General features: G+C 32.9%; 19 protein-coding genes and 3 long non-coding RNA genes across 43 annotated transcripts; 11 read left to right on the top strand and 11 right to left on the bottom strand.

The window, feature by feature from the left end:
- Positions 1-7,649: 7,649 nt before the first annotated feature.
- On the bottom strand, positions 7,650-9,488 carry LOC112800119 (disease resistance protein RGA2-like). Its single transcript, XM_025842211.3, has one exon. It carries the CDS (start codon positions 9,486-9,488, stop codon positions 7,650-7,652), a length of 1,839 nt encoding a protein of 612 aa, XP_025697996.2.
- An 8,131-nt stretch (positions 9,489-17,619) lies between these two features.
- LOC112799902 (disease resistance protein RGA2) lies at positions 17,620-24,256 on the top strand. Of its 4 annotated transcripts, none has more exons than XR_011861800.1 (6): positions 17,620-17,758; positions 17,861-17,980; positions 18,411-18,598; positions 19,603-22,828; positions 23,592-23,766; positions 23,957-24,256. XR_011861800.1 is itself a non-coding variant. In XM_072196232.1 (6 exons), the coding sequence occupies exons 4-5, from the start codon at positions 19,849-19,851 to the stop codon at positions 23,711-23,713; spliced, it is 3,102 nt and encodes a 1,033-aa protein (XP_072052333.1). In that variant the 5' UTR covers positions 17,620-17,758; positions 17,861-17,980; positions 18,411-18,598; positions 19,603-19,848; the 3' UTR covers positions 23,714-23,744; positions 23,957-24,256. The 4 variants fall into 4 exon arrangements, 2 of the variants coding, with proteins under 2 accessions (XP_072052333.1, XP_025697997.2); XM_072196232.1 differs by having other exon boundaries at positions 23,592-23,744; XM_025842212.3 differs by lacking the exons at positions 17,620-17,758; positions 17,861-17,980; positions 18,411-18,598 and having other exon boundaries at positions 19,286-22,828; positions 23,592-23,744.
- Positions 24,257-42,406: 18,150 nt separating this feature from the next.
- LOC112799900 (putative disease resistance protein RGA4) lies at positions 42,407-44,995 on the bottom strand. The gene is made up of 3 exons (XM_025841890.1): positions 42,926-44,995; positions 42,752-42,835; positions 42,407-42,682 (listed from the first exon to the last, which is right to left on the bottom strand). Exons 1-3 carry the CDS (start codon positions 44,993-44,995, stop codon positions 42,407-42,409), a joined length of 2,430 nt encoding a protein of 809 aa, XP_025697675.1.
- A 2,800-nt stretch (positions 44,996-47,795) lies between these two features.
- Positions 47,796-54,855, top strand: LOC112800114 (disease resistance protein RGA2-like). Of its 3 annotated transcripts, XM_072196230.1 has the most exons (6): positions 47,797-48,187; positions 48,346-48,573; positions 48,676-52,993; positions 53,098-53,259; positions 53,452-53,548; positions 54,416-54,855. In XM_072196230.1, exons 3-4 carry the CDS (start codon positions 49,651-49,653, stop codon positions 53,205-53,207), a joined length of 3,453 nt encoding a protein of 1,150 aa, XP_072052331.1. In that variant the 5' UTR covers positions 47,797-48,187; positions 48,346-48,573; positions 48,676-49,650; the 3' UTR covers positions 53,208-53,259; positions 53,452-53,548; positions 54,416-54,855. The 3 variants fall into 3 exon arrangements, with proteins under 3 accessions (XP_072052332.1, XP_025697986.1, XP_072052331.1); XM_072196231.1 differs by having other exon boundaries at positions 47,796-48,573; positions 53,098-53,237; XM_025842201.3 differs by having other exon boundaries at positions 47,796-48,573; positions 53,098-53,303.
- Positions 54,856-57,190: 2,335 nt separating this feature from the next.
- On the bottom strand, positions 57,191-59,278 carry LOC112800117 (disease resistance protein RGA2-like). The gene has a single exon (XM_025842208.3). It carries the CDS (start codon positions 59,276-59,278, stop codon positions 57,191-57,193), a length of 2,088 nt encoding a protein of 695 aa, XP_025697993.1.
- A 5,911-nt stretch (positions 59,279-65,189) lies between these two features.
- Positions 65,190-149,966, bottom strand: LOC112800107 (disease resistance protein RGA2-like). 3 transcript variants are annotated; one of them, XR_011861791.1, is made up of 3 exons: positions 145,984-149,723; positions 65,678-65,866; positions 65,190-65,591 (listed from the first exon to the last, which is right to left on the bottom strand). XR_011861791.1 is itself a non-coding variant. In XM_025842193.3 (2 exons), exons 1-2 carry the CDS (start codon positions 149,285-149,287, stop codon positions 145,784-145,786), a joined length of 3,414 nt encoding a protein of 1,137 aa, XP_025697978.1. In that variant the 5' UTR covers positions 149,288-149,966; the 3' UTR covers positions 145,351-145,783. The 3 variants fall into 3 exon arrangements, 1 of the variants encoding a protein (XP_025697978.1); XR_003201323.3 differs by lacking the exons at positions 65,190-65,591; positions 65,678-65,866 and adding exons at positions 145,351-145,626; positions 145,723-145,893; XM_025842193.3 differs by lacking the exons at positions 65,190-65,591; positions 65,678-65,866 and adding an exon at positions 145,351-145,893 and having other exon boundaries at positions 145,984-149,966.
- On the top strand, positions 69,981-71,693 carry LOC112800111 (uncharacterized). Its single transcript, XR_011861798.1, has 3 exons — positions 69,981-70,561; positions 70,664-70,807; positions 71,238-71,693. It is a non-coding gene; the product is annotated as an uncharacterized lncRNA (long non-coding RNA).
- LOC112800112 (putative disease resistance protein RGA3) lies at positions 78,157-83,045 on the top strand. Of its 9 annotated transcripts, none has more exons than XR_011861796.1 (5): positions 80,002-81,379; positions 81,493-81,640; positions 81,855-81,951; positions 82,159-82,211; positions 82,605-83,045. XR_011861796.1 is itself a non-coding variant. In XM_029298172.2 (4 exons), the coding sequence occupies exons 1-3, from the start codon at positions 80,002-80,004 to the stop codon at positions 82,166-82,168; spliced, it is 1,485 nt and encodes a 494-aa protein (XP_029154005.1). In that variant the 3' UTR covers positions 82,169-82,211; positions 82,605-83,045. The 9 variants fall into 9 exon arrangements, 2 of the variants coding, with proteins under 2 accessions (XP_029154004.1, XP_029154005.1); XR_011861797.1 differs by having other exon boundaries at positions 82,159-82,454; XR_011861793.1 differs by having other exon boundaries at positions 81,493-81,662.
- On the top strand, positions 87,158-91,633 carry LOC112800109 (disease resistance protein RGA2-like). Its single transcript, XM_025842194.3, has 3 exons — positions 87,158-90,890; positions 90,974-91,154; positions 91,247-91,633. Exons 1-2 carry the CDS (start codon positions 87,608-87,610, stop codon positions 91,078-91,080), a joined length of 3,390 nt encoding a protein of 1,129 aa, XP_025697979.1. The 5' UTR covers positions 87,158-87,607; the 3' UTR covers positions 91,081-91,154; positions 91,247-91,633.
- LOC112800113 (disease resistance protein RGA2-like) lies at positions 121,633-127,021 on the top strand. 2 transcript variants are annotated; one of them, XM_029298170.2, is made up of 3 exons: positions 121,644-125,189; positions 125,303-125,461; positions 126,663-127,021. In XM_029298170.2, the coding sequence occupies exons 1-2, from the start codon at positions 121,853-121,855 to the stop codon at positions 125,428-125,430; spliced, it is 3,465 nt and encodes a 1,154-aa protein (XP_029154003.1). In that variant the 5' UTR covers positions 121,644-121,852; the 3' UTR covers positions 125,431-125,461; positions 126,663-127,021. The 2 variants fall into 2 exon arrangements, with proteins under 2 accessions (XP_025697984.2, XP_029154003.1); XM_025842199.3 differs by lacking the exon at positions 126,663-127,021 and having other exon boundaries at positions 121,633-125,189; positions 125,303-125,634.
- A 340-nt stretch (positions 149,967-150,306) lies between the features above and the next one.
- On the bottom strand, positions 150,307-157,134 carry LOC112800106 (disease resistance protein RGA2-like). Its single transcript, XM_072236576.1, has 6 exons — positions 157,012-157,134; positions 156,254-156,397; positions 152,096-155,324; positions 151,808-151,982; positions 151,474-151,612; positions 150,307-150,747 (listed from the first exon to the last, which is right to left on the bottom strand). The coding sequence occupies exons 1-4, from the start codon at positions 157,132-157,134 to the stop codon at positions 151,861-151,863; spliced, it is 3,618 nt and encodes a 1,205-aa protein (XP_072092677.1). The 3' UTR covers positions 150,307-150,747; positions 151,474-151,612; positions 151,808-151,860.
- Positions 157,135-157,563: 429 nt separating this feature from the next.
- On the top strand, positions 157,564-158,820 carry LOC112799897 (F-box protein At5g07610-like). Its single transcript, XM_025841887.1, has one exon. It carries the CDS (start codon positions 157,564-157,566, stop codon positions 158,818-158,820), a length of 1,257 nt encoding a protein of 418 aa, XP_025697672.1.
- A 932-nt stretch (positions 158,821-159,752) lies between these two features.
- On the bottom strand, positions 159,753-161,643 carry LOC140184651 (uncharacterized). Its single transcript, XR_011881743.1, has 2 exons — positions 160,413-161,643; positions 159,753-160,061 (listed from the first exon to the last, which is right to left on the bottom strand). It is a non-coding gene; the product is annotated as an uncharacterized lncRNA (long non-coding RNA).
- Positions 161,644-168,723: 7,080 nt separating this feature from the next.
- LOC112800104 (cyclin-dependent kinase F-4-like) lies at positions 168,724-175,853 on the top strand. 4 transcript variants are annotated; one of them, XM_025842190.3, is made up of 19 exons: positions 168,724-169,137; positions 170,023-170,283; positions 170,362-170,413; positions 170,497-171,098; positions 171,181-171,259; positions 171,339-171,407; positions 171,501-171,590; positions 171,678-171,816; positions 172,088-172,190; positions 172,271-172,323; positions 172,423-172,489; positions 172,640-172,748; positions 173,340-173,405; positions 173,508-173,576; positions 173,721-173,781; positions 173,862-173,978; positions 174,804-174,835; positions 175,084-175,159; positions 175,396-175,853. In XM_025842190.3, exons 4-19 carry the CDS (start codon positions 171,091-171,093, stop codon positions 175,608-175,610), a joined length of 1,353 nt encoding a protein of 450 aa, XP_025697975.1. In that variant the 5' UTR covers positions 168,724-169,137; positions 170,023-170,283; positions 170,362-170,413; positions 170,497-171,090; the 3' UTR covers positions 175,611-175,853. The 4 variants fall into 4 exon arrangements, with proteins under 4 accessions (XP_025697975.1, XP_072052329.1, XP_072052330.1 ...); XM_072196228.1 differs by having other exon boundaries at positions 168,728-169,137; positions 170,023-170,226; XM_072196229.1 differs by having other exon boundaries at positions 168,816-169,137; positions 169,950-170,226.
- Positions 175,854-179,557: 3,704 nt separating this feature from the next.
- Positions 179,558-187,465, bottom strand: LOC112800103 (protein BREVIS RADIX-like). Its single transcript, XM_025842188.3, has 7 exons — positions 187,203-187,465; positions 186,921-186,968; positions 185,269-185,448; positions 180,934-181,328; positions 180,582-180,711; positions 180,064-180,374; positions 179,558-179,969 (listed from the first exon to the last, which is right to left on the bottom strand). Exons 3-7 carry the CDS (start codon positions 185,377-185,379, stop codon positions 179,891-179,893), a joined length of 1,026 nt encoding a protein of 341 aa, XP_025697973.1. The 5' UTR covers positions 185,380-185,448; positions 186,921-186,968; positions 187,203-187,465; the 3' UTR covers positions 179,558-179,890.
- Positions 187,466-200,257: 12,792 nt separating this feature from the next.
- LOC112800102 (protein PAM68, chloroplastic-like) lies at positions 200,258-201,621 on the bottom strand. The gene is made up of 2 exons (XM_025842187.2): positions 201,206-201,621; positions 200,258-201,016 (listed from the first exon to the last, which is right to left on the bottom strand). The coding sequence occupies exons 1-2, from the start codon at positions 201,257-201,259 to the stop codon at positions 200,432-200,434; spliced, it is 639 nt and encodes a 212-aa protein (XP_025697972.1). The 5' UTR covers positions 201,260-201,621; the 3' UTR covers positions 200,258-200,431.
- Positions 201,622-202,659: 1,038 nt separating this feature from the next.
- On the bottom strand, positions 202,660-204,126 carry LOC112799896 (putative F-box protein At3g29830). Its single transcript, XM_025841886.1, has 2 exons — positions 203,724-204,126; positions 202,660-203,495 (listed from the first exon to the last, which is right to left on the bottom strand). Exons 1-2 carry the CDS (start codon positions 204,124-204,126, stop codon positions 202,660-202,662), a joined length of 1,239 nt encoding a protein of 412 aa, XP_025697671.1.
- Positions 204,127-206,251: 2,125 nt separating this feature from the next.
- On the top strand, positions 206,252-207,755 carry LOC112800101 (histone-lysine N-methyltransferase ASHR2-like). Its single transcript, XM_025842186.3, has one exon. The coding sequence runs from the start codon at positions 206,547-206,549 to the stop codon at positions 207,588-207,590; it is 1,044 nt and encodes a 347-aa protein (XP_025697971.1). The 5' UTR covers positions 206,252-206,546; the 3' UTR covers positions 207,591-207,755.
- A 1,432-nt stretch (positions 207,756-209,187) lies between these two features.
- Positions 209,188-210,686, top strand: LOC112800100 (uncharacterized). The gene is made up of 2 exons (XR_003201318.3): positions 209,188-209,677; positions 210,380-210,686. It is a non-coding gene; the product is annotated as an uncharacterized lncRNA (long non-coding RNA).
- A 7,296-nt stretch (positions 210,687-217,982) lies between these two features.
- Positions 217,983-221,612, bottom strand: LOC112800099 (uncharacterized). The gene is made up of 3 exons (XM_025842185.2): positions 221,012-221,612; positions 220,436-220,895; positions 217,983-218,691 (listed from the first exon to the last, which is right to left on the bottom strand). Exons 1-3 carry the CDS (start codon positions 221,226-221,228, stop codon positions 218,280-218,282), a joined length of 1,089 nt encoding a protein of 362 aa, XP_025697970.1. The 5' UTR covers positions 221,229-221,612; the 3' UTR covers positions 217,983-218,279.
- Positions 221,613-235,180: 13,568 nt separating this feature from the next.
- LOC112800098 (MOB kinase activator-like 1B) lies at positions 235,181-238,669 on the top strand. The gene is made up of 7 exons (XM_025842184.3): positions 235,181-235,345; positions 236,832-236,883; positions 237,226-237,334; positions 237,448-237,541; positions 237,684-237,817; positions 237,922-238,085; positions 238,340-238,669. The coding sequence occupies exons 1-7, from the start codon at positions 235,323-235,325 to the stop codon at positions 238,412-238,414; spliced, it is 651 nt and encodes a 216-aa protein (XP_025697969.1). The 5' UTR covers positions 235,181-235,322; the 3' UTR covers positions 238,415-238,669.
- A 1,150-nt stretch (positions 238,670-239,819) lies between these two features.
- LOC112800097 (uncharacterized) lies at positions 239,820-243,052 on the bottom strand. Of its 3 annotated transcripts, XM_025842182.3 has the most exons (4): positions 242,607-243,001; positions 241,996-242,235; positions 241,202-241,679; positions 239,820-240,444 (listed from the first exon to the last, which is right to left on the bottom strand). In XM_025842182.3, exons 3-4 carry the CDS (start codon positions 241,546-241,548, stop codon positions 239,952-239,954), a joined length of 840 nt encoding a protein of 279 aa, XP_025697967.1. In that variant the 5' UTR covers positions 241,549-241,679; positions 241,996-242,235; positions 242,607-243,001; the 3' UTR covers positions 239,820-239,951. The 3 variants fall into 3 exon arrangements, with proteins under 3 accessions (XP_025697967.1, XP_025697966.1, XP_025697968.1); XM_025842181.3 differs by lacking the exon at positions 241,996-242,235 and having other exon boundaries at positions 242,607-243,052; XM_025842183.3 differs by lacking the exons at positions 241,996-242,235; positions 242,607-243,001 and adding an exon at positions 242,309-242,501.
- Between the last annotated feature and the right edge of the window lie 5,278 nt (positions 243,053-248,330).

The following is a 248,330-nucleotide window of genomic DNA, read 5'->3' as shown; positions in this document are numbered from 1 at the left end:
CTAAATAAAGATATTATTTAATTATTTAAATTTTGCTAAGATAAATTTTATTTATAAATTAAGTAACAATTTTTGTCGCATAAGATCTCTACCATGTTTAATATGCCTCAGTTATAGTTAAAAAAACACCTTTTTTAAAATCTGTTGATTCTTTTTATTTGAACGCTATGTTTAAAACTTTGAATATTTATGTTTCTTAAGATTTATATTTTAAATATATTTATATATTTATTTTATCTGCAAATTTAATTCAAATTTAAATTAAAGTCAATCAAATATAGAGAATCTTTATCTTTATAGTAATATAAATGAAAATCTCATATGGTGATGTGGCGCTCATATGAAAATCTTTATTATTGGACTCAATGTGGGTAACTTCATGACTACACATCATGAGTATCTGGTTAATTTAAACTAACATACTGATGTGCACATATACTTCCAGAATTGTCAAGTATCCCACGAGATGGATTTAATTTTGTGAGTTTTACACTCTCAATATTCATGGGTTCGATTACACGTATTTGGTTGATAAGTTTATTGTTTTAGAAAAAGTATAATTCATGGATAAAATTATTTATTTTATTGATAATTTCGGTTGTATTTTTTACTTAACAAACGTATTGACAACAATTTTTTTTATTTTAATCCATTCTAGATATTATTGGATATTATAACAACCAGAATTTTTAAAAATTAAATAATTCGTTATTCATAATTTATTATATTGTTGAGAATTTTAATTAAAGAAAATTATTTTTTAAAAGTAATTAAAATTAAATTTTATGATATTTTAAATTTAAAATTTATTAAAATTTTTAAACTATTTTCATTATAATGAGATATTTAAAAAAAATAAAAAATTAATATTATTATTATTTATTAATTAATTAATAAATTTGATAAGGAAAAGAGAATCATTTACTTAGCTTTCGGCCAATGTGAAAAAAAAGCCAAACGTGGCTTATGGTTATATATATATATATATATACTTCCTTGGGTTTCATTCATTCATTCTACCGAATGGAATTTAAGAAAGAAAGAAAGGAATTGATTGAGAATGAGAGAGAGACAGAAGCTTGCATAATAGAATCGTCAAGATGTTGTTATTTTTTAAATTTAAGTTATTTGTTTAAGTTGTTTTGTTTAGGTTGTTATTTTTTAAATTTTAAGTTATTTTGTCTAAGTGGTTATTTTTTAAATTTTAAATTATTTACTTAGTTTGTTATTTTTTAAATTTTAAGTTATTTACAAATTACTCTTTTAAATCATAAATTATTATTATTTGTTTAAATTGTTACTTTTTAATTTTAAATTATTTGTTCATAAATTAAAATTTTTAAAAAAATTTCAAAAAATACATTCCTCAATTAAGAGGATTCTTGTGTCTCAATTCATGAATTTACTAAGAGAAGTCAATGATGGATAATCAATTATTATTTTTTAAATATAAACACTTACACATAATAAATGAGTAAAACGAAATCTATGAATTTTAATATTAACTTCATTGTAAGTTTATTTATTTGAATTTATTTCAAGATTTCATTCTATTTATTTAAATTTATTTATTTTTGTATTTTGTATTTAAATTGTTATTTTAACTTTATTTTGTTAAAAGAATTTTATAATGTTAATTCTTTTTTGTACTTGAAGAATTTCAATTTGTTAAAAAAATTTGTTTTTGCTGAAAATAAATATTTTTTTATCATTTTATTTAAAATATTATTATTGATATATTAATATTAAAAATATAAAAAATAAACATACTTTAAAAAAAATACTTTACGTCGTTTTATCTTTATAAAATAAAATAATTAATTAATTATTAATTTTTAAATTGTAACTATTTTTTTAATAAAAAATAATTTATAAAGTGTGTTTAAAATTTTATGAATTTGTTAATTTTTAAATTTTAAAATATAAAACATATATGTATATAGTTTGGTATAATTTTTTATTGTTATTTTTTAAGTTTTAATTAGTTATGAGTAAAATAAAATCTAGAAATTTTAATATTGACTTCAATGTAAATTTATTTATTTAGATTTGTTTCAAGATTTTATTCTATAAATTTAAATTTATCTATTTTAGTATTTTTTATTTAGATTGTTATTTTAATTTTATTTTATTATAAATATTTTTGTTATATTAAATTTTTTTGTGCTCGAAGAATTTTAATTTGTTGAGGAAAAATTTATTTTTGGTGAATAAATATTTTTCTATCTTTTTATTTAAAATGTATTATGAGATTAAATAATTTTATGATTGTGGGTATTTGTCTACATGGGAGAATGTGTGGAGAACTTTGGCAAACAAATTATTTACCTTTTATTTATTCGGAAAATAAAATATCATCTTTAAATACGATGACAATCTTGAGAAAATCATGGATCAAGAAAAAGGGAAAGGTACGATGTTTTTAGCATGGATGGAGGCCAACAAAGAATTTGAAAGCAGGTCAAACTTTAACGTACGCTGGATTTTCAAATCAATTTGTTTATAATATAGAAGAAAGAAAATGATATCCACGCAAGAGAGAATATTTTATCGGGAGATTAAACTATATTCCACTGGGTACAAGTGATATCTACTATATGAGAATTTTGTAATTATTAAAAAAAGTTACACAACATAGGAGTCTATTAGGACAGTTAATGGGATTACATATCCTAACTTCCAAGATGTTTTCTATTTTATGGGACTATTGCTTGACGATAGAAGATTCATTGAAGCTATTAATGAGGTCTGGTCATCAATTGAAAAAACTGTTTGTGATGCTATTGATATCTAATAGTGTTAAGAAACTAAATCGTATTTGGAATGCAATTTAGACATTATTGGCTAACAGGATACTATATATGAGGAGAAAAATATTGAAAACCAAGGTATTTCACTATGTGGTAAATTATTATCGCATATAGGACTTTACTTGCTAAAATCAGTGTTCACCAATGGGCAACTTCACGTTGCTTTGTCAAGAGTTAAGAGTCGCAATAGTCTGAACATTCTACTTCTAGATGAAGACAACAATCCAAACTCATCAATAACAAATGTCGTGTTCAACAAAGTTTTTAATAATATTTAAATAAGAAAATAGTATTTTCATTTTAGTAACATATTATGATTTATACTTTTGTATAAATATTTGTCGTAGGTATAACTAATTCATTAACTATACTTTCAGTTTGAAATAAAATATGTAACATGGAGCACAACATCATATGCCACTTATTTTTCTAATAAGGTTAGTAAAATACTTGGTTGTCGATAAATTTTCATTAGCCTTATAATATAAAGTTTAGTGTAAAATTGACATTCTACTATTACAGTTATATATATATATATATATATATATATATATATATGTATATATGTTGTTATTTTTTCAGGTCTCTTTCCTTATAGCTCAAGAATATTATAGACTTCAAACTGTTTCATTTGCATTTTACTTTGAATAAAAATAAAACAACATATTAAGTACGTTTATTATATAATGACGATAATAGTATTATACTAAACTTGAGAAATTTATGATTATAAAATATTATTTTTGATTTACCATGTCAGATTAAAATGTAAGCCTGTGCATCGCACGGGTTTAACACTAGTAATATATAAAAGCTGATACCAAACTCTCTCCACAATGAGCCTAAACCATCTTTTCTTTGCTAATGATGCCACATCAGCAATTCTAATGACTTGGCAAAAGATGAAAATCAACCAATCACTATTTAGTAAAATAAAATATTTTAAAAAAATTAAAACAAAAAACTCTTATCTATTATTATTCAATTGAAACATCAAGTACTAATTAAATGCAATAAACATATATTAAAAATGTCATAATAATAATAATAATTATAAAAAATTTTAGTTACAACTTATACATATTAAGATACTATTGTTCATTTCTTAATCTCTCATATTAATGCTAAAAGATTTCTTAAATTTAATATAACATTTTTATTTACAAATAAACAAAAAACGTAAGAAAAGACAAAGTATAGCAATTAATGTAAAATGAAAAATGCAAAAAAAATGAAAATACAGTTTTATATAACTCTAATATAAATAACCTATGTCTTTTTTAAAAATAAATAAATTCAAAATCTATTTATAATATGTTCTCTAACATATTTTTAATATAACATTTATTAAAATACACTATATAGTATAAATAATGTATATCTCTGCACATTGCGCGGGTCTCACTCTAGTAATATATAAAAGTTGATACTAACTCTCTCCACAATGAGTTTAAGCCATCTTTTTTTTGCTAATGATGCTACATCAGTAATTCTAATGACTTGGCAAAAGATCAAAATCAACCAATCACTATTTAGTAAAATATTTTCAAAAAGTTAAAACAAAAAATTCTTATCTATTATTATTCAATTGAACCATCAAGTACTAATTAAATGCAATAAACATACATTAAAAGTGTCATAATAATAATAATTATCAAAAATTTCAGTTACAAATATTCAAATTTTACAATTTATACATATTAAAACTCTTACTACTCTTCATTTCTTAATCTCTCATACTAATTGTCAAAAATTTCTTAAATTTAGCTACACAACTGTACTGTCTGAATTTCATGTAACGTCAGTTTCTGTAAGGCGAGATATGATACTATTTTATTTAATTTTTTTATTTTCTTTAATATTATTTAAATAATTTAAAATTTTAAAATTATATTTATCTAAATTTTAAATTAAAAATTTTATAATTTTAAAATTTTAACTAATTTGAATAAAATTAAATGAAATAAAAAATTAAATTTTAAATTTTACAACTTATACATATTAAGACTCTTACTACTCTTCATTTCTTAATCTCTAATACTAATTGTCAAAATTTCCTTAAATTTAATATAACATTTTTAATTTTTTATATGTTTTTCATTTTCATTCAATTATTTTTTTAAATTATTTACAAACCAAAAAAACGCAAGAAAAGACAAAGTGTAGCCATTAATGCAAATCGAAAAAAAAAGAAAAAGAAAATGCAGTTTTGTATAACTCTAATATAAATAACCTATGTCTTTTTTAAAAATAAATAAATTCAAAATATATTTATAATATGTTCTCTAAAATAATTTTAATATAACATTTATTAAAATATACTATATAGTATAAATAATCTACCTATCTGCGCATTGCGCGGGTCTCACTCTAGTTATTTTATGAACCACGAAGGATGAGGAAGCTTTGATATTGTGTTTGAAAATGAGTGATATTTTAAATTGGTCTTTAAATTTGTTTTTGATTTAGAATATTAGACAAATTATTCTTTATTAAAATAAATAGATAATTTAGTTCCACATATTTAAAATTTTCAAATAATCTATGCCCCATAGCTTCTGTAACTGCCATTAATGGTAGTAGTTTGATGTCCAATTTGGGATATATAATGTATTAATGTTCCATTTATTTCAAGAATTATTGTTGTTGTTGTTGGTTTCATACATTCTTCAAGCTTAAGAATATCTATATAGAAAATCATTATCAAAAAAATCACTTTGGTCTATGTTTCTTTTGTTTATTGTTTAGAATTTTAATATAATTTAGCTTTTTAATATATGTTTCTTCTGTCTATTGTTTGGAATTTTAATATTTGTATTTAAAAATTTTTATAATTAATATTATTATGACACTTTTAATATATATTTATTGCATTTAATTAGTATTTTATGTTTTAATTGAATAATAATAAATAATTTTTTTTAATTTTTAAGTTTTTTTTTTTACTTAAGAATGATTGATGATTTTTAAATTTTTTCAAGTAATTAAAGTTGCTAATATGACATCATTAGAAGAAAAATTATGAATTAAACTCAATATAAAAAAAGTTAGTATCAATTTTTATATAATAAAAATAGACAAGGTTAGTGAAAATTTCTCTATAGTTAGGCTTATAACTAGTTCCTGCAAGCATGTGGTTTTGTCAGATCTTAATATTAAATTCAACATTCTACTACTTTGATTCATTGTCATAAATCAATAACCAAGAATATCAGTCTGGCTCAAATTTATCAAAAATGAATAGAAACGGAACACAGTCACATGCTTCAGTCATAACTCATAACCAATGTCCAATTGAAATGCACAATTAATCATCTGAGTGGTAATGTTGTTGCTTTCATTCTCAAATTACTTAACAGGATGTGAGGGATGTGAGCAATGTATGGCCAATCCTCTCAAATGCGTTAAACTCTTGAGTGCTGAGAGTTGAAAAGATCTTGTACGCAATGCATGGAAACGAATTCAGAAGGCATTCTCAAACAAAGATTGATGATTGATGATTGATTCATTCTGTGACAAAGTTGAAAACCAAGAATCAGTCAAGTTCAAATTTATATCAAAATGAAGATTTGGTAACAATAATCTGATTTTTTTTAAGTTATATAGAAAATTTTCATATACATATATTCTTTATTTGGCATCAAATGTATCGGAAACTCCTCTTTCTCCCTTTCTTCTTTTATCTTCATTTTGTTGTGTAATATTCAGGATAATTCACGTGAAGAAATCAAAGTTTATAATCTCACAGGAAGCATATGATATGCTATGGTTTACATGAATTCGAATACTTTACAAGAGAATAACACAATACTAATACTGAGTGTTACTTACTATACAGATTTTGTTCATGATAACTTGTAGATGAAGTGGATGATAGATGTATGGCATGAAATGTTATGTACTTGCAACAATATTTAGGCACATAATAATCACAAAGTATTGTCAATTATGTATATGAAAATTTTGTTTGCATTCTTTCTCATAAACCCTTGTTTTCAGTCAATTATGCATCATTGCAATTTTGGTTTTACATAAATTATAGATATCTGATTGCAGTTTTGGTTTTGAGTGCTCAAATACACTGCTCAAGCTTTAAAGTTCTTATATATTGAAGGCCAAATCTATTCACATGCAATTTAATTTGCCGAATAAGACTTTGTTCAACTAAGCTCAGTTTGCTTAAAATCCTTGTAACTATTTTGATTATAGCAATAATGAAACTAACACATAAAAGATCTAAGCCGTGTTAGCCACCATCACTGTCAGCATCCTAATACCCCAATTTGTAATTGAAAAATGGTTAGTTGGAGGTTTCCCTGCAATTCAGCTATGTGAAACTTTTCTTGACCACAAATCCACAATAACCCATCTGAATATAGTATATATAGAAATAGAATCCAATTTGAATCAATATACTATGATGGTACATATTACAGTGTTTTAGGAACCCTAGTCTTTTTTCCATCAAATAAAGTGTATAAAAATAACTGTCCAATGCAGTTTCGATCACAAACTAATGTAGAACCACTCATAAATAATTAACAAATAGGTCAACATAAGCCAAGTTTTGTTGAGGGGGAGAATATGAGTTGGTTGGTGCTTGCGTGCAATTAACAGCAAAAGGTTTCTTCCAATATGTATGCATGCATATACTGCCACCTTATACTGAACTGAAAAAAGAAGAGAAAAAGCCTCACTGTGGCTGAACAGAAAATATTCATCTTACAGAATGAAGCAAAAGTAAGTTTATGCTTTTACATGTGAAGGCCGCGAGTGAGTTTGGTACTGTGTTCCTCCCAAATTAATGAGCTAAACATGTGATATCTGAGTCAAAGTCCCTTACAATCCTTCGTCCCTTACAATCCTCTCTAACTTTGGCAACTCTATCAAAGTCAGCTCCTTTAGGGACTTAAAGGCCACCTTCTCCTCCACTCCATCATACGAGTCTTCATCAATGTACTTCACGTCTTTCATACCAGATACATAAAGACTTTCTAAATGTGGTAATTTACCGAGTGGAGGAATCTGCTCACAGTTGTTGCAATCAAATAGTATAACATTAACTAAGCTTGAAAAGATGCCAGTATTTCTCACCCAACCAGGGAATTGTGATCCCCTATAACCATTAATCCCAAAATTCTTGAGATTAGGGGGAGGCTCAAGGGCTTCAAGTACTCTCTCCGAACTAATGCATAATGAATTAGAATTAGAATCAGAATTCCAAGACAAATATAAATAACTCAGCTCCTTCTTACTCATCAAATTAGCCTCTCTAGCATCATGTTCGCTTTGGACATTCTTGAGACCTTTAATGTGTAGTCTTCCACCAAGCTGTAAATCATGTAACTCTGCTAAGTCATGTTTGGCTTTTGAATCCACAATAAAAATATTCAGTGTTTTCAGTTGTTTCAACTCCCTCATTTTTGGAGGCATTTCTACTAATGACCGACATCCTTCAATTAAGAGATGCCTGAGATCCTTCAGCTTCAATATGTGTTTGGACAGACAAGTAAGATAATAGCATTGTTCTAGCTTTAGAATTTGCAATTTCTGCATCCTAGAAACACATTTTGGCAACTTTGTAATGTAACTATTGTAAATATTCATGTACCTCAAATGTGTTAAACTTTTCAGTGCTGAGAGTTGAGAAGATCTTGTACGCAATGCTCGGAGAGAATTACATAACTGCACTTTACACAAAACCAATGCTGGATATCCGAAGAGGGTATTGCTAATTGCTGGATCAAGATCAATAAAAGTCCTCAAGGACTCAATATTCTTCAAGGTATTCTGATTTAACTCAGGCAAGCCAGAGTAACTTACATGGTGGACCCTTCTTGACAAATTGGTCAAGCTTGCAGACTCATCATAAGCTTTATACTCTTCTCCCACTATGGAGTGGGCAAGATCAAGGAATAAGTCATGGATCTTGAAGGTGGTGTTTCCATACTTGTCAATCGATACTTCTTGAAAAAATGATCTTTGGAGCAGCTCCTCCCATTGCTGGTTACCAACATCTTCAACCTCCAAATGTCCTTTGGATTTAATAAGTCCATTGGCCATCCAAAGATGAATTAGCTGTTCCTTTGAGATTCGAAAATCTTCAGGATAGAGAGCACAAAAACAAAAGCATTGCCGTGATGATGGCTTCAAATGAAAATAACTTAGTCTCAAAGCACCCATGACACCATCAATGTCCCAAAACTTACTTTCCAACACATTGAGGCATTCTTTTTCCTCTTTTTTATTACGCAAAAGGCTTCCAACAACTTTGGATGCAAGGGGATTACCCACACATCTTCTGACGATTTCCTTGCCAATCTCCACCAGCTTTGCAGGCTGCTCCTTGTTTGGACCAAATGCATAGTGTGTGAACAATGACCAATTCTCATCCTTAGGTAATGGCTGTAAGTGATGAGTAGGGCATGTTTCCATGGCAGATGCAACAATCTGATCACGTGTTGTGACCAAAATTGAAACACCTTTGGTTTCACTACCTCTAGAATTCAGCACAGACTTCAAGTCCTCCCATTTGATATTGTCCCACACATCATCTAGAACAAGCAAACACCGTTTGTCCAGCAACACTTGTTGAACTTTGTTTTGCATTGCTTCTAAAGTGGAGAGGTTTGGGTTCACTCCGGTGGAGGATTCTACAATGGACTGTAGAATTCTCATCATATTGAAGTTTGTGAAACACAAACCCAAATTCTCAAATCAAAATGCTGGATCACCCTCTCGTCATTGAAGACCCATCTCTTGAGATGGTATCGAGGGTTAGGAAAGGTTAGACACAAGAAAAGGTAACAGAGAGGGAAGCAAGAAAAGGTTTTCAATTTATTTTCTTGTATATTTTTGTTTACAATCACTCTCTTAATATAGAATTTTAGGAAACTAAATATAGAAAGTATTCTAAATAAATATAATTGATTTTCCTTGATTGTCTCTGATGTCCTGTGATTTGTTACTCTAATTATAATATTCTAACAAATATTCTAACACTCCCCCTCAAGGTGAGCAGTGGGATCACCAATGCTTAGCTTGTTAAGGACACGGGTAAATGCTCTGCCTGCAACGGCTTTGGTGAGGATGTCTGCCAACTGGTCTTCTGACCTTACAAACGGAAGCTCAACACTGCCATCCTCAATCTTCTCCTTAATGAAGTGTCTATCAACTTCAACGTGCTTAGTTCTGTCATGTTGCACAGGATTCTCTGAGATACTGATTGCTGCCTTATTATCACACTTTAATTGACTTGGTAGTTGTGGTGGAAAACCAATCTCAGTCATCAGTTTTTTGATCCATAAAACTTCAGTTATACCTTTGGCAATTCCCCGAAATTCAGCTTCAGCACTGGAAAGAGCAACTACTTTCTGCTTCTTACTCCTCCATGTCACCAGGTTACCTCCCACAAGAGAAAAATAGCCCGATGTAGATCTCCTGTCATTTGGATTACCAGCCCAATCAGCATCAGTGTAAGCCTCAATGTTTAAGTGCCCATTCTTTTGGAACATGATCCCATTTCCTGGTGTCCCCTTCAAGTACCGAACAATTCTCATGGCAGCATCCATATGATCCTCTTGAGGTTGGTGCATAAACTGACTTATCACCCCCACTGCATATGCTATGTCTGGTCGAGTGTGTGACAGATAAATCAATTTCCCAACTAACCGTTGGTACCTCTCTTTATCTGCTAGATTAGCCCCTTCCTCAAACTTTAAACCGTGGTTAACTTGCATAGGAGTATCTGCTGGCTTACAATCGACCATCCCTGTTTCTGCAAGTAAATCCATGATGTACTTTCTCTGAGAAATAAAGATCCCTTTGTTGGAGCGAAGAACCTCTATTCCCAAGAAGTACTTTAGTCCTCCTTAATCCTTCATCTCAAATTCTCTGAACAAGTTATTCCTCAGTTTTGCGATTTCTTTCAAATCACTTCCGGTTATGATCATGTCATCCACATATATTATTAGGCACGTGATCATATCTCCTTTTCTTTTCAAGAATAAAGTATGGTCAGAGTTGCTTTGTTTGTACCCATACCTTTTCATGGCCACGGTAAACCTTCCGAACCAAGCACGTGGAGACTGCTTAAGCCCATAAAGTGCTTTCTTCAATCTGCAAACTTCATTTCTTTGGAAATCTTCAGAGAACCCTGGAGGAGCTTCCATGCATACTTCTTCTTTCAGATCCCCATGTAAAAAGGCATTTTTGACATCAAACTGATGGAGTGGCCAGTTTTCATTTGCTGCTATTGAAAATAGTACTCTGATGGTGTCAATCTTTGCAACTGGTGAGAAAGTTTCTGAGTAGTCAATGCCATATGTCTGTGTATAGCCTTTTGCCACCAACCTTGCCTTATATCGCTCAATGGTGCCATCTGCTTTGTGTTTAATGGTGAAGACCCATCGACACCCGACTGGTTTCTTCCCTGCTGGTAAGATGCATCTCTCCCAAGTTCCATTTTTTACAAGAGCCTCCATCTCTGTTTTCATAGCTTTTCGCCATTCACCCTTCTTATTGGCTTCCTGAATTGTTCTGGGAATGTCTTCAGCTAGAAGGGAGGTAAGGAAAGCTCTTGCAATGTCTACCACTCCTTCTCTGGTTGTCTTTATAGGATACTTTAAATTTCGAGGAACATGTTCTGGAGAATATCGGACAGGTGGTACCCTTCTGTTTCTTCGCGGCGGAAGTGTGAAAGGTTCTGGTTCTGATTCTAACCTGTCATTGTTAGTGACTTCATTCATAACAGGAGAAGACTCAGCAAAGTGAAGGTCACTTACCTCTTGTTGGACATTCTCAGAAGGATGCTCATTGGTGGTGTTGGTCTCTTCTTCGTTAATAGAGGCATGCTCGTTGGCTCCATCTACTTGCTCTTTTGGAACAGTTTCTTGGCAACTCAGATTAACCAACCAACTTGGTGGTTCACTACTAGTTTTCTCCCCCTGAACAGCAAGTTGGCTGCTGAAAAAATATTCTGATTCCAAAAAATCACAATCCATAGTTACATGTACACGATGAGTGATTGGGTTATAACATCGATACCCCTTTTGATGCGTAGCATACCCAACAAAGACACATTTCTCGGCACATGGGTCAAATTTAGTTCGGTTAGCTCTGGGTATATGGACGAACACAGAGCACCCAAAAACTCGTGGTGGTAACATCTGGACAGGAGGGATGTCAGATTGAGTAGCTAGGATCTGTAGGGGTGTTTTGTGGTTGAGGGTCTGAGAGGGTAACCTGTTCAGAAGATAGGCTGAGGTAGCAACAGCTTCAGGCCACAAACGTGTCGGAACCTTTGCATCAAAAATCATGGCCCGAGTCATCTCCAGTAATTTACGATTTTTTCGTTCTGCCACACCATTCTGTTGGGGTGTGTTTGGACAGGAAGTTTGATGAATTAACCCTTTTTCTCTAAAAAACTCTTGCATCGATTTGTTCACAAATTCACCACCATTATCTGATCTAAGTACTTGAATTTTTTTATCAAACTGAGTGAGAATCATTTGATAGAATGCATAGAATTTGTCGGGTACTTCAGATTTGTGTTTTAGAAAATATACCCACGTCATGCGAGAAAAATCATCCACAAATAACACAAAATACTGAAATTGATTATTATGAGAATTAGGAGCTGGACCCCACACATCAGAGTGCACTAATGAAAAAACAGAATTGACTCTAGTGTTGCTAGGGAAAAAAGTAACTCTATGATTCTTTGCCTGAATGCAAGTTTCACATTTGATGGGCTCAGTGTTACCAGTAAATAAACTAGGGAATAAAATCTTAAGGTACCCAAAGGAAGGATGTCCCAAGCGTCTGTGCCATAACCAGAGTTGCCTCGTAACTGTTCCTTGAGCAAGCATGGCATGTCCCTTGTGAACAACCTCATTAACGTAATAAAGACCTCCACGTTCAGTACCACGCCCAATGATCTCCTTCGTAAGAATGTCCTGTAAAAGGCAAAAAGTAGAGAACATGAGAACCACACAATTTAGTTCCTTTGTAACGTGACTTACAGAAAGTAACTTTGATGACAGTGCAGGGACATAGAGACAATTTTTTAATTTTAATTTTTTTGAAAAGACAATGGAGCCTTCTCCTTGAACCGCAATTAATTCTCCACTGGCCGTTTCAATATGGGTTTTAACAGGTGTAGAGAGGCTATTAAAATCATGAGGATCATGAGTTATGGTGTCAGTGGCCCCACAATCAAAAATCCACTGATCAGATTTTTCTGGGCTGGTATATTTTTCTGATTGGGATATTTTAAAAGATTTTGGGCTTTCGGCTGGGTCATAGGGAGAAGGAATTTGGGCTTCCCATTTTAGTGGGCCATTTTGCTTAGGAGACCCATTAGGGTTCCCATTCTCTTCTGAACTTCCATTTCCTTCTCCCTTATGCGCCGCCTCTTCTCTTCTGTTACCTCCATGAGCGGCTGCAGCTTTTCCATGAACAACTGCTGATTTTGTTTCTTCCTCTCTTGCTGCGTCATCACCATTGCTGCTGGCGGTCTGTGGAGTGCCCACTATGGTGGCGGCCTTGCGATTTTTTGGTTTGGGATCTTCTCACCATTCGGGATAACCCACAATTTTGAAGCAAGTCTCCTTGGTGTGTTTCTTCATGCCGCAATGAGTACAATGGAGGTGGCTTTTGTCTTCTTTGTTTAGCGGAAGCGTGGTGGGCCCATAACCCACAGGTCCCTGGATCGGAACCAGGCTCTGATACCATCTTGAGATGGTATCGAGGGTTAGGAAAGGTTAGACACAAGAAAAGGTAACAGAGAGGGAAGCAAGAAAAGGTTTTCAATTTATTTTCTTGTATATTTTTGTTTACAATCACTCTCTTAATATAGAATTTTAGGAAACTAAATATAGAAAGTATTCTAAATAAATATAATTGATTTTCCTTGATTGTCTCTGATGTCCTGTGATTTGTTACTCTAATTATAATATTCTAACAAATATTCTAACACCATCGAGCAAGTGTTGTTTTGCCAAGACCTCCCATACCAACAACAGGATACACAGAGAGGCGATCAATGCTACTGGCGTGCTTTGTGAGAAACTCTACAATCTTGTCTTTTTCTTCATCTCTTCCATACATCTGGTGCTGATCAGTGATGGCAGAACTAGTTTGTCGCGGATCATCATCTTCTTGTTGCCTCTTTCTGAAAGCCAGAGGCAGCTGATACCTTCTCCTCTCATCATCAATGCTCTGGAACCTCTTGACCATGTCTTCCATCCTCTTGCTGATAGCATGACGAAACAAAATAGTCTTGGGATGGAAGCGGGCTAACCACCCTTCACTTTGAAGACGGTTGGATTCCATTGAACAATCTTCTAAGATATCTTCCAACACATGCGCAGCATCGGAAAGCTTCTTCAGCCAGTCCTTCATGGCATGGCTTGTAAATTGCTCCTCTGCAGCATCTTGGAACAATGCACGGATTGCCTCAAGATTATCAGACAGCTCTTGGATCTGTGAGTCAACACCCGAAAGTGCTGCTATCTCGTTGTTGACAAAAGTGTTCAAGTTTCCAATGAGAATTCCAAGCAAAGCATCGGTTGCCATTTGCAGAGTACAAATCAAAGTTTAGATACTAGTTTGGTATGATTTGATTGCAGGTGTGTTGTTGTATGCTAGAATATGAAACTCAGTTGTAGCATTTTTCTAATTCTTTCTAGTTTTGAACTTTTGAAAACGTGCAAGCCAGCTAGGACACTACTTCCAATATGCAACTTTGATATTACTCAATTAATCAAGTACTAGTTAGAGACTAAATTACTCAGTTTTTTAATCAGAGTTCTTGGAACTACTCCCTTGCAAACATGTGAATACTTTGCAGAATCTAGGAGCCTAGGACACTAATTTCAATATTTTCCGATTCCAAGCTTACTTTTCAAACAACCAGCCAATGAGTTTTCATTGTTTCAATAAATCACCAAAAGGATATTATAATAGTATTAGGTTTGTACTTTTTTAGACAAATATATGGTACACACATGTCCTTAAATTTGGGTTGTTGGGAGAAGACTCTTATCTCCTATGCAACCTACTTTAAAAATGGTCTCATACATTGTCTTATCTAACAGTAAAGAAGCGAGAATGTACTTAAGAGGAATGTTTAAACTTGCAGCATTACTTGAAAAAAGATTTTTGTGCATGGCTTCTAAGAGGGCACGCAATGCAATGTGAGGAACGAGTTATATTTCTCTTCTTAAAGGAGTAAAACAAAAACAAGAAATAGAAAAAAGTAAAGTTTTTGTATTTTAATGATTTCATCAACAAAATTTGTGTGTGTGTGTGTGTGTTTTTTTTTTTTTTTTGAGAAAACTCATAGTGTGTGTGTTTGGAAACTTTGAAGAGATGAAATTGAATTGAATTTTTGAGAAAATTGATGGAATAGAATATAGTCCCCCTTCCATCAAAAGATTGGAAGTTTTTATGAACAACTTTGAAGTTCAATTTTGCCTGATCATAGAAAAGAATGGAAACACAAGCCTTATGATAGCAAAGAATATTTTGCCATGACTAAAAATGGAAGAGAGACAATATTTGAGCAAAGTAATGTGAAGAATATACCAAAGAAAAAATGAATACTTACATAAAGAAGCCCAGAGAAACCCCAAGATTGTGCTAATGTTGCTGCTTTCAATCTCAAATAGTGAACAATAGCTTGAAATATATTGGTGTGAAAATTTAGATCTTTAGTTTTATTTTGCGGGAATAGAAGATTGTGCAGAGGCTGGTAATAGATATAATTGGGGTTGCTGATTGAAAACAAATGCACAGCTAAGCCATGATTGGCTTTTGAATCCACAATAAAAATATTCAGTGTTTTTAGATGTTTCAACTCCCCCATTTTCGGAGGCATTGATACTAATGACCAACATCCTTCAATTATGAGATGTCTGAGATCTTTCATCTTTGCCAAGTGTTTGGGCAGACAAGTAAGATAGCGACAATATTCTAGCTTTAGAATTTGCAATTTCTGCAGCTTAGAAACACATTTTGGCAACATTGTAATGTAACTATCATAAATATTCAACTACCTCAGATGCGAGAGAGTTGAGAAGATGTTGTACGCAATGTTTAGTATAAATACTGGGTTAATTTAGTGATCGGATGTGTTACTATACAGATTTTGTTTATGATAACTTGTAGATGAAGTGGATGATAGATGTATGGCATGAAATGTTATGTACTTGCAACAATATTTAGGCACATAACAATCACAAAGCATTGTCACTTTTCTTGGTCCTTAGAAACATTGTTTGCATTCTTTCTCTTAAACCCTTGTTTTCAGTCAATGCTGCATCATTGCAATTTTGGTTTTACATAAATTATACATATCTGATTGTTTTGGTTTTCAGTGCTCAATACACTGCTCAAGCTTTAAAGTTTCGAGGCCAAATGTCATAGGCCAAAATGAGCCATCACTGACGCTCAAAGAAATAGTCTCCTAACAAGCTTGACAGATTCGAATACAAAATAAATAAGAAGATAACAAATATTTTTGCTAAATTTACGGTTCTAGAAAGAATAATTATATATTTTTATCAAATAAAAATAAAATAAATAAATATAGATGAATTCTGCCCGTGACATATAGAGCAGATGACGTCTAATAACTCAACAAAGAATAGATACTCATTGTAGATCATTACTCTTGAATAGAAAGGTTCACATAATCAAATATTGATTTCGGAGAAATATTTTTAGAAAAACGAAATGAGTTTTGTAATTCAATGACTAGACAGTATATCTATAATTCACATAAGACCACGTAAACATTATTATAAGATAATTTTAGTTAAAATAATAAATTATATAAATAAAAAAGTTCTCATACAGAAATCAAATTAAAAGTCTACACTTGGATGGCTCCACTTCTATGGGTAACCTTTTCTTCTTGTGTGTCCTAACGAAATAACAGATTTAATGTGTGGCCTATACGTTAGGTTAGCAACATCCCTGCTAGCTGAAGTTTGAGTCAGTTGCATCTAAGTTAACGTCTTAACCGTCGTTAACTACGATTTTTTAATCCGAACCTCCCAAATCAATTCAAAACATATAATTTTAAATACAATAAATATTTAATCTTTCAAATATACAAGGTATCTAATCAAATTAAATCAGATAATAAATTTTTATCAAAAATCTTTTTAAATCATAAGTACATATTTCACAATTTCAAAATAAGTGAATGCTAACAAATACTTCAATGCTTCAAAAGTATATATTCAAGTAAATCAAATATTCTAAAATATTATAAAAGTTTTATCAAATATATTATATTTAGTCTTATGTAAAATTTTTAAGCTATAAACTTTATAAAAATAATTATTCAACTATAATAAATCAATTATTTTAATCAAATCAAAATTTTTTAATAATAATTTTATAAATATAATTAAAAACTTAGAATAGCATAAACTAAAAGGTTAACTATCTATCTATTTTTAATATATAAGAGTAGATGAATAAGTTTACCCATATTATTTTTAAGACATCTTGCTCTTTCTACTAATACCATGTCAATAACATTACTCATTTGGTAAAATTTTAGAATCAACCACTAAATTTTTGTCAAATCAACTATTATTTTCAAATAAAAAAAATATACAAAAGAAACTAAAAAATACATTAAATTCATATCCCTATATTTATTATATATTATCGTTATAAACAATATAATAAATTTATAACCACTAAATTTTTGCCAAATCAACTATTATTTTCAAATTAACAAAAAAAATATAGAAAAAAACTATAAAAGACATCGAAGGAGTTAAGATGCTCCCACTTGTTTTGGAATTAACGATTTCATGCAGCCCCAATTTGAAGTTGCCAGTCCTTCAATCTGTGGGGGTTCTTGTAATTGAAGGATTGGAGTCAAGCTGTGGTGATGATGGCATGGGAACAGAGACATGCATTTTGCGGTAAATCAATTCATTTCAGTTCCTTTGTTCCTTTCTTTATCACTGCTCAATTTGTGTTTTTTCTAATCGCCTCTCAAATAATTGATCACTTCTTGCTTGCAGAATACTCGTTCTCGATCTCTAAAATTTGAGTTTGACCAAATTGTTGAAGATCTCTGAATCAAAAGTGCACATGTAGATGTAGCAAGCAACGAAGCATCAGATGATTAGCATCACAACCGTGTACTATATATCTCTCCATTCTCTCTCTATTTTTAATACATTTTGTGCCACTTATATTTCTTACATCATTTGTTCCCTTTTTACATGGTTTTATAAAACAAAATTACATGTTTTTATTGTGTATTTGTTTTCAACTAGCAACTACATTCAGCATTCATCTATTATCTAGTATATTCCTCGCATTACTTCGTTCAAATAATGTGTCTCTTCCTTTTTAAACAAATCAAAATATTCTTTACTAATGATAAAGTTTGTGTTTCCACACGCATATAACCCTCTTTACTATGACCAATTATGGCAAAATTGAACTTCAACGTTGTTCATAAAACTTGCATCCATTTTAGCATGATACTCTTTGGCTTATTCTACAACCTGAAAATTCTATGTTCAATCATACTGAGAAATCTCTTCATTTTTTTTTTCATTGAAGCTGAGGTTGCAGCGTAGGCATGAGTCCATGCAATCACACTTGAAGAAAGTAGTTTCCGCTTCTATCAAGATTCCCAAGTTGCTTGAACTTTCATATTCAAGTTCACATATTTGAAGAAGTGTTTTGCTGTTAGTTTTGCATTGAAGTACCACCTTCTCATATTCTGCCCCTCAAGCAAAGTGGCTCTGGTGTGTGTTTTCCATTGACCTTATTAGACAACATACTACGTTGGAACTTTAGCTAATTTCATATTCGTTTAACTAATACTCATGAAATAAAGAATACATTATATTTTGTAATCATTTGTAGTGAATATTGTCTTTGGTAGTATACTAAATTGAGGTAATAGGAAGGAAGGGAAATGCGGGAATGTAAAGAATTAGGCTTAGATGGCACAACAAGAAGAGATAAAATGGCAAATAGCTTTGAGGGGTCACTTTGTTCTCTCTTTTAATTTATAAAAAATAATAAATAGATATGATCTGATAGCTCCAAAGAATTTGTCTTTTCTGTTAATTTGAGACTGATGAGAATGGTCATGGGGGCCAGGACTTATGGAGGTTTGGAGTTGGAAAGCAAGGAGGATGATATTGTAAATTAATTTAAACATAATTTAATAATTACATGTGTTAATTTTATAATAAACCATTCCGATCTTTGATTACAAGAATTAATGGCAAAGATGAAAATTGCATGTAACACACAAACATGGTAGGAGCATGTAAGAATTCACCTCTAATCATATATGTATATATGCATACTCACATGGAAGACTTATGTTTACCAAGGTCTGCTTAAAAATACTAAAAAATTGTCACAACCACCCACCAAATGCCTCTGTTCTTGAAACGTAGGCCTACCCCAATCATTTTTTTATTCTTCTAATTTGTTTTCTAGTGGCTGGTTCTTTGGGAGTAATGAGCACGAGATTCCAAAACTATGTTAAAGTGATTCAAATTGCAATTTGTGAACTTGCATGTTCGACGCATTCACATTCTCCCACAAACACAGTTTAATAATAGTAGATCTATATACCTTCCTCTTACTGCAACACCAAACCAGTGTCATAATATAGTCAACTTGCATGTGCATAGCATTCAGTCCAATATCTGAGCTTTCATTCGTTCTAGCTTTTCAAATGGCTGAATCTCTACTTCAAATGGTGATTGAAAACTTGCAAGCTTTTGTTCAGGACGAGCTTGCAACTCTTTGGGGCGTCCACTCTCAGATTCAAGAGCTGTCAGGGAACCTTGCTGCAATCCATGCAGTGGTCCAAGATGCTGAAGAGAAGCAGATCAGAGAGCGTGCTGTGAAGCTTTGGCTGCAGAAGCTTTCAGATGCAGCACACGTGCTTGATGATATCTTAGATGAATGTTCAATAGAGTCCAATCGTCTACACAGTGAGCAGTGCTTAACTCGTCTTGATCCTGTGACAATTATGTTTCGTCGAGACATCGGTAAGAGGATGAAAGAGATGGTTGACAGGTTTCGTCAAATTGATGAAGAAAGGAGAAGGTTTGAATTGCGTGGAAGAGTTCCAGAGAGGCAACAAGAAGATGAAGCATGGCGCCAGACATGTTCTGGTATCACTGAGCACAACATCTATGGAAGGGAGCAAGACACAGAAAATATTCTGGAGTTTCTTTCAAGGAGTGCTGATAGCAGTAACGACCTCTCTGTTTATCCAATTGTTGGCATGGGTGGCCTTGGAAAAACAACACTTGTCCGATGGGTTTACAACGACAAGAAGGTAATTGAACATTTCCATATGAGAATTTGGGTTTGTGTTTCCACTGAATTCAATACCATGAGAATTCTAGAGTCCATTGTGGAATCTACAAGTGGACATAACCCGAACCTATCTACTTTAGAAGCACTGAAAAACAAAGTTCAAGAAATACTGCTAGGCAAAAGGTATTTACTTGTTCTAGACGATATGTGGAGCACAGACAAATGGGAGGACTTGAAGTCTGTTTTGCTTTGCGGAGGTGGAACAAAAGGTGCTGCAGTTTTGGTTACTACCCGAGTTGAGAGTGTTGCATCTGTCATGGGAACATGCCCTGCTCATCGCTTGTCACCATTATCCGAGGATGACAATTGGTTATTGTTCAAATACCATGCATTTGGATCAGACAAAGTGGAGCGCACAGAGCTTGTGGCAATAGGCAAGGAGATTGTAAAGAAATGTGGTGGTTCCCCTCTTGCATCTAAAGCACTTGGAAGCCTTTTGCGCAATAAAAAGGAGGAAATACAGTGGGTGAATGTATTGGAAAGTAAGTTTTGGGACATACTTGAGGATGATGCTATTATTGTACGTGCTTTGAAAATCAGCTACTTCAATTTGAAGTTGTCATTAAGACAATGCTTTGCTTTTTGTGCCATTTTCCCCGAAGATTTTCGAATGGAAAAGGAGCAACTTATTCATCTTTGGATTGCCAATGGCTTGATCAAATCCAAAGGGAGGTTGGAGATTGAGGATGTTGGTAATGAGGCTTGGGAGGAATTATGTCAGAGGTCATTTTTCCAAGAAGTTGAGATTGATGAATTGGGAAGAACTACATTCAAGATGCATGATTTATTTCATGAACTTGCCCAATCTATAATGGGAGAAGAGTGCAGAGTTTATGATGAGTCTGCAAGCTTGACCAATTTGTCTACAAGGGTCCACCATGTCACTTGTTTAAAACCAGAGGCGGAGGTAAACATGGATCCCTTCAAGAAAGCTGAGTCCTTGAGGAGTATGATTAATCTTCTTCCATTAGATGATCACAATCTTTGTGGTTTGCCACCATTCAATTCTCTCCGTGCACTACGTACGAATGCTTCTCAACTCTCAGCACTGAAGAGTTTAACGCATTTGAGGTACCTAAATCTGCGTAGGAGCGGTATCACAACACTGCCTGAATGTGTTTCGAGGTTACAAAAATTGCAGATTCTGAAGTTAGAAGACTGTCTAAATCTTTCTTGTTTGCCCAAACACTTAACACAATTGAAGGATCTTAGACATCTCCTAATTGAAGAGTGTCATTCATTAGTAGAGATGCCTCCGAATATCGGCGAGTTGAAATGTTTGAGAACATTGAATCTTTTTATTGTGGATAAAAAGGAAGGGCATGGGTTATCAGAGTTGCGTGATTTACAGCTTGGAGGCAAACTACGCATCAAGGGGCTTGAAAATGTCTTAAATGAGGGTGATGCTAGAGATGCTAATTTGAGTGCTAAGAAGAAGTTGGAAAACTTATACCTGTCATGGGACTCCTCTGATTCAAGGCGTGTTGCCAATGCTGAGAGAATACTTGAAGCCCTTGAGCCTCCCTCCAATCTCAAGAGTTTTGGGATGAATGGTTACAGCGGAGTAGAGTTGCCTAGCTGGATGCAAAATACTTCAATTCTTTCCAGCTTAGTTATGGTGATACTCTATGATTGCAAGAACTGCAAGCACCTTCCTCCGCTGGGTAAATTACCACATTTAACTGTTCTTTATGTATCTGGAATGAAAGATGTGAAGTACATTGATGATGACTCTTATGATGGCGTGAATCAGAAGGCTTTTAAGTCGTTGAAGTACCTGACCTTATTGAAGCTGCCAAACTTGGAAGGGATGTTACGAGATGAAAGAGTAGAAATGCTTCCAGTTCTTTCTAAATTAAAGGTCTCGTGTGTCCCTAAGATTAAGTTGCCACTCCTTCCATCTCTAGAGTACATTTGGATTGAAGGAACAGGGTCAGACTCTGATCATAGTGATAGTGAAGGTATGGCTTCCATCCTAGAGGCTATTGGGCAGAATATGCAGCATGTCAAGACCCTCCGCATTTCAGGCTTCCCTAAACTCAAGGCATTACCCCATGAATTAAGCAGCCTCAGCTCGCTACAAAAGTTAGAAATTTATGGTGGTGATGAACTTGAATCGTTTTCGGAGAATGTGTTGCAAGGTCTGTGTTCTCTCCAAAGTTTGAAAATTCATTCGTGTAAGAAGCTCAGATCCTTGTCTGAAGGTATGGGACATCTAACTCGTCTGGAGAGCCTTGATATCATGATTTGTCCAAAGCTGGTGACTCTACCGAGTAGCATGAATAAATTAGGTTCGCTTCGTCGAGTTTACATCTATTCTTGTGATACATTGCCAGAAGGCTTACAACATGTGCCTTCCCTCCAAAGTTTGGAAGTATATAAATCAAATTCAATTCCCCAGTGGTTGGGGGAAATAACTTCTCTTCAAAAGTTAGAACTCTCCTGTGTGAGGTTAAGGTCACTGCCCAGTAGCTTCCGAAACCTGAGAAACTTGCGTGAGCTATCTATTTATGGGTGCCATAAGGAGCTGCAGAAGCGATGCACCAGAGTAACAGGACAGGATTGGCAAGCCATTGCTCACATCCCACAATTCAAACTGGTTCCCATTCATGAAGAAACATTTTCTGGTATAAATTCATCCCTTTATTCTTTTTTTACCATTAACTAGAGTGAGACCGCGCAATGCGCGGAGAGGTAAATTATTTATACTATATAGTATATTTTAATAAATGTTATGTTAAAAATATTTTAGAGAACATATTATAAATAGATTTTGAATTTATTTATTTTTAAAAAAGACATATATTATTTATATTAGAGTTATACAAAACTGCATTTTCATTTTTTTTTCATTTTTTGATTTGTATTAATGGCTACACTTTGTCTTTTCTTGCGATTTTTTTGTTTGTAAATAATTAAAAAAATAAATGAATGAGAATGGAAAATACATAAAAATGTTATATTAAATTTAAGGAATTTTTGACAATTAGTATGAGAGATTGAGAAATAAAGAGTAGTAAGAGTCTTAATATGTATAAGTTGTAGAATTTGAATATTTGTAACTGAAATTTTTTATAATTATTATTATTATGACACTTTTAATGTATGTTTATTGCATTTAATTAATACTTGATATTTCAATTAAATAATAATAGATAAGAGTTTTTTGTTTTAATTTTTTTAAATATTTTACTAAATAGTGATTGGTTGATTTTATTTTTTGCCAAGTCATTAGAATTGCTGATATGGCATCATTAACGAAAAAAAGATAGCTTAAACTCATTGTGGAGAGAGTTGGTATCAGCTTTTATATATTATAAATAGATAAATTTATGTTGGTGTGAATTAGTATCTCGCCTCTCATAACTATAACTTGATCAATGTACGTAGATAAAATCAGATCTAAATGGAGATCGTGGCAGCTAAGAAGAGACCAACGTCGTCATCGTTTTGCTAAAGATGATACATTTGACTATCTGGTTTCAAGGCTCTTTTGTTGGTACAAAATGTGAAAATGGATGATGATTGAACCCAGATCATGAGGTCAGAAACATTGGATGGAATGGTTAGCATTGAATTCCATCGCTCTCTCACACTCTGTAAAACTGTAAATAGAACTCCAGATAGATATTAGTACTCTTATCTGTTGCATTTTTATCATCCTGTTATTAATGTGATCAAATTCCATTTTGTTTTTGTTTTGTTTTAAATCAATCAACTCTTATGACGGATATATGATTTTTTGACATCAACAGGAATACAGGATGATATCCTTTTTGCCAGAAATATGTTGAATCAACAGCCGCTTCCATTTAGGCAAAGCTCAAGAGATGATTTATGGATGGTGTTTGGGTAAGAGATTTTTAACTGATGTATGTGTAAGATATATTAGAGTCAATATTCAGTTTCAGTAGCAATGACTTCAAATTTGTAATACGATGATGTTGTTCTTCTTTGGCCTTTTTAAGATGCATTGTTATTTTTTTGAACGAACAGTTTTATCTTTTATCTTGATTACCAAAAAATCACATAAAATAAATGTCATAGACCACAAATTAGAAGTCTTGTATAATGAAGTTAGAAATTCATATGGTTTGAGAATCCAAAGCCATTGATATTTGCTAAGAGGAACATGAATGAGTTCAGCAATCAGATATTTATAGTGGCTAAAGAGATAAGACCATAAATTAGAAGTCTAGAAAGATGTATTAGAAGGGACCCACCCAATTATTTTATGAACCACGAAGGATGAAGAAGCTTTGATATTGTGTTTGAAAATGAGTGATATTTTAAATTGGTCTTTAAATTAGTTTTTGATTTAGAATATTAGACAAATTATTCTTTATTAAAATAAGTAGATAATTTAGTTCCACATATTTAAAATTTTCAAATAATCTATGCCCCCATAGCTTCTGTAACTGCCATTAATGGTAGTAGTTTGATGTCCAATTTGGGATATATAATGTTCCATTTATTTGAAGAATTATCGTTGTTGTGTTTCATACATTCTTCAAGGTTAAGAATATCTATTTAGACAATGATTATGAGAAATATTACTTTGGTAATAGCCACAAAGCTCTACAAGAAATATCTCATAACGAACAGATCGAGTTGAAATGCACAATTAATCATCCGAGTGGTAATGTTGTTGCTTTCATTCTCAAATTACTTAACAGGATGTGAGGGATGTGAGCAATGTATGGCCAATCCTCTCAAATGCGTTAAACTCAAAGTTTATCTTAATTTTGTTGTGTAATATCCAGGATAATTCACGTGAAGAAATCAAAGTTTTAAATCTCACAGGAAGCATATGATATGCTATGTTTTACATGAATTCGAATACTTTACAAGAGAATAACACAATACTAATACTGAGTGTTACTTACTATACAGATTTTGTTCATGATAACTTGTAGATGAAGTGGATGATAGATGTATGGCATGAAATGTTATGTGCTTGCAACAATATTTAGGCACATAATAATCACAAAGGATTGTCACTTTTCTTGGTCCTTAGAAACGTTGTTTGCATTCTTTCTCATAAACCCTTGTTTTCGGTCAATTCTGCAACATTGCAATTTTGGTTTTACATAAATTATAGATATCTGATTACAGTTTTGGTTTTCAGTGCTCAAATACACTGCTCAAGCTTTAAAGTTCCTATATATTGAAGGCCAAATCTATTCACATGCAATATAATTTGCCAAATAAGACTTTGTTCAACTAAGCTCAGTTTGCTTAAAATCCTTGTAACTATTTTGATTATAGCAATAATGAAACTAACACATAAAAGATCTAAGCCGTGTTAAATATTGTTGCAGCCACCATCACTGTCAGCATCCTAATACCCCAATTTGTAATTGAAAAAGGGTTAGTTGGAGGTTTCCCTGCAATTCAGCTATGTGAAACTTTTTTTAACCACAAATCCACAATAAGCCATCTGAAAATAGTATATATAGAAATAGAATCCAGTTTGAATCAATATACTATGATGGTACATAGTCTTTTTTCCATCAAATAAAGTGTATAAAAATAACTGTCCAATACAGTTTCCATTACAAACTAATGTAGTATCACTCATGAATAATTAACAAATAGGTCAACATATTCAGAATATAAAATTCTAAAACACAATGTTAAGTCAAAAGACATTAGCAAAAACACAGCAGAGCCAAGTTTTATTGAGGGGGAGATATACGAGTTGGTTGGTGCTTCCGTGCAATTAAAAGCAAATGGTTTCTTCCAATATGTGTGATTGTATGTATGCATGCATATACTGCCACCTTATCCTGAACTGAAAAAAGAAGAGAAAAAGCCTCACTGTGGCTGAACAGAAAATATTCATGTTACAGAATGAAGCAAAAGTAAGTTTCTGCTTACACATAAATTATGAAGGTCGCGAGTGAGCTTGGTACTGTGTTCCTCCCAAATTAATGAGCTAAACCTGTGATATCTGAGTACTAATCTTGCTTCTGCTCATGGAGATCTTCAACCATTTCGTCAAATGTAGTAAAATCTGGATGTATTGATATGTCTGGCTTCCTCGTATTCCATTTGAATTTGGCTATTTCTGTCAAGTATTTCAAACATGAGTACAAGAACGTAGGGTCATGGAACTTGGGACACATTAAGCAGTGGCAAAAGAAAAGAAAACAAGAGGAGTTGAATTTACCCCAACTAGAATGTGACCCGCGCGATGCGCAGGATGGTAAATTAATAATAATATATAATAAATACTAAAAATTATTATGTTTTGTAGAATTAAATAAAATATGTATAAACTAAAAATAAATTTAAATGGTATTTTATTTAAAAGAAATAGTAGTACAAAGTATTTGGATGTTGGAATTGATTTTTGTATTTGGTTTAATTGATGGAATTGGTCTTCTTATGTGTCACTCGTCCTCTTTTTTTTTATTGGTTGTTATTAGAGTTGTTGCTTTCTTCTTTCTGTCATAGGTTGTTATAAAGGCATGTTCTTTATAAATTGGTGAGTTGTGTGCACTTTCTTTTATGTTGTTTGCTCTCTCTTTGCATGTATGGTCTTCTTCTGAAAATGTGTCTTGAATTTGTATCGTTTTTTTTTCCTCAACCTCTTGATAGGTATATGATCTTCGTCTGATGATATTGGTGTTGGTGAAGTTGGTTCCTATAATTAATGAATAATATAAATTAGAAATAAATGAATTAATTTTTGAGAGACTTATTAGTTATGAAATATCCATAAATCAGCTGTGTGAATTCTTCAATTTCTGGATTGATATAGATTTTTGTACTTGAAGTTGTGCTAACCTAATAATCACCTAATATTATAATATAATAGGTTATATAAAATAAGATTGTGTTGTATTGTGTCAATTAATGTATTATATAAAATATAATTCTTTGAACTAAAAAAAATAATAAATTAAAATTTTTTGAAAAAGATCATACCTTTATATTCACTAACCAATGTTGATGTGAGTGCAATAATTTTTTGGCCCTTGATTTGTGTTGTAATTTCTTTATTTATCTGATTTGAGAGATTTCTCCACAACGTGACTTTCAACATGATGTTCCTAAAATTAATAGTATTTTGTTAATAACTATATATCTGAATGAAAAATGAATTGGTTGTATATTTTTTTACTCTTTGAGTATCAATTCCATTCTTCGTATTTTTGTGGGTTTTCCTTTAACATCTACTTGTTCTTCTTTTCCTATTGCATGCAGTTTTTCAATGACATCTACAATAAAATAAAAAGAACAAAAATGTGTTGATTTTTTTTAATAAATTATTTTTAATAAAAATAATTGAAATAATATAAAATAAAATTACCTGTTAAAATTTGTCTTTGACCCACTCTGTCAGATAATGTCTCAAGTGATGCAAATTCAAAATAGTGTTGGAGAATGTTCAAAACTGAATCTTTGATTTCTTTCACAATAGTTATTAAAAAATTTGTTTTCATAGTACCTTTAATTGCTCTATACAAATCATTTGCATCTTCTATTTTCAAATTTTTGATAGTATAGACTTTTTCTTCTTCTAACAAATGTTTGAATTTGTTTATCATATTTTTCTTCACAATTACATGAAGAGGTGTTCCCTCTAGTGTTAGTAAATCATTGTTAACAATTAGTTAAAAAAATAATTGCGTTTATTTTTTTAAATTATTAGAAAAGGAACAATGATTATCAAATTGAGAGAAGTTTAACTTTAACGATATTAAAATACAATTATATATAAAGTATTATAAAATAATATTAAAAGTATAAAAAACAAAAATAATTAAAGCATTTTTTAAATTCAATTTAAAAACAAAATAAATTTGTTTATTTTGTACCTTTTCATCTAATATAATCATTTCTAAGAAAAGAGGCTCCTCTTTATTTTTTGGTGTTAATGTTTTCCATAGACGAACCACGCGAACGTATGTTTTGTTATATTGTCCAATGAATGATGCTCCATTTAGTAAGTTTGAGATGTTGTATAGTTTGGAAAGAAATTTCTTATGGTAAATTTGATGTTATTTTAAAGAATAGTGATTAGAGACTTATATAAGTAGTTAAAATAGTATATAATTTAAATATTTGTAACGTAAAATTTATTATGATTAATAATATTATTATGACATTTATTATATGGATATTTATTACATTTAATGATTGAGTTTATAGAAATTAATAAATTAATTATTGGTGTTATAAAATTATTATATTGTTTATAACGGTAAAATATAATAAATATAAGAATATAGATTTAATATCTTTATAGGTTACAAACTTAATTTCAAAATTTATAATTTAAAAAGACTTGGTTGAAGAATATTTGTATATTATATGAATTTAATCAAAAACTTCTAGATTTATGTGGACTTAATAGAAAACTTTTAGGCTATTTGCAAATGTTTAAGTTTTAGGAAATTTTAGAATACTTCACCTACATGAATGAAATACACCCGATGCTTGGTGTGACTATATCATACTCTTTTTGTATTGTAGAGATCCAAAGTTGAGACCTATGTTCGCTGAAATAATGGCAGTAGTGAAGTAATATGCAATAATAATGATATAAATTTTTAATGAGTTAATTTACATAAATTACAAAATTAATTATTAGTATAATAAATTTATTGTATTATGATGGTTTTAGTGGCTAAGAGAAGGGGGGTTGAATCTTAGCCCCTTTTTGCTTGCTTAAAACTGACTGGACTTAGAGGAGACTTTTCTGTTTTATCTCGTCCTTAGCTGTAATGACCAAAAAAAAAAAAAAAGAAGGAAAGGAAAGCACGTGGGGGGCACATGCCCCCACTTAAATTTTCTTTTCCTATTTCCCCTCCCCTCCTTCGAAGACCCGTCCCCCTTTCTTTCTTTCACTTTCTTTTATTTCCTTCCAACAAAACCTAAAACCTTCTCTTCTTCTTCTCTTCTCATTCAACTCTTCCATCTTCTCATCTCTTCTTGCAATTTCACACCATTATCAAACTCATCTTCATCATCTTACCTTTCTTTCTTTTTCTACTCTATCTCTATTTATTCAAAATCTCATTTTCTCAAAACCCCAAATCATGGAATGTCAACTTAATGAGTGAAAGAAGCATTCAACTTTGAGTTCCAATTATTATTGAGGTTTCAAGGTAACTCTTTGACTCAATAATTAGCCATATCCCCAATTTTGTCATCTCTATATTTATGGGTATATATAAATCCGAATTTAGGGTTATTAGAATTAGGAAATTTGGGACTTTTGGTCAAGATGAGTTAGATTATGTTAATTGACAATGTTAGTAGCTCACAAACATCATTATTGTCATATTTTTAGAGTTGTAGAGTTATTGGACATCATTTGGTAGCTCATTGGCGCGCTCAGAGTTGCTTCCGGTTCTTTGAAATCAAGTTGTGAGTGGATATTATATCTATAATTGTTTTTAAATATATTATTATCAATATTTTGTTGAATCATTAATTTTGGAGTCTGAAGATATTTTACTATTGTGATTTTTGAATTTTTGGAATGAATAATGATTCGTGAAACTCACAATTTTATAAAAATACACACGAGATGATATTTATATATTTTGTAAAGTATACATGTTTTTTTTATTTGACTTTACTAAATTTTAATTAAATTTTAGTATGCATTCTTATATATATATATTTTTGATTTAATATGAAAGAATTAGTAATATGTTATAATTATTAGAGATTTGTTATAAATGATTTGGTTTGGATTGGTTTGGGAGACTCTGACTAGAAAACCGTAGTTAACGGCGGTTATGACGTTAACTTAGATGCATCTAACTCAGACCTCAGCTAGCAGGGGCGTTGTTAGCCCAACGTGTAGGCCACACGTTGGATCTGTTATACCGTACGGGCACACTAGAGGAAAGGGCTACCCTTAGAGGTGGAGCCGCCCTAAGTGTGTAATATTTGATTTGATTTGACTTCTGGAATGAGAACTCCCATTTCAGTTCATCCGCTTAACTACCTATCTTTTTGTTTGCATAATTAATTAATATAAATTTCTCATTTCTGAAAGGAAATATAATTTTCAAGGTAAACTCTGTATTGTCTCGTGTGGGTTATAGATGTAATGTTTGCTCACTGAGTTGTAAAACTCACCCTATTATATTCCCATGTTTTTCAGATACAGGAGTCATTCCCGGTTTCATTCCACCTGCCCCTCAGTAGATCTTAGACATTTTGGTGAGCCCTTCTTCTTTCCAAGGGCTAAGTAATTATGTAATGGAACCTTTGCTCAAAAAAATTTAGATTATGTCAATGCTCCATATGTCACAGGCAGGATCCTCGTGTGGGTTATGTTATTTTGAATCTTGAACTGTTTAGGTAGTGATTATGATTTGGTTATGTAAGACTTATGGTTTTAACTATATACTCTAGTTATCAACTTGATATATATATATATGATGCGCATTTTGGATATATTTGGTTGTGGATATAATTTGGAGTATGTTGTTGTTGTTGTCTTGGAAATGGAGGTTTATTATTAATACAGGGAGTTAATATTTATGTTGGTAAAGTCCTAGAAACAGAGGAGATTCTGTCTGTTTTTTTGAGAATTTGATCGTTTGGCTTGCTGAGGGACTTGTCCCTTGAGCGCCAGTCATGGCTTGGTTCGGGTCATGACAAAGTGGTATCAGAGCTTTAGGTTTTCCTGTGTAATATGGAGCAAGTGTCCTTTAGTAAGATCACAATTGTGCAAATGGAAGCCGGCCCATTTTCACAAAGTGTGATGTTACTAGAGGCCTATAGGAAGTTGTCATCAATCCTTTTTCTCATGATTCCTTCTGTCTGTCCTATTCTCTTTGAATTCCATATACATATGTCGTTGGTGACCCAATTGCTTTATTTACTCGATAGGTGGAAGATGCCACCTAAGAAAAGACGTGGTGGAGCTGTTAATGCTCCTGATACTGCTGAATCCAATAGGGCAGTTTCTCCGCCACTTGGAGCGCTTCGACAAAGGCCAAGGAGCCAAAGGATAGCTGATAGGCGCGAAGGAGAGAACCCCGCAGTAAGAGAGGCTCAACCGGACTTAGCGACTGAATTAAGGGGAATGAATCAAACCCTTAATGCGGTATTACAGGCCCTAACAAATCAAAATAGGGGCGGAGCAGGCATTCCTAGTATGCCAAATCCTCAGCCTCATAGAGTTCATCAATTGTTTGGGGATCAAGAGCCACCAATTGAGAAGTATTTAAAGTTGAATTCGTCCACTTTCAATGGAGATTCATTGGATGAAGATCCACAACAATATCTAGAGGACGCAAAGAAAGCTATTCGAGCTCTCAAGTGCACCAAGGAATGGGCTGTTGAGTTAGTATCCTACAACTTGCGTGGTTCGGCAAGATATTGGTATGAGTCTCTTCTTGAGAGCAAAGAAGCAACCGGACTTCCTCCTCCTTCTTGGGAAGAGTTCACTGAAGAGTTTCTCGCTCGATTTTATCCAGCTAACAAGCAAGCAGAAGATGCAATTGCCTTTGAAAGATTAAGGCAAGAAAACATGACAGTGACTGAGTATGCTAAGGAGTTTACTAGACTTTCTAAGAGTGCTCCGTACTTGGTGAATTCAGAAGAGATGAAAGTTCGTCGTTTCGTTCGTGGATTGGCAGAACCTATGTTCACTACTCTTATGCCTGAAGTCGGACGCATGTCTTTTAAGGATGTCCTAAACTCTGCTTATGGAATTGAAGCTGGGATAGCAGAGAGAAATGCTTTTAAGGATGTTGGTAAGAAGCCTAAGATGAAGGGACAATTTTCTGGTGGAGCTAGTTCAGGAGGATTTCAGTCTCATCATGGTCAGACTAATCAGCAAGGTTATTCGGGGTATCGAGCTCGTCCTCAATCATCTTTCGGTGGGGTTGCTTCTTCTGGATCTGTTCCTATGAGTGTTTCAAGTCCAAGACCTTTTGTTTGGGGCACCCCTCAATCTAGCGGACATGGTTCTAATCAGACAAGACCAACTAAATCTTACTGCCAGCAATGTGGGATCTACCATTCCGGTATATGTTTCAAGGCTACTGGTGCATGTTTTGGTTGTGGTCAATCTGGTCATCTTAGGAGGGATTGTCCAAATCCTAGAGGAGGCTTTGCTCCAAGTGTTGCACGTCCTACAACACCAATGCCATCATCTTCAGCTATGTCTATTGGAAATTCTTCTGGTCCTAGTGGCAGAGGAGCTGGTGGCAGGGGTCAGGCTTATAACAGAGGAGGGAGCCAAAGAGGAAGAGGTCAGGCACGTGTGTATGCTTTGACACGTCAAGATGCTCAAGCTTCTAATGCTGTGGTGGCAGGTACTTTACAAGTTTGTTCTTTAGATGCTCGAGTGTTATTTGATACGGGTTCTCATTATTCATATGTATCTCCACATCTTGCATCTCGTTTCGATAAACAACCTGAACTGTTATCCCACCCATTTCATGTTGGCACTCCACTTGGAGTCTCCACGGTGGTTCGAGTCGTGTTTCGGTCTTGTATTGTTAGAATTAATGCGGTTGAGACCTTAGCTGATTTGATCCTTTTAGAACCAATGGAAGATATTGATGTCATCTTAGGCATGGATTGGTTAGCAGCTTGTCATGCTGATGTGGGCTGTTATTCCAAAATTGTGATGTTTGACATACCGGGTATCTCACCTTTTGTTTTTAAGGGTGATGACTGTCCCACTTTAGCTAGCATCATCTCATCTATGAGTGCTATGCAATTGATGGATAAGGGGAACCAAGGATTTCTGGCAGTTGTTAGAGATGTTGATGCCGAAGTGCCTAGTCTTGATCAGGTTCCTAAAGTTAGAGAATTTCCTGACGTGTTCCCTAATGAGCTACCAGGGATGCCACCTGACCGCGAAGTTGAGTTTTCTATAGAATTAGCTCCGGGAGTCCAACCTGTGTCCATTCCTCCCTATCGTATGGCTCCAAATGAGTTACGAGAATTAAAAGTTCAATTGGAAGATATGCTAGAGAAAGGATTCATTCGTCCTAGCACTTCTCCGTGGGGAGCTCCTGTTCTATTCGTAAAGAAGAAGGATGGAACGATGCGACTATGTGTGGATTATCGTCAGCTCAATAAGATAACTGTTCGCAACAAGTATCCATTGCCAAGGATTGATGATTTGTTTGATCAACTTCAAGGAGCTACCTGTTTCTCAAAAATCGACCTGCGTTCAGGGTACCATCAATTGAAGATAAAAGAGGAAGACATTCCAAAAACTGCTTTTCGTACTCGCTATGGGCACTATGAGTTCTTAGTAATGTCCTTTGGTCTGACGAATGCGCCTGCAGCTTTCATGGACTTAATGAATCGAGTCTTCAAACCTTTCTTAGATCGCTTTGTTATCGTCTTCATCGATGATATCTTGGTGTATTCGAAAAGTGCTACGGAGCATGAGTATCATTTGAGGATTGTGTTACAAACCTTAAGGGATCACAAGCTCTATGCTAAGTTTTCTAAATGTGAGTTTTGGCTTGATCAAGTGACATTCTTGGGGCATGTGGTATCAAAAGATGGAATCATGGTGGATCCAAAGAAGGTTGAAGCCGTTCAAAAGTGGCCAAGGCCTACTACAGTGACAGAAATTCGTAGCTTTCTAGGGTTGGCCGGCTACTATCGGCGATTCATCAAGGACTTCTCGAGAATTTCTGCACCATTAACCAAGTTAACTCAGAAGAATGTAAAGTTTCAATGGTCAGAAGCTTGTGAGGAAAGTTTCCAGACACTTAAGGCTTGTCTAACCTCAACACCAGTTCTTGTTTTACCTTCTGGGTCTGGGGGATTCTCAGTCTTTTGCGATGCATCTCGGATTGGACTTGGTTGTGTATTAATGCAGCATGGCCGCGTTATTGCCTATGCTTCGCGACAACTCAAGAAGCATGAGCAGAATTATCCAACTCATGACCTGGAGATGGCAGCGGTCGTCTTTGCTTTAAAGATTTGGAGACATTACCTTTATGGTGAGACCTGTGAGATCTATACGGATCACAAGAGTTTGAAGTATATATTCCAACAAAAGGATTTAAATTTAAGGCAACGGAGATGGATGGAGTTGCTAAAAGATTATGATTGTACCATTTTGTATCATCCTGGAAAGGCAAATGTTGTAGCAGATGCCCTCAGTAGGAAATCTATGGGTAGCTTGGCCCATATCACTCTTGGAAGGAGACCAATTGTTGAAGAAGTCCATCAATTGGAGGCCAGTGGAATTCAATTTGATCTTGGAGAATCAGGAGTTTTCTTAGCACATGTTCGAACCCAATCTTCCCTGATAGAACAGATCAAGGTTGCACAAAGTGATGATCCGAAACTAAGAAAGCTTATGGAAGATGTTCGCAATGGGAGGAACTCAGACTTTTCTCTTGATCAAGATGTTTTGTGTTGTGGTCAACGCTTATGTGTGCCAGATAACCCCAACTTGAAGAAAGCTATTTTGGAGGAGGCTCACAATTCTAAGTATACCGTTCATCCAGGCTCCAATAAGATGTATCAAGATTTGAAACAATTGTTTTGGTGGGAAGGCATGAAGAAAGACATAGGAGTTTTTGTTTCTCATTGCTTAACTTGCCAACAAGTTAAAGCTGAACATCAAAGACCTGCTGGGTTATTACAACAGATTGAGATACCTGAATGGAAGTGGGAAAGGATTACAATGGATTTTGTAACAGGTTTACCTCGTAGTTTTAAAGGTTTTGATTCAATTTGGGTAATTGTGGATAGAATGACGAAGTCAGCTCGCTTTCTTCCGGTGAAAACAACTTTCAGTGCAGCTCGGTATGCTCAACTTTATGTTGATGAGATAGTTAAGCTACATGGAATTCCAGTGTCCATTATTTCAGATCGCGGGCCGCAGTTCACCTCTCATTTTTGGAAATCTTTTCAAAAAGCGTTAGGAACCCGTCTAGATCTTAGCACAGCTTTTCACCCTCAAACCGATGGGCAATCAGAGAGGACGATCCAGATATTGGAAGACATGTTAAGGTGTTGTGTTCTAGATTTTGGTGGGAATTGGGACAGCTATCTACCTTTGATCGAGTTCTCTTATAATAATAGTTATCAAGCCAGCATTCAAATGGCACCATTTGAGGCTCTTTATGGGAGAAGATGCAGGTCGCCTATTGGGTGGTTTGAGGTTGGTGATGTTAAGCTTTTAGGGCCAAATTTGGTACAAGATGCGGTTGAGAAGGTTCGCATAATAAGAGAACGTTTATTAGCAGCTCAGAGTAGGTAGAAGGCTTATGTTGATAACAGAAGGCGTAACTTAGAGTTTTTAGTGGGTGATCATGTATTTCTGAGAGTGTCGCCTATGAAAGGAGTGATGAGGTTTGGGAAAAGAGGCAAGCTTAGTCCTCGATACATTGGTCCATTTGAGATACTGGACAGAATAGGTGCAGTTGCTTACCGCTTGGCATTGCCGCCTGAGTTGTCTATGATTTATCCGGTCTTTCATGTATCAATGTTGCGCAAATACCTTCCCGACCCATCTCATGTGCTTGCACCACAAGCCATAGAGCTACAGGAGGATTTATCATTTGAAGAGGAACCAGTGGCTATAGTTGATCGCCAGGTAAAGAAACTACGTTCTAAAGAGATAGCGTCTGTGAAGGTTGTTTGGAAGAATCATTCGGTAGAAGAAGCAACTTGGGAAGTAGAGGACGCTATGCGCGACAAATATCCGTATTTGTTTGAGTCCGAAGGTAACTATCACACTTATCACCATATATGAATTCGAAATTCGGGGACCGAATTTCTTAAGGGGGAGAGAATGTAATGACCGAAAAAAAAAAAAGAAGGAAAGGAAAGCACGTGGGGGGCACATGCCCCCACTTAAATTTTCTTTCCCTATTTCCCCTCCCCTCCTTCGAAGACCCGTCCCCCTTTCTTTCTTTCACTTTCTTTTATTTCCTTCCAACAAAACCTAAAACCTTCTCTTCTTCTTCTCTTCTCATTCAACTCTTCCATCTTCTCATCTCTTCTTGCAATTTCACACCATTATCAAACTCATCTTCATCATCTTACCTTTCTTTCTTTTTCTACTCTATCTCTATTTATTCAAAATCTCATTTTCTCAAAACCCCAAATCATGGAATGTCAACTTAATGAGTGAAAGAAGCATTCAACTTTGAGTTCCAATTATTATTGAGGTTTCAAGGTAACTCTTTGACTCAATAATTAGCCATATCCCCAATTTTGTCATCTCTATATTTATGGGTATATATAAATCCGAATTTAGGGTTATTAGAATTAGGAAATTTGGGACTTTTGGTCAAGATGAGTTAGATTATGTTAATTGACAATGTTAGTAGCTCACAAACATCATTATTGTCATATTTTTAGAGTTGTAGAGTTATTGGACATCATTTGGTAGCTCATTGGCGCGCTCAGAGTTGCTTCCGGTTCTTTGAAATCAAGTTGTGAGTGGATATTATATCTATAATTGTTTTTAAATATATTATTATCAATATTTTGTTGAATCATTAATTTTGGAGTCTGAAGATATTTTACTATTGTGATTTTTGAATTTTTGGAATGAATAATGATTCGTGAAACTCACAATTTTATAAAAATACACACGAGATGATATTTATATATTTTGTAAAGTATACATGTTTTTTTTATTTGACTTTACTAAATTTTAATTAAATTTTAGTATGCATTCTTATATATATATTTTTGATTTAATATGAAAGAATTAGTAATATGTTATAATTATTAGAGATTTGTTATAAATGATTTGGTTTGGATTGGTTTGGGAGACTCTGACTAGAAAACCGTAGTTAACGGCGGTTATGACGTTAACTTAGATGCATCTAACTCAGACCTCAGCTAGCAGGGGCGTTGCTAGCCCAACGTGTAGGCCACACATTGGATCTGTTATACCGTACGGGCACACTAGAGGAAAGGGCTACCCTTAGAGGTGGAGCCGCCCTAAGTGTGTAATATTTGATTTGATTTGACTTCTGGAATGAGAACTCCCATTTCAGTTCATCCGCTTAACTACCTATCTTTTTGTTTGCATAATTAATTAATATAAATTTCTCATTTCTGAAAGGAAATATAATTTTCAAGGTAAACTCTATATTGTCTCGTGTGGGTTATAGATGTAATGTTTGCTCACTGAGTTGTAAAACTCACCCTATTATATTCCCATGTTTTTCAGATACAGGAGTCATTCCCGGTTTCATTCCACCTGCCCCTCAGTAGATCTTAGACATTTTGGTGAGCCCTTCTTCTTTCCAAGGGCTAAGTAATTATGTAATGGAACCTTTGCTCAAAAAAATTTAGATTATGTCAATGCTCCATATGTCACAGGCAGGATCCTCGTGTGGGTTATGTTATTTTGAATCTTGAACTGTTTAGGTAGTGATTATGATTTGGTTATGTAAGACTTATGGTTTTAACTATATACTCTAGTTATCAACTTGATATATATATATATGATGCGCATTTTGGATATATTTGGTTGTGGATATAATTTGGAGTATGTTGTTGTTGTTGTCTTGGAAATGGAGGTTTATTATTAATACAGGGAGTTAATATTTATGTTGGTAAAGTCCTAGAAACAGAGGAGATTCTATCTGTTTTTTTGAGAATTTGATCGTTTGGCTTGCTGAGGGACTTGTCCCTTGAGCGCCAGTCATGGCTTGGTTCGGGTCATGACATTAGCCACGAGACATTTTCATTTTGTCTCGTCACTTGACACGAGACAATTTTGATTCTTCATCTGAACAGTAAAAACAGAATTGAAGAAGGAAGAAGGAAAGAAGATTACACCCAGATATATCCTGGTTCAGCTGCTAAGTGCAGTGCAGCCTACATCCAGTCTCCATCACAACAATGATGGAATTTCACTATAATCATCCAGATTACAACTTGTAAAGTGCTAACCCAACTTACAAGGGGATTCTCACAGAATCATGATACACAACAAAGATGTACAAAGGAACTCTAAGACATCAATGGCTTTTATTTTAATTTTGCACTCTCTGCCTTTTTCCGCTCTATGGCTTTTTCTTACAAACCTCACTGTTTGCCTTTTTCCATGAGACTCAAGACATGACAAAATTAAACAGAAAAAAATACAAAATAGAAAACTTTGAAGGAGAAGAGAACTGCTAGCTTAGGTAGCTCTGAGAACTCTGTGCCTTGCACTCTCAAATCTTACTCCTTGAATCAAACCATGACTGTTCACCTCTTTTATAGAGAAGTGAAGCCTTCACAGTTGAAAACACAAACCCGAGCTCAGCCTCCTTTCCTTCAACAAAAACCGGTTCGGCCACACAGAGAGAAGAGGTAACTCATGCAAAAACCAACATGCAAATACCTCTAGTCCTTCCTTGTTCATCACTCTTCATCAATCCGAGCGCTCCATCCTTGGCTTCCTCTCCAAGATGGATTTCTGGCCCTTGATGCTTCATGATGATGATGACTTCTTCTGCTTCAATCTCTGCCTTCAACCATCACTTCGCCACTCTAGCTACTCCCTGTGGTGGTTGATCAGAAACGAAGACAAGTCACGCCTCCAAGATCTTTCTGCTGGCCGAATCTTCTTCTTTCTTTTTGGGTATGGAGGATCCGAGATTGCCTCACCAAATCTTGCCATATTTGGTGATAATCTCAGCCACAGCATACTTTTCTTTTTCTTTCATGCCATCAACTCGATGATCTTCAGCTTTGCTTTTCTTTCCTTTTGGTAGCTCCAAGTAGCTTCCATGGCTTCCTGTGTATTAACCGAAGAAAGAAGGAAAGAGATGAGAGAGAAGAGAGAAGTTTGAACTCAAACTAATGGGTAATAATGAAATGAAATTAAAAATCCCACTTCCCTAGCTTAGAGTGGCGTGTATCATCATTGCAGCCATCCAATCAATCTTCTCTTTCTTTTTTATGTTTCCAATGCATTAATTAAGTTTGAAATCCTTCAAAATAATGAAGTGGAATCCGTTGGAAGCATTTAGTTACTTCATTTGCTTCATGGATTCGAATAAAGCATGGAAACATTCATCAACCTTGGGCTTGGTAGCTATAGGTTTTAAATTGGCCCAAAATCATTTTCCTTTTCGGATCATAGCATATATAGAACACATTGGGCTATTGAAATTTTGGCCCACTAAAAGCATTTGCTTTCCTGGTAATTTTGGATCAAGCATTGAACACATAAGAAAGCATTCACTTGGGCCTGCATCAATAACATTCATTCTGGCCCAAATAAAACCTGCATTACAAAATTGATTAATATTAAATCCAAAATTAATTTTGCAATTAATTATATTAATAATGTTTAGTCATCACAAATATTGGTTTAGAGTTTTCCAAACTCATCATATTATTTATAACGGTAAGATATAATAAATATAGGAATATGATTTCAATGTTTTTTATGTTACAAATTTAATTTCAAAAATTTTAATTTAAAAAGACTTGATTAAACAATATTTGTATATTATATGGACTTAATTGAAAATTTTTAGACTAATATTAATAAAAAATATTAGTCCTTAACGTTTCTCTTTGAACAATTAATATATACTAACGTACCGAAAATGGCGAAAAGTTTATTAGCAGTAATTCAAAATTAATATTCTAATTATTTAATTAAATGACTTCATAAAATTTTGCAGTTAGAATAGAAGCTAGTACATCTTCTTTCTGCCCATTTTTTCTTATCCCACTTTTAAAGCAATTTATTAATTAATAATAGTATTTTTATCTGTAATCATAAATAATACCAATTATTCCTAATAAAATACATAAATTAGCAAGTTAAATTAGATAATATCATATTATTAAATTTTATAGACCAATTTTAAGTGGTTTAAATTATGATTTATAAATGATATGATTAAGAATTTTGTAAAAGAAAAAAAATAAAAAACTGTAGCATAATATATAAATAAATTTAGAAGTATACAAAACTAAGAGGAAAAAATATCCTTAAATTCAACCCATGGTTATATGTGCAATGTCTAAAAAGAAGTATTGAGATTTAATTTTCGGACCAGTTAGAGCTAGGGGTGCACATGGGCCGGGTGAAGTCGGGTCTGATGTGACCCAGACCCGGCCCGAAATATACACCGGGTCTATTTATTAGACCCGAACCCGGCCCTAAACCCGATGAAACCAATACACTTTCGGGCCACAATTATACCGGGTAAAAATCGGGTGAAAACCGGGCCGTTAACATTACATTACGTTGATACCTTCTTGTAAGCTAGCATGTAAAAAAATTCAAATTTCCAATGGTAAAATTCACTTAGAAAAATATAACAAGAACCAACCCTTCTTCACAATTAAAGCATAACCACAATCAATACTAAAGCATAACCACAATCAATACTAATATTGTCTAATAATACCAAATATTTAAATCAATACAAATAACACAATCTTATGTATTAGTCTAAAGTCTTATGCATTCTAAACATAAAACATTAATTTATAGTTTTATAATGACTAATAACACAAAATATTAAGGTTTACAATACTTAAATTCTACATAAGAATAGTCATGATCTATCACTAATAACACAAAATATTAATTGTGTATGATGACCGGGCCACCGGGCCGACTTCGGGTGACCCGAGCTATGGCCCGGACCCGACCCGAAATAATGACCGGGTCTATTTTTGAGACCCATACCCGACCCTAGACCTGATGAAATCACACCAAATTAGTCCCTAAAGTGTTCGGGACCGGGCCGGGCCGGGTCTGTGCACCCCTAGTTAGAGCATTGTAGAGGTCGACCTTATTTTGAAGCGTGTTATACTTGTAGATACAACCATTTTCACAAAAAATATGTATGAGAAATTTTAGAAGAAAGAAATATAAACATTACTCCAGACGTAAAAAATTGATTACTTATGAAGAAATATATTATCGCAAGTTTTTTCAAAGGAGTTTGGTATGAAATTACTCATCGACTCACAATGTGTAAGAGATGACTTACTTTATAGAAGATATATTCTCATGAGTTTGTTGAAATGCCATTGATATGGAATCAAGTACTGCAAGTATAAACGACTGGGAAAGAATAAGTTTATAAATAAAAAAGATAAAAGATAGGTTAAGTATATCTACTTTTAATTTTTTATATAAAATTACCTCAATGTTGTAATCCTTAGGAAAATACTTGGCACGAATTTTTTTAGTTGGTTTGGTTTCTGCAATTGATGCAATGCGGAGAGGTGCCAAGAAGAAGAGGGTTTCGAGAAGCATGAGAAGAGTAAGAAGTTTTCAGGCGAGAAGCATGAGAAAAGTAATGAACTTTTTGGTTTTCAGAGGTTTTTTGGGTAAATGTTAATTTGTGTTTTTGTTGTTTTTTATTCTGTTTTTTAGTTTTTTTTTTTAATTTGAAAATAGAAGTTGATTTGGCAAGATTTGAGTGGTTGAAATTTGGCAAGATTTGATTGGTTGTTTCTAAAATTTTACCACATAAACAATATTACTGACATGACGTTAGTAGAATAAGAGGAATAACTTAGAAGTAATGTGGTGCATGCTTATATATCTACTTTTATATATTAAGAATAGATGTGTATATCTCTGTTGCTGCTCGCGAATCAACTGAACGTGTGGAACGTGAGCAATATTTGGCCAATCTTGCCCTGTCTCTCTCTGGCATCGCTGCTCCAGCCCAGCACATTTCTCAATTGTGAGGGAACGCAAGTTTGTCAGGTTTCGAAAGCTACTTGGAAGTGACCTTATCCTTCGAGAGCGAACAATGCATAAGCGTTCCAGAGAAGTCATATTTCCCAACCACTCTGGCAATGAATCGACTTTAACTAGTATCAGAGATTTGAGGGATGGGATACATTGAAGACCTTCTGGTACTCTACCATGGAATTCCCCGCCGTAGATTAAAACATCACGGAGGGCAGTTAGCTTATTCATGTTAGTTGGCAGAGTCGTCAATTCTGGGCAAAACATGATACCAAGGGACTCAAGACAAGTTAGGTGTTCCACAACACTAGACAAGGATTTTAGTCTTGGACAACCGACAATGGTCAATCCTCGAAGAGAACTCAAGCCTTGAAAAACCTTCTCTGCCAAGGACTCAAGCTCAACACAACCATCAATAACCAGTTCTTGGAGTGAGCTGAGGGTGCCCAGTTCTTGAGGTAACACCTTCAGTTTGCGAAAGCTACTAATCGCGAGCTGTTTAACGTAACGCATACTCAGAAAGATTTCTTCCGGAAAGGAAGCCACGTCTTCATTGTCAGATTTCAAGTGCCTCCACGGATTGAAGGAGTGGTAACTTCAAATTGGGGCTGCATGAAATGGTTACTTTGGAAACAAGTGGGAGCATCTCTACTCCTTCGTCCCTTACAATCCTCTCTAACTTTGGCAACTTTAACAGAGTTAGTTCCTTTAGGGACTTAAAGGCCACCTTCTCCTCCACTCCATCATACGAGTCTTCATCAATGTACTTCACATCTTTCATACCACATACATAAAGACCTTCTAAATGTGGTAATTTACCAAGTGGAGGAATCTGCTCACAGTTGTTGCAGTCAAAGAGTATAACATTAACTAAGCTTGAAAAGATGTTAGTATTTCTCACCCAACCAGGGAATTGTGATCCCCTATAACCATTAATCCCTAAATTCTTGAGATTAGGGGGAGGCTCAAGGGCTTCAAGTACTCTCTCCGGACAAATAAATAATGAATTAAAATTAAAATGAGAATTCCAAGACAAATATAAATAACTCAGCTCCTTCTTACTCATCAAATTAGCCTCTCTAGCATCATGTTCGCTCAGGACATTCTCGAGACCTTTAATGTGTAGTCTTCCACCAAGCTGTAAATCATGTAGCTCTGCTAAGCCATGTCTGGATTTTGAATCCACAATAAAAATATTCAGTGTTTTTAGTTGTTTCAACTCTCCCATTTTTGGAGGCATTTCTACTAATGCCTGACATCCTTCAATTAAGAGATGCCTGAGATCCTTCAACTTTAATATGTGTTTGGACAGACAAGTAAGAAAATGGCATTGTTCTAGCTTTAGAATTTGCAATTTCTGCAGCCTAGAAACACATTTTGGCAACTTCGTAATGTAACTATTGTAGATATTCAAGTACCTCAAATGTGTTAAACTCTTCAGTGTTGAGAGTTGAGAAGATCTTGTACGCAATGCTCGGAGAGAATTACATAACTGCACTTCAGACAAAACCAATGCTTGATATTGGACGAGGACACTGGTAATTGCTGGATAACGATCAATAAAAGTCCTCAAGGACTCAATATTCTTCAAGGTATTCTGATTTAACTCAGGCAAGCCAGAGTAACTTACATGGTGGACCCTTCTTGACAAATTGGTTAAGCTTGCAGACTCATCATAAGCTTTATACTCTTCTCCCACTATGCAGCGGGCAAGATCAAGGAATAAGTCATGAACCTTGAAGGTGGTGTTTCCATTCGCGTCAATCGATACTTCTTGAAAAAATGATCTCTGGAGCAGCTCCTCCCATTGCCGGTTACCCTCATCTTCAACCTCCAAAAGTCCATTGGCCATCCAAAGATGAATTAGCTGTTCCTTTGAGATTCGAAAATCTTCAGGATAGAGAGCACAAAAACAAAAGCATTGCCGTGCTGATGGCTTCAAATGAAAATAACTCATTCTCAAAGCACCCATGACAGCATCAATGTCCCAAAACTTACTTTCCAACACATTGAGCCATTGTTTTTCCTCTCTTTTATTACGCAAAAGGCTTCCAACAACTTTGGATGCAAGGGGATTACCCACACATCTTCTGACGATTTCCTTGCCAATCTCCACCAGCTTTGCAGGCTGCTCCTTGTTTGGACCAAATGCATAGTGTGTGAACAATGACCAATTCTCATCCTTAGGTAATGGCTGTAAGTGATGAGATTGAGTAGGGCATGTTTCCATGGCAGATGCAACAATCTGATCACGTGTTGTGACCAAAATTGAAACACCTTTGGTTTCACTTCCTCTAGAATTCAGCACAGACTTCAAGTCCTCCCATTTGTCATTCTCCCACACATCATCTAGAACAAGCAAACACCGTTTGTCCAGAAACACTTGTTGAACTTTGCTTTGCATTGCTTCTAAAGTGGAGAGGTTTGGGTTCACTCCGGTGCAGGATTCTATAATGGACTGTAGAATTTTCATCATATTGAAGTTTGTAGAAACACAAACCCAAATTCTCAAATCAAAATGTTGTTTCACCCTGTCATCATTGAAGACCCATCGAGCAAGTGTTGTTTTGCCAAGACCTCCCATACCAACAATGGGATACACAGAGAGGCCATCAATGCTACTAGCATGCTGTGTGAGAAAGTCTACAATCTTGTGTCTATCTTGGTCTCTTCCATACATCTGGTGCTCAGTGATGGCAGAACTAGTTTGCCGCAGATCATCATCTTCTTGTTGCCTTTGTCTGACTCCCAGAGGCAGCTGAAACCTTCTCCTATCATCATCTATAAGCTGGAACCTCTTGACCATGTCTTTCATCCTCTTGCTGATAGCATGACGAAACAAAATAGTCTTGGGATGGAAGCGGGCTAACCACCCTTCACTTTGGAGACGGTTGGATTCCATTGAACATTCTTCCAAGATATCTTCCAACACATGTGCAGCATCGGAAAGCTTCTTCAGCCAGTCCTTCATGACATGGCTTGTAAATTGGTCCTCTGCAGCATCTTGGAATAACGCACGGATTGCACTGAGATTTTCAGACAGGTCTTGGGTCTGTGAGTCAACACCAGAAAGTGCTGCAATCTCATTCTGGACAAAAGTGTACAAGTTTCCAATCAGAATTCCAAGCAAAGCATGAGTTGCCATTTTCAGTGGTAAATGAAGAAAGTAGTTTGTGGTATAATGGTGATTAATAATCTTACTTGCAGGTTGAAGACATTGACGAAACAAACCACTAATAATTTAGTTATTGGATTATTAAATTATTGGTTCAATTGGTGAATCACTGACCGAATAAAGTGATCCGATTTTATTTAAATAAAAAATAGTAAAAAATTTAACATTAAATAGTTATCCGTTTATATTTGTGTTGTTATTCTCTTACGGTGAATGTTATAATACTTCCCTAAAATTTGTAGTTTTGAAACTCCTTTAAATTATTAACATTGTAATGTACATTGCGCAATATTCTAGAGAATTCCATTAATAAAAGTTTTAATGTATATTGACAAAATTATTAATTAATTAATATATTTTTTTTGTAAAACTACCAATACATTAATTATAACTTTTAAAATATATTTTTAATAAAGTAGCAATTATGATTATTACATAATTTTTTTTGATGAGTTACTATTGAAAATTTAATATATTCTATTGGTATATAAGTTATTAAAATTATTAAATTCATTTATAAATTTTAATTAATTAATAATTTTTATTTTTATTTATTTTAATTGTTTATTTGATATTATAATTTATCTCATAAAATTTGAAATTTTTAAATAAATAATTTAATTATTTTAATTATCAAAATAAATAATTTATAGCGTACTTACCAATTTACACTACGTTTATTTATTTTGTTTACATATGTATATTTTTTTCAATTTTTATATATCTTATTTACACATAAAAAATTATCTCGTTTATAGTATAAACGAGATATATGTATTTATAAATAATTAAATATAATTTTTAAAAATAATAAAAAATATTAATAATTTAAATTGAATTAAACTTTGTAACAAATTTTGTACAACCAACTTAAATAGAAAAAAATTTATATTATATGCCAATAGAGTCGCAATCTTCATTAACTGTGTCATCAAATAAATCACCTATATTTAAATTATATTTCAAATTTTTATACACTCTTATATGACAAACAAAATTTGAAATATATATAATTTAAATTTTAAAATTAATATTTAAGAGAGTACATAAAAAATTTAAAAATTTTGTCATTTAAAAATTTGAAATATTATCTGAATTGCACTTATGTGCTTTTACAGTAGACGTGTTAACGTGTCCATATTTTCTATTATTTAAAATGGACGGTTTATCTTTTCTATTATTTAAAATCGTTTATCTTTTCTATTATTTGAAACATTCCATTTTTACAAAATTTGATCTAATTTAAATTATTAATATTTTTTATTATTTTTAAAAATTATATTTAATTATTTATAAATACATATATATCGTTTTATTCTATAAATGAGATAATTTTTTATGTGTAAATAGGACATATGAAAATTGAAAAAATACACATATGTAAATGAAATAAATAAATATAGTATAAATTGGTAAGTACGCTATAAATTATTTATTTTGGTAATTAAAATAATTAAATTATTATTTAAAAAATTTCAAATTTTATGAGATAAGTTATAATATCAAACAAATAATTAAAATAAATAAAAATAAAAATTATTAATTAATTAAAATTTATAAACGAATTTAATAATTTTAATAATTTATATACTAATAGAATATATTAAATTTTCAATAGTAAGTCATCAAAATAAAAAATTCTGTAATAATCATAATTGTTATTTTATTAAAAATATATTTTAAAAGTTATAATTAATGTATTGGTAGTTTTACAAAAAAATATATTAATTAATTAATAATTTTGTTAATATACATTAAAAGCTTTATTAATGAAATTATCTAGGATATTGCGCCAACGTATATTACAATATTAATAATGTAAAGAAATTTTAAAACTCCAAACATTAGGGGAGTATGGAATCGGTCTCCCTCTTTCTCTAATACACCTACCAGTGCAAACTTTTTTGGGAGGGTTCAATTTTGCAGCATTATAACCCTCTAAATTGGATGCTATTAGACTTGTGCATTTTAGCCATCAAATGTATCGTGTATTCCTCTTTTTGCTCTAATTAAATTGTTGAGTAATATCCAAACTAGCTCGCACGAAGAAATGAAAGATTTTTCTTTTTTTTTAATTGTACTCATAACTTACATAATGTCTTTATCGTTTATATATCACCTCTTTTTCTTTTCAACAATTTACATTCTTTTAATATTATTAAAAATACATATTATTATAATTCATGAAATTTTAATAGGTATAAATTTAATTAAAATCTAATTTTTTTATCTCCTTTCATATTCATCATTTTTTCTTATATATATTTACTATATAAATCAACATTTGTTTCACACATTTTCTTTATCTTTACTCACATAACTTCATACCTTTTTTCTTTTTTTTTTTCTCTTTACTTTTGCTAGTGCTAGCACAACTAAAATTTGGTTAATGATTATAATTTTTTTAATTTGCTAAACGTATGTACTAGATAATTGTGTAATTATATTAATTAATTTTGCTATTTTTTGTGTAATTATATTTATTAGTTATATAGAGTCTTTATGGCCTATATATCACTTCTTTTTTCTTTTAACTAGAATGAGACCCACGCGATACGTGGGACGATAAATTAATAATAGTATATAATAAATATTTTTTATTACTGAGCATTATAGGAGAACTTGGTGATGAAGAATTCTGGCAAATTTATGACTGAGTTGTCATGTGTGTAACACGTGCCAGTCCCCAGTATGCCTGTCCTTTCCATATGATTCCTCTTTCATGAGACTTTACCATGTCCATGCGACATTAAATGTGCCATCATGAAATGATGATGTAGTAACTTTTTCAGAAACTCAGGCATTTCTCTGTGGGAGGACTTGAAATCTGTGTTGCATTGTAGCGGAACCAAAGGTGTCTCAATTTTGGTCACTACGCGAAATTTCAAAGGAACAACTAATTCATCTTTGGATAGCCAATGGACTAATTAAATCCAAAGGAAATTTGGAGGTTGAAGATGTTGGTAACAAGGTATGAGAGGAACTATTCCAGAAGGGTCCACCATATAAGTTACTCTGGCTTTCCTGAGGAGTTAAATCAGAGTACCTTCAAGAAAGTTGAGTCCTTGAGGACTTTTATTAATCTTGACCAGGCAACACTCGAGCATTGATTTTAAATGATGTTCCAGCATGAGCATTGCGTACAAGATCTTATCATTTGAGGTATTTGAATATTTATGATAGTTATATTGTAACATTGCCAAAATGTGTTTCTAGGCTGCAGAAATTGCAAATTCTAAAGTTAGAATATTGTCGCTTTCTTGCCTGTCTGCCTAAACACTTGACAAAGTTGAAGGATCTTAGGCATCTCTTAATTGAAGGATGCTGGTCATTAGCAGCAATGCCTCCAAAAATGGCAGTTACATGATTTACCGGAGTTGCCAAAGTTAGAGAGGATTGTAAGGGACGAAGGAGTTGAGATGCTTCCACTTGTTTCGGAATTAAGGATTGAAGTTGCCACTCCTTCAATCTGTGGAGGTACTTGTAATTGAAGGATTGGAGTCAAGCTGTGGTGATGATGGCATGGGAACAGAGACATGCATTTTGCGGTAAATCAATTCATTTCAGTTCCTTTGTTCCTTTCTTTATCACTGCTCAATTTGTGTTTTTTCTAATCGCCTCTCAAATAATTGATCACTTCTTGCTTGCAGAATACTCGTTCTCGATCTCTAAAATTTGAGTTTGACCAAATTGTTGAAGATCTCTGAATCAAAAGTGCACATGTAGATGTAGCAAGCAACGAAGCATCAGATGATTAGCATCACAACCGTGTACTATATATCTCTCCATTCTCTCTCTATTTTTAACTAGAATGAGACCCGCGCAATGCGCGGATGGTAAATTAATGGTAGTATATAGTAAATATTAAAAATGGCTATGTTTTGTAGAATTAAATTAAATATGTGTAAAGAATTAGGCTTAGGTGACACAATAAGAAGAGATAGATTGGCAAATAGCTTTGAAGTGTCACTTGGTCTCTCTTTTAATTTATAAAAAATAATAAATAGATATGATCTGATAGCTCCAAAGAATTTGTCTTTTCTGTTCATTTGAGACTGATGAGAATGGTCATGGGGCCCAGGACTTATGGAGGTTTGGAGTTGGAAAGCAAGGAGGACGATATTGTAAATTAATTTAAACATAATTTCATAATTACATGTGTTAATTTTATAATAAACCATTCCGATCTTTGATTACAAGAATTAATGGCAAAGATGGAAGTTGCATGTAACACACAAACATGGTAGGAGCATGGAAGAATTCACCTCTAATCATATATGTATATATGCATACTCACATGGAAGACTTATGTTTACCAAGGTCTGCTTAAAAATACTAAAAAATTGTCACAACCACCCACCAAATGCCTCTGTTCTTGAAACGTAGGCCTACCCCAATCATTTTTTTATTCTTCTAATTTGTTTTCTAATGGCTGGTTCTTTGGGAGTAATGAGCACGAGATTCCAAAACTATGTTAAAGTGATTCAAATTGCAATTTGTGAACTTGCATGTTCATCGCATTCACATTCTCACTCAAAAACAGTTTCTTAACATAGTAGATCTATCCACCTTCCTCACCAGTCTCTTTAAGCTCAGAAACCTAGTAGTGCACGTTGTCAACTTGCATGTGCATAGCATTCAGTCCAATATCTGAGCTTTCATTCGTTCTAGCTTTTCAAATGGCTGAATCTCTACTTCAAATGGTTATTGAAAACTTGCAAGCTTTTGCTCAGGACGAGCTTGCAACTCTTTGGGGCGTCCACTCGCAGATTCAAGAGCTGTCAGGGAACCTTGCTGCAATCCACGCAGTGCTCCAAGATGCTGAAGAGAAGCAGATCAGAGAGCGTGCTGTGAAGCTTTGGCTGCAGAAGCTTTCAGATGCAGCTCACGTGCTTGATGATATCTTAGATGAATGTTCAATAGAGTCCAACCGTCTACACAGTGACCAGTGCTTAACTCGTCTTGATCCTGTGACGATTATTTTTCGTCGAGACATCGGTAAGAGGATGAAAGAGATGGTTGACAGGTTTCGTCAAATTGATGAAGAAAGGAGAAGGTTTGAATTGCGTGGAAGAGTTCCAGAGAGGCAACAAGAGAATGAAGCATGGCGCCAGACATGTTCTGGTATCACTGAGCACAAGATCTATGGAAGGGAGCAAGACACAGAAAATATTGTGGAGTTTCTTTCAAGGAGTGCTGATAGCAGTAACGACCTCTCTGTTTATCCAATTGTTGGCATGGGGGGACTTGGAAAAACAACACTTGTCCAATGGGTTTACAATGACAAGAAGGTAATTGAACATTTCCATCTGAGAATTTGGGTTTGTGTTTCCACTGAATTCAATACCATGAGAATTCTAGAGTCCATTGTGGAATCTACAAGTGGACATAACCCGAACCTCTCTACTTTAGAAGCACTGAAAAACAAAGTTCAAGAAATACTGCTAGGCAAAAGGTATTTACTTGTTCTAGACGATATGTGGAGCACGGACAAATGGGAGGACTTGAAGTCTGTTTTGCTTTGCGGAGGTGGAACAAAAGGTGCTGCAGTTTTGGTCACTACCCGAGTTGAGAGTGTTGCATCTGTCATGGGAACATGCCCTGCTCATCACTTGTCACCGTTATCCCAGGATGACAATTGGTTATTGTTCAAATACCATGCATTTGGATCAGACAAAGTGGAGCGCAGAGAGCTTGTGGCAATAGGCAAGGAGATTGTAAAGAAATGTGGTGGTTCCCCTCTTGCATCTAAAGCACTTGGAAGCCTTTTGCGCAATAAAAAAGAGGAAATACAGTGGGTGAATGTATTGGAAAGTAAGTTTTGGGACATACTTGAGGATGATGCTATTATTGTACGTGCTTTGAAAATCAGCTACTTCCATTTGAAGTTGTCATTAAGACAATGCTTTGCTTTTTGTGCCATTTTCCCCCAAGATTTTCGAATGGAAAAAGAGCAACTTATTCATCTTTGGATGGCCAATGGTTTGATCAAATCCAAAGGGAAGTTGGAGATTGAGGATGTTGGTAATGAGGCTTGGGAGGAATTATGTCAGAGATCATTTTTCCAAGAAGTTGAGATTGATGAATTGGGAAGAACTACATTCAAGATGCATGATTTATTTCATGAACTTGCCCAATCCATAATGGGAGAAGAGTGCAGAGTTTATGATGAGTCTGCAAGCTTGACCAATTTGTCTACAAGGGTCCACCATGTCACTTGTTTAAAACCAGAGATGGAGGTAAACATGGATCCCTTCAAGAAAGCTGAATCCTTGAGGAGTATGATTAATCTTCATCCATTTGATCATCGCAATCTTAATGGGTTGCCACCATTCAATTCTCTCCGTGCACTACGTACAAATGCTTCTCAACTCTCAGCACTGAAGAGTTTAACGCATTTGAGGTACCTAAATCTGCGTAGGAGCGGTATCACAACACTGCCTGAATGTGTTTCGAGGTTACAAAAATTGCAGATTCTGAAGTTAGAAGACTGTCTATATCTTTCTTGTTTGCCCAAACACTTAACACAATTGAAAGATCTTAGACATCTCCTAATTGAAGAATGTCATTCATTAGTAGAGATGCCTCCGAATATCGGGGAGTTGAAATGTTTGAGAACATTGAATCTTTTTATTGTGGATAAAAAGGAAGGGCGTGGGTTATCAGAGTTGCGTGATTTACAGCTTGGAGGCAAACTACGCATCAAGGGGCTTGAAAATGTCATAAATGAGGGTGATGCTAGAGATGCTAATTTGAGTGCTAAGAAGAAGTTGGAAAACTTATACCTGTCATGGGGCTCCTCTGATTCAAGGCGTGGTGCCAATGCTGAGAGAATACTTGAAGCCCTTGAGCCTCCCTCCAATCTCAAGAGTTTTGGGATGAATGGTTACAGCGGAGTAGAGTTGCCTAGCTGGATGCAAAATACTTCAATTCTTTCCAGCTTAGTTATGGTGATACTCTATGATTGCAAGAACTGCAAGCACCTTCCTCCGCTGGGTAAATTACCACATTTAACTGTTCTTTATGTATCTGGAATGAAAGATGTGAAGTACATCGATGAGGACTCATATGATGGCGTGGATGAGAAGGCATTCAAATCGTTGAAGGACCTGACCTTATCGAAGCTGCCAAACTTGGAAGGGATGTTACGAGATGAAAGAGTAGAAATGCTTCCAGTTCTTTCTAAATTAAGGGTCTCGTGTGTCCCTAAGATTAAGTTGCCACTCCTTCCATCTCTAGAGCACATTTGGATTGAAGGAACAGGGTCAGACTCTGATCATGGTGATAGTGATAGTGAAGACATGGCTTTGTCTTTCCTGGAAGCTATTGTGGAGAATATGCGTCGTGTTAAGGTCCTCCATATTGAACACTTTCCTACACTCAAGGCATTACCCCATGAACTAGGCAGCCTCAATTCACTACAAGAGTTAGAACTCTACTTTTGCGATAGACTTGAGTCTTTTTCAGAGAACGTGGTGCAAGGTTTGGGTTCACTTCGAACTTTGACTATTAATCGTTGTAAGGAACTGAAATCTTTGTCTGAAGGTGTGAGACATCTAACTTGTCTGGAGCGCCTTGATATCATATACTGTCCAAAGCTGGTGACTCTACCGAGTAGCATGAATCAGCTAGTTTCCCTTCGTCATAGTTTCATCTGTTCTTGTGATACATTGCCAGAAGGCTTACAACATGTCCCTTCCCTCCAAAGTTTGGATGTGTGTGACATACGTTCAATTCCTGAGTGGTTGGGGGACTTAACTTCTCTTCAAAAGTTACGTCTCTCCAGTAAGGGGTTAAGGTCACTGCCCAGTAGCATCCGAAACCTGCCCAACTTGCGTGAGCTATCTATTGATGGGTGCCATAAGGAGCTGCAGAAGCGATGCACCAAAGTAACAGGACAGGATTGGCAGGCCATTGCTCACATCCCACAATTCAAACTGGTTCCCATTCATGAAGAAACATTTTCTGGTATAATTGTAAATTCATCCCTTTATTCTGTTTTTACCATTAGTTTATGTTTGTGTGAATTAGTATCTCGCCTTTCATAACTATAATTTAATCAATGTGCGTAGATAAAATCAGATCCAAATGGAGATCATGGCAGCTAAGAAGAGATCGACGTCGTCATCATTTCAATATGTTTGACTATCTGGTTGAAGGGATCTTTTATTACAATATGTGAAAATGGATGATGATTGAACCTGATCATGAGGTCAGAAGCATTGGATGGAATGGTTAGCATTGAATTCCATCGCTCTCTCACACTCTGTGTAAAACTGTAAATAGAACTCCAGCTAGATATTAGTACTCTTATCTGTTGCATTTTTATCATCCTGTTATTAATGTGATCAAATTCCATTTTGTTTTTGTTTTGTTTTAAATCAATCAACTCTTATGACGGATATATGATTTTTTGACATCAACAGGAATACAGGATGATATTCTTTTTGCCAGAAATATGTTGAATCAACCGCCGGTTCCATTTAGGCAAAGCTCAAGAGATGATTTATGGATGGTGTTTGGGTAAGAGATTTTTAATTGATGTATGTGTAAGATATATTAGAGTCAATATTCAGTTACAGTGCAGAAGAAACATAAATGAATAAAAGAAAACATTTTACTCTTTTCAAAATGAATTTCAATTTTGTTAAAAGTGATATATTTTTTAAAGAACCAATTTCTCTAAATAATAGATTACTTAAATATATAATATAATTTTCAATATACTAATTTGTCCAAAATGACACTTGCTTTAAAATAGAGGAAATATATTACATCTTACTCATAGGCAGCAGCATATATTGTGTGAACAAATGTCCTGTTTCGCTTGATGTCTAAATTCTGTTGTACGAATTATGCGCAACATGTAGCAATAGCAAGATTAAAAAAGAAAAAAAAATCTGGGAGACATCATCAATAACATGCTTGAGTTTGTGTATTGCAGATTTCCCTGAATAACATGTTCATTCCATTAATCTGGGAGCACATTCTAATCTTAGTTTAGTTTCCCTCCTTCATTATTAATCCTTAATTTGCTGCTTCTGCTATATATATTCCTCACATTATTTCACTTATATAATGTGTCTTAAGAAACAAAATCACCTTCTTGTGCTATAAGTTTGTAACTTTTTCCCCATTGCAAACAATTCAAAATAGTCATTGCTAGGATAAACTTGTCTGATATCTCCAATCATATGACCCTCTTTTACGTGACCAAATATTCTAGCAGAACTTTTCCAGGCACAAGAAATTGTATTTCAAAGTTGCCTATAAGATATACATGCATCCTTCCTTGTCCATATTCTTTTCATGTGTTGATGTTTTTTGATCTTTGGATTGTTGATTGATTCCTTACTAGAAAATTACAAATCTTCTTATTTATTTATTCAGGATTCAGCCTATGGGGGGGAGTATTGGCACAAGTGATTGCTATTGCGACTTGTGGCCTCATATTTGCAGAATGTGACGTTCTAATCGTAGCATGGTTCCAATTTCCAATCATGGCCTTGTATATTCAACTTCATACGCTTGCAATGCAGCTGGCTTGAAAATTTTTCACATGTTCAACATAGTTTATAGAAATGATCAAGGGGAAACCAATTATTTTCAGTTACAGTCGTGGGTTTCGAAATGATGATAGAGTGATGATAGCTAAAGCAATAGTCAAAAGTTCATAGGATATAGAGAACTTGGGTTATAGCAGGGCTTAGAGTTATACGTTAGTTAGTTTGTTGTTGTTATGATCAAAATAGTAGCAATGACTTCCAATTTGTAATAAGATGATGTTGTTCTTCTTTGGCCTTTTTAAGATGCATTGTTATTTTTTTGAACGAACAGGTTTATCTTATTACCAAAAAATCACACACAAAAATGTCATAGACCACAAATTAGAATTCTTGTATAAGGAAGTTAGAAATTCATATGGTTTGAGAATCCAAAGCCTTGGATATTTGCTAAGAGGAACATGAATGAGTTCAGCAATCATATATTTATAGTGGTTTAAGAGATAAGACCATAAATTAGAAGTCTAGAAGGATGTATTAGAAGGGACCCAACCAATTTTTTTATGAACCACGAAGGATGACGAAGCTTTGATATTGTGTTTGAAAATGAGTGATATTTTAAATTGGTCTTTAATAATTTTTACATTAGATAAATCAGTCATTAACAAATTAGTTTTTGGTTTAGAATATTAGACAAATTATTCTTTATTAAAACAAGTAGATGATTTTAGTTCCACATATTTAAAATTTTCAAATTACTTAACAGAGGGCAATCATATTGCAGTGAGGTATGGTTTCAGATTTTCAGTGTTGTATTGAATGTATTCACGCATTGTACACAAGTTCAAAGCTTTCACAGTGGTAAAGAAAAGAAGAAGGAAATGAATTGAAATTACCACAAAACGCAAGTCTCCGTTGGAATCAAGTGGATGTGAGGGATGTGAGTGTTAGGATTTGGTTGAATTAGTCCTACATTGCTTAGGATAGCAAATGGAGTGGGTGGCCTAGGCTATAAATATGAGGCTAAGTTCTCCATTTGTTTTTGCACCAGTCAGAAACACTTTAAGCTTGTATCTGATTTTTCTTTTCCTCTGTACTCTTTGATTAGAGAGTGTTGTGAGGTGTAGTTAGATATTTGCTTTGAAAGAGTGTGGGTGTACTGGGGTGCCGGTGAGAGAAAGAAGTCTATGTGTTGTAACAATTTTCACATAGTGATATTCTCTGGTTGTCATTTGACAACGGCCGTGGTTTTTTCTCCGGTAATTGGAGTTTCCACGTTAAATTCTTGTGTTGTGATTGTGTCTATTTTATTTCTCTGTCAAAGGTGTTTTCTCAAGGGGGAATTGTGTCTTATTCCCAACAAGTGGTATCAGAGCTTCGGTTCGGTGGGATTTATTCTTAGTATGCTCTGTGGTTGCAGCCTAGTCTGACCTTCCACATCAGAAAAGAATTTTGCCCTGTGGCTTGAGGTTGATCTTTGGTTGCTGTTGTTGTTGCTGGAAGGCAGTGTGACACTGTGAGAGTGCAGTTTGGAAAGGTTCTGGCTAAGGAAAGGTTCTGGCTAAGGAAAAACTTGGTATTTAAGTGTGTCCATTGTGACCCACCTCTCTTTCCTGGGGACCCTTCCTAGTGCACGGTCTACAGTTGAGTTATAATATTCCAGTATACGGTTGCAACAATGTCAGGATATTCAAGTGCTGTGAAGCTTGAAATAGAAAATTTTGATGGAAGAATCAATTTTGGCTTGTGGCAAATACAAGTCAAGGATGTGTTGATACAATCAGGTTTGCACAAGGCGTTGAAGGAGAAGATCTCTGGTTGCTCTCTCTATGAGAGAAGATGATGTTCTCTAGAAGACAAGAAGTATCCTCATGGTATTACCGCACTGCCATGGATAAGGATGAGTTGTGGCAATCAGGTCCACAATTGCACACGGGCATTGGTTGGCGTTGAGATGCAAGGTGTGTGGCGGAGTTAGGTCGATGGCTGAAGAACTTCCAGGAAAAGCCAATTTGGAAGTTGCACCATGAATTTTCAGCAAGGTTTCGATCTGTACCAAGGCGAAATTCTTGGAGTGGTCTAATTCCAAGTGAGTATACTTTCATGGTGGAGTATGATAGTTCTCTGAACTATGATTGTCGGTATAGACAATGGCAGCAAAGAATTGTCGGTGTTGACAATGGAAGCTGAAGATGTGTGACTATTTCAATCAAGGTGGAGATTGTTAGGATTTGGTTGAATTAGTCCTACATTGCTTAGGATAGCAAATGGAGTGGGTGGCCTAGGCTATAAATATGAGGCTAAGTTCTCCATTTGTTTTTGCACCAGTCAGAAACACTTTAAGCTTGTATCTGATTTTTCTTTTCCTCTGTACTCTTTGATTAGAGAGTGTTGTGAGGTGTAGTTAGATATTTGCTTTGAAAGAGTGTGGGTGTACTGGGGTGCCGGTGAGAGAAAGAAGTCTATGTGTTGTAACAATTTTCACATAGTGATATTCTCTGGTTGTCATTTGACAACGGCCGTGGTTTTTTCTCCGGTAATTGGAGTTTCCACGTTAAATTCTTGTGTTGTGATTGTGTCTATTTTATTTCTCTGTCAAAGGTGTTTTCTCAAGGGGGAATTGTGTCTTATTCCCAACAGTGAGCAATGTATGGCCAATCCTCTAAAATGCTTTAGCATCACGTTCACTTTGGACATTCTTGAGGCCTTTAATGTGTAGTCTTCCTCCAAGCTGTAAATCATGTAACTCTGCTAAGCAATGTCTGGATTTTGAATCCGCAATAAAAGTATTCAGTGTTTTTAGATGTTTCAACTCCCCCATTTTTGGAGGCATTGATACTAATGACCAACATCTTTCAATTATGAGATGTGTGAGATCCTTCAACTTTGTCAAGTGTTTGGGCAAACAAGTGAGATAGCGACAATGTTCTAGCTTTAGTATTTGCAGTTTCTGCAGCCTGGAAACACATTTTGGCAACGTTGTGATATAGCTATCATAAATATTCAAGTACCTCAAATTTGTTAAACTCTTCAGTGTTGAGAGTTGAGAAGATCTTGTATGCAATGCTCGGAGAGAATTGCAGATTGGCATATCATGTAAAATCAATGTCTGAGTGGTAAGGAAATTTCCCTTTGGCTGATCAAGATTAATAAAAGTCCTCAAAGACTCAACATTCTTGAATGTACTTTGATTTAACTCCTCAAGAAAGCCAGAGTAACTTATATGGTGGACCCTTCTTGATAAATTAATCAAGCTTGCAGACTTATCATAAACTTTACACTCTTCTCCCACTACAGATTGGATAAGTTCAAGGAATAAGTCATGGATCTGGAAAGTGGTGTTTCCATATACATCAATCCTTACTTCTTGAAAAAATGATCTCTGGCATAGTTCCTCCCATACTTCGTCAGCTACATCTTCAACCTCCAAATTCCCTCTGGACTTGATTAGTCCATTGGCCATCCAAAGATGAATTAGTTGTTCCTTTGAGATTTGAAAATCTTCAGGATAGATGGCACAAAATGAAAAGCATTGCCTTGATGCTGGTTTCAAGCGAAAATAACTTATTCTTAGAGCACCCATGACATCATCAATATCCCAAAACTTACTTTCCAACACATTGAGCCAGTGTTTTTCCTCTTTTTTATTGCGCAAAAGGCTTCCAAGAACTTTGGATGCCAGAGGATTACCCACGCATCTTCGCACAATCTCCTTGCCAATCTCCACCAGCTTTGCAGGCTGCTGGTTGTTTAGACCAAATGCATAGTGTGTGAACAATGACCAATTGTCATTCTCAGTTAAAGGCTGCAAGTGATGACTATTGCATGGTGTCATGACAGATGCCACACTCGGATCTCGTGTGGTGACCAAAACTGAAACTCCTTTGATTCCACTACCTCTACAATTCAACACAGACTTCAGATCCTCCCATTTGACATTGTCCCACACATCATCTAGAACGAGCAAATACCGTTTTCCCAGCAGTACTTGTTGAACTTTGTTTTGCATTGCTTCTAAGGTGGAGAGGTTCGGGTTCTGTCCAGTGGTAGATTCTAGAATATACTCTAGGATTCTCATCATATTGAAGTTAGTAGAGACACAAACCCAAATTCTCAAATCAAAATGTTGGATCACCTTGTCATGGTTGAAGACCCATCGACAAAGTGTTGTTTTTCCGAGACCCCCCATACCAACAACGGGATACACAGAGACACCATCATTGCAACAGGCATGCTTGGTGAGAAAGTCTACAATCTTCTCTTTATCTTTGACTCTTCCATACATAGGGTGCTCAGGGATGGAAGAAATAGTTTGACGCTGATCATCATCTTCTTGTTGCCTCTGGGTGACTCTCACAGGCAGTTGAAACCTCCTCCTTTCTTCTTCAATACGTTGGAACCTCTTGACCATGTCTTTGATCCTCTTGCTGATAGCATGATGAAACAAAATTGTCTTGGGATGGAAGCGGGCTAGCCACCCTCCACTTTGAAGACGGTTGGATTCCATTGAACATTCTTCCAAGATATCTTCCAGCACGTGCATGGCATCAGAAAGTTTATTCAGCCAGTCCTTCATGCCATGGCTTGTAAATTGCTCCTCTGCAGCATCTTGGAATAACGCACGGATTGCACTGAGATTTTCAGACAGGTCTTGGATCTGCGAGTCAACACCAGAAAGTGCTGCAATCTCATTCTGGACAAAAGTGTTCAAGTTTCCAATCAGAATTCCAAGCAAAGCATCGGTTGCCATTTGCAGAGTTTGGATATTAGTTTGGTTTGATTTGATTGCAGGTGTGTTGTTGTATGCTAGAATATGAAACTCAGTTGTAGCATTTTGAACTTTTGAAAACGTGCAAGCCAGCTAGGACACTGCTTCCAATATGCAACTTTGATATTACTCAATTAATCAAGTACTAGTTAGAGACTAAATTACTCAATTTTTTAATCAGATTTCTTGGAACTACTCCCTTGCAAACATGTGAATACTTTGCAGAATCTAGGAGCCTAGGACACTAATTTCAATATTTTCCGATTCCAAGCTTACTTTTCAAACAACCAGCCAATGAGTTTTCATTGTTTCAATAAACACCAAAAGGATATTATAATAGTATTAGGTTTGTACTTTTTTAGACAGATATATGGTACACACATGTTCTTAAATTTGGGTTGTTGGGAGAAGGCTCTTATCTCCTATGCAACCTACTTTAAAAATGGTCTCATACATTGTCTTATCTAACAGTAAAGAAGCGAGAATGTACTTAAGAGAAATGTTTAAACTCGCAGCATTACTTGAAAAAAGATTTTTGTGCATGGCTTCTAAGAGGGCACGCAATGCAATGTGAGGAACGAGTTATATTTCTCTTCTTAAAGGAGAAAAACAAAAAACAAGAAATAGAAAAATGTAAAGTTTTTGTATTTTAATGATTTCATCAACAGAATTTGTGCTTTTTTTTTTTTTTTTGAGAAAACTCATAGTGTGTGTGTTTGGAAACTTTGAAGAGATGAAATTGAATTGAATTTTTGAGAAAATTGATGGAATAGAATATAGTCCCCCTTCCATCAAAAGATTGGAAGTTTTTATGAACAACTTTGAAGTTCAATTTTGCCATGTCTAAGAACCTATGCCTAGTACCCTGTTACACAGTAATATATTAGGTCATAGAAAAGAACGGAAACACAAGCCTTATGATAGCAAAGAATATTTTGACATGACTAAAAATGGAAGAGAGACAATATTTGAGCAAAGTAATGTGAAGAATATACCAAAGAAAAAATGAATACTTACATAATGAAGTCCAGAGAAACCCCAAGATTGTGCTAATGTTGCTGCTTTCATTCTCAAATAGTGAACAATAGCTTCAAATATATTGGTGTGAAAATTTTAGATCTTTTGTTTTATTTTGCGGGAATAGAAGATTGTGCAGAGGCTGGTAAGAGATATAATTGGGGTTGCTGATTGAAAACAAATGCTCAGCTAAGCCATGACTGGCTTTTGAATCCACAATAAAAACATTCAGTGTTTTTAGATGTTTCAACTCCCCCATTTTCGGAGGCATTGATACTAATGACCAGCATCCTTCAATGATGAGATGTCTGAGATCTTTCATCTTTGCCAAGTGTTTGGGCAGACGAGTAAGATAGCAACAATGTTCTAGCTTTAGAATTTGCAATTTCTGCAGCTTAGAAACACATTTTGGCAACATTGTAATGTAACTATCATAAATATTCAAGTATCTCAGATGCGAGAGAGTTGAGAAGATGTTGTAAGAAAAAGAAAACAAGAGAAGGAGTTGATTTTACCCCAACATGTATGTTTCTATGAAATAATGATCATGAGAGGTCATGGTGCTTCTATGAAATAGACAGCAAAATGGTTCTTCAAATATGTGAACTTGAATATGAACAACTTTGAAGTTCAATTTTGCCATGTCTAAGAACCCATGCCTAATACCCTGTTACACAGTAACATATTATCTCATAGAACACGAGCCTTATCATAGCTAAGAATAGTTTGCCTTGTTTAAAAAGGGAAGAGAGACAATATTTGAGCAAAGTAATGTGAGGAATATACCAAAGAGTGAATGAATATTTATACAAACATAATGAAGCTCAGAAAAAATCACCAAGACTGGACCCAAATCGAGTTGAAATGCACAATTAATCATCTGAGTGGTAACGTTGTTGCTTTCATTCTCAAATTACTTAACAGAGGGCAATCATATTGCAGTGAGGTATGTTTTCAGATTTTCAATGTTCTATTCACACATTGTGTCACGGCCTAAAATGAGCCATAGCGCTCAGAGAAATAATCCCTTAGCAAATTCCCTTAGCAAGCCTAATAGATTTAAATATAAAATAAGTAAGGTTACAAATATCTTTGATAAATTATCATTTCTAGAATGAATAATTACATATTTTTAACAAACAAACATAAAATAAATATGGATGGATCCTGCTTGTGACATATGGAGTAGATGACGTCAAAGAACTCAACAAAGAATAGATACCCATTGCAGATCATTACTCTTTAATAGAAATACTCACATAATTAAATATTTATTTCTGAAAAATATTTTTTAGAAAAAATGATTAGACAATACATCTATAATTCACATGAGACCATATAAACATTGTTATAAAATAATTTTAGTTAGAAAATAATAATTTATATGAATAAGTGAATCAATAAGAGAGTTCTCATACAGAAATCAAATCAAAAGTTCAAACTTGGACGACTCCACATTTATGGGTAGCCCTTTCCTCTTGTGCAAATCTAAGGCCTACATGTTAGGCTAACAACACCTCTGTTAGCTGGTGTTTGAGTTAGATGCCTCTAAGTTAATGTCATAACTGCCCTTAACTACGTTTTTTCAATACGAACCTTCCAAACCAATTCAAAACATATAGTTTCAAATACAACAAATCTTTAATCTTTCAAATATATATGATATCGAATCAAATCAAATTAGATAATACTTTTTTATCAGAAATCTTTTCAAATCATACTTTTTCAATCATAATTTTTTTTAACATATTTCGCAATTTTAAAGTGAGTACCCCGGCCAACAAATACTTCAATACTTTCAAAGTATATATTCGAATAAAATCAAATATTCTAAAATAATATAAAGTTTCATCAAACATATATATAGTCTCATGTAAAATTTCTAAGATATAAGCTTCATAAAAATAATTATTTAACTATAATAAATTAATTATTCTAATCAAATTAAAGTTGATCAATAACAATTTTATAAATATAATTAAAAACTCCGGATACGTCAACGATTATAAATGTAAAAGCCACCCACCACTTCGTCCTGAGAGACCGAAGAGACTGATCCCGAAGTACCAATTTAAAAGGTAAAAAAGGTTGAAATGAAATCGAACTAAAGAGCATAGAATTTGGACAGAGTTAGTGGCAGCAACTTTCACAGCTACATCGCAAATGTAATAGTAACATCAACCGCTCAATGACAGCACCAATTACTCAAGATAATTTCCAGCAAAATGGGTACAAAAATAGAGCGATAGTACTAAAACAGAGATAAGAATGAAACGGGTGTGGGGCTGAGCAAGATCAAAACAGGTACCGAGACGGTTCATTAGCAGTTGACATCGGTGATGCTCCCCTGACAACGAGCTCCGTTGATCACAACAGCAGACGCGACGATGGTGAACGGCTCCTCCATGGCGACTATGTCTTCCTCCCTTCTCTGGCCAGCTCAAACTCTCCCTGTTCATTCAGCAATGACAGCGGCGGCCTCAACGGCAATGGCTTGTCCGCGACGGAGGCGGCCCCCCCTTCTTCCCTCGTCGCGGTTCTTCCTCCTCCGCGAACCCCCTTCTCTCTAAGAAGCTCCCTCATTCGCTCTCTCAAGCTTAGCAACCGCTCCCTTCGATGATGACCCAGGCAACCGCAGCGACGATGGATGCTTCGGCGACGGCAACGGCAACGAGGCACGGCAGTGCAGGACGGCTCCTCCTTCTCTTTCTCACTCTCGCGTCTTGGTTCTCTTCTCTGTCTCTTTTCCTTTCTTTCATTCTCAGGTGTGTGTGTGTGACTGTGTGTTAGAAGAGGATTAGTATAGACAAATTGGGAAGAGAGAATTCAGGACCTTACACATTGTACACAAGCTCAAAGCTTTCACAGTGTTATAAGTCACTGGAAAATTATTGGTGTGGACATTTAGACCTCAAACCGGTATTGTGCAGAGGCTGGTGATTTTTATGGATTTACGGGAAAGAGATCAACCACATAGAACTAATTATATGGAATGGAATGGAGTGGAAATCTAAATGAGTCAATTTTGTTTCATAAAATCATGTAAAGCAACAAATGTAAGTGGCACAAAATTTATTGAAAATGGAGAGAGAATAGAGGTATATATAGTACACGGTTGTGGTGCTAATCATCTATGCGCACCTTTGATTCAGAGATCTTCAACCATTCTGTCAAACTTTAAATTTTGAAGATCGAAAACGTGCGTAAGACAGGTTAATGTTGCTCTTATTCCCTCCAAATTTGAATTGATCTGTATGCAAGAAGTGAAGTGATCAAGTATTTGAAAGGTGATTAGGAAAAAAGAAAGCAGGAAATGAATTGAAATTACCACAAAAGGTAAGTCTCCGTTGTAGATGCAATGGAATCATGTGGATGTGAGGGATGTGAGCAATGTATGGCCAATCCTCCCGTGTCTCTCTTGCATCGCTTCTCCAACTTGGGAGGGAACCCATGCCATCATCACCACAACTTGACTCCAATCCTTCCATTTCAAGTACCTCCCCGGATTGAAGGAGTGGTAACTTCAAATTGGGGCTGCATGGAATGGTTAATTTGGAAACAAGTGGGAGCATCTCTACTCCTTCGTCCCTTACAATCCTCTCTAACTTTGGCAACTTTAACAGAGTTAGTTCCTTAAAGGCCTTCTCTTCCACTCCATCGTACGAGTCTTCATCGATGCACTTCACATCTTTCATATCAGATACCCAAAAACTTGTCAAATGTGGTAATTTACCAAGTGGAGGAACCTGCTCACAGTTGTTGCAGCCATAGAGTATGACATTAACTAAGCTTGAAAAGATGCTAGTATTTTTGACCCAACCAGGGAATTGTGATCCCTTATAACCTTTAATCCCAAAATTCTTGAGATTAGGGGGAGGCTCAAGGGCTTCAACTACTCTCTCAGCATTAATACATCTTGAATTAGAATCAGAATTCCAAGATAAATATATGCAACTCAGCTGCTTTTTACTCGTCAAATTAGCCTCTTTAGCATCACGTTCACTTTGGACATTCTTGAGTCTTCCTCCAAGCTGTATATCATGTAACTCTGCTAAGCCATGTCTGGATTTTAAATCCTCAATAAAAGTATTCAGTGTTTTTAGATGTTTCAACTCCCCCATTTTTGGAGGCATTGATACTAATGACCAACATCTTTCAATTATGAGATGTCTGAGATCCTTCAACTTTGTCAAGTGTTTGGTGGGCAGACAAGTGAGATAGCGACAATGTTCTAGCTTTTAGTATTTGCAGTTTCTGCAGCCTGGAAACACATTTTGGCAAGGTTGTGATATAGCTATCATAAATATTCAAGTACCTCAAATTTGTTAAACTCTTCAGTGTTGAGAGTTGAGAAGATCTTATATGCAGTGCTCGGAGAGAATTGCAGATTGGCATATCATGTAAAATCAATGTTTGAGTGGTAAGGAAATTTCCCTTTGGCTGATCAAGATTAATAAAGACTCAGCATTCTTGAACGTACTTTGATTTAACTCCTCAAGAAAGCCAGAGTAACTTATATGGTGGACCCGTCTTGATAAATTGATCAAGCTTGCAGACTTATCATAAACTTTACACTCTTCTCCCACTACAGATTGGATAAGTTTAAGGAATAAGTCATGGATCTGGAAAGTGGTGTTTCCATATACATCAGTCCTTACTTCTTGAAAAAAAGATCTCTGGCATAGTTCCTCCCATACTTCGTCAGCAACATCTTCAACCTCCAAATTCCCTCTGGACTTGATTAGTCCATTGGCCATCCAAAGATGAATTAGTTGTTTCTTTGAGATTTGAAAATCTTCAGGATAGATGGCAAAAATGAAAAAACCACAAATTACAGTGTTTTAGGAACCCATAAAATGCTAGTATTTTAATGTAATTAACCACAAATCCACAATAAGCCATCTGAATATAGTATATATAGAAATAGAATCCAATTTGAATCAATATACTATGATGGTACATATTACAGTGTTTTAGGAACCCTAGTCTTTTTTCCATCAAATAAAGTGTATAAAAATAACTGTCCAATACAGTTTCCATCACAAACTAATGTAGAACCACTCATAAATAATTAACAAATAGGTCAACATATTCAAAATATAAAATTCTAAAATGCAATGTTAAGTCAAAAGGACATTAGCAAAAACACAGCAGAGCCAAGTTTTGTTGAGGGGGAGAATATGAGTTGGTTGGGGCTTCCGTGCAATTAACAGCAAAAGGTTTCTTCCAATTTGTGTGATTGTATGTATGCACTCATATACTGCCACCTTATCCTGAACTGAAAAAAGAAGAGAAAAAGCCTCACTGTGGCTGAACAGAAAATATTCATGTTACAGAATGAAGCAAGAGTAAGTTTATGCTTACACGTGGACTATGAAGGCATGAGTGGGCTTGGTACTGTGTTCCTCCCAAATTAATGAGCTAAACATGTGATATCTGAGTGCTAATCATGTTTCTGCTTATGGAGATCTTCAACCATTTTGTCAAATATATTAAAATCTGGAAATTCTGATTTGTTTGACGTCCTCATATTCCATTTGAATTTGGCAATTTCTGTAAAGTATTTCAAACATGAGTACAAGAAGGCAGGGTCATGGACAAAAGAAAAGAAAACAAGAGAAGGAGTTGAATTTACCCCAACATGTAGGTTTCGGTTGCTGCAAGGGAATCAACTGAACGTGTGGAACGTGAGCAATCTTTGGCCAATCTTGCCCTGTCTCTCTCTCGCTGCTCCAGCCCAGCACATTGATGAATTGTGAGGGAACGCAAGTTTGTCAGGTTTCGAAAGCTACTTGAACTGACCTTATCCTTGGAGAGAGACCAATGAATAAGACTTCCAGAGAAGTCATGTCTCCCAACCACTCTGGCAATGAATCCACTTCAACTAGCATCAGAGTTTTGAGGGATGGGATACATTGAAGACCTTCTGGTACTCTACCATTGTCTTCCCGGGCGAAGAATAAAACAGTATGGAGGGAAGTTAGCTTATTCATGTTAGTTGGTAGAGTCGTCAATTCTGGGCAAAAAAAGATATCAAGGGACTCAAGAGAAGTTAGGTGTTCCACAACACTGGACAAGGATTTTAGTCTTACACAACGGAAAATGCTCAATCTTCGAAGAGAACTCAAGCCTTGAAAAACATTCTCTGCCAAGGACTCAAGCTCAACACAACAATCAATAACCAGTTCTTGGACTGAGCTGAGGGTGCCCAGTTCTTGAGGTAACACCTTCAGTTTGGGAAAGCTACTAATCGTGAGATGTTTAACATAACGCATACTCAGAAAGATTTCTTCCGGAAAGGAAGCCACGCCTTCATTGTCAGATTTCAATCCTTCAATTTTAAGTACCTCCACGGATTGAAGGAGTGGCAACTTCATATTGGGGCTGCATGGAATGGTTACTTTGGAAACAAGTGGGAGCATCTCTACTCCTTCGTCCCTTACAATCCTCTCTAACTTTGGCAACTCTATCAAAGTTAGCTCCTTTAGGGACTTAAAGGCCACCTTCTCCTCCACTCCATCATACGAGTCTTCATCAATGCACTTCACATCTTTCATACCATATACATAAAGACTTTCTAAATGTGGTAATTTACCAAGTGGAGGAATCTGCTCGCAGTTGTTGCAGTCAACGAGTATAACATTAACTAAGCTTGAAAACATGCTAGTATTTCTCAACCAACCAGGGAATTGTGATCCCCTATAACCATTAATCCCAAAATTCTTGAGATTAGGGGGAGGCTCAAGGGCTTCAAGTACACTCTCCGGACTAATGCATAATGAATCAGAATTAGAGTCAGATTTCCAAGACAAATATAAATAACTCAGCTTCTTTCTCATCAAATTAGCCTCTCTAGCATCGTGTTCGCTCTGGACATTCTCGAGACCTTTAATGTGTAGTCTTCCACCAAGCTGTAAATCATGTAACTCTGCTAAGCCATGTTTGGCTTTTGAATCCACAATAAAAATATTCAGTGTTTTCAGTTGTTTCAACTCCCTCATTTTTGGAGGCATTTCTACTAATGACCGACATCCTTCAATTAAGAGATGCCTGAGATCCTTCAGCTTCAATATGTGTTTGGCCAGACAAGTAAGTAAATGGCATTGTTCTAGCTTTAGAATTTGCAATTTCTGCAGCCTAGAAACACATTTTGGCAACTTCGTAATGTAACTATTGTAGATATTCAAGTACCTCAAATGTGTTAAACTCTTCAGTGTTGAGAGTTGAGAAGATCTTGTACGCAATGCTCAGAGAGAATTACATAACTGCACTTCAGACAAAACCAATGCTTGATATTGGACGAGGACACTGCTAATTGCTGGATAACGATCAATAAAAGTCCTCAAGGACTTAATATTCTTCAAGGTATTCTGATTTAACTCAGGCAAGCCAGAGTAACTTACATGGTGGACCCTTGTTGACAAATTGGTCAAGCTTGCAGACTCATCATAAGCTTTATACTCTTCTCCCACTATGGAGCGGGCAAGATCAAGGAATAAGTCATGAACCTTGAAGGTGGTGTTTCCATACTTGTCAATCGATATTTCTTGAAAAAATGATCTCTGGAGCAGCTCCTCCCATTGCTGGTTACCAACATCTTCAACGTCCAAATGCCCTTTGGATTTAATTAGTCCATTGGCCATCCAAAGATGAATGAGCTGTTCCTTTGAGATTCGAAAATCTTCAGGATAGAGAGCACAAAAACAAAAGCATTGCCGTGCTGATGGCTTCAAATGAAAATAACTTAGTCTCAAAGCACCCATGACAGCATCAATGTCCCAAAACTTACTTTCCAACACATTGAGCCATTGTTTTTCCTCTTTTTTATTACGCAAAAGGCTTCCAACAACTTTGGATGCAAGGGGATTACCCACACATCTTCTGACGATTTCCTTGCCAATCTCCACCAGCTTTGCAGGCTGCTCCTTGTTTGGATCAAATGCATAGTGTGTGAACAATGACCAATTGTCATCCTTAGGTAATGGCTGTAAGTGATGAGATTGAGTAGGGCATGTTTCCATGGCAGATGCAACAATCTGATCACGTGTTGTGACCAAAATTGAAACACCTTTGGTTTCACTACCTCTAGAATTCAGCACAGACTTCAAGTCCTCCCATTTGTAATTCTCCCACACATCATCTAGAACAAGCAAACACCGTTTGTCCAGCAACACTTGTTGAACTTTGTTTTGCATTGCTTCTAAACTGGAGAGGTTTGGGTTCACTCCGGTGGAGGATTCTATAATGGACTGTAGAATTTTCATCATATTGAAGTTTGTAGAAACACAAACCCAAATTCTCAAATCAAAATGTTGTTTCACCCTGTCATCATTGAAGACCCATCGAGCAAGTGTTGTTTTGCCAAGACCTCCCATACCAACAATGGGATACACAGAGAGGCCATCAATGCTACTAGCATGCTCTGTGAGAAAGTCTACAATCTTGTGTTTATCTTGGTCTCTTCCATACATCTGGTGCTCAGTGATGGCAGAACTAGTTTGCCGGAGATCATCATCTTCTTGTTGCCTCTGTCTGACTCCCAGAGGCAGCTGAAACCTTCTCCTATCATCATCTATAAGCTGGAACCTCTTGACCATGTCTTTCATCCTCTTGCTGATAGCATGACGAAACAAAATAGTCTTGGGATGGAAGCGGGCTAACCACCCTTCACTTTGAAGTCGGTTGGATTCCATTGAACATTCTTCCAAGATATCTTCCAGCACGTGCATGGCATCCGAAAGCTTATTCAGCCAGTCCTTCATGCCATGGCTTGTAAATTGCTCCTCTGCAGCATCTTGGAATAACGCACGGATTGCACTGAGATTTTCAGACAGGTCTTGGATCTGCGAGTCAACACCGGAAAGTGCTGCAATCTCATTCTGGACAAAAGTGTTCAAGTTTCCAATGAGAATTCCAAGCAAAGCATCAGTTGCCATTTTCAGTGGTAAATGAAGAAAGTAGTTTGTGGTATAATGGTGATTAATAATCTTACTGCTGCTGCCAATGTGAAGGCGTTTCCTTGCAGGTTGAAGACATTGACTAAACAAACCACTAATAAGTGAAGTTAAATGGGTCCTACAGCATGTGACTGTAGTCTTGAGCATAGTTGTCCAGTCAGGTTATTGAATTTTTGGATTATTGGTTCAATAATAGGTAATTACTGATCCAACTAATTGATTCGATGTCATGTAAATAAAAAATAAAAAAATAATTAAAATTTAAAATTAAAATTTAAAATATATATTTTTATTAATATTTTAAAAATATTTAATTATTTTAAAATAATATAAAATAGAAATAATAAATATTTTATTATTTTTATTTTATTGTAAATATTTTTATTTTTTTATATTAAAATAATAATTATTTTTAAATTTTAATAATTTATTAATTAGTTTATATTTACTATATTATTATATATTATAAATATTTATTAAAAAAGAATATTAATAAATATTATATAATTATAAAAAAATAAGTGAATTTATAATTATTATTAAATAAAAATATAATTAATTTAAAAATAAATAAATTTATAATTAAAATTGAAATAAATTAAATAGAAGTAAACTTATTCAAGCAAAGTTACATGGCTTAGCAGAGTTACATGATTTACAGCTTGGAGGAGGACTCCACATTAAAGGCCTTGAGAATGTCCTGAGTGAATGCGATGCTAGAGAGGCTAATTTGATGAGTAAGAAGGAGCTGAGTTGCCTATATTTGTCTTAGAATTCTGATTCTAATTCAATATGTATTAATCCTGAAAGAGTACTTGAAGCCCTTGAGCCTCCCCCTAATCTCAAGAATTTCGGAATTCAAGGTTACAGGGGATTGCAATTTCCTAGTTGGATGGGAAATACTAGCATTTTTTCAAGCTGAGTTAATGTTATACTCTTTGATTTCAGAAACTGTGAGCAGATTCCTCCAATTGGTAAATTACCACATTTAACAAGTCTTTATGTATAGGGAATGAAAGATGTGAAGTACATCGATGAAGACTCATATGATGGAGTGGAGGAGAAGGCCTTTTAAGTCCCTAAAGAAACTAAATTTGTTAGAGTTGCCAAAGTTAGAGAGGATTGTAAGGGACGAAGGAGTAGAGATGCTCCCACTTGTTTCGGAATTAATGATTTCATGCAGCCCCAATTTGAAGTTGCCACTCCTTCAATCTGTGGAGTTACTTGTAATTGAAGGATTGGAGTCAACCTGTGGTGATGATGGCATGGGAACAGAGACTTGCATTTTGCGGTAAAGCAATTCACTTCAGTTCCTTTGTTCCTTTCTTTATCACTGCTCAATTTGTGTTTTTTCTAATCGCCTTTCAAATAATTGGTCACTTCTTGCATGCAGATCTGATGGAATACGATGAAGATTAATACTCGTTCTCGATCTCTAAAATTTGAGTTTGACCAAATTGTTGAAGATCTCTAAATCAAAAGTGCACATGTAGATGTAGCAAGCAACGAAGCATCAGATGATTAGCATCACAACCGTGTACTATATATCTCTCCATTCTCTCTTTATTTTTAATACAGTCTGTGCCACTTATATTTCTTACATCATTTGTTCCTTTTTTACATGATTTTATAAAACAAAATTACATGTTTTTATTGTGTATTTGTTTCAACTAGCAACTACAATCAGCATTCATCTATTATCTAAGTATATTCCTCGCATTACTTCGTTCAAATAATGTGTCTCTTCCTTTTTTAAACAAAGCAAAATATTCTTTACTAATGATAAAGTTTGTGTTTCCACACGAATATAACCCTCTTTAATATGACCAATTATGGCAAAATTGAACTTCAACGTTGTTCATAAAACTTGCATCCATTTGTAGCATGATACTGTTTGGCTTATTCTACAACCTGAAAATTCTATGTTCAGTCATACTGAGACATCTCTTCATTTTTTTTCATTGAAGCCGAGGTTGCAGCGTAGGCATGAGTGCATACAAATCACACTTGAAGAAGAAAGTAGTTTTCCGGTTCTGTCAAGATTCCCAACTTGCTTGACCTTTCATATTCAAGTTCACATATTTGAAGAAGTGTTTTGCTGTTAGTTTTGCATTGAAGTACCACCTCATATTCTGCCCCTCAAGCAAAGTGGCTCTGGTGTGTGTTTTCCATTGACCTTATGAGACAACATACTACGTTGGAACTTTAGCTAATTTCATATTCGTTTAACTATTTACTCATGAAATAAAGAATACATTATATTTTGTAATCATTTGTAGTCAAGGGACGGAGCTTAGTTAAGACAAGGGGGGCACGGCCCCCAAACTTTTATTAAAAAAATTAGTGGTACTTTTTCAGAAAATAAAAAATAGTTCAGTTGGCTCAAATACTTTACTATGACTTAAAATATCAAAGTTTAATCTTCATCTCTTGCTTTTATTGCACAATAGTTTTTAGTTTTAAACATTCAAACCTTGTTGGATTTGGACTGAACTGAGTGTATTCGCATTTCGCAGCTCTCTATTCAATAAGTAACATTCTTTCTATCTTTGAGTTTAAATATAAAAAATTAGGTATTTTTTATTTATGTAATTTAATATTATTATATATTTTACTTTTTATTTAATTTAATTTTTTATATGATAAAAAATATTAGAATATTCAATAAGTATTGATATTATTGTATTTATATAAATTGATAAAAAAAATTTAATAAATATTATAAATTTTAATATTTATTCTTCTAATTTTTTTTACATATTTTACAGGATATATATTTAAATTTTTATATAAAATAATCATGAAAAATCAAAGAATTGATGATTTTTAAGAAGAAGGCTAATATTTAAAAAGGAGAACATATAATTTTTACAATATCAACCCCTGTAGATAGTTCTTCTACTTTAATGAATCACGAAGAAAGTGAGATACAACCTTCAAATGTTTAAAGAGTTGCATCTGATGAGTTTGACATTAATTCTTTAGAACGAGACATTGAAAAACGGCTTTAAATTTGGCAATGTCACCCAAATCAGAGAGATGAGGTTAGACGAACTTATCTTAAATGGGGTCCATATAAAAAACATTTTGACAGGACTTATGAGAATGGTCATGGGCCAACGTCACCATTCCTCCTGTTGCGGTTTTCTGCCGGAGCTCGATTCTGGATCTCAGGCCAACGTCACCATTCTTCCCAGGTATTTTCCTAAAGATTTTCAAATTTGTCGTTTACTCTTCTCATTCTATTGTTATAAATAATATTTTAATTGTGAAATCATTGCAAGTAGCACAGGTTTTATAACATGTTTTATTCTAATTGTTGCTACTCATAGCTAATTAATAGGAAAAAATCCGTATAATTTGTTGTAATTGTTTGCTATGTAGGATGAAAATGAAATCTTTTGCATCTATCTATCTATCTATCTAAAAGCTAATACCAACTCTCTCCACAATGAGTTTAAGCCATCTTTTCTTTGCTAATGATGCCACATCAGCAATTTTAATGACTTGGCAAAAGATGAAAATCTACCCATCACTATTTAGTAAAATATTTTTAAAAAATTAAAACAAAAAACTCTTATCTATTATTATTCAATTGAAACATCAAGTACTAATTAAATACAATAAACATACATTAAAAGTGTCATAATAATAATAATTATAAAAATTTTCAGTTACAAATATTCAAATTCTACAACTTATACATATTAAGACTCTTACTACTCTTCATTTCTTAATCTCTCATACTAATTGTCAAAAATTCCTTAAATTTAATATAATATCCACAATGAGTTTAAACCGTCTTTTCTTTGCTAATGATGCCACATCAACAATTCTAATGACTTGGCAAAAGATGAAAATCAACCAATCACTATTTAGTAAAATATTTTAAAATAATTAAAACAAAAAACTCTTATCTATTATTATTCAATTAAAACATCAAATATTAATTAAATGCAATAAATATGCATACATTAAAAGTGTCATAATAATAATAATTATAAAAAATTTCAGTTACAAATATTCAAATTATACAACTTATACATATTAACACTTTTACTACTCTTTATTTCTTAATCTCTCATACTAATCGTCAAAAATTCCTTAAATTTAATATAACATTTTTATATGTTTTTCATTTTCATTCATTTATTTTTTTAATTATTTAGTATATTTACAAACAAAAAAACTACAAGAAAATACAAAGTGTAGCCATTAATGTAAATCAAAAAATAAAAAAAAATGAAAATACAGTTTTGTATAACTCTAATATAAATAACCTATGTCTTTTTTGAAAATAAATAAATTCAAAATCTATTTATAATATGTTCTCTAAAATATTTTTAATATAACATTTATTAAAATATACTATATAGTATAAATAATCTACCTCTCCGCGCATTGCGCGGGTCTCACTCTAGTTAATGGCAAAGACGGAAGTTGCATGTAACACACAAACATGGTAGGAGCATGTAAGAATTCACCTCTAATCATATATGTATATATGCATACTCACATGGAAGACTTATGTTTACCAAGGTCTGCTTAAAAATACTAAAAAATTGTCACAACCACCCACCAAATGCCTCTGTTCTTGAAACGTAGGCCTACCCCAATCATTTTTTTATTCTTCTAATTTGTTTTCTAATGGCTGGTTCTTTGGGAGTAATGAGCACGAGATTCCAAAACTATGTTAAAGTGATTCAAATTGCAATTTGTGAACTTGCATGTTCATCGCATTCACATTCTCACTCAAAAACAGTTTCTTAACATAGTAGATCTATCCACCTTCCTCACCAGTCTCTTTAAGCTCAGAAACCTAGTAGTGCACGTTGTCAACTTGCATGTGCATAGCATTCAGTCCAATATCTGAGCTTTCATTCGTTCTAGCTTTTCAAATGGCTGAATCTCTACTTCAAATGGTTATTGAAAACTTGCAAGCTTTTGCTCAGGACGAGCTTGCAACTCTTTGGGGCGTCCACTCGCAGATTCAAGAGCTGTCAGGGAACCTTGCTGCAATCCACGCAGTGCTCCAAGATGCTGAAGAGAAGCAGATCAGAGAGCGTGCTGTGAAGCTTTGGCTGCAGAAGCTTTCAGATGCAGCACACGTGCTTGATGATATCTTAGATGAATGTTCAATAGAGTCCAACCGTCTACACAGTGAGCAGTGCTTAACGCAGTGCTTAACTCGTCTTGATCCTGTGACGATTATGTTTCGTCGAGACATCGGTAAGAGGATGAAAGAGATGGTTGACAGGTTTCGTCAAATTGATGAAGAAAGGAGAAGGTTTGAGTTGCGTGGAAGAGTTCCAGAGAGGCAACAAGAAGATGAAGCATGGCGCCAGACATGTTCTGTTATCACTGAGCACAATATCTATGGAAGGGAGCAAAACACACAAAATATTGTGGAGTTTCTTTCAAGGAGTGCTGATAGCAGTAACGACCTCTCTGTTTATCCAATTGTTGGCATGGGGGGCCTTGGAAAAACAACACTTGTCCGATGGGTTTACAATGACAACAAGGTAATTGAACATTTCGATCTGAGAATTTGGGTTTGTGTTTCCACTGAATTCAATACCATGAGAATTCTAGAGTCCATTGTGGAATCTACAAGTGGACATAACCCAAACCTCTCTACTTTAGAAGCAATGAAAAACAAAGTCCAAGAAATGCTGCTAGGCAAAAGGTATTTACTTGTTCTAGACGATGTGTGGAGCACGGACAAATGGGAGGACTTGAAGTCTGTTTTGCTTTGCGGAGGTGGAACAAAAGGTGCTGCAGTTTTGGTTACTACCCGAGTTGAGAGTGTTGCATCTGTCATGGGAACATGCCCTGCTCATCACTTGTCACCATTATCCGAGGATGACAATTGGTTATTGTTCAAATACCATGCATTTGGATCAAACAAAGTGGAGCGCACAGAGCTTGTGGCAATAGGCAAGGAGATTGTAAAGAAATGTGGTTGTTCCCCTCTTGCATCTAAAGCACTTGGAAGCCTTTTGCGCAATAAAAAAGAGGAAATACAGTGGGTGAATGTATTGGAAAGTAAGTTTTGGGACATACTTGAGGATGATGCTATTATTGTACGTGCTTTGAAAATCAGCTACTTCCATTTGAAGTTGTCATTAAGACAATGCTTTGCTTTTTGTGCCATTTTCCCCCAAGATTTTTCGAATGGAAAAGCAGCAACTTATTCATCTTTGGATGGCCAATGGTTTGATCAAATCCAAAGGTAAGTTGGAGATTGAGGATGTTGGTAATGTGGCTTGGGAGGAATTATGCCAGAGATCATTTTTCCAAGAAGTTGAGATTGATGAATTGGCAAGAACTACCTTCAAGATGCATGATTTATTTCATGAACTTGCCCAATCCATAATGGGAAAAGAGTGCAGAGTTTATGATGAGTCTGCAAGCTTGACCAATTTGTCTACAAGGGTCCACCATGTCACTTGTTTAAAACCAGAGATGGAGGTAAACAAGGATCCCTTCAAGAAAGTTGAATCCTTGAGGAGTATGATTAATCTTCGTCCATTTGAGTATCATCTGTAAGGGGTATGATGTAGAAATAGAGAAGAATTAATCAATCAGAGAGAATTTAGAGAGAATTAAGAGGGAGAGAGATAATTCCATGAAAGGAATTCCAGAAAAGGAACTATATTCATTACTCAATTCATGATTACAATTACCTTTCTACTATATCTATTTATAGTAATTCAAATACTAATAAAACTATCCTAATTGGGCCTTGGTCTATCTTGGCCTATATTTTACTAGTTACATTACATTCCCCTTAACGACAATCTTGCCCTCAAGGTTGCTAAAAAAATTATAAACCCTAACTACAATTAATAAAAGTAACAATTAATTTTAGGAAAAGTATAGGTAAACAATGAAAATATTAAACAATGTAAACAATAGATATATCGGATGTTTATTTTACTAGTGTACGGATGGTTATTTTAATATTAAAATTAGAAGTTTAATTTGGAGGTGTAGTGTGTTTTTATTTGATTGGTGGTTGTTCACATTGTTCAACAAAGTCATTGTCCCCCTAGCATTCCCCTTAATTTTAAAGTAATATTTTTTTTATGGGGAGTGCTAGGGGGACAATGATATTGGTGAACAATATGAACAACGGGCCCTAAAAATTAGCCCAATTAGCTTATTAACATAGGTATATTTGTAAACACTCCCTTTCTTAAATACTAATTTTAATTATCTTAATTACTAGTATCGTAATCATCCCATTCACACCCCCTTCTTTGATCCAACTGGAAAAATCTTTCCCCTTCTCTACCTTTGACTCAATATTAATTATTATTATTATTATTATTTTATAATACTACATTTTAAATATTTTTCTAAACGAAATAGAATGCAATGTTGAAACTTTAAACTAACATGCTAAATAAATTTAAACTTTAGAGTAATACGTTAAATCAATTTCTAAAAATAATTTTAGTTGAATATTTTAGTTCTTAGAAAAATTAATTATCAAATTTGCTTTTCTATTTTTTTTCTATTAGACAAATCAATTAATAGATTTTTAAAAAAATTAAATATTTGAATTAAAGTAATATACGTTCTTTTCTTCTTCAATTTAGATACAATCACACTATAAACGAATCACTATAAAATTTAATTCAAATGGGATAATTGAATAATAATTTAATTCAAATGGGATAATTGAATCACTATAAAATTTAATTCAAATGGGATAATTGAATAATAATTATAGTTCGTTATTTTAATCTACCATAATTTAGCTTTTTATGTATTTATATAAGTACATGATAATTAATTGATACGAATAACCAAACACCCATTTGATAATGAAAATAATCATTCGCATACCTATAAAACTAAACATCTAGTATAATTTAATTGTATCTACTTGAATCTAATACTAACAACCAAACATCCACTTAACAATAAAAATAACTATCTGTATATCTAGTAAAATGAACATTTAGCATAATTGAATTGTATCTACTTAACTCTAATACTAACAACCAAACATATACTTAACAATAAAAATAACCATCCTTATATAAAAAAATGAACTTCTAACATAATTTAATTGAACTGAATGGATGAACAATATTATGTTCCAAATCTCTCGTATTCTTCCAATTGGTGACAGAACTAGAACAATAAAAGAAACTAAATATAAATCACAATATTAGTGACATGAAAAAAATAATAATAATGAAAACCAATCTATTGATGTACAAGTTCAAGTTCATTCTTGGCAGAAGCTACTGCTGCAGGCCTGTGGGGTTTTGGAATTGAGAATAACATCAAAAAAAATTTACAAAAATACCTAACAACAAAAAGAGTTTCAATATGCAGAATGTTATAAGCAGGACGATCCAATATGCTTCCAATGAAATTGTGCTCCATTAAGATGGTTGTGATATGTGCAGACCTTGGACTGCAGGGGCTGCACAAGACGTGATAACAGTAACCAACGCTGGGCTGCACGGTGCAAGGGTTGACGGGTGTAATGAAAAAAAAAATTTTATCCACCTTGGGTGCTGCCGGACGTTGGAGCAAGGAGGCCTGCGTGGGTTGTGGGTCAGCCTTCTTTGTTGGGAAGCAAGAGATAGGAGATATGGTTAGAATATGAAAGGTGTGCTGGTTTTCAGGTTGGTATAATTAAATGGTTATTAGTATAATTAAATCCATTTTGACTTATCCTTTTAAATTTTGAAAAATGGTTACTAGTATAATTAAATTAATTATATCATTACTTAAATTTATGATTAATTTACATTTATAACCCTATTGTTTATATTGTTCATTGTGATTATTGTTCTCCTATACTTTTCCTTTTTTTATTTCTATTCTACTGTCTAAAATAGAAATAACCTCCAGGATCCCATTGTTTAAAAAAAACTAGGTCCTCCATCTTTTTAAAATAGTTTTTGGTAGGCCTAAATCTATTTGTTGATGTGAATTGGACTCTTGTTGAAGAGAGGGCACCATCCCAAAACAGCCACCACTCATCTCTTGACCACTCTGCATCTCCGCCGTCTGCTTTGCCTGGGTAGGCTCCTGTGCTGCTGCTTGGTCCATCGCCACCCACGGAGACAACACCTCGTCCCGCTTCTTCTCTGTGCTGCATCTATGCTCGCGGTCCCATGGAAAAACCGCCACCGTGAGTGGTGGTGGTTTGGCCACGATTGAGGGAACACAACGAAACAGAACGCCTCTTCTAACCTTCGCCGCTTCGTCAACTCGGGTCGTCGCGAGCTTTGCCTTCGCGGAGGCGCCGCTTGCTACCACCGCGTCGTTCGTCTTCCGTGGTCTTGGTTCTGGTGCGGGCTTTCTTGCAGCTGCTCCGCCTCTGACCCCCGCGTCCGTAAACCTGCAAGGCGGCTTTGGTGTCGGTTCCCGATCCCATAGATCTGTGTCATCCACCTTCCCCTTCGCGACGGCGCCGTCCTCGGCGCCACTGTTGGCCTTGCTGAGCCTGCCGTCACTACTCCGAGCGGTTCTGTCGACGTGGACGTCGTCGTCCTCCACAACGGTTGCTGTTTCCCTCCACGTACGATCGCTGGCGTTCAGAGGTCGCGGTCCGGCATTCAGGGAGGTCGTTTCTTGAATCTGAAGCTCCCTTCGCAGATCTGGAAGTGCTGTTGTTGATGCTGAAAACTGTTGTTGAGGTATTGAATTAGATAGTTGAATTCTTGAGGATGTAAAATCTGTATCCGCAGTCTGTAATTTCGCTTGATCTTGACTTTGGATTGATGATTCTGCTTCTGAATTTCTGATTTCCTGTTCTGTTGATGATTTTTCTGTGGTGTCTACTATGGAATTCTGGATTTGAATTTTTGCTTGAAATGCGGATTCTGGACTTTGATACAGTGATTGATAGGAAATTTTTGTTGATGAACTTTTCTGGATCTGGTGCTGAGCTGATAATTTTGGCTTTGAAATTTCTGAAAATGGATTGCTCCAGCGTTCTTCATAATACTTTACCAAATAAAATGCATCAGAAAGAGTTTTAGGATCATCAAAGATAATTTCTCTATGGATATAAGTTTCCAATCCATTGAGAAATGTCTTCAATATTTCAGCATCATTCAAATTTACTCTTTGAACATAACCCAAAAAGACAGTAAAATATTCAGCTACACTTCCAATTTGTTCCATTGGAGGTGAGATCGCCAAACCACCAAGAAAATGGAAAAATGGTGGTCAATGAGAGCACCAATGTAAGGGGTATGATGTAGGAATAGAGAAGAATTAATCAATCAGAGAGAATTTAGAGAGAATTAAGAGGGAGAGAGATAATTCCATGAAAGGAATTCCAAAAAAGGAACTATATTCATTACTCAATTCATGATTACAATTACCTTTCTACTATATCTATTTATAGTAATTCAAATACTAATAAAACTATCCTAATTGGGCCTTGGTCTATCTTGGCCTATATTTTACTCGTTACATCATCGCAATCTTAATGGGTTGCCACCATTCAATTCTCTCCGTGCACTACGTACAAATGCTTCTCAACTCTCAGCACCGAAGAGTTTAACGCATTTGAGGTACCTGAATCTGCGTAGCAGCTGTATCACAACACTGCCTGAATGTGTTTCGAGGTTACAAAAATTGCAGATTCTGAAGTTAGAAGACTGTCTAGATCTTTCTTGTTTGCCCAAACACTTAACACAATTGAAGGATCTTAGACATCTCCTAATTGAAGAATGTTCTTCATTAGTAGAGATGCCTCCGAATATTGGCGACTTGAAATGTTTGAGAACATTGAATCTTTTTATTGTGGATAAAAAGGAAGGGCATGGGTTATCAGAGTTGCGTGATTTACAGCTTGGAGGCAAACTACACATCAAGGGGCTTGAAAATGTCATAAATGAGGGTGATGCTAGAGATGCTAATTTGAGTGCTAAGAAGAACTTGGAAAACTTATACCTGTCATGGGACTCCTCTGATTCAAGGTGTGGTGCCAATGCTGAGAGAATACTTGAAGCCCTTGAGCCTCCCTCCAATCTCAAGAGTTTTGGGATGAATGATTACCCCGGAGTAGAGTTGCCTAGCTGGATGCAAAATACTTCAATTCTTTCCAGCTTAGTTATGGTGATACTCTGTGATTGCAAGAACTGCAAGCACCTTCCTCCGCTGGGTAAATTACCACATTTAACTGTTCTTTATGTATCTGGAATGAAAGATGTGAAGTACATTGATGATGACTCTTATGATGGCGTGGATGAGAAGGCTTTTAAGTCGTTGAAGCACCTGACCTTATCGAACCTGCCAAACTTGGAAGGGATGTTACGAGATGAAAGAGTAGAAATGCTTCCAGTTCTTTCTAAATTAAAGGTCTCGTGTGTTCCTAAGATTAAGTTGCCACTCCTTCCATCTCTAGAGTACATTTGGATTGAAGGAACAGGGTCAGACTCTGATCATAGTGATAGTGAAGGTATGGCTTCCATCCTAGAGGCAATTGGGCAGAATATGCAGCATGTCAAGACCCTCTGCATTTCAAGCTTCGATAAACTCAAGGCATTACCCCATGAATTAAGCAGCCTCAGCTCGCTACAAAAGTTAGAAATTTATGGTGGTGATGAACTTGAATCATTTTCGAAGAATGTGGTGCAAGGTCTGTGTTCTCTGCAAAGTTTGACAATTCATTCGTGTAAGAAGCTCAGATCCTTGCCTGAAGGTGTGGGACATCTAACTCGTCTGGAGAGCCTTGATATCATGATTTGTCCAAAGCTGGTGACTCTACCGAGTAGCATGAATAAATTAGTTTCGCTTCGTCGAGTTTGCATTGCTCATTGTGATACATTGCCAGAAGGCTTACAACATGTGCCTTCCCTCCAAAGTTTGGAAGTATATGAATCAAATTCAATTCCTGAGTGGTTGGGGGAAATAACTTCTCTTCAAAAGTTAGAACTCACCCGGGTGAGGTTAAGGTCACTGCCCAGTAGCTTCCGAAACCTGACAAACTTGCGTGAGCTATCTATTGATGGGTGCCATAAGGAGCTGCAGAAGCGATGCACCAGATTAACAGGACAGGATTGGCAAGCCATTGCTCACATCCCACAATTCAAACTGGTTCCCATTCATGAAGAAACATTTTCTGGTATCAATTCATCCCTTTATTCTGTTTTTACCATTAATTTATGTTTGTGTCCAAACTGTTCGTGTGAATTATTGTCTCACCTTTCATAACTATAACTTAATCAATGTGAGTAGATAAAATCAGATCCATCCAAATGGAGATCATGGCAGCTAAGAAGAGATCGACGTCGTCGTCATTTCTATACATTTGACCATCTGGTTGATAGGCTCTTTTATTGGTACTAAATGTGAAAATGGATGATGATTGAACCCTGATCATGAGGTCAGAAACATTGGATGGAATGGTTAGCATTGAATTCCATCGCTCTCTCACACTCTGTGTAAAACTGTAAATAGAACTCCAGATAGATATTAGTACTCTTATCTGTTGCATTTTTATCATCCTGTTATTAATGTGATCAAATTCCATTTTGTTTTTGTTTTGTTTTAACGCAATTAACTCTTATGACGGATATATGATTTTTTGACATCAACAGGAACACAGGATGATATCCTTTTTGCCATAAATATGTTGAATCAACAGCCGCTTCCATTTAGGCAAAGCTCAAGAGATGATTTATGGATGGTGTTTGGGTAAGAGATTTTTAACTGATTTATGTGTAAGATCTATTAGAGTCAATATTCAGTTACAGTGCAGAAGAAACATAAATGAATAAAAGAAAATATTGTATTCTTTTCAAAATGAATTTCAATTTAGTTAAAAGTGATATATTTTTTAAAGAACCAATTTATCTGAATAATAGATTACTTCAGTAACATGCTTGAGTTTGTGTATTGCAGATTGCGCTGAATTACATGTTATTCCATTAATCTGGGAGTGCATTCTAATCTTAGTTTAGTTTCCCTCCTTCACTATTAATCCTTAATTTGCTGCTTCTGCTATATATATTCCTCACATTATTTCACTTATATAACGTGTCTTAAGTAACAAAATCACCTTCTGATTCTATACGTTTGTAACTTTTTCCCCATTGCAAACAATTCAAAATACTCATTGCTAGGATAAGACGTGTGTGATATCTTCAATCATATGACCCTCTTTTACATGACCAAATATTCTAGCAGAACTTTTCCAGGTACAAGAAATTGTATTTCAAAGTTGCCTATAAGATCTACATGCATCCTTCCTTGACCATATTCTTTTCATGTGTTGATGTGTTTTGATTTTTGGATTGTTGATTGATTCCTTACAAGAAAATTACAGATCTTCTTGTTTATTTATTCAGGGGTTCAGCCTATGGGGGGAAATATTGGCACAAGTCATTGCTATCGCGACTTGTGGCCTCATATTTGCAGAATGTGACGTTTTAATCGTAGCATGGTTCCAATTTCCAATCATGGCCTTGCATATTCAACTTCATACGCTTGCAATGCAGCTGGCTTGAAAATTTTTCACATGTTCAACATAGTTTATAGAAATGATCAAGGGGAAACCAATTATTTTCAGTTACAGTCGTGGGTTTCGCAATGATGATAGAGTGATGATAGCTAAAGCAATAGTCAAAAGTTCATAGGATATAGAGAACTTGGGTTATAGCAGGGCTTGGAGTTATACGTTAGTTAGTTTGTTGTTTTTATGATCAAAATAGTAGCAATGACTTCAAATTTGTAATAACATGATGATGTTCTTCTTTTTTCTTTTTAAGATGCATTGTTATTTCTTTGAACGAACAGTTTTATCTTGATTACCAAAAAATCACATAAAATAAATGTCATATACCACAAATTAGAAGTCTGGTATAAATGTATAATGAAGTCAGAAATTCATATGGTTTGAGAATCCAAAGCCATTGATATTTGCTAAGAGGAACATGAGTTCAGCAATCAGGTATTTATAGTGGCGTAAGAGATTAAGACCATAAATTAGAAGTCTAGAAGGATGTATTAGAAGGGACCCAACCAATTATTTTATGAACCACGAAGAATTACTAAGCTTTGAGATTGTGTTTGAAAATGAGTGATATTTTAAATTGGTCTTTAAATTAGTTTTTGATTTAGAATATTAGACAAATTATTCTTTATTAAAACTAGAATGAGACCCGCGCGATGTGCGGGACGGTAAATTAATAATAGTATATAATAAATATTAAAAATTGTTATATTTTGTAGTAATAAATTAAATATGTGTAAATTGAAACTAAATTTTAGGTGTTTTATTTTAAATAATTTGTAGTACAAAAGATTTGGATGTTGGAGTTGTACAAAGTGACATTTTTATTTGGTGGTTTGATTTTTACATTTGTTTTAGTTGATGGACTTAGTCATCTTATGTGACGCTCGTCCTCCTTTTTTTGTTGGTTGTTAGAGTTGGTGCTTTCTTCTTTTTGTCGTAGGTTCTTACGAAGACATGTTCTTTATGAATTGTTGAGTTTGATGCACTTTCTATTATGTTATTTGATTCCATCTTTGTATGTATGTTCTTCTTTCGAAGATGAGTCTTGAACTTGTATAGTTTTCTTTCTCCTTAATCTCTTGATGGGGTGGTGCTTCAATGTCATTATTTTTCTGAACTATCATTAGATTTGAAGCAGTTGTGCCCAATAAATTTTTTGCGTCGCCATCAAATAGTACAAAAGTTGTTGTAACACTTTGATCTAAAACCTTTAATTGAATTCTGAACCTAAAATAAGTATTGGGCTAGCAACTAATAATTTGATAGATGAGATTATGAAAAGTATATAGAGTTATCTTATTGTTGGATATTGTGGTGTTTGATTACATGTGTCACAAATGTAGTTGTTTCTTTTTTTTTTATATACTTTCTTATGACACTTTTTACATTTAATATAGTTCCATCATAATTTGTCCTCAATTTTGTTTATAGTTGCTAAAATTGTGAAGATCTTTTCCTATGTTGAGTTAAGAAATTAACAAAATTAATTAGTGATGACAAACATTATTTTTGGACAAAATAAATAATTAGTGTTGATTAATTATATTTACTTATTAACTAATTGTTTATTATTGCAGGCCAAAATCTGTATTACAGCCCAATTTGAATGGAAAATAAAACAAGGCTAATGGGCTGAATGGTAAGTGTGAATAAAGACAAGCCCAAGTCATTCATCTCAAACAAAATTCATCAAAGAAGCATAGCAAGGCACCAACGGGCTGAAGTAGAGAAGAACCCGATCCAAGCCCGAAATTGTTTTTCAATTTCCCACCATCTTGCTCCAACCAAAGCAACGTTCCTCTCCTCTCTAATCAAGTCACATCAAGACATCAGAAAAGTAAGAAAGAGAAAGAGAAGAAAAGCTTCCTCCATAAGCCAGTAACCAAAGAAGCAAGAAAGAGAAAATCTAAGCTTGAAGCACAGAAGCTAAAGCAGAAAATCTAATCCAAATCAAGCTTAGGTTAAAGGTAATCCATCTCATCTTGCATGCATCAGATCTTCATCCCTTCTTTCCACCTCTCTGCTCTATCCGAAAATGGCATTCAAGGAAAAGTTGATCTCTGTTCTTCACTGCTACAAATCCACGGTCACAAGAGATTCTTGGGGACCAAGTTGCATCTTTATGGTTCAGATTTGGTTGACCATTGGAAGAAAATTCGGTTACTCTTATATGGCTTTCGGCCAAGTTGGAGAAGTCAAAAGCAAAGTTTCCATTGTGAGGTTTAATGGAAAAAAGTGAGACAGTGGGTTGGTGAAGCTCAAGGCTCAAGGTGTTGACCTTGGAAGAAGAACTCAGCCACATGCAATGAGATAAAAGAAGCTTGCTGTTCATTCAGAAAGCAAGGAGAGAAAACCAGTGAATAGAGGTTTTGTTCTGAGAGAGCTCTTTGAAGAAGTTCAACTAACTGGACAGTGTAACCTAATCAAAGGTGCATTCCGCCAGTATGAAGAACTGAATCAGAGGCTTGCTAATCTGGTTTTTCGCATAGCACAGAGGCTGTTGATGAAGTCAATCTCCTTCATGTTTTACAGATTGTAATGTACTTTTCAATGTTTATCGTTCTGTAATTTCTTGTGAGAAAATGCATTGTGAGGAAACTCAAGTAAAAGCCATGAGTGAAAAAAAGGTTGAGTGAAACACTTGAGAGAAAAGTCTAGAGTTATTTTCTGATTTCTTTAGGTGTGTTTATGTCTTGTAACTTGTACCTGTGAGGTATCCCTTTCTTAGTTGGGTTAGCACTAAGAGTGAATAGTTAGGTATTAGCATAGCCAATGTCAAGTTAGGTTAGAACTTGAGTGTGAAAGAATTGGGTCAATCCTGTGTTATTGGTGTATGTAATACTGTTAACTATAGTGAAATTCTTCCATAGTTGTGGAGGAGACTGGATGTAGGTTGCATAGCACAAGGCAACCGAACCAGGATACATGCTGGTGTTAGCTTTTCTCTTCTCTGCTGTGTTCTGTTTTCTGATATTCATGAGACAAAAATAAATTGTCTCATAAATTTCCGCTGCTGAGTTCAAACAGAATCAGAATTGCAAATTTGTTTAAAAGGGTAATAACAGCAACTTAAAAGGAATGCATAGATTCAACCCCCCTTCTCTAAGCCTACCACAACCTTCATCCTATTCCAATATTCAATTTATGTTATCATTAGGTATATGATATTTGAGTAAGTATGAATGTATGATGCATGTTGTAATTTTTTTTTTCATAGCTGATCATCAGATTCTCATTGCAGTTCGAAAATAAATTTTTTTGTGCTAAATTCTTATATATGTGGTTTAAATGGCATGAAATTTAAATACTTATAACGTAAAATTTATTATGATTAATAATATTATTATGACATTTGTAATATGGATGTTTATTACCTTTAGTGAGTTATTTATAAAAATTAATAAATTAATTGTTGCGGTTATAAATTTATTGTATTGTTTATAACGGTAAGATATAATAAATATAGGAACATGAATTCAATGTATTTGGAGGTTACAAATTTATTGGATTCTATTTTTTAGTTTTTTATTTGTATCTAATATGAAAATGTATGTCTAATATCATATTTTTTGGTTCCGTTTTGATACTCTTTTAATAAATTTGTTTTTTTTTTTAGTTTTCAAATATTCTTTTCAAAATATATATTGGTAAAATAAAATAGAATTTGTATTTAATAATAAGTAAAAACTACAATAATAGTTCTTTGTACCTAGTGTTACTTCTAAAAATTAAAATGATTATTTTTTTTACCAAAAATAGAGACTCGAATTCGCGACTAATATGGGAGACTATGCCATTTGAGGTACAACTCATTGGCAAAAATTAAAATGATTATAATAAACATAATTATAATAATAAAATATAATTTTCATTTTTAAACTTTTAAGTTATAAATTAATTGTTGCGGTTATAAATTTATTGTATTGTTTATAAGGGTAAAATATAATAAATATAGGAATATGAATTCAATGTATTTGGAGGTTACAAAGTTATTGGATTCTATATTTTAGTTTTTTATTTGTATATTTTATTTTTTTGCTGATTTGGAAATAATAGTTGATTTGGCAAGAATTGAGTGGTTGATTCTAAAGTTGTGCCAAGTAAGTAATATTGCTGACATGGCATTAGTAGGAGAAAAGAAATGTCTCAAAAGTAATGTGGTGCATGCTTATGTATCTACTTTTATATATTAAGAATAGAAGAATAGATAAGTAGATAATTTAGTTCCACATATTTAAAATTTTCAAATAATTTATGTCTCCATAGCTTGTGTAACTCCAATTTGGGATATATAATGTTCCATTTATTTCAAGAATTATTGTTGTTGTTGTGTTTCATACATTCTTCAAGCTTATGAATATCTATTTAGAAAATCATTATCAGAAATATTACTTTGGTAATGGCCAAAAAGCTCTACAAGAAATATCTCATTGCGAACAGAATTTGTTTATTCCATAGAGAGAGATATTGTAAACAAGAGATACGAATATTCTTAGCTTCTAACTATGGAAAAGGGAAGGAAGACCATGCCTAAATTCTTGTATTCTTAGCTTGGAACCAGAGAAAAGAGAAGGAACAAAGTAAAGTTGTATGAGAATGATGAAAGGCTGTTAGGTAACCTTCCTTTAAAAATGATTTTAATATCAAAAGTAGCTAACTGATATACTTTGAGTAAGAATCTTTCTATGCTTTCCTCAAACAGCAAGTAGGAATCCCTCTGTAATGGTTGATTGTCTGAGAAGCAATGATGGATTACATTGAGAGTGGTGTTGACATTGTGCAAATCCAAACTATCCCTCACTAAACTTACACATATCCTTGCTTTCATCTCTGAAAATGGCAACTGATGCTTTGCTTGGAATTCTCATTGGAAACTTGAACACTTTTGTTAAGAAAGAGATTGCAGCACTTTCCGGTGTTGACTCACAGATCCAAGAGCTGTCTAATAATCTCCAGGCAATCCGTGCATTGTTCCAAGATGCTGCAGAGGAGCAATTCAAAAGCCATGCCATAAAGGACTGGCTGAAAAAGCTTTCCGATGCCATGCACGTGTTGGAAGATATCTTGGAAGATTGTTCAATGGAATCCAATCGACTTCAAAGTGAAGGGTGGTTAGCCCGCTTCCAACCCAAGACTATTTTGTTTCGTCATGCTATCAGCAAGAGGATGAAAGACATGGTCAAGAGGTTCCAGCGTATTGATGATGATAGGAGAAGGTTTCAGCTGCCTTTGGGAGTCAGACAGAGGCAACAAGAAGATGATGATCAGAGGCTAACTGGTTCTGCCATCCCTGAGCACCAGATGTATGGAAGAGACCAAGATAAACACAAGATTGTAGATTTTTTCACAGAGCATGCCAGTAGCATTGATGGCCTCTCTGTGTATCCCATTGTTGGCATGGCAGGACTTGGGAAAACAACACTTGCTCGATGGGTCTTCAATGACGAGAGGGTGATCCAGCATTTTGATTTGAGAATTTGGGTTTGTGTTACCACAAACTTCAATATGATGAGAATTCTACAGTCCATTGTAGAATCCTCCACCGGAGTGAACCCAAACCTCTCCACTTTAGAAGCAATGCAAAACAAAGTTCAACAAGTGTTGCTGGACAAACGGTGTTTGCTTGTTCTAGATGATGTGTGGGACAATATCAAATGGGAAGACTTAAAGTCCGTGTTGCATTATGGAGGAACCAAAAGTGTTTCAATTTTGGTCACGACACGTGATCAGATTGTTGCATCTGTCATGGAAACATGCCCTACTCATCACTTACAGCCATTACCTAAGGATGAGAATTGGTCATTGTTCACACACTATGCATTTGGTCCAAACAAGGAGCAGCCTGCAAAGCTGGTGGAGATTGGCAAGGAAATCGTCAGGAGATGTGTGGGTAATCCCCTTGCATCCAAAGTTGTTGGAAGCCTTTTGCGTAATAAAAGAGAGGAAAAACAATGGCTCAATGTGTTGGAAAGTAAGTTTTGGGACATTGATGCTGTCATGGGTGCTTTGAGAATAAGTTATTTTCATTTGAAGCCATCATCACGGCAATGCTTTTGTTTTTGTGCTCTCTATCCTGAAGATTTTCAAATCTCAAAGGAACAGCTAATTCATCTTTGGATGGCCAATGGACTAATTAAATCCAAAGGGCATTTGGAGGTTGAAGATGTTGGTAACCAGCAATGGGAGGAGCTGCTCCAGAGATCATTTTTTCAAGAAGTATCGACTGACAAGTTTGGAAACACCACCTTCAAGATCCATGACTTATTCCTTGATCTTGCCCACTCCATAGTGGGAGAAGAGTATAAAGCTTATGATGACTCTGCAAGCTTGACCAATTTGTCAAGAAGGGTCCACCATGTAAGTTACTTTGGCTTGCCCGAGTTAAATCAGCATACCTTGAAGAATATTGAGTCCTTGAGGACTTTTATTGATCTTGATCCAGCAATTAGCAATCTCCTCGATGGATTTCCAGCATTGGTTTTGCGTAAAGTGCAGTTATGTAATTCTCTCCGAGCATTGCGTACACGATCTTCTGAACTCTCAGCACTGAAAAGTTTAACACATTTGAGGTACTTGAATATTTACAATAGTTACATTACAAAGTTGCCAAAATGTGTTTCTAGGCTGCAAAAATTGCAAATTCTAAAGCTAGAACAATGCCATTTTCTTACTTGTCTGTCCAAACACATATTGAAGCTGAAGGATCTCAGGCATCTCTTAATTGAAGGATGTCGGTCATTAGTAGAAATGCCTCCGAAAATGGGGGAGTTGAAACAACTGAAAACACTGAATATTTTTATTGTGGATTCAAAAGCCAAACATGGCTTAGCAGAGTTACATGATTTACAGCTTGGTGATAGACTACACTTTAAAGGTCTCGAGAATGTCCAGAGCGAACGTGATGCTAGAGAGGCTAATTTGATGAGTAAGAGGGAGCTGAGTTATTTATATTTGTCTTGGAATTCTGATTCTAATTCTAATTCGTTATGCATTAGTCCGGAGAGAGTACTTGAAGCCCTTGAGCCTCCCCCTAATCTCAAGAATTTAGGGATTAATGGTTATAGGGGATCACAATTCCCTGGTTGGTTGAGAAATACTAACATCTTTTCAAGCTTAGTTAACGTTATACTATTTGATTGCAACAACTGTGAGCAGATTCCTCCACTTGGTAAATTACCACATTTAGAAGGTCTTTATGTATGTGGTATGAAAGATGTGAAGTGCATTGATGAAGACTCGTATGATGGAGTGGAGGAGAAGGTGGCCTTTAAGTCCCTAAAGGAGCTAACTTTGATAGAGTTGCCAAAGTTAGAGAGGATTGTAAGGGACGAAGGAGTAGAGATGCTCCCACTTGTTTCCAAAGTAACCATTCCATGCAGCCCCAATATGAAGTTGCCACTCCTTCAATCCGTGGAGGTACTTGCAATTGAAGGATTGAAATCTGACAATGAAGGCGTGGCTTCCTTTCCGGAAGAAATCTTTCTGAGTTTGCGTTATGTTAAACAGCTCAGGATTAGTAGCTTTCCCAAGCTGAAGGTTTTACGTCAAGAACTGGGCACCCTCAGCTCACTCCAGAAACTCGATATTTTTGGTTGTGATGAGCTTGAGTCCTTGGCAGAGAATGTTTTTCAAGGATTGAGTTCTCTTCGAAGATTGGGCATTTACCATTGTCCAAGACTAAAATCCTTGTCTAGTGCTGTGGAACACCTAACTTGTCTTGAGTCCCTTCGTATCATGTTTTGCCCAGAATTGAGGACTCTGCCAACTAACATGAATAAGCTAACTGCCCTCCATGATGCTTTTATCAATGGTAGAGTACCAGAAGGTCTTCAATGTATCCCATCCCTCAAAATTCTGATTCTAGATGAAGTGGATTCATTGCCAGAGTGGTTGGGAGATATGACTTCTCTGCAACGCTTAGTCATTCGTCTCTCTCCAAGGATAAAGTCACTTCCAAGTAGCTTTCGAAACCTGACAAACTTGCGTTCCCTCACAATTGAGAAATGTGCTGGGCTGGAGCAGCGATGCCAGAGAGAGACAGGGCAAGATTGGCCAAACATTGCTCACGTTCCACACGTTCAGTTGATTCCCACGCAGCAACTGAAACATACATGTTGGGGTAAATTCAACTCCTTCTCTTGTTTTCTTTTCTTTTATTCCATGACCCTGCCTTCTTGTACTCATGTTTGAAATACTTGACAGAAATTGCCAAATTCAAATGGAGTTTGAGGAGGTTAAACATATCAAAACCTCCAAATTTTGCATTTGACGAAATGGTTGAAGATCTCCATAAGCAGAAGCAAGATTAGCACTCAGATATCACATGTTTAGGTCATTAATTTGGGAGGAACACAGTACCAAGCTCACTCGCGGCCTTCATAATGTATGTGTAAGCATAAACTTACTTTTGCTTCATTCTGTAACATGAATATTTTCTGTTCAGCCACAGTGAGGCTTTTTCTCTTCTTTTTTCAGATCAGGATAAGGTGGCAGTATATGCATGCATGCATACATACGATCACACATATTGGAAGAAACCTTTTGCTGTTAATTGCACGGAAGCACCAACCAACTCATATTCTCCCCCTCAACAAAACTTGGCTCTGCTGTGTTTTTGCCAATGTCTTTTGACTTAACATTGCGTTTTAGAATTTTATATTCTGAATATGTTGACCTATTTGTTAATTATTCATGAGTGGTACTACATTAGTTTGTGATGGAAACTGTATTGGACAGTTATTTTTGTACACTTTATTTGATGGAAAAAAGACTAGGGTTCCTAAAACACTGTAATATGTACCATCATAGTATATTGATTCAAATTGGATTCTATTTCTATATATACTATTTTCAGATGGCTTATTGTGGATTTGTGGTTAAGAAAAGTTTCACATAGCTGAATTGCAGGGAAACCTCCAACTAACTATTTTTCAATTACAAATTTGGGTATTAGGATGCTGACAGTGATGGTGGCTGCAACAATATTTAACAAGGCTTAGATCTTTTATGTTTTAGTTTCATTATTGCTATAATCAAAATAGTTTCAAGGATTTTAAGCAAACTGAGCTTAGTTGAACAAAGTCTTATTTGGCAAATTATATTGCATGTGAATAGATTTGGCCTTCAATATATAGGAACTTTAAAGCTTGAGCAGTTTATTTGAGCACTGAAAACCAAAACTGCAATCAGATATGTATAATTTATGTAAAACCAAAATTGCAATGATGCAGAATTGACTGAAAACAAGGGTTTATGAGAAAGAATGCAAACAACGTTTCTAAGGACCAAGAAAAGTGACAATACTTTGTGATTATTATGTGCCTAAATATTGTTGCAAGTACATAACATTTCATATCATATGCTTCCTGTGATATTTAAAACTTTGATTTCTTCACGTGAATTATCCTGGATATTACACAACAAAATTAAGATAAAAGAAGAAAGGGAGAAAGAGGAGTTTCCGACACATTTGATGCCAAATAAAGAATATATGTATATGAAAATTTTCTATATAACTTAAAAAAATCAGATTATTGTTACCAAATCTTCATTTTGATATAAATTTGAACTTGACTCATTCTTGGTTTTCAACTTTGTCACAGAATGAATGAATCATCCATGAGTCTGCAAGCTTGACCAATTTGTGAAGAAGGGTCCATCATATAAGTTACTTTGGCTTTCCTAAGGAGTTAAATGAGAATACCTTGAGAACTGGCAACAAAGGAGATCTATTACATACAAACATTGATTTTACATCATATTCTCTCCATGCATTGCGTACAAGACCTTTTCAAGAGTTTAACGCATTTGAGAGGATTGGCCATACATTGCTCACATCCCTCACATCCTGTTAAGTAATTTGAGAATGAAAGCAACAACATTACCACTCAGATGATTAATTGTGCATTTCAATTGGACATTGGTTATGAGTTATGACTGAAGCATGTGACTGTGTTCCGTTTCTATTCATTTTTGATAAATTTGAGCCAGACTGATATTCTTGGTTATTGATTTATGACAATGAATCAAAGTAGTAGAATGTTGAATTTAATATTAATTATAAAAATTTTCAAATACAAATACTGAAATTCTAAACAATAGACAGAAGAAAGATAGACTAAAAAAGCTAAATTATGTCTCTAAAAGTTAGATATGTTGGTTTAAAATCAATGAAATAATTGGAAGCGAGTATTCCCAAGGATTAACTACTCAAAACCCATTTGATTAGTACCAAATAGCAGAAAGGGTGTTGTTCATAGCACTGGCAGAATATATTTCTTGTAGAGCTCTTTGGCCATTACCAAAGTAATATTTCTGATAATGATTTTCTAAATAGATATTCTTAAGCTTGAAGAATGTATGAAACACAACAACAACAATAATTCTTGAAATAAATGGAACATTATATATCTCAAATTGGAGTTACAGAATCTATGGAGACATAAATTATTTGAAAATTTTAAATATGTGGAACTAAATTATCTACTTATTTTAATAAAGAATAATTTGACTAATATTCTAAATCAAAAACTAATTTGTTAATGACTGATTTATCTAATATAAAAATTATTAAACACCAATTTAAAATATCACTCATTTTCAAACACAATATCAAAGCTTTGTCATCCTTCGTGGTTCATAAAATGATTGGCTTCTAGACTTTTAATTTATGGTCTTATCTCTTATGCCACTATAAATATCTGGTTGCTAAACTCATGTTCCTCTTAGCAGAAAGGGTGTATTAAAATTGTTCGTTCAAAGAAATAACAATGCATCTTAAAAAGGCAAAAGAAGAACAACATCATCTTATTACAAATTTGAAGTCATTGCTACTATTTTGATCATAACAACAACAAACTAACTAACATATAACTCTAAGCCCTGCTATAACCCAAGTTCTCTATATCCTTTGAACTTTTGACTATTGCTTAGGCTATCATCATTGCAAATTAAGAATTAACAGTGAAGGAGGGAAACTAAAGTAAGATTAGAATGTGCTCTCAGATTAATGGAATAATGAACATGTAATTCAGGGAAATCTGCAATACACAAACTCAAGCATGTTACTGATGTCTCCCAGATTTGTTTTTTCTTTTTTAAAATGATTTAACTATTATTATTATTATTATTATTATTATTATTATTATTATTATTATTATTATTATTATTATTATTATTATTATTATTATTATTATTATTATTATTATTTGGTCTTTGTGGCCTTAATTATTTTGTAAGAATATATACATTGAAGAATTGGTCGTTAGCATTTTATTAAGTTAAACAAAGAATAAAACTCTTTTTGTTTTGTACTGATTTGCTTAATGATAAAACTGCAATTTACAGGAAGACACTTAAATAAATGTTAGGTCTCCACATAAATTCCTCACATGTAGAAAAAATTTCTCTTCCTTGGCGTAGCATCCACCCTCAAATAATAGAGAAATTGACTTGATGAGTTTATGGTCTTGGAGACCAATTCACATGGCTTATCATGTAAACCTGACATGCCACCTTTTGATGTATACAGCAATCAATCAGTGACAGCTTTTGTGGTGGGCCTGGTGGCCATGGTCCTTGACTTGGTGAAGTCGTGCTTGAATACAAGACAAAAAATTAGTTATAAGATAATAATGATTTGTAATTGTTGGACCAAAAATACGAAACATAATTGAGACTTGTAAATAACATTAACACAAGTAATACAGAAATTGACTTCACGAGCTTATTTAAAAGATGCCTCTTATAAACAAATATTTTTTGCTCACATTTTTTTAAACACACTTTTCTTTTCTTTACCAACACAACAGTCTCACTCATTCCTTTCTTCTTTTAACACACCAATTATCTGGATTTTTATTCCAGAATCATCTAGCACAATTAAGAATTTTCTAGCTAAAAAAAATTGACTTCAGAAGTTCATTAGACAATTTCACATGACTTGTTTTAAAATACTTTCGTTATAATTTGTTCTGCACCAAGCTGAAGAAATTCCTTCAATGTCATGTAGTATTTGTTTGATGCATTTTTTCCATAATGCTCCAACATAAATGATTACTGGAATTTTTTAACTCTGGCATTTTCAATAATACACTTTCAGTTTCATATTTTATTCCATACTATTTGTAACTTCAAAACAATCATTTTGTAAAATTTTCAACATCAGTGCAAGTTCTAGCTAGATTCCCATTAGATTTTATATATCACTGTTAAAATGAAAAGCACATAGGAATAGTGATACTCCTTTCTCAAAAATCTTGTGCTATCCGCCATATTACACAAACTTTTATAAATGGCTTCTCCTTCCTTATCCTTTTTCTACAATACATAAAAAGAGAATATATCAACATAAATATTGGACTTAGCAATTTGCATATTTCTTGCATGTCCTTCTTTAGATGGGGTGGAAAACAGAAAATATAATTGAAGCTAATTTAAACAGCAAATGAACCATTCATAAATTCAAAGTCAATCATAGTTTTGATTCATGTTTTTTTTTTCTAGATAATATTTTCTCTTTATTGTGGTGTGCCTTATTATTTACAAGTATGATGTTTTGTTTTACAGCTAAAAATTTCTCATCCCAAGTATTGTGTTTTAATATCTTAAAGAACTTTGACAGGGAGAGGTTGAAAAAACTAAATAAATAAATAATCTTAAGTATGAAGTTTACCCAAAATAATAAGGCACACCACAATAAGTTCTTTACAAGTATGAAGTTTTGTTTCACAGCAAAAAATTTCTCATCCCAAGCATTGTGTTTTAATATCTTAAAGAACTTGACAGAAAAAAGGTTGAAGAAACTAAATAAAAGGTTATATAGCTTCCTCATTTCAAGTGAAAAGCATACAATCTATTCTTAAAATATAAAAGTAGATGGATAAGTTTACCCACATTATTCTTATGACATTTTTCTCTTCCTACTAATGTCATCAGTAAAATCGCTTACTTAGCAAAACTTTAGAATCTATGCAAATTAGGCTGCAAAATTACGAATGACAATAATTAGAAACTAATAGTGTCTAACCAAATTTGTAGCCTACAAAAATTGATATCCTCATATTTATTATATCTTACTGTTATAATTATAAACAATCTATTCTTAATAAATATCCATATTACAAATGTCATAATAATCTATTAATCATAATAAATTTTACGTTACAAATATTCAAATTTAATACTATTTGAACTATTTATATAAATCTCTTATCACTATCCACATTACTTTTAGGATATCTTTCTCTTCCTACTAATGTCATGTCAGCATCATCGTTTACTTGGCAAAACTTTAGAATTAATCACTCAATTTTTGCCAAACCAACTATTTCCAAATCAGTAAAAAAAATTATATATATATATATATATATATATATATATATATATATATATATATATATATACAAAAAATTATACAAGTAATAGAAATATATGCAAATTAGGCTGCAAAATTACCAATGATAATAATTAGAAATTAATAGTGTCTAACCAAATTTGTAACCTATAAGAATTGATATCCCTATATTTATTATATCTTACTGTTATAAACAATTTATTCTTAATAAACATCCATATTACAAATGTCATAATAATCTATTAATCATAATAAATTTTAGGTTACAAATATTCAAATTTCATACTATTTAAACTACTTATATAAATCTCTTATCACTATTCTTCAAATAACATCAAACTTAGCACAAAAAATTTATTTTCACACTACACAACATCTCAAACTTACTCAATAGAGCATCATTCTTTGGACAATATTACCAAACAAACAGACAATTAGTTTATCAAAGTTTGCGTGGTTCCTCTATAGGAAACATTAACACCCACAAATGAAGAAGAGTCTCTTTACTTAGAAATGATTATATTGGATGAAAATGTACAAAACAAACATATTTATTATATTTTTAAATTAAATTTACGAAAAAATACTTTAATTATTTTGGCTTTTTAAACTTTTTATATTATTTTATAATACTTTATATATAATTGTATTTTAATATCGTTAAAATTATACTTCTTTCAAAATGCTATTTATTGTTCCTTTTTAACCAATTATTAATTATGATTTACTAACACTGCAGGAAACACATCTTCATGTAATTTTGAAGAGAAATATGATGAACAATTTCAAACATTTGTTACAAGAAGGAAAAGTCTATACTATAAAAAATTTAAAAATAGAAGATGCAAATAATTTGTATAGACTAATTAAAGGTACAATGAAAGCAAACCTTTTACTCAAAACTGTTGTGAAAGAAATTAAAGATCCAATTTTAAACATTTTTTAACACTATTTTGAATTTGCATCACTTGAGATATTGTCTGAGAGTGGGTAAAAAAAAATACTAACAGGTAATTTCACTTTATACTATTTCAATTATTCTTATTAAAAATAACTTATTAAAAAAATTCTACACATTTTTGTTTTTTTTATTGTAGATGTCATTGGAAAACTATATCAAGAAATTAAGGAGAAAAAAACCATACAAATTCAATACACATCTTCAAAAAAAGAACATACATGCAAAGATGGAACAAACAACATAATAGAAAGTGTATATAACTCAACAATTCATAAAAAACATAACTTCATAGGAACCTACGACAGAAAGAAAAAAGCAACAACTCTAACAATAACTAATAAAAAAAGGAGGACAAGCACATATAAGAAGACTAAGTCAATCAACTAAAAAAAATGCAAAAATCAAACCACCAAATAAAAATGTCACTTTATACAATTCTAACATCTAAATTTTTTGTACTACAAATTATTTTAAACAAAATACCTTTCAAATTTAATTTTAGTTTAGACATATTTAATTTAATTCTACAAAACATAATAATTTTTAATATTTATTATATACTAACATTAATTTACCATCCGCGCATTGCGTGGATCTCATTCTAGTATAAAATAAGTTGAGCTTAAAGTAATTAGAGAGAACCCAAAATTTGAGAAAATTTAGGAACCAACATTTTTATTAAAATTTGGTCAGCAGTTAACCAATAAAGATAATAATAAGTTTAAGTGTGTGTTTGGATTGTGGTTTATCAAACTGGAGTTTGAATAAAAGTGATTTTATAGAATTGATTTTGGGTAGAAGTAAGTTTGAGTCAACATAATTTATGTTTGGCAACTCTATACCAAAATTGATTTTGATAAAATAAGAGGAGTGCTAGGGGACCAGCAACTTTTGTGATTTGTAGCCATCAAATAGCCATTAATGATAATTTTAATGGTATGAGATTGATGTGAGATTTCATCCAATTGCTCACTTTATTTTGCTGGTTACATGCTGGCCAGAATTTATTAAAGTTGTGACTCCCTAGACTTTTTCATAAAATAAATATTGTTTGGATAATATTAGTTAAAATCACTTTTAGATAGATAATTACTTAAAAAGACATGATATTAAATTATAATGTTATTTTTTTTATACATGTTTAATTTTTTTTATACTTTTTTCTTATATGTTTTTTATATATTATATTTTTAATACTCTTAGTACTTTTTGTTAGTACGTTATAATTTTTAACTATTATTTATTTATGGTTAATTTTTGTTTAATTTATTTTATCTAATGGAATTAATAAATTCTATTATAAAAAAGATAATAATAAATATAATACACAAAAATTATAACTATAAAAATATATAATGTCAAATAAAAAATTAATAAAAAATATAAATAATAAATAATAAAAAAGAGTTCATATAGAGAGAAATAATAAAAATTTTATAAATAATACAATAACATGTATAAAGGATAAAGTTGGTGAAAGAAAAATAAATATTGAATGTAGTGGCTAAAATAACGTTAGTGCAACGGACTTATGCGTTTGTAGAAAAGAAAATTGGCCAAATAAAAAATTGAAACTTTCAAGAAGCTCTAACGTACTTTTTTAACGTGTTTACCAAATTCACCCTAAAGCGTTGGGCTCATTAACTGTTAAAATATATACTTTATTTAATCTAAATTCACTGCTTACACTTGGAACACAACAAAAACGTGTTTCTCTTAATTTATTTATAACAAAATAAATAAATAGTAATACTAGGTCGCAACAATTAATTAATGTTAAATAAGATAAGTTACGGCTATTTTTGACTAATTTTTTTTTGTTATTAAACATTTTCGATAAATAAATAACTTTTTTTGAGTCAGTCTGTCTAAACATTATTATTTCAACAGTAAAGTTGGTAGTGGTTTGTAAGTTTCTCTTTTAATTGGTCTCCTTTCATTATGAATTTAAGAAATAGCATAGGAATTGAAGCATAACAGACTAAGAAGATGATAAATTCCTAAAATTATTAACTTAGAAAACAAGCTTTGCAGTTGTAGTAGTTTCAAAAATTTACCCAAAATAACTTCTGGGACCCTCAAACCTTTGATTTAGAGTTGCGGTCAAGTGCAAAGAGGGAACTAATTTGTACAAATAATGCGAGAAAGACAACATTTAAATGGAGAAAGATAACATTTAAATAGCAAGGAGGTCATATATGAAAAGAAAGTTACCAGAAAATATAATTGTTGTTGGCTAAATTTTTTAAATATAGAATAAATTTTGGTGTAACACTTAATTATTAAATTTTATGACTGAATTTTTTAGATATAGAACAAACTTTGGTGTAACATTCAAAATTTTAAAAACCACCAAATATCAATATTCTAAAAAAAACAATACTATTTTTTCCATATAAATAATAATTTCCGTTCAAATTAGAGGTATGGTAGAAGATCCAAGAGCAACTACGTGAGTTAGCAATTGGTGCATTAATTGAGAAGGTGAGACTACACATAAGAGGTGTCAGACAAGTGGGTGGGAAATAAACACATTGATGGCACATTTAATGTAACATGGACATGGTAATCATGAAAGAGGAATCATATGGAAAGGACAGGCATACTGGGACCGGCACGTTTTTCACACCAAGTACTACAATGCTCAGTAGAAATTTGAGGTTACAACTTACAATGCCGTGTTTTTTAGTACTAGCAAGTTTAAATAATAATAAAAAAGTCATAGGGATATTTCAGCTTATACTATTCTCGTATTATAGATTTTTAGAAAACAAATACTAGGTAATCCACATCTTCCTTTAACAATTAATAATTAATCTCTTACATGCCAACACTTAGTTCAGCCGATTCAATAGATATTTCTATATCTGGAATCTTCAGGTTTGATCTTGCATATTAAAATAAAATAATGTAATAAAATTAGAAAGGTTAATGATCCGTCACCTTATAACTCAGTCTTTATTATGCATTATGAGTTATAACTCGGCGTTAATTATCATTCATTCTTTTGCTTGTAACTGACACTTTCATTACCGACTTAATGACTATCATTTCTATCTTAATGACCAAACGATCATAATATCAATTTTATTCATCAATTCTATGTCTATAAAAAAAATCTTCTATATCTAATCTCAAGGAGTAACATGATAAGTTCTATATCATGTAATACATTCTATATTCATAGAATTATTATAAACACAACATAACACATGATAACTTTCATTTCATGTCTTACATTCTATATTCATAGAATTATTATATACCTCTTAAACACTTACTGACTTGAGCGTCGGAGTGTCTTTTGCAGGTACGCACCCCCTTGTTCTCTCCTTGCCGACGTATAACTCATCCCGACGAGAAGCTTGAAGACATTCATCGACGGACGAGCTATACACCGGCCAAACTCAGCAAGAACAATTGGCGCCGTCTGTGGGAACGAGTAAAATCATTCCCACTCCTCTTAGGTTCATAAAACTTGAATGACATTCAAATTTCTGAACCAATCTCAACAATCTTGTTTAAGATTTTATTTAATACTTTTTTATTAAATTTTAATCTATCCTAACTTTTTATAAGGTTTGTATTTTATACCTTCAAATTGCTTCACTTTTACAAATCATAATATTTCACATCACATAATCGATCAATGAACCAATCCGAGAACAAATTCGGCTTTCAATCAATCCGAGAACAAACTCGGTTTTCAATCAATTCGAGCAGAAACTCATTTATCAATTTTGCTTACTTTTTTAAAGCTCTCTATTTACACAAGTAAAATTATATATTTTATTCAACATACTTTTGCATTTATATTTTGTGTAACTAATATTTACTGATTTATTAGTTATATTCAAATCTCAATATATGTTTTATACAATAATGCCATATCAACAACCATGTCAATTGCATTTTTATTTCATTTTGTATTATATTTTTATTGCTTAACAATTTCATTTATACAATTAAATGACGGTAACGATGAGTTCTTAAAATTGGATTCCATAAAAAATTAATTGTATATCAATTGTATATAACTGTTACACTATTCATTTTATGCTATTAAATTTTATTTTACTATTTGTTTAATGCAGAAAGTTATTAAACAAAAAATAGTTACAGACATGCAAATTTGTTACTTTTGCACAAGGAATATACCTCATAGCTAAACAAAATTTATTATATTATTATATGACTGTTATCTTATTACTTTATTATCAAATTAAATCATGTCCTACAAAACAAAATTCAGATATTCACATTTGACATATATGATGACATTCATATATGTCATATTCTTCTCTATAATTATCAACTTTCAAGGTATATTTTTCTACTTTGAACTCTTTTACTTTTATAATATATATTATTCAATATATGTTGCGACTTTATACCTATTCATTTTCTCGATTTATCTTATTCATGTCAAACCTTCACTATAAATTGTAAATATTCAATAACTAATTGCTTTGAGCGAGAAATTTATCAATAAGTTGTTGTGGGCTGGAAAATTCCCAAGACAATTAACCATTATATCCTCGGATCATACAATCGATTCCGTCAATGGATATCTATCTCTGAACTTTTCAGTTCATATACAATCAAATGCTAAAATTGTTCTTAAGCGGAAAAGTATCCCCCACACAACTATCCTGATTGAATGACTCTTATCACTCAATTATTTTTTGAATAAGTGCCGACATAATAACCCGACTAAGCTTGGGGGCTCACCATATCATTATTCACTCATCTTTTAACCGAGTTATAACTCATTTTATTTTCTAAGCTTAGCCTGGATCATATGATCGGCGGACAAAGCTTGGGGGCTGTGATCCGTCACCTTATAACTCAGTCTTTATTATGCATTATGAGTTATAACTCGGCGTTAACTATCATTCATTCTTTTGCTTGTAACTGACACCTTCATTACCGACTTAATGACCATCATTTCTATCTTAATGACCAAACGGTCATAACATCAATTTTATTCATCAATTCTATGCCTATAAAAGAAATCTTCTATATCTAATCTCAGGGAGTAACATGATAAGTTCTATATCATGTAATACATTCTATATTCATAGAATTATTATAAACACAACATAACACATGATAACTTTCATTTCATGTCTTACATTCTATATTCATAGAATTATTATATACCTCTTAAACACTTACTGACTTGAGCGTCGGAGTGTCTTTTGCAGGTACCCACCCCCTTGTTCTCTCCTTGCCGACGTATAACTCATCCCGACGAGAAGCTTGAAGACATTCATCGACGGACGAGCTATACACCGACTAAACTCAGCAAAAACAGTTAAAAACAAATAAAATCTTTGGAAATTTTAATTTTGTGTCAGTCATTTCTCCTGAAAATGTCATGGACTTTCACTTGTATACTATGGTGATAATTTCATGTGAAGTAATTTTACATTGCAAAGGAATCTAAGTGGGGCAAAATATCTGCTTCATGCAAGCAACAATAATTGCTTAATTTTTTCGTACACTTCAGACTCTTTTTGGATCGGTTCAATCGTGAAGCAAAAAGTGTGTACTATATCTTATCTTATCAATGCTTTCATGTTTCATATGCAACTATCAAACACAGAAAATTAACAAAAAGGAAAAACCCGCTCTCATTTACAAGAAGTTCCCCCTTAATTAATTTGTAATTGCCCACCTCTTGGGTTTCATCTTGTTCTAATTAACATTCATATTTGACTCTAGAACACTATTAGAACAAAAACTTCAATTAAACAAATACTCCATCTGTTTTATTAAATTCATTTACTATGCACAATATATAATTTATTGTAACCCAAGCAAATTCCATAAAGTAGTTGTGGAATCTACATCACTACATGAGGAACATTTATTCACTTTTGAAAAATAAACCATATAATTAACGGCAGGATAATATTAAGTCAATTTTTAAATGTTAGGGACTTAAATAAATGTTAGGGATAACTTTGAGACTTACCCTAAACGTTGGGGACAAAAACAATACTTTACTTTTAAAAAAAAACTTAAATTATGTATTAAAATTTAGTACTCTTTTCATTATAATTTGCCAGTATTCTTTTTTTTGTTTAATTGGGTTTTTTTAATGAAATTAATAAATAAAATTATAAAAAATAATTAAAATTTATACAAAGTCAAATAAAAAATTCTATAAAAAATATACATCAATAAAAATGATTAAAAAAACTCATATGAACAACCAATACTAAAAATTTTATAAAAACTTTAATTTATGTTACTCAAAACAACATGAATTTATATTATTCAAAATTATAATTTTTAACACCTTTTGATAATTTTTAAAGAAAAAATTTAAATTTATATATTAAAATGTAGTATTTTTTCTATTATAATTTGTTAGTATTCTTCTTTTAATTTAATTTAATCTTATGAATGAAATTAATAATTGAAATTATAAAAAGTATATTTTTATTTTTTAAGTTAAAATTTAAATAGATATAATCTAAATTAAAATATTATAAATAAAAGTACCCCTGAAACTATTTATATAATAGTAAAAAGAGGATATTCACATTTCAAAATTTGATTTAGGGAAATCTAAAAGTTAGGAGTGGGTACAGCTGGCTAGACAAAAGAAAGTTTGACTGGAATGAGCATAATAATTGGTTCTGGGTATGGCAACTGCATATTTCTGAGAAGTATAAGTTCTTGATTTGGCTCAATCTTCATAATGCTATTCCTATAGCAGAGTTTTGTTTGGGTCGTGGCTTAACTTTATCTAACACCTATCATCGGTGTCAGAATGGTTCTGAATCCATTATTCATTGTCTTCGGGAGTGCCATAGTGCCAAGGAGGTCTAGAACCTTTTAGGCCTGTATTTAGATAACTCAGATTTACGTGATTGGCTCTATAGAGGTGCAAGGAGTGGAGATGTTTTTCTTTTCTTTTCGACCATCTGGTGGATTTGGAGAAGCAAGAATCATGACTTATTTAATATAGATATGTCACGGCCCAAAATGAGCCATGACCGGCGCTCAGGAAAATAATCCTATAGCAAGCCTAACATATTCAAATATAAGTTAAATAAGAAAGTTACAAATATTTTACAAGTTCTAAAATAAATAGTTATACATTTTTATCAAAAATTAAAATAATTAAGAATAGTTGGATTCTGTCTGTGACATATGGAGCATATAACAATCTAAGAACTTGACAAAGAATAGATACTCAATGTAGATCATTACTCTTGAATAGAAAGTCTCACATAGTTAAGTTTTTGTTCCTGAAAAATAGTTTTAGAAAAACGGGGTGAGTTTTGCAACTCAGTGACTAGACAATACATCTACAATTGACATGAGACCATATAAACATTATTATCAAAGTAATTTTAATTAGAAAACAACAGTTGATAATCATAAGTAAATCAATAAGGGAGTTCTCATACAGAAATCAAATCAAATCAAAAGTCTACACTTGGGCGGCTCCACCTCTATGGGTAGCCCTTTCCTTTAGTGTGTCCGTACGGAATAACGGATCTAACGTGTGGCCTACACGTTAGGCTAGCAACGCCCCTGCTAGTTGAGGTCTGAGCCAGATGCATCTAGGTTAACGTCATAACCGCCGTTAATTACGGTTTTCTAATACGAGCCTCCCAAACCAATTCAAAACATATAATTTCAAATACAACCAATCTTTAATCTTTCAAATATATACAGTATCAAATCAAATTAAATAATACTTTCTTATCAAAAATCATTTTCAATCATATGAAATGTCAAATATACTTCACAAATTCATAGTATATAAGTGAGTATTCACAATACTTTAATGTTCCAAAAACACATATTCAATAAAATCGAATATTCTAAAATAATACTGATGGTTTCAGTGGCTAAGAGAAGGGGGGTTGAATCTTAGCCCCTTTTTGCTTGCTTAAAACTGACTGGACTTAGAGGAGACTTTTCTGTTTTATCTCGTCCTTAGCCACGAGACATTTTCATTTTGTCTCGTCACTTGACACGAGACAATTTTGATTCTTTATCCGAACAGTAAAAAAAAAACAGAATTGAAGGAGGAATAAGGAAAGAAGATTACACACAGATATATCCTGGTTCAGCTGCTAAGTGCAGTGCAGCCTACATCCAGTCTCCATCACAACAATGATGGAATTTCACTATAATCATCCAGATTACAACTTGTAAAGTGCTAACCCAACTTACAAGGGGATTCCCACAGAATCATGATACACAACAAAGATGTACAAAGGAACTCTAAGACATCAATGGCTTTTCTTTTAATTTTGCACTCTCTGCCTTTTTCCGCTCTATGGCTTTTTCTTACAAACCTCACTGTTTGCCTTTTTCCATGAGACTCAAGACATGACAAAATTAAACAGAAAAATACAAAACAGAAAACATTGAAGGAGAAGAAGAACTGCTAGCTTAGGTAGCTCTGAGAATTCTGTGCCTTGCACTCTCAAATCTTACTCCTTGTCTTTAAACCATGACTGTTCACCTCTTTTATAGAGAAGTGAAGCCTTCACAGTTGAAAAACACAGAACCCGAACTCAGCTTCTTTTCCTTCAACAAACACCGGTTCGGCCACACCTAGAGAGAAGAGATAACCATGCAAAACCCAACATGCAATTACCTCTAGTCCTTTCTTGATCATCAACCTTCATCAATCCGAGCTCTCCATTCTTGGCTTCCTCTCCAAGATGGATTTCTGGCCCTTGATGCTTCATGATGATGATGACTTCATCTGCTTCAATCTCTGCCTTCAACCATCACTTCGCCACTCTAGCTACTCCCTGTGGTGGTTGATCAGAATCGAAGACAAGTCACGCCTCCAAGATCTTTCTGCTGGCCGAATCTTCTTCTTTCTTTTTGGGTATGGAGAAGCTAGGATCTCATCACAAAATCTTACCATAAGTGATGCAAATCTTAGCCACAGCATACTTTTCTTTTTCTTTTTCGTGCCATCAACTCGATGGTCTTCAACCTTGCTTTTCTTTCCTTTAGATAGCACCAAATAGCTTCCATGGTTTCCTGTGTATTAACCGAAGAAAGAAGGAAAGAGGTGAGAGAGAAGAGAGAAGTTTGAACTCAAACTAATGGACAATAATGAAATGAAATTAAAAGTCCCACTTCCCTAGCTTAGAGTGGCGTGTATCATTATAGCTGCCATCAAATCAATCTTCTCTCTCTTTCTTATGTTTCCAATGCATTAATTACATTTGAAATCCTTCAAAATAATGAAGTGGAATCCGTTGGAAGCAATTAGTTATTTCCTTTGCTTCATGGATTCGAATAGTGCATGGAAACATTCATCAATATTGGGCTTGGTAGCTATAGGTTTCAATTTGGCCCATCATCATTTTCTTTTTGGATCATAGCATGTATAGAACACATTGGGCTATTGAAATTTTGGCCCACTAAAAGCATTTGCTTTCCTGGTAATTATGGATCAAGCATTAATCACATAAGAAATCATTCACTTGGGCCTACATCAATAATATTCATTCTGGCCCAAATAAAACCTGCATTACAAAATTAATTTAATTAATATTAAATCCAAAATTAATTTTGCAATTAATTATATTAATAATGTTTAGTCATCACAAATATTAGTTTAGAGTTTTCCAAACTCATCAATCTCCCCCTTGATGACAAACATTATTAAAATTGAAATGGAAAGAAATTAAAGATTAGAGTACAAGTACTCCCTTTGAAGATTGAATTTCTTCCCTTTCAAAGTGTCACATGGCTCCCCCTAAATATATGCTACTTTTACCAAGGGAAGCATAAACCTGTAACATTTTAATCAAGCTCCAAAAAATAACAATGTTATTCAACATATTTATTTGAGAATGTTGAATGCTTGATTTATGAGCAGAGTTTGGTGATAATCAAAACTCATTTGTTATCATAATTGATTTTCTGCTCAAGCTTTACAAATTTCAAACTTCAACAAGAATCCAAACATTTTCCTGTTCAACATATCAGAGCAAAATAACATGAAGGAAAATATTTGTAGAGCAAAATAAGGCAGTTTTGGATATTTTAAACAATTTACAGGAACTGCCAAAAAAAATATATTTTCAAAGCAATAAGTCTATCAATAATTAATCAACAGCCAGGCATAAAAATCAAGCATAATTATAAACCAGATGCCAAATCAGAATTAACAATACATGATAAACCAAATGCAGTTGGAACAATGCAGATATTATCAACAACTAATAGGCATTTTCGAACAAGGGAGATCATGAATTTTCAATATTGAAAATTTCATCCCTGTTCTTATCTCCTTCTCATCCCCTGTTTTTCTTTGTTTCCAATTTCAATTTTTGGAAAACTTACTCCCCCTTTTGTCATCATGGGGACACCTGCACAAAATATGAACAATACCACAAAATAATGATAACAACAAAAGATAACAGAAGTATATCCAAGTGTCACAGAGCAGAGAGTTTGAAGTTTCGCTCATACAACAAAAAAGGAAAAAAAAAGATTGAGCCTACTTGAGCCAATATCAAGTAAAATAAAAGAGACATTAATCATCAGACAGATTGTAATCAGAATCTGCAGCATTTTCTTCACTGCCAGCGCCCAGATCCTTTTCCAAATTTTCCAGCATCATACCTACTCGCTCTTTACATCTAGTCCAGGCACGTTCATTTTCAGAGGCTAGCTTTCGAGCAGCTCTATGAAATTGAATCATGAGAGTGGACATGTTAGAGAATTCGGTGAGAATTTCTCTTGATGACTCAGTTGCTTTAGAAGATTCAAACTGGCTTTCTAGGTCACTGTCCATTGGCATCAGTTTCTTGCTCTTTGTTCCTTTTACCGCACCACCACCTTTGATCATGGAAGTTTTGTTCTCCACAGACTCATTTGTTAAATCTACCTTATAGTACTCAAAAATACACGTGAGAAACATTCCATAAGGTAAATTAGCCTTTTTTGTACTTCTTACACAGTCCCACATATGTCTGATCATAAGATAAGCAAATGAAATAGGAGTAGAAGTAACAAGGGCAAAAATTATTAAGGAATCAGATACAGTTACCCTATTGTGAGAACCACTCTGTGGAGTTAAAATGAGGGTAATGATGCGATGCAACAATGAATTGGTTGGTCCAAGAGCTTTATGAGTAGGGACCGTGCCATCTAATCCAGACATGTTTGCACAAATATGGAAGAGAACCTGTTTGTAAGCAATCCCAACATGATCATCCCATTTGTCATTCATGTATACCCTTGGTCCCTCGTCCGTGTACCCAAGGGCAGCACTGATGATTTCCGAATTCAGAACCATATGCACACGTTTCACATAAGAGTGAAGAGCACCATCAATCATTCTGAGGTTCGCATAAAATTGCCTAACCAGTTTTGGGTATACCATTTTGTGAATGTGTAGCAGAGGGGTCCACTTGAGGTTATCGAACAGAGGTTGTAAGGTAATTCCTTTAGTTGACAGATAATCAAGGTTCACCAGATAGGAAAGACAGATATGCCTCTTTTCCAGAATTTCTTGATGAAATTCATAACATGCACATGTTAGAAATCTGGATGGATCAAAGTGAGAATGTGGTTTGTGAAACCTGTTCTTGAACTCCAGTGACTCAAGGTTTGCTGGTTCCCTAGTTTCATGCAACACGAAACCTTTGGGCTTCTGAGAGCTTTTTCCTGATGTGTGTGGTGTTGCCTTCTTTGGTGATCGCGGCGGTGGAGATGGAACGGGTGAGGTCTGAGACGACTCTTCATCAACACTTGGCTCCTTGTTTTTGCCACGGCCAGAACTCTTGTGAGCAATCTTCTTTCTCATGGTGGGTGGTTGCTTGACCGATTGAGAGGGAGAGGAAGAAGATGTAGAGTGAATATGAATATGAGTGTGTGTTTGTGGAGTGAACGGTTTTTGAGAGAGATTGATTCTTCCACTTTTTCTTGAAGCGGTTTTCTTTTTCATTATGGAGAGAGACAATGGGGGTGGAAGAAGAAAGGTTGGCCGAAGGTGAGAATTGGAGGGAGGTTAAGGGAGCATTAAATGTTGATTGGAGAGAGAGATGATGGTAGTGGTTAATGGTCATTATGTGCGGTTATTAACCAAGGCGGTTTCCCAAGAATTTGAAAGGAAGATTCCTTGAATCAAGGGATTAGTTGGAGAGAAAGAGATTTGATTTGACATTAACTACTTTCAATGAGATTTGAAATGACACTCAAAAGATGTTATCATCATAAAATGAGGAACCATTAAAAAATTCAATGAGGGGTCAAACTTGATTATGTGGGGCCCATTAAAAGCTAAGTCTGCGCAGCCTCCCCCTTAATCATAGCTCCTCCATCACGCCTTATTTTTATCTCGTCCATTCCTACGAGATAAAACCGACAGAATCAGAAATTCACAAGTTTTCAACATGTTTCAAATCAAACATTCCCAAACTTGTTCTTAACAAACAGAATCTATCTTCACAGAGAGGTTTTGTAAAAATATCAGCAAGTTGTTCTTCAGATTTTACAAATTGAATATCAATAGTACCCTTTTGCACATGTTCTCTAATAAAATGATATTTAATTTCAATGTGCTTTGTTCTTGAGTGCAGAACAGGATTCTTAGAAATATTTATTGCACTCATGTTATCACAAAATAAGGGTATACTATTGATTTTTAATTTGTAATCTTCCAATTGAGTTTTTAACCAAATTAATTGTGAACAACAAGCAGATGCGGATATATATTCAGCTTCAGCCGTGGATAGAGCCACTGTGGCTTGTTTCTTGCTTGACCACATGTTGAGTGAGCTTCCAAGGAAACAACACATGCCCGAGGTGCTTTCTCTATCCACTCGATCTCCCGCATAATCTGCATCACAAAAACCTACTGCACAGAAATCATCAGATTTTGGATACCACAAGCCATAATCACATGTTCCCTTAATATACCTAATAATGCGCTTAACAGCCGTTAAATGGGATTCTTTTGGGTGAGATTGAAATCTTGAACATACACCCACACTTTGAACAATATCCGGTCTAGAGGATGTAAGATACATTAATGAGCCAATCATTCCTCTATACCGTGTCTCATCCACATCTAGGCCATCATCATCTTTTTCAAGTTTAGTGTTAGGATGCATTGGAGTTCCCATTGGTTTGGAATTTTCTAAGCCAAATTTCTTTATCAATTCTTTTGCATACTTGCCTTGGTGAATAAAGGTACCACTAGAAGTTTGTTTAATTTGGAGGCCAAGAAAGAAGGTTAGCTCTCCCATTAAACTCATTTCAAACTCACTAGTCATGAGTTTTCCAAACTCTTCACACAAGGTCTCATTGGCCGATCCAAACACAATATCATCCACATAAACTTGAACAAGAAGGATGTCATCATTAGAAACTTTGATGAACAAAGTAGTGTCGGTGGTTCCCCTTTGAAAATGATTTTCCAATAGGAAGGCACTAAGCCTTTCATACCAAGCTCTAGGAGCTTGTCTAAGGCCATAAAGAGCCTTTGATAGTTTAAAAACATGATTAGGAAAATCTTTATGTTCAAAACCGGGGGGTTGAGCCACATACACTTCTCTATCAATAAAGCCATTAAGGAAAGCACATTTAACATCCATTTGAAACATTTTGAAACCCTTATGGGCAGCATAGGCAAGAAGCAACCTAATTGCTTCCATTCTAGCTACCGGAGCAAAAGACTCATCAAAATCAATCCCCTCTTCTTGATCGTAACCTTGGGCCACTAATCTAGCCTTGTTACGAACAACTTGTCCATCCTCACCAAGCTTATTTTTAAATACCCATTTAGTACCCGTTACCTTCTTACCATCCGGATGAGGTACTAATGTCCAAACCTCATTCTTGTCAAATTGAGCAAGCTCCTCTTGCATGGCCTTAACCCAAGATGGATCTTCAAGGGCTTGCTTGACATTGTTTGGCTCCATTTGTGACAAGAGAGCAAAGTTGCTAGGTTCGGTTGGCCTTTTGGTAGAGGATCTTGTGATTATACCTTGAGAAGGATCACCAATGATGAAGTCATGAGGATAACCCCTCATGGATTTCCATTCTCTAGGTTTTCGGACAGGTGTTGGGCTTTGATGATCTTCTGGTGGTCTCACTGTTTCAGTTGCTCGTGTCTGCTCAGGAGACAAAATGGAAGTTTCTCCTTCGATCTGACGAGACAAAACTGGGCTGACAGATTCTTCATTTTGCACAGATTTGGGATTTTCTTTGTTTGTTCCATCTTCTTCACCATCTGATTCATTATCCTTTACAGTACTGGGAATTAAGTTAGAGTCACAGAAAGTAACGTGTATGGATTCCTCTATGGTTCTATGTTCTTTGAGATAAACTCTATAGGCCTTACTTGTGGTAGAATATCCAACAAACATTCCTTCATAGGATTTTGGATCAAATTTTCCAAGATTTTCTTTATTGTTAAGTACAAAGCATTTGCATCCAAAGACATGAAAGTACTTAAGATTTGGAGGGGTTCCTTTCCATAGCTCATAAGGAGTTTTCTTTAATCCTTTTCTAATGATTGTTCTATTCAAAATATAACATGCTGTGTTCACAGCTTCAGCCCATAAAAATTTAGGAATTTCATTCTCACATAGCATAGCCCTAGTCATTTCTTGAAGGCTTCGATTCCTTCTTTCAACCACCCCATTTTGTTGGGGGGTTCTAGGGCATGAAAAATTATGAGAGATTCCTAAGTCATCACAGAATTTTTCAAAGTCTTGATTTTCAAATTCTCTTCCATGATCACTTCTTAAATGGGCAATTTTCAAATCCTTTTCATTTTGAATTTTCTTACAAAGGGTGGAAAAAGCATAAAATGCATCATTCTTATGAGCAAGGAAAAGTACCCAACCAAATCTAGAATAATCATCCACCACCACAAGACCATAGTGTTTACCTCCTAAACTTTGAGTTCTAGTAGGACCAAAGAGATCAATATGTAACATTTCTAATGGCCTTTTGGTTGAAATTCCATCTTTTGATTTGAAAGATGATTTTACTTGCTTGCCTAATTGACATGCATCACAAGTAAGATCCTTATCAAACTTGATGTTTGGAATTCCTCTAACCAAATTCTTTTTAACTAGCTTAGAAATTTGATACATGCTAGCATGCCCCAACTTTCTATGCCAAAGCCATTTTTCAGATTCAAATGAAGTAAAACATGTTACATTTTGTTCCTTTAAAACCTCAAGAGTTAATCCATACACGTTGTTGCATCTCTTGGCTTCAAATAAAATATCCCCAGTTTTCTCACAAACAACCAAACAAACAAACTTTTTAAAAATAACATCAAAACCTAAATCACACAATTGACTCACACTAAGCAAATTATGTTTCAAGCCATGTACAAGAAGGACATCATTTATACAAGATGAAAAATTTTTACCCACTTTCTCAACAGCCACTATTTTTCCTTTTGCATCATCACCAAATGTGACAAATCCTCCATCATATTCATCCAGCTTTATGAAGAAGGTTGTCTTCCCGGTCATGTGCCTAGAGCATCCACTATCCATGTACCACATATTTTCTTTCTTCTTGGATGCTAGGCATACCTGCAAAATAAACTTAAGTGACCTTAGGTATCCAAATTTTCTTGGATCCTTTCACGTTAAACCATCTCTTATGTCCCAAATTATTGTAATCAAAAACAACTTTGTAGACTTTGTCACCAATCATTCTTTCACCAAAGAAGCATTGAACTGGAAAATGACCACTTCGGTTGCACATTCTACAAAATCTTTGAGTTGCAGCTTTGTTAAAGTGAGTTGGGTCTTGATATGTTGCATCATTTGAAGATGAAGCAATATTTTCAAAATGTGATTTTTCAGATTTATAAAATCCCAACCCAGCTTTATCATAAAGAGGTTTTTGACTAGCTAAGATTTGGTTCAAATTTTCAGAACTTTGGGTGAACTTGGCTAAGTCATCTTTAAGTCTTTTAACCTCTTTGAGCAACTCTTCATTTTGCTTAAAACAGTTCACATATGCAAGAACAGAATGATCACTTTCACAGCTTCTAACTTGGGCTTTTAACTGCTTGTTTTCTTCCACAAGATCACAAGCAGTCTCGGCCTCTCTCAGTTTTTCTTTGAGGAAATCATTTTCAGCTTTAAGAATAAAATTTTGTTGTTCAAGATCTTGATTCTCAGTTAGAAAACATCTTATTTTTTCAGAAAGGTGATCTATCATGAGATGAAGGTCTTCGGTGTTGGAGTTTTGAAATGATACCTGATCTATCTCACTTGCCATGAGACAGTGTTGTGATTTAATCTCAGACTCTTCATCATCATCATCTGAGTCATTCTCCAAATCTTCCCATGTGGCCATCAGTCCCTTCTTCTTTACTCTTTTCGGCTTTTCTTCTTTTTTCAATTTGGGACAATCAGATTTGAAATGACCAACTTCCTTGCAATTGTAACAAGTTACTTTGCTAAGGTCTTTCTTCATCCTCCTTGAGTTGCTGCCTTTGCTTTTGAGCTTTGCCATTTTCCTGAATTTTTTTGCAAACAACACAAACTCATTTTCAGAAGAGTTATCACTGGATTCATCATCCAGAGGGTTAGTCACAGAAGAAAAAGCAATTCCTTTCTTTTTTGAATCCTTTTTTAAATAGGAGTTTTCAAAAGCAAGTAAATTTCCTCTCAAATCATCAAGTGTCATGGAATCTAAGTTACTACTCTCAGAAATAATTAAAGCTTTTGTTTCCCACTCTTTTGTGAGACATCTCAATACTCTTCTCACTAGCACAGATTCTGAATGTGTGATTCCAAGAGCATCTAAGCCAACAGTGATGATATTGAACCGTTCAAACAGTTCATCAATGGACTCTCCTTCCTTCATTGCAAACATCTCATATTCCCTGTTTAACATGTCAGTCCGAGTCTTCTTTACAAGAGTGGTTCCCTCATGAGTGATTTGCAACTTATCCCAGATTTCCTTTGCCGTTGTGCAACGTGATACTCGTCGGTACTCCTCGAAGCTGATAGCACAATTGAGCAGATTTGTTGCCTTGGCATTTAACTCCACCTTCTTCCTATCTTTTTCGGTCCAGCTTGCTTCTGGTTTGAGAGAAGTTACTCCTTGAGCATTTGTGGTAGTTGGAAATGTAGGACCTTCCAAGATGATCTTCCAAAGTCTGTAATCTACGGCTTGTACAAATATCTTCATCCTCTCCTTCTAATAGGTATAGTTTTCCCATTGAAAAGAGGAGGTCTGTTGCTTGATTGACCTTCAACCAGATTGTAAGACACCACGCTTGCGCCACTGTTTTCTGCCATGAGGATCTTTACTCCAAGCTGCAAAGCTTGATCTCTTTGAGACCAAGCTCTGATACCAATTGATGGTTTCAGTGGCTAAGAGAAGGGGGGGTTGAATCTTAGCCCCTTTTTGCTTGCTTAAAACTGACTGGACTTAGAGGAGACTTTTCTGTTTTATCTCGTCCTTAGCCACGAGACATTTTCATTTTGTCTCGTCACTTGACACGAGACAATTTTGATTCTTTATCCGAACAGTAAAAAAAAACAGAATTGAAGGAGGAAGAAGGAAAGAAGATTACACCCAGATATATCCTGGTTCAGCTGCTAAGTGCAGTGCAGCCTACATCCAGTCTCCATCACAACAATGATGGAATTTCACTATAATCATCCAGATTACAACTTGTAAAGTGCTAACCCAACTTACAAGGGGATTCCCACAGAATCATGATACACAACAAAGATGTACAAAGGAACTCTAAGACATCAATGGCTTTTCTTTTAATTTTGCACTCTCTGCCTTTTTCCGCTCTATGGCTTTTTCTTACAAACCTCACTGTTTGCCTTTTTCCATGAGACTCAAGACATGACAAAATTAAACAGAAAAATACAAAACAGAAAACATTGAAGGAGAAGAAGAACTGCTAGCTTAGGTAGCTCTGAGAATTCTGTGCCTTGCACTCTCAAATCTTACTCCTTGTCTTTAAACTATGACTGTTCACCTCTTTTATAGAGAAGTGAAGCCTTCACAGTTGAAAAACACAGAACCCGAACTCAGCTTATTTTCCTTCAACAAACACCGGTTCGGCCACACAGAGAGAGAAGAGATAACCATGCAAAACCCAACATGCAATTACCTCTAGTCCTTTCTTGATCATCAACCTTCATCAATCCGAGCTCTCCATTCTTGGCTTCCTCTCCAAGATGGATTTCTGGCCCTTGATGCTTCATGATGATGATGACTTCATCTGCTTCAATCTCTGCCTTCAACCATCACTTCGCCACTCTAGCTACTCCCTGTGGTGGTTTATCAGAATCGAAGACAAGTCACGCCTCCAAGATCTTTCTGCTGGCCGAATCTTCTTCTTTCTTTTTGGGTATGGAGAAGCTAGGATCTCATCACAAAATCTTACCATAAGTGATGCAAATCTTAGCCACAGCATACTTTTCTTTTTCTTTTTCGTGCCATCAACTCGATGGTCTTCAACCTTGCTTTTCTTTCCTTTAGATAGCACCAAATAGCTTCCATGGTTTCCTGTGTATTAACCGAAGAAAGAAGGAAAGAGGTGAGAGAGAAGAGAGAAGTTTGAACTCAAACTAATGGACAATAATGAAATGAAATTAAAAGTCCCACTTCCCTAGCTTAGAGTGGCGTGTATCATTATAGCTGCCATCAAATCAATCTTCTCTCTCTTTCTTATGTTTCCAATGCATTAATTACATTTGAAATCCTTCAAAATAATGAAGTGGAATCCGTTGGAAGCAATTAGTTATTTCCTTTGCTTCATGGATTCGAATAGTGCATGGAAACATTCATCAATATTGGGCTTGGTAGCTATAGGTTTCAATTTGGCCCATCATCATTTTCTTTTTGGATCATAGCATGTATAGAACACATTGGGCTATTGAAATTTTGGCCCACTAAAAGCATTTGCTTTCCTGGTAATTATGGATCAAGCATTAATCACATAAGAAATCATTCACTTGGGCCTACATCAATAATATTCATTCTGGCCCAAATAAAACCTGCATTACAAAATTAATTTAATTAATATTAAATCCAAAATTAATTTTGCAATTAATTATATTAATAATGTTTAGTCATCACAAATATTAGTTTAGAGTTTTCCAAATTCATCAAATACAAAACTTCATCAACCATGTATATAGTCTCATGTACAGATTAAAAATTCGAATCTCACAAAAATAATATTTAGTTCTAATAAATCCATTATTAAAATCAAATTCAAATCCTTTGTTAATAACTTGTAAGTATATTCATAAATTCAAGCAGCATATATCAAAATAATTATAGATGTAAAGCCAAATAATTATAAATGTAAAGCCTACTCACAACGTGGTCTCAAGAGCCGAAGAGACGAAACCCAAAGTGCTAAATGAAAGGTTGAAGAATATCGATGTAGATTGAAATGAAAAGACACATAATTTGGACCGGAGTAGCGAATAGTTACAGTTGCAACAACAGCAGTTTCATGCCTACCAATATGCACAAGAATCAACGGAGCAATGACAGCACCATCAATGGCAGTGATAAAATAGTGGCGGAAATAAAATAGGACAAACAATTACTAACTGAACCAGAATTGTGGTGAAACGAACTCAGTGGCATCGAAGCAACTCATGCGGCATTTTGAAAGGGCAAAGGCAGTGGCTCTAGCAACTTCAACGGCGAACTCCAGTGATGACGACGGTAGCAGCGGCAGCAACACCCACCACCGTCGTTTCATCTCTTCCCAACGACGAGGTCCGTCGCATTCTCCTTCCCCTTTCTCGAAGTTTCTCTCTTTTTGGGCTCTTCGGTAGCGGCAGTGAAGGAAGATTCAGCGGCAACGACGAGGCACGACTTGGTGGTGGCAAAGGCAGCGCTTTATCTTCTCTGTCGTGGTCTCCCTCTTTGGTCATTCTCTCTCTCTCTCTCTCTCGCGTGTCACTCTTTCTCTCTCTCTTGCTTCCTACTTTGCGACGGTGACGGCGAGCGGCGCTCCTCCCTCCGCCGGCGCCGTCCTTCCCCTTTTCCTCTGTTCCCTTCCTCTCCTTCTCCCTTTGCAACTCCCCCTTTCTTTTTTCCTTGCTTTCGTTCCTTCTCTTTTTTTTCTCTGAAATGTGTGTGTATGTGTGTAGAAGGAGGCTGAGTTTAATTTTTGGAATTAGGGTTAGGGTTTGATAAAAGGGATAAAGGTAGAATGGGTATTTTGATAAAATTAGATGGTAGGGTAGCAATAAAAGAAATTAAATAAAAAAAATGTTTCAAGAAAAATCTTGGGACATTACAAGATAACTCTTGGAGTGCTAGTAAAGTAGTGAGTTTGATTCGTAGTTCAGTGAGGGAGTTCCACACTATTTTTGCTATGCATCAATCTTTGTCTATTCCTTCGCTTTGTTTGCATTGGGTTCCACTTCCAATTCATTCTGTTAAATTGAATTGTGATGCTAGTTGTTTTGCTCCTTTTGGCTATGCTAGTTTTGGTTGTATCATTCGCAATTCTGATAAATGTTGGTTGAAAGGTTGCAGTAGAAAAGTCGAAGTGTGCAATGTTCTTTTTGCTGAATTGTATGTAATTTGGAGAGGTTTACTTCTTGCTTGGGATAGTGGATTTCTTGAGGTTATTTGTGAAACAGACTGTTTTTTTTTTGTAAACCAAAGAATACTTGGTAAGGATATTCCGGAATGGAATTTGGTAAAGCATATACAAGAGGTTATGAATTGGAATTGGAGAATCTGTATTCTTTTAATTCAGAGGAATGCAAATAGTATTGCAGATTGCATTGTATGGCTAAAGCAGCTACTTCTGGCGCGGACATTCACTCGAATTGGAGTCAACCATGGAGTGAGCTTCAACATCTAATAGATTTAGATATGAACCTAGCCAATTAATTTGGTTTTGTCTCTATTTTTTTCTTTCTTTTCTGTTTAGTCACAAAAAAACGTTAGGAATAGCTTTGAGACATACCCCAAGTGTTGGGACAAAAACGTTATTTTACTCTTTTTTTTAAAAAAAAACTTAAATTTATGTATTAAAATTTTATACACTTTTCATTATAATTTGTCAGTATTCTTTTTTTATTTAATTTGGTTTTTTAATAAAATTAATAATTAAAATTATAAAAAATAATTAAAATTTATACAAAGTCAAATAAAAAATGACAAAAAATTCTATAAAAAATATGTATCAATAAAAATGATTAAAAAAACTCATATGAACAACGAATACTAAAAATTTTATAAAAATTTAAATTTATGTTACTCAAAACAACATAAATTTATGTTATTTAAAATTATATTTTTTAACACTTTTTGATAATTTTTAAAGAAAAAACTTAAATTTATATATTAAAATTTAGTACTCTTTTTATTATAATTTGTTAGTATTCTTTTTTTTAATTTAATTTAATCTTATTAATAAAATTAATAATTAAAATTATAAAAAGTATATTTTTATTTTTATTTTTTAAGTTAAAATTTAAATAGATATAATTTAAATTAAAATATTATAAATAAAAGTACCCTATTATACATAAATCGCTATTTATGGATTATCTATATTCCTATGTGCCCTACAACGATTTACTCCCTATTTCCTTAGGCCATCCATGCATAAATTGTTTTTGGGTGCCATGGTTAACATATTATATAATCCTCATGTCCCTGTAATGATTTATATAAGAGTAGAAGGATAATATTCATGTTTTAAAATTTGATTTAGGGGAATCCAATAATTTTGGTATTTAGGGGATACTCCCATAAAGACGCAGAAAACGTCTTTTTTTTTTTTAAATATATTTTTTAATAATTAAAATTTAACACATATGTTAGTTTTGTCAAAATTAGGTTAGACAAATTAATTCAACCGAAAAATAGTGAATCAAATTTTGAATCCATCTAAATTAATATTATTTTTTATAAAAAATGACTATAATACCCGTATTATATAAAATGACTAAAATACTCTTATTATATATATTAATTTTGAAAATTCTAAATTTTAGCCTTTTTTTTCTCTATCCTTATAGGGTCAAAATTTAAAGTTTTCAAAATTAATATATATATATATATATAAAATAGGAATATTTTAGTTATGTTTTATAATAGGGATATTGTAGTAATTTTTTATAAAAAATATTAATTTATACCGGTTTAAAATTTAATTTATTAATTTTTTTGCTAAACTGATTTGTCCAGTCTAATTTTAATAAAAATAAGACAATTTAATTGATTATATGTGTTAAATTTTAATTTTTAAAAAACATCTTGATGGTTTCAGTGGCTAAGAGAAGGGGGGTTGAATCTTAGCCCCCTTTTTCTGGTGCTAACACTTGCTGACCTTCAGAGAAGACTTTTCTGTTTTTGCTCGTCACTGGACACGAGCAACTTTGTTTTGTCTCGTCCCTTGCCACGAGACTTTTTGTTTTGTCTCGTCACTTGGCACGAGATAATTCTGGCTTTTGCTCCTGCGTAGTAGAAAACAGAAATGGAGTAGAAAGGGAAGAAAATTGCACCCAGATATATCCTGGTTCGGCTGCTATGTGCAGTGCAGCCTACATCCAGTCTCCATCACAAACATGATGGAATTTCACTATAATCAATCTGATTACAACTTGTAAAGTGCTAACCCAACTTACAAGGGGATTCTCACAGAATCATGAAACACAACACAGATGTACAAAGGAACTCTAAGACATCTATGGCTTTTTCTTTTAATTTTGCACTCTCTGCCTTTTTCCGCTCTATGGCTTTTTCTTACAAACCTCACTTGTTTGCCTTTTTCCATGAGACTCAAGACATGACAAAATTAAACAGAAAAATTACAAAACAGAATACATTGAAGGAGAAGAGAAATCTGTTAGCTCAGGTAGCTCTGAGAACTCTGTGCCTTGCACTCTCAAATTTTCTCCTTGCTTCAAACAGTGGTTGTTCCCCCTTTTTAAAGAAGAGGAAAGCCTCCACACTTGAAGCCAAAACCGAACCAACTTTTTCCTCCTTCAACAAACACAGAACCGGTTCGGCCACTCAGAGAGAGAAGAGATAACCATGCATTAACCAACATGCAATTACCTCTAGTCCTTTCTTGATCATCACCCTTCATCAATCCGGGCTCTCCATCCTTGGCTTCCTCTCCAAGATGGATTTCTGGCCCTTGATGCCTCATGATGATAATGACTTCATCTGCTTCAATCTCTGCCTTCAACCATCACTTCGCCACTCTAGCTACTCCCTGTGGTGGTTGAGCAGAATCAAAGACAAGCCATGCTTCAAGAATCTCCTCTAGCTGGCCGAATCTTCTTCTTCCATTTTTGAGCATAAAAGGCTCAAGATAATCTCACCAAATCTATCCACATTTGGTGAATATCTTAGCCACAGCTCACTTTTATTTTGTTATGTTTTCTTGCCATCATTTTGATGGTCTTTAGGCTTGCTTTCTCTCCTTTTCGGTAGCTCACTTTTGCTTCCATGGCTGCCAATATTTTCTGTGCAATAACCGAAGAGAGAAAGAGATGAGAAAGAGAAGAAAGAATCTGAAGGTGAAACATACGCCCTATATCCATTATCCATTTAGGGGGGTAGGATACGGCATGCTTTCTCAGGGAGCCAACTTCCATCCTTGTATCCGTATCCTTGACCCGGTCTGGTATTCCCCGTGTCATTCTCCTACCTACCCTTAGATGTTATCTAAGGAGGTTAGACCGGCTCTCGAATAGAAGTATGAGAGAAAGCAGCTCGTAAGCGGCTTCCTTTTTCTGTTCCACCACTACAGAAGGTACTGTTAGCTCATCATTCGTTTCGGGCCTAGCCAAAAGCTATTTCAAAGTGATTAAACTAATTAATTGAAAATAGCTTGCTTTTACTTCCCTTAGTTAGCGTGTAGCAATGATGCCTTTAGTCAAATCAATCTTCTCTCACTTGCTTATGTTTCCAATGCATTAAATTAAATTTGAATTCCATCCAAAGTGAGGAATGGAATCCGTTGGAAGCATTGAACCATTTTTCTTTGCTTCTTGGGTTCGGTCAAAGCATGGAAACATTCATCAAAATTGAATTTGGGCCTTGTGACATTATAATCAAAGCTGGCCCATTTGGATAACATTTGCTTTCCTGATAAAATTGATTTCGGATCAAGTATGGAAAGCACACAAGAAAGCATTTGTTTTGGGCTTGCAACAATAATATTTATTCTGGCCCATTTAATAATTCAGCCTCATGTAGCAATGCTGATTTTTTAATTTTGGGCTAGCAACATCTTTGTTTTCCGGCCCAAGATAAATCTTCACAACAAAATTATTAATTAGGCAAATATAAATTAAGATCAAATTAATAATTTTGTAATTAAGCATTTTAATAATGTTTGTTCATCATCAAAATTAAATAAGAGTTTTCCAAACTCATCACATCTTAAAAAAAAGACGTTTTTGACATCTTTATTTAAGTAGTTCACTTATTTTATTTAAGTAAAAAACCCAAAAAAAATGTCACTTTATACAACTCTAACATCTAAATTTTGTGTACTACAAATTATTTTAAACAAAAAACGTTTCAAATTTAATTCTCATTCTAGTTTGTTTTCTAATGGTGGTTCTTTGGGAGTAATGAGCACGAGATTCCAAAACTATGTTAAAGTGATTCAAATTGCAATTTGTGAACTTGCATCTTCAACGCATTCACATTCTCACACAAAAACAGTTTCATAATATAGTAAATCTATCCACCTTCCTCACCAGTCTCTCTAAGCTCAGAAACCTAGTAGTGCACGTTGTCAACTTGCATGTGCATAGCATTCAGTCCAACATCTGAGCTTTCATTCGTTCTAGCTTTTCAAATGGCTGAATCTCTACTTCAAATGGTGATTGAAAACTTGAGCGCTTTTGTTCAGGACGAGCTTGCAACTCTTTGGGGCGTCCACTCGCAGATTCAAGAGCTGTCAGGGAACCTTGCTGCAATCCATGCAGTGCTCCAAGATGCTGAAGAGAAGCAGATCAGAGAGCGTGCTGTGAAGCTTTGGCTGCAGAAGCTTTCAGATGCAGCACACGTGCTTGATGATATCTTAGATGAATGTTCAATAGAGTCCAACCGTCTACACAGTGACCAGTGCTTAACTCGTCTTGATCCTGTGACGATCATGTTTCGTCGGGACATTGGTAAGAGGATGAAAGAGATGGTTGACAGGTTTCGTCAAATTGATGAAGAAAGGAGAAGGTTTGAGTTGCGTGGAAGAGTTCCAGAGAGGCAACAAGAAGATGAAGCATGGCGCCAGACATGTTCTGGTATCACTGAGCACAACATCTATGGAAGGGAGCAAGACACAGAAAATATTCTGGAGTTTCTTTCAAGGAGTGCTGATAGCAGTAACGACCTCTCTGTTTATCCAATTGTTGGCATGGGGGGACTTGGAAAAACAACACTTGTTCAACGGGTTTACAATGACAAGAAGGTAATTGAACATTTCGATCTGAGAATTTGGGTTTGTGTTTCCACTGAATTCAATACCATGAGAATTCTAGAGTCCATTGTGGAATCTACAAGGGGACATAACCCGAACCTCTCTACTTTAGAAGCAATGAAAAACAAAGTTCAAGAAGTACTGCTAGGCAAAAGGTATTTACTTGTTCTAGACGATGTATGGAGCACGGACAAATGGGAGGACTTGAAGTCTGTTTTGCTTTGCGGAGGTGGAACAAAAGGTGCTGCAATTTTGGTCACTACCCGAGTTGAGAGTGTTGCATCTGTCATGGGAACATGCCCTGCTCATCACTTGTCACCATTATCCGAGGATGACAATTGGTTATTGTTCAAATACCATGCATTTGGATCAGACAAAGTGGAGCGCACAGAGCTTGTGGCAATAGGCAAGGAGATTGTAAAGAAATGTGGTGGTTCCCCTCTTGCATCTAAAGCACTTGGAAGCCTTTTGCGCAATAAAAAAGAGGAAATACAGTGGGTGAATGTATTGGAAAGTAAGTTTTGGGACATACTTGAGGATGATGCTATTATTGTACGTGCTTTGAAAATCAGCTACTTCCATTTGAAGTTGTCATTAAGACAATGCTTTGCTTTTTGTGCCATTTTCCCCCAAGATTTTCGAATGGAAAAAGAGCAACTTATTCATCTTTGGATGGCCAATGGTTTGATCAAATCCAAAGGGAAGTTGGAGATTGAGGATGCTGGTAATGAGGCTTGGGAGGAATTATGTCAGAGATCATTTTTCCAAGAAGTTGAGATTGATGAATTGGGAAGAACTACATTCAAGATGCATGATTTATTTCATGAACTTGCCCAATCCATAATGGGAGAAGAGTGCAGAGTTTATGATGAGTCTGCAAGCTTGACCAATTTGTCTACAAGGGTCCACCATGTCACTTGTTTAAAACCAGAGAGGGAGGTAAACATGGATCCCTTCAAGAAAGCTGAATCTTTGAGGAGTATGATTAATCTTTATCCATTAGATGATCATCGCAATCTTAATGGGTTGCCACCGTTCAATTCTCTCCGTGCACTACGTACAAATGCTTCTCAACTCTCAGAACTGAAGAGTTTAACGCATTTGAGGTACCTGAATCTGCGTAGCAGCGGTATCACAACACTGCCTGAATGTGTTTCGAGGTTACAAAAATTGCAGATTCTGAAGTTAGAAAGGTGTGAAAATCTTTCTTGTTTGCCCAAACACTTAACACAATTGAAGGATCTTAGACATCTCCTAATTGAATATTGTCATTCATTAGTAGAGATGCCTCCGAATATCGGGGAGTTGAAATGTTTGAGAACATTGAATCTTTTTATTGTGGATAAAAAGGAAGGGCGTGGGTTATCAGAGTTGCGTGATTTACAGCTTGGAGGCAAACTACGCATCAAGGGGCTTGAAAATGTCATAAATGAGGGTGATGCTAGAGATGCTAATTTGAGTGCTAAGAAGAAGTTGGAAAACTTATACCTGTCATGGGGCTCCTCTGATTCAAGGCGTGGTGCCAATGCTGAGAGAATACTTGAAGCCCTTGAGCCTCCCTCCAATCTCAAGAGTTTTGGGATGAATGGTTACAGCGGAGTAGAGTTGCCTAGCTGGATGCAAAATACTTCAATTCTTTCCAGCTTAGTTATGGTGATACTCTATGATTGCAAGAACTGCAAGCACCTTCCTCCGCTGGGTAAATTACCACATTTAACTGTTCTTTATGTATCTGGAATGAAAGATGTGAAGTACATCGATGAGGACTCATATGATGGCGTGGATGAGAAGGCATTCAAATCGTTGAAGGACCTGACCTTATCAAAGTTGCCAAACTTGGAAGGGATGTTAGGAGATGAAAGAGTAGAAATGCTTCCGCTTCTTTCTAAATTAAAGGTCTCATGTGTCCCTAAGATTAAGTTGCCACTCCTTCCATCTCTAGAGCACATTTGGATTAAAGGAACAGGGTCAGACTCTGATCATAGTGATAGTGAAGGTATGGCTTCCATCCTAGAGGCTATTGGGCAGAATATGCAGCATGTCAAGACCCTCTGCATTTCAGACTTCCCTAAACTCAAGGCATTACCCCATGAATTAAGCAGCCTCAGCTCGCTACAAAAGTTAGAAATTTATGGTGGTGATGAACTTGAATCGTTTTCGGAGAATGTGTTGCAAGGTCTGTGTTCTCTGCAAAGTTTGACAATTCATTCGTGTAAGAAGCTCAGATCCTTGTCTGAAGGTATGGGACATCTAACTCGTCTGGAGAGCCTTGATATCATGATTTGTCCAAAGCTGGTGACTCTACCGAGTAACATGAATAAATTAGTTTCGCTTCGTGGAGTTCTCATCGCTTGTTGTGATACATTGCCAGAAGGCTTACAACATGTGCCTTCCCTCCAAAGTTTGGAAGTATATGAATCAAATTCAATTCCTGAGTGGTTGGGGGAAATAACTTCTCTTCAAAAGTTAGAACTCACCCGGGTGAGGTTAAGGTCACTGCCCAGTAGCTTCCGAAACCTGACAAGCTTGCGTGAGCTATCCATTGATGGGTGCCATAAGGAGCTGCAGAAGCGATGCACCAGAGTAACAGGACAGGATTGGCAAGCCATTGCTCACATCCCACAATTCAAACTGATTCCCATTCATGAAGAAACATTTTCTGGTATCAATTCATCCCTTTATTCTGTTTTTACCATTAATTTATGTTTGTGTCCAAACTGTTCGTGTGAATTATTGTCTCGCCTTTCATAACTATAACTTAATCAATGTGAGTAGATAAAATCAGATCCAAATGGAGATCATGGCAGCTAAGAAGAGATCGGCATCGAGGTCGTCATCATTTCGCTAAAGATGATAGATTTGACATTCTGGTTGAAAGGCTCTTTTATTGGTACAAAATGTGAAAATGGATGATGATTGAACCCTGATCATGAGGTCAGAAACATTGGATGGAATGGATAGCATTGAATTCCATCGCTCTTTCACACTCTGTGTAAAACTGTAAATAGAACTCCAGATAGATATTATTACTCTTATCTGTTGCATTTTTATCATCCTGTTATTAATGTGATCAAATTCCATTTTAATTTTGTTTTGTTTTAAATCAATCAACTCTTATCACTGATATATGGTTTTTCAAAATCAGCAGGATGATATCCTTTTTGCCATAAATATTGAATCAACAGCCGCTCCCATTTAGGCAAAGCTCAAGAGATGATTTATGGATGGTGTTTGGATAAGAGATTTTTCTCTTCTCTCATTTATTTATTTGTTTTTTTAACTGATGTATGTGTAAGATATATTAGAGTCAATATTCGGTTACAGTGCAGAAGAAACATAAACGAATAAAAGAAAACATTTTACTCTTTTCAAAATGAATTTCAATTTTGTTAAAAGTGATATATTTTTTAAAGAACCAATTTCTCTAAATAATAGATTACTTAAATATATAATATAATTTTCAATATACTAATTTGTCCAAAATGACACTTGCTTTAAAATAGAGGAAATATATTACATCTTACTCATAGGCAGCAGCATATATTGTGTGAACAAATGTCCTGTTTCGCTTGATGTCTAAATTCTGTTGTACGAATTATGCGCAACATGTAGCAATAGCAAGATTAAAAAAGAGAAAAAAAAAATCTGGGAGACATCATCAGTAACATGCTTGAGTTTGTGTATTCCAGATTTCCCTGAATTACATGTTCATTCCATTAATCTGGGAGCACATTCTAATCTTAGTTTAGTTTCCCTCCTTCATTATTAATCCTTAATTTGCTGCTTCTGCTATATATATTCCTCACATTATTTCTCTTATATAATGTGTCTTAAGAAACAAAATCACCTTCTTGTGCTATAAGTTTGTAACTTTTTGCCCATTGCAAACAATTCAAAATAGTCATTGCTAGGATAAACTTGTCTGATATCTCCAATCATATGACCCTCTTTTACATGACCAAATATTCTAGCAGAACTTTTCCAGGCACAAGAAATTGTATTTCAAAGTTGCCTATAAGATATACATGCATCCTTCCTTGTCCATATTCTTTTCATGTGTTGATGTTTTTTGATCTTTGGATTGTTCATTGATTCCTTACTAGAAAATTACAAATCTTCTTATTTATTTATTCAGGGGTTCGGTCTACAAGTGATTGCTATCGCGACTTGTGGCCGCATGTTTATGGATCTTCATACGCTTGCAATGCAGCTGACTTGAAAATTTTTCACATGCTCAACATAGTTTATAGAAATGATCAAGGGGAAACCAATTATTTTCAGTTACAGTCTGGGTTTCGCAATGATGATAGAGTGATGATAGCAATAGTCAAAAGTTCATAGGATATAGAGAACTTGGGTTATAGCAGGGCTTAGAGTTATACGTTAGTTAGTTTGTTGTTGTTATGATCAAAATAGTAGCAATGACTTCAAATTTGTAATAAGATGATGTTGTTCTTCTTTGGCCTTTTTAAGATGCATTGTTATTTTCTTGAACGAACAGTTTTATCTTGATTACCAAAAAATCACACAAAAAAATGTCATATACCACAAATTAGAAGTCTTGTATAAGGAAGTTAGAAAATTCATATGGTTTGAGAATCCAAAGCCATTGATATTTGCTAAGAGGAACATGAATGAGTTCAGCAATCAGATATTTATAGTGGCTTAAGAGATAAGACCATAAATTAGAAGTCTAGAAGCCAATTATTTTATGAACCACGAAGGATGACGAAGCTTTGATATTGTGTTTCAAAATGAGTGATATTTTAAATTGGTCTTTAATAATTTTTATATTAGATAAATCAGTCATTAACAAATTAGTTTTTGATTTAGAATATTAGACAAATTATTCTTTATTAAAATAAGTAGATAATTTAGTTCCACATATTTAAAATTTTCAAATAATATATGCCTTAAATGTATTAGTTTGATGTCCAATTTGGGATATATAATGTTCCATTTATTTGAAGAATTATTGTTGTTGTATTTCATACATTCTTCAAGGTTAAGAATATCTATTTAGACAATGATTATGAGAAATATTACTTTGGTAATAGCCACAAAGCTCTACAAGAAATATCTCATAACGAACAGATCGAGTTGAAATGCACAATTAATCATCCGAGTGGTAATGGTGTTGCTTTCATTCTCAAATTACTTTACAGAGGGCAATCGATGTGAGGGATGTGAGCAATGTATGGCCAATCCTCTCAAATGCGTTAAACTCTTGAAAAGATCTTGTACGCAATGCATGGAAACGAATTCAGAAGGCATTCTCAAACAAAGATTGATGATTGATGATTGATTCATTCTGTGACAAAGTTGAAAACCAAGAATCAGTCAAGTTCAAATTTATATCAAAATGAAGACTTGGTAACAATAATCTGATTTTTTTAAGTTATATAGAAAATTTTCATATACATATATTCTTTATTTGCCACCAAATGTATCCGAAACTCCTCTTTCTCCCTTTCTTCTTTTATCTTAATTTTGTTGTGTAATATTCAGGATAATTCACGTGAAGAAATCAAAGTTTTAAATCTCACAGGAACCATATGATATGCTATGTTTTACATGAATTCGAATACTTTACAAGAGAACAACACAATACTAATACTGAGTGTTACTTACTATACAGATTTTGTTCATGCTAACTTGTAGATGAAGTGGATGATAGATCTATGGCATGAAATGTTATGTGCTTGCAACAATATTTAGGCACATAATAATCACAAAGTATTGTCACTTTTCTTGGTCCTTAGAAACGTTGTTTGCATTCTTTCTCATAAACCCTTGTTTTCAGTCAATTCTGCAACATTGCAATTTTGGTTTTACATAAATTATAGATATCTGATTGCAGTTTTGGTTTTCAGTGCTCAATACACGGCTCAAGCTTTAAAGTTCCTATATATTGAAGGCCGAATCTATTTGTAAGAATCAGAGTCTTCACATAAAACCATTTTAATAAAATAATAATTTTTAAGTGTCCGAAATAGATTCAAAATTTAAAAGTTTTAATTTGAAAATTTAAAGGTGAAATTTGGTTTCAATGAATTTTTTTGAGGTGAAAAATGTATCTTTTTCGAAAAGTTTTTGTAAAAATGCGTACTGGCGCTTAAGTTGGCAGTACCGGCTCTAGTCTGTCCAGTACCGCGTATTTTAGAAAATAAAATTTTGAAAGTTGATTTATTGTTTTGAAAGAATAAAAATAATTTATAATTAAAAACCAGACACTAATCTTAAAGGTTTTGACCCAAAGTAGACCAAACAAATCAAAAACACTTAGTGGGTTGGACCGAGCCTAAGTGAGCCCAAGTCCAACATACATAACCCTTATTAAATGAGCATTTCAGCTCATTCACTCAGTGGGTTGGACCGAGCCTGAGAGAGCTCCATAGCACTATTCATCTCCTCCTTCAAAGTTCCATAACTTTTGATCCGGAACTCCAATTGACAAGTCGTTTGCGGCCACGCGAAGTTCTCGACGAGCTCTTCCTTTCTATCTAAGAAAATCTGGTAAGATCTCGAAACTTGCTCCCCAGTTTTCTGCCCTAACTTCTGCATTTTTTGGGGTTTGGTTTTTTAGTGGATTTTGTGGTTTTACTTATTTAGGTGATCTCTAGTAGCGGGTAATTGTTGGATTTACCTCTAACCTCGTTGGGTAAGGTAAGGTTTCACTAAATCCTTGTGTTTAGTTGTTTTGTGTATCTTAAATTTTGATTTTGATATATATATGATGTTAGATTGAGTTTTGGGTGTTTGTTGGAGTTGGTTGAGGCTTTGGATCAAGTTTGGTGGCTTCGTTTTGGTGTTTGGTGCGTTTGGAAATTGGCTAAGGTATAGTTTCAGTTTCTTCTATGTAGTATATAATATTCATGGACACCTAGACTAGTGACCCATAGGATAGGTTTAACTTAAAATGGTTGTTGAGTTATTGAATGTTGAGGTATGATGAATTATGATGAATTGATGAGCTTTGGTTATGTTGATGAAAGTGTTGTATGGTAATTGATGATTTGGAATGATTGATAAATGGCTATATTGATGTTGGTAGTTTGATATGGGAGATTGATATTGAAATTGATGATAGAATAATGATGATTGGTGAATGTATTGGTGAAAAAATTGTTTGTAATGTTATATGTTTGATAATTGAGATTGAGAATGATGAAGTGTGATGGAAAAATTGGTGCGAATGATGAATAATGACCCAAAAAGGTAGATTGTGTTGTAATTGGAGGTTTCATATGGTTTTGGTTGAATGTGGTTTGTGAAAGTTGGTAAATTGAGATTTTGTGAGTGTTGGTAAAAGTTGGTTTTCAGTGAGTTTTGTCTGATCATAACTTATGCCTCAATTTTCAAAATTAGTTGAAATTCATTTAGAATTAAAGTTCATTAAAAAATCTTCAAATTGATATAAAGTTTGTACAATTTGGATTTTTGTAGAGGAAGTTATGATCATTCAAAGTTTGGTGTCAAAATCTGAAATTCTGCAAAGTTACAGAATTTTGTGATTTCTGGTATGTGCGCAAGCACACCCCTGTGAAAATCTATACCTATGCGCACGCACAGCCTGGTGCGTACGCACACGCAGGGGAAGGCTTGCTGTTGGCAGCGCTGGCACAGTCTGTGCGCGCACACAATCAATGAAGATTTACAACTTGTGCGCACGCATACGTTGGAAAAGGCAGTCTGTTGGGGGCGTGAGTACAGCTTGTGCGAGCGAATAGAATTGTAAAATTTGGTACTTGTGCGTACACACACTCCTATGCGTATGCACACGTTTCGAAATCCTCTTGGGCGTGCGCACGCACATCCTGTGCATACGCACACGCCCTGTTTTACAACTTAAACCTTGTTTTTAAACAATTCCACTTTTCCAACAAGTTTGTATACTTCTATGACACCTAATTAAAACTCTTGGGCTTATTTTCAGGTATCAAAGCATGGGAAAGATCTTAGGAGATTTAATTCGGGTTTTACTTTGAAAAGTTAGCGAACGGAGGTTTAGGTTTCTGGTATATTGAGGATGAGTTTGGTTGAGAGAGAAGGAAGAGTAGTGGACTTGGTGATTACTAACAATGAATTGAGAAACTGATGAACTAATGAGTTCGGGATGGAATTAAGAACTGATGATGGTTATTATGAGCTTGATGGATATTGAAGGAAAGTGTGTCAGGCACTATATCCTTGGAATGTTGAGAATTGATAATTGAAAGTGATTTGATATGAGAAATGGTGATGACTAGTGATGATTTGAGGTCGATGGACTTGTTAGATTATATGAGAGTGTGCAGAGCTTATATCCCTGGTGTAGCAAATTTTTCTGCTGCATGAGCAGATGTTGTTGAGAGTGTGCAGGGCCTATATCCCTAGGGTAGCAGATTTTTCTGCTGCATGATTTGTTGTGGTTTTTCCTTCTCTGTCGCATGAAGTGTGCTGTTATAACCGAAGAAGAAAAAAAGGAAGAGGGGTTTAATGAGTCACGTGACTCACCCCCCTTCCCAGCCCCACTTATTTTCTTTTACCTGAAACCCTTCTCCCTCTTTTTCAATTTCATTTCTTCTTCTTCTTCTTTTTCTTCTTCTTCTTCTTCTTCTTCTTCTTCTTCTTCTTCTTCTTCTCCCTTTCCATCTTCTCATCTCTTCTTTTTGAAATCATACACTATCTTTAAATCCACTTCTTTCATTTTACTTCCTTCTCATTCTCTTCTCTTCTTTATTTTATTCATTCAAATTTCTTTTATCACAACCCTAAATCATGGAGCTTCAACCTATTTAGTGAAGAAAGTATTCAACTTTTGAGTTCTGGTTATTATTGAGGCTTCAAGGTAACTCTTTGACTCAATAATTAGCTATATCTCAAATTTTTAGCATCCCTATACTTGTGGGTATAGCAAAATCCGAATTAGGGTTATTATGGTTAGAAAATTTGGGGCTTTTGTCAATGTGAGTAAGATTATGTTAATTGACGATATTAGTAGCTCACAAATATCATTATTGTCATATTTCTAGAGTTGTAGAGTTATTGGACATCATTTGGTAGCTCGTTGACGCGCTCAGAGTTGCTTCCGGTTCTTTGGAATAAGTTGTGAGTGGATATTATATCTATAATTGTTTTTAAATATATTATTATTAATATCTATGTTGAATCATTAATTTTGGAGTTTGAAAATATTTTATTATTGTGATTTCTGAATTTTTGAAAATAAATATTGATTTGTGAAACTTACAATTTTATAAAAATACACACGAGATGATATTTATATATTTTGTAAAGTATAAATGTTTTCTTATTTGACCTTATGTAAATTTTAATTAAATTTTAGTATGCAATCCTATATATATTGATTTGCTATGGAATTTAGTAGTATGTTATAAGCACTAGAGATTTTTATAAGTGATTTGGTTTGGATTGGTTTGGGAGACTCTGACTAGAAAACCGTAGTTAACGGCGGTTATGACGTTAACCTAGATGCATCTGGCTCAGACCTCAGCTAGCAGGGGCATTGCTAGCCTAACGTGTAGGCCACACATTGGATCTGTTATACCGTACGGGCACACTAGAGGAAATGGCTACCCTTAGAGGTGGAGCCGCCCTAGATGTGTAATATTTGATTTGATTTGACTTCTGGAATGAAAACTCCCATTTCAGTTCATCCGCTTAACTATTTATCTAATGTTTGTATAATTAATTAATATGAATTCCTCATCTCCGAAAAGAAATATGATTTTCAAGGTAAACTCTGTATTGTCTCGTGTGGGTTATAGATGTAATGTTTGCTCACTGAGTTGCAAAACTCACCCTATTATATTCTCATATTTTTCAGATACAGGAGTCATTCCAGGTTCCATTCCACCAGCCCCTCAGTAGATCTTAGTCATTTTGGTGAGCCCTTCTTCTTTCCAAGGGCTAAGTAATTATGTAATGGAACCTTTGCTCAAAATCTAGACTATGTCAATGCTCCATATGTCACAGGCAGGATCCTCGTGTGGGTTATGTTATTTTGAATCTTGAACTGTTTAGGTAGTGATTATGATTTGGTTATGTAAGACTTATAGTTTTAACTATATACTCTAGTCATCAACTTGATATATATATATATATATATATATATATATATATATATATATATATATATATATATATATATATATATATATATGATGCGCATTTTGGATATATTTGGTTGTGGATATAATTTGGAGTATATTGTTGTTGTTGTCTTGGAAATGGAGGTTTATTATTAATACAGGGAGTTAATATTTATGTTGGTAAGGTCCTAGAAACAGAGGAGATTCTGTCCGTTTTTCTGAGAATTTGATCGTTTGGCTTGCTGAGGGACTTGTCCCTTGAGCGCCAGTCATGGCTTGGTTCGGGTCATGACAAAGTGGTATCAGAGCTTTAGGTTTTCCTGTGTAATATGGAGCAAGTGTCCTTTAGTAAGATCACAATTGTGCAAATGGAAGCCGGCCCATTTTCATAAAGTGTGATGTTACTAGAGGCCTATAGGAAGTTGTCCTCAATCTTTTGGTCTCATAATTCTTTCTGTCTGTTCTATTGTCTTCAAACTCCATATATATATGTCATTGGTGATTCAATCGCTCTACTTACTCGATAGGTGGAAGATGCCACCTAAGAAAAGACGTGGTGGAACTGTTGGTGCTCCTGATACTGCTGAATCCAATAGGGCAGTTTCTCCACCACTTGGAACGCTTCGACAAAGGCCAAGGAGCCAAAGGATAGCTGATAGGCGCGAAGGAGAGATACCCCGCGAGAGAGTTCAAGAGAACCCCGCAGTAAGAGAGGCTCAACCGGACTTAGCAGCTGAATTGAGGGGAATGAATCAAACTCTTAATGCGGTGTTACAGGTTCTAACAGGGGTGAAGCGAGACTTCCTAATGCGCCAAATCCTCAGCCTCATAGGGTTCATCAATTGTTTGGGGATCAAGAGCCGCCAATTGAAAAGTATTTGAAGTTGAATTCGTCCACTTTCAATGGAGATTCATTGGATGAAGATCCACAACAATATCTAGAGGATGCAAAGAAAGCTATTCGAGCTCTCAAGTGCACCAAAGAATGGGCTGTTGAGTTAGCATCCTACAACTTGCGTGGTTCAGCAAGATATTGGTATGAGTCTCTTCTTGAGAGCAAAGAAGCAGCTGGGCTTCCTCCTCCTTCTTGGGAAGAGTTTACTGAAGAGTTTCTTACTCGATTTTATCCAGCTAACAAGCAAGCAGAAGATGCAATTGCCTTTGAAAGATTAAGGCAAGAGAATATGACAGTGACTGAGTATGCTAAGGAGTTTACTAGACTTTCTAAGAGTGCTCCGTACTTGGTGAATTCAGAAGAGATGAAAGTTCGTCGTTTCGTTCGTGGATTGGCAGAACCTATGTTCACTACTCTTATGCCTGAAGTCGGACGCATGTCTTTTAAGGATGTCCTAAACTCTGCCTATGGAATTGAAGCTGGGATAGCGGAGAGAAATGCTTTTAAGGATGTTGGTAAGAAGCCCAAGATGAAGGGACAATTTTCTGGTGGATCTAGTTTAGGAGGATTTCAATCTCATCATGGTCAAACTAATCAGCAAGGTTATTTGGGGTATCGAGCTCGTCCTCAAGCATCTTTTGGAGGGGTTGCTTCTTCTGGATCTGCTCCCATGAGTGTTTCGAATCCCAGACCTTTTGTTAAGAGCACCTCTCAATCTAGTGCACAGGGTTCAAATCAGACAAGGCCAGCTCAGCCCTATTGTCTTCAGTGTGGGAGTTACCATTCCGGTATATGTTTCAAGGCTACTGGTGCATGTTTTGGTTGTGGTCAATCTGGTCATCTTAGGAGGGATTGTCCAAATTCTAGAGGAGGCTTTGCTCCAGGTATTGCACGTCCTACAACACCAATGCCATCATCTTCAGCTATGTCTCTTGGAAATTCTTCTGGTCTTAGTGGCAGAGGAGCAGGTGGCAGGGGTCAGACTTATAACAGAGGAGGGAGCCAAAGAGGAAAAGGTCAGGCACGTGTGTATGCCTTAACACGTCAAGATGCTCAAGCTTCTCATGCTGTGGTGGCAGGTACTTTACAAGTTTGTTCTTTAGATGCTCGAGTGTTATTTGATACGGGTTCTCATTATTCATATGTATCTCCACATCTTGCATCTCGTTTCGATAAACAACCTGAACTGTTATCCCACCCATTTCATGTTGGCACTCCGCTTGGAGTCTCCACGATGGTTCGAGTCGTATTTCGGTCTTGTGTTGTTAGAATTAATACCGTTGAAACCTTAGCTGATTTGATCCTTTTAGAACCAATGGAAGATATTGATGTCATCTTAGGCATGGATTGGTTAGCAGCTTGTCATGCTGATGTGGGTTGTTACTCCAAAACTGTGAAGTTTGACATACTGGGTATCTCACCTTTTGTTTTTAAGGGTGATGACTGTCCCACTTTAGCTAGCATCATCTCATCTATGAGTGCTATGCAATTGATGGATAAGGGAAACCAAGGATTTCTGGCAGTTGTTAGAGATGTTGATGCCGAAGTGCCTAGTCTTGATCATGTTTCGATTGTTAGAGAATTCCCTGACGTGTTCCCTGATGAGCTACCGGGGATGCCGCCTGATCGTGAGGTTGAATTTTCCATAGAATTGGCTCCGGGAGTCCAACCTGTGTCCATTCCCCCCTATCGTATGGCTCCAACTGAGTTACGAGAATTAAAAGTTCAATTGGAAGACATGCTAGAGAAAGGATTCATTCGTCCTAGCACTTCTCCGTGGGGAGCTCCTGTTCTATTCGTAAAGAAGAAGGATGGAACGATGCGACTATGTGTGGATTATCGTCAGCTTAATAAGATAACTGTTCGCAACAAGTATCCATTGCCAAGGATTGATGATTTGTTCGATCAACTTCAAGGAGCTACATGTTTCTCAAAAATCGACCTACGTTCAGGGTACCATCAATTGAAGATAAAAGAGGAAGGCATTCCAAAAACTGCTTTTCGTACTCGCTATGGGCACTATGAGTTCTTAGTAATGTCCTTTGGTCTGACGAATGCGCCTGCAGCTTTCATGGACTTAATGAATCGAGTCTTCAAACCTTTCTTAGATCGCTTTGTTATCGTCTTCATCGATGATATCTTGGTGTATTCGAAAAGTACTACGGAGCATGAGTATCATTTGAGGATTGTGTTACAAACCTTAAGGGATCACAAGCTCTATGCTAAGTTTTCTAAATGTGAGTTTTGGCTTGATCAAGTGACATTCTTGGGGCATGTGGTATCAAAAGATGGAATCATGGTGGATCCAAAGAAGGTTGAAGCCGTTCAAAAGTGGCCAAGGCCTACTACAGTGACAGAAATTCGTAGCTTTCTAGGGTTGGCCGGCTACTAACGGCGATTCATCAAGGACTTCTCGAGAATTTCTGCACCATTAACCAAGTTAACTCAGAAGAATGTAAAGTTTCAATGGTCAGAAGCTTGTGAGGAAAGTTTCCAGACACTTAAGGCTTGTCTAACCTCAGCACCAGTTCTTGTTTTACCTTCTGGGTCTGGGGGATTCTCAGTCTTTTGCGATGCATCTCGGATAGGACTTGGTTGTGTATTAATGCAGCATGGCCGCGTTATTGCCTATGCCTCGCGACAACTCAAGAAGCATGAGCAGAATTATCCAACTCATGACCTGGAAATGGCAGCGGTTGTCTTTGCTTTAAAGATTTGGAGACATTACCTTTATGGTGAGACCTGTGAGATCTATACAGATCACAAGAGTTTGAAGTATATATTTCAACAGAAGGATTTAAATTTGAGGCAACGGAGATGGATGGAGTTGCTAAAAGATTACGATTGTACCATTTTGTATCATCCTGGAAAGGCAAATGTTGTAGCAGATGCCCTCAGTAGAAAATCTATGGGTAGCTTGGCCCATATCACTCTTGGAAGGAGACCAATTATTGAAGAAGTCCATCAATTGGAGGCCAGTGGAATTCAATTTGACCTTGGAGAATCAGGAGTTTTCTTAGCAAATGTTCGAGCCCAATCTTCCCTAATAGAACAGATCAAGGTTGCACAAAGTGATGATCCGAAACTAAGAAAGCTTATGGAAGATGTTCGTAATGGGAGGAACTCAGACTTTTCTCTTGATCAAGATGTATTACGTTGTGGTCAACGCTTATGTGTGCCAGATAACCCCGACTTGAAGAAAGCTATTTTGGAGGAGGCTCACAATTCTAAGTATACCGTTCATCCAGGCTCCAATAAGATGTATCAAGATTTGAAACAATTGTTTTGGTGGGAAGGCATGAAGAAAGACATAGGAGTTTTTGTTTCTCATTGCTTAACTTGCCAACAAGTTAAAGCTGAACATCAAAGACCTGCTGGGTTATTACAACAGATTGAGATACCTGAATGGAAGTGGGAAAGGATTACAATGGATTTTGTAACAGGTTTACCTCGTAGTTTTAAAGGTTTTGATTCAATTTGGGTAATTGTGGATAGAATGACGAAGTCAGCTCACTTTCTTCCGGTGAAAACAACTTTCAGTGCAGCTCGGTATGCTCAACTTTATGTTGATGAGATAGTTAAGCTACATGGAATTCCAGTGTCCATTATTTCAGATCGCGGGCCCCAGTTCACCTCTCATTTTTGGAAATCTTTTCAAAAAGCGTTAGGAACTCGTCTAGATCTTAGCACAGCTTTTCACCCTCAAACCGATGGGCAATCAGAGAGGACGATCCAGATATTGGAAGACATGTTAAGGTGTTGTGTTCTAGATTTTGGTGAGAATTGGGACATCTATCTACCTTTGATCGAGTTCTCTTATAATAATAGTTATCAAGCCAGCATTCAAATGGCACAATTTGAGGCTCTTTATGGGAGAAGATGCAGGTCACCTATTGGGTGGTTTGAGGTTAGTGAGGTTAAGCTTTTAGGGCCAAATTTGGTACAAGATGCGGTTGAGAAGGTTCGCATAATAAGAGAACGTTTATTAGCAGCTCAGAGTAGGCAGAAGGCTTATGTTGATAACAGAAGGCGTAACTTAGAGTTTTCAGTGGGTGATCAGGTATTTCTGAGAGTGTCGCCTATGAAGGGAGTGATGAGGTTTGGGAAAAGAGGCAAGCTTAGTCCTCGATACATTGGTCCATTTGAGATACTGGACAGAATAGGTGCAGTTGCTTACCGCTTGGCATTGCCGTCTGAGTTGTCTATGATTCATCCAGTATTTCATGTATCAATGCTGCGCAAATACCTTCCCGACCCATCTCATGTGCTTGCACCACAAGCCATAGAGCTAAACGAAGATTTATCATTTGAAGAGAAACCGGTGACTATAATAGATCGTCAAGTAAAGAAACTACGTTCTAAAGAGATAGCATCTGTGAAAGTTGTTTGGAAGAATCATTCGGTAGAAGAAGCAACTTGGGAAGTGGAGGACGCTATGCGCGACAAATATCCGTATTTGTTTGAGTCTGAAGGTAACTATCACACTTATCATAGTTTATGGGTTTGAAATTCGGGGACCGAATTTCTTAAGGGGGAGTGAATGTTATAACCGAAGAAAAAAAAAAGGAAGAGGGGTTTAATGAGTCACGTGACTCACCCCCCTTCCCAGCCCCACTTATTTTCTTTTACCTGAAACCCTTCTCCCTCTTTTTCAATTTCATTTCTTCTTCTTCTTCTTTTTCTTCTTCTTCTTCTTCTTCTTCTTCTTCTTCTTCTTCTTCTCCCTTTCCATCTTCTCATCTCTTCTTCTTGAAATCATACACTATCTTTAAATCCACTTCTTTCATTTTACTTCCTTCTCATTCTCTTCTCTTCTTTATTTTATTCATTCAAATTTCTTTTATCACAACCCTAAATCATGGAGCTTCAACCTATTTAGTGAAGAAAGTATTCAACTTTTGAGTTCTGGTTATTATTGAGGCTTCAAGGTAACTCTTTGACTCAATAATTAGCTATATCTCAAATTTTTAGCATCCCTATACTTGTGGGTATAGCAAAATCCGAATTAGGGTTATTATGGTTAGAAAATTTAGGGCTTTTGTCAATGTGAGTAAGATTATGTTAATTGACGATATTAGTAGCTCACAAATATCATTATTGTCATATTTCTAGAGTTGTAGAGTTATTGGACATCATTTGGTAGCTCGTTGACGCGCTCAGAGTTGCTTCCGATTCTTTGGAATAAGTTGTGAGTGGATATTATATCTATAATTGTTTTTAAATATATTATTATCAATATCTATGTTGAATCATTAATTTTGGAGTTTGAAAATATTTTATTATTGTGATTTCTGAATTTTTGAAAATAAATATTGATTTGTGAAACTTACAATTTTATAAAAATACACACGAGATGATATTTATATATTTTGTAAAGTATAAATGTTTTCTTATTTGACCTTATGTAAATTTTAATTAAATTTTAGTATGCAATCCTATATATATTGATTTGCTATGGAATTTAGTAGTATGTTATAAGCACTAGAGATTTTTATAAGTGATTTGGTTTGGATTGGTTTGGGAGACTCTGACTAGAAAACCGTAGTTAACGGCGGTTATGACGTTAACCTAGATGCATCTGGCTCAGACCTCAGCTAGCAGGGGCGTTGCTAGCCTAACGTGTAGGCCACACGTTGGATTTGTTATACCGTACGGGCACACTAGAGGAAAGGGCTACCCTTAGAGGTGGAGCCGCCCTAGATGTGTAATATTTGATTTGATTTAACTTCTGGAATGAGAACTCCCATTTCAGTTCATCCGCTTAACTATTTATCTAATGTTTGTATAATTAATTAATATGAATTCCTCATCTCCGAAAAGAAATATGATTTTCAAGGTAAACTCTGTATTGTCTCGTGTGGGTTATAGATGTAATGTTTGCTCACTGAGTTGCAAAACTCACCCTATTATATTCTCATATTTTTCAGATACAGGAGTCATTCCAGGTTCCATTCCACCAGCCCCTCAGTAGATCTTAGTCATTTTGGTGAGCCCTTCTTCTTTCCAAGGGCTAAGTAATTATGTAATGGAACCTTTGCTCAAAATCTAGACTATGTCAATGCTCCATATGTCACAGGCAGGATCCTCGTGTGGGTTATGTTATTTTGAATCTTGAACTGTTTAGGTAGTGATTATGATTTGGTTATGTAAGACTTATAGTTTTAACTATATACTCTAGTCATCAACTTGATATATATATATATATATATATATATATATATATATATATATATATATATATATATATATATATATATATATATATATATATATGATGCGCATTTTGGATATATTTGGTTGTGGATATAATTTGGAGTATATTGTTGTTGTTGTCTTGGAAATGGAGGTTTATTATTAATACAGGGAGTTAATATTTATGTTGGTAAGGTCCTAGAAACAGAGGAGATTCTGTCCGTTTTTCTGAGAATTTGATCGTTTGGCTTGCTGAGGGACTTGTCCCTTGAGCGCCAGTCATGGCTTGGTTCGGGTCATGACATGTGCGGGGCCTTATATCCCTGGCGTAGTAGATTCCCTACTACATAAGTGTGCAGGGCACTATATCTCTGGCATAGCAGATTCGCTGCTGCATGAGTGTGCAGGGCACTATATCCCTGGCGTGGCAGAAAAGGCTATATCCGAAAGGATGTGTCGGGTTGGCATTTACGAACCGACAAGTGATATCACGAGTCAATAGGACAGGCATTCATCATATGCATCTTTTATGTGCTTGTTTGCTTTGATTACTTGAGTTTGTCTAATTGTATAATATGCCTACTTGCTTACTTGAATTAATTGTGATATATGATTATTACCTGTGTATTACTTGTTTATATTAATTATGATTGTCTGGTGCTGAGGAGGTTAGGTAGGCGGTGGCGATGAGATCGCACGGATGTTAGGTTGGCGAAGGCTATGGGATACAGCGGTGTGATTAGTATTAGTTAGAATTCCCCCTAAGTTTAGATAACCTGTTTATGGTTTAAGTTCTTTATTTATTTATTTTATTCTAAGCTTGAATATCCATATTTGATGTGAAGTTCTAAGATTGCCTTCGACGTTCCAGAGCCTTATATCTTACATATTGGGCACTGTTACCATATTGAGAACCTCCGGTTCTCATTCCATACTTTGTTGTTGTTTTTCAAACGCATGTTACAAATCCACTTCGGTGAGATTGCGGATATGGTGACAGAGTGGAGTATGGTTCTTCCTTGGTTTATTTCTATTTTACTTTGTTATAGCTACTATCACATCTCTTTGTATATTTATTTTTATGACCTTAGTGCCTTATTTGAGAGATAAGTTGTATAAGCTGTTTTAATTCCAAAACTCCGTATTTTTCTATTTGTAACTAGTCGGCTTAAACTCCACAAGCTGCGGCTAGTTCCCTATAATTATTATACTCTTATATCTATATATGTTATATTCTCTTGCATCTATACCTTGTATCTTATGCGTTAGCTTCGTGTGAACGTTTCGCGCTTTTGTAGTTCTCCCTTTGAGCTTAATCTTTCATCGGACTTCTAGAATATATTATTTTCTTCTATATATAAATATGTATAAGCCTTAGAATTGTTGTAAACCTTGATTAACTTTTACTTTACGGCTAGAGATAAGGTTTAAGATAATTAGGGTGTTACACTATTCACATGCAATTTAACTGGGAATGGATCCTCTTAATTGTTAAAAAAATTGAGAGTGTAAAATGTGATCTCTAACCCTTCATTGCTCTCTCTCATATTTATTGTTGATCTCACTTATAAAATTAATGGTGAAAAACACACTTTACTCCCTCAATTATTAAAAAAAATTGAGAAGATCCATTTCCTAATTTAATTTGCCAAATAAGACATTGTTCAACTGAGCTCAGTTTGCCTAAAATCATTGTAACTATTTTGATTATAGCAATAATGAAACTAACACATGAAAAATCTAAACCGTGTTAAATGTTGTTGCAGCCACCATCCCTATTAGCATCCTAAGGATTTTTTCATTTATAAAATAAAATAAATAATTATTTCTTTTAAAATGATTTTTTAGCTTTATTTTCAAAAATACAATTTTTTTTTATTAACAGCAAGTTCGTCGTACTCCCGACGAACTCTATGATAAAATCGGATATAAAAGTAGGCCTATTGGAGATCAAGTAGTCACAACTTTTCTAATTACTTTCTTCTTCACTGCTAACGTTATCGCTACGATGTCAGAAAATCCATTGTTATTCATTCATTACGATGGTGAAATAGTGTATGATGAAGAAGGTTCAATTGTCTTTAGATCGGGCTAGCCGATAATTACGTATATGACATCGAAAGTCAACAATTTAACAGCTTTGAAGAATTTGATATTGCATGCCCTCGGACAGCAGGAATCTAAAACGGTGAAAAAATATTTAGTATAGATATCCGACCGAGTTAGATGGCAATTTGTTTTATAAAAGGTATATTATAGTTGTGTTGTCTTTGTCTCTGTTACTAGTATATTTATCAGACCATCATTGTGAGCGATATTTCTATTATTTTGAATTAAGTACCGGTTGCGCGACGACAAGGACATACGGCTTATAAGGTCGTGGCACAACCGATGGACCAATATTCATCTGTTGGAATTATACGTGTTTTTTGTTGACTTTGGTGGTCGGAGATCATCTGCAGATACTGTCAATGATAGTCCGACGAGTAGCGTTGTTAGATGAACTATCAGAAGGACAATGGTGGATCTAAATATGCCACCTGAGGGTAGTCAGGAGGGGTCTAATGTTGAAGTTTGTAACATTGACTTAATGGATGACAGTCTTGAAAGTCATGACGGTTCTGCTATCAGAGATCCGATGATGGAGCAGTATGAAGTCAACCTCGATGATGGAGACGACGCTGATGAAGAACCACCCGAAATCCCTAATGATGGTGACGAGAATAGGAGATGAACTACTACGGTGACACACAGATTGTTCTGACACAACCTGCCATTTCTCAACCATATGACCGGCCGGACCATTTCACTAGGTTGAATTTCGATGCAATGACTTCGGATTGGTCGTTTACCCAAGGAGGTCCTGAAGAAGACCCAAGCAACGAGTTTGAGGTTGGACAACAATTTGGGAACAAAGAAGAAGTCATGTTGGCAGTTAAGCAATACAGCATCAGGAGGGCTGTGGAGTACAAAATAGTAGAAAATGACCATTGGAGGTACAATGCAAGATGTATCCAATTCGGACCCGGTTGTAATTGGAGCATACTTATATCATATCGCCGAAAGCAAGAAAGGTGGGAGGTTAGGAGATACGCTGGTCTTCATACTTGCATGCAAACTTCGATGGAGGTAAGATCATCGTAGGTTGGATTCGAAAGTGATTGCACAACACATTTTCACGATGGTCAAGGCCGATCCAATAATCAGCATTAGGGTTCTACAAGGAGGTGTGGAGAATCACTTTGGTTACAATGCGTCGTACAGAAAAGTTTGGTTTGCAAAACAGAGAGTCATCGCTAGAATATATGGCGATTGGGAAAAGTCATACAATGAGCTTCCTCGTTGGTTATTCGCTATGCAGATGTACTTGTCAGGTAAAATTTATTTCCGGTTTATTTATTCGCTATTAAATAATTCAGTCATGTACAAAATAAAATACTAATGTATGTCCATTTAGGTACTTGGGTGCAACTAGTGACACAGCTGTGGCCTGCCTCCACTGACACTGTGATGTTTCATCGGGTCTTTTGGATGTTTTCACCGTGTGTTGAGGCCTTCAAGCATTGCAAGCCACTTATCTCTATTGATGGCACCCACCTATATGGTAAATACGATGGAATTTTGCTGATGGCACCCACCTATATGGTAAATACGGTGGAATTTTGCCGATGGCCATAGCGCAAGACGGCAATGCAAACATTCTGCCCATTGCATTCGCAGTTGTCGAGGATGAGACAAAGGAGGCGTGGTCATTCTTTCTTTCGTACTTACGGGAGCATGTTACACCACAACTAGGGGTGTGAGTGATTTCAAACAGATACAAGTCCATTGATGGAGCACTGAATGCCGAAGGGAGTTTATGGAAGCCACCTCATGCCTTCCAAGCGTTTTGTACAAGACACATTGCAGCCAATTTCATGACCCACTTTAGGAACAAAGAGTTGAAGAAGGTTCTTATTAATGCAGCGTAGTTGAAGTCGCATGAAGTCGGTCTTCAATGTTTACAGATCAGAGTTTCGACCGATAGGATACGAGGATGACTGGCCATCGTATGACGGTCCCCAAATCCATCCGAACCCTCGGATGATGAGAGCGAAGAGAGGTCGGCCCGTGAGCTCCTCTGTGGCATCTTGCTCTAGCTCTCCACAAACCATGTTGTGGAACCAAGTGAGCTTGACAGTCCACTTCGTCTGTGACTGTCTGTCCTCTGGACCAGGAACAACACCTAGTATCAGCTCACATAACTCTTCAATGGTCCGTCCTTGGTGGTGCTGCTCCCACCCACCTATGCATCCACTCACAGGATCACCATCAATCCTAAGTCACAACTAATATGCCACGTCCTGCAGGGTGATAGTCATCTCCCCGCACGGTAAATGAAATGTATGGGACTCAGGCCTCCACTTCTCTATCAACGCCGAGGCAAGCGACTGTGTATGTGACGTACTCAACCATGTATGTGACGTACTCAAACCCGGCTCGTTTCAGATATGGCCTAATCTGGTTCGGCGGCCGTGTCATCAAGTTTCGTCTGGTGCGCAAGATCCAAGGCGCCTACCAAACGGAAAAAAAAATCAATAAAAAAGGTTACTGTGAATAAATATAATAGCAAGTTTACTTTTTTTTCAATACAATAAAATAAAAAAAAAGTTAAAAAATCATATCACTCGATCAAGCCTCCCAGCGATGTGCTCAGCCTAATCCAATCTATACATCTCATGCTCATAACCTAATAACTGTTGCTCCATCAAAGCACAATCTAGTAAAATAAAATCACATACTAGATTATCAAAAATCAAACTAAATGAAAAATGGCTTATAAACCTACTAAATTTAAGCTTACCCTGTTTAATTGACGTCGTCATGTAAGTAATTAATTTATAACTAACTCAACCCTAAATTTTATTGCTCACGTAATTACCTTCTAATTCACAACATAATGTTATACCTCTAACTAAATTATCTAATAATATACTTTCTTATATTCTTTAATATGTTGATATAGAGCCACTCTACTAAAAAACGGTGACACAAAATAATATACCTAACATAACAACACTAAAAAGTACGTCTAACTAACTAACTAACATGTAAACAATAAATCTTTTATTCTAACTAACATGTAAACAATAAATCTGTTATTCTAACTAACAAACGATCTATACCTAATAATTTTATCTAACATGTAAATATTAAACCGAGTTAACATAAAAAAATAGACTATTATTTACTAACCTGGAACTGCGACCATCATCCACACTAAATTTCACGGATGTCGAAAAGGCAGAAAAAAGTAACAAAAAAAATTTAGAGGGGAGAATAAAAGAAGAAAACGACAAACCAAAATGGTCCCACCGGTATATATAGTGTGCCAAACTCATCAGGCGAACTCTATAAATTATAGAGTTTGCCGAGGGTGCGGCGAACTTGCTGTTAATCCAGAAAAAAAAATCATATTTTTAAAAATAAAGTTGGAAAATCGTTTTGGAAAAAATAATTATTTATTTTATTTTATAAATAAAAAAAATCCGCATCCTAATACACAAATTTGTAATTGAAAAAATAGTTGGTTGGAGATTGCCCTGCAATTCAGCTATTTTGCAACCAAAAATCCACAATAACCCATCTGAATATAGTATATATAGAAATAGAATCTAATTTGAATCAATATACTATGATGGTACATATTACAGTGTTTTTAGGAACCCTAGTCCTTTTTCCATCAAATAAAGTGTATAAAAATAACTGTCCAATACAATTTCCATCACAAACTAATGTAGTACCACTGATGAATAATTAACAAATAGGGGGAGAATATGAGTTGGTTGGTGCTTCCGTGCAATTAACAGCAAAAGGTTTCTTCCAATATGTGTGATTGTATGTATGCATGCATGCATATACTGCCACCTTATCCTGAACTGAAAAAAAGACAGAAAAAGCCTCACTGTGACTGAACAGAAAATATTCATGTTACAGAATGAAGAAAAAGTAAGTTTCTGCTTATATATAGTCACATAGATTATGAAGGCCGCGAGTGAGCTTGGTACGGTGTGATAAACATGTGATATCTGAGTGCTAATCTTGGTTCTGCTCATGGAGACCTTCAACCATTGAGTTAAATATATTAAATTCTGGAAATCCTGATATGTTTGCCTTCCTCGTATTCCAACTGAATTTGGCCAGTTCTGTCAAGTATTTCAAACATGAGTCATGGAACTTGGGACACATTAAGCAGTGGCAAAAGAAAAGAAAACAAGAGAAGGACTTGAATTTACCCCAACATGTATGTTTCTGTTGCTGCGTGGGAATCAACTCAACGTGTGGAACGTGAGCAATGTTTGGCCAATCTTCCCCTGTCTCTCTCTGGCATCGCTGCTCCAGCCCATCACATTTCTCAATTGTGAGGGAACGCAAGTTTGTCAGGTTTCGAAAGCTACTTGGAACTGACCTTATCCTTGGAGAGCGACCAATGAATAAGCGTTGCAGAGAAGTCATATCTCCCAACCACTCTGGCAATGAATCTACTTCAACTAGCATCAGAGATTTGAGAGATGGGATACATTGAAGACCTTCTGGTACTCTACCATTGTCTTCCCCGGCGCAGATTCCAACATCATGGAGGGAAGTTAGCTTATTCATGTTAGTTGGCAGAGTCATCAATTCTGGGCAAACAATGATAGAAAGGATCTCAAGACAAGTTAGGTGTTCTGCAACACTAGACAAGGATTTTAGTCTTGGACAATCGGAAATGGTCAATTTTCGAAGAAAACTCAAGCCTTGAAAAACATTCTCTACGAAGGACTCAAGCTCAACACAATCATCAATATCCAGTTCCTGGAGTGAGCTTAGGGTGCCCAGTTCTTGAGGTAACACCTTCAGTTTGGGAAACCTACGAATCGTGAGCTGTTTAACATAGCGCATACTCAGAAAGATTTCTTCCAGAAAGGAAGCCACGTCTTCATTGTTAGATTCCAATCCTTCAATTACAAGTACCTCCACAGATTGAAGGAGTGGCAACTTCATATTCTGGCTGCATGGAATGGTTAATTTGGAAACAAGTGGGAGCATCTCTACTCCTTCGTCCCTTACAATCCTCTCTAACTTTGGCAACTCTATCAAAGTTAGCTCCTTTAGGGACTTAAAGGCCACCTTCTCCTCCACTCCATCATACGAGTCTTCATCAATGTACTTCACATCTTTCATACCACATACATAAAGACTTTCTAAATGTGGTAATTTACCAAGTGGAGGAATCTGCTTACAGTTGTTGCAGTCAAAGAGTATAACATTAACTAAGCTTGAAAAGATGTTAGTATTTCTCACCCAACCAGGGAATTGTGATCCCCTATAACCATTAATCCCCAAATTCTTGAGATTAGGGGGAGGCTCAAGGGCTTCAAGTACTCTCTCCGGACTAATGCATAATGAATTAGAATTAGAATCAGAATTCCAAGACAAATATAAATAACTCAGCTCCTTCTTATTCATCAAATTAGCCTCTCTAGCATCATGTTCGCTCTGGACATTCTCGAGACCTTTAATGTGTAGTCTTCCACCAAGCTGTAAATCATGTAACTCTGCTAAGCCATGTTTGGCTTTTGAATCAACAATAAAAATATTCAGTGTTTTTAGATGTTTCAACTCCCCTATTTTCGGAGGCATTGATATTAATGACCAACATCCTTCAATTATCAGATGACTGAGATCCTTCAACTTTGCCAAGTGTTTGGGCAGACAAGTGAGATAGTGACAATGTTCTAGCTTTAGAATTTGCAATTTCTGCAGCCTAGAAACACATTTTGGCAACTTTGTAATGTAACTATTGTAAATATTCAAGTACCTCAAATGTGTTAAACTTTTCAGTACTGGGAGTTCAGAAGATCTTGTACGCAATGCTCGGAGAGAATTACATAACTGCACTTTACGCAAAACGATTGCTGGAGGCATAAGGAAGAGATTGCTAATTGCTGGATCAAGATCAATAAAGGTCCTCAAGGACTCAATATTCTTCAAGTTATTCTGGTTTAACTCAGGCAAGCCAGAGTAACTTACATGGTGGACCCTTGTTGACAAATTGGTCAAGCTTGCAGACTCATCATAAGCTTTATACTCTTCTCCCACTATGGAGTGGGCAAGATCAAGGAATAAGTCATGGATCTTGAAGGTGGTGTTTCCATACTTGTCAATCGATACTTCTTGAAAAAATGATCTTTGGAGCAGCTCCTCCCATTGCTGGTTACCAACATCTTCAACCTCCAAATGCCCTTTGGATTTAATAAGTCCATTGGCCATCCAAAGATGAATTAGCTGTTCCTTTGAGATTCGAAAATCTTCAGGATAGAGAGCACAAAAACAAAAGCATTGCCGTGCTGATGGGTTCAAATGAAAATAACTTAGTCTCAAAGCACCCATGACAGCATCAATGTCCCAAAACTTACTTTCCAACACATTGAGCCATTCTTTTTCCTCTCTTTTATTACGCAAAAGGCTTCCAACAACTTTGGATGCAAGGGGATTACCCACACATCTTCTGACGATTTCCTTGCCAATCTCCACCAGCTTTGCAGGCTGCTCCTTGTTTGGGCCAAATGCATAGTGTGTGAACAATGACCAATTCTCATCCTTAGGTAATGGCTGTAAGTGATGAGATTGAGTAGGGCATGTTTCCATGGCAGATGCAACAATCTGATCGCGTGTCGTGACCAAAATTGAAACACTTTTGGTTCCTCCATAATGCAACACGGACTTTAAGTCTTCCCATTTGATATTGTCCCACACATCATCTAGAACAAGCAAACACCGTTTGTCCAGCAACACTTGTTGAACTTTGTTTTGCATTGCTTCTAAAGTGGAGAGGTTTGGGTTCACTCCGGTGGAGGATTCTACAATGGACTGTAGAATTCTCATCATATTGAAGTTTGTGGAAACACAAACCCAAATTCTCAAATCAAAATGCTGGATCACCCTCTCGTCATTGAAGACCCATCGAGCAAGTGTTGTTTTTCCAAGTCCTGCCATGCCAACAATGGGATACACAGAGAGGCCATCAATGCTACTGGCATGCTCTGTGAAAAAATCTACAATCTTGTGTTTATCTTGGTCTCTTCCATACATCTGGTGCTCAGGGATGGCAGAACCAGTTAGCCTCTGATCATCATCTTCTTGTTGCCTCTGTCTGACTCCCAAAGGCAGCTGAAACCTTCTCCTATCATCATCAATACGCTGGAACCTCTTGACCATGTCTTTCATCCTCTTGCTGATAGCATGCCGAAACAGAATAGTCTTGGGATGGAAGCAGGCTAACCACCCTTCACTTTGAAGACGGTTGGATTCCATTGAACAATCTTCCAAGATATCTTCCAACACGTGCATGGCATCGGAAAGCTTTTTCAGCCAGTCCTTTATGGCATGGCTTGTAAATTGCTCCTCTGCAGCATCTTGGAACAATGCACGGATTGCCTGGAGATTATTAGACAGCTCTTGGATCTGTGAGTCAACACCGGAAAGTGCTGCAATCTCTTTCTTAACAAAAGTGTTCAAGTTTCCAATGAGAATTCCAAGCAAAGCATCAGTTGCCATTTTCAGAGATGAAAGCAAGGATATGTGAAAGTTTAGTGAGGGATAGTTTGGATTTGCACAATGTCAACACCACTCTCAATGTAATCCATCATTGCTTCTCAGACAATCAACCATTAGAAAAGATTAAAATTATGGGGTGGGTTCCATTACAGAGGGATTCCTACTTGCTCTTTGAGGAAAGCATACAAAGATTCTTACTCAAAGTATATCAGTTAGCTACTTTTGGTATTAAAATCATTTTTAAAGGAAGGTTACCTAACTGCCTTTCATCATTCTCATACAACTTCACTTTGTTCCTTCTCTTTTCTCTGGTTCCAAGCTAAGAATACAAGAATTTAGGCATGGTCTTCCTTCCTTTTTCCATAGTTAGAAGCTAAGAATATTCGTATCTCTTGTTTACAATATCTCTCTCTATGGAATAAACAAATTCTGTTCGCAATGAGATATTTCTTGTAGAGCTTTTTGGCCATTACAAAGTAATATTTCTGATAATGATTTTCTAAATAGATATTCATAAGCTTGAAGAATGTATGAAACACAACAACAACAATAATTCTTGAAATAAATGGAACATTATATATCCCAAATTGGAGTTACAGAAGCTATGGAGACATAAATTATTTGAAAATTTTAAATATGTGGAACTAAATTATCTACTTATTTTAATAAAGAATAATTTGTCTAATATTCTAAATCAAAAACTAATTTAAAGACCAATTTAAAATATCACTCATTTTCAAACACAATCTCAAAGCTTAGTCATCCTTCGTGGTTCATAAAATAATTGGTTGGGTCCCTTCTAATACATCCTTCTAGACTTCTAATTTATGGTCTTATCTCTTATGCCACTAGAAATACCTGATTGCTGAACTCATGTTCCTCTTAGCAAATATCAATGGCTTTGAATTCTCAAACCATATGAATTTCTGACTTCATTATACATTTATACAAGACTTCTAATTTGTGGTATATGACATTTATTTTATGTGATTTTTTGGTAATCAAGATAAAACTGTTCGTTCAAAGAAATAACAATGCTTCTTAAAAAGGCAAAAGAAGAACAACATCATCTTATTACAAATTTGAAGTCATTGCTACTATTTTGATCATAAAAACAACAAACTAACTAACGTATAACTCTAAGCCCTGCTATAACCCAAGTTCTCTATATCCTATGAACTTTTGACTATTGCTTTAGCTATCATCACTCCATCATCATTGCGAAACCCACGACTGTAACTGAAAATAATTGGTTTCCCCTTGATCATTTCTATAAACTATGTTGAACATGTGAAAAATTTTCAAGCCAGCTGCATTGCAAGCGTATGAAGTTGAATATACAAGGCCATGATTGGAAATTGGAACCATGCTAGGATTAAAACATCACATTCTGCAAATATGAGGCCACAAGTCGCGATAGCAATCACTTGTGCCAATACTTCCCCCCATAGGCTGAACCCCTGAATAAATAAATAAGAAGATTTGTAATTTTCTAGTAAGGAATTAATCAACAATCCAAAAATCAAAACACATCAACACATGAAAAGAATATGGCCAAGGAAGGATGCGTGTAAATCTTATAGGCAACTTTGAAATACAATTTCTTGTACCTGGAAAAGTTCTGCTAGAATATTTGGTCATGTAAAATAGGGTCATATGATTGAAGATATCACACACGTCTTATGCTAGCAATGAGTATTTTGAATTGTTTGCAATAGGGAAAAGTTACAAACTTATAGAATCAGAAGGTGATTTTGTTACTTAAAACACATTATATAAGTGAAATAATGTGAGGAATATATATATATATATATATAGCAGAAGCAGCAAATTAAGGATTAATAGTGAAGGAGGGAAACTAAACTAAGATTAGAATGCGCTCCCAGATTAATGGAATGAACATGTAATTCAGGGCAATCTGCAATACACAAACTCAAGCATGTTACTGAAGTAATCTATTATTCAGATAAATTGGTTCTTTAAAAAATATATCACTTTTAACTAAATTGAAATTCATTTTGAAAAGAATATAATATTTTCTTTTATTCATTTATGTTTCTTCTGCACTGTAGCTGAATATTGACTAATATATCTTACACATGCATCAGTTAAAAAATAAATAAATGAGAGAAGGAAAAATCTCTTCTTTTTTTTTTACCAAAGATAGGGAGACTCGAACCCGCTACCTCTTAGGTGAGTATGAAGAGACTATGCCATTTGAGCTATAACTCATTAGCATCCATAAATCATCTCTTGAGCTTTGCCTAAATGGAAGCGGCTGTTGATTCAATATATTTATGGCAAAAAGGATATCATCCTGTATTCCTGTTGATTTCAAAAAATCATATATCCGTCATAAGAGTTGATTGATTTAAAACAAAACAAAAACAAAATGGAATTTTGATCACATTAATAACGGGATGATAAAAAAATGCAACAGATAAGAGTACTAATATCTATCTGGAGTTCTATTTACAGTTTTACACAGACAGTGAGAGAGCGATGGTATTCAATGCTAACCATTCCATCCAATGTTTCTGACCTCATGATCAGGGTTCAATCATCATCCATTTTCACATTTTGTACCAATGAAAGAGCCTTGAAACCAGATAGTCAAATGTATCAGCCTTAGCGAAATGATGATGACGTCGATCTCTTCTTAGCTGCCATGATCTCCATTTGGATCTGATTTTATCTACGCACGTTGATTAAGTTATAGTTATGAAAGGCGAGTCACTAATTCACAAGAACAGTTTGGACACAAACATAAATTAATGGTAAAAACAGAATAAAGGGATGAATTTATACCGGAAAATGTTTCTTGACGAATGGGAAACAATTTGAATTGTGGGATGTGAGCAATGTTTTGCCAATCCTGTCCTGTTACTCTGGTGCATCGCTTCTGCAGCTCCTTATGACACCCACCAATAGATAGCTCACGCAAGTTTGTCAGGTTTCGGAAGCTACTGGGCAGTGACCTTAACCCCTCACATTCGAGTCGTAACTTTTGAAGAGAAGTTAAGTCCCCCAACCACTCAGGAATTGAAGGTATGCCACACACATTCAAACTTTGGAGGGAAGGGACATGTTGTAAGCCTTCTGGCATTGTACCACAAGAATAGATGTAAACCCGTTGAAGGGAAACTAATTTATTCATGCTACTTGGTAACACCAGCTCTGGACAATACATGATATCAAGACTCTCCAAACAAGTCAGATGTCCCACACCTTCAGACAAGGATTTCAGTTTCTTACATGAACCAATTTTCAAACTCCGAAGAGAACACAGACCTTGCATCACATTCTCCGAAAAAGACTCAAGTATATCACAATCATATATTTCAAACTTTTGTAGCGAGTGGAGGCTGCTTAACTCGTGGGGTAATGCCTTGAGTCTAGGGAAGTCTGTAATGCGGAGAGCCTTAACATGACGCATATTCAGCACAATAGAGTCTGGGATGGAAGCAGTGCCATCACTATCACTATCACCATGATCAGATTCTGACCCTGTTCCTTCAATACAAATGTACTCTAGAGACGGAAGGAGTGGCAATTTAATCTTAGGGACACATGAGACCTTTAATTTAGAAAGGAGTGGAAGCATTTCTACTCTTTCATCTCGTAACACCCCTTCCAAGTTTGGCAGTTTCGATAAGGTCAGGTCCTTCAACGACTTAAAAGCCTTCTCATCCACGCCATCATACGAGTCATCATCGATGTACTTCACATCTTTCATTCCAGATACATAAAGAACGGTTAAATGTGGTAGTTTACCAAGCGGAGGAAGGTGCTTGCAGTTCTTGCAATCATAGAGTATCACCATAACTAAGCTGGAAAGAATTGAAGTATTTTGCATCCAGCTAGGCAACTCTACTCCGCAGTAACCATTCATCCCAAAACTCTTGAGATTGGAGGGAGGCTCAAGGGCTTCAAGTATTCTCTCAGCATTGGCACCACACCTTGAATCAGAGGAGTCCCATGACAGGTATAACTTTTCCAACTTCTTCTTAGCACTCAAATTAGCATCTCTAGCATCACCCTCATTTATGACATTTTCAAGTCCCTTGATGCGTAGTTTGCCTCCAAGCTGTAAATCACGCAACTCTGATAACCCATACCCTGCATTTTTTTTCACAATAAAAAGATTCAATGTTCTCAAACATTTCAACTCGCCGATATTCGGAGGCATCTCTACTAATGAATGACATTCTTTAATTAGGAGATGTCTAAGATCCTTCAATTGTGTTAAGTGTTTGGGCAAACAAGAAAGATTTAGACAGCTTTCCAACTTCAGAATCTGCAATTTTTGTAATCTAGAAACACATTCGGGCAGCGTTGTGATACCGCTCCTACGCAGATTTAGGTACCTCAAATGCGTTAAACTCTTCAGTTCTGAGAGTTGAGAAGCATTTGTACGTAGTGCACGGAGAGAATTGAATGGTGGCAACCCACAAAGATTGTGATCATCTAATGGAAGAAGATTAATCATACTCCTCAAGGACTCAGCTTTCTTGAAGGGATCCATGTTTACCTCCGTCTCTGGTTTTAAACAAGTGACATGATGGACCCTTGTAGACAAATTGGTCAAGCTTGCAGACTCATCATAAACTCTGCACTCTTCTCCCATTATGAATTGGGCAAGTTCATGAAATAAATCATGCATCTTGAATGTAGTTCTTCCCAATTCATCAATCTCAACTTCTTGGAAAAATGATCTCTGACATAATTCCTCCCAAGCCTCATTACCAACATCCTCAATCTCCAACTTCCCTTTGGATTTGATCAAACCATTGGCCATCCAAAGATGAATAAGTTGCTCTTTTTCCATTCGAAAATCTTGGGGGAAAATGGCACAAAAAGCAAAGCATTGTCTTAATGACAACTTCAAATGGAAGTAGCTGATTTTCAAAGCACGTACAATAATAGCATCATCCTCAAGTATGTCCCAAAACTTACTTTCCAATACATTCACCCACTGTATTTCCTCTTTTTTATTGCGCAAAAGGCTTCCAAGTGCTTTAGATGCAAGAGGGGAACCACCACATTTCTTTACAATCTCCTTGCCTATTGCCACAAGCTCTCTGCGCTCCACTTTGTCTGATCCAAATGCATGGTATTTGAACAATAACCAATTGTCATCCTCGGATAATGGTGACAAGTGATGAGCAGGGCATGTTCCCATGACAGATGCAACACTCTCAACTCGGGTAGTGACCAAAATTGCAGCACCTTTTGTTCCACCTCCGCAAAGCAAAACAGACTTCAAGTCCTCCCATTTGTCCGTGCTCCATACATCGTCTAGAACAAGTAAATACCTTTTGCCTAGCAGTACTTCTTGAACTTTGTTTTTCATTGCTTCTAAAGTAGAGAGGTTCGGGTTATGTCCCCTTGTAGATTCCACAATGGACTCTAGAATTCTCATGGTATTGACTTCAGTGGAAACACAAACCCAAATTCTCAGATCGAAATGTTCAATTACCTTCTTGTCATTGTAAACCCATCGGACAAGTGTTGTTTTTCCAAGGCCTCCCATGCCAACAATTGGATAAACAGAGAGGTCGTTACTGCTATCAGCACTCCTTGAAAGAAACTCCAGAATATTTTCTGTGTCTTGCTCCCTTCCATAGATGTTGTGCTCAGTGATACCAGAACATGTCTGGCGCCATGCTTCATCTTCTTGTTGCCTCTCTGGAACTCTTCCACGCAATTCAAACCTTCTCCTTTCTTCATCAATTTGACGAAACCTGTCAACCATCTCTTTCATCCTCTTACCGATGTCTCGACGAAACATAATTGTCACAGGATCAAGACGAGTTAAGCACTGCTCACTGTGTAGACGATTGGACTCTATTGAACATTCATCTAAGATATCATCAAGCACGTGTGCTGCATCTGAAAGCTTCTGCAGCCAAAGCTTCACAGCACGCTCTCTGATCTGCTTCTCTTCAGCATCTTGGACCACTGCATGGATTGCAGCAAGGTTCCCTGACAGCTCTTGAATCTGAGAGTGGACGCCCCAAAGAGTTGCAAGCTCGTCCTGAACAAAAGCTTGCAAGTTTTCAATCACCATTCGAAGTAGAGATTCAGCCATTTGAAAAGCTAGAACGAATGAAAGCTCAGATATTGAACTGAATGCTATGCACACGCAAGTTGACTATATTATGAAACTGTTTTTGTGTGAGAATGTGAATGCGATGAAGATGCAAGTTCACAAATTGCAATTTGAATCACTTTAACATAGTTTTGGAATCTCGTGCTCATTACTCCCAAAGAACCAGCCATTAGAAAACAAATTAGAAGAATAAAAAAATGATTGGGGTAGGCCTACGTTTCAAGAACAGAGGCATTTGGTGGGTGGTTGTGACAATTTTTTAGTATTTTTAAGCAGACCTTGGTAAACATAAGTCTTCCATGTGAGTATGCATATATACATATATGATTAGAGGTGAATTCTTACATGCTCCTACCATGTTTGTGTGTTACATGCAATTTCCATCTTTGCCATTAATTCTTGTAATCAAAGATCGGAATGGTTTATTATAAAATTAACACATGTAATTATGAAATTATGTTTAAATTAATTTACAATATCATCCTCCTTGCTTTCCAACTCCAAACCTCCATAAGTCCTGGCCCCCATGACCATTCTCATCAGTCTCAAATTAACAGAAAAGACAAATTCTTTGGAGCTATCAGATCATATCTATTTATTATTTTTTATAAATTAAAAGAGAGAACAAAGTGGCCCCTCAAAGCTATTTGCCTCTAAGCCTAATTCTTTACATTCCCGCATTTCCCTTCCTTCCTATTACCTCAATTTAGTATACTACCAAAGACAACATTCACTACAAATGATTACAAAATATAATGTATTCTTTATTTCATGAGTATTAGTTAAACGAATATGAAATTAGCTAAAGTTCCAACGTAGTATGTTGTTTCATAAGGTCAATGGAAAACACACACCAGAGCCACTTTGCTTGAGGGGCAGAATATGAGAAGGTGGTACTTCAATGCAAAACTAACACCAAATGACGAAAACACTTCTTCAAATATGTGAAGTTGAATATGAAAGGTCAAGCAAGTTGGGAATCTTGATAGAACCGGAAACTACTTTCTTCAAGTGTGATTGCATGGACTCATGCCTACGCTGCAACCTCAGCTTCAATGAAAAAAAAAAATGAAGAGATTTCTCAGTATGATTGAACATAGAATTTTCAGGTTATAGAATAAGCCAAACAGTATCATGCTACAAATGGATGCAAATTTTATGAACAACGTTGAAGTTCAATTTTGCCATAATTGGTCATGGTAAACAGGGTTATATGCGTGTGGAAACACAAACTTTATCATTAGTAAAGAATATTTTGCTTTGTTTAAAAAAGGAAGAAACACATTATTTGACCGAAGTAATGCGAGGAATATACTAGATAATAGATGAATGCTGATTGTAGTTGCTAGTTGAAAACAAATGTAGAATAAAAACATCATCCACACAGAACTAATAATATGGAATGGAGTGAAAATCTAAATCATGTAATTTTGTTTTATAAAATCATGTAAAAAAGGAACAAATGAAGTAAGAAATATAAGTGGCACAGACTGTATTAAAAATAAAGAGAGAATGGAGAGGTATATAGTACATGCTCCTCCCTGTCTCGACCAAATGCATATTGTTTGAACAATAACCAGTTTTCAACTTTTCATCCTCAGATAAAGGTAACAAGTGATGAAACAGGAATGTTCCCATGATGGATCTGCGATTGAACACCATAGAAGGTTGCGAGGTGGTCCCGCAGAAAAGTGTGCAAGTTTTCAACGACAATTTCAAGCAGAGCATCGGCCATTTGTGCAAATATGAGAGCTACACTGCAACGAAAGAGAGAGAGATCGGTAATTTGGCTTCGTTTGGTTTGGTTATGCACTAAAGATTTCAATGGAGAACGTCATCCATGGTAACAGGTAAACGGTGGCTGCAGGTAAAAACGCGCCACTCATTTTGGTACCGTTTGATTATACTTTTTTTTTTCAATTTTAAAAGTTAATTAGCTAATTAATCAGATTGTTCTACCTTTTAAAATTTTAAACTTGAAATTAACGGATACCCGAAAAAATTTAAAATCTCTAAGATATTTAAAAAGAAAATAACAAACTTTTAAATTTATTATATAAAAATTAAAAAGTTATTTTGTTTAGCTACCTATCTCATTTGTGATTGATATATATATAAACAGTAACACACTCGTCGAAAATTGAAAGCCAAATGAAGAACAACCATGAGTCACAACACAGAATTAATTTCTTCTTCAGCCGAAGCAATTGAAACACACGATGCCTTACTCACTGAAATCCTTGTTCGTCTTCCCCTCAGAGATGTCATAGCCTTCAAATGTGTCTCCAAGCGGTTGCTCTCTCTCATCTCTGACCCTTACTTCTCTCGCTGCCGCACCACCGTCCAAGGAACAAGATTCTCCGGCTTGATTTTAGATCTCGACTTCATCCATCCTGAACATCGTGAATTAACATTTTTCTACTTCAATAAGAAGCTTCGTAGACCGTGCCGCCGCCGCCGCATATTCTGTCCCAAAATCCCCGATCATTATTCATATATATTACAATCTTGCAATGGCTTGATGCTTCTCCGCCGATTCACTGACAGGTTTATCTATAATCCCACCACCGGAGATAAGAAACCCTTGCCCTCGCCCTTTCCATCATTTGATAACTCACATTTCTCGAAGTACTCTCTAGCTTTTGATCCTTTGCGATTTCTTGGTTATAAGCTGATCTGCATTTTCCGTGGCAAGTTTTCAAAGAGAGACCGCCACCAAACCATGGTTTACTCCTCAGAATCCGGTGCCTGGAATCCGTGTAGTTCTTCCTTCTCGACTCCCACAGACATGGATTTTGCACATGGTGTTTATTTCAAGGACTCGGTTTACTGGATCGGTAACAAAAGCAAAACGACGCTGCGTTTTGACATGAAGGAAGAGCGCGTGAAGGATGACATGCCTCCTTTGCCTCCTTTGCCTCCAGGATCTCAAGATCTTAATGTTGGTGGCCCTGTTTTCTTGGCTTTATCGGAACTTAATTCAAAAAAAGCTTATAATGGATATGGATACATTCTTGCACCTGCATGCGGTTACATGAATTTGGTTGGATTTGACTTTGGATTTTATGTGCGCGTGTTCCGGTTGAAGGAAGATGATTATTCTTCATCAAGGTCGTGGATTCTTATGCACAACGTTGATCTTCGACGTACAAGTCTTAAAACTGTTTTTAATAATCTAAATCTTCCTAATACGTGGAAATACAGCATACTCCATCTCATTAAAGATGGTGAAGATGATGAGATGGCTTTGTTGTTGCTGATACATGGGAAAGTTATTGCTCTGCGGTTAAAGAATAATACCACTTATGATGTGTTGGGCTTAAAAATAAAAGGAAATAATCCTCGCTATTATTATAATTTTCCAGGAGTTATGGGGTGGTACAGAGCCTTTGAGTATGCTGAGAGCTTAGCTTGTCTTTAAACATAGATCTTTTAGCTTTTGCTTCACTTTGATTTCATCTTGTGTTATTGTAGTTAATATTTAATAAATTTTAATTCAAAAATATTATTGTTTTACTAAAGTTAGTCATTAATATATTTGTGTATAAATACGTGTGTAATTTAATTTATTTTTAATATGTATTTATATTTCAATATGTATATATTCATTTTTCACTAACTTTAATAATTAATTTTAATATACACCTAACATAATTAATTTTAATTTTATGATTTATTTACATTGTACTGCATTTTTATTAAGAAAAGGAAAAGGATTGTGTACGACAATATAAAATTTTGTCAAATCTTCATCACGTAAATTAAACACGACGTTATTATATTTGTTTGATTAAGAATACGTACAAAGGATTTATAATTAAAACTCAATAATAGTATGACAAACGAATTTTTTAGTAATGTAGAATTACATAAGAATATTTAAAATTAAAACTATATTTGTGAAAATAAATTTTAGTAGTTCATGGCTTGTACATAGGCCGCAATGTGACAGGATATAAGTAAGGAAGAAACAAACTAACACAAAAGTGAAAAATGAAAAAAGTATTCTATTATAACTAAAGTGATCTAAATATCTTAGATGTTGTTTTGAGAGTTGTCTCAAATTAGGTTATTTTGGACTTAATTTTTTTTGAAGGTTCAAATATTTTTAAATGGTCTATTCAATGTCTTCTTCAACAAGGATGAATATATTATATGTGAAGCGCTAGAAGTGGTACCTGCAAGGGATTCATACTTAAATTAACAAGAATTTTAATAGATTTTTTAGTAGATTAAGTTTTGAATATACCTGACAATTATATTTATAGTATAATTGATAACAATCTTTTAGTATAGTTCCACTTTTATCGGTGGATGACCGTTCCCTATTTTTAGGAAAGTCGTTGAAATGGATTTGAATCCTCTAAAGTTAGAATTTCATTTTAGAGAGTAAAGTTTGATCTCTTACAATTAATTTTATAGGTAGGACAAAAAATAAATATGAAAGAGAAAATATTTAAGAGTAAAAAATTCCACTTTACTTCCTAAAGTGAAATTCAAATTTAGATGATCCAAATCCCGTTGAAATCTCTTTTCTAGATAACTAGTTTCTGCCAATAATTCGTCCCACACTTCATTACCAACTTCCTCAACCTCCATGTTCCCTCTAGCTTTAATGAGTCCATTGGCCATCCAAAGGGGAACTAGTTGTTCCTTCACAATCTGAAAATCTTGAGGGTAAATGGAGCAAAAAGAAAAGCATCGCCTTATAGACAAATCCAAACTAAAGTAGCTAATTCTCAAAGCACCCATGATAGCATTACCCTTGGGGTGTGTGTGGTTGGGAGAATTATGAATAATTCTTAAGAATTTTAAGATGGGAATATCATATATCCATGTTTGGTTCAAAGTTTAAAAAACTATTTTTAAGTAAGTTTGATTTCAAGGAATCAAAATATCATCATTTCAATTCCCACCTTTCCCTTGGATATATGTGATTCCCATGAGAATGAAATATTTATAAAAAAGTAATACTTGAACCAAATACACGGTGAGCTATATCCCATAACTTACTTATCTTCACAATGACCCATTGTTTCACATCATTTCTAAAACGCAAGAGGCGAACCTGCACATTTTTTCACGATCTCCTTGCCTATAGTCACAAGCTCTGCACACTCCTCCCTGTCTTGACCAAATGCATAGTGTTTGAATAATAACCAGTTTTCATCCTCAGATAAAGGTAACAAGTGATGAAACAGGAATGTTCCCATGATGGAAGCAACACTCTCAAGTCGAGTGGTAACCAAAATCGAAGCACCATTAGTTCCACTTCCACATTGCAAGGTATACTTCAACTTCTCCCATGTATCTTGATCTTCATTCCACACACGAACAATCAAGCACTTCTTGCCTAGTAATTAGGTCTGGGTTCTTTTTAGTGGCAGATTCTACAACTGACTTCAAAATTCTCATCATGTTGAAATCATTGGAAACACAAACCCAGATTCTCAAATCAAAGTGTTTGATTACCCTTTCGTCGTTGGAGACGAATCGTGCAAGGGTCGTTTTTCCAAGTCCACCAACCTCAAATCTCTAGTTTCACAGCAAGATCTTCACCATCACCAGCACCAGCACCAATTGTCAGTTGAAAGAAGCTCCACAATAGTCTCTATGTCCTGGTGTCTACCATAAATTCTCTACTCCGTGATGAGAGAACTCGTCTGGCGCCATTCCACATCTTCTTGAAGCCTCTCTACAACCCCTGGCTGCAACTCAAACCTTCTTCTTTCTTCATCAATCTGGAGGAACCTATCTCTATTAGCTTTCATCCTCTTACCGATATCAACACGAAACAAAATCATCTCTAGATTGAAACAAGAAAACAATTTCCGTGCGGGATTTGCAGAGCGTTAAATTTTATTGAACACTCATCCAGCAAATCATCGAGCACGTGGGCTGCATCAGAGAGTTTGTTCAACTAATCCTTAACGGAGTGGCTTGTCATCTGCTTCTCTTCAGCATCTTGAATTACAGCATGGATTGCAGTGAGATTACTGGATAGTTCTTGGATCTGCCATTGAACACCATAGAAAGCTGCGAGCTGGCCCCGCAGAAAAGTGTGCAAGTTTTCAACGACAATTCCAAGTAGAGCATCGGCCATTTGCAGATATGAGAGCTACACTGCAACGAGAGAAAAGATCGGTAATTTGACTTCGTTTGGTTTGGTTATGCACTGAAGATTTCAATGGAGAACGTCATCCATGGTAACACCTAGACGGTGGCTGGAGGTAAAAAATGCGCCACTCATTTTAGTACCGTTTGATAGTCATTCTTCCAAGTAGAAAGTCAAATCTTTTGACTTTGACAAAAACACAAATGGGTCTGGTGGGCCTGGTAGTTTCTTTTCTTTTGTTGGTCCGCTAGACCCTTTCATGTCCAAACACTACTACACAAAACTCAGGTGGGAATAAGGTTTCTGTTTTCTGGGTCTGGGTCCTTTGTGGCCCACGGTCGTGAAAAAAAAATCTTTAATAAACCAATTTGATTGGCCGAGTGGTTAGTTTACTCGTTCGCTTAAATAAATGTTGTGTATATAGCAACTCGTTCATCAGCAACAAACCTTTAAATAGAGCTCAAATCTATGACGGATTAGTCCTTAACTTGGTTGAATTAGAGGATACTGGCAAAAAAAATCTCTTTTAATGAAAAACTTTTTCAATGACTATTGATTTGTAAAATTTTCAGTCCCATTTACATAATAAATTGGAAGATATTAAACTGTTTCGAATGTCATGCACATAAGATGCACTTCTTAACTTCACCATAAATCATAACTACATTCTAAAGAGAAATAGAGTTCAAATTGCTCTTGCCAACAGCTTGTGTCCGATTTCTCATAAGAATTTCATGATTTTCATCCCTAACTTCAGAATTTTTTGAACAAGTATTTGTCATGACAAACATGAATAATTATATTATACCTGAATCAATCCACCAACCAACACCTTTTAAAAAAAAAAGTTTGATGTAGGCAATAAATTTAATTAGGAAATGAGCTTGTTTATTTAAGTTTTTTGGAAAAAAAAATTCTTAGAAAAAAATGAATACTTATTTTATTTTTGTAGTCATTTATTTATGCTTCTAAAACTTGAAAGTAGGAAATACACAATTTTCAACGTTTTTTGAGAAGCCGTTAAAAATAAATAATATAAACATATATTACTGTTAATATTTTTTATCAATGTTTTGTTTCAATCTATCCTTACATATATTTAAAAAAAAACAAATCTAACATTTTACTTTTAAACTAATATATATATAGAGAGAGAGAGTACAAAATATTATTTTAGTTTAAATTATATATTTTTATCTTATTAAAAATATTTAAAATATAAGTGGTTATTTAATTTTATTTATTACTAATAATTTAAATGATTAAATTATTTATTACATAATATTAAAAAATTAAAATTATTAAATAATTAAAAACAATCATATAATATATTGTATTTTCAAATATAAGTATAATCTTTGTTGTAATTTTATTATAAAAAGGTTTATATATTTATCATAGTTAAATAATTTACTAAATATGATTCCAATAAAAAAATTTAGAAATATATTTAAATATAAAATACTTCTTTATAATTTTTAAACCACACAAACAATAATTTAGCAGCTCAAGTTGTTGACTTGTTTCCCTAGGATATAGGAGACCTAATTTGTGTGGTGGCATGCCAGCATTTTGCCACCTTAGAACATATCTTCATACAACCTCATCATCTTTCGGCAAAGATATGTATAGGATAGCATTAGCACACACCTTGTCTCATGAATATTCCATTCTTTTTTGGAGTGCATGCATTCTTCAACCACAAATTTGTCTTTCTCCATTCTTTTATATTATTATAATCATAATAATAGATATATGTATATAAGCAGCATTATTATTGTTATTTCTCTTGACTTTAATTTTAATATACTATTAGTATAAAATAATTTTAGATGAATATCTAATTATATAATATTATATTAATAAAAATAATTATTTTTATATTAATTGTGTTAATAGTTAGGGGTGACAATATGCACTTTACTTGCGGATATCCAACCCGACTCCACTTAGTCGGGATAGGTTTCAACTTGATCCACAACAAGTAGGGTAGGGTGCAGGTCGAGTAGGGAGCGGGTTGAGCCTCAACCCAACCCGATTAACCCACACTCTATATATAAATAATAAATATGTTATATACTTATATAAAAATATGTTTTTACTAAATGTTGAACCAAAGACCTCTCACTAAATGCAAAAGATTCTTAGTCATTAAAAAAAATCATTAATTGATAATTGAATTTTTTTTTTACATAAAAATTAGTTCTATTTTAAAATATCATCAAATTATATAATAATATTGCATCTTTTTTGTAACCCGCGAATTAAGAACAGATAGGATTAAGGTTGAGATATTCTCAACCCGCAAATAAAATAGGATTGAGTTTATATAAAAATTTTAACTTACAAATAAAATTAGGGTTAACTCCAAACTGTACTATGAATAGTCATTCAAAATATTATAAAAAATATTTTTTACTGTTATTATACAAAAATTAAACTCGTACGATAATATATTAAAAAAAATTAGCTAATATGTATTTTTATTACACATGATAAATTTATCATTAGTAAAAGATTTTAAATTTTTTTATTTATTGAATATAAAATAAATACATTAAAATTTAAATTTTTTATATTTTTAATTAAAAAATTTTAATTTATAAACTTAACACGTTGTGACTTGTGACTTTGTATGTAAATCAAAAGTTTTGGTAAGATAAGATAACATTCATCTGCATATGATCCATGAAAATTGGTTGTCAAATTGTGACCTAATCGAAGCATCCAATTAAATCAAATCAGCCAGAAATCTCACAGCATCTAGTAGCCAGTGGCCACTGGCCTTACCGAACTTTATCCATTATGTTATTAAGGTTTATGGTCCCAACTTAATTACAACTATTATATACTATTGTTGTATTAAAATTAAACATAAAGATATCAAAATAAATTAAACAACACTCTAACTGGTAGTGATGAAGTCTTATCCTTTTTCTCTGTTATACTATAGTTGTATTAAAATTAAACATAACATATCAAAATATATCATTATCTTATTAGATCAATTCATTTGAAAAAAAAAATGTATACAAAATTGAAATTTTGAGTTTATTTAACAATCTATTACTAATATTAGATATTTATTACCTGTATCTATAAAATAAAATTCTCTCACATTCCTTTTCTTTTTCATGAAGATCAAACTTGAAGTTATTTAATTTTAGAGAAATAATTCTTGAACACTTGAATTAACCAAAGATCAATGAAAAAAAATAGAGAACAAATAATAAAATAAATAAGTAAATAAATAAAAATGATGATAATAAGGACATGCCTAGATTGGAATCCAAGTTACTAGTGCGACAAGAAGGCTTGAATATTGTAAGTCGCTCTAGTGCATGCCTATGGTTACAAAAATGTTAACAATTTTAATTATCACGTGTAGTTATTTTCATGCGAAGTTGATGATTGACCGATATTAAATAATAATTTATTCAAATATATTAAATTATCTTACGATTCTCAACTAATAATTTCACATAAAAACAACTATACAGCAAGTCAATAAGTTTTCACCTTCAAATAATGGTTTATGGTTCATGTTTTTCATTCTATTCCGTAGGAGGCTTTTAACTACCAAAAAAATTAAAAAAAAATAAATGAAAAACATCATCATTTTATGATGTTAAGTTAATAAATCTCTCATTTTATAAATCTCTCATTCTTTTTTACTTTTTTTTTTAATGTGAGATTAATTTTATATATTTTTACACTTACAACCTTAATAATTCTTTCGACCACCTACGTTTTTGAAAATATATATTATTACGGTGGGTAACTGGAGATTAATAGACTGGACTGTACTTGGCTGGCCCAATCGTCTGCGGATGGTAGACTCCGAGCAGGTTTGCACGCTGGAACCTCCTTCCGACTTGTCTTCGTGAATGAATGGGGGGTGGTACCTGCAAAGACACTCCGATGCCTAAGTTAACAAGGGTGTGAGCAGGTTTAGAATGTATTGGGCTTAGAGATACCTGAGGGGTGTCAGTGTATTTATAGTGGTGAGCCCATAACCACCGTTGGAGTAGTGCCATATGTTTAGGGTGATAACCGTCCTTTTATCTTAGGAAGGTTAAGATATGGCTCCCGGAAGTGGTTAGAGAGATTTTAGGGGCAGTTACTTATTTGAATTGATGTTAATCTGTCAACTATTCTCCGTCCCGACTTCTTTAGAGCAAATCGTAGTCAAGACCGACTTCTTAGTACGAAGGTCGGTGCTCAGCAAGGCTCAATTCTCTGGACTAGGTCTTTCGTTTGGACCTGGGCCTTTATTATTGAGTCAGGGTATGAATATATATATATATATATATATATATATATATGGAATAGGTAAATTTAAACACACCTTTTTTCAGGATGTTCATATATATGATTGCATCATTACTCCTTATTACAAGTTTGCCCACGTACAAATTGAGTTTATTGACAATAATAATCAAAGTCGTTAATTTGAAAGGTTGATTATTATTAGGTCCGGTTTGGGTTGGCAACTATATATAATATAGCCTCTTTCCCCGGAAGAAATCATTTACAACTTGTTATTTTGTGGAAGCTAATTAAGGGTTATATTAAAAAATATTGGTCATTACTCATTACTATTTGTGTAACGTTGCGAGAAAGTAACAAGAGAAATGAAACATTATTCTTGTTTAATTATTATGATGGCCAGCCTAAATGGGCCAACATCATCACCATTCTAATTATGAAAAAACCAAAGGCATACCTAATTTGACAATTCCACTGTGTGATAATGACCATAACATGTCGTATTGTCTTAGGTCACGAATGGGAAAAAGTTTGTGATCAGATCTATATTTATTGCCCGGTGATTGTAGTAGGGCCATCTTCTTAATTATAAATTTATAATGTAATATAATTTAATATTTTATGTTCGTCACTACTAATAATTTTATTTGCTTCTTTCTTTTCAAAACAATCGAAAATCCAATCATATCTGATTTTCTTTCCCGTTATCATGTTATCACTTTAAATTGTTTATGACTAATATTCTTGTTATAGGATTAATAATATTTAAAATTACTAACACACTAATTATTAGTTGTTATTATCACTTTATTTTAACACTAGCTAGGTGCTTATACAAATCAATGCAAGTAAAATGACTTCTATCACTTCTAACTTCAAACCTAAACTTGTTAGTTTTAGAAATTCATAAGGTTGATGAAGAACAAAGAATGATAACATAATATTGATTTTGGTTTATATGTTAGAACCTGGCTTTATAAATTTCATGGATTTATTTAAAATTTAAGATTGATCGAACCTAACTCAATGTAAACTAGATAAGTAAATAGTATATATCTCCCAAATAATAGCATGGAAAGGAAGATAGGAGTCAAATATACCATTTCATTTAAATAAGACAATAAATTTACTTAACTACTAAGGTAAGTTTAGATTGACTTTTTAAAAAATATTTATATCTTTTTACCTTAAAAAAAAGTTTAACAAACAAATTATTTTATATTTGGATAACTATTTAAAAAAATTCAAATATTAAAAATGTACTTTGTTTTTTTCTAAAAAACAAGGTTTTGTTAGTATTAAACTTTTTTATATTTGTAATATTTTATTTTAATTTATCCAAATATATCTAAAATTTAGTAATACCATAATAAAAATATGAAAGAATGAGAAATTAAAAAATGAATAATTTTTATTGTTTTATTGTTGTTTCTGATGAGAGAACAATCTATTTATTTATATTAATTATTAAATTAATTTTAAATTTTAAAATAAGTTAAAATAACTAGAATCTCTCGATCATTCTATTAATGAAAGATAAGTATAACTAAATTAAAAAAGATAAGAAAAATAAAATTGTTTAAGAAGAAAAAGATAAAATGACAAATAAAAATAAAATAAGAATTTAATAGTAAAAAAAGAATAATATTATCTATCTAAGTCTTTTTATTTTAATTTTAATCAAATTGGTCTAACATAATAAAAATCAATTATGACTAATATTATTTTAAATTTTATTATTTAATTTGGTTGAACTTAATTCATAAAAAAACTTAAATATGTAACATTACTCATAAAAAAAATACTTTTTTTTGGTTCAAACAAAACCAATATTCAAACCAACATTAAATTATAAGATAAACTACATATATAAAATTCATAATTTGACTTAAAAAAATATAATTTAGTATATATTAGTCAAATTTATACGTGTTGAGATTGTGTGTCTTAATATCTATTTAAGACCAAAATTAAATGCTAAGTTTATTGTATCATAATAGTTATCAATATTTAGGAGAAATTATTTTTTAAAGAATTAAATAACTGTGATATATTACTGATGAATTGAATTTAATGTATCATATATAATAATTTTAGGTGTGTATTTAATTATGTAATATCGTACTAATAAAAATAATATTTTTTACATTAATTACATAAATAATTATCTAAAAAAATGAATGATTATGTAAAATATTTTTACATTGTTAATACATTAAAATTAGACTAATTTTAATAAATATTGAAACAAATTTGATGTTTTTCAAAAATATTTGATGATTTTTGTATTTTACACTCACGTAAAAAAATCTGACACAAATGTAATTTAATAAGATTGAATTATAATTGATTGAACTTTTTAATCTTTTAAAAATAAATTTCTTATTTGACTAAATACAATGCGAATAGTTTTTATTGATAAAAATAATTCAGCAAAATCAAATTGTGTTATAAGCCATGTTAATGTATTTCACCATATTAAAGTTTGGTTTGTTAAATTTTTTTAAAAAGATGTTTATATTTTTTAAAAGCATAAATTTTTTATTTTGTGTTTGATAAATAAAAAAATCACGTACTAAAAACAATTAAAGTGAAAAATATTATTAAAAGTCTAATATAATCTCATATATTAACTTATTTTTAAATTTAATGCTTAAATTTATGTCTTTTATAATATTTTTAAAATTTAAAAAATATTATTAAACGTAATTATTGTTATTTGTATTTATTAAATATTATTTTTAATTTGATTTACTAAATATAAATACTATATTTTTAAAAAAACTATCTTTTAAAAATGAGTTTTTATAAATTATTTTTAAAGAATAAAAATTTTACCAAACTAAACCTAATTACAATATTAAAATTTTTTTTTCTCAAAATTAAACTCCATATTATTATTGGAAAAACAAATAAAACATGAATAGGGACGCGGAATGAGAAAGGAGAGCGACATATGAGAACCCACAGGTTGGAAGCGAGAGCGTAGCAGAAAAGCAGCTATAAATAGATCCAAGAGTGTGAATCGGAGTTGGACTCCAAGACCAGAAAATACCAAATCTTTTTTTATCTTTTTTTTTTTAAATTCAAAAATAAATATTTTATTTTTAAAAAACGAACAAAGAAAACGAGGCGGTGCCTCAAAACAAAGGTGCGAATAAATTAGGTAAAGGGTAGACACACAATTCCCCTATTTCTTTGTTGGCACGAATCGCATATAACACATCACAAATAGAGAGAAAGGCAAAACAAAAAAAAGGAGGAAAAAAAAATAGGGGGTATCGTAGAGGAAGAAGCTCTGGATTCCGCCTCTTCCCGTCCTTCGAGACGGTGGTTATGCTGCTTAATTTTCAGGTCTTCTCTCTCTCTCTCTCTCTTATAACCGCTCTTTGTTTCTCTCTCTCTCTTTCTCCGACGCCAATTTGTTATTATCTTTTTATTCTACGCGTTTTTTTAGATCAGATCTGATCTTCGTTTAGATCCTTATGATTTAGCTGCGTGGTTTGATTTTACGATTGTTTCTTTGTTTAGTTTTTGGTTTTGCTTTGGATTTCTTCGATTTCTGCTTGTATCTTTTCTCTTTGGACGGTTGCGATCGAGGAATGGCGTTCGGTTTGATTGAAGATCATGTGGATTGGTTTTGTACTTTTGTTTTATGGATTGTGTAGGATACCTCCGGGGTTGAATTTGCCTATCGTCATGTGTCTGGATAGTTTGTTTATTAGGTTTGTAACTTCTAATTTGAGCTTCGGAGATAATTAGGGTTTGGGATTGGGATTCTGGTTGCGTTTGTGGTTTTTGGACAATTATTGGCGTCTGAACTCTCCTGTGCAATTTTGTTTGTTAGGTATTCTTGGTGTGTTTTATCATCTATCTTTTTTCATATGAAGACCTGGAAATCTTGCCTGATTACCTTTACAATTTTGCTGTTGAAACGTGAATTCAGTTTTGGGATTCAGCTTGGTCTATACATGATTGGTTTTGTGGAGTCAGTACTTGCATAGTTTCGTTACTAAATAGTAAATATTAATCCGGAAAACGTTCACTTGTTGGATAGGGTTTTTCTAATTTCACTGTTTTTATTAGAGCATCTGAAGCTATAAGCTGTCTAATTTCTGTCACTCAGCATTCTGTTGATACTTTTGTTTTTGCTCTTATTAATATAGGGAGACATGTTAACAATGTGCATTCTGGGATTTATAATCCAATCTAAGGTTTGGACCCGGTTATCTGCTGCAGGTTGGCCTGAATTTGAATCCAAGTAGTTGTGATATATTTTCCCAGACATGGAGGGAGTTAGTTTCTCGACGAATTGCTACCAGTATCGGTTTTTTGCATTCCAAGAAGTGCTCGACTGGCGGTTCTTCATCATCGGAAATTTTCTTCTGGTTTCCTTTGTTAATTGCACTTAGTGTTCTGCTCCCGTTTAATGATCGGCACAGGGTACGTGATGCTAGTTTCTTCTGATACAGGTGCTGCATCTTTAGTGCACTTGTACAAGTAAGAACTTTTTCTTTTTCTTGTTTTGGATGACACACCAATCCAATGGTAGCTTCTTGATCATTGTTCCCTTGGCAGTGCATTGCTGACCCAACACTCAGTTATTATATCTGGTAGAACCTCTTCTGGGGTAAGAATCTACAATGGAGAGCCTCAACAACAATTGTCTGTTTAGATTTATCAAAATCTAATATAATATTTCTTCCTTTACAGGGCTGAAGTATATAGATTGGTGACTGTATACTGGATGCTGACTAGTCTTTGAGTGAAGCATTTGCGTTGAATCATTGCAGACTGTAGTTTTCTGGCAATTGTCTTCTTGTTGCTCTTGATGGGGTATAGTTGGTAACGATACATCAGTTACCTGAAAGTTCTGAAACAAATACTGCATAGTTTAGATGAAGTAGATATTACCATAGTCTTGAAGTCTTGGGTCACAGTGATTTTAGCTAGAGATTAATGCTAATGCTTTGATCACTCTTGTGGTTGGACCTGAGAACCTGAGAAGCATCAGTATGATCTCTGGTACTTGTTCATTTCTACTACCGTTGTCCTGCAACCATTATAAAGCCGTGGGTCTATTAATGAATAAGGCTGTGCAGCCCTTCCATCAGATAGTTTCTGCTTCCATGCCCTGTTTTGCTACGACAGAAAATTGATGGTGGATTTTGCTGGATCAGCAGTCATCTGTTAATATCTTATATACCTCTGAGCATCATCTGCAATAGATAAATGCCATCTATCATTTGTGTTTTTGTTTACTTTAGTTGAATAAAGAAAGAGCTGATTTGTATTTTCACGGGAACAATGGAGAGGTTCGTTTTCCCCAGAAGTTGCTATCCCTTCCTTATACCCATATGTTAGAATTCCTTACAAATTTTTTTGTTGTGGATACAGGTACAAGTTAATTAAGGAAGTTGGTGATGGAACGTTTGGGAGTGTTTGGAGAGCTATTAATAAGCAAACTGGAGAAGTTGTAAGTGTGCTCCAAGTTGCATGATCAATGTGCTTCATTTGATGTCTGCTTTAGTAATAATTAAGTCATAAAATTGCAGGTTGCAATTAAGAAAATGAAGAAGAAATATTACTCTTGGGAGGAGTGTGTAAACCTGAGAGAAGTCAAGGTGTCTCATTTTGCCGATCCTTCTGAAACCTTATTTGCCATATGGCTTTTTATTTTCTGTTTATAACTTACTTCAATTTCTCTTGGTTTACAGTCACTAAGAAAAATGAACCACCCAAATATTGTGAAGCTAAAGGAAGTTATTCGGGAAAGTGACATTCTGTACTTTGTTTTTGAGTACATGGTGGGTGGCCAGTTCTTCATTAGACGTGGTCTGCATCATCTTGTGCAAAGTCCAGTAATTGATGTTTCAATTTTTTGGGTGATTTAGGAATGCAACCTGTACCAACTTATGAAAGACAGGGAGAAGATGTTTTCTGAGGGTGAAGTTAGGAATTGGTGTTTTCAAGTTTTCCAAGGTCTTGCTTATATGCACCAGCGTGGATACTTCCACCGTGATCTGAAGCCTGGTACGTTTATCATTGCATCCGAATCCTTTGTTAAATGTGCTATATGATAAAATAGAGAACATGCTTTTTGAATATGTTGCCTTTTTTTTTTCTTTCAAACTTCTCAAGAATTACCTAGCTTTTTCTATAAATTATGCATCGTGTTGGTTGACATTTTAATGAAGTTGTTATTGTGCAGCAAATGGAGATTTATACCATGGTCTATTCTGATTAATTTTATCACTTGATTGCAAGTTTTGTTTTGACACAATGTATACTCATTTTTTGGCAGAGAACTTGCTGGTTACCAAGGATATCATAAAAATTGCTGATTTTGGCCTAGCACGTGAGATCAGTTCACAACCACCCTACACTGAGTATGTCTCCACACGGTGGTAAGTGCTTTCAACTCTTGTATGTAAATTGTTCAGTTGTGTGTTGTGCAGTTTATAAGTTGTACGCTGGCTTCTGTTAGGTATCGAGCTCCTGAAGTGCTACTTCAATCTTATCTGTATAGCTCCAAAGTTGGTAAGTATATGCTTTAAACAGCGATAATGATCAAATTAATATTGTTTGGAGTGATGATAAGTACCGTTTTATTTACTGAATTTTCTGTCACTCATTTAGACATGTGGGCAATGGGTGCTATAATGGCTGAACTGTTCTCTCTTCGTCCTCTTTTCCCTGGTGCCAGGTAGTCTCTCTCGCTCTCTCTCCCCCTGGTGCTATAAACTATTATGATTTTACAGCATAGAGACCATGACTAATATCCTGTTTCAAAGCAATTTGGTTTCATATCTTACTATGTTGGAATAAATATTCTCCTTCATATTTGTGCCTGCAGTGAAGCGGATGAGATCTACAAAATATGCGGTGTGATAGGCAGCCCAACCATTGAATCATGGGCTGATGGGCTGAAACTTGCAAGGGATATAAACTATCAGTTCCCACAGGTTAGAATCCCTTAGTTTGGCGTTGCTGTCTTTGTTAGTATACCTCAGGAATGCTATTTTTCCTATCAAGCATATATTTTTTATTTTGCAAAATAACTTGCAATTACTAATAAACTGTGCTGTTGGTTTGTAGCAACTAGTTGTAAAGTGAATATAGTTGGAGTGTGATCAATTATTGGTGCAGTTTTTATGTCAATTGATTATCTTTATATATTAGTTCAGTAGTTCTGTATAAGATTAAGTTGATTTCAATCTAATCTTTTAAGAGAATAAAATTTTGTTACTGAATGGAGTTGCTTCTATATATGTATGAAGATATTTGTTAAATATTTGTGGGGCTTAATTGTTTTCAATCTACTTAACAGATAATAAAAAGTTATTACAAAAGGGAATCCTGTTATATATAGTTGCTAGGTAGATAAGATGATATAGGTATTCTATCTTTGTTGTTGAATATGTGCTTTGTCCAGTTTCAAGCCTCTTGCTTGATTCTCTGTTCTGGGTGTACCTAGATATTGCATATGGTATATGATGTTTTTCTGCTTAATTTAAAACCGTCTTGTGCTTAGTGGTATTTGCCTTCTGCTGCAGCTTGCTGGTGTACATCTTTCGGCACTGATACCATCTGCGAGTGATGATGCGGTCAGCCTTATCAGGGTAAAGTAGTTTTTCATTTACTGGTTATAGCTGTTAGGATGAGGCACCACAAACTAACAGTTTGTCTATAAATTCCCGTGCTCTTGTTTGCTGTTAATGAAGTCACTTTGCTCATGGGATCCCTGCAAGAGGCCAACAGCTGCAGAGGCCCTTCAACATCCCTTTTTCCAGGTAGTCAGTTGGCTCATGCATTTTGTATTATTTCATGTTTTTTTGGTCTTAACTGTCAACTGATCTGTATGTTAACAATACCCCTCCCAACATAAAAGAACCGTGAGCGATTTTTTGACACACTTATTTGTTGATAACTTGTAGACTTGTTTTTATGTTCCTCCATCCCTTCGTACTAGAGCAGTGTCAAGAACTCCTCCATCTGGTTTGTATTTATCTATCTCTTTACATTCTTGATTTACGAAAGCATTGGATGACACCATGTTATCTCCTGTTCTTTCTCAGCTGGAACAAGGGGAGCCCTTGATCAGCAAGGGGTTAGGAGATATTCTGGCATGTTGCCTAATTCAAAGCTCACCAATAACTTCTCCTCTCCGAAATTACATCCTCCTTTAGCTTCAGGTGATCTGATTGGATTTTTCTATTTATATATTATATTTCCCTGCATGCCTTTTTTTTAAAAAAAAAATTGAGTTCCACACTGGTTATAACGTTGAAGCAAAGGTTGTGGCCTAAAGGTGACAAGGGTGATTGTTTTTTTGAGTTGGAGGGAACCAAAAAGGCACATCTTGCCATAGAAATCTGACAATGTTGTTAGAGAAACAGTAAGATATTTGGTCTTCTCAAAGCTGGGATTAGTTATATGAATCAAATAATGCTATTGGCTCCTGTAAATTTGGTAAAAAGTTTCAAGGTGCTTGTCAACTGCTCTGTAGAACACCTCTCTTCGTAGTGACTTAAAGTTGATTGTTGATCCATAACACAAGAATAGACTGGATAACAGTCGATTTTTACCATCATGTGTCATCTAAGTATCAGTTGCCTAGATTGGATATTTCTGTGTCATGCTAGAGGAGCCTGAAAACTCTGCCTTGGTTACCAAACGCTTTGGGGGATTCTTGCCTCAGCACATTATGCATGCATTCTGTATTTTATTACCACATGGGTTGCTGGTAGTGGTTAATAGTTCTTTGGTTTTTTCTAATGAGTGGATGAATGGGTAAGGCATTAGATTGGAGACTTGAAACTTCTCCATACTTCTTCCACAGGTGCCTTTAAGCTGTTGGTTTTCAAAACACCAGTCTGACCCGAAAATATATTTAAGTATTATATATGCCATTGATGGAAATTCTGAGGAATATGACGGGTTTTACTCTTTTGGGTGTACCAGTATTTTAATAATTGATTTCATGCTGTGCGCTGAAGAATTTTCATTTAATATTACAGGTGTGCAACGTAAGCTGGATATGGTGAATCAGGTTAGTTGTCTTGATCTTGCCACCCATCTCAGCTCTCTGTTTCTTTTTACTGTGGCATCAAGAAAATCTTAATCTGCTAATCATTTGAATTCGGTCAAATACTAGAGTAGCTCTTATCTCAAATCAAAATCGTTCTTCATATTAGTGGAGTAGCTCTACATTAGTAATATGCTTTTTGATGCACTGATTAGTGATTAGTTACTCATCAGTCTCCAATGTGATGTAAACATTGTGTGTTTTTTCTGCAGAATGGAAGTAAGAATGAGAAGTCCATGAATACTGTTAAACAATCAAAATATCGACAGCCTGGAAAGGATAGCCCAAGTAAGATTTTTGGCCTTAATTGTTGTATTGGATATTTCGTAACTGGAATCATTTGTTGGGATGATTCCATATATTAATTTACGCATGTATTTGGTGTGAACAAGTAAATCAACTCCCCCAGTATTCCTTGTTACTTCTCCTCAATTCCATTCTGCCTTAAAATCAATAAATACTATCTTCTTGTGATCTATTCATGTGGTGCTCTATATATGAGAAGTTCATGTTGGTGTTGGCAGCTGCTATGAACAAGGGGAGGAATGCGAAGGCAATTTCTGAAACAGCGGATAGGTTGACCAATATGAATGTTGGTAGTGGTACTCGAAGAGGACAACCCCGCCCTCCTCCAATGAAGGCTGGAGTTAATTGGATTTCTGAATCTGGAAACTTCATGCTGAGAGCTGCACAGCCGATCCCCACCGGAAGAACTTTCAGTCGGAAGGTTGCTGGATGAGGATTGCGTTACCGTTACTGTTACCGTGGGAGAATTCTATGATAGTCAATACTGTGACTGTTTCTAGTATCACATTTGTGGGTCTTTCGACTTATCTGTTGAGTCGAGTCTAATCTACAAAACTAGTCTTGCTTGTGTCTGTTTTTAATAATGGTTTGATATTTCTGAGTTGTTGGGACATATACAGTTGTGCTGATGTTTTTTTATATATATAAATAAAATGCTTTTCTTTCCTTATGTAAATAGTGGAACTCCACTTTAATTTTGTGTGCGTGATGTGGTTATTAAACTAAAATTATATTTTGAAAATGATTACGGTTACGAAAATCTTCTCGTCATTCTAGCTACAACACAGTTTTAGTGCAAAGAATATTTTTGATGACTAACCACCGTTTTTACTTGTTGCATTCTATACTTCTTACGAACACACTTTTAAGTGATGATATGCTTGTATAATTTTGTTAAGAAGTAACAAACAGTCAATAAATAGCAACACATTGGACATACATATATAACTAGCAGAAACTATTTTTTAAGTCGATATTTCCATGGTCCAAAACTTTAAAAAGGAGGCAAATTTTCATTAATAAAGTAATATTCATATTTTAAAACCACTTTTGTTGATACTTGACACTTGAGAGGCTTGGCCCTTCAGGAAGCTGATGAGTTTGAAATCATCGCCGAAAACACCAGCAGCATCCTTGGTGGCATTTTGGCTTTTGTAGTTCAGATCTTATTTTCCCTTGTATTTAGAAAGATAAGATTAATGTTATACATCTAAGTTTTTATGAATCAAGTACAATCAAGTTAAATAATAAAATTTGGAATAATATTAATCATAATTAATTTTTGTTATGTTAGATCAATTTGATTAGCTTGATTAATAAAAAGATTTGAATGGGTAGAATTATTTATATTTTAATAATTTTAATTAAAAAAATCGAAGAACTCAAGAAAAGAAAGGGAGGGGCGGCGTGGGGTATATTGGGTTGACGTTAGTGAAAAAATGTAGTAAAAATAATAAGAAAATTAAATGGGGTCAATATAAAAATTTTAAAAGAACATATTGACCAATCATAAATGCACACATAAAATGTAACTTGCATCTTTATTTGGGAGGACCATAACTAACACAACTAACAATTGCAAAGTGAATGAAATGGATCTTCTTAAATTTTTTTTATTAATATGGTGAAGTGTGTGTAATCCAATTTTTGAAAAACACGAAAGTATCCATTTACTCTCCGAAATCGAATAATTGCAAATATTAAGGTTTGAATTGAAAAAATCAATCAAATTTGAATGATATTTGCTTTATTTAATGGAAAATTAGTAAAATAAAGTATGTTAATATGCAAGTTTTATACTATAAGATTTATTAGGATCTAATATTTATGAGTCATATTAAACTATTCTTCTATCTTAGTTCATGACAATAGTAAAGACATTTTATGGCCTACAAATTCAGCTTCACAGAATACATAAATTCAATTATAATTTTAGTCTTTATTTTACCTTATCTTTACCTTTCATAGACAAATGCTCTATATATACCTAATTTTATCTTCATAGTTTATAATTTTCAATCAATCAACAATCAATAAAATTTTATCTTTTCTTTCATTAGTCTTTCACAATTTTATTATTTTTGCGTACTCTTTCTTTTTGTACTCTTTCCGTTTTATTATGGTATCAGAACTTTCTTGATGTGAAAAATTTCTCCATTAGGTAATTACTAAAGTGATGAGTCATACGCTCATTTGTGTGATCCTGCACCTCGTCGAGGATCATGTCAATTTCTTGGAAAATGCTATATATTCGAAGGTGTGGTGGGTGAGAATTGGATAAAATTTATAGAATGTGTAGTGAATCGATTTTTATCGAACCCTTAGTTTAGTCACCAACACTTTCGAATTAAAGACGTAGACCCATTAAAATATTTTTTGAATATTGAGGTTGCTCAATCATTAAAGGGAATTTGCGTCAGAGAAAATATTGTCTTGAACTTTTGGAGGATTCTGGTTTATTAGGTGCTATATCTGCCTCTGTTCCAATGGATAGTACCAAAGACTATATCAAGACAAAAGTCCCTGCTATCTGAACCTTTTGTATATCGCCGTTTGGTTGGCCGTCTTATCTATCTCACCACTATTCGACCGAACATCATGTATGCCACTCAACAATTAAGTCAATTCATGACATCTCCTGCTAAATCTCATCTTCAAGCTGTTAAGCATGTGTTACAATATCTGAAAATTAGTCCTGATAGACTTTTTTCAAGAGAATCAGAAATTCAGCTTCTGATTGGGCCGGATGTCCTGACACTCGACCATCTTTAACAAGTTATTGTTTCTTGCTAGGTAGTTCTTTAGTCTCTTGAAAGATCAAGAAATAAACCACTGTTACCCGCTCATCCACGGAAGCATAATATCGTGCATTAGTTAACACAACTTGTAAACTTCAATGGATACTAAACCTGTTACAATTTTTGCGCATCTTTTCTATCCGCCCACCAGTTTATATTGTGATAATCAGAGTACTCTTCGTATTGCTGCTAACTCAGTTTTTCATGAACGAACCAAACATTTAGAGATTGATTATCACTTGGTTCGACAAAAAGTTGGACTGATTAAACTTCTCCCAATTTCCTCTTCTGAGCAATTAGCTGACATCTTCACCAAGTCTTTGTCTTCCCAACCCTTCCATCTTAATCTGTCACCAAGTCTTTGTCTTCCCAACCCTTCCATCTTAATCTGAATAGGCTTAGTTTATCGACATCTTTCATCCTCTAGCTTGTGGGGCGTATTAAACCACTCTTCCACCTTAGTCCATGACAACAATAAAGACATCTCACGGTCCACAAATTCAGTCCAACAGAATACACAAATTCAGTCAATTATAATTTTATTCTTTATCTTATCTTATCTTTATCTTATCTTATCTTTATATTTATCTTATCTTTATTTATTTTTATCTTTCATAGATCAATACTCTATATATACTTAGTTTTATCTTCATAGTTTATAATTTTCAATCAATCAACAATCAATAAAATTTTTTTATCTTTTCTTTTCATTCATTATTCTTTTACAATTTTATTATTTTTGCGTACTCTTTATGTACTCTTTCTGTTTTATTTAGTCATGCTAAATATATATTAAAATTAATCACTAAAACCAGCTATTAATATAATTAAAAATAAATTAAATAACATATATTTTCATACACAAATATATTAGTAGTGATTTTGGTATACATACCATTTATATTTATTTATGAGAAGTGAATACTTTGCACTCTCATCTGATGATAATTTCCTTTTTTATTATATTAGTAACATTCTTACATGATAGTTTAATATATTTATGTAAAAGTTAATGGAAATAAAGTGAGTAGCAATTTTTTACTTTCTATTTATTAGCCATAACATCCTCTCCATACTCTTTTAACACGTGAGTATTTTCTTATTTTAACTCATTAATTATATAGCTGCTATTATCTTTTCATAAACAAAACTATTAAAGATGTTAAAATCGTACAATTACGGTTTAATCATTGAAAATGTCCTCACAGATTAATTAGTATTATTCTATTAAAAAGGTCGCTTAGTGGGTAGAGAAACTCTATTAAGTCACTAATACCAACATATATAGCGATTTCGTTTTAGTTTCTAAAAGTAAAGGCTAAAGCTTAATGATTTAGTTTTAGTTCTGCATAAATTTAAGTGTTTTTATTATTTCGATTGAATTGTTTGAACTTTGAAGTATTAGTTTTAGGTTTTAGAATTAAAGTTAGATGCATGAAACTTACATGATTGGTTGATATGTATGTAAACAATTTGTCAACATAAGATTTGAACTATATTGTGATTAAATAAATGATAATTAACAGCAACTATAATGACAAAAGGAAAAGTGTAAGAAACCAAGATTAAAGGGAGAGAATTAAAAAACAAATATAGATATGTATATATATATATTATATATATAATATAATGAAAGAAAATATTAGACCTCCAAATCCCATGGTGATTGAACTTTTGGGAAAAATAGGGATCACAAAAACAAATTCAGAATTTGGCACTGTATAATAAGACAGTGTCAATCTTAACAATATGCCAGAGACTATCACCAATGGTGTGAAGGGACTAACTAGTTTTTGTGTATAGGACTCTCTTAACTCCAAAAGAATCCAAAAGTAACAAGCTGCATTACAATAATCACTACCAATCAAAATTGGGGATTCCATCTTTGTTTAGGACATCCTTAATTTTCATGTCTTCAAAGGTATTGAGCTTGTATTCTATCTCTGTTCTCCTCCCACCATGTCTTTGCATTTACCTCCCCAAATCTTTCCCGGCTGCAGAAATAGTTAGTTCATCAAGTGTCAATTCAAATAAAACAAGAATCATGTTAGTTTTCTAGATCATGTTCTTGATATGCACTAATGTTACCTGAATCTCACGCGTCGAAGCTCCCTTGTTCCATCGGCTAACTGCCTGATTGTGATGTAAACTCCAGGCTCATCCTGCTCTACCCACTCTGTCTCCATCTCGCTGGCATTGCTCACTGAAGGCTCGTCTCTAGAAGAGGTTGTAGTCCTTGATGCTTCCATGGATGACCCTGCTGCATGGAACTGGTGGCCGGAACCACCTTGTTCCAAGTGTTTATAGTGATGCCTTGGTGTTGTCCAATCTCTGTTTAAAGATGAGGTCATAGGACTTTCTCGCGCTGATGTCAATCTTGAGTATGTAGAATCCCTTGGCTGTTCAATGGCAACAATGCAAACATATTATAAATCTTGAATTCAATTTGTGTTTGTTACGTGTTAGTGAAAACTCAGATGCAGTTAACTTCATATAAAGTTGATAGATAAGAGTTGTTAAATGAGTTGACAGGTGCTCTCAGCTATCAACTTCACATGAAGTTAACTGTACTTGAGTTTTCACCTTGTTATATAGTACTTTCATACCTCATCCTCGGATCTTGGAGGAGTGTTAAGAGATTGTCGATTGAATCGTTGAACGTTGTAAAGTTCCATGATTCTGTCATAATTCTCCCCCCACCATTTTTGTGCTTGCCATTTATTGAACATCTCCCGGCTTCAAATTCAAAAAAAAAAATGATTAGATTTGAAGAACTAAATCCCCATATTTAGTGTACAAGTATGAAACTTGAAGATTGGCACTTTTTTTAAGGTTGCTTGAGTCCCAAGAAACAACACTCAACTAGCATGCTTGTAAATTTAGAGTTAATTTGAGAGTTTGATAATCTTGTATACACTAAACATGTAATTAACAAGGATAATGGAGTGTTTAAGAAACCTGAAGCGAATTCTTTTGAGGTCATTTCCACCATTAGGAAGAGAAACAAAGGTGATGTGAACCCCTGGCTCCACTTGTGCCATCCACTCCTTGGCTTCACCCTCATCCTCCAACACCACATCACAAACTGAGGCCGAATCGCGAGCTCTAGGGGTCTGGTCTCCACCAAATGATCTCATGAATCTTGGGTCAGTTCTACCAGGATGATTGGAGCTAGTGAAGTCCCAAGCAGGGGTTGAACTTGTGCTTGCACCTCCCATGTAAGGGTATGGAACCCCTTCTGAGATGGTGTCAAAATCAGGATAAGGTCTCTGTCCTTTCTTGTAGGTACTTGACCCTGTGCATGGCTTGCACTGCTTGTATGCACCTGAAAACTTCAGTGCCATGTCCTTTAACTGCATATAACATCAATCAAATTCAGATTAACAACAACACATTCAAACTTGTATTCAAATAGAGTTTAATTGCTGGTGCTTAATAATGTAAAAGTTTTTAAATATGGTATTTGTATTTGCTTGATTTTTAAAACTATATATAATTGGAGGCAAATAGAATAATACTGTTCAGTCTTACTAGAAAATTAAAAAACAAATTAATTGATAATAAGCCAACAAAAGCTTAACATATCTAAAAATTCATGAAAGTCATAAAAATATACTTGGTCAACAACTTCAATATAAATCATCTTTTTACAGATCACAATAGATCATGTAACTTTAACAAAATGTGTATCTGATATCATAACTTTAGGAAAATATAGATTCCTGAATAGTTACAAATATTCTGTATCTACATGTATTTTGACCATTGACTCCTATAATTAGAACTATGCAGGTGGGGCCCTATAAAAGAAACTCACTATATCTTAATAATGTTTTAAGGCTTTCTTAGACACCTGAGTGGCACTTTCCCCCCAATGTAGATCACCCTACACACATTTCTTTTTCTTTTTGAATTTGAATATCATTTGTCTCATCCAATGATCCACTAAATGGAGGAAAGGCATGCAAGGATAACCACTTCTCTCCACTTTCCAGAACATGAAAAAATACAAAATTCACAACTTGCTATAATATAAATAAAGCCAATCCCATAAAAAGTAGTTTAATTGTACTAAATGTCCCTATAGTTTTTTCAAAGAAATTTAGCTAACATATGTCCTAAAAAAACATGTTAACATTGTTAGTGAAAATTTTAACTTTCTATAATTTTATATTTTTTTCTATTATATCTAATTTTAATATAAGGTTAAGGTCTAAGCTAAAAATATATTCCATTCAACAAAAAACTGTGACAAAAAATTGCTCTAGAAACTTGATTAAAAATTTTAAAACTATAGTCCTTAATTAAAAACTATGCCAAACTAAAAAGATCTCTAGAAGTTAATTAATTAAACCTAAAAGTGAGAAATAAAATAATTGAAACTGGTTCTGCTGAATAACAAAGTATCTGTCCAAATGACACACAAGTAGGGAAACATAGTCCCTGCAAGTTTCTGAAATACAAAACCAAAAAAAGTGTGTTTGGATGAAGCTGAATGGAGTCTTAAGGTTTCACAGGCTTGGGTCATTTTCAAAGCACCATGTAAATACTTTACAGCTAGGATAGTGGAGAATGTACTTGTTATGTTATATCTAGAACACTACATACAAGTGGGTGAAAACAACATCACCTTAACGTGTGAAAAAACCATTTACTATATATCCTACAGAAACCTTACATTGTTACATTACATATGTCACAGAATCAATCTATGTACCCCAAATGGAAAGCATTTTCTATTTGTAGATATCTCCAACAATATCTATCCAAATATCAATTGTCAATTTTTTTTTCCACAATTCAGATACATTTGGTTCTAAATTGTTAGGATATATAGGCATCAAATTAAAAAAGTGCCTACCTATTTAGATAAGGATAAAAATTCCATGCAACATTGACTGAAAGGAAATTAATATAACAAGTACTGTAAAACACAAATAGTTAATAGTTAAATGTCACTATACTTTTCTTCCATCAAGAAAATAGTCCAATCATGAACAAATTTCTCTATACATATTTAATTTCCCCCTTTTTTTTAAAAGCATTGATATATAATAAAATACTTTAAAAACAAATTAAAAAAAAAGTGGGACGACAAGAATTCATGGATGGGCCATACAATGGATTCGCATACCCTTGTGTCCTAGACATCTTTTCTTAACATTAACCAAACCGATGGATGTGTTGAACATGTTCCCACTGCTGCCATTATCCACACACAAATTTTGGAGAATATTTGACCAAAGACTAATACTGCTATATTGCTTTTACTTTAGGAATCAAAATACAAGGAATTAAGAGAATAATAGTGCATTATTATTGTTATGATTATTAAAATGTGGCATGTGTAGTTAGAATTGAAGCCAATGTGTTTGTGCTTTTTATCATATGTTTTATAAATTTGATAAATTTTATAGAAACTATAATTCGGTATCTAATTTTTGTCTAACTTATTTTTTATAATAAATTTTAATTATTTAATAATTATTTATTTTTATATTTTTAAAATTAAATAATTTTTAACCTTTTTAAATATCATAAGAATCAACTATAAATTTTTGAAAAACTTCTAAATGTATTAGTATTGTGATGTTTTAGTAATTTTTAATGTTAATTTTAATTATAAAAAATATATATAATTAAAATTTACTGACTTACATAAAAGGTAGAAACTAAAATGTAGTCGACTTCACGTGAAATTGATAATTAAGAGTCATTAAATTGAGTTTTCACCTGCTTAAAAACTTTTCTAAATTTTTACCCCTTACTAGATGAAAGATGTCACAATCATGATAGAATTTTTTGATTAAAAACAAACTTAGGTGGTGTATTATACAAGTGCAATTATAAGTGGACCTAATTGACAAGCTGGAATTTTTTCCCCGTAAAATCAAATCAAAGTCTACAAAGAAGAAGAAGGAATATAGGGGATTGATTGGTTGATCATGATGGTCACGTCCGGTCAGTAACACCACATGCCATTAAATAAACCAATAAATTGGACCAATACATGGCAACAAGTGGACCATCCTCTTCAACACCATAGGTGGGCCCATTTCAAACGTCATCCTAAACAATCTCCCTCCTCCTTGATACTCACAAAAACATGTCTCGTGTGTCCGTGTGTCATGTGCATTCTTATTGGACCATGATTTTCTTTTTTCATAAGTGAAAAAATTTTCTAATTAACTCAGTTGTAAAAAGCATATAGCTACATCTAATTGGATAAACGTGCATTTGGGTTTGGTTTTATTATTAGAAATGGACTAATTTAATTGAAATTTTTGTAACTATCTTTTATCTTTGAAGTATGAAACCAAGTAAGAAGAGGACAAATTTACCTACAAGTATACCAAATTTGGCTAAATGCCTATAATATAGTATACAAAATTGGATTGTATGAATAATTTTGTTTTTGTGCTATGACATGACAAGATCACAAAACATCTGATGAATATTAATATGCATAAAAAATAGAGAAAGATGTGTGAGTGTGGAGTTGTGTAAACACATAGGTAGGGGGGGCTTATAGGTATGCGTGGAGGTTAGAGAGAGAATCAAAATGTGGTCCCCCCACCAACCTAATAGCTATTCATTTTGTTAGTTTTCACCAACATGGAAAAAAAAGAAGCTGCAAAAGCAAAACTTGTAGGTAGCACAAAAAAAAAAAATGCTACACTACAATAACATTTATAAATCCTTAAAAAAATTATACTTTAAATATATTAGTTTTTTTTTAAAAAATACTAATATATAGTAAATGTTGTTATTAGAATAAAATATATTAATTTAAATTAATTTACCTACGCCTATATATTTTTTTAGAAATTAATCTATTTAAAAATACAAATTTTTAAAAATTTATTTATTATTTAAAAAAATGCTACACTACAATCACATTTATAAATCCTTAAAAAATTTATACTTTGAATATATTAGTTTTAAAAAAAATACTAATAAAATCATTCAATACGATAAATGTTATGATTAGAGTAAAATATATTAATTTAAACTAATTTATCTACGATTTTAATATTTTTTTAGAGATTAATCTATTTAAAATACAAATTTTTAAAAATTTATTTATTATTTTATTTTAAAAAAGTTAAAATAATATCACTTCTACATGGATTATTTTTCAAGATGTATATATCAAATAAATTTCAAATAACTGATTTTTGATCTACACGTAAATAACTGATTTTTAATGTACATGTAACATAATTGATTCGAGTATTATTAATGGTGGTTATTAATAATGGTGGTAAGAGAAGAAAGTGAGGAGGGTGGAACCTGCGTGGTCAGGCTTTTGACGGCTTCTTTTGTACTGGGCGTGCCACCTTCACGGCTTTCTTCTTCCCTCTCTTCCGCCGTTTGCTTTGTACAAGCTATGCATGTAAACATTTTCACTCTTTTTCTCTCTCTCTATATATATATATATTTATATACTTTTTTCTTTCCCCCTAATTATACCTGCACCAAAACAAACAAATTCATTTAATGGTCATCACATTGAATTAGATATTCAAAAGAAATATTTAAAGTTCCGGTGTTGGAAAGAAATTTAGGTAAAACAAAAAAGCTATATATCAACTGTCATTGGTTTTTCAATGGACTAGGACAATAATAACAACAATGCATTGTACATTTGTACTAATTTAGTAAAGTGTTTATTTATTATTCTTGTCGATATTATTGTTGTTGTTGTTATTGGTCATTATATATAAATAATTGATTTCAAGGGAGAAAAAGGTTGAGAATAGGTAAGGGGAGGAAAATAAACAATCACTTTTTTTGTTTGTTGAATAAAACAGTGACAAGAGAATGAGAGGAGCAAAGTATGTAACTAAGTTGGAATGGAACTGAAGGAAGGGGAATAATGTAATAAATAATATAAAAATGAATGAATGAATGAATGAATAAATGAGGTGCCGAATGAGGCAAAACAAGATGGTCCTGAGGTAGAAAACCAAAAAGGAAAAGCAATCTTGAATGTTTAGGCTCGGGATCAGAGCTTAGGAGATCACAGAATCCAAAAAGAAGCAAAGAGAAGGAGAATGAAATGAATGAATTAAAGAAGAGAAGAAAGGGCCAAGAGTTTAATTAAAAGGAGAGAAAGAAAAGATAAAGAGATTAAAAAAAGAACAAAATGTGGGGAAGCAAAAAGCAAAGGCCAAAGGGACCTTAGCTTCTTCCCCTTGTTAGACAAAGAATTGAACAAGAAACAACAATGAAGCAAAGCAAATGATGCTATAATAATAAATAAACAAGGCAAAAGTGGTTTGAATTGAAGAACAAAATTTAATTAGTTTTAATTTTCTGACACATAATGGGGTGATTGTTGCTCCTCCACCCACCCGTCTACTCAGTCTGATTCTCTCTCTCTCTCTCTCTCTCTCTCTCTCTCTTTATCTTTTGTGTAAATCACAATCAATCCCCATTCTCCAACACCATCACCAAAAAGCAGCTACACTACACATTCTTTCTCACTCACCTTACTCTCACACAAAACAACAAAAACCATGTACTATTACTATATATAAATGAATAAATACATTTAATTCTAAAACAAACATTGACATATTAATTAATATATATAGAAGTAGTAAAATAGAGATACCAAGGTAGAGGCTATTTTTGTTTGGAAATTTCACTGAGTGTGTTTGTTGGTAATTAATTAATATATGGTTGAGATATTGAAAATGACAAATCGAGTTGAATGTGTGTGAGAAGAAGAGGGGGGGAAGGGGGGCAAACAGACACATGCAGAGGAATTATTATATAAACACAACAGAAAAAGTGTGGGGGCGGAGGATCAAATAAAAGAACAACAACAACAATGAGAAGAAGAAGAATTCTTCTTACTCTTCTCTGCACATTCAATAATGTTGTTTGCCTTTTTTTTTCTCTGCTGAAAAAAAAGTGGTTATTCGAAAACGACTTACCAAACAATCGTTTCAGCTTCCTCTGCCACCACCTTCTCCTTTGTCCCTCTGAAAATAATGCAAATGCAAAAACGCTAAACTCTTCATAACCACAATAAAATGAGACTCTAATGTTGGGATCTGAAGCTTAGTTATCGTCTTATCGAGCTAACAAATATGCAAATAAAATAAATGACGCTACAAACAAAAGTTGAAAGCAGAGAGAATGAAAGAAAAAAGACAAAAAAAAAAGTGGATAAAGAAGAATGGTTTTGCTACCATTACTACTACTATTAATACTACCTTGTGTGAGGTTCAGATTGGAGTTGAAGGAAGGTGAATCGCATTCAGAAGAAGAAGAAGAAGAATCGATGAGCTGCGAGGTGCAGAGTTTCTCTGTTTTTGGAAACAGAGGATCGTACGCGCGCGTGGATGAGAATATGAAAATAATGAATGATAGTGAACGGTGGCGATATTTTGAAGATTTTGTTTGAAGCGCGAGAAATTGGAGAGAATTACGGTTACAGATTGAGACGAGGTTGAAGGGGGGAAGACTAGAGAAGGAGGGAGACAGCGTTTGAGGTTGTCGTATTTATACATCTACTGGGTAAGGCTTCACGGCGTTAGTCTTACGCCGTTATGTTTGACGGAAAATGTTTTTGAGTATCAACCGATGGGAGACACGTGGGGCCTACATGTCCTTCTTCTTGGTTGATCCAAGGGTGGGGATTTTTAACGTTATTTGTTCCGGTGCCACGTGGCGTTTTGTGATTGAATTTGATGAGGTTATTGGAGGGCTAGGATTTAGTTAGGGGATTTATTTATTTTTTGGAACCTTCCCATCCAGGTTTTGTTGTGCTGTTCAATGATGTCATTGTTGTTGGATCTTGATAATCATAATAATCATAGATGAATAATATTGTCATCATTATTATTTATTATTAGTATTATAATCATCTATAATTTAATTGTTTTTTTTTCGTATCATCATGATCACTTGAAGTGAATCTTTAAATATAGTATAAAATAGTAAAGTAACTGCGTAATTAAAAGAAGATAAGTATTTGATTTTGTGGATATCATTTTTGGGGGAATTTGTCTTTTGTCTCAATCCTCAGGAGATTAGTTTAATACCCTAGTTAATCCTAAGAAATTAAATGAATTAAAGAAAATGATGTGGTGATAAACTTATTTTCGAAAAGTTTGTATGTTTCCAATAATGTCCTTTTGGATATAATATATTACATCAATATTTCCGGTGATTAAGTTACATTTAAGAGATTAGTTTAAAAAATTTAATTTTATTTATTTTTGGTTTAAAAAAGTTTTACGTATATATTTTGTTACCATGTGTATACTCATAAAAAATTAATGCAATTAGAGGATTCTGCAAAAAAAAAAATTACACTATCAATAAATTAAAATTATACTCTTATTTTCAATGCAACAACTTAAAAAGTATTATATGTATAACATTACCTAATTTTTAAAGGGCGTCATTTATTTATTTTTTTTCTTTTATAAACATAGAATCATAGAAGATTAGTTTAATTTGTGATTCTCCAAAATTAAATTTTAATTCTCATTACAAAAACTAAATATCTTGTCATTCATGTTCGTTATCTAAGAATATAACTGATGTCATGCACGTTGATAAAATAGATGCCTAAAAATAATTAATAAAAAGGCTAATTATTGAATTTGAAAAGGTAAGACAGAAAAAATAAAAAACAAATAAATTTGTGTGAAAAAAAATTTCTTCATAAAGAAAAATAATTTCTCAAAATTTTTAAATCACTTTAATTGAAAAAAAAAATCTAACTTTAATTGGTATAGCTTGATTTTCCGATATATTTATTTGAACAATCGAGTAACATGCAATCATGCATGAATACACATTTTGATAGAAAGAGAATCAATCAAAGATAGAAAGAATGAATAACATGCATGCATGGTTGCCTTACTTCCATATTAAGCGTCTAATAAAACTTTATAAGCCTTTAATTTGCATGTGCATCAAGCTAATAAGGTAGCCTCATCACTAAACAGTAAATAAAACCAATTTTTAATCGCATATATTTGAGTACTGCTAGGAAGCCAATAGGCTAAGCGTACAATGTGTACAATGAGCACATCTCATGTCATAAGATCATTCATCCCAAAAACTTAAGGTGATTTTGGAGTTTACCAAGGATCGAACCATTGACCTTTCGGATCTATAACTCTAAAAGTATAACATGACAGGACAATGTAACACTAATGGTCATATCTCTAATACTTCCTAAACTTTCATTGTACATATTGTACGCTTAGGCCATTGACTCCCTATACTTTCTCTATTTTAAAAGGTTAATTTTGATGTACTGATAATGTAAAACATTTTATATAGATATATAATCACAATTGTTTTTTTATATGACTATTCACGCCGTCAATATAAAAAAGTAGTTATTTTTAATATTAAGTACGATTTTGTTCCTTAAAGTATAGGCCGAAATTTTTTTTGTCCCGAACCTTTTTTTTTCATACAAAATCGTCCCTAAAGTTTAACTTCATTTTAAAATCCTCCTTATTTTAGAGACCAAAATTGTACGGAAGTGGCGCTAGAAACGGAAGCAAGGATAGATCGTAGACAATTTATTCTTTTTCTCCCCTTTTCCCTTCTTCTTTCCTTTTCCTTTTCAGAAGTAGAAATATTTTCAGTTCTCTTTTTTTTTTATTTTATAATTTTTTGTTATGGACAATTTGTTCAAAATTTTAGTATTTAAGTAAAAAGAACATTTTAAAAATTAATTTTAAATTTTAGGAATAATTTTGAATAAAAAAAAGTTGGGGATGAAAAACAAATTTCGACTTATATTTTAGAGACCAAAATCGTACTTAACCTTTGTTTTTACTAATATAATGTTATGTGATTAGATACACGTATAAAATATACAAAATTAAATTCATACTTTAAAACCTATATATAGTTATAGATGATGATGATGATGACTAGAGAGTACTACTAGTGTTTGTTATGGAAGAATTATTCTAAACTTGATGAGTAGTTAGAGATATAGTATAATAGGTGTTTTTTGATGATCCTTTTTATAAAAAGCTCATGACTGTCTTCATCGATTGCAACAAGTTTGGTTTGAAATGAAACCACATGCATGAAGCTTATTGGATCCAAAGATTACGTGATGGATGGGAAGTAGCAGTAAACTAATAGTGATTTTCCTATTCATCACCTTTGAAATTGGAACCATGCATGATGTTGTTATAGCTCAGATTCTGCATTTTATAGACTCTATGTATGTGTATATATATATATATTATAGCTTAGCTTGACCAACTTTAATTTAATTTAATTTGTCTTATTTATTTATATATGCAATGACCTCACAAAAGATCCGCAGCCAGTTTTATATGCACATATTTTTATTGTAAATGTAAACTCATTATTATATATTCTAGTATCGGTCTCCTTTTTGTTGATAAGACTAATCAAACCATGCATAATTATTGACATTGTCATATTATGCATGTAGGGGAATAAGATATATAAGATTTTTTTTTAATATTGCATTATTAGAAGTGAAATTTTTTATGATGAATTAAACTGTGTGTTAAACATTATTATGATCATGTACAAAATATCAGTGACATTTTATATTATTTCAATTAAAATAATATTTTTTAATAAAACATCAGTGACATTTTATGTTTGAATAATTAAAATAATATTTTTTTATTACAAAATGTCAATAACATTTTATTTTTTTATAATTAATTTTTTTATTACAAAATACCAATGACATTTTATACTTCCACCACAACTCTGTAAAATACTAAAATAATTAAATATTTTTATATTCACATTAAAATTATTCATATATAAAAATTTTAGTCTATATATAACAAGTAAATTCACCTTATTATTTACAAATATTTGAGTGTATTCACACACACATGTATGTACGCTTTATATCTATTTTATTTATAGACATATTTTTATATATAAAAAATAAATATACAAATTATTAAAAATAAAAAGAATTAAAATTTAAAAACTCATGTGGGAAAAAATGTTAACCATATATAATTTTATAAGTTGGATTAGTTGAATTTGTAATAAAAGAATTTAAATATATAGTTACAAGAATTTAAATTGTATTGAATTATTAAATACGAATTTATTTCCATTAATAATGTTAAAGAGATAATAATTTAAAATTATTTTATCTAATTTAATATTCATAAATTCATATATGTGCCATCTATAGTTATATTTATTATGCAAGTGATTAAAAAAATTATAAAATAAGATAATTTAAAATTTTAGACTAACTTTTTGGTTATTGTACTGCCGTATTTAACAAATTCTTTGTGGCATAAGATAAAGTTCATAAGCATTATATTACTTTGAAAGAATGTACAAATATTTATAATAATATTGTATATATATAGTATGTATATAGATGCATAAATATTATTCCTGCTATGAAATACCCTTTATTCGACATTTCCAATTAAGATTTAAAGACAAGTATATATACTACTGAATACCGTTCTTGTCATTCATTCTCTCTAAAGTATTCAAATTGGTAACCTTCTTTATTTTATTCGGCTATGGTTTATTCTCTCATTAGCCAAAAAAAGCCATCTCAAAAGAGACAAAAGTTCCTGCACTGTTGGAAATATTCTGTGCTCAAAATAACACACTTCTCCATTCTGTCTCATAACAAATTAGACGTTACATTTATAATAAGAAAATAAAAATAAAAATAATATAATATGACACAACAAAAAGCAAAAAAATATTACAAAAATTGCAAAAAAAAATAAAATAAAAAAGAAAATTAAAGGGTAGTAAGTTTTAGTAGTATATATTATGGTAAAAATTTAGGTGCAGTCAACTTTACATGAAATTGATAATTGAAAGCTGTTAAATAAAAATTTAATCAAATCCGTTAAATCACATAACGTTTCTAAATTATTAACTTCACGTATATTATATATTATAAGAAACATTTCAAGTGCACCGGAAATACTGGTGCACCAATTATTTTAACCGTTGATCTGAATTATAAAAAATATATATAATATATATTAATTAAAATTAATTATTAAAATAATTGATGCATCCAAAGTACTTGAAATGTTTCCTATATTATATTATTAGAGTAACACGTCACTGGATCGTTTGGTCCTGTCAACGGTGCACGAGTGAAGTGGCCAAATATAAATGTTCTATTCGATTAGGTGAGTGAGAGAGAGAGAATCAAGATCAAAATTGGAATTGAAGGAAGATTTTTTTCAATCTTGTCAAAAGAACAAGAAATTTATTTATTTATTTATTTATTTATTTCTATTTTCGACTATAACTATTGGAAAAAAAGGTTCTATATGTCATAGGAACCAAAAGGTCCCTTGGTTTCTTTGGTGCTATTATGTTGCTGAATGCTGATGCAATGTACCTAATAACTATAATATTTTCTTTTTCTTTTTTTTTCTTTTATAATGAAAGATTAGTTGGGCACAGTAGTTATATAGTCACGGACAGTATGTAACCCAAACCAAAGAATCTGAGGCTTGGTATTTAGTTATGGCAAATTTTATATTGTCTTTTATTTGGTATCTAATTTTTATTTAAATTATTTTTTATAATAATTTTAAAATATTTAAAAAAATTAACTTTTATACTTTTAAATTTAAAATTAATTATTTAATCTATTTTAATAATTAAATAATATTTTTTAAACACCACAGCAAATATTTTTAGTTATTTACTATTTAGTCCAGTCAAAGGGGTCAGGTTTTGAATGTGAATAATATGAATGTATGTTGAGTCATTTTGCATTGTACGGTAATCAACATAATAGTAATACATAGTAACATCACTGGCTACCGGCTATGGCCGGTTACTATCACACAAATTTAGATAGTAGCTCTTTAACAACATGCTTGTATTTTTGTTTGGAGTAATCATTGTTTGTACAAAGTAGTAGTTAGAGAATAACTTTTGTGATCATTTAGCAGGTATTTTATTTTATTTTAAATATAGGAATAAAGGATAATATTTAGTAGTTATTTTAGTTCAAAAGTTTCATATTAGTGATACAAGATATAACTACTATTGAATAATCTTAATGCATTGTATATTTAAGTTACCCTTAATACATTTAAGATGTTTCCTTAATAATTTATCTCAATGATCAACTGCTCCAATTATATAGTTGATAAATATTGAATTTCTATATCATCATTTATCCTTTATTGAAATATTAATTCAATTATTTTTGTTGTTTACAGTATTTTTTAACTCGACAGATTAAAGATTAATTTATTACAAATTTGAGTTTTATTTAAGAGTCTGTCGTTGACCAATATATTATTATATGCATAAAATATGATTTAAACTCACGATACTTGTTTAAACAGACGAATAAACTGATTATTCGACCAATCCAACTTAATTTTTTAATTTAGTTAATTAACCCCATCTAATAGTAAATAATGATAAATGTGCTAGTACGGTACCATGTCCTATTCAAAAAATGTACCCAACAAAAGTCTTGATTTGTGTTAAATCTGACAAATTGTAATCTAAGATTATGCTAATCAATGACTCAACATATAAATGGAAGAAAGAGAAGGTACTGTTGGGCCCAACCCAATGGAGAGTGTTACCGGCTATTGTAGGTGAAAATTTTAGGGTTAGTGATGAGTGAAGAATGAAGTGCTTTAGCTTTAAGTAAACCCATTTACACTTATTTGTTTTTTGTCCTTTGCTTTATTCCTGCGGCTAACTCACTCTTTAAGCAAAGAATGCTTGGAATAGAGGGACAACAAAACCGTCCAGTATTAAAACTCTCTATCTCTCTCTCTCTATATTAAGAAATGTTATTCCACGTGTCATGGTGTGATTGGCCAGTGCTTTTAAGCTAAAGATGTTTTACCAGATCTTGTTAAGGAAGAAAGCATAGTCCATTGTCCAAAGTCATTCCCTCCCTACCCTCAAATTGGTTTGGGTCTTGTTTTCAAGTGAATTCAAAATATTACATAAATAAATATACTTTAATTATTATTATTATTACATTTATTTTTGTCCTCCTTATCTTTTTCATTCTATTATGACCTGTCATTGCAAGTGTAATTACCTCAAAAGAATTTACTCACTCTTAATTATAGCTTTTACTTGTACATGAAGCAGAAATAAAATCAAAGTTTTACCCCCTTCATCTGTGACGGATTAGTTGGATTGAGAAATATTATAGAGAACAAAAAATATATTACTACAATAATTTTGGCAGATAGCGATAAAAACTTTACAACAATTTTATAAAATCGTCGCAAAACGACAACCTGTAACACATATAGTGACAGTTGTTAATTGGGACTGCAATCAAGATTATATTTAGTGACAGTTTTTAAAGTAGCGTTTGTTTTGCAGTACTGGGACAGAGACTGAGAGACTGAGACACAGTATCTTTGTTGATTCAGGGAGTGGTACTAAAATTTTTGTCTCCAAAATTTCAGTATTTCAGTGCCTCCAAAATATAGGGACACAGGAGACTGATATTTTTAGAAACAGAAACTGAAACTTTAATAACATTTTATACCTAAAATACTCTCATTTTAATTAATTAATTCCAATTTTATCATTGTGCAAATTAAATTAAAATTTTATTCTTATTTCAATTTTTGTCTCTTATTTGGCACCAAACAGAATACTAAAACTTATTTCAGTTTCTGTCTCTTAGTATCTATCTCTCAATCTCAGTCTTTTAATATATGTCTCTCCAACAAACACTACCTAAGAAACGACATACATGAAAACATGGTGGGTGACTATACCACTTTTAACGTTAGGAATGTTCTGTTTTTCTCCATGAACAAAGAACGAACGAACATGTTGTAATAGATACACTTATATATATTTGTGAAAAGTGAAAATCTAACTTAACATATAATCTCAATCCCCAAGTATAGTCTTTTCTTTCTCCATTTCCAATGTTGAGAGATATACTCTCTGATTACTTTGGTTATTATTATTTGCCTCTTTTGATTTCTTGCTTCAGAGATTAAATAAAAACACACACACTCAGCAGTTACCACTACCCTTGTTAAAAGAAGAGATACACAAGTGGGCTATGTCGTGCAAAATGCAATTACTGTTCCATTTTTTAAGCTTTTAAACCTCTCCGTACGCTACAGCTGGACAATATAAATATAATAATTAAGATATTATATTGAATGATTTAGATAAATATATTAAATATTAGAAATTTTTTAAATATATCGATATTTCAGTAATTTATAATCATTGATCTAAATTATATATATTATATATATTTTTTATAATTAAGATCAACAATTAAAATCACTGAAATATTCATATATCAAATTATCAATACACTTGAAAATTTTTCTTAAATATTATCTATCCGTTTTTAACTATTATATGAATAATCAGTTTCCAATTACTCAGATCAGCCTCATGCATGTTGGAAGTTTAAAGTTTAAACCAATATGAATTTTGGAATTTTGTTAAGGTCAAATTAATTAATTCCTAGATGCTATATGTGTATGTGCATGGTCTAACCTATGTGGTCCCTTGAAAATTAAAGTGTATGCATCAAGGGCCGGCAAGGGAGGTTTTGCTTAATTTCAAGGGAACAATCTAATCACGTGATTAAGCATTTAATTAAGCATTAATATACTATAATAAGCTAAAGATGCATGTGTATGTTTTTTTTTTCAATTAGACGTGAGATTAAAATTATATTATCATAATAACTATAAGTATCATTATATTATTAAACACTTAAGATTTATTTTGATTTATAACAATATTATATTTAAAAATAAGATTTAATTTTGATACACTTACAGAATAAAATATTTTACACAATCATCTAATTATATCTATTTGTTTGAATAATTATCTATGTAATTAATATAAAATTTATTAACGTAATATTATATAATTGGATGTATATATAAAATTATTTTAACAGTTACTAATTTAGTTACCAATCACACTAGATTATGTTGAAAACAACTTTTTCGTTGCAAAAAAAAGTTGCTTTTAGATTAAAATTGGGTTACTCAAAAACATGTTAATTATCATGCATCCCACAATTCACAAAATAGATTTTAATGCCATTACATATATGTAGGGTAGAGTAGTTTTTTTAAATGAAAGGGGAATGAATTACTTGCATCGTTCAAATTAAACTTTGATAGCTTTGTAATAAGGATAATGAAAAAGTAAAAATTTAGGTGCAGTTAAATTCATATGAAGTTAATAATTGAGAGCGATTAAATAATTTAACTGATTTAACTAAATTTTTATCTAACAGCTCTCAGTTATTAATTTCACATGAAGTTAATTGCACTTAAATTTTCACCTAACGAAAAACAAGAAAAAGAAGATATATAAAGCTTTCAGACAAACTAATAATCATATATCTATCTATCTATGAATAAAATCTCTTGTGGGGAAGAAGGTGTTGGAGATAACTAGAGGGAAGGAAATTAAATTAAATAGAGGCGGGTATTCTGAATATTCAGCTTGTTATTATTATTATTCTTCATGATCAGGGTGTGTAGTACGTAGGAATGTTAGTAAAGTGTGAAAATTTAGAAAAATAAAAGAAAAAGAAAGAAAGAATCAGAGAAAAAGAGAGAGAGAAAAAAAAAAGTCCCTAAGAAGTGTGTTTCTTTTGAACAAAGAGAAAACGTTCATTAAGCTGGCTACTTTTTTTTTTAATTTAATTTTGGTTCTCCTTTCCGGGACAAGATTTAAACTAAACTGTCCATGTATAAAACCCTTTAAAGAAAAGACACTGATGAGTTGCTGCAAAATTAGAATGTTTAAAGCAAAATTTGTTTGAGTTGCTGCAAAATTAGAGTGTGAAAATTTTTAAAAATAAAATTTGATGTTATAATTTGAAGTATTTATATGAAATTGAATTGATGGTGTTATTGTGGTGATAAGTGATGAGTGCATGCAAGTTGGTGTGGCCTACATGAATGATGAGAAGAAAGAGACGTGATATTTGGTATGGTTATGTAACATGAAGACATGATGGGTCAATGTAAGTTCAGGAATAGAAAACTACACGTGTTTTGTTTTCCCCTCTCATTCTCATCCTTCATTCACCCTCCACTCATTATCATTCATCATCAACAATAATAATAAGAAGATTTTAACTTTACACTAATTATTCTCTCAAAAAGAAATTATCAATTTATTAGTCTTTTACAACAGTAAAAAATAGACAAGTTCGTCAAATCTCTTATTTTTTTTATTATTAAATATTAAATAATATAAATTATAAAAAAATATTAAATCATATATATAATTTCAAAACCATTTTAATAAATTTATAATTTCTAAAGACATCAAAAAATTATAATTTCTAAATTAATTAACAAACATTAAAGTCTTTATAATTATAAATATGTAATAAACATAATCATAAACTAAGTAGTTTTGAAATAAAATAATAAAAATAACATTGTCAAAATAAAATAAATATTATCCAAAATATATAATTAAACATCTACAAGTTTAGAACATAATCAATCAAACATAAAACATAATCCAATACGCTAAATTAGAACATCTTCAAAAAAAAATTCTAAGCCCAATGAAAAAGCCTATCCTGTCCCATTCCATCAAAATTCACGGTTTAATCGGTACAGATTAGGTGGACTTTTGATGTGTGGCGGTCTCAATTTTCCAGCTCAGCCCACCATTTTTAGCAGGTTACGTAGCCTAGCGCTGTGTGTTTAGGCCCATTTGCTATCGCTAACCACGACAAATAGCGAAATACATGAGCAATTCTATTTCGTTTAGCATTATTTGTTAACGAGGGGGCATACATGTCCACTGTTTATTATTGTAAATGATTTAATTGGTATTTTTTTTTTCATCAAGGACTAATTAGTCCGTAAACAAAATTTTTAAAGATGTAATTATCACTTTATTCTACTATTACTACTACTACTACTAATAATAATAATAATAATAATAATAATAATAATAATAATAATAATAATAATAATAATAATAATAATAATAATAATAATAATAATAATAATAATCTCTTACTTCCATGCTCATCCCGCAGTAAACTAAAGACCTTTGCCGATTTAATTTGGGGTTTAGCTAAATGTCTTTGGTTACTATTAGTATAAATTATTAAAATTTTAATGTAACAAAAAATTAAAAACACATTTTTTTAATATTTTTTGTAAACAAAAATTGAAATAGATTGATAGATAGAATCTTTTTGACATTGTCTTCTCTCTTTCCTATTAATTTGGAATCCCTTTCATATTCATCAATAAATAGCCTCTTGATTTCTTTTTATTCACCTATGATGGTGACCACGTCTGCTGCTGCTCATGTGATGTTTGGACATAGGATTGAGTCCTTGTGAAAAAAATGAGCAGACTTGAGTGTTTTTCTTTTTTTTCCTCCAAAATTAGGAGTAAGACTCAAACAGGAATGGACATATGGAGACGAGCAGAGATCTCGGCTCTCTAATTTTTTTCTTAAAAAATAATAATAATAAGTTATTAGATATGATTTAACTTTTTAAAAAATTTATTTAATATTTAATTTATTATAAATAAAAATCTAACCCAATTTAAATATTAATAATTTTTAATATCTAAAAAATAAATAATAATATTAAAAAATTTTAAAAAAGATATTATTATTAATATTTTTTAATTAAATAAATTTTTTTAAATTTCATAAAGTAGATTATTTTTCTTCTTGTGACTGTCTTTTTTTATTTATTTGGTATTAATTCTCTCTGTCTCAATTGTAACAACTGAAAGATCTTTTTTAGCTATGAATATTGTGAAAAATGACTCCGAAACAAAATGAAAGATGAATTTCTTGCTAATTATTTTTTAATTATATTGAAAAAAATTATTAAAAAATTTTGCACAAATTCTATTATTATCGATGAATTTTATGATACGAAGAATCGACCACTTTGTTAGTAAAAAGTACACACATTTTTTGCACTTTAAAATATATTCTCTATCGGTATATTTTTGTAATACATCTTACATTATATAATTTTTTGCATAATTTTTTAATATTATATATATTATTGACTCCCATAATAATATTTTTGGACTCAAATCTTTAATCTCTTAACTAGTATAGAAAAATTATATTATTTGAATTATAACTAGTTGGCTGCACTTGAATACTTTTATTTTAGGATAAATGAAGTAAATAAATAGTTTGACTTTTAATAGTTACATATTTATCTTGTTTTTAATTTATCAAAATTGTATCCATTAAAGGACATTGCTCATATTGCTGGACATATTAATAAAGAAGTTAGTACGTAAATTTTTTATTCATTTGATTGATTTTATATTATATTTAAAGTAAGTTAATTTTAAACTAGTGTGTTAGAATGGTCATAATAATATTAATCAGATCAATTGCCATTATTGATAAGGTTAGATTAAGATATGAGGTATATTATATTCAACTTTTTTGGTTCAATCAAGTTAATTATTTTATTTACTTTGGGGAATAATTTTTGTAACAAAAAATAAATATCCAGTTGGAACATTTTTTTTTTTGGGTCTGATAGTAGGGGAACAACTTGGATTTTTGGTAGGTGATAGTTGTAAATAAGTGTTTTTTTTTTGTTTTTTGCTATTATATAGTTGTAAATAAGTTATTCTCATCAATGGCACCCAAAAACAAGTAATCAATAGACACTTAACCTCTACAGACCCAAAAAAAAAAAAACATTTGGCCTCCTGAGCTATTGTAAAGTGTAAAGGTAGAAAACATTTCCTATCAAATGCTCTAATGATTCCTTTAGCCAAAACAATAATCTCTAATGATTCTTTAACCCAAAAACCCAACTATTTTAAAAAGTTACCGTATTTCTAACTTTTTGTTACCCAAAAAAGGCTGATTTTAAAAATGGAGGAACATTGTGTGTAATGCATTGATGGCAACCTGGTGTATTTGATTTTTAATATGGATGTTAATTTTTTAAAATTTTAATTAACAAATCTAACCCTCAGACTTAAAGGGTAGTCAAATTACAAAAGAAATCCTACTCTCAAATTTCATTAAGATAAAAATTTTGAAATTTAGTGGAACACAATCCGATTTGTGTTGCCTAATTTGTTGATATCCAATTCCACGTTAAGATAAAACATACCAAATCCCTAAAAATTAAAAAAAAGTATCTATTTTAAAAAGTTTTTCTAATTTCTTTCATAATTGTTTATAAAATAAATGCTTTGAAAAATTTGTAGTTTTTCAATCCAAAATTTTTACATTTAAAATCTTAATCATTATCCTTAAAGCATTTGTTAACTAAAATCAAGGTTGAAATATAAATGTAATTTGGAAACAAACATTGTATGACCTACCAAGTGTAATTCCATGGGCCAAAATTGATTAACTAATATAGTGAACTATAGAAAGAAAACCATGAAAAGTAAAACATAAAAAAAGAAGAATGGGCCTAATATGGGCCTAGTTAATTCTTCCTAGACCCTTCTCCTCCGCCTCCTTTAAGTGATTGCCAAAAGACAGGCCAATTCTTTTGGGCCTCATTCCAGCCCAAAAGAGAGCCTTCCCTCAATGGATCCCAACTTGAGGACACAATCCCATAACTAACCCCCAACAATGCAGACCCAAAGAAAAAGAATGAGACAATGAAAGGCACCCAAGTGGGCACATCAATCTTGAGCCCAACTTTGAGATAGTAAAAGAATGGGAAGAACAAAAGCCCAATTCCAAGTGGGATACCCACTGAGAATCCCATTCTTGATATCATTCTATTGGTTACCACTTCAGGAATCACACCTTCCTCTCTCTCCTCTTCTTCTTGGTATTCTTCTTCCTCTTCATTATCACCATACTCTTCCTTTCTTGGGTTTTTGGTCTTTTTCTTCTTCTTGTTTGAAGAGGCTCCGAACCCCTTGGGGCCCTTCAAGGTTGCATTTATAGGTGAAAGGTGTTGAAATCTCGATTTATGAACATAGCAATCATGAGGCTTCATGTTTCCATTGAAATTATTGACTTTGGAGAGTGTCCATAACTTGTTATTACTCCTAACTTGCTGCATTAGAAATAGAATAACATAATTCTATTATTATTATTATTCTAAGTTGGTAATGTTAATCATTAAAAAAACTACAAACTACAATCACCCAAATTGGAAATGAGAAAAGAACTTCAGCTTGGTTCAATAGATGAACATACATGATAAAAATAAGAGGTATAAAAGGTAAAGAGAAAAGAGAGAAACCTGATGAAGAAATTGAGGAGTGGAAAAGGTGGTGGGAGTTGAAGATGAAGCCATTATATATACATGGGTTTGAAGAGAGTGGTGTTTTGATTATTATAGAAGAGAGAGAGAGAGAGAGAGAGAGACAGAGGTGTAGTGTTTGTAAAGGATAAGGTTGGGAAGGTTATCTAATCTTCTTCACCAATGTGTCTTTCTAATTTCTATAGCACAATTTTACAATAATTTAATTTAATAATTAGTATACTTTTCACCCTCAAAAACATTTTGAATTGTAAAGATTAGAAATTATATCACAAAAAAATATCACAATAATTATTTTTAAAATATATACTAAACGTATTTTATAAACATAAACATTTTTACACTGAGTTACTGAATTTTGGTATTGGAATAACCTTTTTTGCTATTAAAATAGCATTTTTCACTCGGATTCTGCTTATTATGTTTAAAGAGAAAGGTTAGACCAATAGCCTAAAATTGTTCAATAATTTTAAAACACTTTGTTTTTTTTTTTAAGGTTGTGCGAAATTATACGAGAGCGTTTCTTTTAAATAATTTTAATTTATTTTAAGAATTGTTAACAACAATATATTTTTTTTGTATTCGTTTTAAGTTTAAGAATTAGATTTATAGAAATAATTTATTTTTTAAAAAAAGTTATTATGAAAACTAAAATATTTTTATTCACATATCGAAAGATAGATATTTAATATTCTCATATTAAGAAAATAAAAAAATAATATATAAAATTACTATTATATTTCTTATCAAAGATAACATTTTTTTAATTTATTGATATTGTAGATATCTTGAAAATTAAATTTTTATTCCTATATCAACTATGTTACGTATATATAAAAAAATAAAATTTATAATATATATATACAAATGCATACATAATAATTGATTTTGTAACTTATTTTTTGTTTACACATAGAATTTTTATAAAATTATATTGAATAAAACAAATTTATCATAATTTTTTTAAGTATGTCAAAAATATTTTCTATTAATTCGTAATACTAAATTTTTTTTAATAATATTCGGATACAATATCCACTTAGAGTTGTTTGTCTCAATTGTAAAGTAAGAGAAAAGTATTAAATTACTCTTCCACCTTAACTCATGATAATAATTAAAAAAGTTTCGTGGTCTACAAATCCAATCTAAAAGAATACATAAATTCAATTACAATTTTAGTCTTTATTATCTTATCTTTATCTTATCTTTAGTTGTTCTTATCTTATCTTTATTTGTTTTTATTTTTCATAAAACAATGCTCTATATATATTTAGTTTTATTCTCATAGTTGACAATATACAATTCAATCAATCAACAATCAATAAAAATTCTTTTTTTTTCACAATTAAAAGTTGTATTGTAATTAAAAAAACATTTGATGATTTACAGTTAAATAACAAAAATTAAGAAAATTGAAACACTACTAATCATAATTAGTATGAAAATGACATCTTATTATTGACTTGGGAAGTGAGCTGAGCAACATCATTCGATTCTGACTTGAATACTATGGAGAGGTAAATTGAATTTTTTGGTAATATAAGAAGAGCCTCTGCCTCTTTCGCTATTGTTGCTGAATCACTGATTATGGTAATCTTTCTTATTATTGTGGCATTTTTTATGACATGCTCGATAAATTTGACCTCTTGTTCTTTTCCTGTGAATCCTTTTATGGTTGCAAACTTTAATGTGTGATTCATACAATTGTACAGGTTGTTCCTCTCCCAAAACAATGACGTTGGAAATGACAAACAGATATTATCATAAGAATTATTTGCATCCGCAGAACATTCGTCTTCCTCTACCGGCGGTATTGTTATTTCAAGAGTTTCAAGGCAGAGGGATAATCTTAATATGTAGGAAAGTGCCATAGATTCTCTTATGTTATTCAAATCCAAGTCAATTGAGGCAATCAGTATATTTTGAAAAATGTTGAATGAATTATATCCCAAAAGATCACTGCAATATTCAAAAATATCTTGCGTTTTTAAAAGAGGTTGGCCATTTGATCGCCGGATATGCATTCTTTGAGCAATTGAGTTGCAAGAAACGTGGAAAATCCTCATGTTAACTGTATAGATTTTCAAACTCTTTGGTGGACACATTAAAGAATCAACAACCAAGGTTTCAAGTCTCTCAACATTGAGATCAACCTCATTCACAATCAACCACCCAAGCTCCAAGAACTTAAGCCATGGATTGTTGATCTCAAGTGTCTTAAACCCCTTTGACTCAACAATACTCAAATTCTCCAAACCCAAACATTTACCTAAAACACCATTGATAACGTCATCACTCATACGCATGTTCTTCAACTTTAGGATTTTTAATTTCCAGCCACACCCATTAAAAGCTTCTGGCGTTGACATAGTCATCGTGTAATTGGTCAACTCTAATGAATTCAGGTTTAAAAAATTCATAGGGCGAAAATTAAATTTAACTGTTTTAGACCCCATAGAAAAAAAAGGAGGTTTAGGTTCTGGAACCAAATACTCACATTCTAATCTCAAAGAATTTATCTTTTTGAATTTATTCAGAACAAAGTCAACCCAAAAGTCCAATTCGCCAACGGCAATGCTCCTAGGAAAGTGTTTGAAGCTAACACTTGTTAAATCACCAACATAGCTATTAAAGACCATACTTATGACGGTGCCATATAGGCTACCAGTACCAATTTGTCTTTTCGCAGGCAATATGGAAGGTCTTGACATGGTAGTTTCATCGAATTCGAGGTGTTCGGCATGCCTCCACAATTCCTGCCATGATTTCGCCAGGGTGCTTGTCCTCACGGCTTCAGCGACAGAGAGGGAAGAGATGACCATAGTCAACAGCTCGTTTGGGAGGTCGCTGAGCCTATCTGACGATGCATGAAGGGTAGTTTCATCTTCTTCTTTTCTCATGATTTTAGTTTCGCTTGCCATTGAGAGGGAAGCTTGTTAGTATCTTACGTGAAAGAATAAGAAAAGAAAAGAAAAGAATTTTTATTGATTGTTCAATGTTGTAAATTATTAGAGTAAAATTAAATATATATAGAGCATTGTTCTATGAAAGATAAAAGTAAATAAAGATAAGATAAGAACAATTAAAGATAAGATAATAAAGACTAAAATTGTAATTGAATTTATGTATTTTGTTGGACTGAATTTGTGAGTCACGAGACTTCTTTATTGTTATCAATTTATCATGAACTAAGATGAAAGAATAATTTAATAAAAAGTATATACTTTTATAATTATTATTGATTAATCATTTATATAAGAAAATTTCTGTAATTTCATAATATACAAAAGCTATAACGCAAATTTATATTTACACAATAAAAATTTTCAAAGATATATAATTAAAAAAATCAAATTTACGACCATTAATTCAAAATATTTTTCTATCAAATATTTTAAAATTCAAGCACTGCAATCGTAATAAACAATCATTTTACGAGCGATTTATAGTATTAAAATATTTCATATTAATGCAAAAGTTTAAATATTTAGGGAAATAATGTTTGATTATTTTAGTGAAAGTTTGATTTTTTTTATTCTTCAACTAAGAAAGTATTCTATGATTTTACTGTAAAATATTTATTAGTTTATTGTCAAAAATTTTAATTAATTTAATTGATTCATATAATAAAATTAATATTAAATTACTCTTCCACCTTAACTCATGAAAATAATAAAGAAGTCTCGTGATCCACAAATTTAGCCTAACAGAATACATAAATTCAATTACAATTTTAGCCTTTATTATATTATCTTGTCTTATCTTTATCTTTATCTTATCGCTAGTTATTCTTATCTTATCTTTATTTGCTTTTATTTTTTATAGGATAATGCTCTATGTATATTTAATTTTATCCTCATAATTTACAACACACTTCAATTCAATTCAATCAATCAACAATCAATAAATTTTTTTCATTTTTTTTATTCTTTCACAATTTTATCAATTAAAAAACACAATTCGATTTGAATTTGAATTTTTTTACATCTTTCGGTTAAAATCCATTGCTAAAATTAAATTCCTCATAAATTATTTAATATTATATATATGTGTGTGTGGAGTTATGTAAAAATTGAAAAGCATCTAATAAATATGTGCATGTATAAATTAATAATTTTGTTAGATAACCGACAAGAAGTGTAATCTACTAAATAGTGACCTTCTTAAGAAGATATTTTTGCATGTCAAACAAATTTTATCACTCCTTGATCTTCACAATTCGCATAAAAAGGTGGAGCATTCCGGGGTCGGTGGTTTGAGAGGGAAACAGCTGTGAAACATTTTCTCAATTATTGCTAATAAAAAAATATTATATATATAAAAAATAATCATCAAATTAATACTCTCTTTTTTAGTGTTTATTTTTTACAACAAAAAATTTAAAACACTATTTAATTAATATATAATCTAATATTTTCGTGTAATATATATGATATATTCTAATAATTTAATTTTAAACAATATTATAAATTAATCTTTAAAAAAATTTTAGTCAAATATTCTAATTTTTAATAAATTTTAGTTATTAAATAAATTAATCTTCATATAACATCAAATTATTCTTTTATACGAAAGAATTAATTTAAAAATTAATTTATCTAACTTATTATTAAAAGTTGACCTAAAAAGTGATTTTTCTAATAAAATAAAAAAATTAGAAACCGAAGATAATTAAAATTATTAAAAATTAAATTATCCTAAAAACTGATGTAAAGCATCTCAATTTAAAAGTCCAATAATTATAACAAGTTGTAGATTTTTTTATAAAAAAAATTACTTTAATAAAGACACTAAATTTTTTTAAATATTTATATATGTTATGTTATTGTTGGACATTTTTATTAAGTTGATTAATAATTTATTTTTTAATAAATTAGAATAAAATTGATTTATTATATCAATAATAATAAATTCAATTGTCTGCATTATAATTATTAGACCCAGTTTGATCCAATTGAATTACACAATCTAAATTGAATATCTTTAAATTTTTTGATAAAAATTTAAAAATACAATTAAATTCCAAAAAATGAATTTATTGTTATTCTTATAGAAAAAAACGATTTTATTCTAATTTGTTAAAAAATTTAAAAAAAACTAATTCATTAATACATCCAATAATAATGCGACACTTAAGCATTTTTACAAAAAAAAAAACTTTTTACGCGTTATTACGAAAGCATCCCTAAAAAAAATGCCACTTTTTTTTATAAAATTTGTGGATATTAATATGCTTATCCCCAAAAGCACATGATGAAGCAATAATTGACCAACTCTGAAACTTGAAATCTTGTTGACAGTGATGACAAGTTGAGAAGCTATGGCAGATTCAATGTTGAGGGTGGAGCATATTGCAGGAAAAGGAAGAGGCCTTGTAGCCTCTCAAGCTCTCAAAGCTGGTCAAATTATCCTCACTGAACCCCCTCTCATTCTCTATTCTTCTTCCCCTCTTTCTTCTTCTTCTTCTTACTGTGATCACTGCTTCAGAACCCTGCTACCTACTACTCTTCTTTCATGTCCTTCTTGTCTCAACCACCATTTCTGCAGCAACAAGTGCCTCTCTACTTCCCTCAATTCCTCTCATTCCTCCACTATTTGCCAAGCACTCTTATCACTTCAACATTCACCACTGCTTCAACAACACCATCAAGTGCAAGCGCGTTTTGTTGTTGCTCTTCACAACCTTGCAGTTTCTGAGATCAACACTTTGCTTTCTCTACATGGCACCCCAGATGATTCTATCCTTCAAGATGCAAACTTTCTTCATGATCTAATCTCACCCCTTTTTCCCAACAAGAAGCTTAGTGTTGATCTTGTTGCTCAGGCTCTTGCAAAGGATAGGATCAATTCCTTCTGCTTGATGGAGCCTTATAACCCTAATGGACCTCAGAGATCAATTAAGGCATATGGGATATACCCAAAAGCCACAATGTTTAACCATGATTGTGTTCCCAATGCTTGCAGGTTTGATTATATGGACACTACTTATACTAATACTAATACTAATGACATTGTTATTAGGTTGATTAAGGATGTTGATGAAGGAGAAGAGATTTGCATAAGCTATTTTAGGATTGGGAGGGATTATGCTACAAGGAAGAAGATCTTGATGGAGGATTATGGGTTTGTTTGTGGGTGTGAGAGGTGCAAGGTTGAAGCAAGTTGGAGTAATAATGATGAGATTGATGATGATCATGATCATGTGCCACATGTAAGGTTTCTTAAGAAGTATGTTTGTAATATCAAGAATTGTGGTGGCACTTTGGCACCTCTTCCTCCAAAACATGATGCACCGTTTAATAATAATGTTCTTGAGTGTAATTTTTGTGGCAATTTCAAAATTGATGATGATGATGTTATATAAAGGTGAAAACTCAGGTGAAGAGTTGATATCTGAGAGGCGTTAGATAAAAATTTAGTCAAATTAGTCAAACCATTTAACAATTCTTAGGTATTAACTTCACATGAAATCGATTGTATCTAAATTTTCACCTTATATAAAACATATATGATATTGTATTTTGTAGAATGTCCTAGTATTGACATATTATGGTTTAATTAATACCGAATAATAAGATAATGTTATGTTAAAATTAAGTTTATGAAATTAGTTACATTTTTTTGTATTTATATGGATTATTGGTTAAAGATTAAATAAAAAATTAAGAGTTAGCCATTTTAATTTATTTGAATAAGTATTTTTGGTGAGTAATTTAGTATTTTTAATATAATAGTCTAATACTATATTTTAAAATATTACTGATCAAGTACCGAATAAAAATAATAAATAAGTTTTTAGATACATGCACATATTCACAACTTTGCACGTCTAGTTCATATCATGTGTGTTTTGGCTCACATGATGGTTGTGGTGGTGGTTGTTAAATTCTAAGAAGTTAAAAGTATTGAACTTTAGAATATATATATATATATATAATCCTTGATTTTTAGCGTAGAAATAGTAATTTTTAATTTTCGAAATCACTTCGTTTCATATTTCGTTTTAACATGCTGAATAAAATTTAAGGTAAGTTTTATAGTGTCTTTTATTACGATGTTTAAATTGTCTAACTTGTGTTTTTAAAAATAAAAAATAAAATATTTAAAATTTATTAAAATTGTCTATTTATCTTTTTCGATAAGTTAAAACACTATAGCATTCACCAAAATTTAAAGCATATGAAGCAAACATAAAATTATTATCCTTTTTACCCTAGCCTAAAACTTCGTTATATTCTTTGCCTTGCTCAAATTTTAACTGCAATTATCCAGTTTATTTATCTTTTTGTTCTGGGCGGCAACCATCAAAATCTTCACCACAGAATTGCACATAGGTCTTTGCTCTATTACAGACCACATTATTCGATCCATTTTTTTAAAGAGTAAAAGATATTTTTTGTCTTTAAAGTTTAATAAAAATTTTTAAAATACTTTTAAGTTTTATTTTATTTTAAAAATTTTTAATTTGTATCAAATATATTTATAGCGGATAATTTTTTAAAAAATTTAAAATTAATTCAACAATAATTTCATAAGAACAATTCTTAATACAAGTAAATCAAGTATAATTTTTATATATTATTATTAAATTAGTCTTAAATTTTTTAAAAATTTAACTGTTAGAAATATATTTAATGTAAATAAAATTTTTTTAAAACAATATAAAATTTATAATTATTTTTAAAATTTTTAATAAATTTCAAAGACAAAAAAATATATTTTATTTTTTTTTTAATATATAGACTCCACCAAGTAATATTTTGGCCAAACAGACCCATTTATTAAAAGTGCATGCCCAAACAAACATTGTTGTCAAACTCGCGAGTTAACTTGTAAACGCGTACGAGTTTACGAGTTTAGGTAGTGGAATCGAGTTAACTCAAACACAAACTCGTTTTTGGGTAGACTCGGGTAGACTCGGATAAACTCAGTCAAACTCGCGAGTTTATTCACGAGTCAGCGAGTTTGATTTTGGTTGGGTTTTTTGCCAAAACGGCCCGTTTTGGGCAAAAAAAAAAAAAAAGAAAGGCAGCAAGGGAAAAACCCACTAACCCAGCTAACCCTAAACCCCCTTTGCTCGCACTCACTCTCTTCTCTTTTCCAAGCTCTCTTCTTCTTCGCGTTTCGTCGTCAACAGTCCATCCCTCGCCGCCGTCTGTCCCCGATCCCTCGCTGTCGTTCGCCGTTCCCCAAACCACTGTTCTCTTGCTCTTGTTCTCTCATTCAGTTCGATACACTCTCACTCTCTCGCTCCCTGTTCTGCATCAAAGAACGCGGATTCGTAGAGTACATCAGTCAACACAACACAGCAACACCAGTGTCAGCCATGCTTCTGTCGGTCATTGTGGAGCACAGTTTCATCGGTCATCATGGAGCACAACACAGCAACGCACCAACGCCAGTGTCAGCTACTCAGCTGAGCCTACTTCATTCTGCCATCTCAGCCTTCAGGTATGTTTAAAAATAAATTTGTTACTGAATTGAATCAATTGATGCATTTGGTAGTTGTTACTTGTTAGTGTGAGTTTAATCTGTAATTTTGGTAGTTGAACAAATTTAAATAATTTTGTTATAATGGTATGATTTCTGCCATTTTGATTCTGAAATTAACTTTTTAAATTTTTTTTAGTCTGAATTCTGGTGTGATGAATGACGAAATATGGATTAATGAATTTGAATATATGATAGTTATATATTTGTTAATAAATGATGAAATATGGATTACTGAATAAGCTCTGGTGTTAGATACTTGGACAGTTAGACTGTTAGTTACTTAGATGTTTTTTTGTTAATGAATCTGAATATCTGAAATACCGAAACTCTGATATGATAGTTTAGTTTAGTTTATTGAAAACTGAAATCTGAATTTTGAAAATCTGAAATGTTAGTTTAGTTTAGTTTAGTTTAGTTTATTGAAATCTGAAATTTGAATTTAGGAAATCTAAAATGTTAGTTTAGTTTATTGATTGCTGAAATCTGAATTTATAAAATCTGAGATGTTAGTTTAGTTTAGTTTATTGAAATTTGACTTCTGAATTTAGGAAATATGAAATGTTAGTTTAGTTTAGTTTAGCTTAGTTTAGTTTATTGAAATCTGAAACTCTGCATAACTTTGCTAAATTAATTATTTGGTTTGTTGATTTGTTGATTTAGGGACAAAAATACAAAATATCTTAAATAAATGATGTTTCTGATGGAGATGGTGAAGATGATGATGTTGATGCCATAGAAGATGAAGATATTGGAGGATTTCAGTTTTAGACTTTTACTTTATTAGAACATTTAATTGTGCTTTGTTATTTTCTTTTGTTTTTCGGTTGTGTTATATGAAGCTTTGATTGTGTGATTGTGTGTTTTATGTTGAACTAGATGCATATTTGTGAAGGATTTGAATGTGTCCTCTAGAGTACTGTTATAATTGTAGTATTATGTTAATTTATTATGTGTTTTGATGTTAAAATTGTTAAGTTTGAATGCCTATATTTGAGTAAATATATATATTATACATGATATATATATTTTTTTATAAAAAATTTATAACAGGTAAACTCGTCCGAGTCTACGAGTCGAGTTTAGGTCAGCTCCACGAGTTTACCTAGACTCGCGAGTTTGGCAACCTTGCAAACAAATACATAAATCAAACAAACAAAATTAAGGAGCAATTAAACTTGAGGAGGAGGTAAGCTCATTTTTTTAATTCTTTGAGAATTTAGTTAATATATGTTTTATACATATTAAGATTATTAACAATTTCTTTAATAATGTATTAAGAACTTAAATTTTATATATATTTTTTAATAAAATTTTTCTTAATTAATAATCTTCATATAAAGTATAAACTAAACTAGTGGAAAGAGAAATGAACATGAAGTTCTCAATCTTTGGCTACAATAAAGTTCTCAATTTGATCGATCACACATAAAAATTCGGTAAAAATAAATAAATAAAATTAGGATTAAGTAATTTGTGTCCTAAGAGCATATTTTAAACATACAATAATAAAAAATTTAAAAAAAATTATCGTATTCAATGTATTGAAAATGTAAAATATATATATTTTAATAATTTTTATAAAATATTAGGGTATTCACAAGTACAAGCAATCTAATTACCTAACTAGTCACCAAAAAAAAAAATCTAATTACCTAACTAAAATCGATTTAATCCGATTATATTGAATCTGTATTTAATAGATAATCGAATCGAATTCTCCTATTAAAATCCAACTTTAATTAATTCTGGTATTTATTATAGGATTGTAGTATCCGAACCAATCTAATTATCCGATTAAGTTTATGTTAATTTTTAAAAAATAAAATATAATAATATATGTATAATTTTATTTTTCTCTAACTCAAATTATGGTATTTATTTAAGTGTAATTTCGATGATTTATTATTCATTTATTCTTTTTATTATTACATATTATTTGCATAAAGTTTTCCTATTTTTTCTATTTTTTTTCTAAATTTTGTTTGTAATAGAATACGAGAAGATTATCCAAACGGATCCAATCTAGTTTTAAGTGGTTTGGGTCCACTTACAAAAAAATTTATATCCAAACTAACTTAAACTAATTAAAATTTAATAAGTTTGGTTCTATCTTTTTTTTAATTCGAATAAATCTCATCTATAAATATCTGTCAAATATTTTTTTATAATATTTTTAATTTATGTCTTTATGACACATAAACAAAACCCATAAAATTAAAATTCAAGGAGAATCAATTATCTTGTTAAACGTGTACTTTTATTACATATAAAAATTGAAAAAAGTATAAGAATTTAGTTTTGATGTAAAATAATTTTATATATATAATTAAATTAATAAAAAATTTATTTTTTATATTAATTATATAAATAATTATTTAAAAAATAAATATAATTAAATAACCATATAAAAAGTTTTAAATTACTAGTATATCAAAATTAATTTCAAAAGTATAAATCCACAAAAATATTTGATCAGATAAAGTTATGTGTAAATTTCATTCCCCTTAGATCAAGAAATTTGATGGGAAGAATAATAATACAATACGAAACACCGCCATATGTGCCTCGAAAATGGTACTCCAAAATGAAGCATTAATATTTAATATACCAACCACCACTGCCCATTTCTCATTTATTACCACTGTACCCATCAAGCTATGAAAGCACCACTTCACTGCTATCTCATTCTCATGCATCTAAATTTCGATGCCGTATAATTAATTTAAATTCATCGATAGTTAATTTATTAGTTTATTTAAATAAATATTAAAATTTTATATATTATTTTTTATATATAATAATTTATTAATTAATAATAAATTAATTTATGCCCTATTCAATTGTAAAATACTACGAAAAATCAACAAATTTTAAAATTATGTAAAGTACCATCTACTCCTTTCTCTCTCTCCAATTTTATTTAGTCAAAAATTCAGATAGAGTCGACTTTACGACTTTACGTGAAGTTGATAGCTAAGAACAGTTAGATAAAAATTTAGTCAAATCAATCAAATTATCTAACGATTCTTGACTTCACTTGAAGTCTGACTGCACCTGAGTTTCCATATTTTATTTTAGATAAAATTTCATTCTCTTTCTATGCGAGATGCTAAAATGACACTCCTCTTCCCTTTATTTTATAAATGTACATTTCTTCTATTATAACTTTTAAAAGACCTTTTCTTTAATCAATTTTAAACTTTTTTGTGTTAACTAATGTTAATTTTATCTATTTTTTAAGAAAAAATAAATTATTTTATTAGAAAATACCCATTAAACAAATATTTTATTTTTTATCATTAAATTTTGTTTACCAAAATATCCTTTAATAAATTATTTTTTATTAATTATATTGTATTTTTTTTAAAAATTAATAATTATATTTTTTTAAATACCCTTCAATAATTTTTTAATTATTAAATTATAATTTTACCAAAATTTTTGTTCACAATTTTTTTATATTTTACTATTAATTTTTTATATCTATATATATTATTTTAACATTAAATAAAAAATTCTAATAAGATTATTTTTCAATATTAATATATATTAATTGTTATATATATTAACAGTGGTAAGATTTTTTTATTTAATGTTAAAATAATATATTGATATCGAAAAATTAATAGTAAAATATAAAAATAATTATTAACAAAAAATTTGATAAAATTATAATTTAATAATTAAAAAATTATTGAAGGGTAGATATCTTAGAAAAAAATAATTTAATTATTAATTTTTTAAAAAATATTTTGGTAAAAATATAATTTAATCAATAAAAAAATAATTTATTAAAGAATATTTTGGTAAGCAAAATTTAATGATAAAAAATAAAATTTTTGTTAATGGATATTTTTTCAAAAAATAATTTATTTTTTATTAAAAAATAGATAAAGTTAATATTAGTTAACATAAAAAATTTAAAATAAATTAAAGAGGAGGTTTTTTAAAAGTTAGAAAGGAGAAAAATGTACATTTATAAAATAGAGGAGAAGAGAGTGTTATTTTAGCATCTCGCAAAAAAGAGGAGTAAAATTTTCTCTTTATTTTATCATCTCATCTCATATCTTTGTATATTTTTTTTAATTCGATAGTTCAATCTCAACAGATCAAGATAAATTTAAATGTTTATTATTAACAATTAAATTTAAAAATTTTAACATTTGTTTAAATAAATAAATAAACTAATCACTCAATCTTTTTAAATTGAATTATTATCTCTGTTCAAAAAATTTGTCTCATTTGTACTCATTCGTATCTCTCGTGTTCTACCAATGAAGAAGTGACATATATCGACTAAGCATTTAAATCAGATAAAATAAATATGCAAAGCATTTCTCTACTAATTTTACTCGTTTGAAAACACGTTCTAAATACCCATAATTCGATATAATAAAGAATGTTTGTCATTCATTAATTCCATCATTCATGCAATAATTAATCTATCTAAATTGATTTATTATCTCGTCTCGTAAAACCAAAAAACTTAGTCTCATTTGTACTCATTCGTATCTCGTGTTCTACCAATGGAAAAGTGACGTATATCGACTAAGCATTCAAACCAGATAAAATAAATAGGCAAAGTATTTCTCTACTAATAACACGCTCCAAATACTCATAATTCGATATAGTAAAGAATGTTTGTCATTCATTGATTCTATCATTCATGCAATAATCAATCTATCTAAATTGATTTATTATCTCGTCTCGTAAAACCAAAAAACTTCTCTCATTTGTACTCATTCATATCTCGTGTTCTACCAATGGAGAAGTGAGGTATATCAACTAAGCATTCAAATCAGATAAAATAAATACGTAAAGTATTTCTGTGCTAATTTTATTCGTCTGAAAACACGTTCCAAATACCCATATTACGATATAGTAAAGAATGTTTGTTATTCATTGATTCCATCATTCATGCAATAATCGAAGAGATATCGTGTGTGTTTGAATTACGGTTTACAAATAAAAATTTGCATAAGATTGATTTTAGAAAATTAATGTTGATAAAAAAATAAATTTGTATTAAGTAATTTATGTTAGACAATTTTTATATTAAAATGAATTATAGTAAAATAAATGTTGTTTGAATTATACTACTCAAAATTATTTTTAGATAAAAAATTACAAAAAAAATATTAATTTAAATAATTTTTTATATACATGTAAAATAAGAACACTACCAAAAATAATATAAAAAATATTTATCATATAAATAAAATAAATACAATAAAAAATAAAAATATAAAAGAGAGTATTATCAATTTTATAATATCAAACAAAAAAATATTCTATAATTTTGTTCAGTACTGCTAGTACTCCTTAATTTAGTATTATTTTGGACTATAAATTTTTATTATTTATGACTCTATTATTATTTATAATTAATTTTTATTTATTTTGTCTTTTTTTTTTATAGAATCATAATTCATACAAATAAAAAATTTTACAAAATAAGAATAAAAAATAAAAAATTAATACGAAACAAAAATAAAATACATTAAAAAATAAAAAAATCATACAAATAAGAAATAATAAAAATTTTATAAAACCAACAACATATATCATATAAACAAAAAAAATATAATAAAAAGTAAATAAAATTTATATAAATAAAAAAAATTTATACACAACATAAGTACAATGCAATAAAGGATAGAAAAAAATTTATATGAACAAAAAATAACAAAAATATTATAAAAATTAATAAAATACCTGAAAGAGCACTAAAAAAATTAAAAACGTCAACATTTGTCATATGAATAAAAGAAATAAAAATAAAAAAAATCAGAGTACTAAAATAAATAAAACAAACTTCATAAAAAATATACATACAAAGAATAGTACAATAAATGATAAAAAAACTCATATAAAAACATAACATGAGAAATCAGAATACTACACACATAATATAAAAATATTTATCGTATAAATAAAAAAATACAATAAAAAACATAAAAATTAAAATATAAAAAAGAGTACTAAAAAAATAAAGAAAATTAAAATATTCACTTTGTTAGTGATTGAAACAAATCTAAACGATTTTGATGAAAAAAATGGAACAAAGAACTATAAAGAAGTAGAAAAAACTATAATGAACTACTATGAAAATAATAGTTACTAGTATCCTTTTTATAGAAGAAAATGAAAGGTAGAATTGATTAAAAAGAAATAAATTTCTCATTCATTGATTCATTGATATAGTAAAGAATGTTTGTCATTCATTGATTCCATCATTCATGCAATAATCAATCTATCTAAATTGATTTATTATCTCGTCTCGTAAAAGTAAAAAACTTCGTCTCATTTGTACTCATTCGTATCTCATGTTCTTTCAATGGAGAAGTGAGTTATATCGATACTAAGCATTCAAATCAGATAAAATAAATACGCAAAGCATTTTTCTACTAATTTTAGTCGTTTGAAAACACGTTCTAAATACCCATAATTCGATATAGTAAAGAATGTTTGTCATTCATTGATTCCATCGTTCATGCAATAATCAATCTATCTAAATTGATTTATTATTTCGTCTCGTAAAACTAAAAAACTTCGTCTCATTTGTACTCAATCGTATCTCGTATTCTACCAATGGAGAAGTGACGTATATTGACTAATCATTCAAACTAGATAAAATAAATACATAAAGCATTTTTCTACTAATTTTACTCGTCTGAAAACACGTTCCAAATACCCATAATACGATATAGTAAAGAATGTTTGTCATTCATTAATTCCATCATTCATGCAATAATCGAAGAGATATCGTGTGTTTGTAAATTACGGTTTACAAATAAAAATTTGCATAAAATGAATTTTGATAAAAAAAAAATAAGTTTGTATTAAGTAATTTATGTTAGACAATTTTAATATTAAAATAAATTATAATAAAATGAATGTTATTTGAATTATACTACTCAAACTTATTTTTAGATAAAAAATTACCAAAAAAATATTAATTTAAATAATTTTTTAAGAACACTATTCAAAATAATATAAAAAATATTTATCATATAAATAAAATAAATATAATAAAAAAATATAGAAGAGAGTACTGTCAATTTTATAATATGAAACAAAAAAAATATTCTATAATTTTTTCAGTACTGCTGGTACTCTTTAATTTAATATTATTTTGGACTATAAATTTTCATTATTTATGACTCTATTATTATTTATAATTAATTTTTTTATTTATTTTATCCTTTTTTTATAGAATCATAATTCATATTATACAAATTTTTTATAATAAACGTGGTATATAATAATTACAATTATAAATTTTACAAAATAAGAATAAAAAATAAAAAAATTAATACAAAACAAAAATAAAATATATTAAAGAATAAAAAAATCATACAGATAAGAAATAATAAAAATTCTATAAAACCAACAACATATATCACATAAACAAAAAAAATATAATAAACAGTAAATAAAATTCATATGAATAAAAAAATAAAAAAATTTATACACAACATAAATACAATGCAGTAAAAGATAGAAAAAAAGAATTCATATGAATAAAAAATAACAAAAATATTATAAAAATTTATAAAATATCTGAAAGAGCACTAAAAAAAATAAAAACGTCAACAATTATTTGTCATATGAATAAAATAAATAAAAATAAATAAAAAATCAGAATACTAAAATAAATAAAACAGACTTCATGAAAAATATACATATAAAGAATAGTACAATAAATGATAAAAAAACTCGTATAAAAGCATAACATGAGAAATCAGAATACTACACAAATAATATAAAAATATTTATCGTATAAATAAAAAATACAATAAAAAACTTAAAATTAAAATATAAAAAAGAGTACTAAAAATAATAAAGAAAATTAAAATATTCACTTTTGCTAGTGATTGAAATAAATCTAAACGATTTTGATAAAAAAATAGAACAAAGAACTATAAAGAAGTAGAAAAAACTATAATGAACTACTATGAAAGTAATAGTTACTAGTATCCTTTTTATAGAAGAAAATTAAAAGTAGAATTGATTAAAAAGAAATAAATTTTACCTAATTTTCCAAAGGTAATCCGCTACCATAAACGTAAACGCAAAAACTACAAATTTTAGTTTCTCCTAAACATGCGTTCAGAAGTAAAATCATTTATGCGTTCAAAAGGATAAAAGTTGCCAACGCGTTTGTCAAACACACTCATCATCTGCAAAATAAGACATGATGGCTAAAGATATCAACCTCCATGTCTCTAAGCAATCATGGAACTCCATCATAGCAGAGATATATGAACCAGACTAAATTCCAGTACAATTAAAAATTATAAAAAGGGAAGCATAGACAAATGTTATTACAAGTTTTACATATAAAGAAAGCATGAACTCCTTGGAAGTGTATTAACTATTATATAAGACAACAACATATTCTGAAGATTTGAATAACATGATGATTCCCTCTAAGTATCTGAATGCTATGGATGAAAGTTTCATCCTGCATAAGGATTTCTGTTTATTTATTATAGCATTTCATTGGTTTGGGGGAGAGACAAAAGGTGTTGTGATCCCAAAAACTCAGTTGCAAACTTTACAAAGAACCATTGCAATCAACATTTGCATCTGAATTGAAATCTTTGTGGGGCCGATATATGGCGTCAGAGCCTAAATCCTTCTTCCAGTGCCAGTCAGTGAAGAGTGACTGCGGGGACTGATATTCCTGTTTCAAAGACCCAGACGACGACGGACTCAATTGGCTACCAAAGACGAGCTCCTTCGACCCTGAAGCATTGAGGTTTAAGAGATCAGCATCGCGAATTGTTTGCTGTTGGAAGCAGTCTCCAACCATGGTAGAACCAGTTCTTGACTCTGAAACAGTGTTTGATGGGATGTGAGGCATGGACCACAGGCCATCTGAGGTGAAGTCATAACCTTGATATCTCACAGTTCCCAGATCTTTCTGCAAGAAGTTGTGCTCGTCTACATCGGAGTTCAGTGCAAACCTATGAAATGTTTAGTAAACATCATGATGCAACTTAATCGAAAGACAAATAAAGAAACATAACAAGTAGACCCAAATGATTAAGAAGCAGGAATCATAACCACCCACTATCTTCATATATGAATCAATAGAGGTGAATTGATTAGGCACTGTCCATAAGAAAAATGTTTGCTATGTATTGTATGCAAAGTATTTAAATTATGTGCACTTATGTATTGTTGTAAAAATAAGTAAATAGGCCCCATTTCATGTCTCAAATCAATCTCACAAGTTCATTGTAATTATAAAGAATTAAATGATCTACTTCAGATTACCAACAAATAATTTTTGTCATTTTCTTACCCCTCCACATTTGCTTCTTTTTTCTTTAACTATACTATAGAACAAAATTTGTGATGTAAAGAGGGTGTTCTTTTGACATACATAAAAGAAAGCAAGCTTAAAGGGGAAAAAAAAATTGAAAGATTTTATTACAGATTAAATTGGTACAAAATGGAGAATTCCATATCACCAAATTACCAGGGAAAAAATAGATAAGAAAAGAAATAGTCACATGTCAAAATTTCCTTAACCACCCCACAGCTATGACCTACCAGTTCTGAATAATCATCAATTTATCCATCAATGCATAATTGATACGCATGAAACCACCTATGCCTAATTGGTTTAGCAGTGTCACCAATTAACATCAGTGCTACAGCTATTTTCAAATATACTTAGTTTCTCAAAAATATATAATCATCAGTAAAATCCCTTAATTTCCAATCTTATCAAATATAATGGCTCAACCTCTGACAAGGTAACACAGCATGCCCAACCGCTCTTTTAATATTTTTTTAACAACCATTTAGAAACATGTCAACATAATATGGGTTATGATCACACATGGATAAGGGAACAATTGAGGTTTCAAAAACATCAATCACTAAATAAACTTTCCATGTTACACTGCAACACCTAATTAAATGCAATCAATTGAAACACTCTTAACAAGGCATGAAGACTCTGCTAGCTGTTTCTAAAGGGCAGTGATGAAAATTGTCTCAAAACATTGAAAACTTTTAAACAATGTCAGGCTGAACTTTGTGTAGATCATGGCTTATTAGCAATGCATTCTTTCACCTAACTATGGCATCTGACTTACAGGTGTAACTCGAATACACGCAAATGATAACTCTGAAAACTATGGCTAAGTTACTTGCACATTACTTTCATCCTACACATCATAATGACCCACATGATAGGTAACTTAGCATCACAGCTACCATGCAAAACACAATAATATTCTATCAACCACATGTGTTAAAAACATGAAAATCATACTCCACTATAAATCATGGCAATCATTGCTGAGATCCCTAAACTCAAACACCCCCTACGGACAAAATCATCACCCAGCTAATAAACAATGAGTAATAGCAAAAAGAATCCCACAGCGCCCACATTCACACATCACCTAACAAGTACCCTCAAAAGGAGAAAAAAGGCCAAACAAGGGGAAAAAAGGGGGTTCCCAATTTCAAACATGATCACAAGCGGCTCAATAAACCAACAAAGTACCAACCAGTCAATTAATCAATCAATCAATAACTACTATCACAAACCCCTTTTTCCCTTCACTAAAATGGGTTCACTAACTAACCAATTCCAATAAACCAAACCAATAGATTCCTTTTTTAATAAAAACAAATAAAAAAGAAAATTAAATAAAATAAAAGTAGAAGAAATAAATGATAGAGAGATACCTGTACTCCTTCTTGCTAACCTCACTGGGAAGTGACAAAGGGTGGTCCATGTGCAAGTTTTGCAAGCTGCTACTATTGCTGCTCCCAAGGGTGAAACCTTCACGGGTACCATTGGTGTGCAAAGGGAGTGTGTGGAAGGCTCCACCGGAACCAGAAGCACCACCACCACCACCACCACCACCACCACCAGCAGCACTAGCAGCAGAAGCAGCAGTAGTAGTAGTAGTGGTGGTGGTAGTAGAAGCAGCAGTAGCAGCAGAAGCAGCAGCAGAAGAGTGAGATTGTTGCTGAGATGAAGTTGATGATTCCACAGGCTTTCTTGAACGGTAACGACGCCGTATCATGTGGCGGTCGCAGTACTTAGAGTCAGGGTGTGCTTCCCTGGAGCACCTCCATTTCTTCCCATCGGTCCTCCTGCACCTCCCTGGCTCCGGATCTATCTTCTTCCCATAAAACCCCACTGACGCATAAACACAAACACATAGCAGGCACACACAAAAAGATATCAAAGATTGGAACTTTAAGCTGAAAAGGAAATGGGTAAGGGGGCAAAAGAGTAAAAAGATGATATTTTACGAGATGGGTAGTGATGTGAGAGCTTCTGAGACATCAACTGGAGGCTCCTCCGAATAGGTACGAGGAGGTCCGGTGGAACGGTGAGTCCTGCTTTGAGGTACTTGAAGATGAGGGCTTGGTGCTCCAGCTCCTGCCACTGCGCCACCGTGAACGGCGCCGCCTGCCACGTCATCGACGCTGCTGTCGGAAGAGGAGGGTGAGGTGGAGGAACGCTCATCTTTTTTTTTTTTTTTGAAGTTGCGGTTTTTGTGTTTTATTATATTATGCAGAAGAAGAAGAAAAAGAAAAAGAGGAAGAAGAAGAAGAAGAAGGAGTGAATGATTTGCATTTAGAGGAGGAGGATGGAGTGATATAGATGGAGGAGAGGGTGTGGAGGAGGAGGGGCGGTTACCTCGGAGTAAACGAGTTCGGCCATGATTGGAACCTTACCTTAGTAGGGATTAAGATTTTTTAAGGTTGCTTCACAAATACTACTAAAAATACAATTAAAAACCCATCTTCATTTTTTATTTTTTTATTTATTAAAAAAATATAGCAGTATAGTACAGTCCTTGACAAAAGAAATTCGGATAAAATGGCTATTTTTAGTTTAATGATAGATAAGTTTGAGGTAGAAGCAAGCTATAATTTTAAAATGGTATGTAAGACACAAAAATGAAACTTGGACATATTTTAAATGATATTCAAGGACTAAAATAAGAATTAAAGTCAAATTTTAAACTTAAATGAAACACTTAGCAGATTAATTATAAAATTATGATTAACAGTAATAGATTTATCCTTTACTATTTTTTTTTGATAATATAAAATATTTTGTACAGTTGTACAATTATAATTATTTTTTTATGATAAATAATCAATGTAAAAATAATTATTTTTGTTAATATGACGTTATGTAATTGAATATATATATAAAATAATTTTATATTGACAGTACATTGAAATAAAATTTTTTTATAAAATAAATTTATATTTATAATGTTAATTAAAGGATTCCACTATAACATGTTTTAAGGACACTAACAAAAAAAATAATTATATAAATTTTTTAACACATTAAAATTATTAAAAGTTACTTTCTTTTTTAGTAATTATTTTGAAATAAACATAATAATTTTTACTAATTTTTGTGTGTAGAGAGTAGAGAGCATGAGGCTTTGCATGTTTTGATAAAGGGTGCTTGGTGTTGGTGGCAGCTAGACACCATTGACTATGTAGTATGTTATAGTAATTGTGTGTGGATTTTGACTATTTCATTTTTTAAATTTTTTTGGTTTGGTGAAGTTAACTGTTCCATTTTGACCTGTTTGGATGGGATTTATTACAGTTTGCAATTTGCATGGATAAAATCAAAATTTATACTAATTTATAGCTGTCCTCAAACCAGTCAAAGTTGCTCATGAGGTGTTAGATGAATCCCTGTGGACAAAAGAAAATTTCACCATTTTTGTTTATTTATTTATTTTTTATTTTTTGGTTTACTGGGTAAATAAAGTGGGTTGTCTTGTATCATTATGAGATTAGACCTTGTCATAAAAATCTGACTTTTATTTCACTGCACAACTAATAGTAACAGCTAAACGACAAATATATTAGATATTTAGATTAGAGCATTTATATATTAATTTTTGGTTCTAAAATTAATTCATATATATTGTGATTAAAAAAAGTACTTTTACGCTTCAAGTCCTCAATTTATTTTTTTTTAAATAAAGCTTGTTCGTTTATGGATCAGATGGTTAGTTTTGGTGAAACAAATCATTAGTTAATAATTTACACCATTATAAGGTAGTAACGGTGTTTATGAGCCGACTCAAAACTTTAATGCTTCTAGAATGTTTTTAGATTGTGTTAGGTTTTGATTTGGTACAATTTCTTACTTTGGGTTTGTTTGATTCAATTTAGAAGCATATTTTTCTTTTTTCTTTTTTTTAAGAACGTTAGTGATAAATGATTATATTTATTTGATTGAAGGTACTTTATTTAGAATTGTGCGAGTTTAAAGTAACTTTTAAAGTTAATTCAGTAAGCAAAGAATATTTGATACTTAAATATTTTAAAGATTATATTTTTAAAAAATCAAATATATAAAGACTTGTAATAAAATACGTAATTTTAGTCCAATTATGATTATATATACACAAAAAAATTAGTCGTTAATTAATCATTACATATAAAAATATGTATTAAGTATTTTATAAACAAATTATTATACTAATGTAAATAAATTTAACCATTCATTTTTTGCAAGTTTGATTATTTATATAATTAATTATTTAATAATATATATATTGTTTTTAAATGTAAATGAATTATTATTTATTTTGGTTTCATTTAAGATGAAGTTTTCTTTCATTTTTCCTTGCTACGATATTTATAAGTGGTACGGCCATGAAGATATTTGACAAAGCATATCTATCTAGAAATGCATAATTCCCAAAGTAAACTTCGGAGATATATACTATAGAAAAATTATCAGGTATATCAAAAATATTGATGTTTTAGTTAAATATTTTTTAGTTATTTTAACTGTTAATCTAAATTATAAAAAATATATATAATATGTATTAATTAAATTCAACTATTAAAATAATTAAAATATTAATATTTTAGGATACACATGATAACTTTCTTATATTATACTGAGATGGACTTGTATAAAATAATTAAATATTATATTATATATCTATTTAAAATTCACGTAAAGAATTAAATCCAGCATCAATCATGTCCAAGAAAAACTATCAAGGCATATTGGTAGGGATATTCACTGCTGGGCTTGATTCGGATTTAGAATGAAATTAAAATTAATTTAATTAAATTATAATTATAATTTATTTGAATTTATATTTTTTTATTTAATAAAATAAAAATTTATAGAAAATAAAAAAATAAAATTTTATGTTAAAAATTTTATAAATATAATAATTAATAAACATATAAAATTAATAAATTAATTAATAATATGCTAACAATAGTAAAATATTTATAATAATCTACAAATATAATTAAATATTTAAATTATTATCGTAAATAATAAGTAAATGTTATATATGTTTTTTAATTTAACTAATAAAAATTTTGAATTTATAAATTGGTTCGAATTTTGCATTTTAAAAATTATTATCCAAATCAATTAATAAAAAGTGTCATCGATTCGATTCAAATTGTATTCAATTATCTATTAATTTTGAAATTAATTTAATTGATTTAATTCAAATTTAAATGAATAATCGAATATTCGATATCTAAAATGTTTGTATATTAGTTTTTTGTAACCCAAAAATATATTTGAGAAAGTATTTTCTTAATAGGAAAATTTGAACACAAAATTGAATGACATGGTTTACAATAAGTGTCTAACCCATATGAATGCACATAATTTTAGGTAGTATCTGTAGACTGAAATTGAGATTAAATACCATATTTAGTGATTAAAAATTAAATTTAAAATTTTAATTTTTTTGATATATTTAAAAAGTATAAATGTATTAAACTGAAATTTTTAGAGATAAAAATTAAAATTTTAGTAATATTTTTTAATAATTAAAAATATTTTAATAAATATTTTTATTTTATCTTTATATTTATTTTGAACTAAGATACTAAAATATAATTTAATTTTTATATTATATTCGGTATAAAATATACTGAATTGAGTAATATTTCGATATCATATTGAGTTTAAGATAAATATAGAGATTGAAAGATTGATATAAAATTTAAAAAATTAAATAAAAATATTTTTAAAAAAAATATATTATTAAAATTTTAGTCTTTTGTTACTAAAAATTTTAGTTTCTTATATTTTTACTTTTTAAAAATACTAAAATAACTTAAAATTTTATGTTCTAAAATTAAAATTTTAATTTCAATCTATAATTATCAAATATAATATCCAATTTCAATTTCAATATCAGTCTAAAAATAACTATAACCTAAATATTTTATATTGCTATACTTTACAACCTCTTAATTAAGTATAATAAATACTAAACTTAACCTATCGTACGAATTTCTATTGTGCAAGTCACTAAATCACAATAAATTTTGTAATCATCCATGTAATCAACCTAATTATTATTAAAATCTAGTACAAAAAAAATGAAATTCAAACCAGAAAGAAAAAGGTGACAGTTTTAATATCTGAAGGCAAATTATTCAATTCACAAGTTTCTAAGCAAATATCTAATATGGAAATAATGCTGTTGTGTCTTTTAATTTTTTTTTGTGATTGGGAATAACATAAAGAAAAAGAATCTAAAAAAAAGTAAGACTCTTCTCTAATAATAATGTCTAAACTATTAGGGGCAGCAATCACTCCAAGTACATCTGTTTGTTAAAAGCAGCAGTCTTAGTCATTAAATCAGCCACTCTATTTACTGTGCGTTGGATGAGTACTACCGTAAAAGTAAACTGGTGCACACAGTAGAGTCCAAACCAATGAGAACCAGAAAAGCCCGACTTTGATGAAAGATTTTGTCAGTAAGTAAGAAATATAGTGCAAAACAGAGGATTATTTCTCAAGGCTGAGTTGGAGAAGAATTAGTTAGAGGGATTTGATAAAGAAGAAGAATCATTTCCGTTAAAGGGGAGGCATTTTTGATACGTACTCTCGAGGTACTCCTGGAGTTCATCTCTGACTCGAAAAGGGAATTATCTTTGACACGCTCTCTTTCATCTGTTTCCAATTTCATTCAGTCATAACAATAATAATCTATATACTTTTCTCTACAACTTAATTGTTACATTCTCATATTATTCTGCACTATCTTCTATCATTTGGTGCTCTCGTTGAGAGGAAGCATGGCTTCCGATGAATTCTGGCAGCAAGAAATTGCCGCTCGACAACGGAATCACGTGGAGGTTGCAAGTCACGTTTCCATGACGATATCGCGTATGGACGGACTGGAGGACTCAACGAGAGAAATCCGAAGCATGCTGTATGAAGCACTAAAACTGAAGCAGGTAACATCAGTCTGTGATGAAGTCTCTTCACATCCTCGACATCAGCAGCAATTCTACCAACCTAGAGGTACAAAAGTTGATTTACTCATTTTTTATGGTAATAGTAATGTAGATGAATAGGTTTTTAAAGTGAAAGAGTATTTTGAATGGTTTGTAGTACCAGAGAAGATGAGAATGAGAATGATTTTCTTCTATTTGTCTGGAACTGCTTATGCCTGGTACCGTTAGGGGGTCAATAATAACATTGCATATACTTGGAGTCTTTTTTGGATGCATTACTTATCAGGTTTGGACGCTAGTACTATGACCCCAAGGCCGCTCTCAAAGAGTTGAAGCAAATCAGTACCGTAGCGGAATATTAAGGACAATTTGAAGATCTTACCAATCAGGTTACTGGACTCAATGAGGACTGGGTGGTGTCATTATTCATTGTTGGCCTTCAAAGTACCTGAAATGCGAATTCTTGTTAGCTAAACCGACATCATATATTCATGTCGTTTCATTAGCAAAGATATATGAATAGAATTATGCAGCCAATTCAAATCTAAAATCTACCAAACCTCACCAAACCTATCCAAACTAGCCCAATAATGCCTCCTTAAATCGATCCTCAACAAATAAGCCATCCAACCTTATTCCCATTTCTTTCTCCCACACACAGCCAAACACTAATACTAGAAACCCCACATCAAACCCCCGTTTTAAGAAATTGTCAGCAGTTGAAATTAAGATGAAGAAAGACAAGAATCTCTGTTACTATTGTGAGGAAAAGTGGTCACCAGGACATAAATGTAAAACTTCTTATTATTGATTGGATAGGAAGAAATGCACGAGATCTTGAAGGAACCGGAGCCTGAATTAATTCAACCCCTAGGTGTTAGGCGCCGATTGTAGTGAATGATGTGCAACCAGAAATTAGTTTGAATGCCATGGTAGGTCAATACCAGCCCACCACCTTTCGCATGAAGGGCACGTACAATGGGCAGCCGGTTATGGTGTTGATTGACAGGGGAAGTTCCCATAATTTTGTGAAGACAAGTGCGGCAGAGAGACTCCACTTTTCGATTCAGCAGACCACGCCACTTCAGGTACTCGTAGGCAATGGAGATGTGATTGGTTGCAAAGAGAATATTCTCTTGGTAATGCAGGGGTACCAATTCTCCATTAACACTTTTGGGTTGGATCTTCAAGGGGCTGATGTAGTTTTCGGAGTTCAGTGGCTGATGTGCCTCGGCTATGTTACCACACATTATGAATTGCTTACTATGAAATTTGTGGTGAATGATGTTGCAGTAAAGCTACAGGGGAACGATTGCTTCAAGCTAACGTTATGAGTAACAAAATATTTCAAAAGATGCTCTCATCGGAGGTTGTCACCACTCTCTACCATCTTAAGGTGGTGACAGAGGGCGAAGAGGGGGACAATTTGGTGCAGCCAAAATTACAACAAGTTTTAGAAGAATTTGGAGAGGTTTTCAACGAACCAACTCAGCTGCTATTCAACCGAGACATAAACCATGCTATCACCCTACTACTGGGTTTACAACTAGTGTGTGTTCAACCATATCGGTATTCTCATTTTCAGAAGGAGGAAATTGAACGTTTGGTAGCAGAGATGCTTGAGACGGGAGTAATCCGGGAGAGTCAAAGTGCATTTTTCAACCCGGTTCTACTAGTCAAGAAGAAGGACGGGAGCTGGAGATTTTGTGTCGATTATAGAGCATTAAACGCTATTACTATTCGGGATAAGTTTCCCATTCCGACCATTAATGAGATACTTGATGAACTCTTTGGTGTGGAATACTTCTCTAAGATTGATTTGGGATCGAGTTACCACCAAATTCGAATGAATGAGGATTCGGTTCACATGACGGCTTTTCGCACCTACCAAGGGCATTATGAGTTTGTAGTCATGTCTTTCGGTCTCACTAATGCCCCTTTCAACTTTTCAGGCTACTATGAATAAGGTTTTTCGGCCTTATTTGAGAAGGTTTGTTGCTGTTTTCTTCGATGATATTCTTGTCTATAGCAAGACTTGGGAGGATCACTTGCACCACCCCAAGCTTACCCTCACTGTCCTATCCCAGCACCAGATGTTGCTAAGAGATCAAAGTGTCTCTTTGGTCAAAGGCAAGTGGAGTACTTAGGCCATATTGTTGGGGCAGACGGAGTGAAAGTTGACTCGTCTAAAATAGAAGCAATTAAAGTGTGGCCAAAGCCAAACTCTCTCAAACAACTTAGGAACTTTCTTGGGTTAACAGGATATTATCGGAAGTTTGTGGCTAAGTATGTCCAAATTGCTCATCCTTTGACTGAGTTACTCAAGAAAAATAATTTTCATTAGGGTGAAGAGGCGGATAGAGCTTTCGAGCAGTTGAAGGCTGCAATGATTCATACCCCAGTCCTAACATTACCAGATTTTTCTATGCCTTTTACGGTAGAGACAGATGCATCCCATAAAGGCATTGGTGCAGTGTTAACGCAGAACAGACATCCCTTAGCCTATTTTAGTAAGAAACTGACACATAAAATGAGTCTCGCTTCAGCTTATATCAGGAAGCTTTATGCAATTACGCAATCTGTGGCTAAGTGGCGCCACTATTTATTGGAAAATAAGTTTATTATAAAAACTGACCATCAAGTGTTAAAGGAACTCATGTCGCAGGTGGTTTTAACACCAGAGCAACAATACTATTTGGCAAAGTTGTTGCGCTATGAGTTCGATATTGAATACAGAACTGGCAGAATGAATCAGGTTGCTGATGCCCTCTCCCGTCACCCTAATTCAGACTCTCAATTTGTACTCCGCAGCCTCACCACGGTTCAAACAGATCTATGGTATTCTCTCAGGAGGACTAATGTTCACTGCCCCACCATGGTATAATTACATCAACAATTTAAAGAAGGCAAGCTTAGCACGGATTATGGAAAACGAGATGGACTGCTCTTATATCGAGAAAAGCTTTGGGTTCCTGATTATAATGGGTTACAAGAATTACTCTTACATGAGTTTCACAAGTCAGTACGTGGGGGTCATGGCGGACTATTAAAAATGTATAAATTCATGAAAGAATTGTTCTTTTGGCCTGGAATGCGATCTGCTGTCCAAAAATTTATTGAACAATACTGGAATTGTCAAGTTATCAAGTATGTTCCTACACGTCTTCAAGGACTATTGCAAGTTTGTAACTACTCCCAGTGTCAAAACAATCATAGGTAAAAATCTCTCTCGATTTTATTGTGCAATTACCGAAATTTGCTGGATACACTGCGATATTAGTGATGGTGAACAGATTTACTAAAGGGAGACATTTTAATAAAATAAATAATTTTAGTCTAATTATATATATATATATATATATATATATATATTCTCATTTAAGATGAAGTTTTCTTTCATTTTTCTTTGCTATGATATTTATAAGTGGTACGGCCCGTGAAGATATTTGACAAAGCATATCTATCTGGATATGCATAATTCCCAAACAAAGTAAACTTGGGAGATATATATACTATAGGAAAAGTTTTAAATGTAGCGGGGATATCAATATTTTGATTGTTTTAATTGTTGATCTAAATTATAAAAAATATATATAATATATATTAATTAAAATTAACAGTTAAAATAATTAAAACACTGATATTTTTAATATATTTAAATTTTTTTCTATACTACATAGAGACTGAGATGAACCTATAAAAAATAATTGAATATTATATTATATACCTATTTAAAATTCGCGTAAAGAATTAAATCCAGCATCAATCATGTCCAAGAAAAACTATCAAGGCATATTGGTAAGGAATTTGCGGGTCAATTTGATTCGAATTTAAAATGAAATTAGAATCGAATTAATTAAATTATAATTATAATTGGTTTAAATTTTTGTGTTTTTTATGTATTTATAAAAAAATTATAAAAAAAAATTAAAAACAATTTTATTTGAAAAAATCTATAAATATAATAATTAATAAACATATAAAATTAATAAATAAGTTAATAATATGCTAACAATAATAAAAATATATATAATAATCGACAAATATAATTAAATACTTAAATTATTATTATAAATAATAAATTAATATTATATGTATATATTTTTTAATTTAATTAATAAAAAATTTAAATCTACATATTAGTTTGAATTCACTTCAAAAACTATTACCTAAATTAATTAATAGAAAGTGTCATTGATTCTATTCGAATTGTACCCTATTATCTATTAGTTTTAGAATTAATTTAATTAGTTCGATTGGAATTTAAATGAATAATTGGATATTCGATATCTGTAAAATTTGTACATATTAGTTTCTTGTAACTCACACATATATTTGAGAAAGTGTTTTTTTTAATAGAGTAAAATATTATTTTTGTCTCCAACGTTTGGGGTAAGTGATATTTGTGTCTTTAACGTTTAAATCGTCTTATTTATATCCCTGACGTTTATAAAAGTAATTCAATGTTATCCTACTATCAATTATACTAACAAATTAGATTATATTTTTCAATTATTTTCACTTGGATGTATTCATTCTCAATTAGGTCTCACTTGAATGTGTTCGATTTTAATATTATACCCATTATTTGTGTTTATATTCAATTATGTCCTTAGAAAAGTGAATTATGTAAATGTTGTAGGAATTAGTTTCAACTTTTGATGAGCTATTTTTCGGAGTGGATCATTGATTCTATCCCAGACATTTGTATTCTAATTTTAAGAAGAGATTTTTAAAACTCAAATTATAGCATTCATGATGTGTAATTGACGGTAGAATAACATTGAATCACTTTTACAAACGTTAGGGATACAAATAAGACGATTTAAACATTAAAAACACAAATAAAATTTACTTAAATATTGAGACAAAAATGATACTTTACTCTTCTTAATACGAAAATTTGAACACAAAATTGAATGACGAGGTTTACAATAAGTGTCTAACCCCAAATGAATGCACATAGTTTTTAGAAGAAAAAAAGAAAAACATATTTTGTGTCTTAAGCAGATAAAATCAGTCAAGAAAAACAATAAGGTTTTTTCTTAAAAAATGATCAGTGCACCATGAATTTTTTAAATGTACATATATTTAGGTAGTATTTGCATACTGAAATTGAGATTAAGTACTACATTTATTATTTAGTGATTAAAAATTACACTTAAAATTTCAAATTTTTTATATATTTAAAAAGTGTAAATATATTGGAATTGAATTTTAAAAAATAAAGATTTATTTTGAGGGTTATCTGAAATCAGATAATATTTTGAATTTAGATGCAAAGCCCAAATACTCAATGGAGTTATTTCTGACTGGTCTTGCGTCAGAGAGCTGCAGCTCAAGTTATGTATTTGAAAAGATGGGAGTAGTACCTGCAAGCATAATTATCAAATTCGGCTCAATCCGACTGGTTCGACCAAAAATCCGGTCACCTAGTCGGGCCGAGCGACTCGTTAAACCAGTCATGCAATGAACTCAGTGAAATTCGGTTCGATCCGACGGGCTTTGATGAAAACCGGTGACCCGGCTGGATGATTTGACCCGATTCGGGTGGTGTTTTTTTTTTTTTTAAATGCTAAAACGGCGTCGTTCCAATTCATCCCCCCTTCGTTGAAACTGTGAAACCCTAGGCTAATCCCCCCTTCCCCTATTGCCTCTAAATCCTTAATGGAATCTGAGACTCTTTGAGTGTCTGAGTTCCAATGTAACCGTCGATACCCCCCAGCCAACCTCGTCTCTCCGTCGGCTCTTCGTCGTTCGAGCTATACAATCGGCAGTCCCTCACGGCCTCACCTTCACCCTCACGACCTCATCCTCGTCACTCTGTCGTCACCCAGTCTCGGCCTCACATCGTCAGTAGCAGAAAGTGTTCATCAGAAAGCTCAGAAAGCGTTCATCTTCTACGGCCTCACCTCTCCGTCACTCTCAGTCTCTGCTCTCTCGGGTCATTTGGGTGGAAGTGGTGGTCGTCAGAAAGCTCAGAAAGCATTCATCTTTTGTCTCAGTACCTCTGCTCCCTCAGGTCAGTTGCTGCTATATTTGATTTTTAGAGTTGTTGAACCTGAGCATATTTTAGTTGGTATTGTTATGGAATCTGGTGGATAAATTTGATTTTTTAGAGTAGTTGTTGAAGTTGGGCAAATTTTAGTTAAAATTGTTCTTGAATTTGGTAGTTGATGTTGTTGTATTTAGTTTTTTAGGATTGTTTGTTGCTGTTTGCTGTGTTGGTATTTGGTAATCGGTATAGAGCTGTTGCTGGTTGCTACTATTGTATTTACTGCGGTTTTTTAGAGCTGTTGTTGTTTATTATTGGTTTGTTTAGAGTTACTATTAGTTGAATCAGTGAACTTTGGTGAAATGGTGGTGGTTGAAGTGTTGCTTAAAAACTGATTTAAGCAAATCTTTTGTTGCTGAAAATATTTTTTATTTTTTTTGCTAGAATTTAAAAAATGTCTTCATCTCAAACACCATCAGAAACACCACCATCTCAAGAACAAGCATCATCAGCAACTCCTACCCTTGATCTTACCACTAAAAAAGTTTATAATAATAGAGGAAAGACTGATCCAGGTTAGGATCATTGTAAACAAATTGTGGAAAAAATAGAAAAAATTACTATGATGTGCATATATTGTGACAAACCTGTTAGGAGAGGTGGGATTAATCGATTTAAGTATCACTTAGCTGAAAAAGGAGAAGATGTTAAGAAGTGCAAAAAGGTTTCACTTGCTGTTGCTCATCAATTTAGGCAAAATATTGAAGAATTTATGAATAAGAAAAGAAAAATTCAAGAAAATTATGCAGAAAGTTATGGAGCATGTGATGAGGTTGAAAGAGAATTTGATAGAATGGAAGAACTTGAAGCACGACAGCAACAACAACAACATTCAAGGACAAGGTTGCCACCACCTGCAGCTAGAAAAGGGAGAAAAATTACTGGAATAGAGACTTTTTTTTAGTTAAAAAAGCTAATTGTAATGCATTGTCTCTTTTGATTTTAAGAGCAATGGTGAAAATCCTATGGAACTGGAGTACCAAATTTACAAAAATTAGCCATTTGTGTTTTAAGTCAAACTTGTAGTTCTTCTGGTTGTGAGCGAAATTGGAGTATTTTTTAACACATCCACACAAAGAAGAGGAATTGGTTAGAACATCAAAAGCTTAATGATCTTGTTTTCGTTCATTATAACTTGAGGCTACAACAAAAGTATCTTCTATAATTATTTATCTATTTTTAAAAAATATTTGTTCATTAAAACTTAATCTTTACTTTAGTAATTACATAACTTGATAACACAAGAATCTAATGAAAAAGCAAAGTTATGATCCAATTTATCTTAATGCATTTGATGACCATTCGGATTGAATATTGGAAGATTCACTGCCGTTTTTAACTCCTGAAGAAGTTGATGCTCTACAAAATGATTTGGTAAATATGTCCATTCAACCAACTTTGGATGATATTGGTAAATTCTTCAATTCCTTGAATATTTTAATTGTCAGTTGCTATTATGAATTATTCTTGATATTGATTTGTCAAAAAATACACAAATGTAGATCAATTAAATTTGGAAGATGACCAAGATAATGATAGACCAAGTAACAGTGCTATAGAAGATATGGATGCAAATCAAAATGAGAAAAATGTTGATCTAGCTCCTAATTTGTCCTATGAAGATGTTGATGCTGACTTTGAGCTCACCCTTCGGACTTGATTTAATGATTGTGTTATCTTTAACTTGTTCTTGTTGATTTAAATTGAGAACATATTTTATACTATAGACTAGTTTATTAACTCTTCTTTTAGATTATTAGTTATGTTTAAAACTTGATATTTGATTATTAATGTTTGTAAGACTCGCATTTTATGTTTTAAAACATTATTTCAATTTTATTTCTATAATTTTATATTTTTTTAGTTATGCCCGGGTTAATCGGGTGAATTAGTGACCCATCGGTTGAACCAGTAATTCGGTGACCCGGTCATATGATCGGATTGATTATCGGTTCGGTTCTGATAACTATGCCTGCAAGACTCTCTAATGCCTAAGTCAGCAAGGGGTTAAACAGGTTTTAGATATATTGGGACTTAAATGTACACAAGTGTGTCAGGGTATTTATAGGAGATGAGTCAATAACCACGCTGAAGTAGTTTCACTTCTGATAGTGGATAACTGTCATTTATCTTAGGGTTGTTGAGATCTCTCTTCTAGAAGTGGGTGAGAGATTTACGAAGGTAGTTACTTACGTGAGTAAACATGTTTCTGTCGAATCCGACCTCCCTAAAGAGGTCGGGTATGCGGTAGAGGTCACCCTTTTAATTGGGTCTTTTCGCCTTATTAGGACTAAATGAAAATCTGTAAAATCTCCATGACCTACCCACATGAAATGAATAAGACAGAGACATAAATAACAGTTCCATGAGACCCATTAAATATACACGAATATAAAATTATTTATTTATCTTAATTTATATATACATAAATATATTTCTTAATTTTTGTAATCCTAATTCTTGCCTCCAATTTGAATCTTTTTCTCTTCTTCGAGACTCATTATCAGTCTTGATTTTTTCTCTTTCTCTAACTTACTTTTTTAACCTTTTAAGTTTGTCATTGCGTCACTTAGTATCACCCCAAAAAATTATATTGTTATTATGTTAAAATACGTTTTTATATTTTTGTTTTGAAATGTTATTTTTTATAATAAATATAATATGAATTATGTTTAATTATATTGAATTGATTATTTTATAATTATTATATTCTATTATATTTTTTTATTTTTTAAAATTTTTAAAAAATATTTGCAGATATTTAAAAGATCTACGTTTTCTAAGAAAATAATTAAAAAAAATTTATCCTCGATGAATTGTATTTTAAAAAAATAAAAAAGTATTACAATTTATTTGTGATATTGTATCTATTTGTAATTCGTCTCAAACGTTTTTTTTTGTTTTTTACATTTTTACTCACCAAACCATATTTAAAAAAAATTTCAAATGAAACCTCATATTTGAGAATTTTACCCCAAAGTGGCATTTAAATTTCTTCCCTATGCTCACATTCTTAGAACTAGTATTAAACTTGTTATTTTAGAATCTAAAATATGAAAAATGAAAAATCACATCACCCATACGTCAGCACCCGAGGATTTGAATGGGAATAAAAGTATATGCATGGGTTATTCAGTAAAACCACTGCTGAATATAAAATAATAATTATAATATTCCAAATTTAAAGTCGGAAACTTTTTTCATTCCATCACTCTCAGAAACAAAAATTGAGCTCCCTTCAACGCGCGTCTTCCTCCTCTCTCTCTCTCTCTCACAGACACCCCAGCCATGAGCCTATTCGGTTTGGGAAGGTTAGTGTGCAAAAAAGCTTCAATTTTTAATCTCAAAAGTGTTCAATCTCTAAAGTTTTTTTTCTTCTTTGTACGAACCATCCTTGTGATTAATTGCTTTAGGCTCTTCTTTGATCTGATCTGTTTTAAACTCAAATGGGGTTGCTTGTGTTTCAATATTTGGTATGAAAATCATGGTGATGTTCAGGTCTACCATAATTTAGATGTTTGGGTGACTCTTGAAAAGATGAATGGTAAATTGGTAATAGAAAGGAAAGTTAGTGATTAGTACAATGATGTTATCGATTGATCATATGTGGTTACTCGATCAATATACTATTTCAATTATCCCATTCAGCATATAAAGCTGGGTTGAAGTTGAAACTCAAATTGATTAGTAATTAATTAATACTTAATAATTTGAGGATAAGAATTTTCTATGATTCTCCCCCTTTGTAAGTTTCATTTGATATGATATTTTTTAGGATCATGTTGATAATTTAGAAGAGCAAGTTGAAAGCATTCTGAAAGAAGGGTAAACTTCTAGTTGCATGTGACATTGATTAGCTACTTATTATGTTCATCATGTAGTTTATGGAGTTATATCTCCTATTTTCGAGGTTTAATTTCGGATTGAGTTTAAAGCAGGTATTGCCAACTGTAGGATGAATCTAGATTTTGGACTTTTGGTAGTAATGATTACCTCTAAGTCTGAGACAGTATCCCGCTTTTGCTTAATTTTTCAAATATATATTAGATCAAGATGGCTAAGCTTGCTCATTGCTCGCATATGATATGGATGAAGAACTTTAGATTATTGACTGACATAAGATTGGATTTGTCTTGGTGAAGAACTTTCTTTCTATTCATTAATTAAGTTTAGGAAGGAATAGAGAGTGTTGTGCTCCTACATTAACTTGCAGAATCTCATATCTAACTATTTTATTTGAATCTAATACAATGAGGACTTCACCTTGAACCATTAGGTTGGGTCTTATATATAGATTAGACGGCTTCATATTATCAATTCATAAATCATGTTTATATTCACACAGTAATTCTGTTTTACTAGTTTCACTTATGACTTTTCTGTCTAAATATAATTTGATGCCCCTCCCTAATTTTGGTTTCTAAATTCCGTCAGAAAGATTTCCAAAACATTGGAAGGACAATGAACAAACATGTCTTCCGACACTTTTAAATTATGCTCAAAATATCTTAGATTTGATCACATCCCTTTCACAAAGCAAATAGCACTCAGTCAGTTACACACATGGTCGTAATATTCGTGAATCAACCTTTCAATTACAAACAAGCTCGTTATACATAAATTACTTAGCAGCTGTAGAGAAATTGTAAGTAGTGGTATCAGTGCAGTTTTATGATACTGATATGCGTATCACAATTAGCAAAGATGTTTGTGAATGTTTATAGTTATTCAGTTTGGTTGATTCTCTTGCTTACTTATGTTTGTATGTTCTAGCTAACCTAGCAAATTATTCTGCAGCCGGAACCAGAGAACATTCCGCCCAAAAAAGAGTACACCTTCTGGAAGTAAGGTTGGTTACGTTCTTTTAATCTTTAGGGATCTTTCAGATATTTTATCGCTCGTGGTTTTGATTGCTGTACCTGTTTGTTTGCTTATGTTTGATTGCTGTACCTTTTGAGTCAGTGAGATGTAAGAAATAAATTTACATGGTTTACTCAATGCATATAATCTTAGAAAAATAAAGGTTACATTAACAGCATTGATTTTGAATTCGCGATATTAATCATTTACGATGTTATTTCATAATGCATGTATGTGTATTCCAAAGTCTCTGCCATATCTCTATTGAATGCATGTATGTTATACCGGCAGCTTCCACGTTAATTATTTATTTGTCTTTTTATTATTGCAGGGAGCTCAGCTTAGAAAGCATATTGATGCCACATTAGGAAGTGGAAATCTGAGGGAAGCCGTAAAGCTGCCTCCCGGGGAAGATTTAAATGAGTGGCTTGCCGTTAATAGTAATTTATTGTTCTTCTATGTTTCGCTCTCTAGTTTCCCTAAATATGTTTATTTGTACAATTCTGAAATGCGCTAATCTAGCACTTTTTCTCTCTTGTATTCCACACTTCAGCTGTTGATTTCTTCAACCAGGTGAATCTGCTTTATGGTACCCTCACAGAGTTTTGTACTCCAGAGAATTGCCGTACAATGTCTGCAGGACCCAAGTATGGCTTAATTAACTGATTGGTTTCGTTGTTTGCGCCGTCTTTATCAGAAAAATCAGAAAAGTATTTCATCATTGTTAGAAATTCATTTATTTGTATAATTGTATCTCTAATGTTGTCTATGTTAACATGTTTACTTTAGGTATGAGTATAGATGGGCAGATGGTGTACAAATCAAGAAACCTATCGAGGTTTCTGCGCCGAAATATGTAGAATATCTAATGGATTGGATTGAAGGTCAGCTTGACGACGAATCCATATTCCCACAAAAGCTTGGTAAAGGATTATTTTTCCTCTTTCTTGAAAATTATTAGACTCTTTCATCAGCCATCATTTCATTTTTTGTATCATATCCCGTAATGTAAGTGGAACCATTGCAGGTTCGCCATTTCCACCAAACTTTAAGGAAGTTGTGAAGACGATATTCAAGCGCTTGTTCCGTGTGTATGCTCACATATATCATTCTCACTTTCAGAAAATTGTGAGCCTCAAAGAAGAGGCACACCTCAACACATGCTTCAAGCATTTTATACTCTTTACCTGTGTAAGTCTCACATAACTCTTGCAAGATGCTGCATGCGAAATGAATTAAGTTCTTTGGCATTCTTGAATTTTTGGGATTAACTTTGCTTACACTGTCACTTCAAAAGTGTTTTACATAGATATCTAATAATGTATCGTCATATCAGCAAAAATAAATACTTTTCGTATCCACTACTTAAATAGTTATTTAAAACAACGAAGTTGAAAATTTGTACACTTAATCGAAATTAAATTCATTATGATTTGCCTTTGCAGGAGTTTGGTCTGATTGACAAGAAGGAGCTGGCTCCCCTGCAGGAGCTTATAGAAACAATCATTATTCCATATTAGATAAATTGGATTGAGATCCAACTTGGTGTGAAAAATCATATCCTATAAAGTTCAACTAATGTATCAGTCTTAACATAAATAATGCTATTTAATATCTGACTCAAGAAATACTTGTATTTATTTATGTTTAGATTTGATTGGGGCTATAAACTAATTTCCCTTTATACCATTCATGCAAAGTATTGTTGTGTATAGATGAGCTGGGGCACCATGCAGCCCCATTCTAAAATTAATATTCAAAAGTTTCTTGCTCTATCTTTTTCATATTTGAGCAAATAGGAATGTGGAAATGTCTATAATGTAGATAGTGGGTCGATTTGATTTGATAAAATATCAAACTTTAGAAGTGGAATGGGTAATATGTTTATGGTTGTTCCTTAAATGAACACTGATGCAAATTGCAAATGATTGATGGCATGCAATCCTTCAAATTGTACAATCTATGAAATGGGACTGAAACCTTCATGGATCATGGCAGAGTGTAACTTGCAAATTACTACTTTTTATGCCAAGAATTTAATGATTCTTTAAGTTTTCCAAAAAGAGTTGGATTTTTTTGTTTAACTGTTAATTATTGTCCTTTTCTTAAAATAGAGAAAAATAATATAATTTCTAAGACTTTATTCAGCAACTATACTAAAAACAAGAGAAAATGCTCTGATTTTATTATTCTCTCTTGCTTTTAGTATAATTTTCAAGTATAGTTAATGGGATCTTTTTAATCAATAAAATAAATTGATTATTTCTTGATATATATATTTTTTAAAACTATTTATATTTGTTACCATTTCATTGAGAATGCCAAGAAGATATTATTACACATATCTCATTGGTTGACACAAGACTGTAGTACGATTTGGAAGGTAAAATCGATATTTGTTATGACTTGAATGCTATCGGTTTGATTTTTAATTTTCCATCTGATTCAATTTTATTCAAAAATTGTGATTTGTATTTACTTTTATCTAAAAAAACATATATCAGTAAATAATCAATTCATTTTATAAAAAATCCATACTTAATGTGGTTGTGGAAATAGAACTTTTCTGAGACAAAAAAAGAAGTTTCATGGCCAATCTGCAGTGTACTCATTACAATGAAATGAAATGATGGAGCTGTTTTGTTGCATTTGCTCTAAACACACATCACATGATAACATGAAACGTAGCAAGTAACTCATCAAATCAACCAAGTTATAGTGACCCCACCTTTTTGCTTCCATGTTATTTTGTCCTAATCATGATTCTCTGCTACTTTGTAACATGAGTTCAGTGCAAACCAAAACAAAAGATACATGAGAATTATGATCCATGGGACCCTTTTTTCTTTCTTTCTCAATAAATAAGGACCAAAAACCAAACTCATTTTGCAATCATTTTCTTTCCTTACTTGTTACAAAGAAATCTCACCAAAAGAATTGTGCACCTTTTATTCAATTTAATATACGTGTTGTACAATAAACTAGGCTAACAACATGTTCCACTGTCACTAATTAAAAAATGGAACCAAAACTAGCATACCCTACAGTAATTATACTTCATTCTTGATTTACTACTTCAGCTTGTGCTATGTTCATGCCTTTGACTTGAGAATTTCCATATCTTGAAGCTGCATAGCCATATGATACTAAAGTTCCGATAAGGACCACAAGTACAGCAACAAAGAGCTGAAAATTAGCAAGCAATTCGCCCCGTAGCTCGCTATCATTTGAATGACATGTTATTGCATCGTTCTTAAGCTTACAACCATCTGGCATCATGGGGCCGTAGAGAACAATGGCGGTCTGATAGAACCATATGCCTTGGAGAGCTATGGAGATGCCATTGGTTAAGTCAACGGGGAAGCTAGTCGGCATAAGGGCTCCGGCAATCGAAGATAGGATGCATAGGCCTATGAGGAGGACTAGGAGGAGGTGGTAGTAACCTTCAAGGCCCTTGTGTGTTGTTGAGTGGAAGTAGAAGAGGAGATACTCGGCGGAGAATGCTGTGGCAGCAATCAAACAAAGAGCTCCTTCCGGCAGGGGTAAAAATCTGTATAGGAAAATATTGCAGAGGGGGGAGATGGTTAACAAGGTATATTCAGATTCTTAATTGCAATAATATTCAACTAATGCTTCGTAGTTAATGAGATTGTGCATGAAGTATCCATCAAATCCCTTGTGAGTTATGATAGTGATGAGACAAGGTTTCCTTTCTTATTCAGCTAACTTCTCATGATTGTTAGATTGAAATTTGTTGTACTATTGTCTATTTTTTATATTAATAATTTATTGATAAGATAACTTTTCCTTGAGGACCTTGCAGATAGATCTTTATGAATTATCATAGCATCTAATTCCCCCCAAATAATGATTGACTGAGTGAATCAGAATTTGTGAGCAAATCTAACATCTCATTCTTCTATCTATGAAAATTGTGTATGTGAAACATATTTTGCCTCAAGGAACAAAGGATGCATCATTTATGTAGAAGCATGAAGTGACATGTTACACCTTGTAGGCTACTCTAGGTTTCTTTAATATGCATATCTAGTGAACACATAGAATGAAATATGGTCAATCACTCAATCCACGAGAATTCTCATTTAATTAACAATTATCAGAAGCTACAATACTCATCTTGAGATTTAAAGTTTATATTTAACATCTCACAGCCTGATTTGGCACTGAAATGAACTCAGTAATTTCGAGTTAACAGTCTTAATTCTTCAATGATAGATAACAATTTAAATTTCTCCTATTTGATTAAGCACTAGACCTTGGGAAAGAGAGAATTTAGGGAAACTAACCTTGTCTTTTCTGTAAGCAGGACAACAACACTGAAGATAAAAAACATAAGAAGCATTCCAGAATGCTCGAAGTTATTCATGTGAGAGGGATTGAGGACTCCATTAACAAAGAACTTGAGGTGTGTTGAATACAAGAACTCAATGCACAAATCAATGAAAGAACCAATTGAGATAACATAGAGCTCCAAGTACTTCAGCCTCCCGTCGAACCCTGGCACAGGATTCCACACCTGGACTCGAAATGTCTTCGGATTTTTAATATATCTCACCACAGAACCCCATATATGCCACACCCCAACTAGAAAGAACAATGTCCCTGGCAATGCATGACCCTTAAAGGACCCCATAATTATGCTTAATTTTCACCAATCCTCTCTAGCGCCTTATTCAACTCTGCACTTGAATGGTTTCTTAGATGTACAAAGCAGATAGATAATCAATGAAAGATCTTTCCCCTTTATGAACCAACCATTTAACCCTGTTATGAATAAAAAAACATTCTCAGTTCTCAAACAACAAATAGCAGCCTTGTGGAAAGTATCTTTTCATATTAAACTATAATATATCAGCTAAAGAGTTCCAGAACTAAAGTATGATATTCAGTTTCCGTGTCAGCTATATCTCTCTGGTGTGCTCTAAACTTTAGATTCTTGATTACATTTGCTACAAAATAATTTTTTAACTTTCTTTTCACAACTGGACCAAATAAAGCAGATTACAAGAATATCATCCATATCCCTTGAAGTTTATAGTAAATAAACTAAACAAAGATTTTGCTAATTAAACAATCCTACCATTGGATCAAACTTTATAGAAATCATATTCAGACACTGCATGCTATGATATTAATTCCATCGAATCTTAAGAGTGACACTCGTTAAATTAAACCTAACATCTACTCAAATCCTTCTTGTGTTCCTCTGAGATTCCTTTGCAAAAGACTAAATGTCCAAAGTCAACTCCAAATTTTCATCTTCAATGATGAAGGGGAAAAGAAACCAAAAACTAAAATTTTCCTCCTTGATGCAAATTACCTAAGGAAAGGAAGGAGATTTATGAACAACTGGGAAATTATTCATATTTCAAACTAATAATCATTAATCAAACCTGACATAGAGAATAATAATAAAAAAAAGGTTTAACCCATCTTGTTGTACACATGACAAAATTCAGAAAGCACACACTATGATTTCCCTTCCTTTGCAGTGTATGCAAGAGGAGCAATAAAGTTGAGATTTTTTCTTTTGTAAGCTATACATCAGATGAATAATTAACCACTTTATACTACAAATAATGGTGTTCTAAAAAGGAAAACAAAGAGAGTCGTAATCATAAAGTGAAAACAATGATGAAACATAAAAATAAAAATAAAAAAACAGAAAAGGGGGTTTATTGTATTACTTACTGCTTCAGTGATTGGCTTAGATTCAGAAAGCAAAGCAGCCTCTTTTCTCTCTCTCTCTCTCTCTCTCTCTCTCTCTCTCTCCTCCAAAATCACAACAGCAGCATCACTGAATTTTAATTAAATTGTAAGTAGCAGTGCTTCAAAGTGTGTAAACTAAACTATAGAGAGGAGCGTTATGATTATGATTATGATGATGATGATGATGATGATGGTGGTGGTTGTAGATTTTTTTTTTGGGATCTGGAGACTAGAGAAGAAGAAAAGAAAATTAAAATAAGGTGGAGGCTACTGAGTCCATATAAATTTGAATTAATTAAACAAAAGCGTTACTTTTCGTCTCTACTTTTTGTTTTGCAGCACAAACCAATTTCGTACGAAAAAACGTGAAAAGTCTCTTCTCCTTAACACCAATTATTCCAATTAAAAAAGAGCTAGATTTAGATTTTAATTATTAATAATAATATGTAAATATATATTATCAAGTATCAATTAATTGTTGTTATCTTTTTGAAATTATTATTACTTATTAGTACTACTTTAGTTGTTAGGGGCACTTTATGTTGATGACAAGGTCATGAGGTGTTAACCTAGCTGGTTAGGACTGGAAACCAAATATAAAAATAACCATTAAAGAATAAATTAGCATTTTCAATTATAAAAAAAAGTTGAATGCACTCGCATTTTTAACTATAAAAGGTAAATTATTTCAATAAAAAAGATAATTTTGTAAAATTAACTCAACATTTAATAGTATTTAAGTAATTTATTTTATATCGACACTTGTTTAAATGGACGGGTGAGTTAATTACTCGACCAATCCAAGTTGATTGTTTCATACTTAGACTAATATGTATTTTTAAAATATAAATTAATTACTGTTAGTAAAAAATTTTAAATATTTTTTTAATAAATATATAATAATTACATTAAAAATTAAATTTTACACAATTTGTTATAAAAAAATTTAATTAATAATTTTAATAAACACTCTTGAAAATTGACTATTTGACTATTAGTTACCTGCCAACCGGAGTAAGCTTAGGATCTTAATTCTTAGGCTAGTAATTCACCTTCTCGCTTTCCACTGTGAAAAAGGAAAAACAAAACAAAAAAGATTAAATATTAAAATATTTTAAAAGTAATTAAAAACTAATATTGTTGAAATAATTCAAAACAAAAAATATAGTCTACTATAATATTGAAGGTAAGAAGTATTAGGAAAAAAATAATTAGAGTATTGACTTATATTTTTTAATTTATAAATAAAAAGAAAATTTTAAAACCTTTATTTTTTAATATTTTAAAAACAACAAATAAATTTAAAATTTTACTCACTTAAATATTAAAATAATAATTAAACAAATTAAAACTATCCAAAATTACAGTTAGAAAAATATAGGAGAGTGGGTCCTGGCATAGGGTGGGCCAGGGAAGGAAGCCAATTTAGACTTTCCGTTTTATAAAATAGCTCTTACCGTGTCTCCTGCGTTGAACAAGGAAAATATTAAATAAATTTATTTTGATTTGTAAAGTTTGCATGTTATTCCAGAACACAACACAATACTGAATCGCAGCCTGACGCGTTTGTGTTTTACCAATTTGACATACATACATTCATACACACACTAGAAGTCCAGAACCCTCGTGTTTCGGCTACTTCACTTCATGCACATGAAAAACAAATATATTTTAGATATTAAATTAGTTATTATATATTTATATATAATTAATTGCTGATTAAATTTGAGTATACACGTCATCATGTATAAATATGCATCTGGATTGCACGTATTTCAGAATACATGCACATATTTTTAGGTAAGTTTATTTCTGTTGTAGTTAGACTGAAAATAGACTCGAATCAAGTTTTAATTTTAACGATATTGATTCATATAAATAATTGGGGATACTACACGTTCATGTAATCATGTAACTAAGTTGGTCCAACATAAAAAAATTGAATACCATTAAATGAAACGTGAAATACACGCGTTCAATACACACGAAATCATCCAACGCTTCTTTTCCCTCACGCTTCTTCTTTTTCTCCCGCGCTTCTTCTTCTTCTCACGCTCGTTTACGACCAGAGCGTCTTCTTATTCTTCGCCTTCTTCTTCGCGTTCCTCCTTCTCCTCCTTTTTTCGCGTTCCTTCTTCTTCACATATTTTCTCCTTATCGTCATTCTTTTGTTGTTGTTGCCACTATTTTTTTTTGTCTTTTCCTCCTTCTCTCTATGGTGAGGAAGTAGTAGAAGGTGAGAAAGAAGAGTTTGGAATAGTGCAGAATGAACCAAATACAGTACTCATGGTGAACCGAAATCTTAGTTACGGTGAACCGAAAACAATACAATTGTATAGTACTGAGTGAACGAAACATAATCCATTATATAAAATCAAATTTAAACAGCTTTCTGCAGAATGAACTGAACACAGTACTCATAGTGAACCGAATACAATACTCATGGTGAACTGAAAACAATACAATTGTATAGTACTGAGTGAACGAAACATAATCCATTATATAAAATCAAATTTAAATAACTCTATCTACAATTCACATATTATCAATTCAATTCAATTCAATTTAGTACACCTCCGTCCATTTAATTCAATTCAAATTAGCAATTGCATTCCATTCAATTCGATTCAAAATTGAATAATCAAAACTTTGTTAGTTTGATTCGTTTCAAAAGAGTAATCCAAATCGCTCTCCTGTTTACCCAAAAATTATGAACCCCTAAACACTAAACCATAAATCTTAAACCCTAAACACTAAAACCAGAACCCTGAACTCTGAACTTTGGACCCTAAACGCTAAACCATAAACCCTGAATCCGAACCCTGAACACTGAACTCTAAACCCTAAATGCTAAACCCTAAACCCTAAACCCTGAACCCTACCGTAAATCCTAAACCCCTAAAATCCTGAACCCTGAACCCTAAACCCTAGACCCTTAAACCCTAAACCCTCAACCATGAATACGGTGAACCAAAATTAATACACGGGACGAACCAAAAGTTTGAAACACACTGAACCCCTGTATCCTGAACCCACAAACCCTAAACCCTAAAACCCTAAACCCTGAAACCCTATCGTCATTCTTTTGTTGTTATTGCTGCTGTATTTTTTTGTCTTTTCCTCCTTCTCTCTGTTGAAGAAGCAGTAGAAGGTGAGGAAGAAGAGTTTTAAATAGTGCAAAATGAACCGAACACAGTACTCACGGTGAACCGAAATCTTAGTTATGGTGAACCGAAATCTTAATTACGGTGAAACAATTATATAGTGCTTAGGGAAGAAAACAGAACATATTGATATAATTTTTGTTAGACTCCTTTTTGCGGACCGAACCGAAAACATGAAAGTGATGAACCACCTCTTTAGTATTTACCGAACCGAAAAGTTACTCACATTTACTCAGAGTTACTCACAATTACTCACAGTTACATATTATCAATTCAATTGAATTCAATTCAGATGTAGATCACCTCAGTCCATTCAATTCACTTCAAATAAATTTCATTCCATTAAATTGGATTCAGAATTCAATAATCCAAATCTCATCAAATTGACGCGTTTGAGAAGAATCGTCAAAATCGCACAGATTTGAAGTTGATTCATTCATTGTTTCAATTCAAAAGTGCAAATCGAAGAAGAAAACGAAGAAGAAGATGAACGACGAATATAATTGCGTTGAATCAATCCAAATCCATAATGCAGAGAAGAAAAACGCAAAAGAGGAGAACAACGAATTTAATTAGGTTGAAAAAGAAGAAGAAGAAGAACGCGAAAGAGATTTACGTTGTATACTTGTATGTTTACGTTGAGAAACGTTATATAGGTTATAAGAGACACGTGTAAAACAAACCGAGGTGTAGGGCATGGAGTGAAAATTACTTGGATATAATCCATGTAAATTTTACATGAATGTAGAGTTTTTTCCATAAATAAATGATTTAAGCCTAGATTTATTATTTTTTATAAATTTTTTTGAAATTCAAGTTTAGGCTATTAAAAGTTCGACAAGCTCACAAATCCATTTAAAAATTCTATTTTGTAAATTATAATTTAAAACAATAAACTTAAAAAAATTTAAATTTATATTAAATTTATTCTAAAATTTATAATTCATAATTTATAAAACATAATTCATTTATATATCAATTGTTAGTCACATATTATAATTATATTTATAATTTATATATATTTTTTAAAATGACTATTTTAATTAATTTTAACTATTAATTTTTTTAATTTTATTTTATATTTAATATAAGTCAATAGTTAAAAGTCTAATAATATAATTCATTTATATATCAATTGTTAGTCACATATTATAATTATATTTATAATTTATATATATTTTTTAAAATGACTATTTTAATTAATTTTGACTATTAATTTTTTTAATTTTATTTTATGTTTAATATAAGTTAATAGTTAAAAGTCTAATAATATAAGAGACATTGCACCTAATCCGAAAGGATTTGCAGTTGCCTTAGCTTCTTAACTTTGTTGTTTTTTTCCTTTATTTTTTATCCTTAAACACATACACAAAATAAATAAATAAATAAATAAATAAATAAATAGGAATAATTTACTTTTACAAAAGAAATTTTAACTAGTGGTTCGATTAGGGGTGGTAATGGGTAAGGTAGGGTTAGGAAAGGATATAGAGGCCGAGTGAAGGTCTCCCCTACAATTTTTTTTTTAAAAAATTAATAGTAATTAGTTATTAAGTATGGTTTAATTTTTTAAAAAATTATTTAATATTTAGTCTAATATAAATAAAAGTTCAGTCAAACTAAATATTAATGATTTTTAATATCAAAAAAGTAAGTAACAATATATTATTACTAATATTTTTTAATTAAATAATTTTTTTCAAATCCTATAAAGTGGATTTTTTTTTTGTGACCGTCTTTCTTGATTTATTTGGTATTAATTCTCTTTGTTTCAAGTTTCAACTATTACAATTGAAAGATCTTTTTCAATTATGAATACTGCGAAGAATGACTTAGAAACAAAATGAAAGATGAATTTTTTGCTAATTATCTTTTAATTATATTGAAAAAAAAATTGATGAAAAATTTGATATAAATTCTATTATCGATGAATTTTATGATACGAAAAATCGATTACTTCGTTAATAAAAGTATACACATATTTTTTAAACTTTAAAATATATTCTCTATCGAGTAGGGTAGGGTTTGATCCAACCCTAACCTTACTCGCGAGTTGAGAATATTCTAACTCTAATTTTACTAATTCTTAATTCGCAGGTATCCGATTCTACCGACCCGCGAATTACCAAAAAAATATAATATTATTATATAACTTGATGATAATTTAAAATATAATTAATTTTTATATAAAAAAATATTAAATTATCAATTAATAATTTTTTTAGTGATTAAAATTTTTTTATATTTAGTAAAAAATCTTTTGTTTAACATTTACTTAAAATATATTTTTATATCAGTATATAATATATAAATATATGGAATACGAATTGAAGATGAATTAGATAATTTCTAATTTTAGATATATATAACACACTCACACAATTTTTACACATTTATCAGATTTTCTTTTCATTAGATTATAATCCGTGAAATTCAAATCGGAGATCTCTAACCGACGAAGAACGGCAGATGTGGTTAACTAATGCTACTTGCCAAGCTTGAATATTCGGTGGTTGGCGGTTGCACCAGTAGAGTATGGCCT

This window comes from Arachis hypogaea, chromosome 5 (assembly GCF_003086295.3).
Source record: "Arachis hypogaea cultivar Tifrunner chromosome 5, arahy.Tifrunner.gnm2.J5K5, whole genome shotgun sequence".
In the NCBI taxonomy this organism is placed as follows: domain Eukaryota; kingdom Viridiplantae; phylum Streptophyta; class Magnoliopsida; order Fabales; family Fabaceae; genus Arachis; species Arachis hypogaea.
Note: the sequence above shows the minus strand (reverse complement) of the source record. Positions and strands in the feature narration are given on the sequence as shown.

Coding starts and splice junctions, on each gene's coding strand:
- LOC112800119 (XM_025842211.3), bottom strand. CDS start 9,488: ATGAGAATTCTACAGTCCATTGTAGAATCCTCCACCGGAGTGAACCCA.
- LOC112799902 (XM_025842212.3), top strand. CDS start 19,495: ATGTGCATAGCATTCAGTCCAATATCTGAGCTTTCATTCGTTCTAGCT. Junction 22,829..23,591: donor TCATGAAGAAACATTTTCTG/GTATAAATTCAT, acceptor CAATGTACGTAG/ATAAAATCAGATCTAAATGG.
- LOC112799900 (XM_025841890.1), bottom strand. CDS start 44,995: ATGGCAACTCATGCTTTGCTTGGAATTCTGATTGGAAACTTGTACACT. Junction 42,836..42,925: donor GCGAACATGATGCTAGAGAG/GCTAATTTGATG, acceptor ATTTGTCCGGAG/AGAGTACTTGAAGCCCTTGA. Junction 42,683..42,751: donor GATCACAATTCCCTGGTTGG/GTGAGAAATACT, acceptor AACTGTGAGCAG/ATTCCTCCACTTGGTAAATT.
- LOC112800114 (XM_072196231.1), top strand. CDS start 49,651: ATGTGCATAGCATTCAGTCCAATATCTGAGCTTTCATTCGTTCTAGCT. Junction 52,994..53,097: donor TCATGAAGAAACATTTTCTG/GTATAATTGTAA, acceptor CAATGTGCGTAG/ATAAAATCAGATCCAAATGG.
- LOC112800117 (XM_025842208.3), bottom strand. CDS start 59,278: ATGGCAACCGATGCTTTGCTTGGAATTCTGATTGGAAACTTGAACACT.
- LOC112800112 (XM_029298171.2), top strand. CDS start 80,002: ATGCCTCCGAATATTGGCGACTTGAAATGTTTGAGAACATTGAATCTT. Junction 81,380..81,854: donor TCATGAAGAAACATTTTCTG/GTATCAATTCAT, acceptor TGACATCAACAG/GAACACAGGATGATATCCTT. Junction 81,952..82,604: donor GATTTATGGATGGTGTTTGG/GTAAGAGATTTT, acceptor TTATTTATTCAG/GGGTTCAGCCTATGGGGGGA.
- LOC112800109 (XM_025842194.3), top strand. CDS start 87,608: ATGGCAACTGATGCTTTGCTTGGAATTCTCATTGGAAACTTGAACACT. Junction 90,891..90,973: donor ACTGAAACATACATGTTGGG/GTAAATTCAACT, acceptor AATACTTGACAG/AAATTGCCAAATTCAAATGG.
- LOC112800113 (XM_029298170.2), top strand. CDS start 121,853: ATGTGCATAGCATTCAGTCCAACATCTGAGCTTTCATTCGTTCTAGCT. Junction 125,190..125,302: donor TCATGAAGAAACATTTTCTG/GTATCAATTCAT, acceptor CAATGTGAGTAG/ATAAAATCAGATCCAAATGG.
- LOC112800107 (XM_025842193.3), bottom strand. CDS start 149,287: ATGGCAACTGATGCTTTGCTTGGAATTCTCATTGGAAACTTGAACACT. Junction 145,894..145,983: donor ACAGAAACATACATGTTGGG/GTAAATTCAAGT, acceptor AATACTTGACAG/AACTGGCCAAATTCAGTTGG.
- LOC112800106 (XM_072236576.1), bottom strand. CDS start 157,134: ATGGCCGATGCTCTGCTTGAAATTGTCGTTGAAAACTTGCACACTTTT. Junction 156,398..157,011: donor ACATTCCTGTTTCATCACTT/GTTACCTTTATC, acceptor TGAAGAAAGTAG/TTTCCGGTTCTATCAAGATT. Junction 151,983..152,095: donor TCGTCAAGAAACATTTTCCG/GTATAAATTCAT, acceptor CAACGTGCGTAG/ATAAAATCAGATCCAAATGG.
- LOC112799897 (XM_025841887.1), top strand. CDS start 157,564: ATGAGTCACAACACAGAATTAATTTCTTCTTCAGCCGAAGCAATTGAA.
- LOC112800104 (XM_025842190.3), top strand. Junction 171,591..171,677: donor ACTTTGTTTTTGAGTACATG/GTGGGTGGCCAG, acceptor TGGGTGATTTAG/GAATGCAACCTGTACCAACT. Junction 172,324..172,422: donor TCTGTATAGCTCCAAAGTTG/GTAAGTATATGC, acceptor TCACTCATTTAG/ACATGTGGGCAATGGGTGCT.
- LOC112800103 (XM_025842188.3), bottom strand. CDS start 185,379: ATGTTTACATGCATAGCTTGTACAAAGCAAACGGCGGAAGAGAGGGAA. Junction 180,375..180,581: donor CTCCAAGATCCGAGGATGAG/GTATGAAAGTAC, acceptor GCCATTGAACAG/CCAAGGGATTCTACATACTC. Junction 179,970..180,063: donor CTTCGACGCGTGAGATTCAG/GTAACATTAGTG, acceptor CTATTTCTGCAG/CCGGGAAAGATTTGGGGAGG.
- LOC112800102 (XM_025842187.2), bottom strand. CDS start 201,259: ATGGCTTCATCTTCAACTCCCACCACCTTTTCCACTCCTCAATTTCTT. Junction 201,017..201,205: donor CTCCTCAATTTCTTCATCAG/GTTTCTCTCTTT, acceptor TTTCTAATGCAG/CAAGTTAGGAGTAATAACAA.
- LOC112799896 (XM_025841886.1), bottom strand. CDS start 204,126: ATGAGAAAAGAAGAAGATGAAACTACCCTTCATGCATCGTCAGATAGG. Junction 203,496..203,723: donor AAATTCTTTGAGATTAGAAT/GTGAGTATTTGG, acceptor ATGGTGTTTTAG/GTAAATGTTTGGGTTTGGAG.
- LOC112800101 (XM_025842186.3), top strand. CDS start 206,547: ATGGCAGATTCAATGTTGAGGGTGGAGCATATTGCAGGAAAAGGAAGA.
- LOC112800099 (XM_025842185.2), bottom strand. CDS start 221,228: ATGAGCGTTCCTCCACCTCACCCTCCTCTTCCGACAGCAGCGTCGATG. Junction 220,896..221,011: donor CTCACATCACTACCCATCTC/GTAAAATATCAT, acceptor TTTATGCGTCAG/TGGGGTTTTATGGGAAGAAG. Junction 218,692..220,435: donor GTTAGCAAGAAGGAGTACAG/GTATCTCTCTAT, acceptor AACATTTCATAG/GTTTGCACTGAACTCCGATG.
- LOC112800098 (XM_025842184.3), top strand. CDS start 235,323: ATGAGCCTATTCGGTTTGGGAAG. Junction 236,884..237,225: donor GTACACCTTCTGGAAGTAAG/GTTGGTTACGTT, acceptor TTATTATTGCAG/GGAGCTCAGCTTAGAAAGCA. Junction 237,542..237,683: donor ACAATGTCTGCAGGACCCAA/GTATGGCTTAAT, acceptor TGTTTACTTTAG/GTATGAGTATAGATGGGCAG.
- LOC112800097 (XM_025842181.3), bottom strand. CDS start 241,548: ATGGGGTCCTTTAAGGGTCATGCATTGCCAGGGACATTGTTCTTTCTA. Junction 240,445..241,201: donor CTGCTTACAGAAAAGACAAG/GTTAGTTTCCCT, acceptor TTTCCTATACAG/ATTTTTACCCCTGCCGGAAG.